General features: G+C 43.6%; 1 protein-coding gene across 1 annotated transcript; it reads left to right on the top strand.

The window, feature by feature from the left end:
- The first annotated feature begins 73607 nt into the window (after positions 1-73607).
- Positions 73608-149778, top strand: LOC130368838 (disintegrin and metalloproteinase domain-containing protein 10-like). Its single transcript, XM_056573139.1, has 16 exons — positions 73608-73729; positions 76916-77066; positions 77740-77858; positions 79174-79320; positions 85754-85839; positions 88164-88286; positions 90830-90922; positions 93100-93268; positions 97862-98031; positions 103069-103240; positions 124854-124998; positions 138360-138543; positions 139641-139740; positions 145174-145391; positions 147765-147861; positions 149324-149778. Exons 1-16 carry the CDS (start codon positions 73726-73728, stop codon positions 149449-149451), a joined length of 2106 nt encoding a protein of 701 aa, XP_056429114.1. The 5' UTR covers positions 73608-73725; the 3' UTR covers positions 149452-149778.
- The last annotated feature ends 65223 nt before the right edge of the window (positions 149779-215001 follow it).

The raw sequence follows: 215001 nt of genomic DNA, 5'->3' as shown, positions 1-215001 counted from the left end.
ATAACCATCACGTGTAAGATCCGTGCACTGTGGTTACCATGAAAATAAGCACTATGCCTAGCACGTAGTATCATACCCGCAACAATGACGTAAGCGTATGACTACTGTATGCAAAGTAAGATAGCTTGACGCAGAACCTATAATGGTGGTATGTTAACGTAACCTGACCTATTCATGAACGTAGAATCAGGACTAAGTAACCTGCTTAAAATAACGTACGTGTACGGAGACCTTTACTGGGTACCCGAAACAAAAGGGCAGATAAGCATCGCGTCATGCAAGTAGGGACTTATACGTAGAATGCTCGAACTTATGTAGCGCATGTGCCGTAGCAAATGATATGATAGTAAGCGAAATTACGTAAGGTATACATACCCATATTATAGCAACCAGACTCAGTTCACCCGTAAATGATCACTTTAATACCGATATGGCAGTCGTATCCTGGAAACGTGTCAGAACATACGACTATACAGTGCATCCCAACCTGAGGACGTGACAGGCATAACAGGTATACAGCTGCCTATGTGTGGTGATGTTATTGCTCTGAAAACGTGTCAGCAACAATAACCAAGTAGTATATCCCACCTGAGAATGAGTCAGGCATATCAGGTATATACTCCTCTATGTGACCTGCTGCTATTGCTCAGGAAAACGTGTCCGATACAATAGCCCAAATGATGTATTCCCCTGCAGCCATGGCAGGCAGGCTGAGAATATCCACAACCTGCAAACGTGACATGATCCGAAATGGTTGATAATGCTACTCAGTAACCCGTGTCTAAACACAATGTACCATAGACACCTATGCTTACCACAGTGTAAAAACATGATCCAGTTATACTATAGCCTGATAAGAGTGTAATACCGTATGGAAGCCTACGGGTGTGTGTAAATTATATGGAAATTAATCGCATTGATCGTATGGAACACCACGTGTTATGCCGTGTAAACACATAAGCGTAGAATCACGTGTGGAAACCTGAGCGTGTACCACGTATGGAACATAAGCGTGTTGTACCATATGGTGAACAATAGTATGCCGTGCCATATGGAAATATGGATGAAATATTGTAAGGAAACATCAACGTTTTAACCCATTTGGACACCTAAGAGTCACAACATATGAAACATAATCGTGTTATCCTGTATGGAAACTGAGCGTGTAACTGAATAAACGATCGTGTATACTGTACGGAATATGCAATCGCGTACACCGTAACGGGACAATACAATCGTGCCTACTATCAGAAGATACAAGCATGTAATCCGTATGAAAAATGCAATTGTGTATACTGTACAGACAATACCATCATGTATACTGTACGGAAAATACTATTGTGTATACTGTATGGAAAATACAAACGTGTATACTATATAAAAGCAAGAGTGTATACTGTACTGAAAATACAAGCGTGTGTACTGTACTGGAAATACTAGAATGTATACTGTACTGGAAATACTAGCGTGTATACTGTATTGGAAATACGAGAATGCATACCGTACAGAAAATACAATCGTGTATACTGTACGGAAAGTACAAACGCGTATACTGTACAGAAAAACACAAACGTATATAGTACAGAAAAATACAAACATACTATATTGAAAAGTAATCGTGTATACCGTACTGGAAATACAAGCATGTATACTGTACTGGAAATACTAGAACAACTACAGTACTGGAAATACTAGCGTGTGTACTGTATAACAATATAAGCGTGCATACTGTACTGGAAATATGATCACGTACACTGTACTAGAATATGAGCATGTACACTGTGTGATAGAGTAAGCGTGTATACTGTGTAAAAATACAAACGTGTGTACCGTGTGAAACACCAGCGTAAATGGAAAGGCCTGCGCAGCTGGCCTGTAATTGTGGGAGGAGCGGGATGACCATAAAACCCACGGCTCTCCCCCCTTCATTGACGCCGTGGGTTCTTCGCTTGAGGGTTGTCACGTGATGTCGGCAGGAGGTGGAGTCACGTTCCCACCGGTCAGCTGACTGCACGAGTCAGCTGACAGGAAGCTCGCTTCAGCCGGCATGGTGGGGGTAAGTGGCCGTGGCTGACCGGGGGTAACGCTGGCGGTTCCCGGACTCCGGAGGTGAGCCGGAGTTCAGGGAAACCCTTGGTCAGCCCGGCCCCAGGTTATCGTATTACATGTCGGCATTCGGCATTCGCCGGTAGCATTATACGGTTTTCGGCTACATATATTTACTTACGGCTTGCTGTGCATGTATATGGATACTTTGTATGCGAACAGCCTCCTACACAGGCATATCATTACCGCACTAGGTGAACGGCTTGCTGCGCATGTATGTGTTTACTTATGGCTTGCTTTATTATGTGATGATTACTTTGTTATGCGAACTGTCTCCTGCACATGTATTTCATTACTGCACTATGTGATCAGTCTCCTGCACGTGCATATCATTACCGCACTATGTCATCAGTCTCCGGCACGTGCATATCATTACCGCACTATGTCATCAGTCTCCTGCACGTGCTTATCATTACCGCACTATGTGATCAGTCTCCTGCACGTGCATATCATTACCGCACTATGTGAACAGTCTCCTGCACATGCATATCATTACCGCACTATGTGAACAGTCTCCTGCACATACATATCATTACCGCACTATGTGAACAGTCTCCTGCACATGCATATCATTACTGCACTATGTGAACAGTCTCCTGCACGTGCATATCATTACCGCTCTATGTGAACGACTTGCTGCGCATGTATACCATTACTTTGTTATGTGAACAGCCTCCTGCACGTGCATATCATTACCGCACTATGTGAACGACTTGCGGCGCATGTATACCGTTACTTTGTTATGTGAACAGCCTCCTGCACGTGCATATCATTACCGCACTATGTGAACGGCTTGCTACGCATGTATATGATTACTGCATTGTGCGAACAGTCTCCTGCACATGCATATCATTACCGCATTATGTGTTAGGCCTCTTGCACATGTATTTGATTGCTGCATTGTGTGAACAGTCTCCTGCACATGCATATCATTACCGCTCTGTGTGATAGGCTTCTTGCTGATGCATATCATTACCGCACTGTGTGAACAGTCTCCTGCACATGCTTATCATTACCGCACCACGTGAGAGGCTTCTTGCACATGTATATCATTACCGCACTACGTGAGAGGCTTCTTGCACATGCTTATCATTACCGCACTACGTGATAGGCTTCTTGCACATGTATATCATTACCGCACTATGTGGTCAGCCTCCTGCGCATGTATATCATTACCGCACTATATGAACAGTCTCCTACTTATTTTATCATTTCCGCACTATGTGAACAGTCTCCTGCACATGTATAACATTACTGCACTATATGAACAGTCTCCTGCACGTGCATATCATTGCCGCTCTATGTAACAGCCTCCTGCACATATATATCATTATCACATTTCGTACTTCTGTGCTGCTGGGAGGATCTATATGTGTCTCCGGTATACTGAGACTCGCACACCTTTACACTCAATCGGACTCACCGCTCCGCCCCACCCTGTGGCCTTATGCTTCACCCCCACAGCTGCCAATCTGGTCAGTCTTAGGCACGCTACACCAACAGCTGCGCTCACCTCCAACCTTTGTCTCTTAACTAACTTCCTCACAGTTTTCTTTTCATTTATTTTATATTTATACTTCTGTGTTTCCGGGCGGTGTGCCTCCAGCTGTTGTGGAGCTACGATTCTCACTTATAGGAATCATGCCGTAGGGTTCATGCTGTACACATCCTGGTACCCATACACGTTGGTAGGATTCATGCCGGTTACATTTATACACACGCTTGTACATACTTGTAGCATTATGCTGCGTACACACTTATAAGATTCATGCCGTACACAGTACACACTGGTAGGATATCCTGTACACACGCTTGTTGGATTCTTACTTACACGCGTTAGGATTATCCAGCACATTCGCCGGTAGCATTTATACGGTTCACTTGATCGCATAATTCATAAAGTTCATGCGGTGCATACCATTGTAGCATCCATACTGTACACTTGCTCGTAGGTTTACGTAGTATACACGCTTGTACTCGCTTGCAGGGTTCATACTACACACACTCTTGTAGGAGTCATGTTGTACACACTCATAGGATTCATACTTTGTACACGCTCATACGAGTCACACTGTACGCACGTTTATAGTATTACATGCTCCACGCTCGTAGGATTACTACTGAATATGCACTCATAAGGTTTGTGCTGCCCTCCCGCTCGCAGGACCCGTATCACGCGTGTTTGTAGGGTTATATTACTCGGGTGCACGTGGGAATCAGGCTGCGTGTGCACCCGTGGCATGTGTTCTGTACATGCACTTGCGCTATTTGTGAAGTTCGTACGCCCGCAGTTTAGTGCAGCGCACATGCTCATACAGCACATGGGGTGTGGCCCTGTATGCAGGTATGTGGTTATAATAGTTACTACTTCCCGGCATATTCTCTGCCATCAGGTCGTGGTTAGCTTCAGGCATGCACTGGTGGTCTATACGCGTATATGGTTGGCCCGAGTATAGGTTCATCAAGTTGGTGGTACAGCCATGCATAGCGGTTCACGACAGTTTCACACGTAGTCGTTTTGCACGCATCTTTATGTAGGCAGAGTGATACATAGCAGTTGTCGCTGCTGACACATATTACACGACGCACAGGCGGGGCTTACCCAGTAAACCGTTGCAGACGGGGTATGTCTCATTATCGTTGGTACTGACATGCCTTCTGAACGACACTGACATTACGCATAGGTGGTATTTACCTGTTAAGCCTGTCATGTTACAGGAAGGGTACGTCGCATAGTTCTTATGACTGTCACGCCACACATAGGTGATGTATACCCATCATGCCTGCCACGCCTGCAGGGAGTACGTCGCACGGTTGTTACTGACACGCCTTCAGAACAGCAATAACGCCACACATAGGTGATAAGATTTGTTTTATTATCCAAGTAATCACCCCATGAACCTGACACGTCTTCAGGTTGTGTTTACTTGTGTTGTCGGTGCACCTCTTTTACGATATAGTCACGTTCTCAAAAAACGGAATTCACGATGTTTTGGGTTGTCATGGTACTCGTATAAACTTTCGCACTTACCACTGGGCACACGCTTATCTAGACTCAGTTACGCATATAATTCTCGTCCGACACGTCTTCGGATACTTTCCCTCTGTTCTGGTGTAAAGTGTCGTACATTGTTCTCAAGTAATCACCTCATGAACTTGACACGCTTTCAGGTTGTGATTACTTGCGTTGTCGATGCGCTCCTTTCTCTGTGTAGTTATGTCCTAAAAATGTACTTCATGGTGTTCTAGGTTGATTTGGTACTCGTATAACGTTTCGCACTTGTCACCGGGCACATACTCGTCTAGACCCGGTTACGCATACGATTCTCGTCCGACACGTCTTCGGATACTTTCCCTCTGTTCTGGTTTAAAGTGTCGTACATTGTTCTCAAAGTAATCACCTCATGAACTTGACACGCTTTCAGGTTGTGATTACTTGCGTTGTCGATGCGCTCCTTTCTCAACGTTTCGCACTTGTCACCGGGCGCATACTCGTCTAGGCCCGGTTACGCATACGATTCTCGTCCGACACGTCTTCAGATACTTTCCCTCTGTCCTGGTTTAAAGAGTTGATTATTATTGTCCAAGTAATCACCTCATGAACCTGACACGCTTTCAGGTTGTGATTGCTTGCGTTGTCGATGCGCTCCTTTCTCTGTGTAGTTATGTCCCAAAAATGTACTTCATGCTGTTCTAGGTTGATATGATACTCGTATAACGTTTCGCACTTGTCACCGGGCGCATACTCGTCTAGGCCCGGTTACGCATACGATTCTCGTCCGACACGTCTTCAGATACTTTCCCTCTGCCCTGGTTTAAAGAGTTGATTATTATTGTCCAAGTAATCACCTCATGAACCTGACACGCTTTCAGGTTGTGATTGCTTGCGTTGTCGATGCGCTCCTTTCTCTGTGTAGTCATGTCCAAAAGTGTACTTCAGAGTGTTCTAGGTTGGTATGATACTCGTTTAGCGTTTCGCACTTGTCACCGGGCGCATACTCGTCTAGGCCCGGTTACGCATACGGTTCTCGTCCGACACGTCTTCGGATACTTTCCCTCTGTCCTGGTTTAAAGAGTTGTTTATTGTTGTCCAAGTAATCACCTCATGAACCTGACACGTTTTCAGGTTGTGATTGCTTGCGTTGTCGGTGCATTCCTTTCTCTGTGTAGTCTCGTTCCTAAAGATGCTCTTCAGGGTGTTCTAGGTTGTTAAGGTACTTGTATAACGTTTCGCTCTTGTCACCGGGCACATACTTGTCTAGGTCCAGTCACGTATACAATTCTCATCCGTCACGTCTTCGGATACTCTCTCTCTGTCCTGGTGTTAGACGGTCAGCTATGTTATAGATAAATGAGCTTGGCTAGACGATTAGTTTGGCTGTCCCTACAACATACATTTACTCTCACATGTGCTCACGTTGAAGGAGTCCAGTATATTGCAGCAGATGCCTTGTCAGCAAATACGCAAAAAATTTATGGTACGGCGTGGAACTCATTTCCAAATCCAGATCCAAGCACGCCGAGGGCGACAAGATTTCAGTTCCCTTCCTATTTGCATATGTCGGGTTTTGCCATATCACACTGCATTTATCCCACAATACTATTAAGAGTTATCTAGCCGGTATCCAACACCATCTATCCTTGACCAATACCCGTAGTTACTCTATACTCTCTTCTCGCTTGGTGAAGTCCGCTCTGAAGGGCATCCTTGAACAGGAAGTCCCTCGCAGCCCAGTCAGACAACCAATCACAGGCAACATGTTCAGGCAGTTGTCCGACTTGTTAGACTCCACACCATTGGGTATTCGTGATAGCCTCACATTAAAAGCGGCCATGTACCTTGCCTGTTATGGGTTTCTCAGACCGGGTGAGTGTACTACTCGGACCATTAACGCGCCCTTTCCTTAGGTCAGTCAGCTGTCACATGTCTCTGATCATTTCCAGCTGTCCCTCAGTCAGACCAAGACCTCGTCTCCGGGTCATACGGTGGTTGTCCGGTTTTCCCACCGTGCACAAATGGTGTCCTGTCACAATCCTCCGTGAATTGTTGAATGCCTGTGTTAACCTATCAGCTGACGACCCTTTACTCCATTTCAGATCCAACCCGCTAACTACTTCTCAATTCATCAAACATTTACGCATTTCGGTCAGGTCGCTGGGAGGAGTCCCGACTTCATTATCCGGTCACTCCTTCCGTATTGGCGCAGCTACAGCCACTTCTAAGCACGGGGTCCCGACCCACGTAATCATGAAATTAGGATGTTGGAAATGCGGATGCTACATGCAGTATTTCCCTAACCCTCGCAAAGAAATGGCTAGCGCATTCCAGTCTCTTGTGTTGTAATCTGCAATAAACAAATGTTTGTTTAAATCCGGGTTTTGCCCTCTTTTCCAGGCATATTCTTTACGCCGCAGTTAGACTGCTTAGTTGAGGTCGATTAGGTTATTGGTTACAGTTGGTTGTTAGGTTAGTATTAGGGTTGTACGCATATCAGTCATGTAGCAACGACCACAAATGGAAAGGCCTGCGCAGCTGGCCTGTAATTGTGGGAGGAGCGGGATGACCATAAAACCCACGGCTCTCCCCCCTTCATTGACGCCGTGGGTTCTTCGCTCCCACCCGCCCCCCCTTCTTTTCATTCCATCACACTTACCACAGGGTATGCCCTCTTTTCCAGGCATATTCTTTACGCCGCAGTTATGGCACACCTCAGACTGCTTAGTTGAGGTCGATTAGGTTATTGGTTACAGTTGGTTGTTAGGTTAGTATTAGGGATGTACGCATATCAGTCATGTAGCAACGACCACAAATATTATATGAAAACACGAGCATGTATATTGTGAGAAAACCCGAGCGTGTAATCTCTGGAAAATGCAAGCGTACCTACCATACGGAAATACCAACATGTATACTATATGAAAATATAAGCACGTGTACTGTGTGCATATACAATCGCATACTCCGCATGCAAACACAATCACACATTCTATATGAAAACAAGCGTGTAAACTGTATGCAAATACAAACATATATACTGTATGCAAACAAGCGTGCATTCTACCTGGGTGATACAAGCGCCTACACTGTAGGGAAACACAGCGTATATACTGTATGAAATCCAAGCGTGTTCGTGAAAAAAGCGTGTCATACTGTATAAAAATATGAGCATGTCAAATTGCATGAAAACGAGCGTGTCATACTGTATGAAAATACAAGCGTGTCATATTGTATGGAAATACAAGCGTGTCATACTGTATGATAATACAAGCGTGTCATATTGTATGGAAATACAAGCGTGTCATACTGTATGATAATTCAAGCGTGTCATATTGTATGGAAATACAAGCGTGTCATACTGCATGAAAAATAAGCATGTCATACTGCATGAAATTACAAGTGTGTCAAACTGTATGAAAAATACGAATGTGTCATACTGTATGAAAATACAAGAGTGTCATACTACATGAAATTACAAGTGTGTCAAACTGTATTGTATGAAAATATGAGCGTGTTGTACTATAAGGACAATGCTAGTGTGTATACTGTATGGAGAATACGAGCGTGTCTACAGTATGGAAAATATGAATGTGTATACTGTGTGGGAAATACCAGCGTGTATACTGTATGGGAAATATGAACGTGTATACTGTATGAAAAATACCAGCATGTATACTGTGTGAAAATTGCAAGAGTGAATACTGTATGGAAAAAATACAACGTCCATGCAGTATAGAGATGCAAGCTTGTAATGCTGTATGAATATACCAGCGTGATCTACTGTATGTAAATACAAGTGTTCTACCGAACGGAACGTACCAGTGTGTGAATAATGGTATACACTGTATGGCTGGAACCAGCGTGCATGCTGTATAGCGGATACCAGCGTGTATTCTCTATAATGAGTACCGACATGTATACTGTATGGTAAATGTAACTGTGTATACAAGCGTGTATACTGTATGGCAAATACAAGCATGTATACTGTATGAAAAACCGTATGGAAAATACAAGTGTAGACTGTGTGGTGAAAAGAAGCGTGTACACTGTATGGTGAATAGAAACGTGTATACTGTATGGTGAAATAGAAGCGTATGTACTGTACGGTGAATAAAAGCGTATATACTGTATGGTGAATAGAAGCGTATATACTGTATGGTGAATAAAGCGTATATACTGTATGGTTAATAGAAGCGTATATACTGTATGGTGTATAGAGGTGTGTATACTGTATGGAAAATACAAGCGTGTATCCAGTATGGTAAATGCAACTGTGTATACAGTATGATAAATGCAACTGTGTATACTGAATGGTAAATGCAATTGTGTACCGTAGGGAAAATACAAGTGTATACTGAACGAAAATCTATGCGTGTGCACTGTATGGTAACATGTAGTGACTGCACGGTATGAATGCTTTGAGTGACTGCACGGAGTGGAAGCTATGAGTGACTGTACCGTATGAAAACTATGAGTGTCTGCATGATGAGGACGCTATGCGTGACCGGGCGGTATAAATGCTGGGTGACTGCCAGGTGTGAAAACTGAGTGACTGTATGTAATGCGATTCTATGAGCGACTGTGCAGTATGAATGTTATGAGTAACTGTACGGCACAAAATTGTGAAAGGCTGTAGTGCATAGCCGCCACGTGAACCGCCAGCCACCACTAAACATGGTCCGAGGTGACCCTGAATTCGGCAGGGAAAACCTGGGGGGGGGGGGGGGGGAGTTGAGCTGGGGACAACATTGTGAACCGCGGTGGCCGTGGGGAGCCGAGCCCTTAAATGATAAAGAGCTGCCGCCAGTCCTCCGTCTGTTGGGAGGCCGGTGTGCTAACCCTGCCGCCCGATATTGCCCAGTTATTAGCTCAGCCCCCTGGCACACTACATGACCCGGCGGCGCCCCCCCTGGCAACCGGGGAGGACGCTGATCCCGCCGCCAGGAGCGACTGGGAGCGAGGAGGAGGAGAGCCTGGCCCAAGAACCAGGCTGGGTACCGTAACGGTCGCGGGCTCTGCCCCCCCCCCCGCACCACGCGGCCTGGCAATCGAGGATGATGCCGGTCAAGCCGCCCGGAGCCACGGGACGCGAGGAGGAGACCCGGCGCAGACCCAGGTGAGGAACCGGCCAGGCACCGAGGCAGCAGTGGGCCACGCCCCCCCCCTGTGGCACCAGTCGAGTGGGGAGAGAAGCTGAACTCGCCGCTTGGGCCACGGGGAGCGAAAAGGGGCAAGGACCCCGGTAAAAAGACTGGGGGTGCTGGAACCGAGGCCGGGGCTGACCGAGGGTGCCCTCCGTGCTCCGGCTTACCTCCGGAGAGAGGGCTTCAGCGGACATCGCCACCCCGGCCGGCCCTGGCCGCTTACCGTTACCCTAAAGACCGGAACTCCTGCTTGTCAGCTGATCCCCAGTCACGTGACGTACAGCGTGACGTCCAACGTGCACCTGAACCTGCACGTGCTGGTATTTATACCACCCAGGCCCCTCCCATAAACCCAGGTTGTCATTCAACCTTTCACACATATATATATATATATATATATATATAAAAGTAGAAGCAAGGTAGAGCAGCACATCCTAAAGCCATCAAGGTAATTTGAGTGCAAGCAGGCCCAATCGCAGCCCTGGTCACTGGCGACAGTAATCGACACAAGTAGAAAGCGTCCCACAGCACTCCAATATAAGGTGAAAATCAGTGTAGTTTATTTCCTCATATGTGGCAAGCAAGGTTTTGACTTGCTAAAGACTGCTTGCTAAAGACTGTGCAGATAGTCGAAACCTTGCTTGCCACATATGAGGAAATAAACTACACTGATGTTCACCTTATATTGGAGTGCTGTGGGACGCTTTCTACATATATATATATATATATATATATATATATATATGTATGTATGTATATATATGTATCTGGGGGTAAATGAGAAAGTACTAGCAGCAATGTGGCAGCAGCTGGAGGGTCAGATAGCAGCAATATACATTCCATGTTTTTGATTCGTTTCACCAAAATAAATACCAGCAATTAATAATAAATAAAGAATATGAAAAATATATATGTATAATCACAACGGATATACAATGTTAAAATCAACATACCAGAGTGGAATCAACTCCCCTAGGGGTAGTAGACCTACAACATACAGAAGCTTATGGGAATATATCATGGTTAATAAATGAATAAATAAATATATAAAACAAAGAAACCTGATCAAAAGCACACAATAAAAAACAGTATTTATCATAAAGAGCTTTCTACCATTTCATTTCAACCGAAAGGCATCAATGTTTGGAGCTTATAAATTCAAAAGTTCTCCCTTTTTCTTAATAAATTATATCTCTGGGGGATTTCTAAAGGAATACTTTCAATTGCCAATAGTTTAATGCAGCTAAAATTGGACTGGTGATGTGTGGTTAGATGTCTGGAGACACTATGTAGTGTGAAACCTAAGTTATTATTGCTGCAATGTTTGCTGATTCTGTCTCTGAGACATTGAGTTGTCTGTCCTACATATTGTAACCCACACAGGCACTCTAGGAGGTAAATCACAAACCTGGTGGTACAATTTATGAAAGACTTGATCTTGAAAACCTCCTTGGATACTGTGGAGGTGAAGCACACATCCTCTCCAAAAGGTAATGCCAGGCTTAAGAGGTAGAATGGAGCACAACAACGGATCCTTTAGGATTATGTGCCAGTGTCTCCCAAAAATTTCTCTGATAGCTTGATTTTCCCGGCTGAAGGTTGTAATAAAATTCCCTAACCTGTCAGGTTTGTTTTTGCACTGTGCATTGGCTGTCTCATGCTTCTTGGGGGCCAGACACTCCTGCTGGCTTAAATCCTTCGCTCTGCCAAGGGAAGCCGTCACTAGTGTCCTAGGATATTTCTTAACTGCGAACCTAGGTTCCAAAATGTTGCTTTGTTCTTCAAAGTCGCTCTGTAGAGTACAGTTCCTGCGGATTCTCTTGAATTGTCCATGTGCATCTACAGCTTTAAAAAAAGTCTTAGTAAAAGGTTACAGTCATCATGAAATACTACTATGTCCAGGAACTCCGCATTGTTTTTAAAAATGGACTGGGTGAAAGTCAGGCCCCATTTATTATTATTAAGACACAGTAAAAATTTATTAAGCTCTAAAATATTACCATTCCACACTAAGAAAATGTCGTCAATGTATCTCTTATAAAAACAACAATGTTGGAACAGGGTGTGTGTGTAGATAAAGGACTCTTCAAAAAGTCCTACAAATAAGTTGGCAAAGCTAGGTGCCATTTTTGACCCCATGGCGGTGCCAGTGTGTTGTGATTATATTTGTTTTTGGAATTCAAAATAATTATGTTTAAAAATGAATCTAATGCTTGCCCTAAAATGAAAACTCTTTGGGCCTTTGGCATGCTTGTATCTTTTTGTAAATAATGGTTTACAGCATTTATGCCCAAATCGTGGTCGATCACTGTGTACAGGGATGAGATATCCATGGTGACCATATGGTATTGGCCATCCCATTGCATATCTATGATGTTGTTGATAAATTCAGCAGTATCTTTCAAAAAAGATTTGAGACCCACCACATGTTTTTGTAAAAAGAGATTCACATAGTGGGACAAATGAGATGTTAGGGAGTTGATGTCTGACACTATAGGATGACCTGGTGTGTTCTCCACACACTTATGGACTTGAGGTAAAAAAGAAAAAGAAAATATCAAAAAATACAAAATTGGGGCAGAGAAGGTTCAGTGACTAACAAATAGTCATTTTCCGTTTTGCTTAAAACTCCCTGTTTGAAGCCTTCCACAATCAAGTTGTGTAGGTCTTTGGTGTATCCAGCAGTAGGATTAGAGGGGAGGGGTCTGTAGAACTTAATGTCAGAAAGAAGTCTCAAAGCTTCCCTGATATAATGATGATGCAATCCCCCCCCCCTCCCGATTTATCAGCAGTCTTGATTACCGTCATCATTGTTGGATAGTTTTTTTCTAATAGCAGCAGCCTCTTTTCTGTTGATGTTGCTGGAATACTTCTTGTTCAGCTTAGGCAATCCATCCAACTCAGAATTTACAAAAAAAACAAAACAACCCCTAGACTGAAGGGGAAAGCGTGTGGCCTTAGGTCGTAGTTCTATATGTAGAGGTGGTAGGTCAAGAATTTCATATTGGGTAGATGCCTCATCACATTCAAACCCAATTGGTTCATCTTTCTCTTTGATGGCAAAAAACTGTTTTATCGTTTTCTGATAAAACTATTAAGATCCATAGATAGGTTAAAACTGTCAGACCCAGCCGTAGGGCCGAAAGACGTATATTCTGTTCAATCTCATCTAAAACATACTTAGACAGATTGAAAATCTTGACTGTAGTTACTGTTTCTGTGGGTATCTTAGATGGTTCCTTTTCTTTCTTCTTCTGTCTTCGAGCTCTTCCTTCTCTGCATCCTCTTTTCCTCTGTCTTTTCTTTTTGTCCCAAGACTCTATAATGCAGGATGGAGAAACAGACAAAGAAATTATTTTCTAAATAACATTTTTCATCAAATAAAGAAACAGAGTTCATCCCTCACTGTATTTTTTTGGGGGAAAATTTAAGTTTAAAAATCACACGCAACGAGCGTTCCTTGGTGTAATGGTTAGTAATCTGGAAAATTCAAGTTTAAATTATCAGAAAGTCCAGAAGACTCTATGATGCAGGACGGTAAAAATCACAGAGAAATCCTTTTCAAAATAAAATGTTTCATCAAACCAAGATGAAAGCAGCGGGCAGAAAAATTGCAGCAGCAGAAAAAGTGCAGCACCAGAGGCCAGAAAAATTAGGCATGTACACATGGCTGTATATAAGAACAAGAGCATATCCAAGAGTCCAGAAGACTCTATAATGCAGGATGGAGAAACAGACACAGAAATTATTTTCTAAATAAAATTTTTCATCAAATAAAGAAACAGAGTTCTTCCCTATCTGTATTTTACTTTTGAAAATTTAAGTTAAAAAATCACACGCAACAAGCGTTCCTTTGTGTAATGGTTAGTACTCTTGAAAATTCAAGTTTAAATTATCATAAAGACCAGAAGACTCTATAATGCAGGATGGTGAAAAACATGTTGTTTCGCCGCTGGATATCTGACAAGTGCGCCATGGCCGTGTAGGAACGCCTGAAATGGCCACACACCTTCCTGGACTGCTTCAGAACATCCTGTAAGCCTGGGTACTTGAGCACAAAGCATTGTACAATCAGATTACACACATGTGCCATGCACGGCACATGTGTCAACTTGGCCAACCTCAACGCCACCAACAAATTTGTCCCGTTGTCACAAACCACCTTGCCGATCTCCAGTTGGTGCGGAGTCAGCCACTGGTCCACCTGTGCGTTCAGGGCCGACAGGAGCGCTGGTGCGGTGTGACTCTCCGCTTTGAGGCAAGTCAACCCCAAGATGGCGTGACACTGCCGTATCCGGGATGTGGAATAGCACCTGGGGAGCTGGGGGGGGGGGGGGGGGGGGTGCCGGTGATGTGGAGCAAGATGCAGCAGTGGAAGAGGACTCGACCGAGGATGTTATGGAAGAGGATGGAGTAGGAGGAGTAGAGGAAGTGGCAGCAAGCCTGCCTGCAAGTCGTGGCGGTGTCACCAACTCCTCTGCAGAGCCACGCATCCCATGCTTGGCAGTCGTCACCAGGTTTACCCAAGGAGCAGTGTAGGTGATATACCTGCCCTGACCATGCTTTGCAGACCAGGTATCAGTGGTCAGATGGACCCTTGCCCCTACACTGTGTGCCAGACATGCCATCATTTCCTTTTGCACAACGGTCTACCTCAGGAACTGGTCACAGCTGGAACAATTTACAGCTTTAAAACAGGATTAGATACATTCCTGGAACAAAATTACATTAATGCTTATGAAGAAATATAAAATCTCATCCCTTCCCCAATATCGCGCCACACCCCTACCCCTTAATTCCCTGGTTGAACTTGATGGACATATGTCTTTTTTCGACCGTACTAACTATGTAACTATGTAACAATAGAGTAAAGGTTGGGGATTGCATTTTGTGCAAAAAAAATTCGGACGGGTACCTTCCACTGTGGTGTCCCAATGGCTACAAATTTTTTAAAGGCCTCAGACTCCACCAGCTTGTATGGTAAAAGCTGGCGGGCTAGCAGTTCCGACAAGCCAGCTGTCAGACGCCGGGCTAGGGGATGACTTTGAGACATTGGCTTCTTGCGCTCAAACATCTCCTTGACAGATACCTGACGATGGGCAGATGAGCAGGAACTGCTCAAGGCGAGAGACGGAGAGGCAGATGGTTGTGAGGGGGCAAGGAGGGCAGCAGTGGTTGACCTGGCTGAAGATGCTGGACCAGGAGGAGGATGGCGGCTTTGACTTTGTGTGCTGCTTGTACTGACGTGTTGATCCCATAGGCATTTGTGATCTGACATCATGTGCCTAGGTGGGTGTTGGACTTCCCACGACTCAGTTTCTTCTGGCACAGGTTGCAAATGGCCTTGCAGTTGTCAGAGGCAGACACACTGCTGAGCTCTGCGATGATGGCATTCTGGTGATGGCAACAGCATGTGTTGATTGGCGTTCCGTCTGTATGACCCCGGGTGCCGATGCATGCTGTCTGACTGTGCCACTAGCTCCTTGCGATGACCTCCCCCTGCTTCCAACTCGTCTCCTCCTCCTCTCTGTCTCCCCATCTGAAATTTCCCCCTCTTCTTCTCTTCTAGCGAGCACCCATGTGGCATCCGCGGACACATCGTCATCCTCAACACCTTCACCGCTATCTGACACCTCAAGAAAGGAAGCAGCAGCGGGTACAACATCATCATCACACCATACGTCCATGTGTGTAATGCTGCCTGACTGAGACATATCCCTGTTAACTACATCCTCTGGCAATAATGGTTGCGCATCACTCTTGTCTTCAAACTGATGTGTAAATAACTCCTCTGACGGATCAAGTAAAGCTGCTGTGGTGCTAGTGTTGGTGGTTGCAGCAGGCGGGCAAGTGGTAGCATGAGAGGTGTCCGAAGCTAAGCTAGAGGAGGAGAAGGATGGTGCGTCAAGGTTTTGAGCGGAAGCTGTAGTAGATTGGGTGTCTTGTGATAGCCAGTCAACTAAGTCCTCAGAACTTCAGGGTACGTGGCTTCTGAACACTGGCCATTCTAGGGCCAAAGGGAATCCCAGCACCACGACGGCCCCTGCAGGGTAGCCTTCCTCTGCCTGTCATTTTTTTGTTAAATTTGCACAAGTGTCACACCAAATGTGATTTGCACTAGGGTGACACAATTTGCCCTGCAGGCAAAAAAACTGGTAACTTTGACGTGAACTGACAGTGATGACTGGTTTTATTTAACAGCCAAAAAAGTTTTTTTTTTTTTATTTGCACAACTGTCACACCTAATGTGCTTTGCACTAGGTTGACACAATTTGCCCTGCAGGCAAAAAAACTGGCAACTGTGACGTGAACTGACAGTGACAACTGGTTTTATTTAACAGCCCAAAATTTGTTTTAATTTTTTTTATTTGCACAGCTGTCACACCTAATGTGATTTGAACTAGGGTGACACAATTTGCCCTGCAGGCAAAAAAAACTGGCAACTGTTTCGTGAACTGACAGTGACGACTGGTTTTATTTAACAGCCAAAAAAGGAATTATTTTATTTTATTTGCACAACTGTCACATCTAATGTGATTTGCACTAGGGTGACACAATTTGCCCTGCAGGCAAAAAAAAACTGGCAACTGTGACGTGAACTGACAGTGACGACTAGTTTTATTTAACAGCCAAAAAAGGTATTTTTTTTCAATTTGTACAACTGTCACACCTAATGGGATTTGCACTAGGGTGACACAATTTGCCCTGCAGGCAAAAAAAACTGGCAACTGTGATGTGAACTGACAGTGACGACTGGTTTTATTTAACCCCTTCCCGACCTATGACATACCTGTACGTCATGGGTGGCAAGGTGTTCCCGACCCATGACATACAGGTACGTCATGGACATTACTGCCGCTACTCGCGGCATCCCCCCAGCGCCCGGAAAGATGGTGGCTATCACTGATAGCCAGCCATCTTACCGTGCGACCACGGAGGGTTTCGTCCCCCATCCCCCCCAGCGATCGCTGCTATCAGCTGGTCAAATTTGACTAGCTAATAGCAGCGTTTCGCTATCAGAATACTTAGCAGCGCGGTGTGTGAGTTCCGATCACGGGGATCGGGACACACACCGCTCTGCTAAGTGTCCCTGACCCGTCCCCCGGCGTCACTTACCCGTCGGAGCGGTGTCCCGAGCGGTCCCGGCGTCCTCCGTGCGGTCCCGGCGTCCTCCATGCGGTCCCGGCTGCGCTGCGTGCCGGAGGTGAGTTTCCGGCAGCAGTGCGGCATCTTCATTGGCAGCAGTGAGATCGCCGTAAAGCGATCTCACTGCTGCCTCTGAGAGTTTCAAAACTGCAACTCCCAGCATGCCCAGACAGCCTTTGGCTTTCTGGGCATGCTGGGAGTTGTAGCTTTGCAACATCTGGAGGTTCAAAGTTTGGAGACCACTGTATAATGGTCTCCAATCTGTGCTCTTCCAGATGTTGCAAAACTACAAATCTCAGCATGCTCAGTCTGTCCAGACATGCTGGGAGTTGTAGTTCTCTAACATCTGGAAGAGCACAGATTGGAGACCATTATACAGTGGTCTCCAAACTGTGGACCTCCAGATGTTGCAAAACTACAACTCCCAGCATGCCCAGACTGCCCAAGCATGCTGGAAGTTGTAGTTCGGCAACATCTGATCCTTCAGATATTGCCGAACTACAACTTCCAGCATGCCTTGGCAGTCTGGGCATGCTGGGAGTTGTAGTGTTGCAACAACTGGAGGCACACTAGTTAGGAAACATTGTCCGTTTCCTACCTCAGTGCCTCCAGCTGTTGCAATTGTTGCAAAACTATAACTCCCAGCATGCACTGACAGACCATGCATGCTGGGAGTTGTAGTTTTGCAACAGCTGGAGGCACACTGGTTTGGAAACACTAAGTTTGGTTGCAAAACACTTGAAAGTTTATTACTTAACTTAGTGTTTCCAAACCAGTGTTCCTCCAGCTGTTGCAAAACTACAACTCCCAGCATGCACGGACAGCCAAAGGGCATGTTCGGAGTTTGCAACAGCTGGATGTTTGCCCCCTCCCCCCAATGTGAATGTACAGGGTACACTCACATGGGCGGAGGTTTACAGTGAGTGCTGCAAGTTTGAGATGGCGCAAATTTTGAGCTGCAGCTCAAACTTCCAGCGGCAAACTTGCTGTGAACCTCTGCCCATGTGACTGTACCCTAAAAACACTACACTACACTAACACTAACCTAAAATAAAAAGTAAAAAACACTACATATACACATACCCCTACACAGCCCCCCTCCCCCCAAAAAATGAAAAATGTCTGGTACGCTACTGTTTCCAAAACGGAGCCTCCAGCTGTTGCAAAATAATAACTCCCAGTATTGCCGGACAGCCATTGACTGTCCAGGCATGCTGGGAGTTTTGCAACAGCTGGAGGCACCCTGTTTGGGAATCACTGGCGTAGAATACCCCTATGTCCACCCCTATGCAAATCCCTAATTCAGGCCTCAAATGCGCATGGCGCTCTCTCACTTTGGAGCCCTGTCGTATTTCAGGGCAACAGTTTTGGGACACATATGGGGTATCGCCATACTCGGGAGAAATTGCCTTACAAATTTTGGGGGGCTTTTTCTTCTTTAACCCCTTATGAAAAGGTGAAGTTGGGGTCTACACCAGCATGTTAGTGTAAAAAAATAAATTTTTTACACTGACATGCTGGTGTTGCCCTATACTTTTCATTTTCACAAGAGGTAAAAGGGAAAAAAAGACCCTCTAAATTTGTAACGCAATTTCTCGTGAGTACGGAGATACCCCATATGTGGGCACAAAGTGCTCTGGGGGCGCACAACAAGGCCCAGAAGGGAGAGTGCACCATGTACATTTGAGGCGATTTGCACAGGGGTGGCTGATTGTTACAGCAGTTCTGACAAACGCAAAACAATAAATATCCACATGTGACCCCATTTTGGAAACTACACCCCTCACGGAATGTAATAAGGGGTGCAGTGAGCATTTACACCCCACTGGTGTATGACAGATTTTTGGAACAGTGGTCTGTGAAAATGAAAAATAAAATTTTAGATTTGCACAGTCCACTGTTTCAAATATCTGTCAAACGCCAGTGGGGTGTAAATGCTCACTGCACCCCTTATTAAATTCCATGAGGGGTATAGTTTCCAAAATGGGCTCACATGTGGGGGGGGGTCCACTGTTCTGGCACCATAGGGGCTTCCTAAATGGGACATGCCCCCCAAAAACCCTTTCAGAAAAATTCCCTCTCCAAAATCCCATTGTCGCTCCTTCCCTTCTGAGCCCTCTACTGCGCCCGCCGAACACTTTACATACGCATATGAGGTATTTCCTTACTCAAGAGAAATTGGGTTACCAATTTTAGGGTGATTTCTCTCCTTTTACCCCTTGTAAAAATTCAAAAATTGGGTCTACAAGAAAATGCGAGTGTAAAAAATGAAGATTTAGAATTTTCTCCTTCACTTTGCTGCTATTCCTGTGAAACACCTAAAGGGTTAAAACACTTACTGAATGTCATTTTGAATACTTTGGGGGGTGCAGTTTTTATAATGGGGTCATTTATGGGGTATTTCTAATATGAAGATCCTTAAAATCCACTTCCAACCTGAACTGGGCCCTGAAAAATTACGATTTTGAAAATCTTGAGAAAAATTGGAAAATTGCTGCGGAACTTTGAAGCCCTCTGGCGTCTTTCAAAAGTAAAAACTTGTCAATTTTTTAATGCAAACACAAAGTAGACATATTGTATATGTGAATCAATATGTAATTTATTTGGAATATCCATTTTCCTTTCAAGCAGAGACTTTCAAAGTTAGAAAAATGCAAAATTTTCAAAATTTTCATGAAATTTTTAGATTTTTTACCAAGAAAGGATACAAATATCAGTGAAATTTTACCGATAACATAAAGTAGAATATGTCACGAAAAAACAATCTCGGAATCAGAATGATAAGTAAAAGCATTCCAAAGTTATTAATGTTTAAAGTGACAGTGGTCAGATGTGCAAAAAATGCCCAGGTCATGAAGGTGAAAATGGGCTGGGTCATGAAGGGGTTAACAGCCAAAAAAGGTATTTTTTTTTTTTTAATTTGCACAACTGTCCCACCAAATGTGATTTGCACTAGTGTGACAATGAGCAAAAAAGCTTGCCAGCGGAGTTCCCCTTTTAAGCAGTGGTCCCCAACCAGGGTGCCTCCAGCTGTTGCAAAACACACGGACTGATATATTTCAGCCCTTTGAATACTGTAGTATTTAGTTGCTTTAAAGAAAAAAAAGCTTGCCAGAGGAATTCCCCTTTTAAGCAGTGGTCCCCAACCAGGGTGCCTCCAGCTGTTGCAAGACACACGGACTGATATCTTTCAGCACTAAAAAGGGCTTTTTTGGGTGCTGTCCTTAAAGCAGATGTTACACTAGTGCTTTAGAAGTAAACTGGACCCTGAATACACCACCTAGCAGCAACCTAGCCATCGCTTTCCCTATATAGCAGGAGCAGCTTCTCTGACCCTCCACTTCCTAAGCCTGCAGCATGCTGAATGAGGGTAAAATGGCATCCATGCAAGAGGTAGGAGGGTCTGGAAGGGAGGGACTGCTGCTGATTGGCTGTAATGTGTCAGCTGACTCTGACTCACAGGGTCAAAGTTTACTGCAATGTTAAAGTATAGGGGCCCGGCGATGCAAACATGCTAAATTCACCGGGAACTGTTGACCGGCAAACAATTCGCGACATCTCTACTCGCCATTTTTGTAGTAATAGAATGTGGAATGATGGTGGGTGTCTGTGCTGGTTCTGGAGCGGACACCTACCTTTTTCTGGGGTCTGATGCTATTTGTTTGGTGTTCTGCCGCCCATGCTCTCGTTTGCGTTGAGGGTTATTTTGTTTTTTTATGATGATAATTGGATGCTACAAAGGTACGTGGATGTTGCTGTCCTCCAGGGGTATTGTTTCTACGTGGGTTGGGTGGCAACTTTTTCCGTGGTTTGTAGTTGTTATGGGTCGGGACAGGTCTGATGTTGTTGGAAGTAGTAGGTATAGGAGTTATCTGATCCTTCTGCCCCGCCTGGGTACGTTTTTTTTTTTAACAATACCTAATATTATCAGACCTGTAATCTTCCCGATCCCTATTCAGTTTGCCTAATTTCTTATGTAAAATGTCTTGTTCTAGTTTTTTTTATTTTTCTCTTATAGTTGGAGAACGAAACACTATATTCGGGCAGGTGTTCAAATGCAGAAAAACACATGATACAAGCACGTGATCACAAAAACAGCATAATAAACTTTGTACAACATGATGATATTCATGTATAATGTAGAGAAGTAAACATGTGTAAATACACTAAAAAACATCTATATAATTACACATTACAGTAGCCTCAACTACCGCATCCCGATAGTAATAGTGGAAAAAGTGGCTCCGGTTATGACACTGCATCTGTTTGTAAACAGATGAAGCATGTGCCAGCTGCTGTGGAGATCTCCTGCGATCAGAGTGCGCTGGAGTCTCTCTGGAGTGTCAGTAACCACGGACACATCACTATGCGTGTGGTCACGTGATGCATAACAGCCACTCACGATGGGGGCATGTACTGGCCGGCCGACGTCTGTGCTGCAGTTGGGAGAGCTATGTGTAAAGGGCCAGGAAGAATAGTGATTGCGGACTGCTTGTGTAAGGACCAGTCGGCGATCAGGATGACAAAAACTAAGTCTGCAAGTGGAACACTCACGTTTCTGAAGACAGGAACCCCGGTTGAGGTGAATTTGCTGGACCCGTGTGGCAGATGACTCAGACCATACCAGGGAGCGGAGTCTAAGGTGCCACTGGTTTTCACCAGAGCCCGCCACAAAACGAGATGGACTTGTTGCTGTAAGCAACACCCAGGTCGCTACCACACAGGCGGCTGAGGAGATGCGAGGCACAGGAGGGATAAGGCAACTCGTAGTCTGGATAGCAGAAGGACAGGGCAGGTGGCACAGTAGCGTAGTCTAGATGTAGCAGGAGGTCAGTAGGCAGGCGGCAGAGGAGCAAGGTCGCGCCACAAAGCAAAAGATCAGATACATGGCAAGGCTATAACAGGAAAGCTTTCTCTCAGGCTCAAGGCAACAAAGATCCGGCAGGAAACTGAGGAGGGTGGAGGAATTTATAAATGAGCCAAAGGTGAAAGACCCAGCAGACGCGCACCCTAAGGGACGGGGACATGCACGCTGGAGCAGAGAAGCAGAGGTGAAGGCAGGAGAAACACCTGGAGAGTGACGGACTGGGGCTATAGAAGGTAATAGGGACCATGTGCTCATGGCCAGCGTGTGTGGCCGGAGCGCATAACGTAACAGCAAGTAAGAGAAGAGAAAAAACATATATTAACGGGAGGACATCTGAGCGGTATTTAGCATTTAGTGTGCTTTTCAAGAACAATAAGAATATGGAAATACGGTAGGTATAATGGGCACACACAGAGGGATGCTTCGGTCCATATAATGGGAGAACAAACATATCTTGTAAAGGATTATAATAAGTATCAGTGAGAAAATTATACTTCATAATATATATATATATATATATATATATCTATATATATATATATATATATATATATGCAAATAAATTAAGAAATAATAAAAGGGCTAAAAATATCCGAAACAAAGGACGGAAACAACGCAACAAAAATTACATAGTATTGCGTGTGATAGTCACAGGTAGAGAGACAGAGTCAGAATATATACTATCATAAAATGGTGTCATAGTGATAAATTAAAAAAATTGAAAAGATGAATAAAGAATAAATGCATGAGAATAAAAATAGTGCATAGGAATAAAATTGATATATATGAATAAATATGAAATGTTATAATATATATGGATCAGATAACTCCTATACCTAATACTTCGAAACCAGCACAGACACCCACAATCATTCCACATTCCATTACTACAAACAGGGATAGTCATATCTCTCAAAATCACATATCCACTAAAGACAATACTATATCACCAACTATACTTCTGCAACTCCTATCAGCATTCAACAGGATCTTTTTGACCTATTTGGTAATCGATCCAGTGACACCAACCATCTCCCATCTGGTAGATCTGACAATAGCGATGCCTATATATTAGAGGGTCTGTTATCACAGTACATAATGTCACATCCACACCTGCCAACTTTTCATCTGACCATAAATTCTATACACCTACTGGTCCAGAGATACCCCTCACAGCAATAACTGTTCATGACACTTCAATTTCAGATTCAGATCTCTCCCCCCAATGTAACACCACAGCTCTTTTTAGGCCTTCCCACCCTCATGAATATTCCACCGTTAATGATACCCACTCCAGATAGACAGCCGGTGGAAATGGTACATGTAGCACCGCCACTGGGGACAAAAAGAAAAGACAGAGGAAAAGAGGATGCAGAGGAGGAAGAGCTCAAAGACAGAGGAAGAAAGATAAGGAACCATCTCAGATACCCACAGAAACAGTAACTACTGTTAACCTTTTCAGTCTAAGTATGTTTTAGATGAGATTGAACAGAATATACTCTAAAAAGGCTTGTTTTCTTTGCCCTACAGCTGGGTCTGACAGTTTTAACTTATTTATGGATCTTAATAGTTTTATCAGAAAACTCACTCGCTCACTCTTTTGCCATCAATGAGAAAGATGAACCAGTTGGGTTTGAATGTGGTGAGGCATCTACCCAATTTGAAACCCTTGACCCACCACCTCTACATACAGGACTACAACCTAAGTCCACATTCTTTCCCCTTCAGTCTAGTTTTTTTTTTTATCTAGACATTTTTTTCTTTAGTAAATACTGAATTGGATGGACTGCCTAAGCTGAATAAGCAGAGGCTGCTGCTATCGAAAAACTAGCTGATAATGATGATGTAGTAATCAAGGCTGCTGATAAATGGGGGGGGGGGGGAAGGGGTCGTATAGTCATCATGGACCGGGAGAAGCTTTGAGACCTCTTTCTGACATTAAGTACTATAGACTTTTTTGAAAGATACTGCTGAATTTCTCAACATCGTAGATATGCAATGGGAGGACCAATACCATCTGGTCACCGTGGATATGTCATCCCTGTAGACAGTGATCGACCATGAGTTGGGCAAGTTGAGTGCTATAAACCATTATTTAGAAAAAGATAAAAGCATGCCCAAGGCCCAAAGGGTTTTCATTTTGGAAAGCATAAGATTCATTTTGAAACATAATAATTTTGAATTCCAAAAACAAATATACTCATAACACACTGACACCGCCATGGGGTCAAAAATGGCGCCTAGCTTTGCCAATTTATTTGTAGGACTTTTTGAAAAGTCCTTCATCTACACACACACCCTGTCCCAACATTGTTGTTTTTATAAGAGATACATTGACGACATTTTCTTTGTGTGGGATGGTAATATTTTAGAGCTTAATGAATTTTTACTGTGTCTTCATAATAATAAATGGGGCCTGTCTTTCACCCAGTCCATTTTTTTTAAAAACAATGCAGAGTTCCTGGACGTAGTGGTATTTCATGATGACTTTAAATTTTTATGCACTAAGATTTTTTTTTAAAGCTGTAGATAGCAACAGCTACCTGAGTATAATTTTTTTAGATTTAAAAAAAATGGCTGACGAATATACCCTACAGACAATTTAAGATGATCCGCAGGAACTGAAGGATTTTAGCCAGCAGGAGTGTCTGGCCCCCAAGAAGCATGAGACAGCCAATGCACAGTGCAATAACAAACCTGACTGGTCAGGGAATTTTATTACAACCTTCAGTTGGGAAAATCAAGCTTAAGAGGTCGTGCGCTTAAAAACATCCTGGCCCTGAGCAGACTTAAAGTAGCCAAAAAAAAAAAAACATTTTCTCAACACCGTAGGATGCTTCAAGTGTGGACATGTGATATGTAAGTGCTGTGACTCAATTGTAAATCGGAGCAAGAGTTTCACCTCCACAGTATCCAAGGAGGTTTTCAAGATCAAGTCTTTCATAAATTGTACCACCAGGTTTGTGATTTACCTCCTAGAGTGCCTGTGTGGGTAACAATATGTAGGACAGACAACTCAATGTCTCAGAGACAGAATCAGCAAACATTGCAGCAATAATAACTTAGGTTTCACACTACATAGTGTCTCCAGACATCTAACCACACATCACCAGTCTAATTTTAGCTGCATTAAACTATTGGCAATTGAAAGTATTCCTTTAGAAATCCCCCAGAGATATACTTTATTAAGAAAAGGGAGAACTTTTGGATTTATAAGCTCCAAACATTGATGCCTTCTGGTTTGAATGAAATGGTAGAAAGCTCTTTATGATAAATACTGTTTTTATCATGTGCTTTTGATCAGATTTCTTTGTTTTATCTATTTATTTATTCATTCATTTATTAACCATGATATATTCCCCTAAGCTTCTGTATGTTACAGGTCTACTACCCCTAGGGGAGTCGATTCTACTCTGGTATAAAGTTTTTTACATTGTATATCTGTTGTGATTATACATGTATATTTTTCACATTATTTATTATTAATTGCTGCTATTTATTTCTGTGAAACGGATCAAAAACATGGAATGTATATTGCTGCTATCTGACCCTAGAGCTGCTGCCACATTGCTGCTAGTACTTTCTCATTTCCCCTCAGATAACACACACACACACACACACATATATATATATATATATATGATGAAGTATAATTTCCTCATATATACGCATTATTATCCTTTACAATATATGTTTGTTCTCCCATTATATGAATCCCTCTGTGTGTGCCCATTATACCCAATGTATTTCCATATTCTTATTGTTCTTGTAAATGCTAAATACCGCTCAGATGTCCTCCCATTAATAAATGTTTTTTCCTCTTTTCTTACTTGCAGACTAAGGCTGCGTTCACATCACGATTTCTCCATCCGACTTGAGTACACGATTATATAACTTAAAATCGTATGAAATCGTATATAAAGTCGAATCCATTGACCTACATTAAAAAATAGGATCCATTACACAAATCCAATTTGATCCGCATCCGAATTCACACGATTTATGTTCAGCTCTGAAATCGTGGTCAAACCGCGATCACTATTCTTCTCTGCCCTTTATTCCCAGCTCTCCCAGCTGCAGAACGGACCTCGGCTGGTGTACTGAAGAAAACTGTTCCCTGAAGAGAAATGTTCTCAAACAGCTGATGAGAAATGCTGAGTCAGCAAAGCCACTGTGATTGGATGAGGCGCACACACCTGCCCCATATTATTGGTTGTTGTTGGTGGTGTGCAGTCTCGTTCTGCTCACCATGTTGCAGACAGGGAACATTTCTCTACAGCCTCCCTCACTGCAGCTCTCAGGGCAGGGGAACGATTCTCTACAGCCTCTTGTACACATCATAAATACACTTACATCATACATGCACTCACACGTCATACATACATCACATGTACACATCATACATACATGCATGGGTTATACACACTTGCAGGGAAATTACATATCAGTTGTTCGCCAGACAGTCTTTTAACAAAAAAAAAAAAATCAACTTAAGAGTAGTCTGGTGAAAAATAACTTATCCCCTATCAAAGGGTAAGGGATAAGTAATAGATCGTGGGGGTGCGAGCGCTGGTGCCCCCCGCGATCTTCTGCATGGGGCCCTGGCAGTTTGCCGGAAGCTGACATTCGTACCCCCCAGGAGGCCGCAGCCGGCACACCCCTCCATGTATCTCATGGGGTAAATGGAGGGGCGTGTCGGCCGTCACTCCGTGCGTGGTATGGCAAGCTGCCCTTCCAGCAGACTGCCAGGACCTCGTGCAGGAGCTCGAAGCGGGCCACAGCGCTCAGACCCCCCGTGATCTATTACTTATCCCTTATCCTTGGATAGAGGATAAGTTATTTTTCACCAGACAACTCCTTTAACTCAAGCATGCACATGACTAAGGGGGTTTTCCCCTAAAAAGTAGTGCCATAGCCTGGGATTCAGAGCTTCTGTCTAAACTTCTGCTTGCAATTTTTTAGCATGCATACATGCACACCTCATACATACATACATACATACATACATACATACATGCATGCACACCTCATGCATGCATACATACATACATACATACATACATGCATGCATTCACACCTCATGCATGCATGCACACCTCATACATACATGCACACATCTACATCAACCCGCGTTATCACTTACTACATTACTTCGCCCTCGCCCGACCATCAGTCTACCCACCCGCCTGCCCGTTACCTCACCAGGAGCTTCTCATCTACTAAAGTATGCCAGCCTTCCCCTCGCTCGGCGCCAGTGAAGCCAAGGTAGGCAGATCCTAGGAGGCCGATGACATGCCTACACGTGTCAAGGCATGCTACTGTGCTGCACCGTGCCATGCCACCACTCTCTTAAAGTGGTAGCAAGTATTTAAAAAAAATGTGTTGATATCTTTGGGCCTAAGTGAGGTGGATCACTTAGCAGAACTTTCCAGAATACTTCTAATTATATAATTGCTGTACATCTGGTCTGCTTAGGTGGACAGAGCATTTTATTCTATCCTGCTTTTCACTGTTTACTCATACTGCCTTAACCCTTTAAGGACTATGGGGAATTTTAGTTTTTACACTCGCCTTTTAATAGCCATCACTTTAATTTTTCATCTACACACTCATATGAGGGCTTATTTTTATGGAACCAATTGTACTTTGGAATTACTTCCTTCATTTTTCCATGACATATACTCTGAAACAAAATGTATTATTTGTGAAGTGAAATTGTAAACAATGCAATTTTGCGTCAAACTACGTGTTATTTTGATACTTTAGGCCAGTATGATTACAACAATATCCAATTTGCATAGTTTCCATCATGTTTTACTACTTTTATTTTTCAATATAACAGGCTTTTTTAGGGGATTATTTTGTTTTGTTATTATTATTTGTTATGTAATTCTTCGACCGCTCATACAGATCAATGCTGTACTTATGTACTGTATTGATCCATGAAATCTTTGCTCTATTGGTAGAGCTAGCCCCCGACAGATTCTTTCAATAATGGCAGATCGGCAGCCACCGATACTCAGACTTCTGATCTGCCATAGCACCAACAATGTCTCAAACCTGCATTTAAATGCTGCTGTCAACTTTGACAGCGGCATTTAAAATGTTAATAACCAACTGGGTATAGAGTGGGTGAATCAGGAGCCTGCTCCATTCACCTTTAGCAGCACCATGACAGATTAGAACCGAGGATAAGTCCACCTCCACACTGACAACATAATAGCGTAAAGTCCGAACCCAGTCAAGGAGCACGGCCCAGATCATTCACAGAGACAAGAAAGACATTGGCCCTCATTTACTATTCTAAACCCGACTTGTTTTGCCAGTCTGCGACACGATGCAACATTTTTTCCCGACGGACCCGATTTGGATTCTCCCAACCCCGAAAAAGGGGCGTAACCCGACATTTCTGAGCTTTCCCATGTATTTATAAAGCTTTCCAACCCAAATTTGTTGAATTGTTGTGAATTTTTTCCAGACAACTCAGAGGAGTTGAAAACCAATCCAAAAAAACGCACGTGCGACAAACAGGATGCGACATTATAATAAATACCAGGGGAAAAAAGCAATCAGGTAAGAAAGCAACATAGACTTACAACCTGATTTTCTAAGTAAATGAGGGCCATTGTAGAGATACTGTAAAATGAAGAAGAAATAATGTTAGTTTTTTGTTGTATAATATTAATACCATATTTATCAAGCTCCCTTAAAGGGGTATTCCAGGAAAATACTTTTTTTTATATATATCAACCGGCTCCAGAAAGTTAAACAGATTTGTAAATTACTTCTATTAAAATTTTTTAATCCCTTCAGTGCTTATGAGCTTCTGAAGTTAAGGTTGTTCTTTTCTGTCTAAATCCTTTCTGATGACACCTGTCTCGGGAAATGCCCAGTTTAGAAGCAAATCCCCATAGCAAACCTCTTCTAAACTGGGCGTTTCCCGAGACAGTTGTCATCAGAGAGGATTTAGACAGAAAAGAACAACCTTAACTTTAGAAGCTCATAAGTACTGAAAGGATTAAGATTTTTTAATAGAAGTAATTTACAAATCTGTTTAACTTTCTGGAGCCAGTTGATATATATAAAAAGTTTTTTCCTGGAATACCCCTTTAACTCATTTATTACATAGGCAAGTATAATTTGGCTTATTGGCAGAACTTTTATGTGAAGGGGTTTAACCCCTTAAAGGGGTACCCAGGGGAAAACTTTTTTTTTAAATGAACTGGTGCCAGAAAGTTAAACAGATTTGAAAATTACTTCTATTAAAAATTCTTAATCCTTTCAGTACTTTTTAGCAGCTGTTTGCTACAGAGGAAAATCTTTATTTTTTGAATTTCTTTTTTGTCTTGTCCACAGTGCTCTCTGCTGACACCTGATGTATCAGGAACTGTCCAGAGCAGGAGAAAATCCCCATAGCAAACCTATGCTCCTCTGGAGAGTTCCTGACATGGACAGAGGTGTCAGCAGAAATTCAAAAAGTAAAGAATTTCCTCTGTAGAATACAACTGTCAAAAAGTACTAAAATAATTGAGATTATTTTAATAGAAGTAATTTTCAAATCTGTTTAACTTTCTGGCAGTTCATTTAAAAAAAAAAAAAAAAAAAAAGGTTTCCACTGGAGTACCCCTTTAAGGACTCAGCCCTTTTTTTTTTACCTTAAGGGGGTATTCCAGAGAAAAACTTTTTTATATATATCAACTGGCTCCAGAAAGTTAAACAGATTTGTAAATTACTTCTATAAAAAAATCTTAATCCTTTCAGTATTTATGAGCTTCTGAAGTTAAGGTTATTCTTTTCTGTCTAAGTCCTCTCTGATAACACGTGTCTCGGGAAACGACCAGTTTAGAAGAGGTTTGTTATGGGGATTTTCTTCTAAACTGGGCGTTTCCCGAGACAGGTGTCATTAGAGAGGATTTAGACAGTAAAGAACAACCTTAACTTCAGAAGCTCATAAGTACTGAAAGGATTAAGATTTTTCAATAGAAGTAATTTACAAATCTGTTTAACTTTCCGGAGCCAGCTGATATATAAAAAAAGTTTTTTCCTGGAATACCCCTTTAACCCTTTAAGGACCCAGCCAATTTTCACTGTAGGACCCGGCCATTTTTTGAATATCTGACCACTGTCACTTTAAACATTAATAACTCTGAAATGCTTTTAGTTATCATTCTGATTCCGAGACAGTTTTTTCGTGACATATTCTACTTTAACATAGTGGTAAAATTTTGTGGTAATTTGCATCATTTCTTGGTGAAAAATCCCAAAATTTGATGAAAAATTTGAAAATTTAGCATTTTTCCAACTTTGAAGCTCTCTGCTTGTAAGGAAAATGGATATTCCAAATAAAAAAAGTAGAGGGCTCAGAAGCGAAGGATTTTGGAGAGTACGTTTTTCTGAAATGGTTTTTGGGGGGCATGTTGCCTTTAGGAAGCCCCTATGGTGCCAGAACAGCAAAAAAAAAACACATGCCATACCATTTTGGAAACTAGACCCCTTGAGGAACGTAGCAAGGAAGAAAGTGAGCCTTAATAACCCACAGGTGTTTCACGACTTTGCATATGTAAAAAAAATATATTTTTTCACTAAAATGTGTGTTTCCCCCCAAATTTAACTTTTTTTTGCAAGGGTTAATAGCAGAAAAGACCTCCCAAAATTTGTAACCCCATCTCTTCTGAGTATGGAGGTACCCCATAAGTTGACCTGAAGTGCACTACGGCTGAACTACAATGTTCAGAAAAGAAGGAGTCATATTTGGCTTTTTGAGAGCAAATTTTGCTCGGGGGGCATGTCGCATTTAGGAAGCCCCTATGGTGCCAGAACAGCAAAAAAAAAAAAAAAAAAACCCACATGGCACACCATTTTGGAAACTAGACCCCTTGAGGAACATAACAAGGAATAAAGTGTGCCTTAATACCCCACAGGGGTTTCACAACTTTTGCATATGTAAAAAAAAAATAAAAAATTTTCACTAAAATGTGCGCTTCCCCCCAAATTTCACATTTTTGCAAGGGTTAATAGCAGAAAAGACCCCCCAAAATTTGTAACCCCATCTCTTCTGAGTATGGAAATACCCCATGGGTGGACGTCAAGTGCTCTGCTGGCGCACTACAATGCTCAGAAGAGAAGGAGCGCCATTGAGCTTTTGGGAAAAAAATTTTTGGAATGGAAGTCAGGGGCCATGTGCGTGTACAAAGCCCCCCCCCCCCCCCCGTGGTGCCAGAACAGTGGACCCCCCCACATGTGACCCTATTTTGGAAACTACACCCCTCACAGAATTTAATAAGGGGTGCAGTGAGTATTTACACCCCACTGGCGTTTGACAGATCTTTGGATTAGTGGGCTGTGCAAATGAAAAATTTAATTTTTCATTTTCACGGACCACTGTTCCAAAAATCTGTCAGACACCTGTGGGGCGTAAATGCTCATTGTACCCCTTATTACATTACATGAGGGGTGTAGTTTCCAAAATGGGGTCACATGTGGGTATTTATATTTTTGCATTTATGTCAGAACCGCTGTAAAATCATCCACCCCTGTGCAAATCACCAATCTAGACCTCAAATGTACATAGTGCGCTCTCACTCCTGAGCCTTGTTGTGCGCCCACAGAGCATTTTACGCCCACATCTGGGGTATTTCTATACTCAGGAAAAATTGCGTTACAAATTTTGGGGGTCTTTTTTTCCTTTTAACGCTTGTGAAAATAAAAAGTATAGGGCAACACCAGCATGTTAGTGTACATTTTTTTTATTTTTTTATACTAACAAGCTGGTGTAGCCCCAACTTTTCATTTTCATAAGGGGTAAAAGGAGAAAAAGCCCCCAATATTTGTAGTGCAATTTCTCCCGAGTTCGGTGATACCCCATATGTGGCCCTAAACTGTTTCCTTGAAATACGACAGGGCTCTGAAGTGAGAGAACGCCATGCGCATTTGAGAACTAAATTAGGGATCGCATAGGGGTGGACATAGGGGTATTCTACGCCAGTGATTCCCAAACAGGGTGCCTCCAGCTGTTGCTAAATTCCCAGCATGCCTGGACAGTCAGTGGCTGTCTGGAAATGCTGGGAGTTGTTGTTTTGCAACAGCTGGAGGCTCCGTTTTGGAAACACTGCCATACAATACGGTTTTCATTTTTATTGGGGGGGGGGGGGGGGGGACAGTGTAAGGGTTGTATATGTAGTGTTTTACTCTTTATTATGTGTTAGTGTAGTGTAGTGTAGTATTTTTAGGGTACACTCACACTGGCGTGTTACGGTGAGTTTCCCGCTAGGAGTTTGAGCTGCGGCGAAAAATTAGCCGCAGCCCAAACTTGAAGCAGGAAACTTACTGTAAGCCTGCCCGTGTGAATGTACCCAGTACGTTCACATGGGGGGGGGGGGGGGGGGGGGGCAAACCTCCAGCTGTTTCAAAACTACAACTCCCAGCATGTACTGACAGACCGTGCATGCTGGGAGTTGTACTTTTGCAACAGCTGGAGGCCCACTGGTTGGAAAACCTTCAGTTCGGTTCTGTTACCTAACTCAGCATTTTCTTACCAGTGTGCCTCCAGCTGTTGCAAAACTACAACTCCCAGCATGTACTGATCGCCGACGGGCATGCTGGGAGAAGTAGTTATGCAATAGCTGGAGGTACGCAACTACATCTCCCAGCATGCCGAGACAGCTGATTGCTGTTTGGACATGCTGGGATTTGCAGTTTTGCAGTTTTGCAACATACAGTTTTAGAGAACACTGCAAAGTTATCTCCAAACTGTGGTCCTCCAGCTGTTGCAAAACTACAATTCCCAGCATGCCCTGACAGCAAACAGTTGTTTGGGAATGCTAGAAGTTGTAGTTTTGCAAGATCTGGAGGTCTCAAACTGTAGCCCTCCAGCTGTTGTAAAACTACATATTCCAGCATGCCCAAACAGCTGTCTGGGCATGCTGGGAGTTGTAGTTTTGCAACATCTGGAGGGCTACAGTTAGAGACCACTGTATAATGGTCTCAAACTGTACCCTCCAGATGTTGCTAGGCAACTCACCGGCTTCCGTCGGATCCAGCTGCACGTCATCGCCGCCCGACGATCTCCGTCGCCTGCAGCCTCCGACGCCCGCCCGGATCGGTAAGTGGATCTTCGGCGCCGGTCCCCGTCGTTTCCCCGTCCTGCCCCGCCTATTGTGGGAGGGCAGGACGGGGAAAACGAAAGTAAACCCCCCCGCTCCCGATCTGCTATTGGTGGTCGCGTCTAGACCACCAATAGCAGGGATAGGAGGGGTGGCAACCCTGCCACCTCACTCCTATCGCTTCAGGGGGATCCTGGGTGTCTTAGACACCCACGATCCCCCTTACATGTCGGGTCACCGGGTCTATAGACCCGTAATGACCCGGAATCGCGCAAATCGCAAGTGTGAATTTACTTGCGATTTGCCGCGATCGCCGACATGGGGGGGTCAGATGACCCCCCTGGGCATTTGCACGGGATGCCTGCTGAATGATTTCAGCAGGCATCCCACTCTGATCCCCGCCCGGCGCACGGCGGGGACCGGAACTGCCCATGACGTAACTGTACGTCATGGGTCCTTAAGACCCAGGGTGTCGGAACGTACCGTTACGTCATGGGTCCTGAACGGGTTAAGGACTCAGCCCTTTTTTGCACATCTGACCACTGTCACTTTAAGCAGTAATAACTCTGGGATGCTTTTACTTTTCATTCTGATTCCTAGATTGTTTTTTCGTGACATATTCTACTTTATGTTGCATTTTTTTTTACTTTGAAACTCTCTGCTTATAAGGAAAAAGGACATCCCAAATAAATGATATATTGATTCACATATACAATATGTCTACTTTATATTTGCATCATAAAGTTGACATGATTTTACTTTTGGAAGACATCAGAGGGCTTCAAAGTATAGCAGCAATTTTCCAATTTTTCACAAAATTTTCAAAATCTGAATTTTTCAGGGACCAGTTCAGTTTTGAAGTGGATTTGAGGGGCCTTCATATTAGAAATACCCCATAAATGACACCATTATAAAAACTGCACCCCTCAAAGTATTCAAAATGACATTCAGTACCCTTTAGGTGTTTCACAAGAATAGCAGCAAAGTGAAGGAAAAAATTCTAAATCTTCATTTTTTTACACTTGCATGTTCTTGTAGAATGTAGTTTTTTAAATTTTTACAAGGGGTAAAAGGAGAGATATCCCCCCCAAATTTGTAACCCAATTTCTCTCAAGTAAGGAGATAGCTCACATGTGGATGTAAAGTTCTCTGTGGGTGCACTAGAGGGCTCAGAAGGGAAGGAGCGACAATGGGATTTTGGAAAGTGAGTTTTTCTGAAATGGTTTTTGGGGGGTATGTCACATTTAGGAAGCCAGCAATTTGAAATAAACAAAAACAGAGAGACCAATGCGCATCTAAGCACAATTATCCTTTTATGGATAAAATGCAGTGAAAAATAAGTAAAGGTTTGCTCATCTTTTGGTGTTGTGCTATGAGCACAACACCACAGATCGCTTGTTTCCACAGTAAGTGGTGTGTTGAAGAGTGCAGCCTGCACTAGTCCCATATCCAGCTCGTGGAGGATGGTCTGGAAAAATCCAAAGTATGGAAGAGAAAATCTCCCGGAAATATAGTGCAGTCTGTGTTAGTAGCCTCTCCTACTAAGAGGAGAGCGTCGCTGACTGCACTATATTTCCGGGAGATTTTTTCTTCCATACTTTACATTTAGGAAGCCCCTATGGTGCCAGAATGGCAAAAAAAACAAAAAAAAAAAACATATGGCATACTATTTTGGAAACTACACTCCTCGGGGAACGTAACAAGGAGTTCAGTGAGCCTTAACACCCCACAGGTGTTTGATGACTTTTCATTAAAGTTGGATGTCAGGTGCTCTGCTGGCGAACTACAATTCTCAGAAGAGAAGGAGCGCCATTGAGCTTTTGGAGAGAGAATTTGGTTGGAATAGAAGTCGGGGGCCATGTGCATTTACAAAGCCCCCCCGTGGTGCCTGAACAGTGGACCCCCCACATGTGACCCCATTTTGGAAACTACACCCCTCACAGAATTTTATAAGGGGTGCAGTGAGCATTTACACCCCACTGGTGTTTGACAGATCTTTGGGACAGTGGGCTGTGCAAATGAAAAATTAAATTTTTCATTTTCACGGCCTACTGTTCCAAAAATCTGTAAGATACATGTGGGGTTTAAATACTCACTGCACCCCTTATTACATTACGTGAGGGATGCAGTTTCCAAAATGGGGTCACATGTGGGGGGGGGGTCCATTGTTCTGGGACCATGAAGGCTTTGTAAACGTACATGGCCTTCAATTCCAGACAAATTTTCTCTTCAAAAGCCCAATGGCGCTCCCTCTCTTCTGAGCATCGTAGTTCGCCCGTAGAGCACTTTACATGCACATATGGGGTATGTTCTTACTCAGAAGAAATGATGTTACACATTTTGGGGGGCTTTTTTTCTATTTTCCCCTGTGAAAATTAAAACTTTAGGGTAACACCAGCATTTTAGTTAAAAAAGTTTTTTTTTTCATTTTCCCATCCAACTTTAACAAAAATTTGATTCCCCTTGTTACATTCCGTGAGGGGTGTAGTTTCCAAAATGGGGTCACATGGGAGTAAAATCAGCCACCCCTGTGCAAATCACCAATTTAGGCCTCAAATGTGCATAGTGCGCTCTTACTATGCCTTGTTGTGCTTCAGCAGAGCATTTTACGCCCACATATAGGGTATTTCGTACTCAGGAGAAATTGTGTTACAAATTTTGGGGGCATTTTTTTCCTTTTACCTCTTGCGAAAATAAAAAGTATGGGGCAACACCAGCATGTTAGTGAAATTTTTTTCATTTTTTTACACTAACAGGTTGGAGTAGACACCAACTTTTCCTTTTCATGAGTGGTAGAAGGAGAATAAGCCCCCAAAATTTGTAGTGCAATTTCTCCCGAGTACGGAAACACCCCATATGTGGCCCTAAACTGTTTCCTTGAAATACGACAGGGCTCCGAAGTGAGAGAGCGCCATGCGCATTTGAGGACTAAATTAGGGATTGCATAGGGGTGGACATAGGGGTATTCTATGCCAGTGATTCCCAAACAGCATGCCTCCAGCTGTTGCTAAACTCCCAGCACGCCTTGACAGGCAGTGGCTGTCCGGAAATGCTGGGAGTTATTTCTTTCAAACAGCTGGAGGCTCCGTTAGGGTGAGTTTCCGCTAGGAGTTTGCACTACGGCAGAAAATTTGCCGCAGCTCAAACTTGCCCTGTACATTCACATGGGGGGGGGGGGGGGGGGCAAACCTCCAGCTGTTGCAAAACTACAACTCCCAGCATTTACTGATCGCCAAAGGGCATGCTGGGAGATGTAGTTAAACATCAGCTGGAGGTATGCAACTACAACTTCCAGCGTGGCGAGACAGCCGTTTGCTGTTCGTGCATGCTGGGAATTGTAGTTTTGCAAAATTTCGAGGGCCATGGTTTAGAAACCACTGCACAGTGATCTAGAAACTGTGGCCCTCCAGATGTTGCAAAACTAATAATCCCAGGATGCCCAGACAGCAAACTGCTGTGTGAGCATGCTGGGAGTTCTAGTTTTGCAAGATCTTGAGGGCCACAGTTTAGAGACAACTGCACAGTGGTCTCCAAACTGTAGCGCTCCAGATGTTGCTAGGCAACAACTCACGGCTTCCGTAGTCAGCAGGATCGCCGCACGTCGCACCAGGGAGAGGATCGCCGCCGCCGATCACTGCCGGTAAAGGACCTCAACCGCCGGTCAAACCACAGTTCCCCTGTTCTGCCCTGACTACCGTGGGTGGGCAGAACAGGGCTAACCGAACTTTAAACCCCCCGACCGAGCGGCGGGGACCGGAGAAACGCAGGGCGTACCTGTATGCCCTGAGTCCTTAAGGACTCGGGAACAGGGGCGTATGGGTATGCCCTGTGTCCTTAAGTGGTTAAAACTGCAAAGTTGTGAATCCTGTCTGCCCAATGTTATTTTATCATGCATTTTACTATGGAATCTGTTGGTGTTCTTAACTCCTAGATGCCCTGACAGTCTGGTCCTAAATGTACCAGGGTGCACACGTACACCTTGGAGTGTTTACTGTCAATGAAGCAAGTGCAGGATCTGGGCTCACTTCATAGAAAGTGAGTGACAGCTGCTATTAGCAGCTGACACAGGACATCAGCAATAGAGGCTATGATTTATGCTGATCATGGCATCTAAATGGGGAAAATGAAGCTGATTTTACTGTACAATTGGAGATTTTCCTATCCTTGGTGAAGGAATATATAGATTTTATTAAAGACAAGACGTGAGTATTATGCTTTTAAACCTACTAACTCAGCAGCAAAAGAATATATAGGTACAATGTACAGAAAAACTTTGAAACGTAAAGCATGACGTAGCTAAACATGCTGTCATGCGGTGATAGCCAATCAGAATACAGTATAGTATATATGAATAACTGTTAATAATATCTCTTCCTCTTCTTTGCAGCAAAGCTAAACAGTCCATCACAGGAGAAATAGCATAGGTGAAAAGGACTCCGAACTCGAAGAACTTCTTCAATACGTAAGTAACTTTAGGAGTGATGTTGAAATCTCTCGGCAGAGAACCGTCTTAGGTGGCTGTGAAAACAAAAAACAGAATAAAGAATATTATAGGGATGGATTCACCGGGAGGGATAATACCCGTGTCTTGTCTTTAATAAGAACTATATTTTCCTTCACCAAGGATAGGAAAATCTCCAATTTTATTTAAATACAAGACGCTCCTATTATGCTAGTTTAAAGCTAAGCATAAAGTATATACATCTGAAACATATAACATGTCATTAAATATTAGATTACAAAAGAGATAGATACATGGGAATCAGGTATGAAATAGAATGTTTTGAACATGGAATCAGAGGACCAATTTGCCACTTTAAGAATATCAGAAAGAGAAGCGCCAGATTGAAATAGTTTTATTGATACAGCTCCTCTTGTAGAATGAGCACCAAATTTAGAAATGTCTATACACGCCATGTCCATAGTTAATTTAACCCATTGGGCTAAAGTGCTGGAAGAAAGAGGTTTGTGAGGAAATAAGAAGTTGAGAGGAAGAAGCAGATCTTAGAGAATCAGTTTTAGACTCATAAGAACGTAAACAACGTATGACACAAAGTTTGTGTTGATGAGGAAAGGCTGGATAAAATACGGAATTCATGGAAGCACTGTCTTCTAGATATATCTACAGCTCTAACATCGGAGACACGTTTAACAGATATAAGATAGAGAAGAACAGTAAGCTTGAATGAAAGTAATTTAAGTGAGAAACAGTCGTTATGCTCCCAGGATAGGAAAAGGTGTAGAAGAATATTGACATCCCAAGTTGAATTGTATCTAGGCAAGGAAGCCAAATTTTCCAGGCTGATCTGTAAGCAGATCTGGTACCTGGAGCCCAAGCATTGGAGAGTAGTTCTCTAATTGCGAGAGAAAGGGAAGAGACCGGTCTGGAAGACCTGATATTAACCAGGCAACCAGAATTAGTTGATCTGATAGAATTAAAGGATGAAAGTTGCCAAGAGGATCCTGGAGGAGATCCGGGATAGAAGGAAGAGGATAATCTATTAATAGATGTAGAAGTTGAGGGAACCATGGTTGAGTTGGCCACCAAGGCATGATGAGAATCATAGTTGACCTCTGAAGAGAAGTTTGAAGAAGAACTCGTGGAATAACATTGAAAGGAGGAAAAGTGTAAAGCATTTTTTAGGCCAAAATTGAAGGAAGGCATCTATTCCCAAGGCTTCTGGATCTGCTCTCCAGCTGAAGAACTGAGGGATTTCACAGTTCAGATGAGAAGCGAACATGTCTGTCACGATGCCGGCTGGCTGGAGGTGGATCCTCTGTGCCAGAGAGGGATTGGCGTGGACCGTGCTAGTGGACCGGTTCTAAGTCACTACTGGTGTTCACCAGAGCCCGCCGCAAAGCGGGATGGTCTTGCTGCGGCGGTAGTGACCAGGTCGTATCCACTAGCAACGGCTCAACCTCTCTGACTGCTGAAGATAGGCGCGGTACAAGGGAGTAGACAGAAGCAAGGTCGGACGTAGCAGAAGGTCGGGGCAGGCAGCAAGAATCGTAGTCAATAAGGCAATAGCAGGAGGTCAAGAACACAGTATGGACAAACACAGTAACGCTTTCACTAGGCTCTAAGGCAACAAGATCCGGCGAGGGAGTGAAGGGGAAGAGATCAGATATAGTCTGGGAGCAGGTGGAAGCCAATTAAGCTAATTGGGCCAGGCACCAATCATTGGTGCACTGGCCCTTTAAGTCTCAGGGAGCTGGCGCGCGTGCGCCCTAGAGAGCGGAGCCGCGCGCGCCAGCACATGACAGCAGGGGACCGGGACGGGTAAGTGACCTGGGATGCGATTCGCGAGCGGGCGCGTCCCGCTGTGCGAATCGCATCCCCGACGGCCATGACAGTGCAGCGCTCCCGGTCAGCGGGACCGACCGGGGCGCTGCGGAGAGAGAGACGCCGTAAGCGCTCCGGGGAGGAGCGGGGACCCGGAGCGCTAGGCGTAACAGTACCCCCCCCCTTAGGTCTCCCCTTCTCTTTGTCCGGTAACTGCCTCCCCTGGGATGAGGACACCGGGAAAGAATAGAGGGTTTCCTCAACGGCAGGCAGTACAGCAGGAGTGGGAATGGGGAGGGAGGGCAGAGGGCAAGGCCTGGCACGGGGCAGTGTGACACCAGGACGGGGGCCATGAGGAGGCACCGAGGCTTGCCTGACTGGACTGGGAGGGGGGGAGAGGCACTTCTTATGGCAGGCAGAGTCCATAAAGACCTTAGGGAGACCGGTTACAGGGGGAACCACAGGGTCACGGCAGGGAGTACTGGGAACCGGTTTAAGGCAGTCCTTGAAACAAGAGGTACCCCAGCTCTTGATCTCCCCTGTGGACCAATCCAGGGTTGGGGAATGGTGTTGAAGCCAGGGTAGTCCAAGGAGAATTTCGGAAGTGCAATTGGAGAGGACCAAAAACTCAATTTTTTCGTGATGAGGTCCGATGCACATTAGGAGGGGCTCCGTGCGGTAACGCACGGTGCAATCCAACCTGACTCCGTTGACCGCGGAAATGTAGAGTGGCTTGACGAGACGGGTCACCGGGATGCGGAATTTATTCACCAAGGAATCCCGAATAAAATTCCCAGAGGCACCAGAGTCCAAGCAGGCCACGGCTGAGAGGGAGGAGTTGGCTGAAGGAGAAATCCGCACGGGCACCGTGAGACGTGGAGAAGCCGACTTTGAATCAAGAGACGCCACACCCACGAGAGCTGGGTGCGAGCGTGCGTTTCCCAGACGTGGAGGACGGATAGGGCAATCCACCAAGAAATGTTCGGTACTGGCACAGTACAGACAAAGATTTTCTTCCCTACGGCGATTCCTCTCCTCCTGGGTCAGGCGAGACCGATCCACTTGCATGGCCTCCTCGGCGGGAGGCCTAGGCGTAGATTGCAACGGAGACTGTGGGAGAGGTGCCCAGAGATCTAAGTCTTTTTCCTGGCGGAGCTCTTGATGTCTCTCAGAAAAACGCATGTCAATGCGAGTGGCTAGATGAATGAGTTCATGCAGATTAGCAGGAATTTCTCGTGCGGCCAGAACATCTTTAATGTTGCTGGATAGGCCTTTTTTAAAGGTCGCACAGAGGGCCTCATTATTCCAGGATAGTTCAGAAGCAAGAGTACGGAATTGTATGGCGTACTCGCCAACGGAAGAATTACCCTGGACCAGGTTCAGCAGGGCAGTCTCAGCAGAAGAGGCTCGGGCAGGTTCCTCAAAGACACTTCGAATTTCTGAGAAGAAGGAGTGTACAGAGGCAGTGACGGGGTCATCGCGGTCCCAGAGCGGTGTGGCCCATGACAGAGCTTTCCCAGACAGAAGACTGACTACGAAAGCCACCTTAGACCTTTCAGTAGGAAACTGGTCCGACATCATCTCCAAGTGCAGGGAACATTGTGAAAGAAAGCCACGGCAAAACTTAGAGTCCCCATCAAATTTGTCCGGCAGGGACAAGCGGAGGCGAGGAGTGGCCACTCGCTGCGGAAGAGGTGCAGGAGATGGCGGAGGAGATGGTTGCTGCTGTAGCAGAGGCAGAAGTTGCGACTGAAGTTGCTGCACCATGGTGGACACTTCCGACAGCTGGTGAGTTAGATGGGCGATCTGTCGGGATTGCTGGGCGACCACCGTGGTGAGGTCAGAGATAGCTGGCAGGGGAACCTCAGCGGGATCCATGGCCGGATCTACTGTCACGATGCCGGCTGGCTGGAGGTGGATCCTCTGTGCCAGAGAGGGATTGGCGTGGACCGTGCTAGTGGACCGGTTCTAAGTCACTACTGGTGTTCACCAGAGCCCGCCGCAAAGCGGGATGGTCTTGCTGCGGCGGTAGTGACCAGGTCGTATCCACTAGCAACGGCTCAACCTCTCTGACTGCTGAAGATAGGCGCGGTACAAGGCAGTAGACAGAAGCAAGGTCGGACGTAGCAGAAGGTCGGGGCAGGCAGCAAGAATCGTAGTCAATAAGGCAATAGCAGGAGGTCAAGAACACAGTATGGACAAACACAGTAACGCTTTCACTAGGCTCTAAGGCAACAAGATCCGGCGAGGGAGTGAAGGGGAAGAGATCAGATATAGTCTGGGAGCAGGTGGAAGCCAATTAAGCTAATTGGGCCAGGCACCAATCATTGGTGCACTGGCCCTTTAAGTCTCAGGGAGCTGGCGCGCGCGCGCCCTAGAGAGCGGAGCCGCGCGCGCCAGCACATGACAGCAGGGGACCGGGACGGGTAAGTGACCTGGGATGCGATTCGCGAGCGGGCGCGTCCCGCTGTGCGAATCGCATCCCCGACGGCCATGACAGTGCAGCGCTCCCGGTCAGCGGGACCGACCGGGGCGCTGCGGAGAGAGAGACGCCGTAAGCGCTCCGGGGAGGAGCGGGGACCCGGAGCGCTAGGCGTAACAATGTCTAACTGAAGAGAACCCCACAGTTTGTTGATATGTTGGAATATCATGGGATGGAGTTTCCAATCACTGAAATCTGTCAGGAAGCGGGAGTCCCAATCTGCAATCGAGTTGGAAATTCCAGGGGATATTCTGCCTTCAGAGTGATATGTATCTCTGGACAAAAAATGGCAAAAATCTTTGGGAATGTCGGTATGGGCTTTTGAATTTCATGATTTATAAATTGGATAGCCGAGATATTGTCCATGCATAGTAAAACACAGCAGTGTGAGGAATCCTTTGCAAAGCTCTTTAGTGCGAAGGACCCAGCCAAAAGCAGTTGATGTGTATACTGGATTTGCAAGGAGACCATTTCCCTCCAGTAGAATAGAGGGAGTCGTAGCGAGCTCTCCATCCTATTAGACTCGCATCTGATTCTATAATGATGTCTGGATTCGGATGGAAAACAGTCTTGCCCTTCCATGTTTGAATGTGGGACAAGCACCAAAGAAGTTCTTCTTTGGCTTCTAAGGATAGACGAACTTCATCAGAATATCCCAGACCTTCTCACAGATGACGAATTTTCAGACCTTGAAGGGCTCGATAGTGTAGAGGAGCCAGAAAGATAGCTTTAATGGATGCTGAAAGAAGGCCCACAATCCGAGCTATAGTCCTCAGAGAAATAAGGTCCTTGCAAAGAACTTGGCGAATCTCTTTCCGAATAATTTTTAGTCTCCTGAGAGGTAGACTTAAGGTGGTTGATTGAGTGTTGATCATAAATCCAAGGAATTCTATCTCTTGAGATGGGTGAAGAATGGATTTTTTGTGATTCATGAGAAAACCCAGGTTGGTAAGAAGAGATAGAGTCCAATCTCTGGGAGTGAGAAAAAGAGAATCGTATTGTGCCATGATGAGAATATCATCGAGGTAAATAAGGCGTACTCCTCGACTTCTGAGTAAGGCATCAATTGGCTTTAAAAGTTTAATAAAGCACCATGGGGCTGAAGATAGGTCAAATGGGAGGCAGGTGAACTGCCATTTTTGATTGTACCATTGGAATTGTAGAAAGGTTTGGGAAGAAGAATGAATCGGAACAATCAGATAGGCATCCTTCCGGTCTATTTTGATTAACCAATCATCTTTCAGTAGTATATCTCTCAATAGATGGATACCATCTTGAAATGTCTGTACACAACAAAATTGTTGAGTAGTCTTAGATTGATAACAGGTCTGTGACCTCTGTCTTTCTTTTTTACAAGAAAGAGGTTGCTGAGAAAGCCTGGATAATTTAGAGGGACAGATATAATGGCTTCCTTTGTAATAAGATCCTCTACTTCTTAATTGATCAGATTTTGGTCTGTCAAGAAAATTGAATCGGATGAGGGAGAGAATATTGGATGGGTTGAGATACAAATTCTATTAGGAAACCTAATACGGTATTTAGAATCCAAGAGTCGGAAGTAAGCATAGTCCAATTTGTCAAAAATGGATGAGTCTTCTGCCTAATGGAACATCTTTGGAAGAAAGAGGAAGACTTACCTGAAGATGATCTTGCACGTGGTACTCCTCATTGTCCTCTAGCACGCCAGGGTCTGGCTCGATAGGGAAAGAATGGTGGGGGGTTTAAAGTTGGAGCTGTGTAGGGTTGTAGGTATGACTGGTAGGAGCCTCTTGTTTATTGTCTGGGTGGCAGAGAGTGGCCGGGAAAGTGTCTCCACCCTTTTCCAGCCCGACCAAAAACACGATTTGAGAAGACCATTTTTAAGGAGGTCTGTGCTTTATTGATAGAGGAGAAAAGTCCTACATACTTCCCCATATCATGTATAAAATCTTCCCTAAACAACATGCCTGCTGTTGGGCAAGGAGGCTCATTAGAGGCAAGGTTAGTAAGTTGGGGGGTCGATCTTCATAAGAATTGAGCGTTTATGCTTGGTTTACAAGGCTGTGTTAGCATTGCCTAGGAAGCATATGGCATGTTGTGCCCAACCACGTAGAACTTCCGTGTCCACAGGTTTATTGGTGGCAGAAGAGTCTTCAATCAAATCAAGGATTTTAGATATTGGTGCAAGAATATCAAGTAGCTTATCTTGAAAGGCTTTGCAGCTTCTGTTAATCCCTTTTTTTAGGGTTCTTGGCAGTTTTCATTAGGAATTTATTTAAGATAGGGTCAAGTTCAGGAGTGATGGAAGAGCTATGAGGTAGGGTAGGTCTTGGACATTCCGCTTTAAGTTTATTGCGGGTAGATTTGTCCAAACTCTTGTTCAGCCGGATTGAAAGAAATTTGGCAACAATAGGGTTAGGGAACCATTCCCCAGAAATGGAGTGGAAGATTAAGGATGGATCAAAATATGAGGGATACAAATCCATTAATACAACATCTTCCTGGGTAGCAGGGTCATCTATAATTTATCCGCTCTCATCAGAGACATATTCATATTCATCTAAGGCATCATCCATTTGAGAATCAGTAGAATTGTCAGAATTAGACTTAAAAGAGTTTGGTTATGAACGCTTTGCGGTTTTCAGAGCTCGTTTATTATGATCTTCCTCTTGGGCAGAGGGTAGTTTGTGTGCTGGAGCAACACTTTCAGAATGACCTGATATAGGTCTGTCATCATGTAAGATGTCTTGGCAAACCCCTTTGGAATGTTATTTAGGAGGAACATTGCCATCATGGGAATGATGTCTTTTAGAAGTAGCTTTCTTATGAATATTGAAGCCCTTGGCCAATTTAGAAACAGTTTCTGGAAACCAATATTGGTCTGAAGGAGTAAAGATAGTAGAATTAGGGATTACCTGACTAGGAAATGCTAGAGTTTGGTGCCAAAATCGACAATTTGTGTGCCAAAATTGTCGATATTTGCACAAACTTTTACATCCAAGAAATTCTGGTGGAACCATCTCACAAAATATTCCATGGTTACTAGTGCTCAGACAAGCGATAACTATAAGTAATACATTTCTGAGCTTAAATGTGAGTGCAGGTGCAGTTACCAAGAAAAAACTAAAAATAAAAAATATCTTTTTTTTTAAATAACATTTTTCAATAATTATTTCTTTTTTAAAAATAATTACTTACATAACACCTTTCCCCCTCCCCCCCCAAAAAGAGGAAATAAACCCCAAAACAATAAAACTACAACCATTTCTGTGATTTCTAAAGCTGGTCAAAAATTTTGTGTGAACTGGACTCTCACCCCTTTGAAAATATCATGTAAAGCAGACAATATACGTGTATACATGCCCACTTATACAAAACTGACGTGAACAGTGTAAACCGCGGCACAAAGCTCTTTGAAAATGTGGTCGATACTTTTCGCGCCAAAATTGTTTGTTTGTTTTTGGTGCAAAATTCTTTGAGACTCTCCCCCTCTGTGTACTTTATAAAGAGTTATGATTTTACTATTGTGCAGAGTTTTGTTCAGCGCACACTGCTTCTCCGGCACTTCTAGCTATGTGAGCGGTGTACTGCGGGAAAATGCCCCAGCTCTGTGAAGTGTGCGGTAGAAAGGAGTGTACGGTAGAGCGAGGGGGTGGGGCGTTTCTACATTTGCACAAAATTTATCAAAGGAGTGCACAACTTTAGTAAATCTTGAGCAAGCGTGTAAATTAGACAAGCAGTGTAAAGGGGTAAATCTGTGTCTACTGTGATTAGGTCTCCCAGTGAAAGATACAAAAAATATGACCAATCCGGAACCTCTAAAATGTAACTTTTATTAACCAAAAAATATAAATGAAAAAAGGTAGAAAAAATCCAAAAAAGTATCAAAAATATCAAATATTAAAATAGCGCCAACATTTCACACATTCGTGTTAGTGCCGTGCTCAAAAAGTCCAAAGCGCCACAGTTCCTCTGCAATTATTAGACTCAGTAAATCCTGTTACCATCATATATAGGATCATGAATGTCAGTCTTATACACACTATGTTACTGTCCATCTGCGTTAATAGACATCTAATCCAGTGGATGAAACAGAGATAGTATTGGACGGCACTTCATAACCTAGGAAATACAGTCCATGAGTTCAAAGCACTAGTGTGTAGGTAAATATATTGGATCTTCGGTGACCACAGCATATCATAGCATATATTAGCCATAATAGAATATGGTCGGTCCACATCGACATCTCTTCACAAAACAAAATTTGGTCCTCCCATCAGCCGAGGTACAGGTTAGCATAACTGGGGGCGCAGGGGCTCCCCATCACTTAACCTCACTGCTGGTGGAAGGACTGTCCTTCAAAAACAAAGTAGTTTCTTGTCAACACAAATTGTAAAAGCTGCATTACAAAACGATTGTGATCTGAAAACTGCATGCCTCTACTCCTCAAAAAATACTCCACTGCACCTAGACCTCTATCATGAGGGATGGAGGAGTAAAGTGCCTTCACATCTAATGATGCCAGGACCAAAGGGTATGGCGAAATTATTGGCAGGCAAGATAGACAATAACTGATGGTTAGATGATGTCAAAGAAGTTTTTTCTGATAAAGAAATTACGTTTAATAATCAAGCAACCTCTATTAAATCAGCGTTTAAGAACATCACCAAATTATACAAAGATCATGTAAGGTCTAGTTGGGAAATCTACAGTATAGAAAGTTATATCAGCAACGGGATAGTGCCACGTGGACTACGAATCAGAGTAACCCCTGCAACTCGTATACAAACACCACATATCAAAGAAAGGTGGGAGAAGGAGGCCACAGAGAGCTCTTTAAGATTAATGAGAATTCTGCTAGAAGAGGAAAAAGTGCAATTAGATACAATTACATCTAAATTAAATACAGCAATTGAGCAGATAAATATCTATAAGAGTGATCCATCGTTTGATAAGAAAGAAAAAAGTTTAGAAGAAGGAATCTCGAGATTTGTAGCGTATCTCAAGGAAAAAAAGCATAATCAATTTAGACGCGATCTACAAGATTTTAAAACTAAACAAGAATACGAGATCCTGAAAAGTGTTAATACGCAAGTCCTGGACACCGAACCCTCTTCATCTGAATGTGAGGAATCAGATACAGAAAGAAGTCAAGGCTTAAGGTTTTTTTTTTAGAACAAACTCCCAATATATTCAATTACTTACTGAAGAGTACCAGACCAACTTAGAAGAGGGGCAGACAACTAATACTGATCAGCTACAGATCATTAACCTTACGGAGAAGCAGCTTAGTCAAGTTGAGATGAATTTATTGGCCAAAGGATTGTCATTTATCCCCACTGTTAAGTTCAATCCATTTCTTTGGACTAAAGATATTAATTTATTTGTTAGAAAGCTTAAGTGGAGGAAATACTTCTCTCTGCATGACCAGTGACAGGGACTAGCTCTGGGCCTTGAACCAGAGGATATACCCCTGCTCAGGGATCTTGAAACCCTGGATAGGGGAATATAAATAATGTAGGCCTAGGTCCCTTCACGGGTCTACCAAAAAGAGTACAAAAACACCCCCTCAAGTGACTACTCTAATATTGATATATTCGTAGATACAGTCACCCAAGCATTTAGGTCACTTAATTAAAAAAAAGTCAAAAATCTAAATCTTAACTATGACGAAAGAAAGGCAGTTCAGGACTTAGAGAAAGATTCCTCCCTGGTCATAAAACCCTCTGATAAAGGGGGGAATTTTGTAGTTATGACCAGGGAGGAATATAAGTCTATGTGCCAAAAAAATTCTAAATGATAAGCAATGTTACATTCTCCTTAAAAAAGACCCCACAAAACAATTTGGTGATGAGTTACTATCAATTTAGATGTAGCATTACATGACAAATTGATAGATAAGGTTAAATATGAATTTTTGAAACCAGATTCCCCGAAAACAGAATGCTTCTACTCAACTCCAAAAATCCACAAGGGATATCCTCCTTTGAGAGGAAGACCAATAGTATCGGGCATCGATAACTTGACTCAGGCATCGAGCCAATATGTGGATACTATCCTGAGGCCCTTTGTCTATTCTTTACCGTCGTATGTACGTGATACCACCACTGTACTTAAACGCATTGAGGATTTACGGATGGAGGAGGGGTCGTTCCTGGCATCATTAGATGTGGAGGCACTTTACTCCTCCATCCCTCATGATAGAGGTCTAGGTGCAGTGGAGTATTTTTTGAGGAGTGGAGGCATGCAGTTTTCAGATCACAATCGTTTTGTAATGCAGCTTTTACAATTTGTGTTGACAAGAAACTACTTTGTATTTGAGGGGCAGTCTTTCCACCAGCAGTGAGGTAAAGCGATGGGGAGCCCCTGCGCCCCCAGTTATGCTAACCTGTACCTCGACTGGTGGGAGGACCAATTATTGTTTTGTGAAGAGATGTCGATGTGGACCGACCATATTCTATTATGGCTTCGGTTCATAGACGACGTCTTCTTGATTTGGAACTCCTCAGTGGAGGAATTTGAACAATTTGTGAAGACTATCAACTCTAATAATTTGGGGCTGATATTCACAAGTTGCATCAAAAAAGATTAATTAGAATTCCTTGATTTGAAAATCAGAGTGCAGACTGATGGGAATATCTGTACTTCAGTACACAGGAAGGAAACTGCCACAAATACCCTGCTTCAGAGGGACAGTTGCCATCCCCTCCCACTGAAGCGGGGTATCCCCACAGGACAATACCTGCGAATGCGCAGGAATTGTTCAACAATTGAGGAGTTCAAAGTTAAAGCAAACAAACTGCGAAGTAGATTAAAATCAAGGGGATATCCAAACAAAATTCTTAAAAGAGCTTACAAAAGAGTATTAACATCTCAGAGAACACAACTGTTGACACCTAAAATTAAAACAAGTGAGAAAGAAGTCCCAAGAATTGTTGGGACATTCGATGACAAGGAACCAGAGATTAGACAGATAGTAGAGACTTATTGGGGCATTTTAATGGCAGACAAAAACTTAGCAGAATTAATCCCCAAAAATCCACAAATAACGTATAGGCAGGGAAAAAATTTGAAAGATCGATTAACACATAGTTGTTTTGAACCTGAGGCCCCAAAAGAAGTTTGGCTATCATTCAATAAACCGAAGGGCACATTCCCATGTGGGAAATACAGTGTATGCCCCTTTGTTCTCAAGAGCAAAATGTTTGAGAGCAGTCACACACATGAAAAATTTGATAACAGAAATTTTGCCAATCGTGACACCAGGGGGGTAGTGTACCTACTTACATGTGGATGCCCCCAGAACTATGTGGGTAAGACCTTTAGGACATGGAAGCTGCATCTACAAGAACACATAGGGGATATTAAATATGCTAGAGATACACCTATAGGAAAACATTTCGCAGAGTATCATCAAAGCTGCACGGAGGGACTGAGAACCCAAGTGATTGAAGTTTTACCACCCCCTAAAAGAGGGGGGGGATTGGGACAAAATATTGTTGCAGCGAGAAGCCGAATGGACGTTCAGGCTTCATAGCGTTAAACCCCATGGCTTAAATGACTCTATATCCTATACTTGCTTCATATAAATATTCTCTGCTGCCTGTCATGATTTCAGGCTGTGAGCGATCTAACTAAAATTGTTGTTTTAAATCAAAAATTTAAAATCATCATACTACCATCTAGAATATGTAAATAATGGGATGTACAGTAAAGCGAATATGTAAGAGAGGTATATGAGTACTAATACCTCTGCATGGACTCCGGTTGAGCCCTCTTTGCGCTGTCTTTACAAACCTCAATCAGCAGTCAGTGGTTGACTGCATGATATGGAAGGCAAACCTTGCTCTGCCATAGCTATCAGAACGAGGCTTGGAACGATGCCTCCTGATTCATTATCATTCACCTGTCCAGCGTCACGTAATACGAGTCATGTGTTTGACTACCGCACAGGTGATTGGATACCAGAGCGGGGCGGTAGGGATAGTATAGGTATAAAATGGCCACAGGTATGCATTTGAAGAACGGCTGTCATCAGTGCCGCACGCACAGGGCAGCAGCACTGATATATAATTTATGGAGACCAAGCTATAATAGGTGCCTGACGATTTGAGGCTGAAAGAAACGAGTTGGACCCGTTGATGTTTTAAAGTGGTGGAGCCCCTTTAAAACAGAAGCTGCAGATCATCGCATTGAGGAATGACAAAGTTAAGTGTGACCACAGCATAGTCAATATAAAGTACTGTGGATATGGGAGGACTTGATGCAGATTATGATCTTTTTTACAAACATTAAGCCTAAAATAATAACAAGTATGAATAATGTGGCTATGATATAGATAGCTAATTGTGCATGAAGACTATGCGGCTGATGTCAATATTAGTCTATAAGTCCTAGGCAATACTTATTGTTGGAAACTTTAAGACAACGCACCAGTTCGGTATAACACCTGTGTAAATGTGAACTTATATCCATATCAATGGAATAAATCCATAAAACGCACTAAGGATGGTTAAAAATATGTGCGGTACATAATACGTCCATATAGGAGTAGCAGACATTGGATGCAGTAAAGTTGGTAGACCTGACAAGTCGGAATAACTGCTACCATTAAGAGTTATTATAACTGCTATCATAAAGAGTTATAAATTAGATATATCTGCAGGTGCCTAACTGGAGAATGTGAATGTGTTTGGGATGCTATTGGACATCGCTGACCACTAAGTGAACACATGACATACTATATTGCGGTGGATATGGAAATGTGCTTGTAAACTGCTGCAAGGAATTATTTATGCTATGATATGCAGTGGTCACAGAAGATCCAATATATTTACCTACACACTAGTGCTTTGAACTCATGGACTGTATTTCCTAGGTTATGAAGTGCCATCCAATACTATCTCTGTTTCATCCACTGGATTAGATGTCTATTAACGCAGATGGACAGTAACATAGTGTGTATAAGACTGACATTCATGATCCTATATATGATGGTAACAGGATTTACCGAGTCTAATAATTGCAGAGGAACTGTGGCGCTTTGGACTTTTTGAGCACAGCACTAACACGAATGTGTGAACTGTTGGCGCTATTTTAATATTTGATATTTTTGATACTTTTTTGGATTTTTTCTACCTTTTTTCATTTATATTTTTTGGTTAATAAAAGTTACATTTTAGAGGTTCCCGAGTGGTCATATTTTTCGTATAGATCTGTGTCTACAATAGACATCTAATGATACATGTCCCCCCCCCATTGAGTTTTATATATTTATAAAGGAAATTCTTTAATAATGGAAAGAGCCACTTAGTGAAAAAACACATATTATATATATATATATATATATATATATATATATATATATTTTATATATATGTAAATATATAAAACTGTGAAAACATAGGAAATATAAGGACAAAGGAAATACTCATCTGTAATGACTGCTGAGCAGCAAAAGAAGAGGAAGAGATATTATTAACTGTTATATACTATTCTGTATTCTAATTGGCTATCACCGCATGACAACATGTTTGGCTATGTCATGCTTTACGTTTCAAAGTTTTTCTGGATATTGTACCTATACATTATTTTGCTGCTGAGTTAGTAAAAGGGGTTTAACTGGTTAACGACCATTTAAACCGGAAAAACGAAAAATGTACTGCGTAGAAATGGAAGCCCCAAAAAGTTACAAAATTTTCTTCAATTTTGTTGCACAATTATTTATTTTTTTGGGTAATATGACTGATGTTATTACAAAGTAGAATTGGTGGCGCAAAAAATAAACCATCATATGGATTTTTAGGTGCAAAATTGAAAGGGTTATGATTTTTTAAATGTAAGGAGGAAAAAATGAAAGTGCAAAAACAGAAAGCTTGGTCCTTAAGGGGTTAAAATCATAATAGGAGCATCTTGTATTTAAATAAAATCCTGTGCAATAGCATAGAATTGTATACTACAGAGGACATTTTTTTTGTTTCTTTTCTGTTTAACCACAGTGCTCTCTGCTGACATCTCTGTCCATGTCAAAAACTGTCCAGAGTAGTAGCAAAACCCCTTAGCAAACCTTTACTGCTCTAGACAGTTCCTGACACAGACAGAGGTGTCAGTAGAGAGTACTGTGGTCCGATAGAGAAGAGATAGATAGAGAGTATCCTCTGTGGTATACAGCAGCTGATAATTATTGAAAGGATTAAGATTTTTAAATAGAAGTAATTTACAAATCTGTTTAACTTTCTGGCACCAGTTGATTTTTAAAAATGGTTCTCCACCAGAGTACCCCTTTAAAGCAAAACGCTGGGTAAAGAAACGCTGTTGTCTGATAAGTCCTTTGTAACCCCTCAAGGACACAGCCTTTTTTGGCCTTAAAGGGGTACTCCGGTGGAAAACTTTTTTTTTTTTTTATGAACTGGTGCCAGAAAGTTAAACAGATTTGTGAATTACTTCTATTAAAAAAATCTTTACCCTTCCTGTAATTTTTAGCAGATGTATGCTACCAAGGAAATTCTGTTCTTTTTGAATTTCTTTTTTGTCTTGTCCACAGTGCTCTCTACTGACACCTCTGTCCGTGTCAGGAACTGTCCAGAGCAGCATAGGTTTGCAGTGGGGATTTTCTTCTGCTCTGGACAGTCCCTGATACGGGCATCAGGTGTCAGCAGAGAGCACTGTGGACAAGACAAATTTTTTTTTAAAGAACCGAATTTCCTCTGTAGCATACAGCTGCTAAAAAGTACTGGAAGGATAAAGATTTTTTAATAGAAGTGATTTACAAATCTGTTTAACTTTCTGGCACCAGTTCATTAAAAAAAAAAAAGTTTTCCACCGGAAAAAGTTTTCCACCCCTTTAAGGCCAAAAAAGGCTGTGTCCTTGAGGGGATACAAAGGACTTATCAGACAACAGCTAGGGTTATTTTTACCCAGTGTTTGTTGGACATGTATGTCAGGAGTAATTTCTGATGTATATCTCCAACAGATGCAACCATATCGGCAAACAGTGCCATCTGTCAACCATAGGCTCCCAGGGTAGATTTAGTTTTTCCGTTTTACATATCAAACTCAAAGGGAGATCACACAAAGGTTCATCCTCAACTTTCATGGCATGACAGCTGGATCATGCACCCCTCTCTTTTGGAAGAGAACAGAACCTCTCCTGTCTCTGTGGCTTTCTAGATTAATGACCTAATGCACATGAAAAACACTTGCATCCCCTTCCCCTCGGGGCTTAAGGGCCCCCACTTTTTTTCTGCCTCCTCTCTCTTCTTCATCTTACTTCTTTTGCTCCTTACTTTTGTTGGTCGTTTCCTCCACGACCAATACATTTAAAATGTACAATTAAAACTCCAAGGGCACAATCAAAATACAAAGTCATTTTCATGAAAACAAAATAATTTAGTATTCTACTAACATATGACTAGTGAAGAAATAACTTGTTGTAGAAATCAAGCGAGTCCATACATGTGCATTTGAGGGCTTGGTAATGCACTTCCTTCTCACCTGGAGTAAAGTCCTCTGAGCACACCACACTACAAGCTCACACAATGCTGTCAGTTCACTACGCTGTAGAGTTTCTCATACCCGTCTGCCTTTTTCTCATAGGTAAGAATATTTTTACTCTATATCTGAGGTCTTGTAAACAATGCTCTGTCAAACTTTGTAAGTAGGTCTGTAAGTAGGATTCAGGATGTCTATTAATGTTTTTTTTTGTTTTTGTTTTAAACAAATACTTTATGTTGGTAGTGTGTGCTAGGACAAGCCTACTGAGCAACAGTCTGGCATGTATATATTTTTTTAATTTTAAGAAAACCTTTAAGTATGGCACAAATAAGTTATGTACTAGTTTGTAGCGGTAGTTTTTAATGTTAGTTTTGCTTGAATAATGTCAATTATGTTAGTATTAGAAGAAACATTGTATATTGTATTTAGCACTGAGCAGTTTACTTCTTTTACAGAAATGCTTACCTATATAACTTTAGAAATGCAGGAAACTGTACTTCAGCTTTAATCCCTTAAAGGGGTACTCCTATGAAAAACATATATTTTTTTTAAATCAACTGGTGCCAGAAAGTTCAACAGATTTGTAAATGACTTCTATTAAAAATGGAAGTTCTTTTCTTTTTAAATTTATTTTCTGTCTGACCACAGTGCTCTCTGCTGTCACCTCTGTCTGTCTCATGAACTGTAAATAACAGGATATGTTTGCTATGGGGATTTGCTCCTGCTCTTGACAGTTCCTGAGACAGACAGAAGTGTCAGAATAGAGCACTGTGGTCAGACAGAAAAGAAATTCAAAAAGAAAAGAACTTCCTCTGGAGCATACAGCATCGGATAATACTGGAAGAGTTTTTCATTAAAATGCTGGTTTTTCTCCAAATTTTTCATTTCACAAGGGGTAATAGGAGAAAATGCACCCCAATATTTGTAACCACATTTATTCTGAGTATGGGAATACCCCATATGTGGAGGTAAAGTGCTCTGTGGGCGCACTACAAAGCTCAGAAGAGAAGGAGCAAAATTTGGCTTTTAGAGAGAGAATTTGGCTGGAATTGAAGTCGGGGGCAGTGTGCGTTTACAAAGCCCCCATGGTGCCAGAACCCCTCACATGTGACCCAGAACCCCTCACATGTGACCCTATTTTGGAAACTATACCCCTCACAAAATGTAACAAGGGGTGCAGTAATCATTTAAACTCCACTGGCGCTGGAACAGTGGGCTGTGTAAATGAAAAAAATTATTTTAGATTTTCACGGACCAATGTTCCAAAAATCATTCAGACACCTATATGGTGTAAATGCTCACTGCACCCCTTATTACATTCCTTGAGGGGTGTTATTTCCAAAATAGGGTCAAATGTGGGTGTTTTTTTTTTTGCGTTTATGTCAGAAGCGTGGCAAGCAGGGATGAGCAAATCCAATCTGATGAATCCGAATGAGTTATGAATTACAGGAAAATTTTGCTTTGCAATGAATCCAATTATCACCGCGATTCGATTGCACGAATGGCTTCAATAAACTCCATTTAGAGCGGTCCAGCGTCCAGGACATCTAAGATGGTGGCTACACATGTCAGGACATGGGGCAACGAACGCTGGGAAGGTGGGAACACGGTAATGCAGGATGACCCTGAATCACATGCAGCATGCAGCCTATCAACAGCCAGCCACCCCTATGATATCACAGCCCTATAAAATCGGCAGCCATCTTGCAGCCAGTCTCTTCAGCGTTATGTTGCAGAAAGAGAGGGACAGAGAGCAGTGTGTGTTACACAGAAAAGCATTTTTATAGCAACAATTCACCTCAAGCCCAAATCCAGCATAGAACTGATAGGGAAGGGAGAGAGACTGAGAGAGAAAGGGCAATTTTGCGTGTAGTAAACAGCGACTGTGTGCTGCAGCACTGGTGTGTACAACAGCTGAAAAGCTAATAGTAGCCAGCCAGTTAGGGTGAGCAGAGCACTAAAATCCATACTCACCTGCTATTAGTGCCTAATACAGGTTGCGTAGGGGAGCATATTGTCCTCTATTAAGTGTAACCTGTGTGTACATAGGTGGTGTACCATTTTATTCCTGTTAAAGTCTTAAGTGCATACCATGTACGTACATCTACGTGGTGTATCATTTTGTTCCTGTTATAGTCCTAAGGACCTAGTTACTGTGAAAGGCAAGCCAAAAGTGCACACCTGCTGCTGTTTTAGACAAATATTGTTTTAAGCGTAGTGAAGCGTATTGTACTCCCCTCATAAGTGCATACCCCCTACGTACATCTACGTGGTGTACCATTTTGTTCCTGTTATAGTCCTAAGTGCCTAGTTACAGTGAAAGGACAGCCAAAAGTACACACCTGCTGCTGTTCTAGACAAATACTGTTTTAAGCGTAGTGAAGAGTATTGTCCTCCCCTTATATACGCACTAAGTATGTCAGGCAGAAAAGTGCCAGGATGTGTACAGAGGAGTGGCAGAGACCTAAAGTCAACAGGCACAGGCAGAGGTCGCAGCAGACTAGGGGCGAGTAGCAGACACCACCATGAGTTGGCATGGCCTGGGAGCAGTCCCTGTCCACCAATTGCCTCTGTCCTATGCAGCACCCTCCCCCATAGAAGTATCCTATGCTGTGGGTTCAGCTCCACTTTTTAGTCAGGACTATCTACTAGAGGACAGTCAGCAGCTACTGCCCAGCCAAAAAGTGGAAGAGATATCCCCTGCTTCCTTCCTTAGGCGGGCAAGTAGTGATGAGGAGAGTGGTGTGGTAGGTGGTGTTGGAAGAGTGGTGTTAGAGGCAGGGTCTGGAACAGTTGGTAGCTCGCCTGGCGGTGGACCACCAGCTCGATTTTAAGATACGAGTACAAGCTTTATCACTACAGCCACTCCTAGCTTTATGCTCCCACATTGTCTAACACATCTGAAAGCTTCCTAAATTGATCATCTGAAATAGGCTGTCAGGTTGGACCTTTTGGGACTTCCCCTTTCAAAATACCTTTTAAAGCCGCCTTGACCATCCGGGAAGAGAATAAAGAGTCTCTGTCTGGGTCCGTTACAAATGGTGATGTATGCCTGCCAAATAGATCTTGATAGTATTGTGAGCTAACCTGTTGGGGACGGAGGGCGTATGGATATACCTTAGCATTGCCCGGCTTACCGGACCGACGGAGGCGGCGAAGGCGGCATCCTTGAGGAGTGGCGGCATTGACAGCAGCAGGAGGAGTGCGGCCAGAAAGTGCGGCGTGCAGAAGGCTGCAGTGAAGATCGCGGTAAGTGATCTTCTCTGTGGCCTTCTAAAAACTGCAAAACTACAACTCCCAGCATGCCCACACAGCCAAAGGCTGTCTGGGCATGCTGAGAGTTGTAGTTTTGCAACATCTGGAGGGCCACAGTTTGGAGGCCACTGTGTAGTGGTCTCTAAACTGTGGTCCTCCAGATGTTGCAAAACTACAACTTTCACAATGCACTGACTGTCTGGGTATGCTGAGAGTCGTAGTTTTGCACCATCTGAAGTGGCACAGCTTGGAGACCACTATACGGTGGTCTCCAAACTGTAGCCCTCCAGATGTTGCAAAAGTACAATTAGCAGCATGCCATGACAGTCAGGGATGCTGGGCGTGTAGTTCTGCAATATCTGGCCCTTCATATGTTGCAGAACTACAACTCCCAGCATGCCTGGACAGTCTGGGCATGCTTGGAGTTGTAGTTTTGCAACATCTGGAGGGCTAAAGTTTGGAGACCACTACTTAGCAGTCTTCAAACTGTTCTTCCCCAGTTGTTGCATAACTACAACTTCTAGCATTCCCAGACTGTCCAGGCATGCTGGGAGTTGTAGTTCTGAAACATCGGAAGGGCCAGATATTGCAGAAATACACACCCAGCCTCCCTGACTGTTTGGCCATGCTGGAAATTGTAGTTTTGCAACAGCTGTAGGCACACTGGTTGGGAAACACTGAGCTAGAGTCTGTTACCTAACTCAGTGATTCCAACCCATGTGCCTCAAGCTGTTACATAGTTACATAGTTAGTACGGTCGAAAAAAGACATATGTCCATCAAGTTCAACCAGGGAATTAAGGGGTAGGGGTGTGGCGCGATATTGGGGAAGGGATGAGATTTTATATTTCTTCATAAGCATTAATCTTATTTTGTTCCAGGAATGTATCTAATCCTGTTTTAAAGCTGTTAATTGTTCCTGCTGTGACCAGTTCCTGAGGTAGACTGTTCCATAAGTTCACAGTTCTCATGGCAAAGAAGGCGTGTCGCCCCTTGAGACTAAACTTTTTCTTCTCCAGACGGAGGGAGTGCCCCCTCGTCCTTTGGGGGGGTTTAACCTGGAACAGTTTTTCTCCATATTTTTTGTATGGGCCATTAATATACTTATATACGTTTATCATATCCCCCCTTAAACGTCTCTTCTCAAGACTAAACAATTGTAACTCCTTTAATCGCTCCTCATAGCTAAGATGTTCCATTCCCCATATTAGTTTAGTCGCGCGTCTCTGCACCCTTTCCAACACCCTTTAAAACTACAACTCCCAGAATGCACTGACAGACCGTACATGTTGGAAGTTGTAGTTTTGCAACAGCTGGAGGCACACTGGTTGGAATCACTGTGCTAGAGTCTGTTTCCTAACTCAGTGGTTCCCCACCAGTGTGCCTACAGCTGTTGCAAAACTACAACTCCCTACATCTGACTTTAACGAAAAGTCGCCAAAAACACCTGTGGGGTGTTAAGGCTCACTGGACCCCTTGTTACGTGTCTTGAGGGGGTGCAGTTTCTAAAATAGTATGCCATGTGGGGAGTTTTTTGCTGTTCTGGCACCATAGGGGCTTCCTAAATGTGACATGCCCCCCAAAAACCATTTGAGAAAAACTCACTCTCCAAAATCCCATTGTCGCTCCTTCCCTTCTGAGCCCTCTACTGCGCCCGCCAAACACTTTACATACACATATGAGGTATTTCCTTACTTGAGAGAAATTGGGTTACAAATTTTGGGGGGCTTTTTCTCCTAGTCCCCCTCTTAAAAATTCAAAAACGGGGTCTACAAGAACATGCGAGTGTAAAAAATGATTTTGAATTTTCTCCTTCACTTTGCTGCTATTCCTGTGAAACACCTAAAGGGTTAACAAACTTTCTGAATGTCATTTTGAATATTTTGAGGGGTGCAGTTTTTATAATGGGGTCATTTGTGGGGTATTTCTAATATGAAGGCCCTTAAAAATTCCGATTTTGAAAATTTTGTGAAAAATGTGAAAATTGCTGCTGAATTTTGAAGACCTCTGATGTCTTCCAAAAGTAAAAACATGTCAACTTTGTGATGCAAATATAAAGTAGACATATTGTATATGTGAATCAATATATAATTTATTTGGAATGTCTATTTTCATTACAAGCAGAAAGCTTCAAAGTTAGAAAAATGCAAAATTTTTGAATTTTTCACCAAGAAATGATGCAAGTATCGACAAAAATGTATAAACTAACATAAAGTAGAATATGTCACGAAAAAACTATCTCGGAATCAGAATGAAAAGTAAAAGTAATGCTTAAATTGACAGCGGTCAGAATTGCAAAAAATGCTCCCATCCTTAGAGTTATAATGGGCTCCGTCCCCAAGGGGTTAAATGTAAGTTAGTATGGCAAAACCTGATGAAAGCCAAAACAAATGCTACAGATCTAACATCCTCTTCTGGAAAATCCTGCTGGAATTTCTGGAACACTTTCCAGGCTGAATTATAAACTTTCTGCGTATTAGGAGATGATGAATTGATGACAAGTCGTTTAGCTACTTGCCAATGTTCCACTAATGGAGAATCAATGAATGTAATGCTGGGATCTGGGCCCCTGCTAGCTCTGCCTCTGACATCACCTGAAAGAAAAGTGAAAAATTCCTTCTAGATAGACCATCTGCTGCTATATTCTGTATACCATTTATATGTGCGCATGTAAAATTGAAATTGTGATATAATGACAAGCAGACTAACTTCCTGGCAAAAGACATGATCTGAAGACATTTAGATCTACCTCTCAATAGCACTTCCACTATGGCCGCATTATCAGATACAAATAGCACCGTGGATTTCTTCCAGTTATGGCCCCAAACCTGACCAGCCGCTACCATTGGGTATAACTCAAACAGTGCTGAATTCCTGACATCTGACTATCCACTGGGGGCCATGGACTAGCCAACCATTGTTCGTCCCAAATAGCTGCGAACCCCAAGACTGGGGAGGCATCAGAAAAAACTATGGGGGATTGGTCACATATTTTAGGAATAAAAAAAGAGATACCATTCCAATTGCGCAAGAACAATTCCCACATTTTCAAGTCAGCTAATGCTTGCTGATCTAATTGAATAATAATATTCTGTTCAGGTGCTGTCGGTAAAAGTTCTAATAGCCGAGAAATAAACGTACGGCCTTGCGGAATAATGCGCATTGCAAAATTCAGACTGCAGCTCCTTTTTAGGTATGTGGGGATTGTTCTTTAACTTGTGGATCGCCGCTCTGACCCTCTCAAGCTTATCCAATGGCAATCTTCCTTCCATTTTTTGCGAATCCATCACCCCACCTAGGAATGTGATGACTTTTGTAGGACCTTCTACTTTCCTAGGAGAGACAGGAACTGCCAACTGGCAACAGACTGCTAGCAGGATATCTAGGTCTCTAGGAGGCTTGTTCGCAGGCTCGATGAGCAAAAAATCGTCAATGTAATGAATTACATGACCACATGAGAACCTGTTCTCTAATATCCAATGCAATGCATCAGCAAATCTGTTGAACAGACAAAGGCTACTCCTGGCCCCAAATATCAATTTTATGGCAAAGTAATACATGTTATACCATTTAATACCATGCCACTTCCAAAGCTGAGACTGTATAGGCAAGAACTTGAACGCATCTGATATGTCAGCTTTAGCAAGCAGAGGGCCTTGCCCCATGTTGAGGATAATGGTAATAGCCAGGCCCGTCACTACAGGACAGGCAAACCAAGCAATTGCTTGGGGCCCTGAGCTGGCCAGGGGCTCTGAGCAGAGCCAGTGCTTGCCCGTCCTGTAGCGACGGGGCAATTCACCCCATCACTACTAAGGACATCCCTGTGGCCTGAAATATGTTTTTGGGACACAGGTATGCCTCCATTAACTCTCTGTGGCCCCGCGATAAGTTTAAAAACTGACGTCCCGTGCGTGCTCCCATAGCAATGGAGGTGCAGAAGACCGGAGCATCGAGGAGGAGAAAGACTTGCGCTGGCCAGCTTGGTAAGTGACCAGCGGCACGTCATCTTCGGTGTTCCGACCACCGCTTTTCCGGTCCCGGAACTAATGCTATGGCCGGACGGGAGGAACGTTGGTCGGAGCACTGAAGTGGGGCAGTACACAGGCATCCAGCCTCCAGCCATACACTGTATATGACTGGAGGCTGTATGTCTGTGGGGAACACTGCCAGCCTAATGTGAGGAGAACTATGCTGCATCTAATGTGGGGGGGGGGGACTCTGCCAGCCTAATGTGGGGAGAACTATGCCCCACCTAATGTGGGGGAACACTGCCTACCTAATGTGGGGAGAAATATGGTGCACATAATGTGGGGAGAACACTGCCAGCCTAATGTGGAGAGAACTATTCTGCACCTAATGTGGGGGGAACACTGCCAGCCTAATGTGGGGAGAATTATGCTGCACCTAATGTGGGGGGAACACTGCCAACCTAATGTGGGGAGAACTATGCTGCTCCTAATGTGGGGGGAACACTGCTAACCTAATGTGGGGAGAACTATGCTGCACCTAATGTGGGGGGAACACTGCCAACCTAATGTGGAGAGAACTATGCTGCACCAAATGTGGGGGGAACACTGCCAACCTAATGTGGGGAGAACTATGCTGCACCTAATGTGGGGGGAACACTGCTAACCTAATGTGGGGAGAACTATGCTGCATCTAATGTGGGGAGAACTATGCTGCACCTAATGTGGGGGGAACACTGCTAACCTAATGTGGGGAGAACTATGATGCACATAATGTGAGGGGAACACTGCCTACCTAATGTGGGGGGAACTCTGCACCTAATGTGGGGGGAACTCTGCTGCACCTAATGTGGGGGGAACACTGCCAGCCTAATGTTGGGGGAACACTGCCAACCTAATGTGGGGGGAAACTCTGCTGCACATAATGTGGGGGGAACTCTGCTGCACCTAATGTGGAGGGAACTCTGCTGCACCTAATGTGGGGGGGGAACTCAGCTGCACCTAATGTGGGGGGAACTCTGCTGCACCTAATGTGGGGGTTACTACGTCCTGACTCCGGCCCTAGAGCGTGACATTCGTGAACATCAGGGGGGGGGGGGCTCCATGTCCATTTCGCTTGGGGCCCCCAAATTCCTTCAAACGGCCCTGGTAATAGCACTATCGATTGAAGCGTATTTCAATGCAAATTCTTCTGCAGGTATGAGGGAATTACGACTGAGCATTTGAGAAGAATATGGTGCGGACAAGTCATAAATTAATCTTTTTTATTGGAAAATTTTCCAGTAACAAGACTGATAGGGTTCACCCTCCACGTATCATATGGGGGCCTCGAAAAGGGACCTATGATAAACCCCTTGTCTAATTCTGTCTGGATTAGTGTAGATACAGTATCTGGGTCTGCAGAGGCTGACAACAGGTTCCTAAATTCATGAGTTACCTCCGGAAGAGCCACCAAACCAATATGACATCCAAACTGAAAACCATTAAGTAGAAATTGGACGAAACATTGATCAGGATGGTCCTGCAAAAACAAGCCCAGGAACTCTACAACCACCACAGGCAGTTTTAGGGTGTTTCCTGAAATAAATTGTGCAGATATGCAACAACCTGCACTGGCCATAGTTACATGCTGTGTAATTATAATTGTTGCAAATCAGCGATTTCCCCAGAAAACGAATAAGTCGCCCCAACTTGTCCACTAAACCCGATACTTTGTCACTCTTTGGTTGGCTAAAACCTGACATACTAGACTGACTAGCTGATATATCTGAGTTTACCAAGTGACACCATTCTGTCGAATGGGTGCTGGACTGGCATCTAGTGCATTACGGAGCTTTGAGGCCCGCAAAATGGTTACAATAAATCTCTGTATCCACTACTGCCTAACTAACAACATAATTGAACTGACTTAGAACGGCTGCTGCTTTAGCGGAAAAGGATTCATGGCAGTCATAAAATGTGTGACCCCCCATACTTATGATAGAACTCTGTGATCTTATATAGGCATTGATCTAATTCTTCTCTCCTCTCAGGTTTGACCGTACAGATAATATCTCGATAGATACTGAAGGACATGATAAATTCTGACAGAGTAAGGCTGGGTTCACATCACGTTTTTTCCATACTGTTTTCAATCAGTTTTTCTAAAGAAAACCGTATAACAAAAAAAACAGATGGAACAGTATGGGAAAAAGTAAACCATATGCATTTTTAGGCATTTTTATCATTATGCGTTAGAGTTCTGTCCGTTTTTATAAAAATAAAAAAAAACATATGTTTTTGAAAATTTTGTCCATTTTTAATGGGAGAGGTGTTGGGTGGGGACTTAAGGATGCAAATGCGCAAGTGCAAAGTAAAAAACGTATACGGTTTCCCGTATGAAACCGTATACATGTGCATTTCCCATTGACATCCATGTTAAAAAAAACGTGTGCAGTTGCAGTACAGTTTTTAAACCGGAGACAAAAGCATGGTCTTTTTAAACCGGAGACAAAATCGCGGTCAACCACGTAAAAACCGTACTTCAACCGCATAATTTTTTTTTAACATGGACGTCAATGGGAAACGCACATGTATACAGTTCCATACGGGAAACCGTAAACGGTTTTTACTTTGCACATGCGCATTTGCAACTTAAAGTCCCCACCCAACACCCCTCCTGTTAAAAATGGACAACATTTTCAAAAACATATGTTTTTTTTTATTTAAAAAAACGGACAGAACTGTATGCACTTTTAAAAACAGTATACGGTTTAAAAACGCATACGGCTTACTTTTTCCCATACTGTTCTATCCGTTTTTTTTTGCCATACGGTTTTCTTTAGAAAAACTGATTGAAAACAGTATGGCAAAAACGTGATGTGAACCCAGCCTTCGCTTCCTGTTAAAGGGGTACTCCGGCACTAAGACATCTTATCCCCTATCCAAAGGATGGGGATAAGAGGTCTGATCGCGGGGTCCTGCCGCTGGGGACCCCCAGTGATCTTTTACGCAGCACCCCGTTACCATCAGTCCCCGGAGCATGTTCGTTCCGGGTCTGATGACTGCCGATCACGGGGTCGGAGTATTGTAATGTCACGGCTCCGCCCCGTGTAACATCACTCTCCGCCCCCTCAATGCAAGCCTATGGCAAAAACGTGATGTGAACCCAGCCTTCGCTTAGGATAGGGGATAAGAGGTCTGATCGCGGGGTTCCTGCTGCTGGGGACCCCCAGTGATCTGGGCCGGAGTATGGTGATGTCACGGGGCCGGAGTATGGTGATGTCACGGCTCCGCCCCGTGTAACGTCACGCTCCGCCCCCTCAATGCAAGCCTATGGGAGGGGGTGTGACAGCTACCCACGATCTACCCCAATGCTACACCCTGTACCCCTGGACAGGGTGTGTAATTATAACCGTGACTGTAGTGCACTGAAATCCATGAGATAATCGCGCGTGTTGGGTTCAAGAGGCGATTATCAAAGATAAAACACCAAGGATACCTTACCCGGGGGATAAGATGAAGCTGCACAACCCGAAGCTAAAACAATAACATAACCATATATTAATAACTATAACCAATACTGTATAACCTCTATTGACTATAGTAGGTTTAATTATTGGTTCTTGATGCCTAATACAATACAGAAGGATATATATGTACTCAACTCCTCCAATCAGCACATACCAATCGTGAGATGACAATGATCGTTGGAAAATTACGAAAAATGCGGACTTCAGGTGCTGACGCCACCAAACAGGCTTGGCTGTATAAATCTGAAATTTAAACCCATGTAATGAAATTCAGCCCAAATAAAACCTACTTCTAACCATAACTAAACCACGTACCAGAACATGAGATGACAAATAATGATGATAATGTAGAATTCTGATGTTGAGGCTACTTGACTGGCCCAACTGTACAGGTCTGGAAGTGAAATAACAAAGAATTCAACCTAAACCAAGTCTGTATATTAGTACAACCACCAGACCACGTACCCGATAGGTAAGATGAAAACAATGACGTTGACTGTGATGGTGATGCCGAATCTGATGCTGATGTCTCCTGATAGACCCGAACTATGAAATCTGTAAGACAACAGAACAAAAAGAACTTCACTTAAAAAATCTACGTACCAAAAGGTAAGACAAAAATGATTGCGTAGACTGTAAAGGTGATGCCGAAATCTGATGCTAACTCTTCCTAACAGACCAACTATAAGAATCTATGACAGAACAGAACATGATCAACTCTAATCATGATGAAAGCCTATTACTAAGACAACCAACCACATACCCAAAACGTTAGATGTATGTATGAAATGACACTGACAGAGAAGAATTCTATACACTGGAACCGACCAACGGACCCACAATGTGACCTACAAATGAAATAACGTGATGAAATTCTATCTTTAACCCCTTAAGGACCAATACAAATAAACCTGTATGCCCCTGAAAGACCAGGCCTGTTTTTTCAAATCGGGGATGTCTGTCTTTATTAGAGAATAACTCTGGTAACGTTTAGCCAATCACGAAAATTCTGACATTGTTTTTTTGTCACAAGTTGTCCTTCATGTACATAGTAAAAGTAAGCCGATATCATTTGTAGTTTTTTTTTATAATGCAAGAAATCATTAAATTTTTACAAAAAATTAAGATTTTTTGCTATTTTAACACTAATAGGTTGCATATATTTATACATACTGACCAAATAGTTTATGAAACTTATACTTTCAGATGTCTACTTTATTTTGACGTAATTTTTTTGTTTTTAATTAACATTTTAAATTAGTTAGAAGCCTAACAATTTAACTTGAAATTTTGAAAATTTTGAAAATTTGAAAAGTACATCTTTTTTTGTGTGCTATGCAAGGTTTGCAGAAATTAAAAGGTAGTAGAACATAGGAACACCCCCCCAAATGACCCCATTTTAAAAACTAGACCCCTCAAGGTATTCGCTAGGGGGTACCGTGAGTATTTTAACACCATAGTTTTTTGGCAGGAATTATTACAAAGTCAGTGTTAAAAATTCAAAATTAGCAATTTTTCACAAATGCATCATTTGGGGGGCATATTTTTTGTACATCACTTCTGATATTGAAAACTATGCACCCTATATTTTATTTAGCTGCTTGTCCCATGTTCGGAAATACCCCCACTTTGGCCATATATGGTTCCTTGGCCGCGTGGTAGGACTCAGAAGGAGAGGAGCGCCATTTGGCTTTCAGGACAGAACAGTACCCCCAACCCCACAAGTGACCCCATTTATATACTGCACCCCTACAAGTTATTGGCTGGGCCAGGGACCACTCTGATTAGTCCTTGGTCGGCTGGCAGTATAATGCGTCTGTCTGTGACAGTTAAGGCTCCTGATGGATATATCCGCCATGTTGTGGGAATAAGCACCCGCTCATGGCGAATATATCCATCACTGCTGCGGCTGGGTAGCTCAGTGTGTCTGCTCATGACTGCCGGTGGGAAATCCGCCGCTATGAGTGGACACACAAAGCTACCCAGCTGCAGCAGCGAGCTCATTAACGTGACTGCTGCATAATGTGTAGGATCACATGGTGGACATCCGCAACATATTACATTATTTTTACACTTTTTAATGCTTTGGAATACTTAGTATTCCAAAGCATTGCAGTTATATGCTGCCTGCCAGTTTTCACTAGCAGGCAGCATATTAGGACGTGCCTCTGCCACGTCCTTTCAGGCAATACCCAGGGCAGACCTGGGGGTCTTTGTAGGACCCCTGGCTGCCCAGGTATGAAGCAGCACCCCGCGATCGCGCTGCGGGGTGCTGCAGAGGAGACAGAGGGTGCCCCCTCCCTCTGTCAGATCTCCTTAAGCGCGCGGTCACTTCTGACCGCGGCTGTAAGGGTTAAACTGTCGGGAGTGAAGTGAACTTCACTCCCGGCAGTGCGGCAGGCCCCGGCCAGCCGCGGACACACACAGCACCCCGCGATCGCGATGCGGGGTGCTGCAGGAGTGACAGAGGGAGCTCCCTCCCTCTGTCATAACACTTACAGCCCGCGGTCACTTCCGACCGCGGCTGTAAGGGTTAAAACTCCCAGGACCGAAGTTTACTTCGGTCCTGGCAGTGCAGCAGGGTCCCGGCTGTGTGATACAGCCGAGTCCCTGCCGCGATCTCGTGGGTGCACTGGGCAGCACCCACGAGAATAATGGACGAGTATAGACGTCCAGGTGCGGGAACGCCCGCCAACCTGGACGTCTATACTCGTCCATGGTCGTTATCGGGTTAAACTATCACTAAATATATTTGAATAGAATAACACCGTAGATACCGATACCACTGCAATAATGAACACTGTTTAGAGTCTATGATTGGCCTAGACGCTAAGCTGATCAATAACTGACAGAAGATGAACCTGCAATAAAACCAGTAATGATAGCCTGCACCAAATTCCATGTTTCTCAACTATATGCAAGAACATAACAAACCAGATGTTAGTAGAAGACACACCACAGAAAGTAAGCGGAAACTGGAGATAATATACATATATATATATATATATATATATATATATATATATATAATTTATATATTTATCTTTAACTCTTTGATGCCGGGGTAACTGGGCAGACAATGCATGTAGGAGATGAACCGGCTGAAACTGCATAAGAATTCTGTATGATCTCTACCTGTGCGTGATGTGCAGAGTGTCCTATAGATAGAATGAAGAAAACAACGTACCCAGAGAGGAGGAAGATAGGGGGAGGGAGGGGGAGGGGCATCCCCGAGTGAGATGACATGTTATGTGGCCCCACTAATAATACCTATGCTTAAGATGATATCCTACATGACCTCAAGAATTTCCCTCTTTTCTTCCAGCCACACTAGGAGGGGGGGGGGGGGGTAGGGGGTGGAAGTCTGTGACCAGGAGCGTGTTACATAGTTACATAGTTACATAGTTAGTACGGTCGAAAAAAGACATATGTCCATCAAGTTCAACCAGGGAATTAAGGGGTAGGGGTGTGGCGCGATATTGGGGAAGGGATGGGATTTTATATTTCTTCATAAGCATTAATGTTATTTTGTTCCAGGAATGTATCTAATCCTGTTTTAAAGCTGTTAATTGTTCCTGCTGTGACCAGTTCCTGAGGTAGACCGTTCCATAAATTCACAGTTCTAACGGTAAAGAAGGCGTGTCGCCCCTTGAGACTAAACTTTTTCTTCTCCAGACGGAGGGAATGCCCCCTCGTCCTTTGGGGGGGTTTAACCTGGAACAGTTTTTCTCCATATTTTTTGTATGGGCCATTAATATACTTATATACGTTCATCATATCCCCCCTTAAACGTCTCTTCTCAAGACTAAACAATTGTAACTCCTTTAATCGCTCCTCATAGCTAAGATGATCCATGCCCCATATTAGTTTAGTCGCGCGTCTCTGCACCCTTTCCAACTCCGCAGTGTCCCTTTTATGGACAGGTGCCCAAAACTGAACAGCATATTCCAGGTGAGGCCGTACCAATGCTTTATAAAGTGGGAGTATTATGTCCCTGTCCCTTGAGTCCATGCCTCTTTTGATACATGACAATTTCCTGCCGGCTTTGGAAGCAGCAGCCTGACATTGCATGCTATTCTGTAGTCTGTGATCTACAAGTACACCCAGATCCTTCTCTACCAGTGACTCTGACAGTTTAATCCCCCCTAAGACATACGATGCATGCAGGTTATTAGTACCCAGATGCATAACTTTACATTTATCCACATTGAACCTCATTTGCCAAGTGGATGCCCAGACACTTAGTCTATCCAAGTCATCCTGTAACTTATGCACATCCTCTATAGACTGTACCGTGCTACAAAGCTTGGTGTCATCTGCAAAGATAGAAACAGAGCTGTTAATACCATCCTCTATATCATTGATAAATAAATTAAACAACAGCGGGCCCAGTACTGAACCTTGGGGTACACCACTAATAACCGGGGACCAATCAGAGTACGAATCATTGACATTGATGTAGAAACTAACTTCTCATTGGAAGAACCTCCCTGCAATCCAACCTAGGACAGATCCAGCACCCCTCCCCCCCCATGACCATATGAAGAGTATTGTAGCGTGGCCTGAGCTGGCATCCCCCTGAAACTAGGTAGCGTGGCCTGAGCTGGCATCCTCCTGCTGCCTTACATACTGATGGCGTTACCCGATCTGGCTACTTACTGAAGTTGCAAAATATGTAAGTAACCAGGGCCAGGCTGATCGAGGGTTTCCATCAGACTCTGGCTTACCTCCGGAGCGGGGGAATACAATGCTGCGCTACCCCCGATCAGTCCTGGCCACTTACCTGCTCTTGCTGGCGGATCGCTCTGTGCGTCCGGTCAGCTGACTGGACTAGTCAGCTGATCGGCTGTCAGTGAAGAACCCGCGGCGTGAGAAGCCTCCCACTCCTCCCACAAATCCAGGCTAACAGGTTAGCCTTAAAGGAGTAGTTCAGTGGTGAACCCAGTGGTGAACAACTTATACCCTATCCTAAGGATAGGGGATAAGTTTGAGATTGCGGGGGGTCCGACCGCTGGGGCCCCCTGCGATCTCCTGTACGGAGCCCCAACAGCCCGCGGGAAGGGGGCGTGTTGACCTCCGCACGAAGCGGCGTCCGACACGCCCCCTCAATACAACTCTATGGCAGAGCCGAAGCGCTGCCTTCGGCAATCTCCGGCTCTGCCATAGAGATGTATTGAGGGGGCATGTCGGCTGCCGCTGCCGGAGAGCCTTGCCCCCGTACAGAGAGATCGCAGGGGGCCCCAGCGGTCGGACCCCCCGCAATCTCAAACTTATCCCCTATCCTTAGGATAGGGGATAAGTTTTTCACCACTGGACTACCCCTTTAACACTTGCGAGCTTTTTCACTGCAGACAATTATACACTGCAATTACTGCGGCTGCTAGCACCAGACTTGCCCTCCAATGGGTCCTCAATAGAGATGAGCTAATGAAATCGGACGAATCAAATTTTTTAAAAATGTACTCCTCTCTAGCCGTCCTCCTATATTACCTCTGAAATTACCACAAGAATCCAATGAAACAGGCTGGAGCGATAACAATGAACCATGACTGATTAACCCCTTAAATCCTTCAGGACGAAGGGCGTGACCCCACATCACACAGAGCCGGTCCCGGCTGCTAACGATAGCCAGGACCCTGGGCTAATAGCGCGTGGCACAGATCTTTGTGCCGTGCGCTATTAACCCTTTAGATGCGGCGATCAAACTTGATTGCCGCATCTAAAAATGAAAGTAAACGCTTCCTGGCAGCTCAGTCGGGCTGATCGTAACATTGCGATAAAATCGCGATGTTCCGATCAGCTAGGACGCGAGCGGAGACCCCGTTACCTTGCTCCGTCGCGTCCAATCGGTGTTTGATTGCTCCAAGCCTGAGCTACAGGCTTGAGCAATCCAGCCCCTATATCGCTGATCCATGCAAAGCTATGGCTTTGCAGGGATCAGGGAAAAAGATCAGTGCAGTGTTATAGCCCACTATGGAAGCTATAACACTGCAAAAAAAGTGAAAAAAAAGTTAACAAAGGTCATTTAACCCTTTCCCTAATAAAAGCTTGAATCACCCCCCTTTTCCCATAAAAAAAACTGTGTAAATAAAAATAAACATATGTGGTATCGCCACGTGTGGAAATGTCCGAACTATAAAAATATATTGTTAATTAAACCGCACGGTCAATGGCGTATGCGCAAAAAAACTTCGAAAGTCCAAAATAGCGTATTTTTGGTCACTTTCTATATCGTGAAAAAATTTATAAAAAGCGATCAAAAAGTCCGATCAATACAAAAATTGTACCGATTAAAACTTCAGAACGCGGCGCAAAAAATGAATCTTCATACCAGCCCGTACGCGGAAAAATTAAAAGTTATAGTAGTTAGAAGATGAGAATTTTTAATGCATACATTTTCCTGCATGTAGTTATGATTTTTTTTCGAAGTACGACAATATCCAATGTATATAAGTAGGATATCATTTTAATCGTATGGACCTACAGATAAGTTATTATTTTTACAAAAAAATGCACTGTGTAGAAACAAGAGCCCCCAAAAGTTACAAAATTAAATTTTTTCTTCAATTTTGTCCCACAATTTATTTTTTTTCTGTTTCGCCGTGGATTTTTTGATAAAATAACTAATGTCACTGCAAAGTAGAATTGGTGGTGCAAAAAATAAGCCATAATATGGAATTTTTTGTGCAAAATTTAAAGCATTATGATTTTTAGAAGGTGGTGAGGAAAAAATGAAAATGCAAAAACGGAAAAACCCTGCGTCCTTAAGGGGTTAAGGACCCAGCCAATTTTCAGTGTAGGACCCGGCCATTTTTTACACATCTGACCACTGTCACTTTAAGCATTTATAACTCTGGGATGCTTTTACCTTTCATTCTGATTCCAAGATTGTTTTTTCGTAACATATTCTACTTTATGTTAGTGGCAAAATTTTGTCGATACTTGCATCATTTCTTGGTGAAAAATTCAAACATTTCATGAAAAAATTTAAAATGTTGCATTTTTTTTTACTTTGAAGCTCTCTGCTTATAAGGAAAATGAATATTCCAAAAAAATTATACATTGAGTCACATATACAATATGTCTGCTTTATGTTTGCATTGTAAAGTTGACATGTTTTTACTTTTGGAAGACATCAGAGGTCTTCAAAGTATAGCAGCAATTTTTTCACAAAATTTTTAAAATCGAAATTTTTCAGGGACCAGTTCAGTTTTGAAGTGCATTTGAAGGGCCTTCATATTAGAAATTCCCCATAAATGACCCCATTATAAAAACTGCACCCCTCAAAGTATTCAAAATTACATTCAAAGGGTTTGTTAACCCTTTAGGTGTTTCACAGGAATAGCAGCAAATTGAAGGAGAAAATTTAAAATCTTCATTTTTTACACTGGCATGTTCTTGTGGACCCAGTTTTTGAATTTTTGCAAGGGGTAAAAGGAGAGAAATCTTTCTAAAATGTGTAAGCCAATTTCTCTCGAGTAAGGAAATACCTCATATGTCAAGTGTTTGGGGGTGCACTAGAGGGCTCAGAAGGAAAGGAGCGACAGTGGGATTTTGGAGAGTGAGTTTTTCTGAAATTGTTTTTGGGGGGCATATCACATTTAAGAAGCTCCTATGGTGCCAGAACAGCAAAAAGAAAAACACACATGGCATACTATTTTGGAAAATACACCCCTCAAGGAACGTAACAAGGGGTACAGTGAGCCTTAACACCCCTTGTTTTAACAAGGGGTAATAGGAGAAAATGCCCCCCAAAATTTGTAACCCCATTTTTTCTGAGCATGGAAATACCCCATGTGTGGACGTCATGTGCTCTGCTGGCGCACTACAATGCTCAGAAAAGAAGGAGTCATATTTGGCTTTTGGAAAGCAAATTTTGCTGAAATGGTTTTTGAGGGGCATGTCACATTTAGGAAGCCCCTATGGTGCCAGAACAGCAAAAAACAAAAACAAAAAACCTACATACTACTTTGGAAAGTACACCCCTCAAGGAACGTAACAAGGGGTACAGTGAGCCTAAACAACCCACAGGTGTTTGACGACTTTTTGTTAAAGTTGGATGTGTAAATGGAAAAAAAAAAATATTTTCACTAAAATGTTACATTTTTAGGAAGAGTAATAGGAGAAAATGACCCCAAAAATGCCCTAAACTGTATCCTTGAAATACGACAGGTCTCCGAAGTGAGAGAGCGCCATGCGCATTTGAGGACTAAATTTGGGATTGCATAGGGGTGGATACACCAGTGATTCCCACACAGGGTGCCTCCAGCTGTTGCTAAACTTCCAGCATGCCTGCACAGTCAGTGGCTGTCCAGAAATGCTGGGAGTTGTTGTTTTGCAACAGCTGGAGGCTCCGTTTTGGAAACACTGCCGTACAATAAGTTTTTCATTTTTATTGGGGGGGGGGGGGGGGGGGGGGACAGTGTAAGGGGGTGTATATGTAGTGTTTTACCCTTTAATGTGTTAGTGTAGTGTAGTGTTTTTTAGGGTACATTAGCACTGGCGGAGGTTTACAGTGAGTTTCCCGCTAGGAGTTTGCGCTGCGGCAAAAAATTTGCCGCAGTTCAATGTTCAAGCAGGAAACTTACTGAAAACTTGTCCGAGTGAATGTACCCTGTACATTCACATGGGGGGGGGGGGGGTTAAACCTCCAGCTGTTTTAAAACTACAACTCCCAGTATGCACGGACAGACCGTGAATGCTGGGAGTTGTACGTTTGCAACAGCTAGAGGCACACTGGTTGGAAAACCTTCAGTTAGGTTCTATTACCTAACTGAATATTTTCCAACCTGTGTGCCTCCAGCTGTTGCAAAACTACAACTCCCAGCATGTACTGATCGCCAAAGGGCATGCTGGGAGATGTAGTCATGCAACAGCTGGAGGTACGCAACTACAACTCCCAGCATGCCGAGACAGCTGTTTGCTATTTGGGCATGCTGGGATTTGCAGTTTTGCAACATCTGGAGGGCTACAGTTTAGAGACCACTGCACAGTGATCTCCAAACTGTGGCCCACCAGATGTTGCAAAACTGCAAATCCCAGCATGCGCAGACAGCAATCTGCTGTGTTGGCGTGCTAGGAGTTGTAGTTTTGCAAGATCTAAATGGCTACAGTTTAGAAATCACTGCACAGTGATCTCCAAACTGTAGCCCTCCAGCTGTTGCAAAACTGCAAATCCCAGCAAGCCCAAACAGCTGTCTGGGCATGCTGGGAGTTGTAGTTATGCAACATCTGGGAGGGCTACAGTTAAGAGACCACTGTAAAGTGGTCTCAAACTGTAGCCCTCCCAGATGTTGCTAGGCAACTCACCAGCTTCCGTAGGATCCAGGAAGCCAGCCGCACAACATCGCTGCCCGCCAATCACCGCCACAGATCGTCCGCTCCGCCACCGCTGATGGGTAAGTGTACCTTTGGCGCCGGTCCTCCTCGGTTTTCCCTTTCTGCCCCGCCTATTGTGGGTGGGCAGAAGGGGGAAACCGAAAGTTAACCCCCCCCCCCCCCCCCGCCCCGATCTGCTATTGGCCGTCGCTTCTAGATGACCAATAGCAGAGATAGGAGGGGTGGCACCCCTGCCACCTCACTCCTATCCCTTCAGGGGGATCGTGAGTGTCTTGGACAACCTCAATACCCTTTATTTTCTGGGTCACTGGGTCACCATAGACCCATATGACCTGAAATAGTTGCAAATCTCTGGTGTGAATGCCCCTGGGCATTTGTGTGAGGTGCCTGCTGATCGATATCAGCAGTCACCACAGTACCGGTACGTCATGGGTCCTTAAGGGGTTAAATGAAACATTTGCAGTTTCACACAGGATAAGACAGTCGGGGGGGGGGCATTGTTACTGAGAGGCAGGAGCTCGATGTTCACCAGAGTGGGTCCTCAAAAAAGGATTTTAAAAAATGCAAGTAAATTCAAATAAAATACATTAAAAATGACATAAAAAATATATTTTTAAGCTCTTCAATTGTGACGCCATATGGTCTCCTGACCCTGCTGCCACATCCAGACGCAGTGATTCTTATAGGGATGCCTGTAATCTGCATGTGATACTGTCACTAACACAGCACACTCCATATGTGTGTTACAACAAGGCAAAAGTGTTCTACACCCCTATTGCGGCTCTCTGTAGGCCAGAAATTGACGTTTTTAATAGAGATTCGCTGCAAATAAATTAGGACTGAAAAAAATTTTGGGGGAAAATTCGGCGAATCTCTAGTGGCAACTATCAGCCACCCCTGTGCAAATCCCCAATTTAGGCCTCAAATGTGCATGGTGCGCTCTTACTCCTGAGTTATGTTATGCGCTAGCAGATCGCTTTACTTCCACATATGAGCTATATCCGTATTTGGGAAAAATAGGGTCCCAAATATTGGGGGCTTTTGCTCCTTTTACCCTTATGAAAAAGAAAAGATGGGGAATACACAAGTATGTTTGTGTAAAAAAATATTTTTCTGGTATTGCCCCATAATTTTCATTTTCACAAGAGGTAAAAGGAGAAAAAGACCCCCAAAATGTTTAACACAATTTGTGACTCCATTTTATAAACTAGCTAAAATGATGTTAAAGGATCTGTGGATCTGTCTAACTACTGGTTTGACCTAACTACCTAATGTGGGTTACCTGCCTACTCTTCCCCAACCCACTTATGTTCCCACTCTACTGTGTAAGGCACCAAGGGGGTTAATATAACTGTTTGAAATATACAGGATTTGGTCAGTAACAGTATGATGGTAGTATGTATGGTGATAATATCCCTCCTTGTATACTGATATTATTGGTCCCAGTATACAGGATTTGATCAGTAACAGCATGATGTAGTATGTATGGTGCTAATATTCCTCCTGGTATACTGGTATTATTGGTAATACAGTGGTCCCTCAAGTTAAAATATTAATTGGTTGAAGGACGACCATTGTGTGTTGAAACCATTGTATGTTGAGACCATAACTCAATGGAAAACTGGTAATTGATTCTGAAGTCACCACAATGTCATACAAAATAGGTTAAAAGTAAGAAAGAGCTGCTGGGAGCTGTAAATCACTGTCTATGTAGAGGATAGGAGCTTTTTCATGGTCCTGTACAGTACACGCAATGTCCTAAAAAAGTAAAACGGAGTTGCCCTTACTTGGTGTCCAAAGGAGCAGCTAATTGTGGCATAGGTAAAGAGTAGTACAGAACATGTAGTACCTCCCTGTACTGTAGGGGGCACTACCAGACAGGCAGTCAGTGCATGCACTTCAGTAATACAGGTGTTTTACCAGTAAATGCCCATTCTGATTGGTCAGTTGTTCCAGCCATTGAAATGTTTCGCAAATCTGGACTGTCTGTAGCATTGTATGTTGAGTCTGGTTTCAAGTTACAATGTCCAGAAAAGACCATTGTATGTTGAAACTATTGTATGTTGAGGCCACTGTAAGTTGAGGGATCACTGTATTGGTCTCAGTATACAGGATTTGGTCAGTAACAGTATGATGGTAGTATGTATGGTGATAATATTCCTCCCTGTATACTGGTATTATTGATAATATTGGTCTCAGTATATATGATTTTATCAGCAATGGTATAATGGTATTATTTATGGTGATAATATTCCTCCCTAGATACCAGTGTTGTTTGGTAACTAGATGATTTATTTAAAGGTGATTTATTTAAAGGCCTCTTCCCTATTGTGGCTCCACCCTAACGTAGACTCCCCCATTACCAAAGTGAGCTGCTTAGTCTAAAATGCCCGGGTCTATTTTTATTCTTTTGTTCCCAGTCCGGCCCTGACTGCAACCACAAGGATCCACTTTTAAGTCAAGTATACTGTAGCTGTAACATATAGTTGTGAAACAGAGTTATGGTTTTGAATGACTTGTGGCACAGTTTTCCAAACCATCTTCACCAAAGCATTTGACATTCAGTCAGTCTATTCTACCATAACATTTTAAAAACTATGATTCCACACCTATGATATATGATATTACAGATGAATATCCCAAGGCATAACCCCACTAAATCCCATGTTGTGCTTGTTCTAAAGTCTTACTGGCAAGACTTAAACATATAAGCCCACATTTATCATTGTTTTTTGTGTCTAAAAAAGGGGCAAAAAAGGCGCAAGCAGGGTTTTTTGCGCCTTTTTTTGCCCCTTTTTGTTTACACATTTTTGCTGATTTTGAGTTGCAATCCACTGATTTTGGCAATAGATATGATATGGAAGGGATTTATCATTGCGCCTTTTTGTAAAAAGGAGCAAAAAAAGGCGCAAAGCCACTGAAAAGTCTCTAAAACTACACCAGCCCAGACATGGTGCAGCTTTTTGGTGTATGTGTAGACAGAAATGTCAGAAAATGTGGACCTGCACAAAATTTATCAAAGCTCTTTTACCTTTTAATAAATTTGGCGCTCCTACACATTATCAGCACTCAAAAAAAAAGGTGTAAAAAATGCTTCACTTACACTACAATCATAAATGTGGGCCATAATGTGTACACTGGTTTATGACTGTGTTTTTTTTTTTTTTTTTTTATAAACCACAATGCTAATTAGAATTTACATGCTATCTAATTATATCAGACTTAATGTCTGTTTTGTTTGATAGAATGTTATGGAGACAAGATCAGACCATTTTTAAAATACTATGAGACTGTTTCATATAACAAGGACGAGCTTTATAAGAATCACTTGAGAGCAAAGAGAGCTACAGATCTGGAGCAAAGCCCAATAGAGGTAGAAATATTTGGATACAACAGGTAAGATGTCTATTTTGTGCTAATTGTTGTATTCCAGTCTATAATTCAGAAAGGGCTAGAACAGTCAGATGTTTTTATTGCAGCATGAAATACATATAGGCAAATGTAAAGTAAATGACAGAGGTTCCCAACACGTTGTACCCCGTGAGTCGCTTTCAGCTATGAGTAAAGTTATAGTTGCCCCCCAAATAGCTATAATTTATAAACAAAGCAGTTTATCATGAAAGGTAAAGGTATGCTTTGACCACCGAGGTGTAAACAGTTGTATACCTAATAATGGTCCCTAAAATAGTCCCAGTAGACCATTAGGTAGCTGGTAGCAAGCTGATCTAGAGATGTAGTCGGAACAGATCTAGGTTACTAACAATGGGTGCAAATTTAGTATTGGAAGAAAGTGGTTGTACTGTAATATCCAATAAGAAGAAATCATGTTAGCCAAACACTAGAAAGCTACAAAAAATGAAAACAGGATGAATGGTGTGTTTCCTGTCGTAAAAAAGTCATGTCACACACCATGTTGGGGGTTGGCCCTGCGGCTGGGGCTATGCACAACAACCAGAGGAGTGCCATGGCTTTGGGGAGGCTGACCTCTTGACAGGAGCTGTAAGTCTCATTGCAGTTTTACTCATTTTTGTCTTTTTATTAACAAGCACAAGTTTGTCTCCAAATGCAGGAAATTTGAATTGATGTTAAGGAGAGATAAAAGTGTATTTACAGATGACTTTAAAGTCACATCTGATAAAGAGTCCTTGCCCATGGATATCTCATTTGTGTATTCTGGCAAACTAAAAGGTAAGAAATATTACTCACCGCAAAAGAAATCAACAAAGTGTATCCTTCAGAACTGTATGATTGTAGTGACATGGACCTATGAATTAAACAGGAAATATTACGTGAATTACAGTCAGCATATGAATGGGATTTGATGTTTTCTGTTTTGCTCATCACTTTTGAAAAAGGCTAATTTAGTAAGGCTATAGTTACACACAACATTTTTGTATTTTAAATAGTGATATGAAATATATGTGTTTAATGAAAAAAAAAATGATGCATTCCTATGCTATTGCAAATAAATATTACACATCATTTTGAGTAGGACAAATACAAATATCTAAAGAAATATTGTTACGGAATCTTTAGGCCAACTTTAGGCTATGTTTAGATGTAGTCTTTTGCATGGTCATTTTTTTGTCTTTTGGAGACATACAATGGGCAGTGTATGCCTCACAAAACACAATTTTTTCCCACTAGATTGCATTGAATTTAATTGGAAAATGCCTGTCAGTTCACATGTAGTTTAATTTTACGGCCATAAATATAACAGCTGTAAATAAAGGCACTTGTTTTGGAGCTGTTTGTGTTTTGCTGTAACACCTTTCAAGGATGGTGTTAAATTGGGTAGCTCAGGTTCACATAATGGTTCAAATGCCTGAAAATTTTAGACTTATTTTTAAATTTTTATTTTGTCATAATAAGCACTGTGTGAACATAGCCTTCGTCTGCTGGAGCATCAGGCGGTCAGTTTAATGACATAAGTAATTAGTTTGAGTTTTCAGTTTTAATATGAGGAGCGATTAAAGGAGTTACAATTGTTTAGTCTTGAGAAGAGACGTCTAAGGGGGGATATGATAAATGTATATAAGTATATATATGGCCCATACAAAAAATATGGAGAAAAACTGTTCCAGGTTAACCCCCCCCCCCCAAAGGACGAGGGGGCACTCCCTCCGTCTGGAGAAGAAAAAGTTTAGTCTCAAGGGGCGACACGCCTTCTTTACCATGAGAACTGTGAAATTATGGAACAGTCTACCTCAGGAACTGGTCACAGCAGGAAAAATTAACAGCTTTAAAACAGGATTAGATACATTACTGAAACAAAATAACATTAATGCTTATGAAGAAATATAAAATCCCATCCCTTTCCCAATATCGCGCCACACCCCAACCCTTCAATTCCCTGGTTGAACTTGATGGACGTATGTCTTTTTTCAACCGTACTAACTATGTAACTATGTAATATCAAAGAGTGAAACAAGTTTATTATTCAGTGTATGTAGGTACTTTAGTACCTTGCACAATAACCAGTATCATCACCTGTTTATTTTAGATGAAGATGATTCATTCTGTCATGGATCTGTAATTGATGGCTATTTTCATGGGTCTATCCAAACCAGAAATGGTACATTTTACATAGAGTATGAGCAGAATAACAATGGAACAGTGGAGTCTTATATGTATCATGAGAGAGATATTGGTAAGTAAGGAACTCCTGATGGATATTATGCACAGTGTTATTAATGTAGTGTTTCTAATATGACGCTGTAGTGTATAATGCTTTCACCACGCCATTGAAAGTATGTATAATGTATTATGCTTGGTCCACATTCTTATAACTAAAGTTCCCATTTAACCCTTATGACCTAGCTAAGTAACTATATGTCACTACACTTTAGATCTTAGACAACTCAATGGCAGTAGTAATTTATATAAAATACAATTAGAGAAAAAGAAACATAGCAGCACATCCACAATTTGTATTTTGATCTACTTGCTTCTCAGCATAAATTCAAAAACTAGTTCTTGGGATCTCCTGGCTAGGGAGGGGGCATACCGTTAAAATGGTGGTACTACCTCGCCTCTTGTATTTATTTAGAACTCTCCCAATCCCTGTTCCCCCAGCAGACCTCCATGTTGTTCCATGCCCAGCAGGGAGCTCCATTATGGGTACAGCTGGAAAATTCTCTATCCACTCCCTATTCTCCCTCTGCTCTTCTCTGGTCTATTGTTCCCGTCTCTCATCTTCTTCCATCCTCGGCCCTCTTGACCTTACATTCACTCTCCCTCTGGCGTCGGGTTCGGTTCAAGCTCTCTCTACAATCAAGTACTTCCCCTCTTACTCCTATCTTTCGTAACCCGATGTTCGCCCCTGGCTTACAACCTTCCGCCTTCTTGTGGTGGACTGCTAATGGTTTTCTCTCCCTTCATAACTTTCTTACCCGCAACAGACTAATCACTATGGACACTTTTCTTTCTCACTATTCCCCTCCTGCTTCTGAACTTCTGAGATTACGCCAAATCTTTTCTTTTCTTTCTTCTCTTAAACCACCCTCGTGGGGGATTTTCTAACTCTTTTTTCGAATCTATTTCCCTGCACTCTCCTCTTCGCTTGGGGTTACTTTCTTTGATCTATGCTCGCCTAAACTCTCCTCCTGCTGATGGTAAACTCCCTTTTATGCGGCACTGGGAATCTGATTTCCATGTCACCTTAACCCCTGACAAATGGCAGTCTTGTTGTGAAACGCTCAGCAAGGGGAGCTGGCAGGTCTCCCTGACCGAGACCTCACTTAAAATCCTCCATAGGGCTTACTACGTTCCCTTCCCGCTTACATGCAATATTTCCTGCTGTTTCTCCTCTGTGCTTCAGAGGCTGTTCGCGGGTGGGTGATATGTACCACATATGGTGGGGTTGCCGGATAGTTAAGAGATTTTTGTCCTCTGTGCTTGCCTTACTGCGAGAGGTCTGTTCATCGAGATGCCCATTGCACCCTACTTTTTGTCTCTTGGGCGCACACCTCCCTATAATGCCCAATAAGCTCTTTTGCGTGGCACAATTTATTCTCCTGGCTGCACGTACACATGTGGCAGCTAGCTGGAAACAGCCAGGACTCTCTCTACAGAAGGTGATAGATAGGGTGAATGTTATTATGCTATCAGAGAAATTAAATGCTATTAGGGAGGATGGGACTGAGAGGTTTGAGGTGGTCTGGTCCCCCTGGCTGGCGTCTTCCTATTCCCCTGATATGAGCTACCCTCTTTCGCTGTATTGAGTTGCTGGACATACCCAGCGAGCTATCTCTGCACAATTTTACAGACCATTTTACTGTAATATGCCATTTGTTCTTTTGTTTCATTTCGTTGTTTTGTATTTTGCTATCTTTATACTTCAATAAACTTGATTTTGTTTGTTGCATAATTCAAAAACTAACAGGTTGTTAGTATACATTTTGATCAAAAAGTACAAACCCACTATTCATGTCAAGACCACCTATTCAAAGTGGGTCCCCAACCTAACACTGGTGTAGTGCCAGGTGGTGACCACTGCCTCTGCAACACTAAGTCCACCGGGGAAATTACTCAGTGGCCAGGCAGCTCCACTGCTGCCTGACCAAGCCCCTGGCTCCGGGCCACTCCACACCACTGGCAAAGCACCACAGTAACAATGACTGCCGCAGAGCACCACACCAGTGTGAACATCTACCATGTGCTCCTTGCCAGAGGGCTGGGAGAATGTTAGGTGGAAACTCAAATGCAGTCTCCTGCTAATTAAAAATTCCTGGGACAAATGGGTGGAGTTGAGTGCTGGCTATGAAAAAGAGAGTACAATTGTAAAATACAAATAGAGAAAAAGAAACACAGCTGCACATCCACAATTTGCATTGGGGCTTCTCTGCTAGTGGGCCATTCCCCTTGTGGGCATTGGTGTTGCGATCAGTGCGGCACCATTTTATGCTAGGGATGTTAGGGACCTACTACTTACAGGTGGTCATGACGTAGCTAGCGGGCTTGCACTTTATGATCATAAAGTACAGTAATGACCTGTTAGCAGGGGTGGACTGAGCAGCCAGTCCAATCAGGCGTCATTGGAGGGCCCGGCCGGGTACAGGGCATGCCGTTGCTGAGGATCCAGGACACTTGTCCCGGATTCCCAGCAGACAGCGCTGCCTTCTCCTGTATGTGCGATACATGCACATACAGGGGAATGTGTCCCATCTGTGTGAGCCGCGTCTACAGTCTAAACAGAGGAGACGTGACCTCCGCCATCACGCAGCTGTGGAGGAAGAAAGACCCGGGCCCCTGCTGCGCTTCGGAGGAGAAGATCACTGCAAGGGACATCAGGTGAACATAATTTTATTTTCCAACCTGGGAGGAGGAGGGAGAGGGAAAAAACCCTGCTGCCCACACCTACTTGGGGGGGGGGGGGGGAGGGGACTCTAAGTCTACTCCTACTGGGGTGGGACTCTTACTCTGCTGTCCACTCCTGCTGGAGAGGACTCTAACACTGCTGTCTACACCTACTTGGGGGAACCCTAACTCTGCTGCCAACACCTACTGGGATGAGGGAATTCTGACTCTGCTGCTTACACCTACTGGTGGGAACTCTTACTCTGCTGTTTACACCTACTGGGGAGGGAACACTAACTCTGCTGCCTACACCTACTGGGGGGGACTATAACTCTGATTCCTTCACCTACTGAGGAGGGACTCTAACTCTGCTACTTACACCTACTGGGGGGAACTCTAACTCTGCTGTCCCCACCTATTGGGGGGGTGCTCTAACTCTGCTGTCTACACCTACTGGGGAGAGAGGGACTCTAACTCTGCTGCCTACACCTACTGGGGGGGGGCTCTAACTCTGCTGTCTACACCTACTTAGGGGGGGAATCTAAATCTGCTGCCTACACCTACTGGGGGGAACTCTAACTCTGCTGTCTACACCTACTGGGGGGGAGAGGGACTCTAACTCTGCTGTCTACACCTACTATGGGGGAACCCTAACTCTGCTGCCAACACCTACTGGGGGGGGGGACTCTTAACTCTGCTGCTTACATCTACTGGGGGGAACTCTAACTCTTCTGCCTACACCTACTGGGGTGGGGGGACTCTAACTCTGCTGTCTACACCTACTTGGGGGGGACTCTAACTCTGCTGCCTATACCTACTGGGGGGAACTCTAACTCTGCTGTCTACACCTACTGGGGGACTCTATCTCTGCTGCCTACACCTACTGGGAGGGACTATTCACTCTGCTGCTCACACCTACTGGGGGGTGGGACTCTATCTTGGTTGCTTCCACCTACTGGGGGGAACTCTAACTCTTCTGCCTACACCTACTGGGGTGGGGGACCCTAACTCTGCTGTCTACACCTACTAAGGTGGAGGACTCTAACTCTGCTACCTACACCTACTGGGGGGCTCTAACTCTGCTGTCTGCACCTACTGGGGGGGAACCCTAACTCTGCTGTCCCCACCTACTTGGGGGGGGGGGGACTCTTAACTCTGCTGCTTACATCTACTGGGGGTGGGACTCTAACTCTGCTGCTTACACCTACTGGGGGGAACTCTAACTCTTCTGCCCACACCTACTGGGGGGGGGACGACTCTAACTTTGCTGTCTACACCTAGTGGGTGAACCCTAACTCTGCTGCCTATACCTACTGTGGGAGAACTCTGCTGCCTACAACCACTGTGGGGGAACTCTGCTTCCTACACACATTGTGGGAGGACTCTGCTGCATACACCCACTATGGGGGAACTCTGCTGCCTACACCTACTATGGGGGAACTCTGCTGACTACACCTAATGTGAGGGACTATCTACTATGTTCCTGCCTAGCTAATATGGGGACAAGCTACCAAACTAATAGGAGGGCTACCTACTAACTACATAGGGGTTTTTCATAATGCCCATCTTGATATTACACTCTGGATCTGCCACTGGATGGAGGAGGTGCTGGCTACCTACTTGACTAACTCCCTGGCTACCTAACTTTGCACCTTGATGCCTAAATAATTACCTACATACCTGGCTACCTAACTACTTACCTACATATCTTTCTACCTACCTGGCTAGACACCTACCTACATATCTGGCTTCCTGATCTACCTACCTAGTTAACTATTTAACCGGCTACCTACCTACCTTCCCTTTAACTGTGCAGGACAACAATGATGGCCTTATTACAGTTTGTGGGCCTATAGATGGGAATATTTTGTAGAGGAGGGGGGCACTGGAAAAATGCAGAGTCTAACATGTTTGTACTGCAGATGTTAAGAAATCGACATGGCGATCTGATCCGGACGGAGAAGAAAAGGAAAGAGGATGCCGCCGATCAGAAAATACGTAATTGTGAGTCCCTATATGTAACTGTAATCACTTATATGGCATACAGTTCCTGTGTACAGCTGATATCTACCACCATATGATACTGTATTTATCGCCGTATAACATGTATTTTTAAAACCTAAATTTAGGGCAAAAAGCCTGCCTGTGTGTTATACCCCGATTAATGTTCTGGTCACTGATTTAAAGTGGCCACAACATTGGCTACTTGATAAAGTTCAGCAACCTGGCTACTTGGTAAAGTTCAGCACTTTAAAACAGTGATCAGTGGCAGGTCCTGCAGGCCGGACACTTCTCCTCCTGATGTTAATATTTTTCATATTTCGTTACCTGGCCGCACTCCGGCAGGCTCAGGTAATGCGGCGGGTCTTGTGGGCTCAGTGGATAGTAAAGTATGACGAGTGGCGTTTCCTGTCAGCTCCTCTGCACGGCGTCAGGGACATCACTTGTCATTCTCTGCAGCCACCACGGGTGACTGTTCTAAAGTGGCCGTGGCCGGGCTGCTAAACTTAAACAAGTAGCCGGCACTGCGGTCACTTTGACCAGCGGCGGCTGCAGAGAATGCGGAGTGACGTCCCTGACGTTGTGCAGAGGAGCCGGCAGGAGACGTCACTCGTCATACCTTACTATCCACACAGCCCACAAGACCCGCTGCCTGACCTAAGCCAGCCGGAGCACGGCCTGGTAAGGAAATATGAAAAATAGAAAAAGCAGGGGGAGAGGGGGAACAATGAGCAGGGGTGGATTATGAGCCAGGGGGAAATGATGAGTGGGGGGGGGGGAGATGAGGCAGAGAAGGGTAATGATGAGCAGGAGGGATTATGAGCAAGGGGGAAATGATGAGCTGGGGTGGAATGATGAGTCAGAGGGGGTAATGATGAGCAGGGGGGAAGGATGCACTGGGGGAATGATAAGGGGGGAATGATGAGGGGGGAGGATGATGAGGGGGCGGAAAGATGAGGAGGCGGAAAGATGAGCAGGGGGAAATGATGAGCAGTGGAAATCAAAGGGGAAAAGAGGCACACAGGGGATCAGAGGGGGGATAAATGTTGCACAGGGGCTGATACAATGGGAGGAATGATGTGGCACGGGAAAGAGGGGGGGCAAACTGAGGAGCAGGGGGAATAAAAGTTGGGGGGGATGATGAGGGATATAGTTCAGAGCTTCCAAGTAATTTATTTTACATTTATCTTTTTTCCCTAAAATTTTCCTGTGAATTTGAGGGTGTGTGTTATACACTGATAAATACAGTAATCACTTATATTGTATACAGATTCTGTATAGTGTACTGGTCTGTGTATAGGGGTTTTATTCAGTACAGTATGGTGGTATTATCCAGTTATTGTGTGGTGGTAAATATTTACTCCTTATATACTGGTATTATTGGTCCTGGAAAATTATTTTACCAATCTTAAAGTGTTTCTTATATATATAAAATGTTGTTTATTTTGTGTGTAGGGGTGGTAGAGGGATTCGGGTAGAATAGGGGCAGAAGTGTGTCCAGCAGCAAAGCATCACAGGGGGCCCTTACTTTTTTTGGTCCGGGGGCCCTAATTGTTGTCAGTCCGTCCCTGCCTGTTAGTTTAATAAATTTTGCTGATAAGCCTTAGATCAAGGTGCATATTTTAGATGTGCAACCATGTCTGTTTTTTCCTCTATTTGAATTCACATAGTAATTTATATAAGTTTAAAATAAAGTCTTTGGTATTGTCATGCAATAAAATGTAGTAAATTTTCACTAAAAAATTTCAATCCTCCATATAAACTATTATGGCATTCCATTTTAGACTATTCTCTTATGAAAGATGTCAAATCTTTTGATCTGGCCTTAAAAAAATATGAATTTTTGGAAAAAAATAAGTGGAACATAAAGGTTAGTACTGTTTTTATTTGTTGTTTTTTTATATTTTTTCTACCACCATGTTGAGAAGATAAATGGGTATTCTGGTCTTATGTAAATAAAGCTTGTCTAGTTAAAACATATTTTATTTCATTATAAAGATGTGTTTTATGGATTAACTATTTATAAGATCCCAGCTTACAGCTTTTGAGTGGAAAGTTTGCGTTGGTTAAATATTTCCCTGGTATGGGCCACTTCCACAAGGTAGTACATTTGTATCAGTATCAGTGTAAGAGTAAAACAGACATAGAGAAAAAGTAAAATGTGTCTTGAAGCCAGTTTGTCTTAAATGTTTCAAATGGGCCTTATTCTGGTGGGGGGATGCTAGGGTAGCTTGTATTTTAATTTCAACCAGGGGATTGGAAAAGGGATTTTTTTTTTTTTTTTTGGGGAGGATCTACTATAGGGAACATTAGAAATGACCCAGTAATAGATGAATCAAACAATACAGATCCTCCAGCAAATGACCCCTAATTATAAAACAAGTGTGGATAGAACTTGATCCCAATACCTGTTTGCATTTTTAATATACATTTTTGGTATTATTTTGAGCACATTAATGGGGTTATCTTAACAAAACCAATAAAAGTGACGTTTTAAAGGGGTTACCCTAGGGCACAGTCCTGGAAGGGCAATAGGCCCTGAAGGGAATTGGTTTAGAAATATAATTTACCCTGGGTACTCCATGGGAGATTGATTATAAAGTTATTCTGGTGGGGTCCAAAAAGCTATTATATTTTATCTGTCCAGAAGCAGCCACAGGGAGAGCACTGTCCTAATAATGTTCAACTGATACAGGAGAATCTCACCTTTTGAAAACACATTGGGTTTTATTTACTAACGTGATCCCTACTCTATTTTGTCAGGTTTTTTTTTGTCCCTCGCAACACAATTTACGACCAAAAAAAACAAAACCCTCCATTTTACAAGAAAAACCCGAAAAGGGGGCATGGCCATGGTATAGAGTGGGCGTGGTACCAACAAAAGGGGCATGGCCCCAACAGTTTTGAAAAATCCCAACATATTTACTATGGTTTCCAAAGAAAATGTGGTGGATTTGAGCTGAGGAAAACCCGACAGATCAGAACAGTTTTAAAAAAAAGCAAAACGTAGGGAAAAGTGCAAAATGTAGGGAAACCTTAGTAAATACCTTGGGAAATACCAGTCGGAAATCAAAAACCCACAAAGAAACCTACACTCCACTCTTAGTAAATAAACCCCATTGCAAGGCTATTTTCTCACATTCTTTTTTGGGCCATAAAATGGTCCACAAACAGATGTTTTATGGTTCAAAAAATGTCCCAAATGGCTGTATTTCCCACCTGAATTCTTTTAAATTCAACAGGAATCAGCTTTTCCACACAGTTTAATTTAATGGCCATAATTGTTACAGTCATAACATTAAGCACTGGGGACTTTTATAAGGCCATCTACATGCTAAGATATGGCTGTATTTAGGTATGGGATTTTAGACATGGGGTGTAATTATCCTCCAAAAAAGTCTCCTTTACAAAGAAACTTATTCGGAGCTGTAAGTTTTGCTGTAGCCCAAGACACATCTATAAATAAAGTAAAAAAAATTAAATAAAAAAACAAGGAGAAATATGGTCAAAATACAAAAAGAAAGTTGAAAACAAATATCTGAAAAATTCTGATCATTTATGTGTGTAAGGCTAGGTTACCATACAGGTTTTCTTCTGGCATTTTTTGGAAAACTGCCACTACAGTTTTTGAGCAAAATTCTGAAGTGGATGCAGCTGAAGGGAGAAGTATAAATCCATTATAAGTTTACATTCCATTTGAACACACTTTGGGCTTTGGCTCAAAAATGCCAGAAAAAAAACTGTGTGGAAACCTAGCCTTAGGCTAGGTTTCTACTTGGTTTTTTTCTGGCAGTTTTTGGAAAACTGCCACTGCAGTTTTTGAGCCAAAGTCAGAAGTGGATCCATAAGGGAGGAGAAGTATAAGTCCTTCCTTTATATGTCCTATTCCTTTAGAATACACTTCTGGCTTTGGCTCAAAAACTGCAGTGGCAGTTTTCCAAAAACTGACAGAAAAAAAAACAAGTGGAAAACTAGCCTTAAAATAGCAATTTTTGGAAGTTCAAGACTGGAAATCTGCAACCAACATGTCATATATAAGCTGGAATTTTGATGTAACAGGGAGTACATGATTGAACACAATGGGAAAAATATGTACATTTCTGTTGATCAACAGCAAGATATTGAAGATCCAACAGATCTACCTTTCAGTAATAGATTGCACTTGCATCTACTGTGCTTTTTATCACCATGTAGGAAGAGTCTGTAATTCGAACCAAGAGAAGTGTGGACCCATCCCGTACAACATGTCTTATCCATTTGAAGGCTGACTACTTTTTTTTCAACAGATTTAGAAGCTTACAGGAAGCAATATCTCAGGTATAAACAGAACATAGATACATATAATATATATATATATATATATATATATATATATATATATATATACTATAAAAATAATGTATGACAGAGAATAACTGTACAACTATTGGAAAGATGCCCATTAATTCTTTAAAGATTCAATTAGAACTGAATAGTGTAGACTTATTATTGCAGCACTTGATTTTTCAGACTTTGTTATTAGAAGTGAATCAAGAACAACATATTTCATATGCAAATATATTTATTAAAGTACAACATAAAATTCATATAGCAAGTGGTAGGGGCCAGTAGTATTTACATATACATAGAAAGATAGTGTAAATGGGATCATGGATGGCCAGGGGAAGACTAGTATGTCCCTATGTAATGGCCCTGCCTAGCGGTACTGCAGGTCCCCTGTCCTTATGACCTGGGCCTACACTGGAACCTCCTAGTGACCCTAGGTTACATAGGGGCAAACAATCGTAGTACTGTATCGAGCAGTTGAGCTTGGCCAATGTCCCATATGATCCATTTGACAGTGTACTATACAGGAATAGACATACATGTGGTAAAATACAGTACAATATCTAGACCCGAGGGTTGTATCCAGGGGTATATAGTAGTATTCACTTTACAGGCCCACAGTTATATGTGTTGCATAATTGAAGGTACAATTATGCATTTGACGGAGATAGCATTATTCCAACGCGTTTCGCTAATCCGTGTGGCTACAGATAGCTCATCAGGGATTATAGTTAGCGAATACTGTAAACATAGGGTCATGAGAGACCACACATAAGGTAACAATGCATCATCACATGTAAATGAAGAAATGTACAGTAGATATACTTATATGATGATATATTGAAAGTGACACACTGACACAGCTGGACAGCTGCATACAGGTGGCAATCTTAAATCGGGGTGCTTGATGACACCTGTTTATGTGATGAGAGGAGTCTCCACTCTGACGTAGAATAAGTAGAATGGGTCTTTTGCATAGGTATGCCCGGTTGACAGGGTTAGATGTCGAGGATAGTTGTCATACGGGAGCAACAAGGTCTGATGGCGGGATCCCACAGGTGCGTGATACAATCCGGTCTGGGGGCCCCAAGAGGGAAGCTTGGGAGGAAAGATGATGTCCAGATTATGTACTCCCAGAGATATGGGAGGGATCGGATGAAGGAATCAGGAGGGGTGAGTAAGTCCTGGTCCCTTGGCGTCCGGGTCGAGCGGCTGTCCGTGCGTCATGTGCCTTGAGGGGTGTAGTTTCCAACATAGTATGCCATGTGTTTTTTTTTTCTTTTTTTTGCTGTTCTGGGACCATAGGGGCTTCCTAAATGTGACCTGCCCCTCAAAAACCATTTCAGAAAAACTCACTCTCCAAAATCCCATTGTTGCTCCTTCCCTTCTGAGCCCTCTACTGCGCTCGCCAAGCACTTCACATACACAGGTATGAGGTATTTCCTTACTCGAGAGAAATTAGGTTACAAATTTCGGGGGGCTTTTTCTCCTATTACCCCTTTTAAAAATTCAAAAACTGGGTCTACAAGAACATGCGAGTGTAAAAAGTGAAGATTTTGAATTTTCTCCTTCACTTTGCTGCTATTCCTGTGAGACACCTAAAGGGTTAACAAACTTTCTGAATGTCATTTTGAATACTTTGAGGGGTGCAGTTTTTATAATGGGGTCCATTATGGGGTATTTCTAATATGAAGGCCCTTCAAATCCATTTCAAAACTGAACTGGTCCCTGAAGAATTCCGATTTTGAACATTTTGTGAAAAATGTGAAAATTGCTGCTGAACTTTGAAGCCCTATGATGTCTTCCAAAAGTAAAAACACGTCAACTTTATGATGCAAACATAAATTAGACATATTGTATTTGTGAATCAATATATAATTTATTTGTTATGTCTATTTTCCTTACAAGCGGAGAGCTTCAAAGTTAAAAAAAATTTAACATTTTCAATTTTCAAATTTTTTATCAAATTTTTGAATTTTTCACCAAGACATAATGCAACTATCGACAAAATTTTACCACTAACATAAAGTAGAATATGTCACGAAATAACAATCTCGGAATCAGAATGAAAAATAAAAGCATCCCAGAGTTATTAATGCTTAAAGTGACAGTGGTCAGATGTGCAAAAAATGCTCTTGTCCTTAGGGTTATAATGGGCTCCGTCCCCAAGGGGTTAAGGGGTTAAAATTGAAAAAATCATGAAATTATTGAAATTGATACAGGATTTAATAGACATGTTAATGATAAAAAAAAGACGATACAAAATATTCAAAACATTTATTGAGTATGAGCACCACGCTCAGAAATACATGCACTTACAGGCCTTGGCATGATGTAAGGTAGGTTATCTAAGGAATGTTCTACAACACTGCATGCACTTGGGCACGCAAATCATCAAGAAACCTCACATTGTTAGTAAAATATTTGGCCCAAAACGATTCCTAGATGTTTTTCACAGTGATGTTTACTGCTACTTTCTGTATTGCAATGCAAGTTATGTTTAACAATACTATGCATTTCTGTATTATTTGTAGATTGCTGGATACATGAGATCGGTAAATGCAATATATGATCAAGTAAACTTTAATGGCATCAAACATATTAACTTTAAAGTAAAAGTCTTAAATGTAAGTATGGATCAATAAGTGGTCGGGTTTTATAACCAAAAAATGATATGTCGTTTTCAACAGTTTTTTTTTCTGATTTATGGTGTAGATTTAGAGAATACACAGCTACCTGGTAGCATGTGGCCTGAATATAGTCACCGTGGGTGGGAAGGGCAGAAGTCGGGGTGACTCTTTTCAGGTCATGTGCTGTCAGGTAACAGGTATAGGTTCTGTGAATTTATAGCATGTACAGCAGAAATTATTTTATTGTATTCGCTCCAGTTTTTATAGAATTGTTTTTGTGATTTTGGGATATTTGGAGAAACCAAATAAAAATAAAGCCTTATTACTGTCTGAATTAAATGAAAACCTTAAAGGGGTACCCTGGCCCTAAGACATCTTATCCCCTATCCAAAGCATAGGGGATAAGATGTCTTAGGGCCAGAGTACCCTTAAAAGGGTTCGTTCACATACCCTTTAGAGACTTACAGATCTATATCTTGTTCAATGCTGCAGACATGGGCAGGTAGGTTATAGGGAGATTAAACAAGGTGTTGTCCAAGGACAGTTTTGTAAGCCAGGCCTGACCTGGCTTAGGTTTGTGACTTTTTGGAGGGGTTCGCAACTTTTTTTTATGCCTATGTGCGACATTCACACTTCATAAATTCATGACCACTGCAAATTGAATACTAAAAGTTGCTTGGGAAAAGGCTGTTTGGTGTTGTCTGTGTATCCACAAAAGTCGCAAAAAATAAAATAAAAATATGTTGATGTATACTCCTTATGGGCAGCCTGAACATGAGATAAGAATAGGAAAAGGGCCAGACTGGCACCTGCCACTAGATGGGCACACTTAAACACAAGGACTGAATGAAGCAAAAGGAGGGGAGCAGGTGAATCGATAAAAAAAATTACAATAATAAAATATTATAATTAACCTATTTTTCATCTACACTAAAGCATCAAGGAGGTACTATGCTAGACTAGATAGGAACAGTAACCCTTTAATGACCCTAGACCACCAAGGAAGCTTTAATAGTGTGAAATATTATTTTCCTAATTGCTGTTGTCTAAAAACTGTGTGTGTCTAATAGTCTGAAATTTTTTGGTAGACCTGACAGGTTCCCTTTAAGGAGTATTATTAGTATTATTGTTACTAACTGTATAAAAGGTTTAGGCAAAGTGTGGCTCTCGCACTTTTATTGTTGCATTTAAAATACAATATACTCGACATGCCATAGGAAGTGAAGTTTTACACTGGACAATTCGGGTCAGGGCAGCCTTCATTTTAGAACCATGACATTGCTTGCCAAGTACGGGGAAAACGGCTCACTGATGATCGCTAGGGAAAAAAATGGCCATCAGATTTTTAGAACAGTTTTTCAAACCAAAGATTAATTTTAGCAGTTGTAAATAATAAGTGGGGATTTCCATGAAAATAAGACTTTAGCGTTTTTTTCCTTCATGTATACAGCAGATACAGGGAATGTTACAGCAGCCCTTTAGTACAAAGATTCTGCATATTCAAGTCTGTTAGCTTCCAGAAGGAACAGTTACATTGAGCAGAGTTCATGTCAAACCTGTATGCTTGGCTCCATTTCTATAAGTGTTTAGGAGTGTAAATGCAGAGACTGCCGACGGAGCACCTGGGCCCTAATGATTTAGGGGCGCAAAGTTAATTTTACCACATAAAAAGACACCACTATTATAAATGGCTCTTGGTATTTTTCAAGTACTGTTACATATTTTACATTAGGGCACAGGGGCTTTAACTTATGCCTCTATATATTGACCATTTTACTGGAAACAAAATAAATTTTTCATTGATATTGACTAAAAATGATTTACTGTTCATTACTTGCTTCATTCATAGCATGACCACAGCATCTGGATTTGTTAAATAAAGATGTGTAACCTTACACGAGCAGTGGCTTAGCCTCTACATGGCTTTCCCATTGCTGTACAACAAGCCCATGAGCTGACCAAGTTACATGTCTGTTTCATCCTACAGTAGCAGATCTATTGGCCACTGTACTGAAGGACAGGGGGTAATCTGGAATCTGGAACCAAAAGCGCTCTAAAAATAAATAATAATAACGATAATGATGAAAAATGAAGATGTAGTTACAATTTTACACTGTGCTAACTGAATGTTAACATATTTTGCCATGTGCATTAATTTTTAACCATTGCTTCAGATAATTCAGGAGGAGCAACCCAATAATCCGATGCATTCCGCCTATATTGGACCAGAAAAACTTTTAATGTTACACTCCAGTTCCAACTGGAACAATGTCTGCCTCTCATACTTGCTGACAAATAGGGATTACAATGGAATCCTTGGGCTTGCTTGGACAGGAAAAGAAGGTAAAGTCTGTAGAGGAAAAGTAAAAACAAGGCTTTGGACAAAGGTGAAATGTGAAATAATAAATAAAAATAAGTTTCAATTGCAATATGCTTGATGTAAACTTTTATGTTTAAATGCAAAACAAAAAATACAATTTATGAAGATCACAATGGACAGTTTTCACATATTTGACACAAATAAAACCTGAATAGACAAATAAAAAACAATTCCAGCCCCATATATATACCCCTATAAGTAGACAACTGCCACATTGTAAAAATGCTACCCAACACTTTACACCGCAAAGTATAGTAAAGTATGATCAAAGCAGAGCCTGAAAGTTCCCACATGCCACTTATACAGTCCCTAAGTCTACATATCACATTATCACCTCTACAGGGTAGATCAAACATTATTATTTCAGCTAGAGAGTCAACAAATGACCTGATTAGATACTGGGGTGATTACATGTGAAGCTGCTCATGACTATATGGAAAAAGACTATTGGAAAAATGTGGTCATGGGAGAGTATATTTACTCCATGACTGGGGGGTATGTCATGACTGCAGTGACTTCACTAGCTTGCTCTCCACATCCACAGTACTGGATATTAAGATTAAGTTTGACACGGTAGTCTCGTTTCAGTTGCTAGCTCATTATTCTAGTATATACTTATCCATATTTTTGTACTTTAATATTAGTTCAGGCATTCGTATGTACATGTGGTTAGTATACTGCAATTTGTTAGCACTTTGTAAATTGCAGCAGCAGCTTTGTTGTTCATTTGATTAATTATTTCAGGACAGGACTTGGGGTGAGGGGGTTCATGGCCCCTCCCCGTGTTGTGTTGTGTCCCTTCTTGGGTCTTTTTAAATGTTTTTAAATGTCCTTATTCCTAGCTATTTGTTATGCTATTAGTGTTTTTGTACAATAAAGATTTATTACCATTTAATATTATCTGGGTGTGAACTGGAATACAGTGTTGCTTTTTCTTTTTTGTTTCATTACATGTTTTTTCACTGTAGGTAGCACCCCGATTTATTTATTATCATTACATATATGGTTGAGCACCCCCATTTTCTTATTTTTTCTCACTTCAGCAGATAGGCATTTTCTCCAGAACACTTGCAGGCTTGAATAAAACTTGAATTTAACAACAATCTCCTGCCCAGAAACACAAACATAGGTACGTCTAAATGTGCTTTCCTAGCAGCTATAGGGCACTTGCTGTGGTTTGTCCCTTTAAACATGGTAGTTAGAGGAGGAAAGTGTGAGTATGAGCTAAACTTGTGCACAACTCAGTTACATCGGTTCAATGTACTCCTATCTGCCTTCACTAAAGATTTTTTTTTTATTACTTCCACTACTCTTGTCTTCAGAATAACTGTTGTCTGCCATCAAACCCTCCTCCTCTCCCATTCATGCCTTCTGGGGATCCTGTCCAACAAGTATTTTCACTGTGTAACACAAAAGTGCTTTCATAAATCACTGAATCATCTTCTGTCTCTTGCTACTCTCCTGTTGTTAGCTGCAGGGGATATCTCTCCCAGCTCTGGTGATCTGCACTTGTGCAATCCTGGACATCTAAGAGGCTAGAGCAGTATTATGTGTGTTTCATTGAAGGTTGTGTAAAATTACCGATGGATGTGTCACGTTACATTATTTTCTGGATGAGAAAGGCAATTGCTTACCAGGGAAGCACTTTCCAGAACGTGGAACAGTGCAAAACTTCCTTTGCATATATATTAGTAAATTGACTGTATTCATTTGTGATAGATGAAGATTGGCGTGTAGACTTGTGGGTGATGTGACTTTGGTTAATGTTCGTGACGCCATTAGTGTTAACCTACGAGTACCGAGGGCTGGGTACAGAATACCTCAAATGCCAGGTTAAGGTAACCACTTGAACTTTACTTGAACAATTGCAGGAAGGTAATACAGACAGTTCAACAGATGTGCAATTGTAATGCAGCAAGAAACCACAGTTGCTCCTATGGGATTGCTAGGACTTTTAGTCTTGAGCGACTTGACTTAGAGTTGACTAGACAGAACTTGAATAGATTTGACTAGACTTGACTTTATGGGAGATGATTAGCATGTGGCTTGCGCTGCTGTCACAGGTAGCGCTGCCACCAGATTTGCGTGCCGCGAGCGCACTCCTGTCCCTACTGCCTGCTGCCGGCGGCACCACAGTTCGCATCTCGCAATGCCTCTCCCCTGCCTCGCAATCCTCGCCTCTCCCCTGTCCGTGTCTGTTGGCGCGTGCGTCCTCACCTCCTAGGGCGAGCGTGCAGGCTCTTTAAGATTTAAAGGGCCAGTGCACCATTGATTGGTTCTTTTCTGCACTGACCCTATTAAACCCCGCACTTCCTCAGATCTTTGCCGGATCTTTGTGCTCACTAGCCTAAGAGAAAGCGTTCCCGATTGTGTATTGTCTTACTGTGTACCAGACCTCCTAGCTACGTTCTTGACCTTGCACCTTTGTCACTTGCCCTGACCTTCTGCCTGTCGGGACTTTGCAATTGCCTCATCCTTCCTGTGCCAAGTTACACCTTGGCTGCCTGTGTGGATGAGTCATATCAGGGGTAACGACCTGGGTGCTGCCTGCCGCTGAAAGTCCGTCCCACTTTGCAGCGGGCTCTGGTGAAAACCAGCGGCACCTTGGTCTCCGCGCCCTGGTACGGCCCACGCCATCATCCTCACAGGTTCAGTGGATCCACTTCACCATTGCCATTACAGCTGCTTCACAGTAGGAATTGTAATTTTGGTGTTTACCACCAGAGTGGACTATTATGGACAGGTGCAGCCTGAGGATCTTTACACCTCTATATTTTGGGTGCTGTGGGGTCCATCAGAAACGTATTTTGTCCCCAAAACTTGACTTAGACATGATCCGTGTGAAGAGTGTAGTCACTCTTAATCTGAAAGTTCAGGAACTGGGTCTTGGGCCTTCTCCATGAGGTATGGGACTGGTCACACAGAAGAGGACTTGTCTCTCTCCAGGCTAACACTCAACTCTCAACCAACTGACTGGACTAAACTTCTTCTTGTTTGGTCAGACCCGGGTGGTGACAGGGCTGTAGGCCCTACAACACCAACACCTATGCACTGTACTGTGCATATACGGTACACTGTAAAATGGTCCTTTACAGTTCAATGGCCTCATGTTGAAATATTTTCTATCATTCAATGATGTTATCTGGCCCATTGTAATGTAAACCTACATACAACATCCCATCCAGCCATTCAATGTGAACATTTCACTGATTAAATGCTTATATTACTGCATTTACAGACTCTAACTCTAAATCAGTCACATATGTTAAGAAAGTTAAGAAATGTATTTACAATGTTCAGCCGTGAACTTGAAGCTATGAAGTGACAGGTACACTTTATTCTCAGACTTTAAGTTTACTAGCTGAGAGAGTAGGATATCTAACAATTGTGACCAACAGTATTTGCAAGATTTTTTTTTCCCTAGCTAGAGCAGGTGAAATAAGTATTGAACATGTCACTGTTTTTCTCACTAAATATATTTCCAGACGTGCTACTGACATGAAATTTTCACCAGATGTTAGTAACAACCCAAGTAAATCATACATCCAAAGAAACCAAAACAAATAAGCTCAAAAATTTAGTTATAATGTAAAATGACACAGGGGAAAAAGTATTGAATACACTGTTCAACTGATATTTATGTAATACTTTGTACAAAAGCATTTGTTGTTAAAGGGGTACTCAACTGGAAACATTTTCTTCCAAATCAACTAATACCAGAAAGTTATGCAGATTTGTAAATTACATCTATTAAAAAATCTTAATCCTTCCAGTACTTATCAGCTGCTGTATGCTCCACATGAAGTTCTTTTCTTTTTGAATTTCCTTTCTGTCTGACCACAGTGCTCTCTGCTGACACCTCTGTCCATTTTAGGAACTGTCAGGAGCAGGATAGGTTTGCTATGGGAATTTGCTCTTACTCTGGAGAGAGGTGTCAGCAGAGAGCACTGTGGTCAGACGGAGAGGAAATTCAAAAACAAAATAACTTCCTGTGGAGCATACAGCAGCTGATAAGTACAGGAAGGATTAAGATTTTTAAATAGAAGTTATTTACAAATCTGTTAAACTTTCTGGCACCAGTTGATTAAAAGAAAAATGTTTTCCAGCAGAGTACCCCTTTAATGACAGCTTCAAGACATCTCTTGCATAAAGAAACTAGTCACAGGCAGGACTCTGGTGAGATTTTTGCGCATTCTTCCACACAAACACTTTCAATCTTGAAGGGTCTTTAGGCCTCTTCTATGAGTCATGATCTTCAGTTCTTTTCATTGATTTTCAATGGGATATAAGTCAGATGACTGGCTGTCTTTGAAACCATTTAAGAGTTTCCTTGGCTATGTGTTTAAAACAAAACCCTCTAAAACAATTCATGATATGACTCCATTGTTGAAAAAAATAAGAATTATGGCTTTGACAACCTGAGAAGGAAAAATATATATATGTCAGTTATGAGAAGTCTATTACTGTATTTTTAAACCACTACTTGCCCTTTCTGAAGATAAAATTAAGTAATTCAGGAATATTTTACATATGTTTTATGCATTATGTTTCCACAGGGAATAATGGGGGTATTTGTTCTAAGTTCTCCAAACTAAAAGAAGGTCCTGACACAGAGGGATCACTAAACACTGGAATAGTAACGATACAAAAGTATGGACAATATTTGCCACCAAGACTTATCCATATTACTCTGGCACATGAATTTGGACATAGCTTGGGATCTCCGGTAAGCATACATTGTGGTGACAGTTTTTTTCTTTTTTGTAAAGAAAGCAAAACACTTTGGGGCTATGATCACACAGTATTTAGGGCCTTATTATCACACTTTTTATGTTTGTAGTTTTTTTTCAGCCATGTATTTGTCTTTGGTTTATTTTATGGCTATAATAGAGAACACTACAACTCTGTAGTGTTGACTATATGTAGCATGGAGCGATGGAGAGGCAAGTGGGGATAAGGAGCTGACAGCCGCAGTGACTGCAATGGCTTTGTAGGGGCGGGTGGCTGGAGGAAGCGGAGGATACTATAATGAAAAGGATACGGCCAGTTCTATGATAAATTCATATTAGCTGTTGGATGCCCTCATTGGTCACCACTGATGAAATGTAAAAATTATAAAATGTATTCACTACGAATTCCTGCATCCCTACTGCATCATTCCATCAGAAAAGACTTGCTATAAGTGCTTTATTTTTTTTGTATGAATATTGTCTGTACATAGCCTAAGGATATGCTCACATACTGTTTTCCATTGTTTTACCTGCAAAGAAAAAAAAGATTGTTTTGCAGCCGTCTTTTGCTAAATAACATTCATCGTTATCTAAAATAATGGTTGTTAAACAATACAATGTGCCCTTAGACAAGTTTAGTTTATTTCTTTGCTAAATATAGATATTAAAATACATGATACATTATATATATATTTTGCTGACCGAGTACCGATACTTTAGTTCTAGTACTCGCCGATACCAAGTACGAGTACTTTTATTTTAAAGGGAATCTGACAGCATGGTGACCCGGTCTCTGGCGCTGTTTACCGTGCTGATATGTGGGTCCTTGTTGTGTACAATGGAGGCGGCTGCTGTAGTATGAGCCAAGATTTCTCTCTTCTCCATTGGACAGAACAGGGAATTTGCATTGGCGGCGAAACCGGGTCACCTGCACCTATCTACCTATAAATTGAAGTTAGTGCAGGTGACTCTGCTGTAAGATTGCCTATAATAGTAGGGAGTATCCCCCTTTAGACATTAGCAGTGCCCCCCCTTTAGACATTAGCAGGGCCCCCCTTTAGACATTAGCAGGGCCCCCCCCTTTAGACATTAGCAGGGCCCCCCCTTTAGACATTAGCTGGGCCCCCCCCCCTTTAGACATTAGCAGGGCCCCCCCCCCCTTTAGACATTAGCAGGGCCCCCCCTTTAGACATTAGCAGGGCCCCCCCTTTAGACATTAGCAGGGCCCCCCCTTTAGACATTAGCAGGGCCCCTTTAGACATTAACAGGGCCCCCCTGTAGACATTAGCAGGGCCCCCAGTGGACATTAGCAGGGCCCCCAGTGGACATTAGCAGGGCCCCCAGTGGACATTAGCAGGGCCCCCAGTGGACATTAGCAGGGCCCCCCTTTAGACATTAGCAGGGCCCCCCTTTAGACATTAGCAGGGCCCCCTTTAGACATTAGCAGGGCCCCCTTTAGACATTAGCAGGGCCCCCTTTAGACATTAGCAGGGCCCCCTTTAGACTTTAGCAGGGCCCCCCTTTTGACATTAGCAGGGTCCCCCTTTAGACATTAGCCGCCCCCCCCTTTAGACATTGGCCGGGCCCCCCCTTTAGACATTTGCAGTGCCCCCCCTTTAGACATTAGCAGGCCCCCCCCTTTAGACATTAGCAGGGCCCCCCTTTAGACATTAGCTGGGCCCCCCTGTAGACATTAGCAGAGCCCCCCTGTAGACATTAGCAGGGCCCCATTTAGACATAAGCAGGACCCCCCTTTAGACAGCTAGCAGGGACCCCCCTTTAGACAGCAGGGCCCCCTTTAGACATTAGTAGGGCCCCCCTGTAGATAGAGTTGCCACCTTTCCCTCAGAAAAATACCGGTCGTGGGTGTGGCTATGTGGGGGTGGTGCTAAAAAGGGGAGGGGCCCGATTGCACAGAGGACGAGGGATCAGGGGTAAAGAAATGGCACAGGGGATGGGATGGATACAATATAAATGCGGGGGGAACTTTCCTATATCGCACAAAAAAATTACATTTAGAGAATAAAACTTACAATTGTAAATAACATTTATTTAACAACAGGCAATAAATTTAAGGGGTTACCCAGCAAATACAAATATAATATAAATACATTTGACAACCTCACCAAATAGTGCAAATGCAAACATTGTAACAGCTCCTCTGTATAAACACAACAAACAAAAAAAAATAGGATGAAAAAATCATCAAAACCAAATTGATACCGATAAAGCCCACATATAGCTCTGTAGGTGGAAAACTGAAAATGTTGTACTGAATAAAACCACTATATACAGACCAGTATACTATAAAGGATCTGTATAAGTGATTATATACAGGACCATATGGCGGTAGATATCAGCTGTACACAGGATGTGTATACCATATAAGTGATTACAGTTACATTTTGGGACTCACAATTACGTATTTTCTGATCAGCGGCGTCCTCTTTCCTTTTCTTCTCCGTTCGGATAACACCGCCATGTGGATCTCTTAACATCTGCAGGAAAAACATGTCAGACTCTGCATATATTCAGTGCCCTCCCCTCCTCTACACAATCTTTCCATCTATAGGCCCACAAACTGTAATAATGCCCTCCTTGGTGTCCTGCACAGTAAAAGGGCAGGTAGGTAGGTAGCCAGGTAAATAGGTAACTAGGTAGGTAGATCAGGAAGCCGGATATGTAGGTAGGTGACAAGCCAGGTAGGTAGGGGGCTAGCTAGGTAGTTAGACAGCCATGTATGAAGGCCAGGTACATAGTTAGATAGCTGGGTATGTAGGTAAGTAGTTAGGCATCCAGGTATAAAGTTAGGTAGCCCCCCAAATAAGTATAGGCAGTTACCCCCCCCCCCGTTCCCTATAGGCAGAGTCACCCCCTCTCTTCCTCATAGGTGTAGGCAGTTACCCCCCTCCCTCTCTTCCCCATAGGTATAGGCAGTTACCCCCCTCCCTCTCTTCCCCATAGGTATAGGCAGTTACCCCCCCTCTCTTCACCATAGGTATAGGCAGTTACCCCCCCTCTCTCTTCCCCATAGGTATAGGCAGTTACCCCCCCCCCCCCTCTTCCCCATAGGTTTAGGCAGCTACCCCCCCTCTCTTCCCCATAGGTATAGGCAATTACCCCCCCCCCCCTCTTCCCCATAGGTATAGGCAGTTACTCTCCCCCCCCTCTTCCCTATAGGTATAGGCAGTTACCCTCCCTCTATCTTCCCCATAGGTATAGTAAGTTACCCCCTCTCTCTTCCCCATAGGTATAGTAAGTTACCCCCCTCTCTCTTCCCCATAGGTATAGTAAGTTACCCCCCCTCTCTCTTCCCCATAGGTATAGTAAGTTACCCCCCCTCTCTCTTCCCCATAGGTATAGTAAGTTACCCTCCCCCCTTCTTCCCCATGGAATTGGGTTGGGGGGGGGGGGAATTGCCACAGGGGAATTGGGGTGGGTGGGGTGGAATTCAGAGACACACAGACACAAACACTGACTGACTGACAGACACACAAACACTGACTGACAGACACACAAACACTGACACACACATAGTAACAGACACACACAGACACACTTACCTACTACCGCAGCACCTCTCCAGTCTCCTCTCAGTCTCGGCGAGTGACGTGACGTCCTGCGCGGGTCTGTGGAGTGACGTCACTTCCGCAACGTCCCTCCGCAGATCCAGCCGTCCGGCGGCACAGCATTGCACAGTGCCAGGTAAAGTTTTAGACTGGGACTGGGAGACAGGGACAGCCTCAGAGTCAGACAGGGTGCTGTGCTGAGCGTCATGGTGCAGGCGTGCGCCCGCACCCCCGCTCAGTGGCGCCGGCACCGAACAGAACAGGAGTTTTTTTTTTTTTTTTTAGGTTAGTGTGACGACAGTGAATGAAAAATACTGGCCATTGCATGGCCGGTATTTTTCATCCAAACTTACCGGCACAGCCCGGAATTTGAATGAAAATACCGGCTGTGCCGGTAAAATACCAGCAGGGTGGCAACCCTACCTGTAGACCGCAGCCCTCACCCTTATAGACAGCTCACCTGCAGCTGTCCTCTGTCGGCTGCTGCCGCTCCGCTGCTCCGTCCTCTCCCATCGCATCATGGCGATCTATGGAGGAGCATGTGACATACACGTTACTCTGCTTCCTCCGTAGCGTTATGCTGGACGCAGGGGAGGAGGAGTGACGTGTGTGTCACATGCTCTTCCATCGATCGCCATGATGCAGACTGGAGAACTGGTGTTAGTGAAGATCGGGAAACAGAATCCTTCAACCGTTTTCTTCACTACACCGGGCAGCGGAGCGGCAGCAGGTATCGGACATGGTATCTGAGACATTGAACGAGTCCCCGATACCATGGAAATGGCCAGTATCGGCCTCGATACCGATATTAGTATCCCTACATTTTATTAAAGATAATGAAGTCTTGAAAAAATATACCATCTAGAGGGAGGCAGTAGAGTTTTCTTGACAGCTCTTGCTGCCCTAGGCACTCCGACTGAATACACCACATTTGAATGATTCCACATACATTAGAATTTTTTATAAAGCAGATTTCACAAATATGCAACAAAAATTGTATTTGTTACATGCTGGTTTTGTTGCTGATTTACTGTGAGCCTCACCCCCTATACACAGTTTTTTAAATTTATTTTTTAATCAGGTCACATTATGGCAGCGCAGCCAGATCAGCAGCTAGTATTTATCTTTTTTTTCCTCACTGAAGTGCTGCCCCACAAACACTGCCGCTCTAGGCACAGGCCCACAGGTGCCTAATGACTAATACTGCTCTGCGTACAAACTTGTGTATCTCAGTCTTATTTTATGTGTATGGGAGCCACCAAAAGAGGATATATTAGGGACAAGATGGATTTGGCATACTGAATATAAACCTGCCCAATTCTTTCCACTGAAATAAAAAGAAAAAAAAAACTAACAAAGGGGGATTCCAATATAGCAGGAAACAAGAGCTTGCTGAGAGTTGAAACAAGTTGTACATTTTCATATAGCATTTCTGATGAAAAGTATCATTTGCTTCTCTTTTAGCATGACAAAGGAAATGAATGTGAAAACTTCACTCTCTCCAGCCCCAATGGAAATTATTTGATGTTTCCTTACGCCATGGATGGAAATCAGTACAATAACGACAGATTCTCTGTCTGTTCCATTCATTACATAGCAAATCTTTTGAAAGTAAAAAAGGACAGATGTTTTGTGGGTAAGTGAATTGTGATTGAATGCTTTTTGGGGAAATGTTTATACTACTGAAAATAATACAAGGCAAAATATAATAAATCCACAACATGTGAACACCTCAAACCACAGAAAGAAAAAGACCCTCTAATAAAGTGACCTTATATACAATGGGGCAAAAAAGTATTTAGTCAGCCACCAATTGTGCAAGTTCTCCCACTTAAAAAGATGAGAGGCCTGTAATTTTCATCATATAATCATCACATAATGAGAAAAAAATACATATATTAGTTTTAACCCCTTAAGAACTGAGCCCTTTTTCACTTTAAGAACTCAGCCCTTTTTTGCAATTCTGACCACTGTCACTTTGCATTAATAACTCTGGGATGCTTTTACCAATTATTCTGATTCCGAGATTGTTTTTTCGTGACATATTTTACTTTAAAATAGTGGTAAATTTTCGTTATTACTTGCATCCTTTCTTGTTGAAAAATCCCCAAATTTCATGAAAATTTTGCATTTTTCTAACTTTGAAGCTCTCTGCTTGTAAGGAAAATGGATATTCTAAATAAATGATATATTGATTCACATATACAATATGTCTACTTTATGTTGGCATCATAAAATTGACGTGTTTTTACTTTTGGAAGACATCAGAGAGCTTCAAAGTTCAGCAGCAATTTTCAAATTTTTCACGAAAATTTCAAAATTGGAATTTTTCAAGGACCAGTTCAGTTTGAAGTGGATTTCAGGGGCTTTCATGTTAGAAATACCCCATAAATTACCCCATTATAAAAACTGCACCCCTCAAAGTTTTCAAAATGACATTCACAAAGTTTGTTAACCCTTTAGGGAGGAAAAAACAAAAATGCAAAAACGGAAAAAACCCGTGTCCTTAAGGGGTTAAACGGGGGCGTATGGATATACCCGACATCCTTAAGGGGTTAAAGAATTTATTTGCAAATTATGGTGGAAAATAAGTATTTGGTCAATAACAAAAGTTCATCTCAATACTTTGTTATATACCCTTTGTTGGCAATGACAGAGGTCAAACATTTTCTGTAAGTCTTCACAAGGTTTTCACACAATGTTGCTGATATTTTGGCCCATTCCTCCATGCAGATCTCCTCTAGGGCAGTGATGTTTTGGAGCTGACGCTGGGTAACACGGACTTTCAACTCTCTCAAAAGGTTTTCTATGGGGTTGAGATCTGGAGACTGGCTAGGCCACTCCAGGGACCTTGAAATGCTTCTTACAAAGCCACTTCTTCATTGCCCGGGCAATGTGTTTGGGATCATTGTCATGCTGAAAGACCCAGCCACGTTTCATCTTCAATGCTGATGGAAGGAGTTTTTAACTCAAAATCTCACGATACATGGCCCCATTCATTCTTTCCTTTACACAGATCAGTCTTCCTGGTCCCTTTGCAGAAAAACAGCCCCAAAGTATGATGTTTCCACCCCCATGCTTCACAGTAGGTATGGTGTTCTTTGGATGCAACTCAGACGAGTTGAGTTTTTACCAAAAAGTTCTACACGTTGGGCCATTTATACGGATACACCTTAATAAAATGGGAATGGTTGGTGATGTTAACTTCCTGTTTTTGGCACATTAGTATATGTGAGGGGGGAAACTTTTCAAGATGGGTGGTGACCATGGTGGCCATTTTGAACTTAGCCATTTTGAATCAAACTTTTGTTTTTTCAATAGGAAGAGGGTCATGTGACACATCAATTTCACAAGAAAAACAATGATGTGCTTGGTTTTAATGTAACTTTATTCTTTCATGAGTTATTTACAAGTTTGTGACCCCTTATAAAATGTGTTCAATGTGCTGCCCATTGTGTTGGATTGTCAGTGCAACCCTCTTTTCCCACTCTTCACACACTGATAGCAACACCGCAAGAGAAATGCTAGCACAGCCTTCTAGTATCCGTAGTTGTCTTCCATTTTCTAATAATTGCTCCCACAGTTGATTTATTCACACCAAGCTGCTTGCCTATTGCAGATTCAGTCTTCCCAGCCTTAATCTGAACAATTGGTAGCTGACTAAATACTTTTTTGCCCCACTGTATATGAAGCCATGTTCTTAGCAGGGGTGTAGATTATAGGGGGGCAGAGGAGGGGGGATGTGCAGCAGCAGTCTTTTTCTCATTAACTATTCTACTGACAGAGGCTCTCGGTTTGGAGAGCGGCTGGAATAGTGCTCAGAACCACCCCGTTCCGCACATAGGGCAATAGAGCTATCGTGAGTGTTTCTGTGTATAAGGCCCGCAGTATTAGCTGCCTGTTCTGCTGCTCTGTGCTCCTTATGTGATGGAAGCAGCATGTTCACGTGATCATGCTGTCTGCGTCCTTCCTAGGAACCAGGTCTGACCAGCAGAACCCAGAGTGGCACCTGCTGAGCACAGCGCAGGAAGAGGACAGGTAAGTATTTAATACTGTTCAGGGGAGGGGCACTGTATTATAACTTATTGAGGAGGCACATTGTATGTTATAACTCAGTAGGGCGTTACAATGTATATTATAAGTTACCGTATATACTCAAGTATAAGCCGACCCGAGTATAAGCCGAGACCCCTAATTTCAACCCAAAATCCCAGGAAAAGTTATTGACTCGAGTATAAGCCTAGGGTGGGAAATACCTCATCCCCCCTGTCATCATCCAGACCCGTCATTAACATCCTCATCATCATCCCCTTGTCATCATCCCACACATCCCCCCTTCATCATCCTCTTATCATCCCACACATCCCCCCTTCATCATCCCCTTATCATCCCACACATCCCCCCTTCATCATCCACTTGTCATCATCCCACACATCCCCCCTTCATCATCCCCTTATCATCCCGCACATCCCCCCTTCATCATCCCCTTATCATCCCACACATCCCCCCTTCATCATCCCCTTGTCATCATCCCACACATCCCCCCTTCATCATCCCCTTATCATCCCACACCCCCCCCCTTCATCATCCCCTTGTCATCATCCCACACATCCCCCCTTCATCATCCCCTTATCATCCCACACCCCCCCTTCATCATCCCCACACCCCCCCTTCATCATCCTCTTCTCATCATTCGCCCTCAGTGGTCTTCAACCTGCGGACCTCCAGAGGTTTCAAAACTACAACTCCCAGCAAGCCCGGGCAGCCATCGGCTGTCCGGGCTTGCTGGGAGTTGTAGTTTTGAAACCTCCGGAGGTCCGCAGGTTGAAGACCACTGCGGCCTTCAACATCATCCAGCCCCCTCTCACCCCCTTTAGTTCTGAGTACTCACCTCCGCTCGGCGCTGGTCCGGTCCTGCAGGACTGTCCGGTGAGGAGGTGGTCCGGTGAGGAGGTGGTCCGGGCTGCTATCTTCACCGGGGGCGCCTCTTCTCCGCGCTTCCGGCCCGGAATAGAGGCGTTGCCTTGACAATGACGCAGAATTACGTTGGCAATGAACGCACCTCTGCGTCGTTGTCACGGCAACGTGACTATTCTGAGGCCGGGCCCGAAGCGCTTAGAAGAGGCCTCCCCGGTGAAGATAGCAGCCCGGAACACTATCCCACCGGACCACCTCCTCACCGGACAGTCCTGCAGGACCGGACCAGAGCCGAGCGGAGGTGAGTACTCAGAACTAAAGGGGGTGAGAGGGGGCTGGATGATGTTGAAGGCCGCAGTGGTCTTCAACCTGCGGACCTCCGGAGGTTTCAAAACTACAACTCCCAGCAAGCCCGGACAGCCGATGGCTGCCCGGGCTTGCTGGGAGTTGTAGTTTTGAAACCTCTGGAGGTCCGCAGGTTGAAGACCACTGCGGGTGGGGGAGTTCACTCGAGTATAAGCCGAGGGGGGGTGTTTTCAGCACGAAAAATCGTGCTGAAAAACTCGGCCTATACTCGAGTATATACGGTATTAAAGGTAAAGGCAATGAAATTTGTACCCCTTGTAACCAGCAACAACCCATTTTACAGCAGAATAATAATGCGGCACATTGTATGTTATAACTAATTAAAGACGGAACAGTGTGCCTTTTAATTCATTATGGGACATGGCATATTATAACTCATTAAAGGGTGTATTCCAGGAAAAAACTTTTTTTTTTTGTATATCAACTGGCTCCAGAAAGTTAAACAGATTTGTAAATTACTTCTATTAAAAAAATCTTAATCCTTTCAATAATTATCAGCTGCTGAAGTTGAGTTGTTGTTTTCTGTCTGGCAACAGTGCTCTCTGCTGACATCTCTGTCTGTGTCAGGAACTGCATAGAGTAGAAGAGGTTTGCTATGGGGATTTGCTTTTAAACTGGGCGGTTCCCGAGACACGTGTCATCAGAGAGCACTTAGAGAGAAAATAACAACTCAACTTCAGCAGCTCATAAGTACTGAAAGGATTAAGATTTTTTTATAGAAGTAATTTACAAATCTGTTTAACTTTCTGGAGCCAGTTGATATATATATATATAAAAAAAAAAGTTTTTTCCTGGATAACCCCTTTAACCCCTTAAGGACACATGACGTTCTCATACGTCTCCATTTCCGAGTCCTTAAGGACACATGACGTATGAGAACGTCATGTGTTTTACCGGCCCCCCGCAACCATCTGGAGCGGAGCCGGTGCCCGATGCCTGCTGAAATCGTTCAGCAGGCATCGGGGCATATCGCCCAGGGGGGTCATTATGACCCCCCATGTCGGCGATGGCCGCAGATCGCTGGACAATTCAGTCCAGCGATCTGCGGCGGATTCCGGGTCAATCGGGTCTCCAGTGACCCGGTGACCCGGAATTATTGGCTGATCGGGGCCGTCAGAGACGGCCCCGAACAGCCAGAGCCAGCAGGGGTGAGGTGGCACTGGTGCCACCTCACGATCGCCCTGATTCGTCGGCCGGATTACTGGCCGACCAATCAGGGCGCCTGCTGCGGGTGTCACTCCCGCAACCCGCTCCGCCCCTCTTCCGGAGGACGTGAGCGGGTGCGGGACGTGCACCCCGGGTGCTGGGGACCCCGATCCCTGGTGTCCCTGTTGGGATCGGGGCCCCAGGAGCAGCGGCGGCGGCGGCGACGACGAGGGACTGACCTGTGCGGCGAGGATCGTTGGAGGTGAGTGACAGCCTCCTGCTGTTGCTTAGCAACAGCTCCCAGCATGCAAAAAGGGCATGCTGGGAGCTGTAGTTATGCAACAGCAGGAGGCAGACCACCACAACTCCCAGCATTCCCTTATGGGCATGCTGGGACTTGTAGTTTTGCAACAGCTGGAGGCACATTCTTTCTATGGAAAAGTGTACCTTCAGCTGTTGTGTAACTACAACTCCCAGCTTGCACAATCAGCTAAAGTGCATGCTGGGAGTTGTAGTGGTGCATCTGGTGGTTTGCATAACTACAACTCCCAGCATGCCCGTTGGCTGTCGGTGACTGCTGAGAGTTGTAGTTTTGCAACAGCTGAAGGCACACTGAGTTAAGTAGCAACCCAGTGTGTCTCCAGCTGTTGCATAACTACAATCCCCAGCATCCCCAGCCAAAGTAGTATGCCTCCAGCTGTTGCATAACTACAACACCCAGCATGCCCTTCCGCTGTCCGTACATGCTGGGGGTTGTAGCTTTTGCAACAGCTGAAGGCACACTGGTTGCAAAACACTGAGTTTGTTACCAAACTCGGTGTTTCACAACCAGTGTGCCTCCAGCTGTTGCAAAACTACAACTCCCAGCATGCACTGATAGACCGTACATGCTGGGAGTTGTAGTTTTGCAACAGCTGGATGTTCCCCCCCCCCCCCCAATGTGAATGTACAGGGTACACTCACATGGGCGGAGGATTACAGTAAGTATCCGGCTGCAAGTTTGAGGTGCGGCAAAATTTCTGCCGCAGCTCAAACTGCCAGCGAGAAACTACTGTGAACCCCCACCCGTGTGACTGTACCCTAAAAACACTACACTAACACACAATAAAATAAAAAGTAAAAAACACTACGTATACACATACCCCTACACAGCCCCCCTCCCCAATAAAAATGAAAAACGTCTGGTACGCCACTGTTTCCAAAACGGAGCCTCCAGCGGTTGCAAAACTACAACTCCCAGCATGCACTGATAGACCGTACATGCTGGGAGTTGTAGTTTTGCAACCACTGGATGTCCCCCCCCAATGTGAACGTACAGGGTACACTCACATGGGCGGAGGATTACAGTAAGTATCTGGCTGCAAGTTTGAGTTGCGTCAAATTTTCTGCCGCAGCTCAAACTGCCAGCGAGAAACTACTGTGAACCCCCGCCCGTGTGACTATACCCTAAAAACACTACACTACACTAACACAAAATAAAATAAAAAGTAAAAAACACTACATATACACATACCCCTATACAACCCCCCTCCCCTCCCCAATAAAAATGAAAAACGTCAAGTACGCCACTGTTTCCAAAACGGAGCCTCCAGCTGTTGCAAAACAACTACTCCCAGTATTGCCAGATAGCCGTTGACTGTCTAGGCATGCTGGGAGTTTTACAACAGCTGGAGGCACCCTGTTTGGGAATCACTGGCGTAGAATACCCCTATGTCCACCCCTATGCAAGTCCCTAATTTAGGCCTTAAATGGGCATGGCACTCTCACTTTGGAGCCCTGTCGTATTTCAAGGCAACAGTTTAGGGCCACATATGGGGTATCGCTGTACTCGGGAGAAATTGCCTAACAAATTTTGGGGGGTATTTTCTGCTATTACCCTTTTTTTAAATGTAAAATTTTGGGGAAAACAAGCATTTTAGGTAAAAAAAATATATATTTTTTTACATATACAAAAGTCGTGAAACACATGTAGGGTATTAAGGTTCAAATTACCCCTTGTTACGTTCCCCGAGGGGTCTAGTTTCCAAAATGGTATGCCATGTGGGTTTTTTTTTTGCTGTCCTGGCACCATAGGGGCTTCCTAAATGCGGCATGCCCCCAGAGCAAAATTCGCTTTCAAAAAGCCAAATGGGACTCCTTCTCTTCCGAGACCTGTAGTGCGCCAGCAGAGCACTTTTCTCCCCCATATGGGGTGTTTTCTGAATCGGGAGAAATTGGGCTTCAAATTTTGGGGGGTATTTTCTGCTATTACCCTTTTTAAAATTGTAAAAATTTTGGGAAACCAAGCATTTTAGGTAAAAAAAATATATATTTTTTTACATATGCAAAAGTCGTGAAACACCTGTAGGGTATTAAGGTTCACATTACCCCTTGTTACGTTCCCCGAGGGGTCTAGTTTCCAAAATGGTATGCCATGTGTTTTTTTTTTGCTGTTCTGGCATCATAGGGGCTTCCTAAATGCGGCATGCCCCCAGAGCAAAATTTGCTTTCAAAAAGCCAAATGTTACTCCTTCTCTCCTGAGACCTGTAGTGCGCCAGCAGAGCACTTTTCACCCCCATATGGGGTGTTTTCTGAATCAGGAGAAATTGGGCTTCAAATTTTGGGGGGTATTTTCTGCTATTACCCTTTTTAAAAATGTTAAATTTTTGGGAAACCAAGCATTTTAGGTAAAAAATATATATATTTTTTTTACATATGCAAAAGTCGTGAATCACCTGTAGGGTATTAAGGTTCACTTTACCCCTTGTTACGTTCCCTGAGGGGTCTAGTTTCCAAAATGGTATGCCATGTGTTTTGTTTTGCTGTCCTGGCACCATAGGGGCTTCCTAAATGCGGCATGCCCCCCAAAAACCATTTGTCGCTCCTTCCCTTCTGAGCCCTCTACTGCGCCCGACGAACAATTAACATAGACATATGAGGTATGTGCTTACTCGAGAGAAATTGGGTTTCAAATACAAGTAAAAATTTTCTCCTTTTTACCCCTTGCAAAAATTCAAAAATTGGGTCTACAAGAACATGCGAGTGTAAAAAATGAAGATTTTGAATTTTCTCCTTTACTTTGCTGCTATTCCTGTGAAACACCTAAAGGGTTAATACACTTACTGAATGTCATTTTGAATACTTTGGGGGGGGTGTAGTTTTTATAATGGGGTCATTTGTGGGGTATTTCTAATATGAAGACCCTTCAAATCCACTTCAAAACTGAACTGGTCCCGGAAAAATAGTGAGTTTGAAAATTTTGTGAAAAATTTCAAAATTGCTGCTGAACTTTGAAGCCTTCTGGTGTCTTCCAAAGGTAAAAACTCATAAATTTTATGATGCAAACATAAAGTAGACATATTGTATATGTGAACCCAAAAAATATATATTTTGAATATCCATTTTCCTTACAAGCAGAGAGCTTCAAAGTTAGAAAAATGCAAAATTTTCATTTTTTTCATAAAATTTTGGGATTTTTCACCAAGAAAGGATGCAAGTTACCATAAAATTTTACCACTAAGTTAAAGTAGAATATGTCACGAAAAAACAATCTCGGAATCAAATTGATAACTAAAAGCATTCCAGAGTTATTAATGTTTAAAGTGACAGTGGTCAGAATTGCAAAAAACGCTCCGGTCCTTAAGGTGTAAAATGGCCTGGTCCTTAAGGGGTTAAGGGGGGGCACAGTATATCTTATCCTATATTAACGGACCAGGCATACTATAACTGATTAAGTGGGGCACAGTTTTTTAATATAACTCATTAAGTTATGGACAGTGTGTATTATAACTCATTAAGCAAGGCACCAGGAGCATTGCTAGGGAACAAAAACATCGGGGGCAAAGGCCCACACAAGTCAACATACTGTACTGTGAAATCATTTTAATAATTATTCTTGTACTGTGACTTCATTGTATATTAACCCTGTACTATGACATCACTGTGTGTATTATCCCTGTACTGTGACATCACTGTGCGCGTTCTCTGTACTGTGCCATAACTGTGTATATTATTCCTGTACTGTGACATCACTGTGTATTATTCCTGTATTGTGACATCACTGTGTGATTCCTGTACTGTGACATCACTGTGTTGTATTATCCTTGTACAGTGACATCACTATGTTATATTATCCTTGTACAGTGACATCACTGTGTTATATTATTCTTGTACAGTGACATCACTGTGTTATATTATCCCTGTACAGTGACAACACTGTGTTATATTATCCCTGTACAGTGACAACACTGTGTTATATTATCCTTGTACAGTGACAACACTGTGTTATATTATCCCTGTACAGTGACAGCACTGTGTTATATTATCCCTGTACAGTGACAGCACTGTGTTATATTATCCCTGTACAGTGACAACACTGTGTTATATTATCCCTGTACAGTGACAGCACTGTGTTATATTATCCCTGTACAGTGACAGCACTGTGTTATATTATCCCTGTACAGTGACAACACTGTGTTATATTATCCCTGTACAGTGACAACACTGTGTTATATTATCCCTGTACAGTGACAACACTGTGTTATATTATCCCTGTACAGTGACAACACTGTTATATTATCCCTGTACAGTGATAATAGTGTTATATTATCCCTGTACAGTGACAACACTGTGTTATATTATCCCTGTACAGTGACAACACTGTGTTATATTATCCCTGTACAGTGACAACACTGTGTTATATTATCCCTGTACAGTGACAGCACTGTGTTATATTATCCCTGTACAGTGACAACACTGTGTTATATTATCCCTGTACAGTGACAACACTGTGTTATATTATCCCTGTACAGTGACAACACTGTGTTATATTATCCCTGTACAGTGACAACACTGTGTTATATTATCCCTGTACAGTGACAACACTGTGTTATATTATCCCTGTACAGTGACAACACTGTGTTATATTATCTCTGTACAGTGACAGCACTGTGTTATATTATCCTTGTACAGTGACAGCACTGTGTTATATTATCCCTGTACAGTGACAACACTGTGTTATATTATCCCTGTACAGTGACAACACTGTGTTATATTATCCCTGTACAGTGACAACACTGTGTTATATTATCCCTGTACAGTGACAGCACTGTGTTATATTATCCCTGTACAGTGACAACACTGTGTTATATTATCCCTGTACAGTGACAACACTATGTAATATTATCCCTGTACAGTGAAAACACTGTGTTATATTATCCCTGTACATTGACAACACTGTGTTATATTATCCCTGTACAGTGACAACACTGTGTTATATTATCCCTTTACAGTGACAACACTGTGTTATATTATCCCTGTACAGTGACAGCACTGTTTTATATTATCCCTGTACAGTGACAGCACTGTGTTATATTATCCCTGTACAGTGACAGCACTGTTTTATATTATCCCTGTACAGTGACAACACTGTGTTATATTATCCCTTTACAGTGACAACACTGTGTTATATTATCCCTGTACAGTGACAGCACTGTTTTATATTATCCCTGTACAGTGACAGCACTGTGTTATATTATCCCTGTACAGTGACAGCACTGTGTTATATTATCCCTGTACAGTGACAACACTGTGTTATATTATCCCTGTACAGTGACAGCACTGTGTTATATTATCCCTGTACAGTGACAACACTGTGTTATATTATCCCTGTACAGTGACAACACTGTGTTATATTATCCCTGTACAGTGACAACACTGTGTTATATTATCCCTGTACAGTGACAACACTGTGTTATATTATCCCTGTACAGTGACAACACTGTGTTATATTATCCCTGTGCAGTGACAAGATGGGAGGACTATAGTACCAAGACAGGTTATCAAGCTTGGGATTATTTAGTTTAGAGAAAAGATGTCTTAGGGGTGATTTGATCACATTTAGAGATGAGCGAACTTACAGTAAATTCGATTCGTCACGAATTTCTCGGCTCCGCGGTTGCTGACCTTTCCCGCATAAATTAGTAAAGCTTTCAGGTGCTCCCGTGGGCTGGAAAAGGTGGATACAGTCCTTGGATACTCTTTCTTAGTACTGTATCCACCTTTTCCAGCCCACCGGAAAAGGTACTGTAAGTTCGCTCATCTCTAATCACAATATATAAATGTATTAATCGACTGTACAGACATCTTCCTAGTCATCTTTTTATACCTAGACCTGTAACCATGAAAAAGGGGCATCCTTTATCCCTAGATTCTATATGAAAGAAGGTGTTGTCATCATCACAGATGGGACAGTGAATCAATGGATGGTTGATTTATTGTACAATTTCAAGGGGACCTGGGTGTTCTTCTTGAAAAATATAATATTACAAGTTTTGAATCCTTGATTTTTGAAGACAGGGCGCCGATCCAAGGATTTATTCTGACATTTAGAGTTGGGATGGACTTTCCCCCCCCCCCCCCCCTTGTATGGAGCAATTGGCATCTGCCTTATAAGGTTTTTGTTTTACCTTCTTCTGGATCACAGTAGGGTTATAGGATGAACTTAGTAACATCGTTCATAAGCTTGAAAAAAGACCAGAGTGCATCAAGTTCAACCTATAACCCTAATAAGTCCCTACTGCGTTGATCCAGAGGAAGGCAAAAAAAGAAACCTCATACTAGAGGTAAAAATTCCTTCCTGACTCCAAATATGGCAGTCAGAATAAATCCCTGGATCAACCTTCTGTCCCTATAAATCTAATATACATAACCAGCAATGTTACCACTCTCCAAAAATGCATCCAGACCTTTTTTAACTCTTTTACAGAGTTCACCATGACCACCTCCTCAGGCAGAGAATTCCACAGTCTCACTGCTCTTACAGTAAAGAACCCCCATCTGTGCTGGTGTAGAAACCTTCTTTCCTCTAGACGTAGAGGATGCCCCCTTGTTATTGATACAGTCCTGGGTATAAATAGATCTTGGGAGAGATCTCTGTACTGTCCCCTGATATATTTATACATAGTTATTAGGTCTCCCCTAAGCCTTCTTTTTTCTAAACTAAATAACCCTAATTCTGATAATGTTTCTGGGTACTGTAGTCCTCCCATTCCCCGTATTACTCTGGTTGCCCGTCTTTGAACCCTCACCAGCTCCACTATATCTTTCTTGTACACTGGTGCCTAGTACTGTACACAGTATTCTATGTGTGGTCTGACTAGTGATTTGTACAGCGGTACAATTATTTCCTTGTCGTGGGCATCTATGCCCTTATTGATGCACCCCATGATTTTATTTGCTTTGGCAGCAGCTGCCCGACACTGGTCACTACAGCTAAATTTACTATTAACTGAGAATCCTAAATCCTTTTCCATGTCAGTCGTCCCAAGTGTTCTCCCATTTAATACATAATCCCAGCCCGGATATTTCTTCCCCATGTGCATTACCTTACATTTATCAGTGTTGAACCTCATCTGCCACTTCTCAGCCCAAACCTCCAACCTATCCAGATCCATTTGTAACAGTGCACTGTCCTCTATAGTGTTTACCGCTTTACAGAGTTTAGTATCATCTGCAAAGATTGCTACTTTACTATTCAACCCCTCTACAGGGTCATTAATAAATATATTAAAATAGAACAGGACCCAAGACTGACCCCTGTGGTACCACACTAGTAACAGTCACCCAATCAGAATAAGTACCATTAATAACAACCCTCTGTTTCCTATCACTGAGCCAGTTACTTACCCACTTACACACATTCTCCCCCAGCCCGATCCTTCCCATTTTATGCACCAACCTTTTATGTGGCACCTTATCAAATGCTTTGGAAAAATCCAGATATGCGACATCCAGCGATTCCTCTTGGTTCAGTCTGGAGCTCACCTCCTCATAAAAGCTGATCAGGTTAGTTTGACAGGACCGATCCCTCATAAAGCCATGCTGATATGGGGTCATACCTTTATTTTATTAAGATACTCCAGAATTAGAAAACCCTCAAACAATTTACATACAACGGAGGTTAAAGTAAAAGGTGTTACGCCGAGCGCTCCGGGTCCCTGCTCCTCCCCGGAGTGCTCGCGGCGTTCCTCTCTCTGCAGTGCCCCGGTCAGACCCGCTGACCGGGAGCGCTGCACTGACATTGCCGGCGGGGATGCGATTCGCATAGCGGGACGCGCCCGCTCGCGAATCGCATCCCAAGTCACTCACCTGTCCCGGTCCCCGGCTGTCACGTCCTGGCACGCGCGGCTTCGCTCCTTAAGGCGTGCGCGTGCCAGCTCTCTAAGATTTAAAGGGCCAGTGCACCAGTGATTGGTGCCTGGCCCAATCAGCCTAATTAGCTTCCACCTGCTCCCTGTCCATATTACCTCACTTCCCCTGCACTTCTGTCACGATTCGGCTTACAGGTTGTGGATCCACTGTGTCAGCGAGGGATTGGCGTGGACCGTGCTGGTGGACCGGTTCTAAGAGGCTACTGGTGTTCACCAGAGCCCGCCGCAAAGCGGGATGGTCTTGCTGCGGCAGTAGCAACCAGGTCGTATCCACTAGCAACGGCTCAACCTCGCTGACTGCTGAGAAGGCGTGGGACAGAAGGACTAGGCAGAGGCAAGGTCAGACGTAGCAGAAGGTCGGGGCAGGCGGCAAGGTTCGTAGTCAATATGGATAGCAGGAGATCAGGTAACACAGGCTTGGACAACACAAAACGCTTTCACTGGCACAAGGCAACAAGATCCGGCAAGGGAGTGCAGGGGAAGTGATGTGATATAGCCAGGGAGCAGGTGGAAGCTAATCAAGCTAATTGGGCCAGGCACCAATCATTGGTGCACTGGCCCTTTAAGTCTCAGAGAGCTGGCGCGCGCGTGCCCTAGAGAGCGGAGCCGCGCGCGCCAGCACATGACAGCTGAGGACCGGGACGGGTAAGTGACTTGGGATGCGATTCGCGAGCGGGCGCGTCCCGCTGTGCGAATCGCATCCCCGCCGGCAATGTCAGTGCAGCGCTCCCGGTCAGCGGGTCTGACCGGGGCGCTGCAGGGAGAGAGACGCCGTGAGCGCTCCGGGGAGGAGCAGGAACCCGGAGCGCTCGGCGTAACAGTACCCCCCCCCCCCTTAGGTCTCCCCCTTTTTTTGTCCGGCAGCTGCTTCACATGGGACGAGGACACCGGGAGTGACTGTAGGGTTTCCTCAAAGGCAGGCAGTACAGCAGGAGTGGGAATGGGGAGGGAGGGCAGAGGGTGAAGCTTTGCACGGGGCAGCGTGTCACCAGGACGGGGGCCATGAGGAGGCAAGGTACAGTCCTGATAAGCCTTGGGGAGACCAGGTGTAGGAGGAGGCACTGAGGCTTGCCTGACGGGACTGGGAGGGGGGGAGAGGCATTTCTTATGGCAAGCAGAGTCCCAGTTCTTGATCTCCCCGGTGGTCCAGTCAAGGGTGGGAGAATGAAGCTGGAGCCATGGCAGACTGAGGAGGACCTCAGAAGTGCAGTGGGGAAGGACAAAAAATTCAATCAATTCGTGATGGGGTCCAATGCACATTAAGAGGGGTTTTGCGCGGTAACACACGGTGCAATCCAATCTAACTCCGTTGACCGCGGAAATGTAGAGCTGCTTGACGAGACGGGTCACCGGGATGCAGAATTTATTCACCAAAGAATACAAAATAAAATTCCCAGAGGCACCAGAGTCCAAGCAGGCCATGGCTGAGAGGGAGGAGTTGGCAGAAGGAGGGAATCCGCACGGGCACCGTGAGACGTGGAGAAGCAGACTTTGAACCAAGAGACGCCACACCCACGTGAGCTGGGTGCGTGCGTGCGTTTCCTAGACGTGGAGGACGAATAGGGCAATCCACCAAGAAATGCTTGGTACTGGCACAGTACAGACAAAGATGTTCTTCCCTACGGCGATTCCTCTCTTCCTGGGTCAGGCGAGACCGATCCACTTGCATGGCCTCCTAGGCGGGAGGCCCAGGCGTAGATTGCAAAGGATACTGTGGGAGAGGTGCCCAGAGATCTAAGTCTTTTTTCTGGCGGAGCTCCTGATGTCTCTCAGAAAAACGCATGTCAATGCGGGTGGCCAAATGGATAAGTTCTTGCAGGTTGGCAGGAATCTCTCGTGCGGCCAGCACATCCTTGATGCTACTGGATAGGCCTTTTTTAAAGGTCGCGCAGAGAGCCTCGTTATTCCAAGATAATTCGGAAGCAAGAGTACGAATTGGATGGCGTACTCGCCTACTGAAGAATTACCCTGGACCAGGTTCAGCAGGGCAGTCTCGGCAGAAGAAGCTCGGGCTGGTTCCTCGTAGACACTCCGGACTTCAGCGAAGAAGGACTGGACTGTGGCAGGATCATTGCGGTCCCAGAGCGGTGTGGCCCAAGACAAGGCCTTTCCTGAAAGAAGGCTCACTACGAACGCCACCTTAGAGCGTTCTGTAGGAAACAAGTCCGACAACATCTCCATATGCAGGGAACATTGAGACAAAAATCCACGGCAGAGTCTAGAGTCCCCATCAAATTTTTCCGGCAGGGACAAGCGGAGGCTAGGAGCGGCCACTCGCTGCGGAGGAGGTGCAGGAGCTGTTTGCTGCTGTAGCAGAGGCAGAAGTTGCTGTAACGTGGCGGTCAACTGCGACAGCTGCTGTCCTTGTTGGGCAATTTGCTGCGATTGCTGAGCGACCACCGTGGTAAGGTCAGCGAGACTTGGCAGCGGCACCTCAGCGGGATCCATGGCCGGATCTACTGTCACGATTCGGCTTACAGGTTGTGAATCCACTGTGTCAGCAAGGGATTGGCGTGGACCGTGCTGGTGGACCGGTTCTAAGAGGCTACTGGTGTTCACCAGAGCCCGCCGCAAAGCGGGATGGTCTTGCTGCGGCAGTAGCAACCAGGTCGTATCCACTAGCAACGGCTCAACCTCGCTGACTGCTGAGAAGGCGTGGGACAGAAGGACTAGGCAGAGGCAAGGTCAGACGTAGCAGAAGGTCGGGGCAGGCGGCAAGGTTCGTAGTCAATATGGATAGCAGGAGATCAGGTTACACAGGCTTGGACAACACAAAACGCTTTCACTGGCACAAGGCAACAAGATCCGGCAAGGGAGTGCAGGGGAAGTGATGTGATATAGCCAGGGAGCAGGTGGAAGCTAATCAAGCTAATTGGGCCAGGCACCAATCATTGGTGCACTGGCCCTTTAAGTCTCAGAGAGCTGGCGCGCGCGCGCACTAGAGAGCGGACCCGCGCGCGCCAGCACATGACACCTGGGGACCGGGACGGGTAAGTGACTTGGGATGCGATTCACGAGCGGGCACGTCCCGCTGTGCGAATCGCATCCCCGCCGGCAATGTCAGCGGGGCGCTGCAGGGAGAGAGACGCCGTGAGCGCTCCGGGGAGGAGCAGGGACCCGGAGCGCTCGGCGTAACAACTTCCTTGCCGGATCTTGTTGCCTTGTGCCAGTGAAAGCGTTTAGTGTTGTCCAAAGCCTGTGTTCCAGATCTCCTGCTATCCTCATTGACTACGAACCTTGCCGCCTGCCCCGACCTTCTGCTACGTCTGACCTTGCCTCTGCCTAGTCCTTCTGTCCCACACCTTCTCAGCAGTCAGCGAGGTTGAGCAGTTGCCGGTGGATACGACCTGGTTGCTACCGCCGCAGCAAGACCATCCCGCTTTGCGGCGGGCTCTGGTGAAAACCAGTAGCAACCCTAGAACCGGTCCACCGACACGGTCCACGCCAATCCCTCGCTGACACAGAGGATCCACATCCAGCTAACCGAATCATAACAGTAGATCCGGCCATGGATCCCGCTGAGGTGCCGCTGCCAAGTCTCGCTGACCTACCCCCGGTGGTCGCCCAGCAATCGCAGCAAATTGCCCAACAAGGACAGCAGCTGTCGCAGTTGACCGCCACGTTACAGCAACTTCTGCCACTGCTACAGCAGCAACCATCTCCTCCGCCAGCTCCTGCACCTCCTCCGCAGCGAGTGGCCGCTCCTAGCCTCCGCTTGTCCCTGCCGGACAAATTTGATGGGGACTCTAGACTCTGCCGTGGCTTCTTGTCTCAATGTTCCCTACATATGGAGATGTTGTCGGACCAATTTCCTACAGAACGGTCTAAGGTTCGTAGTGAGTCTTCTGTCTGGAAAGGCCTTGTCTTGGGCCACACCGCTCTGGGACCGCAATGATCCTGCCACAGCCACTGTCCAGTCCTTCTTCGCTGACGTCCGTAGTGTCTTCGGGGAACCAGCCTGAGCTTCTTCTGCCGAGACTGCCCTGCTGAACCTGGTCCAGGGTAATTCTTCAGTAGGCGAGTACGCCATCCAATTTCGTACTCTCGCTTCCGAATTATCTTGGAATAACGAGGCTCTGGTGAACACCAGTAGCCTCTTAGAACCGGTCCACCAGCACGGTCCACGCCAATCCCTCGCTGACACAGTGGATCCACAACCTGTAAGCCGAATCGTGACAGAAGTGCAGGGGAAGTGAGGTAATATGGACAGGGAGCAGGTGGAAGCTAATTAGGCTGATTGCAGGGAGAGATACGACCATTTGGCCACCCGCATTGACATGCGTTTTTCTTAGAGACACCAGGAGCTCCGCCAGGAAAAAGACTTTGATCTCTGGGCACCTCTCTCACAGTATCCTTTGCAATCTACCCCTGTGCCTCCTGCCGAGGAGGCTATGCAAGTGGATCGGTCTCGCCTGATCCATGAAGAGAGGACTCGCCGTAGGGATAAAAATTTATGTCTGTACTGCGCTAGTACCGAACACTTCTTGGTGGATTGCCCTATTCACCCTCCACGTCTGGGAAACACACGCACGCACCCAGCTCACGTGGGTGTGGCGTCTCTTGGTACGAAGTCTGCTTCTCCACGTCTCACTGTGCCCGTGTGGATTTCTCCTTCTGCCAACTCCTCCTTCTCAGCCACGGCCTTCTTGGACTCTGGTTCTTCTGGAAATTTTATTCTGGCCTCTTTGGTGAATAAGTTCTGCATCCCGGTGACCCGTCTCGTCAAGCCGCTCTACATTTCCTCGGTCAATGGAGTGAAATTGGACTGCACTGTGCGTTACTGCACAGAACCCCTGCTCATGAGCATTGGACGGCATCACGAAAAAATTTAACTTTTTGTTTTGCCCAACTGCACCTCTGAAGTCCTCCTTGGTCTGCCATGGCTCCAACGCCACTCTCCTACCCTTGATTGGACCACCGGGGAGATCAAGAGCTGGGGTGCTTCTTGCCATAAAAAAATGCCTCACGTCTGCTCCCAGTCCCGTCAGTCAAACCTCAGTGTCTCCTCCTTTACCTGGTCTCCCCAAGGCCTATCAGGACTATGCTGTGTCTCTTCCTCATAGCCCCCGTCCTAGTAACACTTTGCTCCGTGCCCAGCTTCACCCTCTTCCCTCCCTCCCCACTCCCACGCCTTCTGGTTTGCCCGCTGATGATGAGTGTTACGCCGAGCGCTCCAGGTCCCTGCTCCTCCCCGGAGCGCTCGTGGCGTCTCTCTCCCTGCAGCGCCCCGGTCAGACCCCTGACCGGGAGCGCTGCATTGACATTGCCGGCGGGGATGCGATTCGCATAGCGGGACGCGCCCGCTCGCGAATCGCATTCCAAGTCACTTACCCATCGCGGTCCCCGGCTTTCATGTTCTGTTTCAAGAGCTGGCGCGCGCGCGCCCTAGAGCGCGGTGCCGCGCGCGCGCCAGCTCTCTAAAATTTAAAAGGCCAGTGCACCAATGATTGGTGCCTGGCCCAATCAGCCTAATTAGCTTCCACCTGCTCCCTGTCTATATTACCTCACTTCCTTGCCAGATCTTGTTGCCTTGTGCCAGTGAAAGCGTTTAGTGTTGTCCAAAGCCTGTGTTCCAGATCTCCTGCTATCCTCATTGACTACGAACCTTGCCGCCTGCCCCGACCTTCTGCTACGTCTGACCTTGCCTCTGCCTAGTCCTTCTGTCCCACGCCTTCTCAGCAGTCAGCGAGGTTGAGCCGCTGCCGGTGAATACGACCTGGTTGCTACCGCCGCAGCAAGACCATCCCGCTTTGCGGCGGGCTCTGGTGAAAACCAGTAGCAACCCTACAACCGGTCCACCGACACGGTCCACGCTAATCCCTCGCTGACACAGAGGATCCACATCCAGCCTGCCGAATCGGGTCCCTGCTCCTCCCTGGAGCGCTCGCGGCCTTCCTCTCTCTGCAGCGCCCCGGTCAGACCCGCTGACCGGGAGCGCTGCACTGACATTGCTGGCGGGGATGCGATACTCATAGCGGGACGCGCCCGCTCGCGAATCGCATCCCAAGTCAATTATCTGTCCCCGCTTCCGGCTGTCATGTCCTGGCACGCGCGGCTCCGCTCCTTAGGGCGCGCGCGCACCAGCTCTCTAAGATTTAAAGGGCCAGTGCATCAGTGATTGGTGCCTGGCCCAATCAGCCGAAATAGCTTCCACCTGCTCTCTGTCCATATTACCTCACTTCCCCTGCACTTCCTTGCCGGATCTTGTTGCCTTGTGCCAGTGAAAGCGTTTAGCGTTGTCCAAAGCCTGTGTTCCAGATCTCCTGCTATCCTCATTGACTACGAACCTTGCCGCCTGCCCCGACCTTCTGCTACGTCTGACCTTGCCTCTGCCTTGTCCTTCTGTCCCACGCCTTCTCAGCAGTCAGCGAGGTTGAGCCGTTGCCGGTGGATACGACCTGGTTGCTACCGCCGCAGCAAGACCATCCCGCTTTGCGGCGGGCTCTGGTGAAAACCAGTAGCAACCCTAGAACCGGTCCACCGACATGGTCCACGCCAATCCCTCGCTGACACAGAGGATCCACATCCAGCTAGCCGAATCATAACAACAGGTCTATAATTCCTGGGGTCACCTTTTGATCCCTTTTTAAATATTGGTACCACATTTGCCATGCGCCAGTCCTGGGGAACAGTCCCTGTTACTACAGAGTCCCTGAATATTACATTACTTAATTCCTTTAGAACACAGGGGTGAATGCCATCTGGACCTGGTGATTTGTCTATTTAGATTTTTTGTAGGTAGCACTGTACTTCTTCCTGGGTTAGACAGGTGACCTGTACTAGGGAGTTTATCTTATCACACTGTAAGAATTTGTTTAAAGGGGCCACACTTTCATTTTTGATCTTTTTGCTATTTATATAGTTAAAGAACATTTTGGGGTTAGTTTTACTCTCTTTGGCAATGAGTCTTTTTGTCTCTGTTTTTGCGGTTTTTATCTGTTTTTTTTTACATATTTTACATATTTCTCTATAGCTTTTTAATGTTTCTTCACTGCCGTCCTGTTTTAGTAGTTTCAATGCTTTATTATTGTCATTTATTGCCCCCTTAGCATTTTTGTTCATTCATATTGGTTTTCTTTTATTCCTGACCCTTTTATTCCCATAAGGTACATACATCTTACAGTGAGAATTTAAGATATTTTTAAAAGACTCCCATTTAGTGTCAGTATTCTTGTTTTTGAGGACATTATCCCATTTTATATTGTTAAGGGCTTCTCTGAGTTGACCGAACTTTGCCTTACTAATGTTCATTGTTTTTGTGGCCCCTCGAGAGATTTCTTTATTGAAGAACAAGTTATAATGTATTATATTATGATCACTATTTCCTAGGTGTCCTTCTACTTGCACATTACTCTGTCAGGTCTGTTGGTTAATATTAAATCTAGTAGGGCGCCCCCTCTGGTCGGGCCCTGCACCATTTGGGACTGATAATGGTCTTTAGATATAGTCAGAAACCTGTTTCCTTTATGAGATTCACAGGTCTCAGTCTCCCAATTTATATCAGGATAGTTAAAGTTCCCCATTATCACGTCATTTTGATTTGCTGCCTTGTTTATTTGCCTCAGTAATTGATCTTCTGCCTCTTCCATTATGTTTGGGGGCTTATAACAAACCCCTATCAGGATTTTTTAATTTTTATCTCCATACATTTCTACCCATAATGACTCCACATTATCGTTTCCCTCCCGTATATCCTCCCGCAGTGCGGCCTTCAGACTCAATTTCACATACAGACAAACCCCTCCCCCTTTCCGTTTTGTCCGATCCTTCCTGAATAGACTATAACCCTGTATGTTGACCGCCCAGTCACAACTATCATGCAACCAAGTGTAAGTGTAACCCCTCTTCACTGTGCCAACTCAAGGAGTGTATGTAATCTGTTGGAAAGAGCCCAGTCACTGTGAATAGACCATGATACAGGAGGACTTCTACCTCCATCATTTAGACATCCTACTGGGCCTCTGCACCATATGCTTTTCCTGGGTGCTGCATATGGGAGTGGTGGTAATGAGACAATTTGTTCAAAGGTAAATTGGCAGCGGGTTCACCCACACTTATACTAATACACGGCATTATACTTCGGGGTGAACAGGATTACAATCAAGTATTGTATACTGGGATGCACAGTCTAGTTCAGGAAACACACACTGGGTTAACCTCCGTTGTTAATATGTAAATGGCTAGCTTTGCGCAATGGCGACGGGACCCAGCATACCCTGCCTCCTTTCCCTGTACTACACTCTACTCCTATCTTGCGCTCCCACAGGAAAAGGGATCCCATGAACATTCCTGAGGTGGGTGGCGTATCGGAGCAGAGGGGACAGAGGCAGGGATGTTGAGTATATTGGGTCCCGCCTCTATTGTGCAAAGCTGGCAATTTCTAGATTAGCAAAGCCGTCTTCAGAACCGGACCACAGATCTGGGCAAGTGATTTCTCATTTTAATACGGTTCACCTGCACTACCACCCTGTATATTGGGCTTAATGTGGAAGAACCAGCTGTTGGTATCCCTTTAAAGTGGCCATTACTGGTCTGAGTGTGCCTATGAAGGGCTCCTTTTACTCACAATCAATATCAGGTACCATATCTGTTCAGGAACCATATCTGTTTTTATTTGCTATTTTTTTTAGAGAGTGGGCGACCAACATGTGGCAATCAAATCGTAGAAGATGGAGAACAATGTGATATAGGTTTTAAGGACAATGACACATGCTGTTATGGTGTCAATGCAGGAGAAGGTTTACAGTGTACATTAAAGCCTGGGAAACAATGCAGGTATGTTTTTTCCCAAAATTAAGTATATTTTATATTTGTATAAGTGTGTACCAAATGTATGTAATACATGTATTCAAACTGTACTGTGGTGGCGTGGTGTGATGAGGGCAGATGTTACCCTAGGGGCAGATGGCATTAACCTCTTGTAATCGTGACGCCAGGGTGTGGTTTAGCCTAAAACTATATCGCTGGATCCTGGGCTAGGCACGGGGGGCAATATAGACTCTGTCGCCAAGTTATGGACAACAGTAGCTTTACTGAGTGTAGACAGTTGGTAAAGTCTATACAGTTCAGCCAGGGCCCAAGGAGGTGACCAGTGATGCAGAGACCTTAAGGGCTTGCTGGGACTTATAGTAGGACTGGACAATTGAATGCAGACCACGCTGACATGGCAGATGACAGAGACTGACTTGACTTGACTCAGAAAGCTGTGACTTTAGCATACTTGAATTGATGGTAGCTGCAGGACTTGACTTTTGAGGCCTCCAACACTCTGGACACACACACTAGGCAGGACTACACTTGACCTCAGCAGGAAGCAAGAGCTAAGAGCCAAGAGACAGAAGCTAGCTCCACCCAGGGCTTATATGGGGGAGACTAGCAGGGAGCCCATAGGTCACTCTTGGGATCACCTGGTCACTGGTGCCCCCTGGGTCACAATCACATGACATAACTCTAAAAGATACAACACATTTTATGATACAATACACTGCAGAACATATGTACGGGGGGGGGGGGGGAGGGGGAACAGGTGCAAGGAGCCCTGGGGACACTGAATGAGGGGAGGCAAGGGTACGGGGCTACATCTTCCATACTGGGCCACCATAGTACTGTCACCTCTGTAATGTTAAAGTGAATCTGTCAGCATTAAAACTTGTTCATAACTGCTAATGCACCTTTATACAGTAACCCCCCGACCTACGATGGCCCCGACATATGATAAAATCGACATACGATGGCCTCTCAGAGGCCATCGCATGTCGATGTCAGCATCGACATACGATGCTTTTATATGTCGGGGCCATCGCATTAACTGCTATCTGACAGCGCAAAATGCTTAAGCTGCTGTCGGATAGCAGTGTAATGTGCCCCAGCAGGTTCACTTACCTATTTCCGATCCTCCGGTGTCTTCTTCTCCAGGGTCCGGGCCTTGCTTTCCGGCGACGTTATTACGTCACTACTCACGCCGCGCCGGCGCAGAAGCGTAATAACGTCACCAGAAAGCGAGGCCCGGACCCTGCAGAAGATGCGCAAGACACCGGAGGATCGCAAAGAAGACACCGGAGCAGCGGGACAGCATCGGGAGCCCCTGGAACAGCAGCGGGAGCGGTGAGGACCTGGTGCGGAGCGGCGGCGACAGGTAAGTACAGCTTCCTATACTTTACATTGCACGGATCCCTCAACATACGATGGATTCGACAAACAATGGGTCGTTTGGAACGAATTACCATCGTATGTTGAGGGACCACTGTATTTGCTTTCTGTGCTGTAAAACTGTATAAACATGTACTTTTCTTTGGGCAACCAAGTGTCAAAGAGGTGATCGCAGGGCCAGAACACTTTCTTGCTCAACGTTCTCTCCCTTGTTGTGGCTTCCATGGCAATTCATGGTCATGATACAACTGTCAAAGCTGAGAAACAGGCATGGGCCTAAATCAGATTGCATGGCACAGAGGCGAGAATGACAGTCTGTAAATCAAGACATTGGGACGGAGGGAAGGTTGAGTGAGCATAGCAGACACAGCAAGAAGTTAAAATATAAAAGTGACATATGTGCCATGGCAGTAATACCTCCCTGAGACTAGGTTTCCACTTGTTTATATATTTATTTTTGCAAAAATCACCCATTATGCTGCACAGCGTTTTTTCTGTGAAAAAATGCTGCGACCAGATGTTAGGAAACTGCAAAATGCCATATCCACTTGGCATTTTTCAGTATGGCGCTTTTTAAAATCCTTTTGGCTTTTTTTTGCCATTTTGGGCTACCTGCCAGTTTTTGAAAAACGACCACATGTTGAGGCTTTGGTGTTTTTTGGGGGAAATCGTGATGGTTTTTTTCCCCATAGAAGTCTATGGGAGGGAAAAAAAACACCACAAAAAAGCCATGTGGATTTTAACATTGGTCCTTGTGCGGACTGTTTTTATTGTTTTTTTCTATATTAGTGATCTAAAAAGGATGGAGTTAGATATTTTTTATTTCATTTTTCGTAGGTTATCATAAAAAAAATAAAAATAAATCACCACTCTGAGTGGCATATATGAATCAGTGATGTCAAGTTCTATTCACATCACCAGCCGGCCGGAGTACAGAGCAGTGCTACAGAGTAACACCCACATCTCAGGAATATAGGTGCCGATCGCAATGGTTCTCAAGAGTAAGACCCGGGGCCATTTGTCCTTACTACAGGTACTACTGCTCCCAACATGGAGCACACTCTGTTCCATGCTGGGAGTAGTAGTAGGAATAAAATTATGTGCGGACATATAGTTTAAAAAAATATTACACTGTACACTGATTTTACATTAAATGAATAAAAGGCTTTATATACATTATTAACCCCTTAAGGACAATGGACGTACTCCTACGCCCCCATTTCCGAGTCCTTAAGGACCGAGGACGTAGGAGTACGTCCTGTCCTTTCCCGGCCCCCTGCCGCTAGCCGGAGGGGAGCCGGTGCCCGATGCCTGCTGAAATCGTTCAGCAGGCATCGCGGCATATCGCCCAGGGGGGTCATTATGCCCCCCCATGTCGGCGATGGCCGCAGATCGCTGGACAATTCAGTCCAGCGATCTGCGGCGATTCTGGGTCAATCGGGTCTCCAGTGACCCGGTGACCCGGAATTACTGGCTGATCGGGGCCGTCAGAGACGGCCCCGAACAGCCAGAGCCTGCAGGGGTGAGGTGGCACTGGTGCCACCTCACGATCGCCCTGATTCGTCGGCCGGATTACCGGCCAACGAATCAGGGCGCCTGCTGCGGGTGTCACTCCCACACCCACTCCGCCCCTCTTCCGGAGGACGTGAGCGGGTGCGGGACGTGCACCCCTGGTGCTGGGGACCCCGATCCCCGGCGTTAATGTTGGGATCGGGGCCCCAGGAGCGACGACGGCGGCGGCGGGACTGACCTGTGCGGCGATCAAGCAGCAGCAGGAGGTGAGTGACAGCCTCCTGCTGTTGCTTAGCAACAGCTCCCAGCATGCAAAAAGGGCATGCTGGGAGCTGTAGTTATGCAACAGGAGGAGGCAGACCACCACAACTCCCAGCATGCACTTATGGGCATGCTGGGACTTATGGTTTTGCAACAGCTGGAGGCACATTCTTTCTATGGAAAAGTGTACCTTCAGCTGTTGTGTAACTACAACTCCCAGCTTGCACAAACAGCTTAAGGGCATGCTGGGAGTTGTAGTGGTGCATCTGCTGGTTGCATAACTACAACTCCCAGCATGCCCGTTGGCTGTCGGTGACTGCTGAGAGTTGTAGTTTTGCAACAGCTGAAGGCACACTGAGTTAAGTAGCAAACCAGTGTGTCTCCAGCTGTTGCATAACTACAATCCTCAGCATCCCCAGCCAAAGTAGTATGCCTCCGGCTGTTACATAACTACAACACCCAGCATGCCCTTCCGCTGTCCGTACATGCTGGGGGTTGTAGCTTTTGCAACAGCTGAAGGCACACTGGTTGCAAAACACTGAGTTTGTTGTCAAACTCGGTGTTTCACAACCTGTGTGTCTCCAGCTGTTGCAAAACTACAACTCCCAGCATGCACTGATAGACCGTACATGCTGGGAGTTGTAGTTTTGCAACAGCTGGATGTTCCCCCCCCCAATGTGAACGTACAGGGTACACTCACATGGGCGGAGGATTACAGTAAGTATCCGGCTGCAAGTTTGAGCTGCAGCAAATTTTCTGCTGCAGCTCAAGCTGCCAGCGAGAAACTACTGTGAACCCCCCGCCCGTGCGACTGTACCCTAAAAACACTACACTAACACACAATAAAATAAAAAAGTAAAAAAACACTACATATACACATACCCCTACAATAAAAATGAAAAACGTCTGGTACGCCACCGTTTCCAAAACGGAGCCTCCAGCTGTTGCAAAACTACAACTCCCAGCATGCACTGATAGACCGTACATGCTGGGAGTTGTAGTTTTGCAACAGCTGGATGTCCCCGTCCCCCCAATGTGAATGTACAGGGTACACTCACATGGGCGGAGGATTACAGTAAGTATCCGGCTGCAAGTTTGAGCTGAGGCAAATTTTCTGCCGCTGCTCAAACTGCCAGCGAGAAACTACTGTGAACCCCCGCCCGTGCGACTGTACCCTAAAAACACTACACTACACTAACACACAATAAAATAAAAAGTAAAAAACACTACATATACACATACCCCTACACAGCCCCCCTCCCCTCCCCAATAAAAATGAAAAACGTCTGGTACGCCACTGTTTCCAAAACGGAGCCTCCAGCTGTTGCAAAACAACTACTCCCAGTATTACCAGATAGCCACTGACTGTCCAAGCATGCTGGGACTTTTACAACAGCTGGAGGCACCCTATTTGGGAATCACTGGCGTAGAATACCCCTATGTCCACCCCTATGCAATCCCTAATTTAGGCCTCAAATGCGCATGGCGCTCTCACTTTGGAGCCCTGTCGTATTTCAAGGCAACAGTTGAGGGTCACATATGGGGTATCGCCGTACTCGGGAGAAATTGTGTTACAAATTATGGGGGGTATTTTCTGCTATTACCCTTTTTAAAAATCAAAAATTTTTGGGAAACCAACATTTTAGGTAAAAAATTTTTTTTTTTTTTTTTACATATGCAAAAGTTGTGAATCACCTGTGGGGTATTAAGGTTCACATTACCCCTTGTTACGTTCCCCGAGGGGTCTAGTTTCCAAAATGGTATGCCATGTGTTTTTTTTTTGCTGTCCTGGCACCATAGGGGCTTCCTAAATGCGGCATGCCCCCAGAGCAAAATTTGCTTTCAAAAAGCCAAATGTGACTCCTTCTCTTCTGAGACCTGTAGTGCGCCAGCAGACCACTTCTCACCCCCATATGGGGTGTTTTCTGAATCGGGAGAAATTGGGCTTCAAATTTTGGGGGGTATTTTCTGCTATTACCCTTTTTAAAAATGTAAAAATTTTGGGAAACCAAGCATTTTAGGTAAAAAATGTTTTTTTTTTTAACATATGCAAAAGTCGTGAAACACTTGTAGGGTATTAAGGTTCACTTTACCCCTTTTTACGTTCCCCGAGGGGTCTGGTTTCCAAAATGGTATGCCATGTGTTTTTTTTTTGCGGTTCTGGCAGCATAGGGGCTTCCTAAATGCGGCATGCCCCCAGAGCAAAATTTGCTTTCAAAAAGCCAAATGTGACTCCTTCTCTTCTGAGACCTGTAGTGCGCCAGCAGAGCACTTTTCACCCCCATATGGGGTGTTTTCTGAATCGGGAGAAATTGGGCTTCAAATTTTGGGGGGTATTTTCTGCTATTATCCTTTTTAAAAATGTAACATTTTTGGGAAACCAAGCATTTTAGGTAAAACATTTTTTTTTTTTTTTACATATGCAAAAGTCGTGAATCACCTGTGGGGTATTAAGGTTCACTTTACCCCTTGTTACGTTCCCTGAGGGGTCTAGTTTCCAAAATGGTATGCCATGTGTGTTTTTTTGCTGTCCTGGCACCATAGGGGCTTCCTAAATGCGGCATGCCCCCCAAAAACCATTTGACGCTCCTTCCCTTCTGAGCCCTCTACTGCGCCCGCCGAACAATTAACATAGACATATGAGGTATGTGCTTACTCGAGAGAAATTGGGTTTTAAATACAAGTAAAACTTTTCTCCTTTTTACCCCTTGCAAAAATTCAAAAATTGGGTCTACAAGAACATGCGAGTGTAAAAAATGAAGATTGTGAATTGTCTCCTTCACTTTTCTGCTATTCCTGTGAAACACCTAAAGGGTTAATACACTTATTGAATGTCATTTTGAATACTTTGGGGGGTGTAGTTTTTATAATGGGGTCATTTATGGGGTATTTCTAATATGAAGACCCTTCAAATCCACTTCAAACCTGAACTGGTCCATGAAAAATAGCGAGTTTGAAAATTTTGTGAAAAATTTCCAAATTGCTGCTGAACTTTGAAGCCCTCTGGTGTCTTCCAAAAGTAAAAACTCATCAATTTTATGATGCAAACATAAAGTAGACATATTGTATATGTGAACCCAAAAATGTTTTATTTTGAATATCCATTTTCCTTACAAGCAGAGAGCTTCAAAGTTAGAAAAATTCAAAATTTTCATTTTTTTCATCAAATTTTGGGATTTTTCACCAAGAAAGGATGCAAGTTACCATAAAATTTTACCACTAAGTTAAAGTAGAATATGTCACGAAAAAATAATCTCGGAATCAGAATGATAACTAAAAGCATTCCAGAGTTATTAATGTTTAAAGTGACAGTGGTCAGAATTGCAAAAAACGCTCCGGTCCTTAAGGTATAAAATGGCCTGGTCCTTAAGGGGTTAAAGGGGTATTCCAGGAAAAAACTTTTTTTTTTTTTTATAAATCAACTGGCTCCAGAAAGTTAAACAGATTTGTAAATTACTTCTATTAAAAAATCTTAATCCTTTCAGTACTTATGAGCTTCTGAAGTTAAGGTTGTTCTTTTCTGTCTAAGTAATCTCTGTCGGGAAACGCCCAGTTTAGAATCAAATTCCCATAGCAAACCTCTTCTAAACTGTGCGGTTCCCGAGACACGTGTCATCAGAGATTACTTAGACAGAAAAGAACAACCTAAACTTCAGAAGCTCATAAGTACTAAAAGGATTAAGATTTTTTAATAGAAGTAATTTACAAATCTGTTTAACTTTCTGGAGCCAGTTGATATATAAAAAAAAAGTTTTTTCCTGGATAACCCCTTTAAATGTATTATTAATACAAAAGTAATCTTAAAATAGAAGAATAATTTTTAACCTTAGCCATTTTTAATATTGTCGGGTGCATTTTTCATTCCCTGCCTGCTAACAAAAATGGTTCCCTGCTTGAATATTTAAAAAATATTAGTTCTAAAAAAGATAAAATTTGTTCCCTACAATTTTTCTCATCCCTCCTGTAGCTTTTCTTTTCTTTTTTTTTTTTTGGTACCCAACCAAATTCTGAAAAAATGCCTGCAGGGAAACTGCCAAAGGGGCCTAAAATGCAATTTCCACAGAAAGGTATGAAACACCAGATAAAAAAAAACAAAATGCAGGAAAAAGCTGTGGCAGTTTTTCTGGCTTTTCCTCTGGTGTTTAAAAAAAAAAAAAAAAAAAAAACCTAACCCTAGACTGTCAGCAGGTGGGAAGGAGTATTATTACCAACAAATTCCCTTTAAATACTTTTGTGTCAAAAAGATACAAGTATTATAGAGTGATTCCTTTTTTTGGGTAACTAGAAAAATGATAGTTGCAAGCTTTTGGAGCACAGAGACCCCTCCTTTAGACAGGTTTTAGAAATGTAAGACAAACAAAACATTTATACATTGTTAAGATAAGCCAAAACAATAAAACTAAATTTTTTGCTACAGAGCTGAAGATGGCAGCGTAGCTATAAAGGTTGCAGATGATCCCAGGCCCCTAAAAGAAGGGGACCATAAGCCCCCTGTACCATTCTAACTCTGACTCGCCCCTTAAAGATGTGTGACATCTTGTCTACACATTAGAGCATGTAGTTTACTGGTTATCAGATTGGGGATCACATACCGTAATTCAATGACAGTATAGGAATGTAATTCCATACTCAGAAATAGGGGGGCTCAACCACAATATAAAAAAATGGGGTGTTATTCTCAGTGAAAATATATACAACCTCATCCAAGAAAAGCAAACACTGAATATAAAGTGCACACCACTAAATTGACAATTATATCACAATTTTATTACATATCAAAAAACAACATACATGATGGTCACCTGGACAATTAAAAACATTTAAAATGCTCATTAAAGGGGTAGTCCAGTGGTGAAAAACTTATCCCCTATCCTAAGGATAGGGGATAAGTTTGAGATCGCGGGGGTCCGACCGCTGGGGCCCCCTGCGATCTCTCTGTACGGGGCCCCGGCTCTCCGCCGAGATAGCGGGTGTCGACCCCCGCACGAGGCGGCGGCCGACACGCCCCCTCAATACATCTCTATGGCAGAGCCGGAGATTGCCGAAGGCAGCGCTTCGGCTCTGCCATAGAGTTGTATTGAGGGGGCGTGCCGGTCGACACGCCCCCTTCCCGCGGGCTGTCGGGGCTCCGTACAGGAGATCGCAGGGGGCCCCAGCGGTCGGACCCCCCGCGATCTCAAACTTATCCCCTATCCTTAGGATAGGGGATAAGTTGCTCTCCACTGAATCACCACTGGACTACTCCTTTAAGAGCCACAACACTATCTGGGAGCAGGGCCATGAACCCCCACTCCCGAGGTGTGACCCTGTCCTGCTATCTAATAATCAGTCATGCACAATGCTCCCAATTGCTGTGCTGCATATGACACAATATACAAAGTATTAAGTAAATAAATAAGAATTATTGATGCCCTATACTATACTAATATTGAAAACAATATATACATATAATAATTTTATTATAATACAGTGTTCTCTCAACATACGATGGTAATTAGTTTCAAATGAACTATCTTTACTTGAATCCATCGTATGTTGAGGGATCTGTGCAATAATAATATACTGTAGAAAGTTATACTTAACAAATGAATAAGAAATAAAGTTCTCTCAGCTCACCTCCTCCACGGTCTGCAAGGACCCGAGCCCGGCCAGGCTTGAAACTTGTAGGTAAATGAAGAAAGGTAGTCCAGCAGTCCCTTAAAACGTAGATCCTTTATTTCACTTTTCTTTAAAAGTACAGAGCACACACCATCCACCTTCACCTGGTCAGCAAACAACTCCTATGGACGCGTTTCGAACGCATGCGCGTTCTTGATCACCACACCACCTGTGTGTTCCTCACCTCCTAAATACCAAGTTCAAGAGGGAGGAGCACCAGCTTCAAGAAGACTTGTGTAAAACACCATTTGTGTACTTTAAAACTTCTTACAAAAACAGGTAACTACTAAAACTTACTATTGCATGAAAAAATGAATGAAACAGAGGAAAAACTGTGTTGTCAAATTCTGCTCGGTGTGTTTTCTAAATCAACCAGTTAAGGTTATACGTGTTCTACACCGACAGCAGAATTGACAGCAAACGCACTGTGTGTACTAGTTCTGAAAAATCCCTATGATTTCATTCACGATAGTTTACTTGATAAAATGTTTTTTAATAATGCAACATTAATTCCTTCCGTATATTCAGACCGTGCGGTACTCTGGTGCACAGAGTGTACTGCCAGAAGGCCTCACGGTTGAACAATTTTCTTTGTATGTCACCACCTCTTATGGGTTTTTTCACCTTCTCAATGCCATATGCTATGAAATTGTTTGTATTTCCATTATGTGCCTGTGCAAAATGTGTGGATGCACCTGATTTATTTCTATTACTTTCCATTTTGACCGCGTCGTATAGGTGCTCGCGGATCCTGATTTTTAAGGGACGTGAAGTGCATCCTACATATTTTAGATTGCAGGCAGTGCATTCAATTGCATACACGACATTTGTCGTATTGCAATTGATGTACTGTTTGATGTCATATCTGTGGTTATCTGTACTGTCAGCAAAATCTTTGCAAACCCTGGCAACATTGCATAGTTTGCACCGATTTGCTCCACACTTGAAGAAACCTTTGTTACTTAACCATGTATTCACACACTGCGTTTCTGAGATGACTAGGCTCGGGGATAGACTATCCTTTAGATTGCTAGCTTTTTTTGGCACTACAGCCACTCCTTGTGCCAAAAGACCTGCCAAGATCTCATCTTCCTTTAAAAGGTGCAGGTTTTTGTAGATTAAACCACGAATGTTTTTGAAATATGGATTGTGTGTGATTGCAAGTACCGGTTTTTGTGTTGTATTATTGTACATTGTTTTCTTTTTATTTGTCACAAGATTTTCTCGATTTTTGTTTTGGACAATTTTCATGGCTCTATTAAATTGTGTGTGGCTGTAGCCTCTTTTCATAAGCCTGTCCTTTAATTGTTTTGCCTCTTCCTGGAATGTGGAATGTGAAGTGCAATTACGTTTTAACCTGGTAAGTTCTCCGACTGGAATGGCTCTTATGGTTTGTATGGGATGGTTACTATTGGCCCGTAAAATGGTGTTTCCTGATGTAGGTTTGCGATATGTAGAGCTTTGTATTGTCTGTCCTGGTATACCTGTGAGCTGTAAATCCAAAAAATTAACTGCGACTAAATCAACATGTTGTGTGAACCTCAAATTGAACTGGTTGTCATTTAAGTATTCCATGTACAGTGGTATGGAAGACATATCTCCTCTCCAAATAAGGAGAAGGTCATCTATGAATCTTCCATACCACTGTACATGGGTGGCAAAGGGATTATGGCTTGAGAAGATAGTGGTCTCTTCCCAATAAGACATGGTGAGGTTAGCCAATGAGGGGGAATGTCTAGCCCCCATTGACACCCCACTGCACTGAATGTAAAATTGGTTGTCGAAATTGAAAAAGTTTTTCAATTTCGACAACCAATTTTACATTCAGTGCAGTGGGGTGTCAATGGGGGCTAGACATTCCCCCTCATTGGCTAACCTCACCATGTCTTATTGTTAAGAGACCACTATCTTCTCAAGCCATAATCCCTTTGCCACCCATGTACAGTGGTATGGAAGATTCATAGATGACCTTCTCCTTATTTGGAGAGGAGATATGTCTTCCATACCACTGTACATGGAATACTTAAATGACAACCAGTTCAATTTGAGGTTCACACAACATGTTGATTTAGTCACAGTTAATTTTTTGGATTTACAGCTCACAGGTATACCAGGACAGACAATACAAAGCTCTACATATCGCAAACCTACATCAGGAAACACCATTTTACGGGCCAATAGTAACCATCCCATACAAACCATAAGAGCCATTCCAGTCGGAGAACTTACCAGGTTAAAACGTAATTGCACTTCACATTCCACATTCCAGGAAGAGGCAAAACAATTAAAGGACAGGCTTATGAAAAGAGGCTACAGCCACACACAATTTAATAGAGCCATGAAAATTGTCCAAAACAAAAATCGAGAAAATCTTGTGACAAATAAAAAGAAAACAATGTACAATAATACAACACAAAAACCGGTACTTGCAATCACACACAATCCATATTTCAAAAACATTCGTGGTTTAATCTACAAAAACCTGCACCTTTTAAAGGAAGATGAGATCTTGGCAGGTCTTTTGGCACAAGGAGTGGCTGTAGTGCCAAAAAAAGCTAGCAATCTAAAGGATAGTCTATCCCCGAGCCTAGTCATCTCAGAAACGCAGTGTGTGAATACATGGTTAAGTAACAAAGGTTTCTTCAAGTGTGGAGCAAATCGGTGCAAACTATGCAATGTTGCCAGGGTTTGCAAAGATTTTGCTGACAGTACAGATAACCACAGATATGACATCAAACAGTACATCAATTGCAATACGACAAATGTCGTGTATGCAATTGAATGCACTGCCTGCAATATAAAATATGTAGGATGCACTTCACGTCCCTTAAAAATCAGGATCCGCGAGCACCTATACGACGCGGTCAAAATGGAAAGTAATAGAAATAAATCGGGTGCATCCACACATTTTGCACAGGCACATAATGGAAATACAAACAATTTCATAGCATATGGCATTGAGAAGGTGAAAAAACCCATAAGAGGTGGTGACATACAAAGAAAATTGTTCAACCGTGAGGCCTTCTGGCAGTACACTCTGTGCACCAGAGTACCGCACGGTCTGAATATACGGAAGGAATTAATGTTGCATTATTAAAAAACATTTTATCAAGTAAACTATCGTGAATGAAATCATAGGGATTTTTCAGAACTAGTACACACAGTGCGTTTGCTGTCAATTCTGCTGTCGGTGTAGAACACGTATAACCTTAACTGGTTGATTTAGAAAACACACCGAGCAGAATTTGACAACACAGTTTTTCCTCTGTTTCATTCATTTTTTCATGCAATAGTAAGTTTTAGTAGTTACCTGTTTTTGTAAGAAGTTTTAAAGTACACAAATGGTGTTTTACACAAGTCTTCTTGAAGCTGGTGCTCCTCCCTCTTGAACTTGGTATTTAGGAGGTGAGGAACACACAGGTGGTGTGGTGATCAAGAACGCGCATGCGTTCGAAACGCGTCCATAGGAGTTGTTTGCTGACCAGGTGAAGGTGGATGGTGTGTGCTCTGTACTTTTAAAGAAAAGTGAAATAAAGGATCTACGTTTTAAGGGACTGCTGGACTACTTTTCTTCATTTACCAGAAAGTTATACTCACTTGTCCCCGCCGCTCCGGACCATCACAGCTGCCCTGGATCGTCAGTCTCCATCACCGCCATCATGTCCCCGGGGTGTTCCCGCTGCTCCAGACCATCACCGCTGCCCTGGATCGTCGCTCTCCATCGCCTTCATCACGTCGCTACGCACGCCACTCCTATTGGATGACAGGACAGCGTGCATGTCGACCTTATGACGATGAAGGAGAGCGACGACCATGCAGCGGAGCCTGAAGAGGACGGTCCGGAACATCAGAAACAGGTGAGTGACACTCACCGGACCACACAAGGCACATTAAACGGCTATCCGGCAGCAACTGAAGCAGTCTGAGCTGCCGGATAGCCGTTTATGCGATGGCCCCGACATACAAAAGCATCGTATGTTTATGCTGCCTTCAACATGCGATGGCCTCTGAGAGGCCATCGTTTGTTGAAATTATCGTATGTCAGGGCCATCGTAGGTCAGGGGATCACCGTATTCAAGGCTATAAAATGGACAGTCATTATGAAAAACAATATCAATTTGGACATAGTCTAGCCAGGAGTAAAAATTAAGCATGAACATCCCATAATGCAAGCACAGCAAACCAAACGGGAGCCAGCGATCCAGATGGTGGAGCAGGAACGGGGCCACAGGAACCCCATGCGTTCCATCGCAAGCGACTACCTCAGATCTGAATCTCTAGAATAACTCTATTGAATTTCCTTCAATGATAAAAATAAATACCTTCCTATTGCTCCCCTCCTAATAGGTTGTCTGCAAAGCTTATACATGATGTATTTTATATGTCAGACTCTGCCTCTTGTTTGTAGGGGGCTTATTTTGTATTTTCAATAGTTTTTTTTCCACTTCAGTAAACAAAATTAAATAAAAATAAAACAAACATAGAACAATCTGTATATATCACATATTATTGTGTGAATAGACTTTTTATATTAAGCTTATCATAATCTTTTTTAGCCCCAGTCAAGGACTGTGCTGTAATAACTCTTGCTCATATAAGCCGAAAGAAGAACTTTGTCGCGATGAAGCTGAATGTACATATAAAAGTTTCTGCACAGGAAAAACTTCAATATGTCCAACATCTACTCCAAAAAGCAACTACACCTTGTGCAATGCAGGAACAAGAATATGTCTTAATGGAGTAAGTATTATTCTTATCTTAAGTAAGTCACATCATGACTGAGGATAAACAAAATGTACTGAAAGGGGTACTCCGCCCCTAGACATCTTATCCCTATCCAAAGTATAAGGCATAAGATGTCTGATGTCAGCTCCCTCCGCTGGGAACCTAATCGTTCTCTCCTGCAGCACCCCCTGCCATCTGGTGCATGGAACAAGCTTTGCTCCGTGCCTGATGATTGGCGATGCAGGGGCCGGAGGATTGTCACGCCCCTCAATGCAAATCTATTGGAGAGGGCATGACCACCGCCACGCCCCCTCCCATAGACTTGAATTAAGGGGGTGGAATGTGACATCACGAAGCTCCCTCCATGCACAAGATAACGGGGTGCTGTAGAAGAGATTGTGGGGTTCCCAGTGGCGGAAGCCCCGCAATCAGACATCTTATCCCCTATCCTTTTGGATGCCTAGGGGCGGAGTACTCCTTTAACCTAGGCTGAGTATACTAACCAGGTACCACAAGGATCTGTTATGGGCCCAAATATTATGAAACTTTTTATTATTGAGCTTGTGCATGGAATATGCAGCAACGTGTTAGCTTTTGAGTCATTAACATAAACTTTCAGGGAAATAAAAATGTAAATAAAACCATATAATCCCAATGCAAGATAAATAATTGAATTTTGGGCTCCAAAGGTTCAGCAACCTTAGAAGCCAAGCCCTGACTGTCACTCAAGCAGGAGAGTGAGGGGTGGGGAAGCATGGCACTTGAGCTGCTTGTCTCTGCCCCCTGGACACCTTTACCCATGGAATAAAGTGGATTCTGAGAAGGCATCCGTTCACCGTGTACTGTAACATTAATAAGGGTTTTCTTCACATTTCATATGATCTGTACAATGGTGGCTGTAGTTTAGTAGGTCACAATGAGCTGACAGACTCCTTTTAACTATGTGTATGGGCAGTATAAGAATTGGTACATGATTTAACTATTCCAAGGCCTGAAAAGAGGATCTGTGGGCATTCCTCACATTGTTGGAGAAAAGGTAATTTAGACATCAATATAATAATATATAAATATTAGACATCATGAAAAAATAAACCATTTTTTGTTATTTGCAGATGTGTCGCCAATCAATTTGTGCAAAATATGGTTTAGAGCAATGTGATTGTGATACCCAGTCCTTGTATAAAAAGTGCCAGCTGTGCTGTCAACGACCAGGTAGGAAAAAATTTATTGCAGGGGCCATCATAATAAAAAATAGATACATTTTCATTGCTTAAATGTGTAATATGTGCAAAATTGAGTGTTCTCTTTATTAATGAAAACAGTAAACATTATTGTAATAGTATACAAATGAGACCTGTATTTTACCTTACTAAGAAAAGGTTGTCATTTTAAATTTTTTTAGACCTTTGAGTCTCAAAATGTTCACCTCTCCCAATGATAAAGGGTAAACACTACTACTACTCCCCTCACTCAGGCTGTAACTTGAGCATAACCCATACTCTAAACCAGGAATAGGCAACCTTTGGCACTGCAGATGTTTTGGACTACATCTCCCAAAATGCTGCAGATGTAGTCCAAAACATCTGCAATGCCAAAGGTTGCCTATGCCTGTTCTAAATTATCCACACACCCAGGAACACTAATGCTGACACCACTTATCGAATTTGAGCGGTAACCCCCAACTCCAGACAATTTCCTCACAGGTATTCACTTTAGCAGTCAACAGGTAACATGACCAAGCCACAACCTATTCTCTACAGAAATACTTATGGGTTCTTAAAGTTTACCAGTGTTTTGTAAAAAAAAACACATTTGAAATGGGTTTGCCAAGCCCCTTACCGATCAGGGAATACGAGTGGGGAGAAAACGCGGTAGCATGATTCACTCCCCCGGCTTGCAGCAATGTCTGTCAAGCTTATCTGGACATCTCCATGATCTTATAATGGTGTCACAGGAATGAGATCACTGAAAGCTGGGGAGTGAAGTGCGCTACCATGCGCTTTTTCCCATTCTTTCTCCTGGTCCGCATTGAGATCCAGACTGATCAAAGGGTTTTAATTTATTTATTTATTTTTAACAACAGGGACACTTGGTAAAAGGCTAATAAAGATTTATGCTTTTATATACAAAGGTACATTGCATAATAGTTACAGAAATAGAGAAGTTAAGTGCATGTTCAATACCTAGCAGTTCCATGTGAAAAGTCCCTTGCTTAGTTATTCTAATATTATGATCACTTACATATATCATCATTACATTTACACACATTCTTTTTTATTTAAAGGACAACTGTAGTGGAACACTTTTATATATGCCCGTGCCTCAAAAATAAACAAAATAAACTTATACATACCTTCCTACGAGCCCCCGTTGGTCCGGTACAGGTCTCGCGGTCCGGGAGTGCTGACCTCACTACCTGGGGACGGGGACGCTGCAGAGCCATCGGCGTATCACCGGCCTCAGCGGTGTCCCGCCCCGGCCTGTGATAGGCTGAGCCCACTATCATGTAAGGAGCTCTGGCCGACTTCTTACATGAAAGTGGGCTCAGCCTATCACTGAAGAAGAAGGTGCAGGAGATGAATGTATGTAAATTAAACAATCTATTTATTACACTATTTCCAAAAGTTACATATTTACATCTAAATTGTATTACATCTTGTATTTCAGCATATAAAAGAATAAGAAAGTGACTTGTCACATAATTTTTTTTTGATTGGTAGGGGTCTGAATATTAAGACCCCATTGATTGTTGAATAGAAGCGGGAGAACTGCTCATTTGAATGCTGCACTCCTTGGAGAGCCAGCAAGTATAGAGGTTCATAGGAAGTTTACAGCCTGTATCCATTATTTTGATGTATATTTTTTTTAAAGAATACCTCTTATGATGGTCTTAAATTTTATAATCCTCCCAACTCACTGACCCATCATGATTAACCACCCCCTGTCTTTATTTTTTCGTTTTCTACCTTGATATTGCTCTGTATTTTCTGCTCAGTCAGATTCACAGACTGGGAAGGGGCGATCCCAAGCTGACGTGACATTATCTAAAGCCATACAAGGGAGAACTTTCTCCCTCACTCTGTTACACAAAGCCCAGAGCAGTTCAGTGTGACATGAGCTATGATTGGCTAAGGCTGCACACACACCCACCTCTCAGCACTCCCGACTGCATTTCCTGATTTTGGACTTCTGTCAGGCCATCAGGAGTCCAAAGTCTGTACAAGAGATAAGGGGAAACTGTACAGAGATTAATACATGGGACCATGTCCCCTTTGGGCCTCCCAATCTGAATCTCTGTGATTTTGGTGTGTGGCAGGGATGTCCAAGTTTTTTCTGCAGTGGGCCACTTAATCAGAAATGTGTGTGTGTGGGGGCCACTCTAATTGTTTGTGCAAGTGGCAAGCCAGGGGCAGGCAGCTGAAGCCCCACTGTTTGACAGGTAGCACAGGGCTTTAAGCTGGAGCTCAAGAGTGATCAAGGCCTTAGTGTGGTTACTGCTGGAGATCTCCAGCAGCCTGCAAGCCATTGTTTGTCGGACTGACTGTTGGACGCCCTGGTTGTTTAAAAAAATAGGAAGAACATAGAAACTCCATATTGGCTGACTCCATATTGTCTGAATTTAAACCCAGAACCTCACTGCTGAGACACCACATTGCTTTTTTTTACATATGCTTCTTCCATTTTTTTTTTTTAGAAATTAGCAATAGATAATGAAACATGTTTTTTTTCCGAATCTGTTTTAATTTTCTGATCATAATGGTTTTTTATTTGTAAATTATTATGCCATCATGCCTGAGCTATGAGCTACTTCTAACAGAATTTAGAGATATGCTTCACAACAAGCCTAATGGCATCATTACAATAGGCTGTACCAGACCCTTTTCACTAGCATGGAAGTATTTTCTATGCATGCTCTGTGACCTGTGGCGATGTCATTCTACAGGAAGGAGGAGGGGGGCTAAATTGTGAGCTTCAGATAATGTAAATTGTGTCTTTTCCTGTAATCCTGTGTAATCTGTAAACTTGCATTAAAGAGGACATTGCTTGGAAATTATCTGCACAGAACAGGAAGCCTCAGCTTAGTTTTGGGCTTAGTGGCCAGAATAAAAACTGCAAGATTTCAGAATTATTTTAAAATATAAAAATGGAAAATCAAAAATACATCCCAAAACATTCTTAACAAATCTGTTCAACATTAGAATTTACTCTAAACAATAGATTATTTTCTGATCACATATTCTCTTAAATATAAATGGGGGTGACTGGTTCTCAAGGTCTTGAGTGTGATGGAAATGTGTTATATGGTTTTGTCTGTGAATATGTAATGATGATAGTGGTGTTTATGAATAATTCAAGAGGGTGATGATGGGTGTTTGTATAAATTTGAGGGTATGTATATATATATATAATGAAAGAGGGTGATAGGTGTTCCTGTATAAACTGGAGAATCTGTATATAATGATCGGTGTATATGGGAGAGAGGGAAAAGTATGGGGGAGAAAAGTATCTTGATAGGTGTTTGTGAATGATTGGAGAGGGGGATGGTAAGTGTTACTGTATAAATTGGAGAATATGCATGTATATAATGAATATTTGTGATGATAGGTGTTTCTGTATAAACTGCAGGATGTGTGTGTATATATTGATCGGTGTATATGGGAGAGAGAAGTATAGGGGAGAAGGAAATGATTGAAGGAGAAGGGGGATGATGAAAGAGAGATAGAGGATGGTGAAAATAAAAGAAAAGGCTCTTACTTGGATAGATAAAAGCGTAATTTATTTGTAATTTAATAATATAAAACAGGAAAAAACGCTGGGCCCTAGCGCTTATACTTTCCAATGCATATGAAACAGTTAAAATAATTCATAAATGTAATTCATAACAAGGTCAGTAGATGAAAAGCACTGAATAGTTATACAATGTGCAATAGTAGGTAAATGAACCCGGTGCTGCGACCGCAAGGTATAACAGACCAAGTCAATTGCTCTCGGTACGGCGACCGTAGAGATGTGTGAAATAGTCAAGTAGTCCACGGTGCTGCGACCGTATGCCAGAAAGAAGAAACAAAGTCACAATGTAGCGGTACTGCGACCGTATGCCAGAAAGAAGAAACAAAGTCACAATGTAGTGGTGCTGCGACTGTAGTTGGTAGTACAATTCAATGGACACAGTGTGTCAATGTTGCGAGGGTGCGTGCTGTCTCTAACAGAGTGAGGGAGCCATGGATTGGCAGTGGGCCAAAAGGAGGAAGCTCCAGCAGTTGCAAGGCTGGGTAGTGGAAAGGGGGAAGAAATATCTTGTGGTACTATGTACCTCTCACCCGGTCACTCCTATGGACTTTGTGATGTCGGTCCTCACTCTGGAAACGAAGCCGCTTGTTTGTGGCTGTCTGCGGTCACTGGTGCTCGGCTTCTCCTCGTGGCGGTGAGCGTGTTGGGCGCGTAATAGAATCCTGGCGCGCTGTGATGATCCTGTGGTTCAGCTGGTGATGATAGTGCTTGCAATGGTGTCTACTGCCTTAAGACTAGACGCGTTTCGGACCCTCTAGGTCCGTCCTCAGTAGTCTTTCTTCTTTCTGGCATACGGTCGCAGTACCGCTACATTGTGACTTTGTTTCTTCATTCTGGCATACGGTCGCAGCACCGTGGACTACTTGACTATTTCACACATCTCTACGGTCGCCGTACCGAGAGCAATTGACTTGGTCTGTTATACCTTGCGGTCGCAGCACCGGGTTCATTTACCTACTATTGCACATTGTATAACTATTCAGTGCTTTTCATCTACTGACCTTGTTATGAATTACATTTATGAATTATTTTAACTGTTTCATATGCATTGGAAAGTATAAGCGCTAGGGCCCAGCGTTTTTTCCTGTTTTATATTATTAAATTACAAATAAATTACGCTTTTATCTATCCAAGTAAGAGCCTTTTCTTTTATTTTCACCATCCTCTATCTCTCTTTCATCATCCCCCTTCTCCTTCAATCATTTCCTTCTCCCCTATACTTCTCTCTCCCATATACACCGATCAATATATACACACACATCCTGCAGTTTATACAGAAACACCTATCATCACAAATATTCATTATATACATGCATATTCTCCAATTTATACAGTAACACTTACCATCCCCCTCTCCAATCATTCACAAACACCTATCAAGATACTTTTCTCCCCCATACTTTTCCCTCTCTCCCATATACACCGATCATTATATACAGATTCTCCAGTTTATACAGGAACACCTATCACCCTCTTTCATTATATATATATATACATACCCTCAAATTTATACAAACACCCATCATCACCCTCTTGAATTATTCATAAACACCACTATCATCATTACATATTCACAGACAAAACCATATAACACATTTCCATCACACTCAAGACCTTGAGAACCAGTCACCCCCATTTATCTTTACGAATTTTCTGCTTAATCAGGGTATACAGGAGATTATACCCAGACTGAAGTTCTCGGTCACCACACCAGATTGAGTACATCTCACACTTCCCTAATCTATCAATATATTCTCTTAAATGTTACCTAATTTCTCTCTCTCTCTCTCTCTATATATATATACTGCTATTTATCATATTATGAAGTAACGTGTTGACTGATTGGATTGACAGGTGATGCGTATTCCTGTAGAAGTACAAAATCTTCGGAGCTGGGACGTCTGTTTAATATGAGTACAATATTTCTTCCTGCTGGTGCACCATGTGAGCAGAGGCAAGGTTACTGTGATAAATTTCACGTGTGTCGACTTGTTGATGCAGATGGGCCCATTGCTAGACTTAGAAAGTCATTCTTGAATTTAATAGAGTTTGACCCTGCAGCCTGGATGAAGGTAAGACATCTTAATGTGATAAATGGTTACATAATGAGTACATTTATAAAGAAAATGTGCTGTGTGTATTCATTTTTCAGTTGTGTTACACACACACACAAACTTATAAACATAGTAAATGTACAACAGTTAGTGTGTGCATGTAAACAAACATAGTATATCAAGTTTTAGATATAGAGGGACATACTAGAAATGCTCTTGTCAGTCAGTACCAGAGGATGATCACTGGAAGTCTCTCTAGGAAATGCAGCATGCAGGGTAGTCAGCCTGAAATGATGTAGTCTTCCAATTTTTTATGGATGCCCGGCTGGGTAATTCAAGTGTATTAGAGGGAGGATTTGTCTTTCCCTAATACATCCCTATGCTGGATCCTCTATGAAGAATTCCCCATATGAGTGAATACAACTCTCAGCATGTCATGAAAGCTGAAAGGCATGCAATGTTGTGTCATTCTGCATTAAACTCAAACTAGTAAGCGATCCATTTATAGCAAACTACAAGTTCCTACATGGTTTGCCAAAGTTTGCCAGAGTTACCCCATCACAGCTCTACGTGATCGTATCAATTTAGATCTTTTTACAGTCAGTAACCCAAGATGAGCAACCCATGGTGTCCCTCCTCTCCCTTCCCTTCCTTAGCATCATGACGTCCCAGCTTTCCCTGCTTGGTAAGATAAATACACTCTCTGGGTCAAGTGCACCACGCCCGGCTTATGGAGTGTAAGGCGGTAAATAGTGTTGCATAGCATCAATACTTATCTCTTTGATGGCATGGCTAACTGCATATGATCCTGGGTGGAACAGCATCTGCGCATATTGTGAGAGTTTTGCCACAAAAAACATGCCTACCAAATGCACACTGGATACACAAGCGGGCATGTGATGCATACAGTGCGCCTCAAAAGGGCAAAGATATCGGCCGATTTCAGCCTCAAAACACTTATTTTCTATAATAAAACCCTGTCCCCTCCCTCTTCACCCCATTATCACCAACTTTACTATCTGGACAGGTGGTGGTGTGGTATATAGTTGTTTTGTGGCCTCCTAGGTCTGTTTATCAGCAGATCTGGTTGCGGATGATGAAGGGTCACTGGTGCCTGTAGTGTGCCAGGGAGTGTGTACATTGTGCAGCACTGTGCTTTATCTGGCTCCAGCCAGTGCGGTCAGTAGTATGATCAGTGCTTGTGACTTCACACGAAAATACTGGCTGCGGACGGCATCGTGGGATGTGGGCATATAATATATCATTTTTATTTAATTGAAGAGGAGATTGGGCAGTGGATGATGTTAAATAAGGAATTAAATATCTGACCTATTGGTGGTACACCAAATACATTCCCCAGAACTAAGATTCCATAAAAAAGTAACAATGGCACTGTTTTAAATATGCAAATGAAAGTTTATTTTTATTTTTTTTATTCAGTAATTCTAACAGTAAAGATACGCAGACAATTCAACCATCATGCGAATAACAGAAAAATAACTGGGCCAATGATTTTGCCTATCCTAGACCTAGATTACAGCCTTCAAAAATGAAAAAAGAATAACCATTCATATGTACAACATGTAATGATATAGAAAAAGTATAGAAAACCTACAAGATAGGCATAATGTTCTGGTGGCTTTTTCTATTCTGAATGGGCATTGTCCCTACCACCAAGCACCAAACCATGTAAATTCTATGGTGCCGACTATCTGTAATCCATAAAAATCCATTATCTGTCCAACATGAGGTCATTAATATATTAGAAGGACAAATGTGTGTTTTTATTTTGGAATAAGAAATTTTTTTGTTTTCTAACTTTAAGTTTTACGATAGTTACTGTATGCAACTGGCCTGAAAAAAAATATAAAATAAACACAGATCAACACAATGTAGCCAATATACAATTTATCAATGCTCTATGATCAAGGTCAGACATGAAATTGTTGGAAATGTTTATACATCTGACAAGTGCCCTTTACTGAACATCATGCCTAAACAATCACTGTACACATAGACAGTCAGTTCAGATTCAAATTTATTAGACATTGTTCACGATTTTGATATCTTCCAACATGACGTACACAAGCCATAAACTGTCCTTTAGTATATAAATGGAATAATAAATGCCAACCTTTGTATATAAAGTTAGGTTACGTTGACAGAGTTTTCTGAGCCTTTTTTTCACACAGTTCTTTTCAATTCCCCCCCCCCCCCCCCCCCCTTTGGTCTGTTTTTTTTTTTTTTTAACCCTTTTATGGCTCAAAATGTGGCTCAAAATACAGTGTAATTCTAGCCTTGCCATAGCCGGTTTTTGATCATGCATGTACAGTGGGAAAATAATGTCTGTTTCAGGTTGTTTATGTATGTGTTCTATTGTATTTCATATAGACACGATGGTGGGCCATTCTTCTGATTATATTAACGCTTGGAGCTATGATGGCTGGAACAATATTAATATTTGGCCGGACTCTAGATTCTAGGAAAGGTAATAGTCTAAAAATGTAAACAAAATCATGGTGCAGACATTGAGCAAAGCATAAAAAAACTTCAGTGTGAGTTTAAATGGATATGTATATGTTGTTGTTTACCTTGTTACATCATACAGGTATATAAGCATATCAGTACTCTATACACGTTGTAAGTATATCTATCTGATGCGATGTGTAATTATTTATTTTCATTTTTAGAGGTTATTTAATCAATTTAACACACTGAAAATCCCTCAGATGTTTATACATTATGTAGCAAATGACAGTGCCAGATAGCCCTATATCGTGCCCAGAGCTTGAGTGTCATAGAGTCTGTGCTGAGATGCAGCATGGACACCTCCTTCCTTCCACACCCCTTCTTACCTTGACTGCTTGATGTAGAAGGCTCGGTGCTGGAAGCTGAGCCCTGTAAATCATCAAATGATCAAGGAAGGGGAGGGAGGGGGCATGCATGCTGTGGTTTGGTACTGCCTCCCTGACAATTGAGCTCTGAGCATGATATACAGCTGACAGATTCCCTTTAAAAGCACCTTCACATAGCTTCAGAGTAGTGAACTTCTGTTCTTGAGCCGAGTCATTTGCATATATGCAAATGTACAGCAAGTGCCTGGAATTTCCATCACCTACAGCACCCCTGCGCATGTGACAACTCCACTGAGACTTTTCCAAATTCTTTAAAAAAAATGAAAGCCTTGAATGTTTCTAAATAAATAATACATTTGGAACGTAGCATGTACACCACTTTTTTTATTTGCACAGTTGCAACCAAAGTACTCTACTGGCACATTTTGCTAAGTAAAGATCTTAGTAAAAACCGCTGCTTGCAGCCATTAAATGTTAATATTTAGATAACATCCTGATCATGCCACCCCAGGACGTAAGCAAGAATATTTTATTCAGCAATGACAGTATATTAGAAACTTGCACAACTTTTCACTATTCAGTGAATAACCCTTGCATATATAGAACAGAGAATTTAAAGGGGTATTCCAGGCAAAAACTTTTTTTTTATATATCAACTGGCTCCAGAAAGTTAAACAGATTTGTAAATTACTTCTATTAAAAAATCTTAATCCTTCCAATAGTTATTAGCTTCTGAAGTTTTCTGTCTAACTGCTCAATGAGGATGTCACGTCCCGGGAGCTGTGCATGATGGGAAAATATCCCCATAGGAGCTGGACAGCTCCCGGGGTGTGAGTCATCAGAAAGCAGTTAGACAGAAAACAGCAACTCAACTTCAGAAGCTAATAACTATTGGAAGGATTAAGATTTTTTTTAATAGAAGTAATTTACAAATCTGTTTAACTTTCCGGAGCCAGTTGATATATAAAAAAAAGTTTTTGCCTGGAACACCCCTTTAAAGTCATGACATGTTTATTATATTTTATCAATTTATTTATTAATATGGCTGACACTTTATTTTATTTTTTAGTTTATTTCTAAATTTTATCTCTCTAGATAAACCAAGGAAACCAACTGACAGAGCTAATCCAAGATCCTCCACTCGTCATCAAAGATCTATTTATAAGCAGAAAGAAGAATTGTATATGGCATCCATTTATATGCAGTCTGAGACAAGAATGTAGACTATATTAATAATATGTGTGTGGTTACAATAATACTATGTAACCAAGCTGTGTCAGAGATTACTGTAGTATGAACAAGGCTGGCTCTCCACAATTCTGCTCCACTGGGGACCCTGATTTAAATGAGTATTTCCATGTAAAATCTGCTCACACAATGGCAAGAATCGCACATAATACACAAATTCTTCATCCTTGGACTCCATTTTTCTTATATGTGTTTTGCCAAAATAGGTGCTGAATTCGTTTAGCATAAACAAATATAGAATCTGGCCCAAACTATTGCAATGCCCATTAATTTGTGGCCGCTAAAATAAGAACTGAAAGCTTGTGATATTAGGAGTAAAGTTTTTTTTTTCTATAAACATCTCTGTGTTACAGTAGTTATCTTTTATTTATGCTCACACATAGTGGATGAAGCCATATTGCTGGCTGAACCAACAATAATGGGATTGCAACAAAGTTCAGTTATGCATTTATGCAAAGCTGAAACAAATGTTGCATAACTGATTATACTTTTTTCCAGAATTCTTCTGAAGATATATTATATTACTGTAAGTCCATAAACAGTAGAATCTCTTTTAACACAGTACTTTGGTAGACTAGAAGATGGTATCCTCCACAGTTGTAGTTAAAGTTCTTTTTATTAAGCCATGAACAGTCTAGGATGCCCGTCTGTCATCTGCATCCCAGACTGTATATGGCTTAATAAAAAGAATTTTAACTGCAACGGTGGTACGTGTCCTATTGTACCAAAGTACGGTATTTACCTGCTAAATTCTGGATAGAGCACCACCCTTTGTCAGTAACAGCAAGAGGGCATACGGAGGTGTATCCGTAGGTCAGGAGGTAGTGCAGACTGGACTATTGTTCTTTGGTTAAGATATCTATTTTCACACAGTTACCACAGTCGACTGTTTACTATAGTATACAGTCATGGCCGTTAATGTTGGCACCAATGAAATTTTTCAAGAAAATGAAGTATTTCTCACAGAAAAGGATTGCAGTAACACATGTTTTGCTATACACATGTTTATTCCCTTTGTGTGTATTGGAACTAAACCAAAAAAAGGAGGGAAAAAAAGCAAATTGGACATAATGTTACACCAAACTCTAACACACAGACACATAATGCAAAGACTAAGCGAACATCTCTCCTTTCTATCTGCTTTCAGGTATGATTGTTATATTGCTCACACCTATTACTTGCTCCAGGTGGGTTTAAAGGAGCATCACATGCTTGAAACAATCTTATTTTTCCACAATTTTGAAAGGGTGCCAATAATTTTGTCCAGCCCAGTTTTGGAGTTACTGCTTTCCTTTTCTTGAAAAATTTCAGGGGTGCCAACAATTACAGCCATGACTGTACTTTCCAAAACATTTAAATGGAATTTATAAAGCTTTTAAGCTGGTTTTCTGACATAAAATTAAAAAAGATCTTGAGCAAGCTACATATTGAGCACTCCTGCATACTTTTACTTCTATACAGCCGATCACATGCCTATTATATAAGACGGGTCTCCCTCATGCTGTGGGAGTGTTTTTTAGTGGCTGAGACAGGGAGACTGGCCAGAGTGCTCAGGATTTCAGACTGGGCTGAAGTTTGCCCTTCCAACAAGACCCTAACACACAGCCAGTGGCTTAGGGACAACTCTGTGAATGCCTTTCAGTTGTCCTGACTCAAAGAGTACCTGTCATTTGGAAAAACTTTTGTCATGTCTTAGCGACATGTCAAAATTTTTAATTGGCAGGGTTTTGCTCCCAGCCGCTGTGTCAAGTGATCAAGATGGCTCATAGACTCACATTGCAAGCTTGTCTCGATCACATGACATTGAGCCGCGAGAGAACATGCTGAGCATGAACTTCTCCTGGCTCATTCTTCTGATCAGTGGAGGTCTTAATACTTAGACCCCCACCGATCCAAAGTTTTGACATGTTGCTAGGACATGCCAAAAGTTTTTCCAAATGATAGTGGCCATTTAAACCCAATGAAACATCTCTGGAGAGACCTGAAAATGGCTGTCCACCAACGGTCCCCATCCATCCTGACGGAGCCTGAGACGATGTACAGATAAGAATGGCAGAAAATCCCCCAAATCAGGTGAGCAAACCTTGTGGTATAGTGAAGAAGACTGGAGGTTGTAATCACTGCCAAAGATGCTTCAACTAAGTACTGAGTAATGGGTCTGAATACTTATATCAATGCAATATTTTAGTTTTTCCTATTCAATAAGATTTCTAACATCTGTTTTTTCTTTGTCATTCATTATTGAGTGTAAAATGATTAGGGAAAACTAGAATTTTTATATTATTTTAGAAGCAAAACAAAATGTGAAAAAGTGGAAGGGTCTAAAAACTTTGTTTAAATGTTTATTTTTTTAAATCCTTTTTCTATCCTACTAGTACTCCCACTCCTTGTTCCATGCCACCACTGCACTGTACACTATGCATGGACTGCTACAGCCAATCACTGACCTCAAATTTCAGAGCATGCTGAGAGTTGTAGACATGCAACAGTTGGTGGTCAATCTCTAAAATTATGTTATTTATCTATAGATAGATGTCAAAAGCAGGATGCTGCAAACTAGATGTGGCTGTTCCCGGCTCCATAGGCTTCAATTGGACCAGCGTCAGAGATGTCGGACAGTTGCAAGATGTGATTTTCCACCCGGCGTGCCAAATTATCTGGCGTCCTGATTGACGTTTCGGATTATCTGGACAGTCCCTTTTAAATAATTGGGATTAGTTGGATCAGCAGTCTTCCTTCATCATTTTACTACTGCCTTGGAGGAAAGCCAAGCTGTTCCTAACAAAAATTTTCTTCATTTTTTAACTGCTAAAGTTTCCTAGGATAGTTTTTATTTCAACTACATCTTGCTCTTTATCTAAGACAATCCTGCAGACTCTTCAAGCTGCACTATTGAACATCTCTCCAGCACCTTAAATGCAAATGTCTCAGCCTTATTCTCAGTGATATTACAGATTACTTCAAATTACATCAATCAATCATTAGTCTTCCGGGAATAAGTCACAGTCCACACTTCACACTCAATAACTGCAGAGTTAGTACACTGTGCACACACCACCATTGGGTTCCCCTCCAGAATGCATAAGGAGTATAATGCATTAAGATTCTGGAGTACAGTTGGTCTAACCCAGGAAGAAGTATAGACAAATCGCCAGGTCCAGATGGCATTCACCCCGTGTTCTAAAGGAATTAAGTAATGTGATAGACAGACCCCTATTTTTAACCCCTACAGGACCCATGATGTCCCGGTACGTCATGAGTCCTCTCCCGTTCTATAACGCGGGCCACGGCGTGGCCCAGCATCATAGCGGGTCGGGCCCAGCCTCTAACAAAGGCCGGGACCTGTGGCTAATAGCGCGCGGCACTGATCGCGGTGCAGTGCGCTATTAACCCTTTAGATGCGGCATTCAAAGTTGAATGCCGTGTCCAAAGTGAAAGTGAATCATTGCCGGTTAGCTCAGGGGGCTGTTTGGGATGTCAGCGGCGAAATCACAGCATTCCAAACAGCTGTGACACAGCAGGAGGGTCCCTTACCTAACATCCTGGTGTCCAATCGCCGAATGACTGCGAAGTGCCTGAGATCCAGGCAAGAGCAGTCGAGCAGCAGAATCATTGATCAATGGTTTCCTATGAGAAACCATTGATCAATGTACAAGATCAGTGTGTGCAGTGTTATAGGTCCCTATGGGAGCTATAACATTGCAAAAAAAAAGTGAATAAAGATCATTTAACACCTTCCCTAATAAAAGTTTGAATCATCCCCCTTTTACCATTTAAAAAAAAAACTGTGTAAATAAAAATAAACATATGAGGTATCACCGCGTGTGGAAACAATATAAAAATATATTGTTAATTAAACCGCACAGTCAATGGCGTACGCGAAAAAAAAATTCCAAAGTACAAAATAGTATATTTTTGGTCACTTTTTATATCATGAAAAAAGTTATAAAAAGCGATCAATAAGTCATATGAATACAAATCAATAAGTCATATGAATACCACTAAAAACTTCAGATCATGGTGCAAAAAAATGAGCCCTCATACTGCCCCATATGTGGAAAAATAAAAAAGTTATAGGGGATAGAATATGACAATTTTTTTTTTTTTTTTTTAAACTTTATTTATAAATTTTCATATAACAAGAACAACAACAAGGTCCTCAATGTATGATGTATAAAACAAGGAATGAGAGACCACCAAAACAGTCATAATCATAATACACATATCATAATACACAAATCAGAGTGAGATACATCGTGCATATACGATTAGCTAATCCACGACCCTAATTGAGGTCGAACATCTGTCCGTCCACTGGGACAGAGTAGCTATACGGCTATTAGAAGCCCCACACCTCCTCGCTATCAATCCCTCCAACACGAGGTTACTATGCACCTCCGCCAGAATGGCAGGAAGACCCGGCACCTCAGTCGACTTCCACCTCCGAGCAATGTGAACCCTCACAACTGTCAGAATATGATATAAAACGATCATATAATGCGGGGGAACTTGTTCTAGGGACAGAAATAGTAGTGCACTCTCTGGGCCCCATGGGAAGGGGCACTCCACTAGGTTGTCCAATAACTTCTTAATTTCGGCCCAAAGAGGTGCAATTAACGGGCAAGTCCACCACACGTGTAGTAAGGTACCACTTTCTCGGTTACATCGCCAACATACTGGGGAGGTGGTAGGGTATATTTTAGCCAGACGAACCGGCGTGTAGTACCATCGGTATAGGAGCTTCCTAGAAGCTTCGAAATGATTAACACATTTAGAATATTTTTTGTGCAAGTCAAAGACAAAGCTCCACTGCTCAGCCGTGAATCTACGTGCCAGGTCTTCCTCCCATCTGGACTTAAACGTACTGTCCACTTCCCCCTCTTCCTCAGTCAAAGCTACATAAGCAAGGGAGATACCCCTAGTAGAGGAGTCCCTACACAGAAAATGACGTTCATACGCAGTACGAGGCCGAGAGCTATCCCAAGTGAGGGATCTCAAAAAATGTCTAAGCCTCAAATATTTGTAAAAGTCTTTCTGCGATATAGAAAATATGCGTAGAATATCAGTGAAAGGCATTAACCCATCAGCATCGCTAATCAATGCCACCGTGAGGATGCCCGCCTCTATCCAGGGCTTAAAATCTATATCTAGAATATAGTCTCCTATAGCGGCTAAAGGGATATCCTTCACTCTAGGTGGACAAAGACTTTTAATTCGCGCCACCTTACTCCACAACCTGATAGCAGCCGCAATAGTAGAGAAAGGAGAAGAGGGAGCAAAGGTAGGATTAAAGCGCAATGCCCAAAGAAAGTTATTAAAATTAGAGACATTGAGGACAGCAGCTTCAATATCTACCCACAGGGGGGGAGCGTCCTGCCACCACCATTTTTTAAGCTGATCGAGTAGAACAGCGTGATAGTACATTTTAAGGTTCGGCACCCCCATACCCCCCTCATGTACAGGGCGATACAGTATATTCGCACTAACCCTAGGATGCTTACCATCCCAAATAAATCGTAAGAGCATTCTCTGTAGTTGTGAGATGAAGGAGGCAGGTACTATCATCGGCAGGCATCTAAAAAAATATAAAATTTTAGGGAGCAGCATCATCTTAGCAGTGGCAACACGTCCCGCCCAAGAGACAGGGAGCTTGGAGAAGTGATCAATTTCTTTAGTAAGCAGGGACCTCATAACAGCAAAATTAGAAACAATTGTTTTATCAGGTAACGCAGTAAGGACTATGCCTAGGTAAGGAATTTGGTCAGTGACCCATTGGAAGGGATATTTAGCTTGTAGTACTCGCTGTTGCTCAGTGGGTATCTGCAATGGTAAGATACACGACTTTGTGGGGTTAATCTTATAAAAGCTAACTCGACTAAAGGCATCAATAATATCCATAACTGGACCTAAAGAGCTCAGGGGGTTGGAGAGACTAATGATAACATCGTCGGCGAACAAGCCAATCCTGTGGTCTACTTTACCTATTTGAATGCCCGCAATGTTTGGGGAGTCCCTGATGGATTGAGCAAGCGGCTCCATAACTAAGGTAAATATAAGGGGGGATAGTGGGCACCCCTGTCTGGTCCCATTGCTAAGTGAGAAACTATTAGAGAGGGTACCCATCGTGTAGATTCTAGCAGATGGGAGCGTATATAGTGCCATAATGGCGGATTCCAAAGAGAGGGGAAAACCAAACTTACGCAGCACACTCCGCAAATATCCCCAGTGCACTCGATCGAACGCCTTCTCCGCATCAAGGGATAGCAAGAGAGAAGGCGTCCGATCAGAATGCGCTTTTGTGATGATGTCGAGAAAGCGTCTCGTACCATCCACCGTTTGACGACCCTTAACGAAGCCAACCTGGTCCCTGTGAATTAGGTCCGGCAGAACCCTATTTAACCTGGCAGCAAGAGCCAGAGCATACAATTTAATATCACTATTTAGGAGAGAGATTGGTCTGTAATTTAGGGTAGAGTCCAATGGCTTACCAGGTTTAGGTATGGTAATGACCAGAGCATCCAACATCTCCTTAGGGGGCACACCGTTCTCCTTAATACGGTTAAAGGCTCTGGTCAAAAAAGGAGCTACAGAGGGGCCAAATCGCTTATAAAATTCATTTGTAATACCATCAGGGCCAGGTGACTTCGAGGGTTTGAGGGAACGCACACATTCAAGAATTTCTTCTGTGGAGAAGGGAGAGCAAAGATCAGATGCTTGGTCCGCAGACAGAGAGGGGAGGGACATAGAGGACAGAAAAGAAGAGATAACTGCTTCATCAGGCTGTGGGGTAGCAATGTCATGTTGAAGATTGTACAATTTACTATAAAAATCTGCAAAACAATTGGCTATACTTTGAGGGTCAGTGACTATAGAACCATCAGATTTAGTAAGGAAGGGGATTCTCCCCTTATCCTGACGTTTTTTAAGTTGTTTAGCCAGTATAGAGCCAGATCTATTACCCTGCCAATACCATGTCATTTTAAGCCTTCTCAGTGCTATCTCATAGCTATGTAAGGAGAGGGAGTGTAGGGTAGCACCAACCTGAGAAATTTCTCCTACTAGTGATGGAGAGTACGAGATCTTATTACGCCTATGTAATTCCGCAAGGCGCTGTTGGAGTTCTAGTGTTTTGGTCTGGCGGAGCTTCCTGTCATAGGCAGTTTGGCTAATAAAGTGGCCCCTAATTGTAGCCTTAAACGCACACCAAAGCATGGGGTCTGTGACATCGCCAGTATCATTAATGCGGAAGTAGGCATCAACCGCCAACTTGGTCGCTTCAGAGTATTCAGGATTATGGAGTATTAGTGGGTTAAGTCTCCAAAGATAGGTCGGGCGAGCGCTATGCGATTCTTTAATGGTTACACTTATGGGGGAATGGTCCGACCATTCTATGGGCATAATTCGGGCCTCTGAAACCAATGATAGGAGAGAGTGGGAGGTAAGGGCGTAATCTATTCTGGTGTATATCTTATGTACATGAGAAAAGAAGGTGAAGTCCCTTTCCGTGGGGTGGGATATACGCCAAACATCATATAGGTCATTTTGGGACACACTAGTGAAGAAACCTGTGGGTTCTTTTTTCAAACTGGGCGAAGTAGAATCTACACTAGGCCACATGGTCATATTAAAATCTCCTAGCAGTAGGCAGTGTCCCTTTCTCAAGGACTCCAATTTGCGCAAGAATGCCCTGAGGAAGGTACACTGTTTCGCATTAGGCGCATATAAGGAGCCTAAGGTATATTGAACATTGTTTAGCAAGCACACAATAATTATAAAACGACCTCTATCGTCTATCACAGAGTGCTGGACAGTAACCGTCAGAGTGTTCTTAAACGCAATCGCCACTCCTCCCTTTTTGTGAACAGCATGCGCTTGATAGATATGTGGATATCTCTTATTTTGGAGTCTATGGGCATCTAGGGCTAATAAATGGGATTCTTGTATACAGAGGACATCGGCCTCCAGCCGTCTAGCCTCCTTCCACACCAGAGACCTTTTATACGGAGAGTTAAGACCCCGCACATTCATAGACACAACCTTAATAACCATAATTAAAGTATACATCAACGCAAAGCAGAACCATTAGCACAGTAAACTGACAGGGAGTAGGTACTCCCGTTGAAGATGATACAACTACACTTAGCAGCTCGCGAAAGGAGCCTCTCATATCCATTATTAGAGAAAGTGAGTGATGGAGGACCAACAGGACAGAAAACAAGTAAACAGAACGAACAACAAAGAACAAATAAATTGAGCAAGCAGTAGTAAAGACCATGTGGTAAGTCTTAATGGGGGTAGGAAAGTACATTCGACTGCAGTTAGGCCGAATGTTTCAGCATTCAGGAAAAGTATCCAGAGCACTAAGAGGATAAGTAACCCAAAGGGTGGGGAGGGATACCCCAGTCATAAGCCCGTGAGACAAGTCGGACAGGCCTGTCCAAAGGCAGAGGAACAGTTCACGTCTTGATTTTCTTCTTGCGGTGGGAGACAACCTTCCATTCCTCAGCTATCTTTGCAGCATGCGGTATGTCCAGGGACCTCTGAGCAGTTAGATCAACAGGCAAGTTCCATTCCGCACACAGTTGCAGAAGGGTCTCCGGGGAAGAGACCACATGTTTGGACCCCTTATTGGTGATAATCAATTTCACAGGGAATCCCCATTTATAAGGGATCCCTTTTTCTCTGAGAGCTTTAGTCCCTGCACTGAACTCACGTCTCCTGGCTAGAGTGGCAGCAGAAAGATCCGTGAAAAGTTGGAGTCCCGAATATTCCTCTGGTAGGGAGGGTGAGGAGCGCGCCACCAACATTAATTGCTCCTTAATATGGTAAAAGTGAAGGCGCAGAATCACATCCCTCGGTGTAGTAGCAGGTAGGGTTTTGGGCTTAGGAAGCCTGTGGACTCTGTCCATGAGCAAATCTAGGGTGGAAGCCTGAGGCAACAACACTGCAAAATAATCCGTTAGGAAGGTGTTGAGGTCCTCCGTTTTCACAGACTCCGGCACCCCTCTCACCCTTAGATTGTTTCGGCGAGACCTGTCCTCCATATCAGCTATCTTAAGTTGAAGAGCGGCAACCTCATCCTCCAGGCCATTAGCTAAGTCCACCACTTCATTATGAGAAGAGGTGAGTTCCGCCATCTTGTTCTCAATGTGCGATGTGCGGTGTCCAAGAGAGGAGATCTCATGCTGTATATTGGACACGGCTGCCTTAATGTCGCCCTGAATGGAGGTGTGTAACTCAGCAAGAAGCCCCCTCATAATAAGTTCAGTTAGGGGCGCCGACGGAGAGCTCCCATCAGGGCCTCCCGGGCCTCTAGTATGCAGTGTCCCCGCTCCCAGTGGCTTGGAGGAGATCGGGGAAAACGGTACCTGCGGGTCCTGCTGCACCGAAGGTGACCAGCCTGCCAGGAGAATTGGAGGAGTTGAAGGAGAAGCCTCCAGGGCGCAGCCCGTCGGAGAGGATGAAGACGCTGGTGAGGCACTTCCAGTAGCCGGAGACGCTGACCCGCACTGAGCCGCGCCATCTTGTGAGGCCTCTGCAGCAGGAAAGAACGCCGTGAGCTTCAGTGGGCTCTTTTTCCCTCGCCTCCGGGTCATCATCAGGTGCCCCGATAGTTCAGGTACCGGTGGGCACAATTGCTGTAGCGATATGCTCAGGATCAATGCTGTGTAGCCGCTGTTAGGCCTGGGCTGCAGCGGAGCACAAGGTTTATGCGACCGCCGCCATGCACTGCAGGACACGCCCCCCAGAATATGACAATTTTAAACGTATACATTTTCCTGCATGTAGTTATGATTTTTTCCAGAAGTACGACAGAATCAAACCTATATAAGTAGGGTATCATTTTAATCGTATGGACCTAAAGAATAAAGAGAAGGTGTCATTTTTACCTAAAAATGTATTGTGTAGAAACGGAAGCCCTCAAAATTTACAAAATGGCGTTTTTTTTTTTTTTTTTTTTTTTTCCAATTTTGTCTCACAATGATTTTTTTTCCATTTCGCCGTAGATTTTTGGGTAAAATGACTGATGTTATTACAAAGTAGAATTGGTGGCACAAAAAATAAGCCCTCATATGGATTTTTAGGTGCAAAATTGGAAGAGTTATGATTTTTTTAAAGGTAAAAACCCCGGGTCCTTAAGGGGTTGATATTCAGTGACTCTATAGTAACAGGGACTGGTCCCCAGGACTGGCGCATGGCAAATGTGGTACCAATATTTAAAAAGGGATCAAAAGGTGACGCTGGGAATTATAGACCTGTTAGTTTAACCTCGGTTGTATGTAAATTGTTTGAGGGTTTTCTAAGAGAAGCTATTTTGGAGTATCTTGATAAAAATAAATGTGTGACTCCATATCAGCATGGCTTTATGAGGGATCGGTCCTGTAAAACTAACCTGATCAGCTTTTATGAGGAGGTGAGCTCCAGACTGGACCAGGGGCAATCGCTGGATGTCATATATCTGGATTTTTCCAAAGCATTTGATACAGTTCCACATAAAAGGTTGGTGCATAAAATGAGAAGGATCGGGCTGGGGGAGAATGTGTGTAAGTCGGTAAGAAACTGTCTCAATGATAGGAAACAGAGGGTGGTTATTAACCCCTTCACGACGAGCGACGTACATGTACGGCGCCGCGAAGTGTCACTTGGCGCGCGGTGACGTACATGTACGTCGCGGGGTTCCGGGAGCGCCGCGTCGCCGGTAGCGGTGATCGGACCGGGATGACTGCTGTTATCTAACAGCAGGCATCCCAGCACATCGCCGAGGGGGGTCCTGAGACCCCCCCATGACCGCGATGCGCGCAAATCGCAGGTCAATTCAGACCTGCGATCTGCGCGATTCCGGGTCATACGGGTCACTGGTGACCCGGTGACCCGGAAAATAAGAGGGATCGTAGGTGTCCGAGACACCCTCGATCCCCCTAAAGGGATAGGAGTTTGGTGGCAGGGTTGCCACCCCTCCTATCCCTGCTATTGGTCGGCCGAGCGACCGATCGATAGCAGACCGGGGGAGGAGGGGTTAAAGTTCGGTTCCCCCGCTTTGCCCACCTATCGGTGTCCGGGCAAAACGGGGGAACCGTCCAGGGAGGGTCGGCGCCGAAGGTCCCTACCTGGATCCCGGATCGCGATCCTCCATGCGGGGATCCCCCACGTGCGGCGGCGGCGGTGGCTTCCGGGTCCTGCTAGGTGAGTTGTTGCCTAGCAACATCCGGAGGGCCACAGTTTACAGTGGTCTCTAAACCGTGGCCCTCCAGATGTTGCAAAACTACAACTCCCAGCATGCCCAGACAGCTGTTTGCTGTGTGGGCATGCTGGGACTTGTAGTTTTGCAATATTTAGAGGGGTTCAGGTTGTAGATCACTAAGTGGTCTCAAACTGTAGCCCTCCAGATGTTGCAAAACTACAACTCTCAGCATGCACAGACAGCAGTTTGCTGTCTGGGCATGCTGAGAGTTGTAGTTTTGCAACATCTGGAGGGCCACAGTTTTGAGACCACTGGACAGTGATTTACAACTTGAACCCCTCTAAATCTTGCAAAACTACAACTCCCAGCATTCAGGAACAGCATAAGGCTGTCTTGGCATGCTGGGAGTTGTACTTGCGTGCCTCCAGCCATTGCATAACTACATCTCCCAGCATGCCCTTCCGCAATCAGTACATGTTGGGAGTTGCAGTTTTGCAACAGCTGGAGGCACACTGGTTGGAAAATACTGAGTTAGGTCATAGAACCTAACTCAAGGTTTTCCAGCCAGTGTGCCTCCAGCTGTTGCAAAACTACAACTCCCAGCATGCATGGTCTGTCAGTGCATGCTGGGAGTTGTAGTTTTGACCCCCCTCCCGTGTGAATGTACAGGCTACATTCACACTGGCGGCAGATTACAGTGAGTTCCCCGCTGCAAATTTGAGCTGCGGCAAATTTTCCGCCGCAGCTCAAACTCCTAGCGGGAGACTCAGTGTAATCTGCCGCCAGTGTGAATGTAACCTAAAAACACTACACTACCATAAAATAAAGAGTAAAACACTACATATACACACGTACACTGCCCCCACCCACCCCCCTTCTCCAATAAAAATGAAAAACGTATTGTATGGCAGTGTTTCTAAGATGGAGCCTCCAGCTGTTGCAAAACAAAAACTCCCAGCATTTCTGGACAGCAATTGACTGTCCAAGCATCCTGGGAGTTTAGCAACAGCTGGAGGCACCCTGTTTGGGAATCACTGGCATAGAATACCCCTATGTCCACTCCTATGCAAGTCCCTAATTCAGGCCTCAAATGCGCATGGCGCTCTCTCACTTTGGAGCCCTGTCGTATTTCAAGGCAACAGAATAGGGTCACATATGGGGTATCGCCGTACTCGGAAGAAATTACCTAACAAATTTTGGGGGGCTTTTTCTCCTTTTACCCCTTATGAAAAGGAACAGTTGGGGTCTACACCAGCATGTTAGTGTAAAAAAATTAAAATGTTTACACTAACATGCTGGTGTTGCCCTATACTTTTCATTTTCACAAGAGGTAAAAGGGAAAAACGCCCCCCAAAATTTGTAACACAATTTCTCCCGAGTACGGAGATACCCCATATGTGGGCGCAAAGTGCTCTGGGGGCGCACAACATGGCCCAGAAAGGAGAGTTCGCCATGTACATTTGAGGTGATTTGCACAGAGGTGGCTGATTGTTACAGCGGTTCTGACAAACGCAAAAAAAAAACCACACCCACATGTGACCCCATTTTGAAAACTACACCCCTCACGGATTGTAATAAGGGGTGCAGTGAGAATTTACACCCCACAGGTGTCTGACGGATCTTTGGAACAGTGGTCCGTGAAAATGAAAAATTTTGCACAGCCCACTGTTCCAAAGATCTGTCAGACACGAGTGGGGGGTAAATTCTCACTGTACCCCTCATTACATTCTGTGAGGGGTCTAGTTTCCAAAATAGTATGCCATGTGGGGGTTATTTTGCTGTTCTGGCACCATAGGGGCTTCCTAAATGCGACATGCCCCCCGAGCAAAATTTGCTCTCAAAAAGCCAAATATGACGCCTTCCCTTCTGAGCATTGTAGTTCGCCCGTAGTGCACTTGAGGTCCACTTATGGGGTACCTCCATACTCAGAAGAGATGGGGTTACAAATTTTGGGGGGTCTTTTCTGCTATTAACCCTTGCAAAAATGTGAAATTTGGGGGGAAACCCACATTTTAGTGAAATTTTTTTTTTTTTTTTACATATGCAAAAGTCGTGAAACACCTGTGGGGTATTAAGGCTCACTTTATCCCTTGTTACGTTCCTCAAGGGGTCTAGTTTCCAAAATGGTATGTCATGTGTTTTTTTTTTGCTGTTCTGGCACCATAGGGGCTTCCTAAAGGTGACATGCCCCCCAAAAACCATTTCAGAAAAACGTACTCTCTAAAATCCCCTTGTCGCTCCTTCACTTCTGAGCCCTCTACTGCGCCCGCCGAACACTTTACATAGACATATGAGGTATGTGCTTACTCGAGAGAAATTGGGCTACAAATATAAGTATACATTTTCTCCTTTTACCCCTTGTAAAAATTCAAAAATTGGATCTACAAGAACATGCGAGTGTAAAAAATGAAGATTTTGAATTTTCTCCTTCACTTTGCTGCTTTTCCTGTGAAACACCTAAAGGGTTAAAACATTTACTGAAAGTTATTTTGAATACTTTGGGGGGTGCAGTTTTTATAATGGGGTCATTTATGGGGTATTTCTAATATGAAGACCCTTCAAATCCACTTCAAACCTGAACTGGTCCCTGAAAAATTGCGAGTTTGAAAATTTTGTGAAAAATTGGAAAATTGCTGCTGAACTTTGAAGCCCTCTGGTGTCTTCCAAAAGTAAAAACTCATCAATTTTATGATGCAAACATAAAGTAGACATATTGTATATGTGAATCCCCCCAAAAAATTTTTGGAATATCCATTTTCCTTACAAGCAGAGAGCTTCAAAGTTAGAAAAATGCAAATTTTTTAATTTTTTCATAAAATTTTGGGATTTTTCACCAAGAAAGGATGCAAGATACCACAAAAATTTACCACTATGTTAAAGTAGAATATGTCACGAAAAAACAATCTCAGAATCAGAATGATAACTAAAAGCATTCCAGAGTTATTAATGTTTAAAGTGACAGTGGTCAGATTTGCAAAAAAGGGCTTCGTCCTAGAGGTGAAAATGGGCTCCGTCCTTAAGGGGTTAATAAAGGACCAGGCCATTTTTCACTGTAGGACCAGAGTGTTTTTTGCACATCTGACCACTTTCACTTTAAGCATTTATAACTCTGGGATGCTTTTACCTTTCATTCTGATTCCGAGACTGTTTTTTCGTGACATATTCTACTTTAAGTTAGTGGTAAAATTTTGTCGATACTCGCATCATTTCTTGGCGAAAAATTCTAAAATTTGATGAAAAAATTGAAAATGTTGCATTTTTCTAACTTTGAATCTCTCTGCTTGTAAGGAAAATATACATTCCAAATACAATATGTCTACTTTATGTTTGCATCATAAAGTTGACATGTTTTTACTTTTGGAAGACATCAGAGGGCTTCAAAGTATAGCAGCAATTTTCCAATTTTTCACAAAATTTTCAAAATCAGAATTTTTCATGGACCACTTCAGGTTTGAAGTGGATTTGAGGGGCTTTCTTATTAGAAATACCCCACAAATGACCCCATTATAAAAACTGCACCCCTCAAAGTATTCAAAATGACATTCAGTAAGTGTGTTTACCTTTTAGGTGTTTCACAGGAATAGCAGCAAAGTGAAGGAGAAAATGCAAAATCTTAATTTTTTACACTCGCATGTTCTTGTAGACCCAGTGAATTTGAATTTTTACAAGGGGTAAAGGGAGAAAAATCCTCTCAAAATTTGTAACCCAATTTCTCTCGAGTAAGGAAATACCTCATATGTGTATGTCAAGTGTTCGGTGGGCGCAGTAGAGGGCTCAGAAGGGAAGGAGCGACAGTGGGATTTTGGAGAGTGAGTTTTTCTGAAATGGTTTTTGGGGGGCATGTCACATTTAGGAAGCCCCTTTGGTGCCAGAACAGCAGAAAAAAACCCACTTGGCATACCATTTTGGAAACTACACCCCTCAAGGCACGTAACAAGGGGTCCAGTGAGCATTAATACCCCACCGACTCGTTAAAGTCGGATGTGTAAATGAAAAAACATTTTTTTTCACTAAAGTGCAGTTTTTCCCCCCCAAATTTACCATTTTTATAAAGGGTAATGGGAGAAAATGCCCCCCAAAATTTGTAACCCCATCTCTTCTGAGTATGGAAATACCCCATGTTAGGATGTAAAATGCTCTGCAGGCAAACTACAATGCTCAGAAGAGAAGGAGTCACATTTGGCTTTTGGAAAGCAAATTTAGCTGAAATGTTTTTTTGGGGCATGTCGCATTTGGGAAGCCCCTATGGTGCCAGAAAAACAAAAATACCCACACGGCATACTATTTTGGAAACTACACCCCTCAAGGAACTTAACAAGGGGTACATTGAGTCTTAACACCTCACAGGTATTTCACAACTTTTTGTTAAAGTTGGATGTGTAAATGAAAAAAAATTATTTTTTTTCACTAAAATGCAGTTTTTTCCCTAAATTTTACATTTTTACAAGGGGTAATAGGAGAAAATTACCCCCACAATTTGTAACCCCATTTCTTCGGAGTATGGAAATACTCCATGTGTGGACGTCAAGTGCCCTGCGGTCGAACTACAATACTCAGAAGAGGAGGAGTGCCATTGAGCTTTTGAAGAGCGAATTTGTTTGGAATGGAAGTCAGGGGCCATGTGCGTTTCCAAAGCCCCCCGTGGTGCCAGAAAAGTGGAAACCCCCACATGTGACCCCATTTTGGAAACTATACCCCTCACAGAATTTAATAAGGGGTACAGTGAGCATTTACACCCCACTGGCGTTTGGCAGATCTTTGGAACAGTGGGCAACAATTTTCATTTTCACGGACCACTGTTCCAAAAATCTGTCAGACACCTGTGGGGCGTAAATGCTCACTGTACCTCTTATTACATTACATGAGGGGTGTAGTTTTCAAAATGGGGTCACATGTTGGGGGGTCCATTGTTCTGGCACTATGGGGGCTTTGTAAACACACGTGGCCTTCAAATCCGGACACATTTTCTCTTCAAAATCCCAATGGCGCTCCTTCTCTTCTGAGCATTGTAGTTCGCCCGCCGAGCTTTTTACCTCCACATATGGGGTATGTTCTTACTCAGAAGAAATGGGGATACAAATTTTGGGGGGCTTTTTTTCCTATTTTCCCTTGTGAAAATGAAAAATTTAGGGTAACACGAGCATTTTAGTGAAAAAATGTTTTTTTTTCATTTTCCCATCCAACTTTAACGAAAATTTGTCAAACACCTGTGAGGTGTTAAGGCTCACTATCATAGGCGTACGCAGCCTATTGCATTAGGGTGTGCACCCTAAAGCACAAACTCGCGCCACACGCATGCGTATATACATACATACATATACATACACACACATATACAAACACACAAATACACTCTTGCTTGCATGCACACATACATAAACAGATAAGACAGCACTAGATAAATCCATTGTCCCCGTAGTCATCCAGATAGCCAATTCGGATACCAAACATGCAAGAAAGTCCAAGACCACAGCACCAAAATTGGAAAAAAAGAGCTATTATTTATTGGTTCCTCAAAAAAAACTTTTGGGGAACCAATAAACTACAGCTCTTTTGCACGTATCAGTTTATAATTTTTGGTGCTGTGGTCTTGGACTTTGTTGCAGGACCTGTATACCATATAAGTAATTGTATCCAGGATCATATAAAGGTAGATACAAAGGATCTGTATACCATATAGTGGATTATAGTTACATCTAGGGACTCACAGGTAACATCATTTCTGATCAGCGATGTCCTCTTTCCTTTTCTTGTGCATCTGGATCAGACTGACATGTAAACTTCCAGGTAAAAACCGTCTCTTTAGCATCTGCAGGAAAAACATGTTTGAGTCTGCATTTTTTCCAGTGCAATGCCCTCTCATAATAAGGAATAGTAGGTACCCCATTAAGTAGGCCTATCCCCCACCATAGACCCCCTCATTAGATAAATACGTCTGAAAGTAGGTAGGTTGTTAGCTAGCTAGATAGGTAGGTAGGCAGGTAAGTAGGTAGCTAGCTACATGGGTAGGTTGCAACTATGTCAGTAGCTAGGTATGTTCATAGCTAGGTTGGTTGTTAGCTAGATAGCTTGTTAAGTGTCTAGGTAGATTGTTAGCTAGCTAAGTAGATAACCATACAGGTAGGTAGTTAGGTTGCTAGGTAGATAGCTAGGTAGGTAGCAAGGTTGGTTATTAGCAACATAGGTGGGTAGCTAGCTAGGTAGCCAGGTAGGCAATTAGCTAGGTAGGTTGTTAGCTAGCTAGGTAGCCATGTAGTTAGATTGCTAGGTAGATAGATAGCTAGGTAGGTAGCCAGGTAGTTAGGTAGATGGATAGGTAGGTAGATATTCAGGTTGCTAGATAGCCAGGTAGGTAGGCAGTTAGCCAGCTTGCTATGTAGGTAGCCAGGTAGTTAGATAGCCAGGGAAGTAGGAAACCAGGTAGGAAGGTTGTTAGCTAGATTGGCAGGTAGGAATTAACACTTTTCAGGCTAAAATGATGGGTCTCCCAGTACATTAATAATATAGACACTGATTTGAATAGGGACCTTCCATACAATAAAATATACCTTTTATTACGTTCCAATAATATATCGACTTACACTACAAAATATACAGGCTGCCACCTATGGATTAGCACACTTTTATCTTATTGCACTTGAGTATAAGTAGTCTCTCAGGATAAACTCCATATAAAGTCCAAAAACAGTGTATAAAAACACACAAAATATACACACAAAAAATTCCAACAGGAGGTATGGTCCAGGTTTATCTTCTGTTCTGTACATGACATAAATTCCTTTATCCCCAGAATAAATGTAGTCAGATACGGTAAATAAACAGAGTTACATGTGAACAGTGGCATAAATGAGAACATTGATACATAAAAGGAATTTATGTCATGTAACATAAAAAAACCTCAGCTCTGACCGATAGTGAGAACAGAATAGAAGATAAACCTGGACCATACCTCCCATTGGAATTCTTTGAGTATATATCTTGTGTGTTTTTATACACAGTTTTTTCACTTTATATGGAGTTTATCCTGAGAGACTACTTATACTCAAGTGCAATATGATAAATGCGTGCTAAACCATAGGTGACAGCCTGTTTATTTTGTAGTGTAAGTTAATATTTAAATGGAACTTAATAAAAGGTATATCTTATCATATGGAAGGTCCCTATTCAAATCAGTGTCTATAAGGTATGTAGGTTGGTTTTTAGCTAGCTAGGTCAGTTGATAGCTAGGTGGATTGGTAGTTGATAGCTAGGTAGATAGCATGTAGGCAAAGTCAGATCACAATACACAGTGTCACTTCACACTTACTCTACTGGACCCTTTTCACATAGACAAACTATTATGCAGTTACTTCTGTGAATGTTTATTACTGCTTTTTATTTTGCAGTCCAATTATATGTGAGTTAATGTCCTTTGTATGTTTAGTTCACAAATAGAGCAATTGATAGAGTCATTTCATACAATCATAGATGCATAGCCTCTAGTGTTATTCAAAGTGCATATATAATTAGGTGTTACTGTTTCACATTTTGTGTAAACTGCGCATTCATAAACATAAGGTGCATAACTTTGCCTTGATGTCAGGACCCTTGTATAATTGCACAAAGTCCTGTGTATTACATCGGGTCCCTATATTAGCACCAGGTTATGTATTCACTGTTCACTTTATTGCAACTGTCCCAACACTGCGCTATTGCATTAGTGCCCGTCACTGGTGGCCCGTGAAGCGATATTAGAAGAATACACGCTACAACGTGATCCCTGATTAATTGAAGCGGATGAAACACGTAGGATCGCCTATGGCAATGTGAACGGAGCCCAAATACTTGAAACCAGCTACCACTACCTAGGAAACAGCGAAGTGCAATGGCATAGTGTTATACAATCTGCAGCCAATGCATAACAAAGGAAGCTGTGTACATGTGTGGATTAGGAAATGGAGTGACGGGCACTAGTGCAATAGCGCAGTGTTGGGACATTTGCAATTAAGTGAACAGTGAATACATAACCTGGTGCTAATATAGGGACCCGATGTAATACACAGGACTTTGTGCAATTATACAAGAAGGGTCCTGACATCAAGGCAAAGTTATGCATCTTATGTTTATGAATGTGCAGTTTACACAAAAAAACAGTAACACCTAATTATATATGCACTTTGAATAACACTAGAGCAGTGGTCTTCAACCTACGGACCTCCAGATGTTGCAAAACTACAACTCCCAGCATTCCATGACAGCCGTTGGCTGTCCGGGCATGATGGGAGTTGAAGTTTTGCAACATCTGAAGGTCCGCAGGTTGGAGACCACTGCACTAGAGGCTATGCATCTATGATTGTATGAAGTGCACTCCATCAGTTGCTCTATTTGTGAACTAAACATACAAAGAACATTAAATAACATATAATTGGACTGCAAAATAAAGAGCAGTAATAAACATTCACAGAAGTAACTGCATAATAGCGTGTCTATGTGAAAAGGGTCCTGTAGAGTAAGTGTGAAGTAACACTGTGTATTCTGACTAAAAGCCACGTTTGCCCTAACCCCCTCCCTCCCCCTTGGTCACCACCCCACATGATTCCCCATCCCAGAGAGTACCGAAGAAAATAACAAAAAAATCTCACTTAGTCCCACGCAGCGATCTCCAGAAGAGCCGGGCCGCGTTCTCTCTTCTCCACAGTGCAGGCGCTGATGACTGACATCATCGGCGCCTGCGTCTGGAAAGAGATCACAGCCTTCTCTGAACTGAGTGTGCACGCAGTCCAGAAGCTCCGGCCGTGAGTGACCAGCTATGAATGCCTCCCTGGGTTAAATAAACCCAGGGAGCATATAATACAGCAAAGTCTGCGGGCAGAACTGGGGGGATTTCCCCCATGATCTGTCCCCCTGCATGATTTTCTGGGTGGGACGTGTCCCCCCGTTTCTTACGCTCCCTGGATGTCCCGAATGTGACGGGAGCCTGGGCTTGATTAGGGTGTGCCCAGGCACACCCGGCACACCCCGTGTGCACGTCTATGCTCACTATACCCCTTGTTACATTCCGTGAGGGGTGAAGTTTCCAAAACGGGGTCACATGTCGGTATTTTTTTTTTTTTTACGTTTATGTGAGAACCGCTGTAAAACTAGCCACCCCTGTGCAAATCACCAATTTAGGCCTCAAATGTATATGGTGCACTCTCACTCCTGAGCCTTGTTATGCGCCCGCAGAGCATTTTACGCCAACATATGGTGTATTTCCGCCCTCAGGAGAAATTGCATTACAAATTTTGGGGGTCTTTTCTTACCTCTTGTGAAAATAAAATGTAAAGGGCAACACCAGCATGTTAGTGTAAAAAAAATTTTTTTTTACACTAACAGGCTGGTGTAGACCCCAACTTTTCCTTTTCATAAGGGGTAAAAGGAGAAAAAGCCCCCCAAAATTTGTAGTGCAATTTCGCCTGAGTACGGAGATACCCCATATGTGGCCCTAAACTGTTTCCTTGAAATACGACTGGAGAGAGAGAGAGCGCCATACGCATTTGGACTAAATTAGGGATTGCATAGGGGTGGACATAGGGGTATTCTACGACAGTGATTCCCAAACAGGGTGCCTCCAGCTGTTGCTAAACTCCCAGCATGCCTGGACAGTCAGTGGCTGTCCAGAAATGCTGGGAGTTGTTTTGCAACAGCTGGAGGCTCCGTTTTGGAAACACTGTCGTACATTACGTTTTTAATTTATATTGGTGGGAACGGTGTAAGGGGGTGTATATGTAGTGTTTTACCCTTTATTTTGTTTAAGCGTAGTGTAGTGTTTTTAGGGTACATCCGTACTGGCGGAGGTTTACAGTGAGTTTCCTGCTAGGAGTTTGCGCTGCGGCGAAAAATTTGTCGCAGCTCATACTTGAAGCAGAAAACTTACTGTAAGCCTGCCTGTGGGAATGTACCCTCTACGTTCACATGGGGGGGCAAACCTCCAGCTGTTTCAAAACTACAACTCCCAGCATGTACTGACAGACGATGCAGGCTGGGAATTATACTTTTGCAACAGCTGGAGGCACACTGGTTGGAAAATCTTCATTTAGGCTCTGTTATCTAACTCAATATTTTCCAACCAGTGTGCCTCCAGCAGTTGCAAAACTAAAACTCCCAGCATGTACTGATCACCAAAGGGCATGCTGGGAGATGTAGTTATGCAACAGCTGGAGGGATCACAACTACAACTCCCAGCATGCTGGGATTTGCAGTTTTGCAACATCTGGAGAGGTACAGTATGGAGACCACTGCAAACTGTGGCCCTCCAGGTGCTGCAAAACTACAAATCCCAGCATGCCCAGACAGCAAACAGTTGTGTGGGCATGCTAGGAGTTGTAGTTTTTCAAGAGCTGGTGGGCTATAGTTCAGAGACTACCATATAGTGGTCTCAAACTGTAGCCCTCCAGCTGTTGCAAAACTACAGATGCCAGCATGACCAAACAGCTGTCTGGGCATGCTGGGAGTTGTAGTTTTGCAACATCTGGAGTGCTACAGTATAGAGACCACTGTATAATGGTCTCGGACTGCAGCCCTCCAGATGTTGCTAGGCAACTTACCGGCTTCCGTCGGATCCAGGGAGCCTGCTGCACGACATCGCCGCCCGCCGATCTCAGACACTGATCGTTGCCCGCAGCCTCCGCAGATCGGTAAGTGGACTCCGGCCTATTGTGGGTGGGCAGGACGGGGAAAACGAAAGTTAACCCCTCGCCCCCGATCTGCTATTGGTGGTCGCGTCTAGACCACCAATAGCAGGGATAGGAGGGGTGGCACCCCTGCCACCTCACTCCTATGCCTTCAGGGGGATCGTGGGTGTCTTAGACAATCGCGATCCCCCTTATATTCCGGGTCATTGGGCCACCATAGACCCGTAATGACCCGGAATTGCAAGTGTGAATTCACTTGCGATTTGCGCCGATCGCCGACATGGGGGGGTCTGATGACCCCCTGGGCATTTGAGCGGGGTACCTGCTGATCAATATCATTAGTCACCCGGTCCGGTCCCCGCCCGGTGCGCGGCGGGGACCGAAATTCCCACGGACATACGCGTACGTCCTTGGTCCTTAACTACCAGGATGACTAGACGTACGCATACGTCCATGGTCCTTAAGGGGTTAATGGTATTTATTCTGATTGGGTGACTGTTACTAGTGGGGTACCACAGGGGTCCGTCTTGGGTCCTGTCCTATTTAATATATTCATTAATGTACTTGTACAGGGGTTGAATAGTAAAGTAGCAATCTTTGCAGATGATACTAAACTCTGTAAAACAGTAAACACTATAGAGGACAGTGCACTGTTACAAATGGATCTGGATAGGTTGGAGGTTTAGGCTGAGAAGTGGCAGATGAGGTTCAACACTGATAAATGTAAGGTAATGCACATGGTGAGGAAAAATCCGGGCTAGGATTATGTATTAAATGGGAGAACACTTGGGACAACTGACATGGAAAAGGATTTAGGAGTCTTAGTTAATAGTTAATTTAGCTGTAGTGACCAGTGTCGGGCAGCTGCTGCCAAGGCAAATAAAATCATGGGGGGCATATATGCCCATGACAAGGAAATAATTCTACTTCTGTACAAATCACTAGTCAGACCACACATAGAATACTGTGTACAGTACTGGGCACCAGTGTACAAGAAAGATATAGTGGAGCTGGAGAGGGTTCAAAGATGGGCAACCAGAGTAATACGGGGAATGGGAGGACTACAGTACGCAGAAAGATTATCTGATTTTGGGTTATTTAGTTTAGAAAAAAGAAGGTTTCTACACCAGCACAGACGGGGGTTCTTTACTGTAAGAGCAGTGAGACTGTAGAATTCTCTGTCAGAGGAGGTGGTCATGGTGAACTCTGTAAAAGAGTTCAAAAGGGGTCTGGATGCATTTTTGGAGAGTAATAACATTGCTGGTTATGTATACTAGATTTTTAGGGATAGAACATTGATCCAGGGATTTATTCGGACTGCCATATTCGGAGTTGGGAAGGAATTTTTACCTCTAGTATGAGGGTTTTTTGCCTTCCTCTGGATCAACTCAGTAGGGACTCATTAGGGATATAGGTAGAACTTGATGGACTCTGGTCTTTTTTCAACCTTAAGAACTATGTTACTATGTATGCTCTACTTACAGAATTGGTGACATACTAACCTTTAATACATGGATTTGGTTTAAAAATATTGGGGGAGATTCTCAAAAAATTTGGCCGCGAAAAGTATCGACCACATTTTCAAAAAGGGGCATTTATGAAAGTTTGCTTAGGAATGCTATTTTTTAGTTAGGTTTTTTCACTTCCATTCTGCTTACGTGTGACAAATTTACTATATTGTTGCACGTCGTTAATAAATTTTTCACTGGTAAGCAAAAGCGTGAGTTTTTTCTCACCTAAGAGAAAACAATAGTCAGTTTCTGTTAGTTAAGCCAAGGTTCGGCTGGAGTATATTTAGTAGGTTTTTAAAGCCTTAGTGACTTTTTTGTGAATGTCGCGGTTGTAAAATTTTTATGGCAAGTCAAGATTGTAAAAACGCTTATGTACGCCGATTTGAAAAAAAAATGCTTTTCACATCAGCTTTTTGCTAGTGTAGAAATCACAGAAATAGTTGTAGTTTTATTGTTTTTGTTCTTTTTTTTTTAATTATTAGAAAATAAATAATTATTATTGAAAAATGTTATAAAAAAAAAAAATATATATATATATATATATATTTTTTTTTTTCTTGGTCACTGCACTATACAGCTATCGCTTGTCTGGGCACTAGTAACCATGGAACATTTCGTGAGATGTTTTTGCCTGAATTTTCTAGGATGTAAAATTGGGCGCAAAAAAAAAAACCAAAACGAATTTTCACATATTTTCATATTTTTAAAGCAGCACAAAAGACCTTTGATAACGTGAGGAGAAAAAAAAGGTGTGAATAATATAGCTGGAACAGAAATTACAGTAGTTTTTGAGAATCTCCCCCATTGTTTCTCCTTTCCCTTTTCTGTTTTTGATATGTACAAGCCTAGGATAGGACAGCCTACCTTTTTGACATGGCCATTGCTGATTGATACTTGAATATGCCCTATTGATATCTGTGGTTCTACATTTACCTATGATCTCACCTGTATTGCAAATCTTGTTTGCATTTTATTAAAATAACCTAATACTCTTTGAAAGTAAAAAAGCAAACTGTTGTTAAGAGACTTATAAAAATGACTGAAGTGCAAAGATAGTGAGTGTGCCGCGTGTTGAATTGTGGACTACTGAGTGTAGTGGAGGGGAACCCTATGAGCACAGTGTACTGGCTCTGTAGTTATTGTGTGTGAAATATGGACACACTAAAACAGAGCTGTGTCGCCAAATCAAAAGAAGGTTGTGTCTTTAAAAGGTTAATAAAAGAATGTTTACCTGAGCATTACATTGCCATTAATGTAAAATTAATCTAGAAATCTAGAAAAGTGTTTTAAATGCCCTAGCTATCTCTTGATTTTTTAGGGAATATATAAATGGATTCAACAAAGGAGTAACAATGGTGTACAAAAGAGAGAGAAATTTGTTAACATTTAAAGACTGTTTCTTAGAGGGCACTCCATAAAGAATAAAAAGTGTGGTGTAATATAAAGAAACTACAGCCAGGTGGGAGCTACATGTAGAGAAGGCCTTCTGTTTTCCCTTTTCTGACTTAATCCGCAAGATTGTGTGAATAATGGAACCATAAGACACAATGATGATGATAAATGGAAAGAATGTAAATAAGAAAGAGAAAGCAAAGGCCATCATCTTCACAGTAGAAATATCTGAGCAGGCAAGTTCTAGAAATGGTGCAAGATCACAGAAAAAATGATCAATTGTGTTTAGCTGGCAGAACTGGAGTTTGGATAAACATGTAGCAACTGGAAACGTAGGAATAAATCCAGCTGTCCAAGAGAAAATAATAAGATTTCGGCACAGCCTAAAGGTCATAACAGAAGAATATCGCAAGGGGTCACAAATAGCCACATAGCGATCATAAGACATCACAGTCAGGAGTAAACATTCTGTTGCTGATAGGGAGCCAAATATATAGAACTGAAGAATACAACAAGAGACCATGATATTTCCATTTTCTGTCCACAAGATATCTAGCATGTTTGGCACAATACTAGAAGTTACTAATATATCAGATAATGAAAGGTTACTGAGAAAGAAGAACATAGGAGTATGGAGGTGCTTTACAACTGGCACTAAACACACAATGAAAAGATTCCCGATGAACGTTACAGTGTAAATTAAAAACACAGAAGTAAATACAATTATTCGGATTTCATGAAAGTTCTTAAAGCCAATGAGTATAAAATATCTGTATAGTGTTTGATTGAAATCATTCATTTCTTTCATGACAGATACAATGTGGAATGTAATAACCATATAGTCCAAATCGACTTTACAATATACACAAATTCTGAGTTATATATATATATATATATATATATATATATATACTGTAATGTATAAATCAGATTATCATTACCATGGATTCTTCCATTACAAGCCCTCCACAATAGTACAGACTGGCGTCAGCATGTTCTTTACACCGGAATTCCTCCCACAAATAGTAATAGCTACTAAACTGTGTTTTACTACTTGCTGAATATTGTTTACTAAAAGATACAATAGAAAAATAAATGAATTTATGTACAGCTTCATTAAGAAAAATCTGTTCTAGATGCTGTTTTACCCAATTTTTTTACTTTCTAGCTTCTAAGTTAGGTACAGTTTGAGTATGAGTACATTGTATTTGGAGTATATGGCACTTTTAACTGCATCATCCTGTACTATAGATGTTATAATGATACACTGTTCAAAAGGTTAAAGGGAACACTAAGATAACACATCCTAGATCTGAATGAATGGACTAATCGTATGAAATACTTTCGTCTTTACATAGTTGAATGTGCTGACAACAAAATCACTCAAAAATTATCAATGGAAATCAAATTAATCAACCCATGGAGGTCTGGATATGGAGTCACACTCAAAATCAAAGTGGAAAACCACACTACAGGCTGATTCAACTTTGATGTAATGTCGTTAAAACAAGTCAAAATGAGGCTCAGTAGGGTGTGTGGCCTCCACGTGCCAATATGACCTCCCTACAATGCCTGGGCATACTCCTGATGAGGTGGTGGATGGTCTCCTGAGGGATGTCCTCCCAAACCTTTAATAAAGCATCCGCCAACTCCTGGACAGTCTGTGGTGCAACGTGTCGTTGGTGGATGGCGCGAGACATGATGTCCCAGATGTGCTCAATCGGATTCAGGTCTGGGGAACGGGCGGGCCAGTCCATAGCATCAATGCCTTCCTCTTGCAGGAACTGCTGATACACTTCAGCCACATGAGGTCTAGCATTGTCTTGCATTAGGAGGAACCCAGGGCCAACCGCACCAGCATATGGTCTCACAAGGGGTCTGAGGATCTAATCTCGGTACCTAATGGCAGTCAAGCTACCTCTGGCAAGCACATGGAGGGCTGTGCGGCCCCCCCCCCAAAGCAATGCGACTCCACACCAATACTGACCCACCGCCAAACCGGTCATGCTGGAGGATGTTGCAGGCAGCAGAACATTCTCCACGGCATCTCCAGACTCTGTCACGTCTGTCACGTGCTCAGTGTGAACCTGCTTTCTTCTGTGAAGAGCACAAGGTGCCAGTGGCAAATTTGCCAATCTTGGTGTTCTCTGGCAAATGCCAAACGTCCTGCACAGTGTTGGGCTGTAAGCACAACCCCCACCTGTGGACATCGGGCCCTCATACCACCCTCATGGAGTCTGTTTCTGACCGTTTGAGTGGACACATGCACATTTGGGGCCTGCTGGAGGTCATTTTGCAGGGCTCTGGCAGTGCTCCTCCTTGTTGCCCTCCTACGGCCTTGTTTAAGTGTTCCCTGTTTTTGAGCAGTGTATATTGTCTTATTATGTAAAGGACGGTTCATGCATGCAGCTGAACTATGCCTAAAAAGTTTGCATGGCAATGCACAAAGTCCGTATTACTCCCTAATATGGAGATCCCACTTTAGTTCTACTATGCAGACTCTGTCAGTAATATGAACATAAACCCAGATTTATCAAACTGTGTAAGAGAAAAAATGGAGGGATTTTCCCCCAGCAACCAATCACAGCTCTGCTAACAAGCTCTGGTAAAGTGAAACCTGAGCTGTGATTGGCTGCTGTGTGAAAAATCACTCCACTTCTACTCTCACATAGTTTGATAAATCTGGGCCATAGTGTCTACTTGCAGCAATGTTTCTTTTCAAAGAAGAAACTGAGCCCTATGTGGTAGTCACTCGCATAGTAAAATATATCACTGTTATGAGATATTTTACATGCCAAAATATTGCAGTTAAGTGAAAAAAGCAGTGCATTTCACAAGTGTACCTTCATTAGAATGTAAAGTTATATAAAGGAGGCAGAATGCTACTGAAATATGCACCTTTGACGCTCTGCTCTCTTTACCTAGTGTGTCCATTCTATAGCAAACTCCAGAGAATGTCTACACATTTGTTTTTAGGATAACTTTGTTTACTACATACATAATAACTATCCCAAAAGAATAGATTTAAAAGAAAAGTGTTAGTCAAGTGGTAGTTATATGTCATGCTTCAAAACATCTAAAAGCATTTGCAATAACTTTTTGTCATTTTGTAAAAACCTATATAGTACTGAAATAAATATCTGAATACAGTACAGTACATAATGACTGTAAGTAGGACACCTTCCTAAAAGCAGGTAGATTTGTAGGTACAGTATTCATGTTTACATTCCATCAATAGTATACATCAAGTGGAAATGCCACATGCAATGCCAAGCTGGCAAAATAAAAAGAGACCCTCCTGAATCTACATTGTTTTCTTCTTTCATTCCGCTTTACCTTATGTAGATAATTATTATAGCAATGATGCAATAATACCTGGTGTAGGTTACATCTTATAATGTGACAGTTTATTTCTGTCACTAAATATATGTCACGCTGCGTTACATGCTTTATAGCTTTCCGTTGTGTGGCTACAATACTGATATCATCGGAGACTCCCTTGAGTTTAATTAAAATGTTGTTAGCTGTTTCTTTAAATAGTTTCTGCAAAGGGACCTATTATTGAATGTAATCTAAATAAGAACTTTATGATAAAAAAAAAAGCTATTAACACAGACAGTGTTCACTACTAGAGTCAATTAACCATAAGGAAATTTATCATTCTTTTCAAACGTATGTCTTTCGTATGACAATTTTTTTTTAACTTACTTTTACTTGCATGCAATCTATTTATCAAAGGTCGCATGACCTTGATAAATAAATCACACTTAAGCAAAACCCAGAAAACCCGCTTACAAAAAGCATTTTTTAAAGCAGAAAAGTTTTCCCTTATGTTAATAGCCGAAGTTCTTTATCTACCCTTTATTACCAGTAGCGTTGCTAGAGAGTGACCCGCATTCGGGTGACACCCTGACTGACCCACTTGGCACTAAATAGCTGCAATCCAACTATCCCGCAACAACCCATCCACCCTCCTCAGAAATTAAAAAATATTAAAAACATACTATGCGGCACCATGAATATCCGTACTCTGGAGGCTTTTTTGTTTTGAGCCTGCATTTTGTGATGGAGTCGTGCCTGTTGGTACTGTGCTGTCTTCCTTCCTGATGTAAACTCCAGCCTCAGCGCAGCACCAACAGGCACATAAACAATAGTGAAGCCACAAAAAAAATAAAAATGGCTCGGTACGTTGCCAACCCCAAAATGTGCATGAAGCTGTATTACAATGGATGTTTCCTTTTTTAAAGGAATAATTTTAGTGCCACATATGGGTTATTTATGCAGTCTGTAAAAAATCTTATACAATTATTTTGTGCCTTATTCTATTATAACACAACATTAATTTAAAAATTTTGTGGGTACCCCAACATGCACGTGTCCTAAAATTAACAAGGTGGGCAGTGTGTATTTTCTTTTTTTCTTAAATAAGTTTTTATTGAAGTTTTCAGGTCAAATAGAAATACAACAATGGGCTGTACTTCATGGATGACAGATAGACGTCTCAGAGATTGCAGTGTGTATTTTCAACCTTAAAATTAATAGAGTTATTAGTTATATAATTATTTTTTTCTATAATTAACATTAATGTAGTACTTTTGTTCCATGATGCAGAACAAGAACAGTTGTTAAAGTGGGTGTTAATGTCCTTTTCTGCAGACGTATGCACTTTCTGTAAGCCAGGTTGGACCTGGAATACATACAGTGCGGATCAAAAGTTTGGGAACCCCAGGTAAAAATTTGTATTAATGTGCATAAAGAAGCCAAGGAAAGATGGCAAAATCTCCAAAATGCATCAAATTACAGATTATACATTCTTATAATATCTCAACAAAAGATTTTATTTCCATCATTTACACTTTCAAAATAACAGAAAAAAAAAATGGTGTCTGCAAAAGTTTGGGCACCCTACAGAATTTGTAGCATGCACTGCCCCCTTTGCAAAGCTGAGACATGCCAGTGTCATGGATTGTTCTCAGTCATCATCTGGAAAGACCAGGTGATGTCAATCTCAAAGGTTTTAAATGCCCAGACTCATCTGACCGTGCCCCAACAATCAGCACCATGGGTTCTTCTAAGCGATTGTCTAGAAATCTGAAACTGAAAATAATTGACGCTCACAAAGCTGGAGAATGATATAAGAAGATAGCAAAAACGTTTTCAGATGTCAATATCCTCTGTTCGGAATGTAATTAAGAAATGGCAGTCACCAGGAACAGTGGAAGTTAAAGCAAGATCTGGAAGACCAAGAAAAATATCATTAATCAGAAGAAAACTTCTTCTACGTCCTCACCACAAAAATCAGTGTTTGAACTTTGCAAATGAACATATAAACAAGCCTGATGCATTTTGGAAACAAGTTCTGTGGACCGATGAGGTTAAAATTTAACTTTTTGGCCGGAATGAGCAAATGTACGTTTGGAGAAGAAGGGGAACAGAATTGAATGAAAAGAACCTCTGTCCAACTGTTAAGCATGGGGGTGGATCAATCATGCTTTGGGGTTGTATTGCAGCCAGTGGCACAGGGAACATCTCACGAGTAGAAGGAAAAATGGATTCAATAAAATGTCATCATATTTTGGATGCTAACTTGATGCCATCTGTGAAAAAGCTGAAGTTAATGAGAGGATGGCTTCTACAAATGGATAATGATCCTAAACACACCTCGAAATCCACGGGGGATTACATCAAGAGGCGTAAACTGAAGGTTTTGCCATGGCCTTCACAATCTCCTGACCTCAACATAATTGAAAATCCATGGATATACCTTAAAAGAGCAGTGCGTGACAGACAGCCCAGAAATCTCAAAGAACTGGAAGACTTTTGTAAGGAAGAATGGGCAAAGATACCTCAAACAAGAATTGAAAGACTCTTGGCTGGCTACAAAAAGCGTTTACAAGCTGTGATACTTGCCAAAGGGGGCAGTACAAGATATTAACTCTGCAGGGTGCCCAAATTTTTGCAGAAGCCTTTTTTTGTTTTCTGTTATTTTGAAAGTGTAAATGAAGGAAATAAAATCTAAATTTTGTTGACATATCATAAGAATGTCTAATCTGTAATTTGATGCCTTTTGGAGATTTTTCCATCTTTCCTTGGCTTCTTTATGCACATTAATACAAATTTTTACCTGGGGTGCCCAAACTTTTGATCCGCACTGTATGCATTCCAGGTCCAACCTGGCTTACAGAAAGTGCATACGTCTGCAGAAAAGGACATTAACACCCACCTGTTCTTGTTCTGTATCATGAAACAAAAGTACTACATTAATGTTAATGTTAATTATAGAAAAAAATAATTATATAACTAATAACTCTATTAATTTTAAGGTTGAAAATACACACTGCCCATCTTGTTAATTTTAGGACATGTACATGCTGGGGTACCCACTACATTTTAGCCCAAACTTTTGATCCCCACTGTATGCGACTTTTAAATGGAGATGCGACTCTTTTTCTTCATAAATAGCGACTATCGCATTTGATAAATACATGACCACTGTAAAGTAAAAATAAATAAATAACTACGTGAGAAGATTTCAGAAATGTGCTTTGGAATCAGCAAAAATCAAAAAGTCGCAACATGTATAGAAAAGTAGCATGTGCGCAAGTACGTGAGACTTTTTTAACCAAAATGGCCCCCAACTTCTATTCCAACCAAATTCTCTGTCCATGGCGCTCCTTCTCTTCTGAGCATTGTAGTGCGAGAGCAGAGCACTTGACGTCCACACATGGGATATTTCCATACTAAGAAGAAATGGGGGGTTTGGGGGGTTTCTCCTATTACCCCTTATAAAAATGAAAATCTAATTTTTCATTTTCACATCCAAATTTAGTGAAAAATTTTCAAACATCTGTGCGGTATTAAGGCTCACTGTACCCCTTGTTTCATGCCTTGAGGGGTGTAGTTTACAAAATAGTATGCCATGTGTTTTTTTTTTTTTGTGTTCTGACACCATAGGGGCTTTCTAAATGCGACATGCCTCCCAAAAGCCATTTCAGCAAAATTTGCTTTTCAAAAGCCAAATGAGTGCTTTACATTCACACATGGGGTATTTCCATACTCAGAAGAAATTGAGTTACAAATTTTTGGGGGGCATTTCTCCCATTACCCCCTGTAAAAATTGTAAATTTGGGTAAAAACCTGCATTTTTAGTGGAAATTTTTTTTTTCATTTACACCATCCACTTTAACGAAAAGTCGTCAAACACCTGTGGGGTGTTAAGGCTCACTGTACTTCTTGTTACATTCCTTGAGGGGTGTAGTTTCCAAAATAGTGTGGCAAATGAACATATAAACAAAGCCTGATGCATTTTGTAAACAAGTTCTGTGGACCGATGAGGTTAAAATTTAACTTTTTGGCCGGAATGAGCAAATGTACGTTTGGAGAAGAAGGGGAACAGAATTGAATGAAAAGAACCTCTGTCCAACTGTTAAGCATGGGGGTTGATCAATCATGCTTTGGGGTTGTATTGCAGCCAGTGGCACAGGGAACATCTCACGAGTAGAAGGAAAAATGGATTCAATAAAATGTCATCATATTTTGGATGCTAACTTGATGCCATCTGTGAAAAAGCTGAAGTTAATGAGAGGATGGCTTCTACAAATGGATAATGATCCTAAACACACCTCGAAATCCACGGGGGATTACATCAAGAGGCGTAAACTGAAGGTTTTGCCATGGCCTTCACAATCTCCTGACCTCAACATAATTGAAAATCCATGGATATACCTTAAAAGAGCAGTGCGTGACAGACAGCCCAGAAATCTCAAAGAACTGGAAGACTTTTGTAAGGAAGAATGGGCAAAGATACCTCAAACAAGAATTGAAAGACTCTTGGCTGGTAGTGTTGCTCACGAATATTCGCAATTCGAATATTATTCGCGAATATCGCATATTCGCGAATTCGCGAATTTCGCGAATATAGCGCTATATATTCGTAATTACGAATATTCGTTTTTTTATTTATTTATTTATTTATTTATTTTTTTTCACAGTACACATCACAGTGATCATCCCTCTCTGATTCCAGCTTGTGTGGTGTAAAGAATACTACTGTGTGAGACTGGCGTGCGAAAATTCGCATATGCGAAAATTCGCATATGCTACTTTTCGCATATGCGCATTTTCGCGTATGCTAATTTTGTATATGCTAATATTCACATATGTTAATTTTCGCATACGCGAATTTACGCATATGCGAAAAATAAAACGAGAATATAACGAATATGCGAATATTCGCGAATATATGGCGAATATTCGTCCATATATTCGCGAATATTCGCGAATTCGAATATGGCCTATGCCGCTCAACACTATTGGCTGGCTACAAAAAGCGTTTACAAGCTGTGATACTTGCCAAAGGGGGCAGTACAAGATATTAACTCTGCAGGGTGCCCAAATTTTTGCAGAAGCCTTTTTTTGTTTCTGTTATTTTGAAAGTGTAAATGATGGAAATAAAATCTAACTTTTGTTGACATATCATAAAAATGTCTAATCTGTAATTTGATGCCTTTTGGAGATTTTTCCATCTTTCCTTGGCTTCTTTATGCACATTAATACAAATTTTTACCTGGGGTGCCCAAACTTTTGATCCGCACTGTATGCATTCCAGGTCCAACCTGGCTTACAGAAAGTGCACACGTCTGCAAAAAAGGACATTAACACCCACTTTAACAACTGTTCTTGTTCTGTATCATGAAACTAAAGTACTACATTAATGTTAATGTTAATTATAGAAAAAAATTATTATATAACTAATAACTCTATTAATTTTAAGGTTGAAAATACACACTGCCCATCTTGTTAATTTTAGGACATGTACATGCTGGGGTACCCACTACATTTTAGCCCAAACTTTTGATCCCCACTGTATGCGACTTTTAAATGGAGATGCGACTTTTTTTCTTCATAAATAGCGACTATCGCATTTGATAAATACATGACCACTGTAAAGTAAAAATAAATAAATAACTACGTGAGAAGATTTCAGAAATGTGCTTTGGAATCAGCAAAAATCAAAAAGTCGCAACATGTATAGAAAAGTCGCATGTGCGCAAGTACGTGAGACTTTTTTCACCAAAATGGCCCCCAACTTCTATTCCAACCAAATTCTCTGTCCATGGCGCTCCTTCTCTTCTGAGCATTGTAGTGCGAGAGCAGAGCACTTGACCTCCACACATGGGGTATTTCCATACTCAGAAGAAATTGGGTTACAAATTTTGGGGTGCATTTCTCCTATTACCCCCTGTAAAAATTGTAAATTTGGGTAAAAACCTGCATTTTTAGTGGAATTTTTTTTTTCATTTACACCATCCACTTTAATGAAAAGTCGTCAAACACCTGTGGGGTGTTAAGGCTCACTGTACTTCTTGTTACATTCCTTGAGGGGTGTAGTTTCCAAAATAGTGTGGCATGTGTTTTTTATTTCTGTTCTGGCACAATGGGGGCTTCCTAAATACAACATACCCCCCAAAAAACATTTCAGCAAAATTCACTCTCCACAATCCGATTGTCGCTCCTTCACTTCTGAGCCTTGTAGTGCACCCACAGAGCAATTTACATCCACATATGAGGTATTTCCTTACTCGAGAGAAATTGGGTTACAAATTTTGGGGGGCTTTTTCTCCTATTACCCCTTGTAAAAATTCAAAAACTGGGTCTACAAAAACATGCGAGTGTAAAATTTTAAGATTTTGAATTTTCTCCTTCACTTTGCTGCTATTCCTGTGAAACACCTAAATGGTTAACAAACTTTCTGAATATCATTTTGAATATTTTGAGGGTGTAATTTATATAATGGGGTCATTCATGTGGTATTTCTCACAGAAAGGTCTCTCAAATCCATTTCAAACTGAACTGGTCGCTGAAAAATTCTGATTTTTAAATTTGCATGAAAAACTGGAAAATTGCTGCTAAACTTTGAAGCCCTTTAACGTCTTCAAAAAGCAAAAAAATTCAACTTTATGATGCCAACATAAAGTAGACATAGTGGGGGAGATTTATCAAAGGATTTAGACTGTTTTTTTCTGTCTAAATTTGTCGCACAGAAAGTCGCAGTCTAAATATGTGCGACTTTTCTGCGACTTTTGCTGTAGAGGATTTTTAGAACATGATGCATACAAGTCTATTTTAGACGGAAATGCATTGGAAACTGCATTGGTGCTGAATTTATCAAGTGCGACTTTTGTGCGACAAGTCGCATCTGCCCAAAATACGCTGAAATGTCAGACCATGTTGGAGAAGGTCTAAATGCAGTTTAAAGGAAATCTGTCATCAGAATCACCCGCACTAAACCTGTTACACAGGCTTGTAGTGCGGGTGATCCTGATTAAAACGCTCCTTACCTGGTTAAAAATGGTTCAGTGGTTCTTAAGATATCTTTATTTTTATTTTTCTGTTATTCCCTGGTTTGGGACTCAGTGGGAGGTGTTATCATCTGGGACTCGGCCACACGTCATTATAGCTGGGCGGAGCTGCCGCCCGGCTCATGAATATTCATGAACTTATCCTCGCGGCCCTCCCCACCAGACCTAGAAAAAGGAGTTAGACTGGGAGGATAACTTCATGAATATTCATGAGCCGGGCGGCAGCTCCGCCCAGCTATAAGTCCCAAGCCAGGGAATAACAGAAAACTAAAAATAAAGATATCTTAAGAACCACTGAACCATTTTTAACCAGGTAAGGAGCGTTTTAATCAGGATTACCCGCACTACAAGCCTGTGTAACAGGTTTAGTGTGGGTGATTCTGATGACAGATTTCCTTTAAGCTGTAGACCCTGAAGTCTGAGCACAGAATTTATCAAGGGCTGTGAGACCTTTGATAAATTAGGAGCACAATAGACAGGAGACTACCACATACGCTGGTCTATAAGCATACCCAGAATAGACTAGATTAGTAAATGTCCCCCAGTGTGTATGTGAATCAATATATAATTTATTTGGTGTGTCCATTTTCCTTACAAGCAAAGTTGCAAAGTTAAAGGGGTTATCCAGGAAAAAACTTTTTTATATATCAACTGGCTCCAGAAAGTTAAACAGATTTGTAAATTACTTCTATTACAAAAAAATCTTATTCCTTTCAGTACTTATGTGCTTCAGAAGTTAAAGTTGTTCTTTTCTGTCTAAGTGTTCTCTGATGACACCTGTCTCGGGAACCGCCCAGTTAAGAAGAGGTTTGCTATGGGGATTTGCTTCTAAACTTGGCGGTTCCAAAGACACGTGTAATCAGAGAGCACTTAGACAGAAAAGAACAACCTTAACTTCAGAAGCTCATAAGTACTGAAAGGATTAATATTTTTTAATAGAAGTAATTTACAAATCTGTTCACCCACACAAAACCCAATACACTGGGTTATAGGATGGGTGAACAGGATCCTAACAAGGGGTCACTTACTTATTTTGGTCCACTGGCTGCCAAGATATTTATTTGCCTGTAAAGTCCCGGTATTTCATCCATAACTAGCACTTTGAAGGCGTTGCCCCCATCGGCTAGCTGACTCTGCCTCGCTATTAGCATATTCATTAGCTTCAACTCCACGTAGAGTCACAGGTCATGTGAGCGCATCGCTCTGATTTCAAACAGGACGTGACAGCTGTTTGAAATCTTCCGGCGCATGCGCTTTGCAGACAGAGCACTGCGCTCACGTGTGACCTCACCAGGGCATGGAGTTGAAGATAATGAATATGCTAATAGCAGGGGAGGGCTTAGAACGTTCACTCCGGGAGGCAGAGGAGGCCAGCTGGCAGGGGCAATGCTTCAAAGCGCTACTCATGGATGAAACTTATAGGCAAATATCTCGACAGCCAGTAAACCAAAATAAGTGACCCCTTGTTAGAATCCTGTTCACCCACACTATTATTCTTTAACCCATTAAGGACTCAGGCCATTTGGGCCTATGATGGAAGAGATGATAGTATGCAGATTATCAACCTGTCTTCCTTTGGATTAACAAAATCTGAAGAGAGCCTATTAAAAAGAGGATTGTCCTTCACACCAACACCCAAGTTCAATGATTTTGAATGGGTGAAGGACGTTAATCTGTTCGCACGTAAGCTAGCCCTTCATAAATGGCATAATAACCAGCTTAGAACAGATAGATCACTAGCCTCTCAGGATAGACAGGTTGTGGATACTTTACATACACTACTGTTGGAAAGTGAGGACGGCACCATGGGTAGAGTAGCCCCAATGACAGACCTTAAACCGAGGTCTAAAATGTACCCTACCTTTTCCCAATATACTGAAATAGAAACATTTGTAAACTTGGTAACCAAAGAGATACAACAAATACATCCACAGAGTTCTAAAATAGGTAATAATCTTAATAAGGATGAGAGAGAGGCACTTGAAATACTTAAACAGAAGAATGAAATAACGATCAAACAGTCTGATAAAGGAGGGAACGTAGTCATCTTAGATACCCCTAAATATTGTAAAATGGTACGTGCAATTCTAGATGATACTGAAACATACAAAATTATTCCGAATGATCCCACTACTACTTACCTACAGGAGTTGAGGACGATTCTCAGTTCAGCAGTCTCAGAGGGATTAATTTCTGAAAATGAAATTAAGTACATTTACAATCCCAAACCAACTATGTCTACTTTTTACGCCCTATCTAAGACACACAAAGGGACTAGTCCTTTAAAAGGACGACCAATTGTCTCAGGAAATAATAAACTTACCCAAGGGGCAAGCAGTTATTTAAACCAAGTATTAGCACCTTTTGTACCTTCCCTAACCTCATACTTAAAGGACACCAAAGACACTGTCACTAAGATCAATGATCTTCAAGTCACGAGCACAACACTATTAATGAGTCTTGACGTTGAAAACCTTTACAGTAATATTCAACATCACCTAGGAATCACAGCAGTGAAAACTTATCTAGACACAAGAAGTACATTATTTTCGAATCACAATTCATTTGTCACTCAACTATTATTGTTTGTCCTTACACACAATTATTTTTAGTTTGACGGGGTCTTTTACAATCAAGTAAAAGGCACCGCTATGGGGACGATTTGTGCGCCTACTTTTGCTAATCTTTTTTTAGGGTGGTGGGAAAACACGTTGGTTTTTGGTGATGATTTTAGTTGTTTCCCAGAGCACATTTCTTTTTGGGGGAGGTATATTGATGATATTTAAATTTTTTGGGATGGGTCACCTTCTTTGTTTTCGGAGTTTGTGAACAAACTAAATGAAAATCAGATAGGCATGAAATTTACCTCTGAAATAGGAGGAAAACAACTGAACTTTTTGGATATAACAATTTACATTGATGAGAATAATAAAATACAGACAAACATGTATAGGAAACCCACGGCTACCAATAACATATTACATTGGCAAAGTTGGCATCCAACATCATTGAGAAGCAACATCCCCGTGGGACAGTACCTCAGAGCGAAAAGAAACTGCTCTGAGGAGAAGAGCTTCGAGATAGAAAGTCAAAATCTATTTAGGAAATTTAGACAAAGAGGCTACCCCTCTAAACATATGCGAAAAGCATATAGCAGAGCCAAAAGAACTGAAAGATCAGAGTTGTTGAGAGACAAAAGGAGAGAGAATTCTAATGATATGAAAGAACCGATAAGATGCATTGGCACCTACGATGCCCACTCAGAGAAAGTCTATCAAATAATGAAGAGACATTGGCATTTACTCCGATCAGATGAGGACCTGAAAGAAAGACTAAGTCCAAGACCAGCATTGACTTATCGCAGGGGTAAGAACTTACGAGACCTACTGGTCCATTGCCATTTTTCTAACAGAGTGGAGAACCCCACTAATTGGCTAAGCACGTCATTAAAAGGTTCCTACGCTTGCGGACTGTCACGATGCCGGCTGGCAGGTAGTGGATCCTCTGTGCCAGAGAGGGATTGGCGTGGACCGTGCTAGTGGACCGGTTCTAAGCCACTACTGGTTTTCACCAGAGCCCGCCGCAAAGCGGGATGGTCTTGCTGCGGCGGTAGTGACCAGGTCGTATCCACTAGCAACGGCTCACCTCTCTGGCTGCTGAAGATAGGCGCGGTACAAGGGAGTAGGCAAAAGCAAAGTCGGACGTAGCAGAAGGTCGGGGCAGGCAGCAAGGATCGTAGTCAGGGGCAACGGCAGAAGGTCTGGAAACACAGGCAAGGAACACACAAGGAACGCTTTCACTGGCACTAAGGCAACAAGATCCGGCGAGGGAGTGAAGGGGAAGTGAGGTGATATAGGGAAGTGCACAGGTGTAAACACTAATTGGAACCACTGCGCCAATCAGCGGCGCAGTGGCCCTTTAAATCGCAGAGACCCGGCGCGCGCGCGCCCTAGGGAGCGGGGCCGCGCGCGCCGGGACAGAACAGACGGAGAGCGAGTCAGGTAGGGGAGCCGGGGTGCGCATCGCGAGCGGGCGCTACCCGTATCGCGAATCGCATCCCGGCTGGCAGCGGAATCGCAGCGCCCCGGGTCAGAGGACGTGACCGGAGCGCTGCCGCGGGGAGAGTGAAGCGAGCGCTCCGGGGAGGAGCGGGGACCCGGAGCGCTCGGCGTAACAGTACCCCCCCCCTTGGGTCTCCCCCTCTTCTTAGAGCCTGAGAACCTGAGGAGCAGACTTTTGTCTAGGATGTTGTCCTCAGGTTCCCAGGATCTCTCTTCAGGACCACAACCCTCCCAGTCCACTAAAAAAAAATTTTTTCCTCTGACCTTTTTGGCAGCTAAAATTTCTTTGACCGAGAAGATGTCCGAGGAGCCGGAAACAGGAGTGGGAGGAACAGACTTGGGAGAAAAACGGTTGAGGATGAGTGGTTTGAGAAGAGAGACGTGAAAGGCATTAGGGATACGAAGAGAGGGAGGAAGAAGAAGTTTATAAGAGACAGGATTAATTTGACACAAAATTTTGAAAGGACCAAGATAGCGTGGTCCCAACTTGTAGCTAGGGACACGGAAGCGGACATATTTAGCGGAGAGCCATACCTTGTCTCCAGGGGAAAAAACGGGGGGAGCTCTTCTTTTCTTATCCGCGAACTTCTTCATGCGTGATGAAGCCTGTAAGAGAGAATTTTGGGTCTCTCTCCATATGATGGAAAGGTCACGAGAAATTTCATCCACAGCGGGCAGACCAGAGGGCAAGGGAGTAGGGAGGGGGGGAAGAGGGTGACGGCCGTACACCACGAAAAATGGGGATTTGGAGGAAGACTCAGAGACCCTGAAGTTATACGAGAATTCGGCCCATGGGAGGAGATCTGCCCAGTCATCCTGGCGGGAGGAAACAAAATGTCGCAAATAATCACCCAAGATCTGGTTAATCCTTTCTACTTGTCCATTGGACTGGGGATGATATGCAGAAGAAAAATTTAATTTAATCTTGAGTTGTTTACAGAGAGCCCTCCAGAATTTAGACACGAATTGGACGCCTCTATCCGAGACAATCTGCGTAGGCAATCCGTGAAGACGAAAAATGTGTACAAAAAATTGTTTAGCCAACTGAGGCGCAGAAGGAAGACCAGGAAGAGGGATGAAATGTGCCATTTTGGAGAATCGATCAACGACCACCCAAATAACAGTGTTGCCACGGGAAGGGGGTAAATCAGTAATAAAATCCATACCAATCAGAGACCAAGGCTGTTCGGGGACAGGCAGAGGATGAAGAAAACCAGCGGGCTTCTGGCGAGGAGTCTTATCCCGGGCACAGATAGTGCAGGCACGCACAAAGTCCACAACATCCGTCTCCAGAGTCGGCCACCAATAGAAGCGGGAGATGAGTTGCACAGATTTCTTGATACCCGCATGACCTGCGAGATGGGAGGAGTGACCCCATTTGAGGATTCCGAGGCGTTGGCGAGGAGAAACAAAGGTCTTTCCTGGAGGAGTCTGCCTGATGGAGGCAGGAGAAGTGGAGATCAGGCAGTCAGGTGGAATGATGTGTTGCGGAGAGAGTTCAACTTCTGAGGCATCCGAGGAACGAGAGAGAGCATCGGCCCTAATGTTCTTATCGGCAGGACGAAAGTGAATCTCAAAATTAAATCGGGCAAAGAACAGAGACCACCGGGCCTGGCGAGGATTCAGCCGTTGGGCAGACTGGAGGTAGGAGAGGTTCTTGTGGTCGGTGTAGATAATAACAGGAGAACTTGATCCCTCCAGCAGATGTCTCCATTCCTCAAGTGCTAATTTAATGGCTAGAAGCTCTCGATCCCCGATGGAGTAGTTCCTCTCCGCTGGAGAGAAGGTCCTAGAGAAAAAACCACAAGTGACAGCATGCCCGGAAGAATTTTTTTGTAGAAGAACAGCTCCAGCTCCCACTGAGGAGGCATCAACCTCCAATAGGAAGGGTTTGGAAGGGTCAGGTCTGGAGAGGACGGGAGCCGAAGAAAAGGCAGACTTGAGTCGTTTAAAGGCGTCTTCTGCTTGAGGAGGCCAGGACTTGGGATCAGCATTTTTTTTGGTTAAAGCCACGATAGGAGCCACAATGGTAGAAAAATGTGGAATAAATTGCCTGTAATAATTGGCGAACCCCAAAAAGCGTTGGATAGCACGGAGTCCGGAGGGGCGTGGCCAATCTAAGACGGCAGAGAGTTTGTCTGGATCCATCTGTAGTCCCTGGCCAGAGACCAAATATCCTAGAAAAGGAAGAGATTGGCATTCAAACAGACATTTCTCAATTTTGGCATAGAGTTGGTTGTCACGAAGTCTCTGAAGAACCATACGGACATGCTGGCGGTGTTCTTCTAGATTGGCAGAAAAAATTAGGATATCGTCCAGATATACAACAACACAGGAGTATAACAGATCACGAAAAATTTCATTGACAAAGTCTTGGAAGACGGCAGGGGCGTTGCACAGTCCAAAGGGCATGACCAGATACTCAAAGTGTCCATCTCTGGTGTTAAATGCCGTTTTCCACTCGTCCCCCTCTCTGATGCGGATGAGGTTATAGGCGCCTCTTAAGTCCAATTTAGTGAAGATGTGGGCACCTTGGAGGCGATCAAAGAGTTCAGAGATGAGGGGTAAGGGGTAGCGGTTCTTAACCGTGATTTTATTAAGACCGCGGTAGTCAATGCAAGGACGTAGGGAGCCATCCTTTTTGGACACAAAGAAAAATCCGGCTCCGGCAGGAGAGGAGGATTTACGGATAAAGCCCTTTTTTAGATTCTCCTGGACGTATTCGGACATGGCAAGAGTCTCTGGGGCAGAGAGAGGATAAATTCTGCCCCGGGGTGGAGTAGTGCCCGGGAGGAGGTCGATAGGGCAATCATAAGGCCTGTGAGGAGGTAGAGTCTCAGCTTGTTTTTTGCAGAAAACATCCGCGAAGTCCATATAGGCCTTAGGGAGACCGGTTACTGGAGGAACCACAGAGTTACGGCAAGGGTTACTGGGAACCGGTTTTAGATAGTTCTTGGAACAAGAGGACCCCCAACTCTTGATCTCCCCAGTGGACCAATCCAGGGTAGGGGAATGAAGTTGAAGCCAGGGAAGTCCAAGGAGAATTTCCGAGGTGCAATTGGGGAGGACCAAAAGTTCAATCCTCTCATGATGAGATCCGATGCTCATAAGAAGGGGCTCCGTGCGGAAACGTATGGTACAGTCCAATCTTTCATTATTTACACAATTGATGTAGAGGGGTCTGGCGAGACTGGTCACCGGGATGTTGAACCTGTTGACGAGAGAGGCCAAAATAAAATTTCCTGCAGATCCAGAGTCCAAGAAGGCCACTGTAGAGAAGGAGAAGGCAGAGGCAGACATCCGCACAGGCACAGTAAGACGTGGATGACACGATGCCGGCTGGCAGGTAGTGGACCCTCTGTGCCAGAAAGGGATTGGCGTGGACCGTGCTAGTGGACCGGTTCTAAGCCACTACTGGTTTTCACCAGAGCCCGCCGCAAAGCGGGATGGTCTTGCTGCGGCGGTAGTGACCAGGTCGTATCCACTAGCAACGGCTCACCTCTCTGGCTGCTGAAGATAGGCGCGGTACAAGGGAGTAGGCAGAAGCAAGGTCGGACGTAGCAGAAGGTCGGGGCAGGCAGCAAGGATCGTAGTCAGGGGCAACGGCAGAAGGTCTGGAAACACTGGCAAGGGACACACAAGGAACGCTTTCACTGGCACTAAGGCAACAAGATCCGGCAAGGGAGTGCAAGGGAAGTGAGGTAATATAGGGAGTGCACAGGTGATAACTCTAATTGGAACCACTGCGCCAATCAGCGGCGCAGTGGCCCTTTAAATCGCAGAGACCCGGCGCGCGCGCGCCCTAGGGAGCGGGGCCGCGCGCGCCGGGACAGAACAGACGGGGAGCGAGTCAGGTAGGAGAGCCGGGGTGCGCATCGCGAGCGGGCGCTACCCGCATCGCGAATCGCATCCCGGCTAGCAGCAGGATCGCAGCGCCCCGGGTCAGAGGACGTGACCGGGGCGCTGCAGCGGAGGAGGTGAAGCGAGCGCTCCGGGGAGGAGCGGGAACCCGGAGCGCTCGGCGTAACAGTACCCCCCCCCTTGGGTCTCCCCCTCTTCTTGGAGCCTGAGAACCTGAGGAGCAGACTTTTGTCAAGGATGTTGTCCTCAGGTTCCCAGGATCTCTCTTCAGGACCACAACCCTCCCAGTCTACTAAAAAAAAATTTTTTCCTCTGACCTTTTTGGCAGCCAAAATCTCCTTGACCGAGAAGACGTCCGAGGAGCCGGAAACAGGAGTGGGAGGAACAGATTTGGGAGAAAAACGGTTGAGGATGAGTGGTTTGAGAAGAGAGACGTGAAAGGCATTAGGGATACGAAGAGAAGGAGGAAGAAGAAGTTTATAAGAGACAGGATTAATTTGACACAGAATTTTGAAAGGACCAAGATAGCGTGGTCCCAACTTGTAGCTAGGGACACGGAAGCGGACATATTTAGCGGAGAGCCATACCTTGTCTCCAGGGGAAAAAACGGGGGGAGCTCTTCTTTTCTTATCCGCGAACCTCTTCATGCGTGAAGAAGCCTGTAAGAGAGAATTTTGGGTCTCTCTCCATATAATGGAAAGGTCACGAGAAATTTCATCCACAGCGGGCAGACCAGAGGGCAAGGGGGTAGGGAGGGGGGGAAGAGGGTGACGGCCGTACACCACGAAAAATGGGGATTTGGAGGAAGATTCAGAGACCCTGAAGTTATACGAGAATTCGGCCCATGGAAGGAGATCTGCCCAGTCATCCTGGCGGGAGGAAACAAAATGTCGCAAATAATCACCCAGGATCTGGTTAATTCTTTCTACTTGTCCATTGGACTGGGGATGATATGCAGAGGAAAAATTTAATTTAATCTTGAGTTGTTTACAGAGAGCTCTCCAGAATTTAGACACGAATTGGACCCCTCTATCCGAGACAATCTGCGTAGGCAACCCGTGAAGACGAAAAATGTGTACAAAAAATTGTTTAGCCAACTGAGGCGCAGAAGGAAGACCAGGAAGAGGAATGAAATGTGCCATTTTGGAGAATCGATCAACGACCACCCAAATAACGGTGTTGCCACGGGAAGGGGGTAAATCAGTAATAAAATCCATACCAATCAGAGACCAAGGCTGTTCGGGGACAGGCAGAGGATGAAGAAAACCAGCGGGCTTCTGGCGAGGAGTCTTATCCCGGGCACAGATAGTGCAGGCTCGCACAAAGTCCCCAACATCCGTCTCCAGAGTTGGCCACCAATAGAAGCGGGAGATGAGTTGCACAGATTTCTTGATGCCCGCATGACCTGCGAGATGGGAGGAGTGACCCCATTTGAGGATTCCGAGGCGTTGGCGTGGAGAAACAAAGGTCTTTCCTGGAGGAGTCTGTCTGATGGAGGCAGGAGAAGTGGAGATCAGGCAGTCAGGTGGAATGATGTGTTGCGGAGGGAGATCAACTTCTGAGGCATCCGAGGAACGAGAGAGAGCATCGGCTCTAATGTTCTTATCGGCAGGACGAAAGTGAATCTCAAAATTAAATCGGGCAAAGAACAGAGACCACCGGGCCTGGCGAGGATTCAGCCGTTGGGCCGACTGGAGGTAGGAGAGGTTCTTGTGGTCGGTGTAGATAATAACAGGAAATCTTGATCCCTCCAGCAGATGCCTCCATTCCTCAAGTGCTAATTTAATGGCTAGAAGTTCTCGATCCCCGATGGAGTAGTTCCTCTCCGCTGGAGAGAAGGTCCTAGAGAAAAAACCACAAGTGACAGCATGCCCGGAAGGATTTTTTTGTAGAAGAACAGCTCCAGCTCCTACTGAGGAGGCATCAACCTCCAATAGGAAGGGTTTGGAAGGGTCAGGTCTGGAGAGCACGGGAGCCGAAGAAAAGGCAGACTTGAGTTGTTTAAAGGAGTCTTCTGCTTGAGGAGGCCAGGACTTGGGATCAGCATTTTTCTTGGTTAAAGCCACGATAGGAGCCACAATGGTAGAAAAATGTGGAATAAATTGCCTGTAATAATTGGCGAACCCCAAAAAGCGTTGGATAGCACGGAGTCCGGAGGGGCGTGGCCAATTTAAGACGGCAGAGAGTTTGTCTGGATCCATCTGTAGTCCCTGGCCAGAGACCAAATATCCTAGAAAAGGAAGAGATTGGCATTCAAACAGACATTTCTCAATTTTGGCATAGAGTTGGTTGTCACGAAGTCTCTGAAGAACCATACGGACATGCCGGCGGTGTTCCTCTAGATTGGCAGAAAAAATTAGGATATCGTCCAGATATACCACAACACAGGAGTATAATAGATCACGAAAAATTTCATTGACAAAGTCTTGGAAGACGGCAGGGGCATTGCACAGTCCAAAGGGCATGACCAGATACTCAAAGTGTCCATCTCTGGTGTTAAATGCCGTTTTCCACTCGTCCCCCTCTCTGATGCGGATGAGGTTATAGGCGCCTCTTAAGTCCAATTTAGTGAAGATGTGGGCACCTTGGAGGCGATCAAAGAGTTCAGAGATGAGGGGTAAGGGGTAGCGGTTCTTAACCGTGATTTTATTAAGACCGCGGTAGTCAATGCAAGGACGTAGGGAGCCATCTTTTTTGGAGACAAAGAAAAATCCGGCTCCGGCAGGAGAGGAGGATTTACGGATAAAGCCCCTTTTTAGATTCTCCTGGACGTATTCGGACATGGCAAGAGTCTCTGGGGCAGAGAGAGGATAAATTCTGCCCCGGGGTGGAGTAGTACCCGGGAGGAGGTCGATAGGGCAATCATAAGGCCTGTGAGGAGGTAGAGTCTCAGCTTGTTTTTTGCAGAAAACATCCGCGAAGTCCATATAGACCTTGGGGAGACCGGTTACTGGAGGAACCACAGAGTTACGGCAAGGGTTACTGGGAACCGGTTTTAGACAGTTCTTGGAACAAGAGGACCCCCAACTCTTGATCTCCCCAGTGGACCAATCCAGGGTTGGGGAATGAAGTTGAAGCCAGGGAAGTCCAAGGAGAATCTCCGAGGTGCAATTGGGGAGGACCAAAAGTTCAATCCTCTCATGATGAGATCCGATGCTCATAAGAAGGGGCTCCGTGCGGAAACGTATGGTACAGTCCAATCTTTCATTATTTACACAATTGATGTAGAGGGGTCTGGCGAGACTGGTCACTGGGATGTTGAACCTGTTGACGAGAGAGGCCAAAATAAAATTTCCTGCAGAACCAGAGTCCAAGAAGGCCACTGTAGAGAAGGAGAAGGCAGAAGCAGACATCCGCACAGGCACAGTAAGACGTGGAGAAGCAGAGTAGACATCAAGGACTGTCTCACCCTTGTGCGGAGTCAGCGTACGTCTTTCCAGGCGGGGAGGACGGATAGGACAATCCCTCAGGAAGTGTTCGGTACTAGCACAGTACAGGCAGAGGTTCTCCATACGGCGTCGTGTCCTCTCTTGAGGTGTCAGGCGAGACCGGTCGACCTGCATAGCCTCCACGGCGGAAGGCACAGGAACAGATTGCAGGGGACCAGAGGAGAGAGGAGCCGAGGAGACGAAACGCCTCGTGCGAACAGAGTCCATATCTTGGCGGAGTTCCTGACGCCTTTCAGAAAAACGCATGTCAATGCGAGTGGCTAGGTGAATAAGTTCATGTAGATTAGCAGGAATTTCTCGTGCGGCCAGAACATCTTTAATGTTGCTGGATAGGCCTTTTTTGAAGGTCGCGCAGAGGGCCTCATTATTCCAGGACAATTCTGAAGCAAGTGTACGGAATTGTACGGCATACTCGCCAACGGAAGAACTACCCTGGACCAGGTTCAACAGGGCAGTCTCAGCAGAAGAGGCTCGGGCAGGTTCCTCAAAGACACTTCGGATTTCCGAGAAGAAGGAGTGTACTGAGGCAGTGACGGGGTCATTGCGGTCCCAGAGCGGTGTGGCCCATGACAGGGCTTTTCCGGACAGAAGACTGACTACGAAAGCCACCTTAGACCTTTGAGTGGGAAACAGGTCCGACATCATCTCCAGATGCAGGGAACATTGGGAAAGGAAGCCACGGCAAAACTTAGAGTCCCCATCAAACTTATCCGGCAAGGATAAGCGTATCCCAGGAGCGGCCACTCGCTGCGGAGGAGGTGCAGGAGCTGGCGGAGGAGATGACTGCTGAAGCTGTGGTAGCAACTGTTGTAGCATAACGGTCAGTTGAGACAGCTGTTGGCCTTGTTGCGCAATCTGTTGTGACTGCTGGGCGACCACCGTGGTGAGGTCAGCGACAACTGGCAGAGGAACTTCAGCGGGATCCATGGCCGGATCTACTGACACGATGCCGGCTGGCAGGTAGTGGACCCTCTGTGCCAGAAAGGGATTGGCGTGGACCGTGCTAGTGGACCGGTTCTAAGCCACTACTGGTTTTCACCAGAGCCCGCCGCAAAGCGGGATGGTCTTGCTGCGGCGGTAGTGACCAGGTCGTATCCACTAGCAACGGCTCACCTCTCTGGCTGCTGAAGATAGGCGCGGTACAAGGGAGTAGGCAGAAGCAAGGTCGGACGTAGCAGAAGGTCGGGGCAGGCAGCAAGGATCGTAGTCAGGGGCAACGGCAGAAGGTCTGGAAACACTGGCAAGGGACACACAAGGAACGCTTTCACTGGCACTAAGGCAACAAGATCCGGCAAGGGAGTGCAAGGGAAGTGAGGTAATATAGGGAGTGCACAGGTGATAACTCTAATTGGAACCACTGCGCCAATCAGCGGCGCAGTGGCCCTTTAAATCGCAGAGACCCGGCGCGCGCGCGCCCTAGGGAGCGGGGCCGCGCGCGCCGGGACAGAACAGACGGGGAGCGAGTCAGGTAGGAGAGCCGGGGTGCGCATCGCGAGCGGGCGCTACCCGCATCGCGAATCGCATCCCGGCTAGCAGCAGGATCGCAGCGCCCCGGGTCAGAGGACGTGACCGGGGCGCTGCAGCGGAGGAGGTGAAGCGAGCGCTCCGGGGAGGAGCGGGAACCCGGAGCGCTCGGCGTAACAGTGGAGAAGCTGAGTAGACATCAAGGACTGTCTCACCTTTGTGCGGAGTCAGCGTACGTCTTTCCAGGCGGGGAGGACGGATAGGACAATCTCTCAGGAAGTGTTCGGTACTAGCACAGTACAGGCAGAGGTTCTCCATACGGCGTCGTGTCCTCTCTTGAGGTGTCAGGCGAGACCGGTCGACCTGCATAGCCTCCACGGCGGGAGGCACAGGAACAGATTGCAGGGGACCAGAGGAGAGAGGAGCCAAGGAGAAGAAACGCCTCGTGCGAACAGAGTCCATATCTTGGCGGAGTTCCTGACGCCTTTCGGAAAAACGCATGTCAATGCGAGTGGCTAGGTGAATAAGTTCATGTAGATTAGCAGGAATTTCTCGTGCGGCCAGAACATCTTTAATGTTGCTGGATAGGCCTTTTTTGAAGGTCGCGCAGAGGGCCTCATTATTCCAGGACAATTCTGAAGCAAGAGTACGGAATTGTACGGCATACTCGCCAACGGAAGAATTACCCTGGACCAGGTTCAACAGGGCAGTCTCAGCAGAAGAGGCTCGGGCAGGTTCCTCAAAGACACTTCGGATTTCCGAGAAGAAGGAGTGTACAGAGGCAGTGACGGGGTCATTGCGGTCCCAGAGCGGTGTGGCCCATGACAGGGCTTTTCCGGACAGAAGGCTGACTACGAAAGCCACCTTAGACCTTTCAGTGGGAAACAGGTCCGACATCATCTCCAGATGCAGGGAACATTGGGAAAGAAAGCCACGGCAAAACTTAGAGTCCCCATCAAATTTATCCGGCAAGGATAAGCGTATCCCAGGAGCGGCCACTCGCTGCGGAGGAGGTGCAGGAGCTGGCGGAGGAGATGACTGCTGAAGCTGTGGTAGTAACTGTTGTAGCATAACGGTCAGTTGAGACAGCTGTTGGCCTTGTTGCGCTATCTGTTGTGACTGCTGGGCGACCACCGTGGTGAGGTCAGCGACAACTGGCAGAGGAACTTCAGCGGGATCCATGGCCGGATCTACTGTCACGATGCCGGCTGGCAGGTAGTGGATCCTCTGTGCCAGAGAGGGATTGGCGTGGACCGTGCTAGTGGACCGGTTCTAAGCCACTACTGGTTTTCACCAGAGCCCGCCGCAAAGCGGGATGGTCTTGCTGCGGCGGTAGTGACCAGGTCGTATCCACTAGCAACGGCTCACCTCTCTGGCTGCTGAAGATAGGCGCGGTACAAGGGAGTAGGCAAAAGCAAAGTCGGACGTAGCAGAAGGTCGGGGCAGGCAGCAAGGATCGTAGTCAGGGGCAACGGCAGAAGGTCTGGAAACACAGGCAAGGAACACACAAGGAACGCTTTCACTGGCACTAAGGCAACAAGATCCGGCGAGGGAGTGAAGGGGAAGTGAGGTGATATAGGGAAGTGCACAGGTGTAAACACTAATTGGAACCACTGCGCCAATCAGCGGCGCAGTGGCCCTTTAAATCGCAGAGACCCGGCGCGCGCGCGCCCTAGGGAGCGGGGCCGCGCGCGCCGGGACAGAACAGACGGAGAGCGAGTCAGGTAGGGGAGCCGGGGTGCGCATCGCGAGCGGGCGCTACCCGTATCGCGAATCGCATCCCGGCTGGCAGCGGAATCGCAGCGCCCCGGGTCAGAGGACGTGACCGGAGCGCTGCCGCGGGGAGAGTGAAGCGAGCGCTCCGGGGAGGAGCGGGGACCCGGAGCGCTCGGCGTAACACGGACACTGTGTTAATTGTAAATTCATACCAAAAATGAAGAAGTTTACTAACCCAGTAGATGGGAAACATTATGAGATTTGGGACTACATAAACTGTGGAACGAGGAATATTACCTTTGTAGCACAATGCCCATGCCAAAAGCTATATGTTGGCAAAACAATCCAGGAATTCCGCAAAAGAGTGGATAAACATATTAGTACGATCAGAACAGAGGCAGATACCCCCCTTGCGCAACATATGAACACGGTCCATAGTAGTGAGCGACTTACCATAAAATTCTGGGGACTCAGGAAAATGCTAGTTGGTGAAAGGAAAGGAGACATAGACAGAACACTACTCAAAGAAGAGACAAGGTGGATATACCGCCTGAAAAGCAAGAGTCCAAGAGGGCTAAATGAGGATTTTACTTATTCGGCATTCATAGAATAAAAATTGAGCAAAGAAAAGGAACAAAACAAACTGTGAACACCAGGGAACAGTGTATACACTGAGTTAGGCAGGGAATAATAATGCCCACTGTAACATCAAGTAGAGAATCAATCTCATATCTACATATCATGCCCAAACCCATATTCATACATTATAAACGGACAGATATTATAACTAAAGGCAGAGTACAATTCTATATATGCCCACACATTTATTCCTATGAATATACTTACCTTGGTCTGTCGGCTGTGGTTGGGATGCAGTTCTGGGGGCGTCGCCGCCGGAGCCTGGTTGCCCCTCTGCCGGATGGGAATAATCATATATATTCTAAAAAAAGAAAGACATGAAGGTCACCAATATTACATTATCTATACCAAATCACAACAAAAACAAAGTAAAAAATTAGGAAATAAGTCATATATATATTATTGGATATTGTGAGTTTACTAAACCATGAGCGCTGTAAGTGTATAATGACAACTAAAACAATACAACTTGTAAGAGGATAAAAGACCTTAGCCTTAGGATAAGTAAAGTATATACACCGACTGCCAATACATAATGTTACCTTTTGATCGTGTCAGGTCCATTAAATTGTAACTGTAACTTCAGTTAGGTCATTAAATTGTAATTATAACATCTAAAGAACACAGTGACAGCTCAAGTAAGGCAGTCTGATAGAGCATTGTAAGACTCCAAATCCAGGGATGAGTGAAGAATATACTAACTGTTAAAACACGGCGGTCTGACGATACTCGGGAAGAAATATTCTAAGTCAAGAGACATGCGCAGTATATTAACATATACGAGCACAGCAGAAAAACTAAGTCAACAGAACTGCGCAGTAGAACGGTGAACTGATGAAAGAGTCTAAGTCAAAAGACATGCGCAGTAAGTTATCGACATGCCGAGAAAACTCTAAGTTACAATACATGTGCAGTGCAGATCTCCGGAACGAGCGGATCAGACGCCGGTAAGATGAAGTCCGATGTCATGCGCAGAGACATCATTACTATTGGGTAATACTGAAACAACATCCGCCAATGAGCGAGACACAAACCTATGATGCGCATGATGTAAGATGAAGTACGATGAATGATTGGCTAGTTAGAACGCCGAACAATTAGCGCAATCAGTAGAGAGGGCATAAATAGCAAGAGGCGCCATAACTCAGTGTACCTCACACTCTTGAAAAAGACAGTTTCTACTGGCGAAACGTTGAGTCAGAGGATAATAGATTTTAGCTCAATCTCGGTCTTTGAAATTGGGTGGACCACGGAGATGCGTGATGCCAAGTCTGTAGACAGCATCAGAGCAGAATACTGCAAACACATCTCTGTGGTCATTACATCCAAGCATATAGAACTGAAATTTAACAAATAAGGGATTGTAATTTTAATCACACACTGCCACCTGATGGCAAATGAGCACCTTTAATTACTATTTGAAAATATTAAAAGTTAAGTTTTAGACCGGAGGGTCTTTATTCAGGGTTTCCCTGAGGGGACTTACATCCCCAAGGTTGTTTATATAGCTCTAGTAGCCCATAGATCCTCCAGGGGGTATTTTTTGTTAGTTATTATTAAAAAAAATTCACTATTTGGGGGTAAAATGATGAAAAGGGACAATTTACATTTTTATTGGGGAGGGGATTTTTCGAATTATTTTCTTTTTAATTTTACTTTTATTTTACCCTTTAATAGTCCCCATAGTGGACTTTTTATAGCAATTATTTGATTGCTAATACTGTTCAGTGCTATGCATAGGGTATGGCACTGATCAGTATTATTGCCAATCTTCTGCTCTGGTCTGCACGATCTCAGACCAGAGCAGGAGACGCTGGGAGAAGGAAGGAGGCAGGTAAGGGGACCTCCGTGCACCATTATGGATGATCAGATCCCCTCGGCAGCGCTGCGGGCCCATCCGATCATCCAGCCGCGCGATTGCGGATGTTTGCCATTACCGGTGGGTCCCTGGCTGCTATCAGCAGCCGGGACCTGCCGTGCATGACCAGAGCATCACTCCGATGCTCGCGGTCATATACAGGACATAAATGTACGTCCTGGTGCGTTAAGTACTACCGCACCAGGACGTACATTTATGGACACAGCCATTTTTTTTGCAAATCTTACCTGTGTCACTTTATGCATTAATAACTCTTAGATGCTTTTACTTATCATTCTGATTCTGAGATCGTTTTTCATGACATATCCCACTTTAACCCCTTCCCTCTTTGACGATTTTTCATTTTTGCACTTTTGTTTTTTCCTCCTTACCTTTTAAAAATCATAACGCTTTCAATTTTGCACCTTAAAATCCATATGATGGCTTATTTTTTGTGCCACCAATACTACTTTGTAATGACATCAGTCCTTTTACCCAAAAATCTTTGGCAAAACGGGAAAAAAAATAATTGTGCAACAAAATGGAAGAAAAAATTTCATTTTGTAACTTTTGGGGGCTTCCGTTTCTACACAGTAATTTTTTCTTTATTCTGTAGGTCCATACGATTAACCTACTTATATAGGTTTGATTTTGTATTACTAATGAAGGAAATTATACATTTAAAATTGTCATCTTTTCACCCCTATAACTTTCTTATGTTTCCATGTACAAGGCGGTATGAGGGCTAATTTTTTGTGCTGTGAGCAGAAGTTTTTATCAGTACCATTTTTGTTTTTTTGTTTCTTCCCGGAAGAAGTACACCTGTATGCGTAAAAACAGCCGCCTCTGAGCACCCCACGCCATTCATGTCCGCCTTGCCAGATTGAACAGCCTGAGATGGGAGCCGAAATATCAGCATCTAGACGGTGAGTGCAGAATGCCTGTTTTTCTGTGTTGCATTCTCCCATTTTTGTTTTGATTAGACTTTTTGATCACTTTTTATTTATTTTTTAATGATATTAAAAAAATTGCGTGTACGTCATTAACTGTGCAGTTTAATAAATTTTTTTTTATAGTTTGGACATTTACGCACGTGGCGATATCACATATGTTTATATTTATTTTTATTTACACAGGTTTTTTTTATGGGAAAAAAGGGGGTTTATTCAAACTTTTATTAGGGAAGGGGTTAAATCACCCATATTCATTTTTTTTCACTTTTTTTTTTTGCAATGTTATGGCCCCCATAGGGGACTATAACATGCAGTACATTAATTCAATACACTGATCCCTGCCATTGCATTGCAATGGATTGATCAGTGTTATCGGTGGTTGATTGCTCAAGCCTGGATTTCAGGCTTGGAGCAATCAATCGCCAATCGGACGCGCAGGACACAGGTAAAGCACGCTACTGTTGCGTTCTAGCTGATCGCCGTGTCAACTTTGATAGCCATGTCTAAAGAGTTAATGCCGGACATCTGCCCGATCGGCGATGTCCGGCATTAGCTGTGGGTTCTGGTTGCTTATAGCAACTGGGACCCACAGGTATGATGCGCGCTCACATGCTGAGCGCGCGTCATACCTCAGAAGCCGCTTATGGAGGTTTTAAAAACGTCCATATGCGGCAAGGGTTAAGATAGTGGTACATTTTCATCAATACTTGCATCATCTCTTGGTGAAAAATTTTGCATTTTTTTTTACTTTGAAACTCTCTGCTTGTAAAGAAAATAGACATTTCAAATAAATGATATATTGATTCACAAATACAATATGTCTACTTTATGATGGCATCATAAAAGTTTATATGTTTTTACTTTTGGAAGACATCAGAGGGTTTCAAAGTTCAGCAGCAATTTTCTAATTTTTTATTTTCCAATCTTAAATTTTCACGGAAAAATTCAGTTTGAAGTAGATTTGAGGGGCCTTTCTGTGAGAAATAACCCATAAATTACCCCCTTATAGAAACTGCACCCCTCAAAGTATTCAAAATGACATTCAGAAAGTTTTTTTTAACCCTTTAGGTGTTTCACAGCAGCAGCAAAGTAGAGAAGAAAACTCAAAATCTTCATTTTTTTCACTAACATGTTCTTGTAGCCCCCCAAAATTTGTAACCCAATGGAAATACCTCATATGTGAATGTAAAGCGCTCTGTGTGTGCACTACAAGGCTCAGAAGGGAAGGATCAACATTGGGCTTTTGAAGAATTTGTAACCCTATTTCTTATGAGTATATAAATACCCTCTATGTGGACATAAAGTACCCTGCGGGCGAACTACAGTGTTCAAGAGTGAAAGAGCAACTTTGGGATTTTGGAGAGAGAATTTTGCTGAAATGGTTTTTGGGGGGTATGTATCATTCAGGAAGCCCCCATGGAGCCAGAATAGCAAAAAAAAAAAAAAAAAAAACAACATGGAACATCCCACAGGTGTTTGACGATCTTTCGTTAAATTGGGACTTTTTTTCCCACTAAAATGCTGTTTTGTTTTTTTGGTTCATTTTCACAAGGGGTATTAGAAGAAATGGGGTTACAGATTTTGGAGGTTTTTTCTTCTGAGTATAGAAGTACCCCATATGTGGGCGCACAACAAGGCTCAGAAGAGAGAGCAAAATTTGGCTTTTGAAGAGCAACTTTTGCTGAAATAGTTTTTGGGGGGCATGTCGCATTTAGGAAGCCCCCATGGTGAAGAACTGCACAAAAAAAAAAACATGGCATACTATTTGGGAAACTACACCCCTCAAGAGACATATAACAAGGAGTACACCCCTTTACACCCCACAGGAGTTTGACAAACTTTTGTTAACCTGTTGGGGACGAAGGGCGTATGCATACGCCCTTGCGTCCTGGTACTTAAGGACGAAGGGCGTATCCATATGCCCGTGGGAATTTCGGTCCCCGCCGCACGTCTGGCAGGGACTGGACCAGGGTGACTGCTGATATCTATCAGCAGGCACCCCGTGCAAATGCCCAGGGGGGTCATTAGACCCCCCCATGTCGACGATCGGCGTAAATCACAAGTAAATTCACAGTTGCGATTTGCGCCGATTCCGGGTCATACGGGTCTATGGTGACCCAGTGACCCGGAATATAAGGGGGATTACGTTTGTCTAAGACACCTACGATCCCCCTGAAGGGATAGGAGTGAGGTGGCAGGGGTGCCACCCCTCCTATCCCTGCTATTGGTGGTCTAGACTCGATCACCAATAGCAGATCGTGGGTAGGGGGTTAACTTTCGTTTTCCCCGTCCTGCCCACCCACAATAGGCGGGGCAGAACGGGGAGCCGAAGGGGATCAGGCGCCGAAGATCCACTTACCCGTCCGGAGGCTGCGGGCGACGGAGATCGGCGGGCAGCGACGGAGATCGGCGGGCGACAACGTTGTGCGGCAAAAGAGGATGGCTCCCTGGATCCTACGGAAGCCGGTCTGAGACTGTAGCCCTCCAGATTTTGCAAAACTACAACTCCCAGCATGCCCAGACAGCTGTTTGTGCATGCTGGAATATGTAGTTTTGCAACAGCTGGAGGGCTGCAGTTTAAGACCACTATACAGTGGTCTCTAAAGTGTATCCCTCCAGATCTTGCAAAACTACAATTCCTAGCATGCCCAAATAGCTCTTTGCTGTCTGGGCATGCTGGGATTTGTAGTTTTGCAACATCTGGAGGGTCAGAGTTTGGAGATCACTGTGCAGTGGTCTCTAAACTTGTCTCTAAACAGATGTTGCAAAACTGCAAATCCCAGCATGCCCAAACAGCAAACAGCTGTCTCAGCATGCTAGGAGTTGTAGTTGCGTAACCTCCAGCTGTTGCATAACTTCATCTCCCAGCATGCCCTTCGGCGATTAGTACATGCTGGGAGTTGTAGTTTTGCAACAGCTGGAGGAACACTGTTTGGAAAATACTGAGTTAGGTAACAGAACCTAACTGAAGGTTTTCCAACCAGGGTGCCTCCAGCTGTTGCAAAAGTACAACTCCCAGCATGCACGGTTTGTCAGTATATGCTGGGAGGCACACTGGTTGGAAAATTCTGAGTTAGGTAACAGAACGTAACTGAAGGTTTTCCAACCAGTGTGCCTCCAGCTGTTGCAAAACTACAACTCCCAGCATGCACTGACATACCGTGCATGCTGGGAGTTGTAGTTTTGCAACAGCTGGAGGCACACTGGTTGGAAAATACTGAGTTAGGTAACAGAACCTAACTGAAGGTTTTCCAACCAGTGTACCTCCAGCTGTTGCAAAACTACAACTTCCAGCATGCACGGTCTGTCAGTACATGCTGGGAGTTCTAGTTTTGAAACAGCTGGAGGTTTGCCCTCCCATGTGAACATACAGGGTACATTCACATGGGCAGATTTACAGTAAGTTTCCTGCTTCAAGTTTGGGCTGTGGCAAATTTTTCGCCGTAGCTCAAACTCCTAGCGGGAAACTCACTGTAACACGCCAGTGAAAAACACTACACTACACTAACAGAAAATAAAGGGTAAAACACTACATATACACCACCTTACACTGTCCCCCCAATAAAAATGAAAAACGTATTGTATGGCAGTGTTTACAAAACGGAGCCGCCAGCTGTTGCAAAACAACAACTCCCAGCATTTCTGGACAGCCACTGACTGTCCAGGCATGCTGGGAGTTTAGCAACAGCTGGAGGCACCCTGTTTGGGAATCATTGGCGTAGAATACCCCTATGTCCACCCCTATGCAATCCCTAATTTAGTCCTCAAATGTGCATGGCGCTCTCTCACTTCAGAGCCCTGTCGTATTTCAAGGAAACAGTTTAGGGCCACATATGGGGTATTTCCGTAATTGGGAGAAATTGCACTACAAATTTTGGGGGGATTTTTCTCCTTTTACCCCTTATGGAAAGGAAAAGTTTGGGGCTACACCAGCTTGTTAGTGTAAAAAAATAAAAATGTTTACACTAACATGCTGGTGTTGCCCCATACTTTTTATTATCACAAGCAGTAAAAGGAAAAAAAGACCCCCAAAATTTGTAACGCAATTTCTCCTGAGTACAGAAATACCCCATATAAGGGCGTAAAATTCTCTGCGGGCACACAACAAGGCTCAGGAGTGAGAGCGCACCATGTACATTTGCACAGGGGTGGCTGATTTTACAGCGGTTCTGACATAAACGCAAAAACATAAATACCCACATGTGACCCCATTTTGGAAACTACACGCCCCACGGTATGTAACAAGGGGTATAGTGAGCCTGAACAGCCCACAGGTGTTTGATGAATTTTCATTAAATTTGGATGGGAAAATGAAAAAAAAATATTTCACTAAAATGCTGGTGTTACCCTAAATTTTTAATTTTCACAAGAGAAAATAGGAAAAAAGCCCCCAAAATTTGTAACCCCATTTCTTCTGAGTAAGACCATACCCCATATGTGGATGTAAAGTGCTCTGCTGGCGCACTACAATGCTCAGAAGAGAAGGAGCACCATTGGGATTTTGAAGAGAAAATTTGTCCGGAATTGAAGGCCACGTGTGTTTACAAAGCCCCTATAGTGCCAGAACTATGGACCCCCCCCCACATGTGACCCCATTTTGGAAACTACACCCCTCAAGTAGTGTATTAAGGGGTACAGTGAGCATTTACGCCCCACAGGTGTCTGAGAGATTTTTGGAACAGTGGTCCGTGAAAATGAAAAATCTTATTTTTCATTTGCACAGTCCACTGTTCCAAAGATCTGTCAAATGCCAGTGGGGTGTAAATACTCACTGTACCCTTTATTAAAATCTCTGAGGGGTGTAGTTTCCAAAATGGGGTCACATGTGGGGGGGGGGGGGGTCCACTGTTCTGGCACCACAGGGGGTTTTGTAACTGCACATGGCCCCTGACTACCATTCCAAACGAATTCTCTTTCCAAAAGCTCAATGGCGCTCCTTCTCTTCTGAGCATTGTAGTTCGCCCGCAGAGCATTTTACGTCCTAACATGTGGTATTTCCATACTCAGAAGAGATGGGTTACAAATTTTGGGGGGCATTTTCTCCCATAACCCTTTGTAAAAATGGTAAATTTGGAGAAAAAACTGCACTTTAGTGAAAAACATTTTTTTTTTTAATTTACACATCTAATTTTAACGAAAAGTTGTCAAACACCTGCGGGGTGTTACGGCTCACTGGACCCCTTGTTACATGCCTTGAAGGGTGTAGTTTCCAAAATGGTATGCCTTGTGGGGTTTTCTGCTGTTCTGGCACCATAGGGGCTTTCTAAATGTGACATGCCCCCCAAAAACCATTTCTGCAAAATTCACTCTCCAAAATCCCATTGTTGCTCCTTCCCATCTGAGCCCTCTACTGCGCCCGCCGAACACTTGAAATACACATATGAGGTATTTCCTTACTCGAGAGAAATTGGGTTACAAATTTTGGGGGCTTTTTCTCCTATTACCCCTTATAAAAATTCAAAAACTGGGTCTACAAAAACATGCGAGTGTAAAAAATGAAGATTTAGAATTTTCTCCTTCACTTTGCTGCTATTCCTGTGAAACACCTAAAGGGTAAACAAACTCACTGAATGTCATTTTGGATACTTTGAGGGGTGCAGTTTTTATAATGGGGTCATTTGTGGGGTATTTCTCATTTGAAGGCCCTTCAAATCGACTTCAAAACTGAACTGGTCCCTGAAAAATTCCGATTTTGAAACTTTTGTGGAAAATTGGAAAATTGCTGCTGAACTTTGAAGCCCTCTGATGTCTTCCAAAAGTAAAAACATGTTAACTTTATGATGCAAACATAAATTAGATGCATTTGTGAATCAATATATAATTTATTTGGAATGTGTATTTTCCTTACAAGCAGAGAGCTTCAAAGTTAAAAAAATGCAAAATTTTCAAATTTTTCATCAAATTTTGGAATTTTTCACCAAGAAATGAGGCAAGTATCGACAAAAATTTACCACTACTATAAAGTAGAATATGTCACGAAAAAACAATCTCGGAATCAAATTTATAAGTAAAAGCATCCCAGAGTTATTAATGCTTAAAGGGACAGTGGTCAGATTTGCAAAAAATGCTCCCGTCCTTAGGGTCATAATGGGCTCCGTCCCCAAGGGGTTAAAGTGGGACTTGAAAATGAAAAAAAAAAAATCACAAAAATGTTGGTTTTCCCAAAATTGTTTGTTTTCACAAGGGATTATTGGAGAAAACTCCACCAAAATTTGTAGTTTAATTTCTCCTGAGTAAGGAAGAGAATTTTGCCAGAATAGTTTTTGTGGGCCATGTCACACTTACAAAGCCCCCATGGTGCCAGGACAGTGGAAATCCCTCTCCTGTGACCCCATTTTGGAAGCTAAACCCCTCAAGGAATGTAATAAGGGGTGCAGTGAGCATTTAAACCCCAGAGATGTTTGACACAGTTTTGGAACAGTGGGACGTGGAAATGAGAAATTAAAATTTTTCACTAAAATGCTGGTGTATCGCCTAATTTTTTAATTTTACAAGGAATAATTGGAGAAACAGCCCCCCAAATGGGGATGTAAAGTGTTCAGGGGCGCATGGCAGGGCTCAGGAGGGAAGAAGCGCCATTTGGCTTTTGGACAGAGAATTTAGCTGGAATAGTTTTTGGGGGCCATGTCAGATTTATAAAGCCCCCATGGTGCCCAGACAGTGGAAACCACCCAAACATGACCCTATTTCGCAAACTACACCCCCCACTGGCGTTTGACACATTGTTGAAAAAGTGGGCTGGAAATATGAAAAATGTAATTTTCTCGGACTACTGTTTCAAAATCTTTCTTTTTTCTGTGTTTATGTCTGTATCGCTGCAATGATCAGCCTCACCTGTGCAATTCACCAATTTAGGCCTCTAATGTACATGCTGCTCTCTCACTCAAGAGCCCTGTCGCATTTCAAGGCAACAGTTTAGTTCCACATATGGGGTATTTCCGTACTCGGGAGAAATTGCGGTAAAAATTCTGAGGGTCTTTTTCTTCTTTTACATCTTATGAAAATATAAAGTATGAGGCAATTTCTCACGAGTACAGAAATACCCCATATTTGGAACTAAACTGTTGATTTGAAATGTGACAGGGCTCAGTAGTGAGAGAGCGCCATGCACATTTGGGGCCTGATTTAGGAATTTGCATACCCTACGGCAATGTTTCCCAAACAGGGAGCCTCCAGCTGTGGCAAAACTAAAATTCCCAGCATGCCTGGACAGTCAATGGCTGTCTGGTCATGCTGGGAGTTTTTGTTTTGCAACAGCAGGAGGATCCATTTAGGATACAGTGCCATACTAGTTGTTTGTAATATTAATGGGTGTGGGGGGGGGGGTATATGTAGTGTTTTACTCTTTATTTTGTGTTAGTAAAGTTAAATGTAGTGTGGTGTTTGGTGCTTTTGTTGGGTCTATAATATATTGATATATTGATTGCTATATCTAATCTATAATCATATGCCTTTGCTAAAATGCTATATGTTATTGCTAAATATTGCAGAAGAACTTTGCTTTCCTTATTTCAAGACATTTCAGCTGCTCTTTGCCCGTAATTAAGACTAGAACCTTAAGATGGACACTAGAAGTCTAAACATTGGGCTTTGTGGAAAGATGGCGAAATCTCAAGCTAGAGACGTTGCAACATAAATGACTTATGCTACCCCACGCTCAAATGACCAATCAGCATATAGAACGATGCATCGTTTTACCTTTCACCCTCCCCTTTTTGTCAGATTGTAAAAAAAACTAATTTACTTCCTGTAATAAAGGAGAACTCTTTTGGGAACGGCAGAGCTTCCTTCTAAGAAAGAGTGTATACCAACATCCTCTGTGTGGTGTACATCTTCTTGTGTCGACACTTGGCAAGGTATATAGCAGCACAGTCAATCACATTTGAAAGCCCCCATTCAGTCCATCCTTATCACTTTTACAGTACGTACACACAGTTGGGTTTACAACAAGTTTCCCACTACAAGTTTGAGCCACAGCAGATTTTCTGCAACTTTGAGCGGGAACCTTACTGTAAACCCACCCGTGTGCCTCCAGCTGTTGCTTAACTACAACTCTCAGCATGCACGGACAGTCAAAAAGGCATGCTGTCAGGATTCGGCAGGCTGGTGGTGGATCCTCTGTGTCAGTAAGGGATTGGCGTGGACCGTACCGGAGGACCGGTTCTCAGTTGCTACTGGTTTTCACCAGAGCCCGCCACAAAGCGGGATGGTCTTGTTGCGGCGGTAGCAACCAGGTCGTGTCCTCTGGTAGCAGCTCAACCTCACTGACTGCTGAGACAGGCGTAGTACAAAAGGAGAAGGCAGGAGCGTGGTCGGACATAGCAGAGGTCAGGGCAGGCGACAAGGGTTCACAGGCGAGAGGTCAATAGCAACGGGTTCGGCAACGGGCAAGGCAAAATACAACAGTAAGGAACGCTTTCAAAATGGCACAAGGCACAAAGATCCGGCAAGGGCAGGAAGGGGATGAACCCTTAAATAGGCAGGGACACAGTGGGGAATCAGGAACCAGCGCATCAATTATTGGTGCGCTGGCCCTATAAATTTACCATAGACGGCGCACGCGCGCCGGGATGCCGAGGATGGAGCAGCAGCGCGCAGGTAAGAAGGAGGAGGGCGCAGCGCGTGAGCGGTGGCCAGCCGCGTCCCTGGGACAATAGGACCCGCGCTCCCGGTCAGTGTTTCTGACCGGGAGACGCCGGGGACAACAGAAGCAGATGGCGGGCGCTCCGATCCGGAGGCGGGGACCGGAGCGCTCGCTGTAACAGTACCACCCCCCCCTTTGGTCTCCCCCGCTTCTTGGTACCAAGAAAGTTGAAAACGAGGCTGAGGTCCAAGATGTTACTCTCAGGCTCCCAAGACCTTTCCTCGGGACCGCAGCCCTCCCAATCAACCAAAAAAAATCTTTTCCCCCTGGAGATCTTAGAAGCTAGAATTTCTTTGACCGTGAAGATGTCAGAGGTACCAGCGACAGGGGTGGGAGAAAGAAGTCTGGGAGAGAAGCGGTTAAATATAGCGGGTTTAAGGAGGGAGACATGGAAAGAGTTATGGTTTCGAAGGGAGGGAGGAAGATGGAGCTTGTAGAAAACCTGATTAATGTGGCTTTTGACCTTGAAGGGACCCAAGAAACGAGGGCCCAGCTTGTAACTTGGTACCTTGAATCTGACGTACTTTGAAGAAAGCCACACCTTGTCCCCAGGACGGAATTCTGGAGGAGGTCTGCGAATCTCTTATCGGCCTGGATCTTCATACGGGTCGTAGCCTTGAGGAGAGCTGTGTGGGTCTCTTGCCAAATGGAAGAGAAGTCTTGAAGAAGATCCTCGACAGCAGGTACAGAAGATGGAAGCGGTGGTTAGAGGCAGAGGTGGCAGAGGATGACGACCATACAACACAAAAAAACGGAGATTTGTTGGAGGCGGAGGATGACTTGAAATTATAAGCGAACTCTTCCCACGGGAGTAGATTCGACCAATCGTCATGACTGGAAGACACAAAATGGCGGAGATAGTCTCCCAGGATTTGGTTGATTCGCTCCACTTGACCATTGGACTGTGGATGGTACGAGGAGGAAAAGTCCAATTTGACTCCGAGTTGACCACAGAGAGCCCTCCAGAATTTGGAAACAAACTGCACTCCACGGTCCGAGACGATGTGTCTGGGAAGACCGTGGAGGCGGAAGATGTGAAGAAAAAACTTCTTGGCTAGTTCAGGCGCGGACGGGAGACCAGGCAGGGGCACAAAGTGAGCCATCTTCGAGAACCGGTCCACCACAACCCAAATGACTGTCATACCACGTGAGGAGGGAAGATCAGTAATAAAGTCCATGGCTATGTGAGACCAGGGGGTCTCAGGCACAGGAAGGGGCAGAAGAAGGCCCACAGGTTTCTGACAAGGAACCTTGTCACGAGTACAGACCACGCAGGATTGAACGAATTCGGTGACGTCTCTCTCCAGAGAGGGCCACCAGTACCTTTGAGAAATTAGATGAAGAGTCTTCTTGACCCCAGGATGACCGGCAAAAAGGGAAGCGTGACCCCACTTGAGAATCTGTAACTTTACGAGGAGGTTAGTAGATCTTGCCAGGAGGTAGAAGGCGCAAGTCCGTGGGAGCCACAGAGATGAGACGTTCAGGTGGGATAATGTGTTGGGGAGTAGGTAAGTCGCCCACAACGTCAGAAGAGCGACGTTGGCAGCAGGAAGGAAATGAGTCTCAAAGTTGAAGCGGGCGAAGAACAGGGACTAACGGGCTTGACGGGGGTTAGACAAGACCGGTCCACCTGCATGGCTTCCACGGTGGGAGGCACAGGAACAGGTTGAGGTAAAGAAATGGGAGCCAGACGAGGAAAACGTCTTGAACGAGTCTTTTCTTTCTCCTGGAGGAGTTCCTCTTGTCTTTCGGAAAAACGTTTATCAATCCTGGTGGCCAGCAAGATGAGGTCACAGAGGGTAGAGGGCAGCTCTCGAGCTGCAAGGACATCCTTAATATCACAATTAAGTCCCTTCTTGAAAGTAGCGCAGAGGGCTTCGTTGTTCCAATTTAGTTCTGAGGCGAGTGTGTGGAACTGTATAGCATAGTCCCCCACTGAGGAACCTCCTTGGGTCAAGTTCAGTATGGCAATCTCTGCGGAGGTAACCCGGGCGGGTTCCTCAAACACGCTACAGAATTCCCGGCAGAAGTTCTGTACAGAGGTGGTGGCAGGATCAGCGCGATCCCAAAGTGGTGTAGCCCAGGCCAGGGCCCTCCCGGTAAGCAGACTAAGGATGAAGGCAACCTTGGCTCACTCAGTTGGAAACTGATCTGAGAGTAGCTCGAGATGAAGGGAGCACTGAGACAGGAACCCTCGGCACTGCTTGGGGTCTCCGTCGTATTTGTCCGGCAAGGACAAATGGATTCTGGATCCGGGAGCAACTGCAGGAGGAGATGAAGCGGCAGATGCAGACGGAGGTGCTGGCTGTTGCTGAGATGGCAGGTGCTGCTGAAACATAGTGGTTAGCTGAGCCAGCTGTTGACCTTGCTGGGCGAAAATGGTGGTGAGGTCAGCGGGATCCATGGCCGGATCTTACTGTCAGGATTCGGCAGGCTGGTGGTGGATCCTCTGTGTCAGTGAGGGATTGGCATGGACCGTACCGGAGGACCGGTTCTAAGTTGCTACTGGTTTTCACCAGAGCCCGCCGCAAAGCGGGATGGTCTTTCTGCGGTGGTAGCAACCAGGTCGTGTCCTCCGGTAGCAGCTCAACCTCACTGACTGCTGAGACAGGCGTAGTACAAAAGGAGAAGGCAGGAGCGTGGTCGGACGTAGCAGAGGTCAGGGCAGGCGACAAGGGTTCACAGGCGAGAGGACAATAGCAACGGGTTCGGCAACGGGCAAGGCAAAATACAACAGTAAGGAAAGCTTTCAAAATGGCACAAGGCACAAAGATCCGGCAAGGGCAGGAAGGGGATGAACCCTTAAAAAGGGAGGGACACAGTGGGGAATCAGGAACCAGCGCATCAATTATTGGTGCGCCAGCCCTTTAAATTTACCATAGACGGCGCGCGCGCGCCCTGGGGAACGGGGCCGCGCGAGCTGGGATGCCGAGGATGGAGCAGCAGCGCGCCGGAGAGCAGGTAAGAAGCAGGAGGGCGCGTGAGCGGTGGCGCGCCGCCACGCGAGCCGCGTCCCTGGGACTATAGGACCCACTCTCCCGGTCAGTGTTTCAGACCGGGAGACGCCGGGGACCGGGGAAAACAGAAGCAGGCGGCGGGCGCTCCGATCTGGAGGCGGGGACTGGAGCGCTCGCTGTAACACATGCTAGGTGTTGTAGTTGGAAACAATTGAACAGCTGAATGCAAATAACCACAATTCCCTGCATGCCCTCTGGCTGTCTGTCTGCAAGAACTAGTGGAAAAAAGTGCCACTAGCTCTTCCATTACTACAATTCCCAGCATGCACAGACAGCCAAAGAGCATGCTGGGAGTTGTAGTTGTCTTCAGATGGGGCCGGCCGTACGGACATTATGCAGACTGCGGGCATGATGGCAATGCATTCTGTGTGGAGTCAGCAGAAAGACTGTGTATTTCTATGCCAGAGACATCCCATTGAATTCAGTGGGACTCTGTTGCTGCAGAATTACTGTACCGAATTCCACACAGAAATTCTGCTATGTGAATGCAGAACATTCACACGGCAGAATTTCCACATGGAATTTCCACATCACGTTTAAGCCAATAGACTTCAATAGGATTGCGGAATCTTACTGAAGTCAATGGGGCTTAAATGCGGAATTGGTGAGGAAAACGTGTGGAATTTGACCTTAACTTTTTTAACTGTGCTGCGGAATCGTGCAGAAAGTATCCAGAATTTCCATGCGAATTCCGCATCAATTCTGCAAACGCTGACAGATGTGGAAACAGAGGCCAAATGAAAGCGGACAGGTATTGATAAGGCA

This window comes from Hyla sarda, chromosome 1 (genome assembly GCF_029499605.1).
Source record: "Hyla sarda isolate aHylSar1 chromosome 1, aHylSar1.hap1, whole genome shotgun sequence".
Taxonomy (NCBI): domain Eukaryota; kingdom Metazoa; phylum Chordata; class Amphibia; order Anura; family Hylidae; genus Hyla; species Hyla sarda.
This window is presented reverse-complemented; position numbering and strand designations above follow the sequence as displayed.

Coding starts and splice junctions, on each gene's coding strand:
- LOC130368838 (XM_056573139.1), top strand. Junction 88,287..90,829: donor TACAGGAAGCAATATCTCAG/GTATAAACAGAA, acceptor TATTATTTGTAG/ATTGCTGGATACATGAGATC. Junction 93,269..97,861: donor TGCTTGGACAGGAAAAGAAG/GTAAAGTCTGTA, acceptor ATGTTTCCACAG/GGAATAATGGGGGTATTTGT.